We start from the raw sequence: 285,645 nt of genomic DNA, 5'->3' as shown, positions 1-285,645 counted from the left end.
TGGGTACAGTTGAGGAGTGGGAGCTCTGTCACACTAAAGTGAGTCCCTTTTAAGGAACCTCTTTGCCAACAGTCCTCTGCATTGGCTACTGTGTTACTGGCAGGAAAGTAAAGATCCCCAGGATTCCCATGGGCAAGAATCCAAAAGATAGATGTTCCGTCCCTCATAAGAAGTTCTACGGAGCCGGGCGGTGGTGGCGCACGCCTTTAATCCCAGCACTCGGGAGGCAGAGGCAGGCGGATCTCTATGAGTTTGAGACCAGCCTGATCTACAGAGCTAGTTCCAGGACAGGCTCCAAAGCCACGGAGAAACCCTGCCTCGAAAAAACCAAAAAAAAAAAAAAAAAAAAAAAAAAAAAAAAAAAAAAAAAAAAAAAAAGTTCTACGGATGGGGAGCTGGGTCAGAATTGTAGTGTACCTCAATGCTGCTCAACTAGTTAACAGTGACTCAAAATACATAGACAACATATACATATGCATACATTAAATAACTGAAATGGGACGGGATTCTGGGAGCCTTATGAAAAAAAGTCAAAAATTCAAAGTGGCCCCTTTCGAATTAAAAGGATGAGAATTACTAAAAGTACACAAAATTTACCATAAGAATCTTTACTTCTTAAATTTAGTCTGGAGAGTCAGAGATACCTGGAATTCTCTTTTGGTGTGTTTTTTAAGCAAAGGAAATTTTGAATGCAATTTTCTCGTTTTTCAGGGCAATATCCCCATCTGCTGGTGTTTCAGGATATCGCTAATGAAGATGGAACTGCAAGGGAGATCCTGGTTTGCCGTGATTTACCCAGAATGCGCAAAACGACTTTTTTTCCCATCTTATTTCTCATCTTCCTTTCTTGTACCTCTACCTCTCTCTTTCTTCCGTTCTCTTCTTCTGTGTTGCCTTGCTCTGGCTCTGTATTCTCCTCTATCCTTCCCTTCTCTTCTGTGTTGCTTGATGCAGGACTCGCAGAGCTGTCTGTAGTTGTTCGTGCAGCCTGCACCAAGTGATGTTTGTTTTCTTTGCATGGAACTAAATCTACTGAAGCTTCAGCCTATAACCCAAGATTTGCTCTCCAGGGCCAAGGAGAGACCAACCAAAGACTCTGCCAGAGCCTTGCGGCGAAAATCTCCCTTCCTCCTCGTCCTTCTCCTTTTCCATTTCCCAGGGGTCACCTTCCAGTCTCTCCCTGCTCCTCACACACCAAGGCTTGTGGTTGTTTTTTACCCTTGTTACCTCTGTGAGCCACAGGCCAGTGTACCTAGATCTGATGCCCACATGCATCAGTTCCCATCCCCGAGCTAGGCAGGACAGAGCAGAGAGTCCATCCTCTACAGGCCACTGTGTGCATTGTTTATTTAGTTGTTGGTTTGCTTAAGACAGGGTATTGGTGTATGACCCTCTCTGGACTGGAATGCGCTACAAAGACCAAGCTGGTCTTTTACTTGGGGCAACAGTATTTCTGCCTTCTAATATTTGGCTGATTGTGTTCATTTCCAAATATTTCTACTTCTTGATTAACTTTGGAATAGCAGTAAGCAAAACAGCAACTTTTCTTTGGTAGGTTCTCCTTTTTTGTTTGTTTGTTTTTGTTTTTGTTTTTTTTTTTTTTTTTGGTTTTTCAAAACAGGGTTTCTCTAGCTTTGGAGCTTGTCCTGGCATTCACTCTGTAGACCAGGCTGGCCTCCTACTCACAGAGATCCACCTGTCTCTGCCTCTGAGTGCTAGGATTAAGGGCGTGTGCCACCACTGCCCAGCACAGGTTCTTACTTTAAGGCTGCCCTTACATACACCAAGTAGCCCAGGTTAATTCAGAATTTGGGGTCACCTTGTCTCTTCTACAGATAATCAGGCTCATAGGTGTGTACCAACAGATTCAACTAACAACAAAAAAGTGACTTCATTTCTGTTAAGTCACAACATTTTTGGGATATTTTAATTAATTAATTTTGGAGATTGTTTGGCTTTTGTTGTTGTTGGTTTTGGAGACAGGGTTTCTCTGTGTAGCCCTGGCTGTCCTGGAACTCTCTCAGTAGACCTGGCTGACCTCAAACTCAGAGAGTCACCTGCCTCTGCCTCCTGAGTGCTGGGGTTAAAGATCTGCACCGCCATCGCCTGGATATTTTAAATTTATTTTTTAGTTTTGTAATATTTTTTTTTTTTTTTGGTTTTTCGAGACAGGGTTTCTCTGTGGCTTTGGAGCCTGTCCTGGATGGAGCTAGCTCTTGCAGACCAGGCTGGTCTCGAACTCACAGAGATCCGCCTGCCTCTGCCTCCCGAGTGCTGGGATTAAAGGCATGCGCCACCACCGCCCGGCTAGTTTTGTAATATTTTTAAATAAAAACAAAGATTCATGGCCAGTGAGGTGGCTCAGTGGGAAAAGGCACTTCCTGTGGAAGCTTGGCAACAGGGTTCAATGCCCAGATCCCTCCCAGTGGATTTTCTCCATGTGTGCTGAGGCAGATGCATGCATGCACACACGCACACTCATGCAGGATAAAATAATAGTAATAAATAATAAAACACCACAAAAGTCTACTACAAATAAAAACATCAGTGTTTTATATTAAAGCTTGTTAAACATAAGTATTCTCATTTTTCCTAACACTTACTAAATTATCAAAACAATTATTAAAACAACACATATTGGATTAGAATATTAGAAAATACAGAATGCTATGGATAATAAAACTGTAATAACCCATGATCCCTTAGCGCTTTGAGACAGCCGTTGCTAACATTCTCTCTCGCCCTTTGGATTTACCTCTGCGCTATGTACCCTTTCTTTTCTTTGTGAGACAGGGTCTATAACCCTGGTCAGTCTGGAACTCACCACATAGACCAGACTGGCCTCAAACTTGAACTAACAGACATCCATCTGCCTCTGCTTCCAAGTGCGACGATTACATGTACAAGCTACCACACCTATTTTTGTTTAGTTTGGTTTGATATATACATATATATATATATATATATTTGATATTCCACTGTATTCAACTCTGTATGCTTTCTTTAAAAACATTGTACTGGGAGGGGATAGTAGGACACATGTGACATGAAAGAACGGGAAGAGAATATGGGAGCTAAAGGGTCTATCTGGGATGGGAATGGAATGAGGGAAAAGCAGCCAAATGGAGGTTAACTGAAACTAAGGATATATGAAGAAGCCTTAGGAAACCCTATTAGCTTATGAACCAACTAAGAATATAATTTTTAAGGATTTATTTGTATTCAAGTGTACGTATGTGTGTCTTTGCCCCTTATGTGAAGGTGCCTGATGAGGCCAGAAGAGGGTGTAAGGGCCCCTGGAGATTAAGCAGTTGTGAACTGCTTCTTCGTATGGGTGCTGTGTAGGCCCATATTTCTTTCTTTTTTTTATTAAAAATTTCCATCTCCTCCCCGGCCCATATTTTTATATGATGTGGCAGCCAGGCTCTGAAGCCATAGGCCCCACCTGAGGTGGTCATGTAGCCCTGCAGACAGGCTGTCACTGTCCTAACAAAGGGTCAGGATGTTGTTGCTCCTTTCTTTGTAATTTGGAGGATGCCTTATAGAGATGCTGATTCAAGCCTATGTGACAGCTAGCATACACAGCAGACAGGTAGTTGTAGATGTGTCGAAAAGCCATTCACCTGGTTACCTAGGAGACAGAATGTTAATGTATTTCCCCTAAAGTTAAGTTTTGGTATAAAGGCTGTTTGGAAAATGAAATGGGAAAATTTTTCAGGATGTGAACTCAGGATATCACGATGGCACACTAAGAAACTCCCTCCTGATGAAACCATGTGAGTCGTGTCTTTATTCCTGTCTCCTCCACGCTGGTCTAGAGAGGGAAAAGTAGTTTATGTTGGGGCATCGGACCCCTACAGTGCTGAGAACCTGACTTGGGTCCTCTGCAAGGGCAGCAAGTGCTTTTAGTCATTGACTTTTTCTTTTATTTTTCTTGTTTCCTCCTCCTCCCTCCTCCTCCTCCTCCCCCCCCCCCTCCTTCTCCTCCTCTTTTTCTTCTTTTAAAGAAGTTGAACAGAAACAGCCCACTCTAGGGAACAATGCTGCTCCTAAAAGATGGGTTATTAGATAAAAATCTCAGGGCCTGGCAATAGTTACTAGGTATTAGCTTGGTTTACGTCGAGAGCTCCAGGCCATCTAGGGTTATAGTTAGACCCTGTTCTTAAAGAATTAAAAAAAAAATCCAGCCTTGGGTGAATATTTTTTCTCCCCCTCTTTCATTTTTCCCTTCATTCCTCTCTCCTTCCTTCCCTCTGTCCTCCCTTCTTTCTTTGAGACAGGATCTCCTGTTGCCCAAGCTAGACTTGTACTTCCGATTCTCCTGCTTTTACTTTCAGATTGTAGGAATTGCAGGCCAGCAATACCACACCAGATCAGGATTTTAGTTAACAATTCAAAACCAAATATCTTTTGGTTAGTTTTTTGTTTGTTCTTTTTTTTTTTTTTTTTTTTTTAAAAACGCACATTGGTGTGAGGGTTTCAGATCCCCTGGAACCGGAGTTACAGACAGCTGTGAACTGCCATATAGGGTATTGTGAATTGAATCTTGCTCCTCTCAGAAGGTGAGCAGCCAGTGCTCTGCCTCCAGAGAGCCAGGATTAAAGGTTTTCCATCATTGAGCTATACAGATTCCAGCCCCAGCTCCCAGTACAGGTTATTGGTCTTATTTATTTTGGGGGTGCTAGGGACAGAGTCAAGTGCATGTTAGGCAATGTTCTACCACTGAGTTAAACTTCCAGATGACCTTTGTTTTTTTTTTTAAGAGAAAAATCTCGCTCTGTAGCCAGGAAGGCCTCAAACTTCTGGTTTGCTTGCACCTGCTTCCAGAGCACTGTTTGTTGGGGGCGAGGGGGGGGAATGTAAACCCACTGTGGCGCCAGGAGTTTGTATGTTCATGGGTTCACTAGTCAGGAGGAAGGTATTGTATGCATACACCAATACTAAAAACCCTGTACACATATTTAGATTGTATCCTCGCCAGGCAGTGGTGGCACACTGGAGGCAGAGGCAAGGCAGATCTCTGTGAGTTCGAGGCCAGCCTGGTCTACAAGAGCTAGTTCCAGGACAGGCTCTAAAGCTACAGAGAAACCCTGCCTCGAAAAAAAAAAAAAAAAAAAAAAAAAAAAAAAAAAAAAAAAAAAAAAAAAAACCAAACAAAATAAAACAAAAAGATTGTATCCTCTTCTTTCAGCTATACTTTTCATAGTTCCTATATTTCAGTTGCCTGTGTTTTTAGAAAGAAATTGCTGGCAAGAAGAGAATGTGTATTTTACATTTTGAGGCCTTTCTTCAAAGAGAGCATCAATGATAATAGGAAGGGACCTGACTTACAAGTTGTTTTCTTTTTAACCAATTGGATGTTATGAAATATTCTCTAGGTTACTGAATTACCTTAAGATCCACATAAGCGAAAGGCTTTCTCGTTAGTGTCTGATTTATAGTCACAATTCCATATTGCCTTAATTTGTACTTTAGTCACTTGGGAGTCCGAATTGAAGAATTGTCTACAACAGATTAGACTGTGGGCAAGTCTGCCTAGCATTGTCTAGATTGCTTACTGATTTGGTAGGGGCCACCCCCTGTGGGCCTTACCATCCCTAAGTACTGAGTTGCACAAGAAAGATAGCAGAGCCGAAGCCTGGAGGCAGCGTTAGTCTATGGTTTCTGTTTGGGTTCCCTCCATAACTTCCCGAAAAGACAGTGATCTATGAATATAAGCCCATAAATCCTTTCCTCTCCCAAACTGCCTTTGGTCAGAGTGTTTTATCAAAGCAATAGAAAAAGCAATCTAGAACACGTATCTTGATTTTGCTGCTCGATGGTGTACATGTCTAAGAACCATAAAATGTCAAGAACTGACCATACTTCACCAGGGTCTCAAAGAAATAAACACACAGGCCGACACTTCCAGGCGGTAACGTCGGAAGGGACTCGTCAGACGTGGTATTGGACGGTTCTGAAGGTGTGCTTAGCAGCCTGCGCCGCCTCCTGCGGTCACCCCGCTCACGCTCCGGCGGCACTCGCCAGCCTCTTTGTCTCTAGCATGGAGCTGCGGGTCAGTGACCCGAGAGGGCGGCCACCGGGAAGCAGGGGTGGCCGCTTGGCCTTCCCCTTCCCCACCGGCTCCTGCAGACTCTTGCGGCAACGCTAGGAGGGCTGAACCCCGCAGTTTTAAGGTAGTGGCGACTGAAAGCTTGGATCTGGAGCCGACGCCGTGGCGGGCGGGAAAGCGTCAGCCTTGGAGTTGGGATCAGCCAGCGACAACCGGGCAACCGAGACGAGACGCGGGCGACGGCCCGCCCAGCTGCCATTGGGTAGCGTTTCCTACTCATTGTGAAGCTTGCATTTGGGTTCCATTCGACTCAAATGGCGTCTTGGGATTTCGTGTTTCTTCTTCCCCCTCAATTTACAAGTTGGGAACAACCTCCAGGGCACTGCGTAGAGAGTCCCCGGTGAGACCAGCTTCAGATGCCCGGATTACCGCTGGACCAGCAGTCTTCATTGCGATTGGCTCAACTAGACGGAAAGCCTACCCATGCTGGATTTTGATTGGGTGTGACGCAAAGCCGCTTCGCTACAGTTCAAACCTGGTGTTGCTTAGTGATAAATCCCGCCTTCGAAGGCCTTGGACAACAAATTTACTCGTTGTAAGGCAAACCGTGATTGGTCAGAGCGCTCACGGACGCTTTGGTAGTAAACACAGCCCCGTTCCTGGAGCCTCGGATTGGTCAGACTTTTCAGACGCCACTCCTTGCCGTGGCACCGCCCTCCATCTTCCTGATTGGCCACAAGCGGGTTATGAGGGCGGGGCTATGTACACCTCACATCCGTTTACTGTTGGCCGCCGTCGGGTTCGCAAAGAACCGCGCGAACCGGCAGAAGGAGCCGGGAGCGAGAGGCGGGGCGGGCTCGGGGGCGGGGCGGGGTGGGGCGGGGCGGGCGGAAGTCACTGCCGGGGAAGCCAGGCTGGACCTTCCCGCCTCCTTCCACAGGGTCGGTCCGAGCGGAGGAGGGTCACCGCCTCCTCCTGCGCGGAGAAGGGGGGCGGAGCCCGACTCAGGTGAGGCGACCCTAGCAGCTAGAGTGGCCTCGGCTCGCGGGCGCGCGGCGCGCTCACGTGCAGGCGGTTGAGCCCCGGCAGCGCGCCGAAGCTGGGGGAGCGCGCAGACACGTCCCGGTGCCACTGGTCCACCCTGTCTTGTTGCTGAGGGGTATTGTTACCCTTCGCCTCGGAGGGCCAAGCGGGTGGGAGCCGGGATCTTGTGCGCAGGCGTCCCCCGTGTCCCGACGCCCGGCTGTCTGTGCGGGGTGGGGCAGGGGCTGGTGCCCTGCGGATCTCCCGCTGGAGATGGAGCCTCCCGGGATGCTGCGGGAGCAGGTTCCCGATCTGCATCCTGGCGGGATGAGCCGAGGAGCGGCTGCCCTGCGGGATGGAGGCGAGTAGCTCTCTCGCCCCTGTCCTCGGTCCTTCTGAACGAGGAGGTTTGGTTTCATCAGAGCAAGGCCACAGCGGTCTGGATTCGGGATCCCGCGGCCGACTACAGGGGTGGAGTTAGCGTTTAGGAATGCCCTAACTTGTTAGACAAAAGTGTTTAGTAGGCATTTATTGAATGCCCACTTCTTTCAGGCTTTCGTGCGAGGAGTTGTGAGATGCGTTGGTAAGAGACAGTCGTCCCATCTTTCCCTCCCTGGGGACCGACGACTTTGCACATAAACAACAGTAGAAATAAATAAGACAGTGTGTTAAGAGGGCTTGGAGGTTAGGGATTTTTGTTTGTTTTCCTAAAGTGCCACTCACTATGGTGAGTCTCTGTCCTAGCTTAGTAGAGGATACTGTAGGAGCCACATTTTGGTTCTTTAATTTGGAGGAAATTTTTAGGTTAAAGACTCAGCAAGGTCCTGTCTTAACTAAAACAAGCTCGTCACTTTCAAGGCTTGAAACAAAAATCTTTCCACAATGCATTCTTGTGCTGTTGCGTTGCAACAGGACGTTAAGCGAGTACTGCGCCTTAAGCATTCGTGATCTGTCTTTGTATGAGATGTTGTTCTTTACATTATTTTAAAAGGTGGACCGGGCACTTCACTGTTTACTAGAGATCTTTGTTTTCATTTGCCAAAAAATCTTGTGGTTGGCAGTAAACTAAAGTTGGGGAGAGGGAGAGGACAGATGGACAAAGGAGAGAGCTTTAGAGAAAAGCCCCTAAACTAAAGGAAGGCCTTCTGCTGCTCGTTTTAACCCTTCTGGTGGAAATCTCAGCAAGCTTGGGAAGACAAGACAGACCTGGCCCCTGCCGCAGACGTGGTGACCTGCCAGGTAAGGTTAACAGATTAAGGCGCATTCTGGGCTTTTGAGTTTTGCTAACTAAATGGACCAAGACTTTTCGAACAATCTGCTTTGTGAAGATTTGGGGTTTTTTTTCTCCCTAAAAATTGTGTGAAAAACAAAACCAAAACAACTTTCTGTCATTTGGGGGTGCTGGCCATTTTATTCTGGGTAATTAATGTGTCTCTACCCGAACTTTGCTGAATTGATGAGTCTTGAGATTTTTTGGGGGGGAAAGCATTTTATAGGTGGGGCATTTTCCAAATTTTAGGGGCCGGTGTGTTCAGAAGGGACTGCTTGAGACTGTCCAAGTGAAAGGATTTAAAAAATTGAACAGCAAAATGCACGTGTTTCAGTATTTAAAGCTCTTAGCATTGATTTTATTAGAGACCTGTATTCATCTAATTAGTCTTATGTTGGAGACCAGCTTTGACAAGGATACCACTTACCAGAGTAGGAGCATGGGAAAGAGAACGAAGACGCGTGTGAAAATAATAAAAGGAAGCTTGGGATAGCATCAGGAGGGCGGTTCAGTGAATACTGAAATTGCCTGTGTTTAATTTCCATTTGCTTAAATACCCCGACCCCAAAGTAGGAGTAAGATTTAAAAAAAAAAAAACTGTATTAGCATGATACAAGGAATGAGCAGACCAGTTGAAGGATTATGGGATACCTTCTTAGTTAAACATTCTGTTGCCAAAACAAGACAAATCCTTAGACCAAAACATTCTGTAAGCACATTACTCCCTGGGTGGAATCCCTAGTTATCTCCCTAAGGGAGTAGGAGCCTAGTTGGATCCTTAAACTTTTGTTTGAGGTAGAAACAGATCTTCTTAATTCCAATAACCTTGAGGGAACAGAAGTGAGTTCCAGTTCTCTGACCTTTAGTCAGGTAGAATGAACCCATACCTATGGGTCCTGTTGGTCTCATTAAATAAAATCCCGGAGTCAGATATTAGGGGTGGAAGCTGAAAGACAGGCAGAGCAGCCACAGTCACTTCTTACCTTGACGAAATCTCAGACTAAATGGTGGCTCCTGTTCTATGAATTCTCAGACTGAACGGGGGAGAAATCCTGTCTCCACCTGCCTTATATTGCTGTCTTCACTTCTTGATGCTGGGATCAAAGGTGTGAGCCAGCCCCTGGCTCTGTTTCTCTTTTAGAATGAGTCAGTCTCCGGTGGCCTTGAACTCCTGATCTCCCTGCAACCTTCCCCCCCCCCCCCCCCCACCCAAGTGCTGGGATTAAAGTTGTGTGCCACCACTGCCTGGCCTCTGGTTGACTAGTGGCTAGTTCTGCCTTCTGATCTCAGAACAGTGTCACACAGCAGTGAGGCTGACAAGATCTCTGGGACTGACCGAATCTTGAGTCTGCCTCCAGTTCTTCAGGAATCCAAAATAGAGATTCCATGTCAACTTTCAACTCAACTAACGTTTCAGAATGTAAAGTCACTGTAAATACGTTTTCCCTCTGTCAGTTTGGAGCACATGATTTGTCTCCTAGTGTACTTGCTCTTTATCAAATAGGGGTGCTGTCTGCTGGAGGCTGACTTCCTCAGTGTAGCAGGTGAGACAGACTGTAACTATACTGCTCCTCTTGTCTGTTTGAAGTGAACTTCTCATATGCTCAAGACCAGATGTTTCTGAGGAAACCCCTGGTCTTTACAGCTTCCTGGGGTGCCTTTGATTTTCTTTATTATTCTGGGAACTGGAGGGAGGGCTCAGGGTTTAAAAGCACTGCCTGTTCTTCCAGAGGACCAGAGTTGGGTCTCAGCACTTACATGGCAGCTCACATTTGTCTGTAACTGCAGTCCCATGGCCTCCTCATGCTCACGATGCACAGACATGCTTGCAGGCAAAACACCCATACATATCAAATAATAAGGGGAATTCTTTCAGAAGCTTTTGTATTGGCGTATACAGATTAGAAATTATGTTGGAGCACTGGCTTGATTGTAACACAGAAGAGATGGTAGGTTCTTAGTATTCAAGCTTATTTTATCTGTAGATAATTTCCCCTTTGATCTCCTAATACATTTGAATATGTTTTGGTTCCAGTAGTTCCTCAGCTCTAAAGCTAGCTTTTTAAAAAATAATCTATTTTTACTTTATGTGCTTTGGTGTTTTGCCTACGTGAAGGTGTTGGATCCCCTGGAACTGGACTTATAGGCAGTTGTGAGCTGCCATGCGGGTGCTGGGAACTGAACGTGGGTCCTCTGAAAGAGCAGCCAGTGCTTTTAACCACTGAGTCATCTCTCCAGCCCTAAAACTAGTTTTATTACATTCTACTTTCTTTGAAGATAGGATAATATAAGGAAGCTTGTTTCAGCTTAGTTGATAATGCTTAGTCAAGTATGGTGGCTTACACTTTCAATTCCAGCCCTCTGGACACTGGGGCAGGAGATCTTGTCTCAAAAAACAAAGAAAAAAAATAAACAGCTTTCTTTCTTTTCTTGTGTTACACAAAGTAATACAGTTTATAACCACTGGCGTTTAGACTGACTAAAAATGTGGGGCAATTACAAGCCTGCCCTGAATTAGTTCACTGTAATTGTAATCAGTGATTTTACAAATTTGCCTTTGTGCTCCTGAGGAACTTGTTACTAAGAAGAGCTTATTAGGAGTGGGGTTCTCTCTTATATAAATGGAAATTAACAAACTGTTTGCTTTGCAAACTTTAATGAGTGATTAAATGGTGGTGTGCCTTTTGGAAATTATACATGATAATCTGTTGCTTTTTTATACTCAATAAATGGGTTTATAAATCCTTTATAGTCACCTCCTTAAATTTAAAATGATTAGAGTGAATTGCTTCCTGTTTTTCCCGTATATGATATTGTTAACATAGTATAATTGATTTCTCAGTACATCTTAATTATTCAGTCATAATTTACAATCAACTCAACCATTTCTTTGAAACTGTGAGACGCTAACCTTTTGTGGCCCTGTTTTAGTCTCTACTCTGGGGAGATGGCGGAAGCCAAAGCCTGCTCTTTCCTCCCCCCAGAAAGGGTACCCACACTCACACAAACCCTTAACACATGTAGTACAGCTGCGTACATTGTATTCTGTATCAAACAGATGGGCAGAAGCAGCTCTGCGTGGTCAAGTTCTGAACACTAACTTTCAGAAGTGACTCACACTGCTTTGCAAGTAAATTCAATATAAGAAATTAATTCCTTTTTCTTCTATTTTGCCTACTGGTAAGGGACTGTTACCAGAGCTTTAGGGTAAATGACCTCTAGGAGTCCCATTGGGCTAATCTCAGTCACCTGGCTCAACATGCCAGTCAAAGACAGCATTGGTGAAGGTTGGACAGCAGCTTTAGCCAGTGTGATCACATCGGGTGGGGCACACAGGTTCAGTAATCTCAGGTCTGTCTGTGTCAGCTTTGTTGGAAAGAGAAACAGGCTGAGACTGAAGGTTTGCAAAGCCTGTAGAGCAGATAGGTCATCCTGGTCAGATCAGTGGCCCTGTTCCCATCTTGGGGTAATTTGCTACCATCTGGGGCTGATTTTATCATGGGGATAACTTTTTCTGCCAGGTTAGCATTGATGGGCTTAGTTCCACATCCCTGTCCTAAAGATGATTTTTCATCTGTTGTATTCCTAGAATCCAGGGTAACTGCAGAACAAAAGTAAGAGAGGGACGGAATGGAATCAGTTAGGCCAGTGATTGGGCTCTTCGTCAGTACTATAAATATCAAAGTGCCTGATGCTTAGGCATTGCTTTCTTCTTAAGAACTCCCCCTCCCCTCCTTTAAGAAATAAATTCCAGACAGATCTTGTAGTGGCGTACACTTTTAATCCCATACTCGGGCTGCAGAGGCAGGTGGTTTTGAGTTCAAGGTCAGCCTGGTCTACAGAGTTCAGGACAGTCAGGGGTACACAGAGAAACCCCGTCTCAAAAAACAAAACAAGGGGCTGGAGAGATGGCTAGCGGTTAAGAGCATTGCCTACTCTTCCAAAGGTCCTGAGTTTGATTCCCAGCAACCATATGGTGGCATCACAACCATCAAATGAGATCTGATGCCCTCTTCTGGCCTGCAGGCAGACCACAGACAGAATATTGTATACATAATAAATAAATAAATATTTTTAAAAAATTTCTTCCTTTACTTTTTCTTTCCTTATTTTGAGAAAAGGTAACTCTGGGTAGCTTGAGCTTTCTGTGTAGATCAGGTTGGTCTTGACCTTGTTGCCAACCTTGTGCCTCCTGCCTGGTAACTACTAGAATCATAGGTGTATAACATAGTGCCCAGTAATGCTTGATTAATAAAAACTCAGAGAGAGAAATATGGGTTCAGCCTGAAGGTCAGAAAAACAAAACAGCCAGCCATTCTGAAATGGCAATTCTACCTCCAAGAATCTAAGAATGAGACTGAGATTTAGAGCTGTCTTCTCCCGTTTTATAATCCTCTCTCAGGCTGGGATTAAAGGCATGCACCACTGGCATTAAAGACATGCACCGCCAGTTTCTATGGCAACTAGTGTAACTACTGGGGTATTAAAGATGTATGTTACCATGGCCTGGTCTGTAAGGCTGACCAGTGGGGCTGTTTTCCTTTCTGATCTTCAGGCAAGCTTTATTTATTAAAGTACAAATGAAATGCCACTAAGCAAGAAGTAATTCTCTGTTAAGAATAAAATGCAGTGAAAGCTATTTCCGTGTACATGTGCGCACTGTTGTGCAGCTGTGGAGGCCAGATGACAGCTTTCAGGGGTCTGTTCTCTCCCTCCCCTTCACGTGGGTTCCAGGAATTGAACTCTGATTGTCCAGTTTGCACACCAAGTGCTTTTACCTGCAGATCCATCTTGTCTCCCTCCTTCCCCCTTTGAGGCAGGATCACATGTAGTCCAGGTTGGCCTCATGTATTAGAGAATGACCTTAAACTTTTTTAAAAAAAGATTTTATTTATTTATTTATTTATTTATTATATATACAGTGTTCTGCCTGCACACTAGAAAAGGCAGAACCACCAGATCTCATAGATGGTTGTGAGCCACCATGTGGGTGTTGGGACTTGAACTCAGGTCCTCTGGAAGAGCAGTCAGTGTTCTTACCCTCTGAGCCATCTATCCAGTTCTGACCTTAAACTTCTTATCTTCCTACTTCCATCTGCTGAGTGCAGTGATTATGTGTTCCTCATTGGATTAACTTTACTTTTGATTATTTTTAACCTTTATTTTTATTTTCACTTTACATGTATGGTGTTTTTCTCTGCTTGTTTGTCTGTGCATTGTATTTGAGTAATACCTAAGGAGGGAAGACGTTAGATCATCTGGGATTAGATTTAGAGGTGATTGTGGGCTACCATGTGGAATCTAACCCAGGTCCTTTGGAAGAGCAGCAAGTGCTGGTAACCACTGAGCCAGTTCTCCACCCCCTACTTCTTGCTAGTAGTAGTATTTTAGAATTTTTATTTCATATGTGTGACTGTTTTGCTTATACTTATGTCTATGTACCACATGTGTGAGGAACCCAGAAGAAGTTATTTGGCTCTCTGGAATTTGAGTTACAGTTTTGAGCCATCATATGGGTACTAGGAACTGAACCTTTATTATTATTTTTTAAAGTAGCATACTTGTATCTGACTGTACAAATGAATCTAAGGCCTATCTTCATGGTTGGTGTTGTGAGAAATTGGAGGTAACCTTGTGTTTCCCACATTTCACCTGTTATAATACTGCTTCCCACTCGGTAAAACACTCAGTTGTGTGTGTCTCCTTTCCACGAATCACCTGACTGATAGCACCCCACCATGTAAATTTGTGTCATGCAGCATTTTACCTTGAACCTAGTAAGCACTAAAAGCACTAGGTGGTGCTAAGGAGATAGCTCCATCGGTAAAGTGCTCACCATGCAAGTGTTGGGGACTGAGTATGCTGCCCAGAACTCACATCAAAAATAAAAGCTAATGTAGGTAGCACATGGCTGTAGCCCAGCATTGGGGAGGTGGAGACAGTTGGGGGCCACTGGCTGGCCAGCCCAGCCTATTTCTAGCTCCAGGCCAAGTGAGAGACCCTGTCTCATAAATCATGGTGACTGGCTCCTGAGGCCTCCACACACTTGAACTCACTTGAACATGCAAACACACAGAGAACATTAGACAGGTAGGTTTCTATAGCAGATGTATATGTGGCTCCATGTGCTGTAGGACTGTTTACCCGAAGGACTCCACGACATGGCTCTGTGCTGCTTCTTTCCTGGGCTCCTGGTGCAGCTGCCACGGTACCTCAGGTAGGCAGTCATGTTTGCCCTCTCTCATTCTAGAGCTGCCATTGCCCATCTTGCTCTGGGATGAGAAACACTCACATTTCATATAAAACAAAAGCCTGAGGGCTGAGGGACTTTCCAGTTTGGAAATCTTTCACGCGTAGGCTTTGGCCTTTATTTGGCATGTTTGGAGACATTTTCTGTCTCTATTTTGACTGGTTTTAGAGTTAGCTGTTGACCTCAGAAAGCTGATTATGGAGTAGTTATGCTGTTTTGTCTCATTTAGATACAGCCAGAGGTCATTATACTACTTACCAGTCACTAGGGAGTTGCAGGGAGCAGCTCCTGTTCTCAGTAAACTGCTCTAGGAGGAAGACTTTTGAATCTGTGCTAGGACTCTAACTAGGGACGGATGGCATTCTTCCACTCAAGCCCAGGTACAGTTTCGGGGCGGTTTACCCCAAGGACTCTGGAAAACAAGGTGGCAAAGCCGTGATAACGGCGTTGGCGTGAGCTGCCTTCTCAGCCACACTCACCTTCAGCTGGTGCTGGGCTCTGACGAGCGCTGGAGAGACGCCGTCATGCTGGCGGGTATAGTTCTGGGTCCACCAGAAGCAGCCGTCCCTGTGCCTGCTCTGCCATCCAGTCAGTCGGCATGGCTGGGTGATCATGGCTCCGCTGGGCCTGACTAGGAGCCATGTCCAGTGTCTAGTTGTCTGACCAGTGCTCGCCGTGCAGACCTAATGAACTGAAGTCCATCTCTGGAACCCAGCCGTGGAGGGAGGGTACTGACCCTGGGAGTTGTCCTCTCAGCTCTGCACAGGCTCACGCAGGAGGGATGACTCTCACACACTGATGATGATATAAGTTAAAAAAAAAAAGACCTATACACTGCTCAAGTGGAACCTCTTTGATTTTCTTCTCTGAAATGGATTTTCTCCTCTGCCTTCTCTATAAAACTGGAGGAAGGTGCTCTTTAGTGCTCTGTTCCTGACAGGATTTCCCCCCCAGCTTTAAGTAAATGTTAAGAATTCCTTAGAAGCTTAAGATTCGTCCTGTGCACAGCCTTGCCTGTCAGGCAAGCAGGAAATCACCTGTTATGGTGCTAGATAATATTTGAATATGGGTGTGCTCTTCTTTATGAATTAAGTATGTTATTGAAAAACTTGTGAGTATGCCACCATACAAATCAAATAGTTGTAAATGTACTACTAGCTGGCTTATTCCCCTAAGATACGAGCAGGTGTTTTATTGGACTAAATAGAACATTATTAAGGAAGCCAATCTATAGAGAAAACGGCTTGTTTTTGAGTATTTGTGCTAATGTATGGTGTTAATACATTTTCTTTATTATATTTAGCTTTGACATTACTAAAAATCTGTTTCTGCAGATAGTAAGTGTACAGTACACTGCACTGTGGGTCAGAGGCACCAAGTGATAGATTGCTGTACCTCCAGCCATATAAATCCAGATCAATCCTATTCTGAAGTCTGTTTCACAACATGAGGCTTTCCTGCTACCTTCGGAGGTTTAGATAGGCTGCTCGCATGTAAAACACTATCTTCCAAGAGTGAGCTCTCGGCCTTATTTTTATTTATGTGCATGCATCTGCATTCCTGGTGAGGCCCAGAGAAGGCTTCAGATCCCCTGGAGCTGGAGCTGCCCAGTGTGTGGCCAGGAATGAAACCAATGCTGCTGTAGGAACAGCATCTCGCTGCGGCGTGGCGCACGCCTTTAGTCCCAGCACTCGGGAGGCAGAGGCAGGAGGATCTCTGTGAGTTTGAGGCCTGCCTGGTCTACAGAGCTAGTTCCAGGACAGGTACAACAGAGAAACCCTGTCGCGGAAAAAAAAAAGGAACAGCATTTCTCCAGCTCCTTACAGCTTTTAGATGACCTCAGATTCTGTCAGAGTTGCCTGATAGTTTTGAGCAACAATGATCTTGAGTTCCAGTTTTCTTCTATCAGAACACAGAATAGCAAGTTTTATATCTTACGAACTAAGTGAATTTTAAGAATATCTCTTTTATCCAAAAAGTTTTGGTCATCCTATTGTTGAGCCGGTATGAACTCACATGCCTTGCTATTGAGGTTGGACTAGTCTGGCTCACTTTGTAGCCTACACTGGCATCAAACTTGGAGTCCGTCTGTCTCATCTTCCTGAGTGTTGAGATTATAGATGTGCTCCATTGTGCCTGACTCCAAAAAGGGTTTTTAAATATTTAGTTCTTTCTATTTTATATGTATGGGTCTTTTGCCTGCGTGTACATCTGTGTACCATGTGTGTGCCTGGTTCCCAGGGAAGCCAGAAGAGGACATTGGATCCATGTACCTGGAGTTACAGATGGTTGTTAGCTGCCATGTGTGCACTGGGAATGAAATTGAGTCTTATGGAAGAACGGCTAGTGATCTTAACTGCTGAGCCATCTCTGCAGCCCCCCTCCCAAACTGTTTTATAGCTGATACTTGGATTATTCTGGGAGATGTAATTTGAACCTCTTTTTTTTTCTTCATGGCAAAGATCCAACATTAGCCAGGTGCTGTGGTTTGGTTGTGGCTTGAATGTGTTGCTTAGAGAGTCGCGTGTTGGAAGCTTGGTCCCCAGAGGAGTGATGGTAAGGTGCAGGGCTTTCTGGCTTCCTATAGTCTCTTTCTCTGGCTTTCTTTTTACAGACTGTGATGCCCTCTGTCATGAGGTGAGATTGCTGGTAGAGCTTTTATCAGAGGTGCTTTGTATATAGACTTGTATATTTCATCATAGGAATGGAAAAAATGTTGAGAGGTTAAGGTAAGAGGAGAATTGAATTCATTGGCTCCTGAAACCAAGAAGTTGTATATATTAGCTTTAGTCATCATTGGATCTTGGTGTCTTGACATCTTCAGGTTGTCCTCTTTGAACACTGCTTTCTCTTACATTAGTCTTGGGTTGGTAAAAATGGCCACCCTCAATGATAGACTTAAATCTCCCTCACAGGTTTACATTCTCCCTCCCTCTCGCTCGCCTCACAGTGCTCTGGGTACAAACAGTATCTCCTTGACAACAGCATCAATTAAAAGTTCATAGAGCAGACCCTTGGGTCATCTAACTCCTCTGAAACAATCTTGATGATTAGTGCAGTGGGTATCAAGTTGGCCAGGCCAGCCTATGTCATGTGTCAGAGCCTTGGGCAGTATGACCTTTACTTCGTGGATCAAGAATGGGTTGGAAGGGGCTGGGATGTGGCTCAGCTAGTAGAGTGCTTACCTAGCACCCATAAAGCCCTGGCTTTGATTCCTAACAGTATATACCTTAACCCCAGCTTTCAGAAGTTTGGAATCATTCATGGCTTAAGGAGATAGCTCAGCAGGTAAGAGTGCTTTCTGTGCAAGCATAGGAACCTGAGTTTAAACCACAAGAACCCTCATAAGATGCCAGGCATGGTCATGTGATCAACATAGCATTGTGCTGAATGGAGATGGAGAAAGCCCACTGGGGCTGGGTAAAGACCTAGCTCCAAGTTCTGTGAGCAGCCCTCACACGAAAGGACTTAGGCAGAGCTCGGTAGAGCAGGACATCCTTCTTGGGCCTCCAGAGAGTGCCCACACAGACACATTCAGCACACATATGCATGCACTATCACACACACACATGGAAAAAAGTAATGCTTGGTTTAATAGTGAGTTTGAAGCCAGCTACATTAGACTGTCTCAAGAAAAAAATGGGGGTAGAAAGCAATTTCCTCCAAAAACATAGACAGATAGACCCTTTGGAGCCCTTGGAGATATGGTTTGAACGCTGGTTTGTGAGGAAACACTTAACAGGTTTCCTACCTGGGGGCACTCACCTCAGAACTTTGAGTCATGGCTTGAAGTTTTGGAGGGTGAGTTGGCTCGAGATGATCCTTGGGGTTTATGATTGTCAGGGTCAGCCAGTCATCTTGCTGAAGTCATCTTGAAGTCAAGCTTCCGTGGATTCTGTCAGCTGACCTTCAACTAAGCTTCCTCACAGTTTGATGGCTGGGTTCCAGGAATAAGCAAGAAAGACAAGACAAGACGAGCTACCTTTTGTTGTTTTTCTTTTTTTTTTAAGATTCATTTAGAGCACTGGCTGCACTTCCGGAGGTCCTGAGTTCAATTCCCAGCAACCACATGGTGGCTCACAACCATCTGTACTGAGATCTGGCGCCCTCCTCTGGCGTGTGGTCATACATAGAGGCAGAATGTTGTATACATAATAAATAAATCTTTAAAAAAAAAAAAAAAAAAAAAAAAGATTCATTTATTAATTATGCATATAGCATTCTGCTTGCACGTGTCCCTGCAGGCCAGAAGAGGGCACCAGATCTTATTACAGATGGTTGTGAGCCACTATGTGGTTGCTGGGAGTTGAACTCAGAACCTCTGAAAGAACAGTCAAGTGCTCTTAACCTCTGAGCCATCTCTCCAGCCCTTGTTCTTGTTTTTCAAGATAGGGTTTCTCTATATAATAGCTCTGGAACTTACTCTGTAGACCAGGCTGGCCGTGAACTCACAGAGCACCACCATGTCCAGAGTGAGTTCACTGTATTCTGGCCATTTTCCCCTCTTGCCTCTGAGTAGTTTCTCTGAAGACATAACTGATTAACACCTGGTGGCTTGGTCTTGGTCTCACCTGTCCCTGGTTGGCCTCATCGCATAACTGGGTGAGATCTGCTCTGATTGGTCTGATCTGATCCCACATTGGGAGTGGGCAGTTGACAAATATCAAGGAGTTAGTGCCTGGAAACCCTTTGTGTCAGCTAGGATTAAAGGTGTGCCACCAAATCTGGCCATGTTTCTTTAGAAAAAACGGATGCATTGTTTTGCTGTCTTCCACTATTATTTAAGCCCTTATCTTGGGCCATTTCAGCTGCCTCTGTAGTCTCTTGTTAAAGTCTGGACCATGAGAAACTTTCTAGAAAGGAGTGCTCTTGGAATCAGTTTCAGTTTGCGTGTTCTCTGTAGAAAGCCAGGTTGGTGTTAGACCTTGACATTTTAGTGATGACCTTTTATAGAAAAGAGTAGTAGTTTCTCCTCAAGATTCTGACATTTTAAAGAGTAAGCAGATTTTTCTCACAGCTGCTGCCTGTTGAAGAATTCTTTTGTTATAAGTCCGAGTTGAAGCCAGACATAGTGGTGCACACCTTTAATCCCAGCGCTGAGGAGGCAGAGGCAGGCAGATCTCTGTGAGTCTGAGGCCAGCCTGTTCTACAGAGTAAGTTCCAGGATCAGCCAAGGCTGTTACATAGAGAAACCCTGTCTCAAAACAATCAAAAAGTCTAGGTTGAAATAACAGTTTAGTTGAGAAGTAGTAATTACTTTCTGTAGAGTTGCTAAAGATTAGGAGTAATGTAAATAAGAAGTACTTAGGGCTGGGGAGATGGCTGTGTGGGTAAAGTGCTTGCCGAGCAAGCGTGAGGACCTGAGTTCAGATCCCCAGGCCCACCTAAGGCTGGAGGCAGTAGTGTGTGTACAAACCCAGCACTCCTATGGCAAGGTTGGATGTGAGGTGACAGGAAAATCCCAGCTGGCACATGGATGGGAATGAGACCCCATGATAGAAGGTGAGGACCAGTACTCAAATTTGCTCTGACCTCTGCATGTGGCGTGTGCCCCACTCACAGGAACACATAGATTTTAAAAAAAGCACAATTATTGGCAAGTGTGCAAGGACAGGGCCTGAGAATAATTACCACTGCAGGTCCCTCCGTTAGTCATTCTGGAGACTGTCACAACATTGCTGACTCTGTTCTCTACGGTAGGAAAGAAAGCAAGTAGCTTTTCTCTGATAGGGTTCAGGTTTACCCCTTCTTGTTGCTTGTTTATCCCAGCCACCCGGCTAGCTTACACCTGAAATAACCATACAGAAATTGTACTAATTAAATCACTGCTTGGCCCATTAGTTCTAGCCTCTTATTGGCTAACTCTCACGTCTTGATTTAGCCCATTTCTATTAATCTATGTACCGCGATGTGGCTACAGAATTCTGTCCACAGCTGTGCAGCACTGTGCACTACTGGGCAGCTGCCTTTTCCCCAGAAAACTGCCTCATTTAAAAAATGTAAAAATGCTTGTATTTTCTTTTTGTAAAAGACTTTATTTTTATTTTTAACTTTATGCATACATGTGTGTGCCTTAGGTGGTCAGAAGAGGGTGTCAGATTCCCTGGAGCTATAGTTACAGGCAGTTGTGAACTATTCCATGTGGGCGCTGGAAATGAATTTGGGTCCCTCTGGAAGAAGAGCAAATACTCTTAGCGCTGAGCCAGCTCTCCAGTCCCCACCCGTACCTTGTTTTCAATGATGTCTTCACACTGGTGAAACTGCTCAATTCTTGACATTCAGCCACGTAGAGCGATCCATTCCTTTTACTCCCTTGGGAAGAATACTTCAACTTAACTGTTCCAGACTGAACAGCCTAGCTTGCCGTATTGACATTCTCTGCTTTCAGACTTCTCTTTGTCTGCTGTTGTGTTTGTTTCCCAAATTTGTAGGGTCAGAGCATGGGATCTGGCAATCTCAACCAGCTAGGCTCTGTCACTTGTTCCCCATAAGCCAATTAAGAGAATAGTAATAGTGAGAAGCAGAGAAAGATGTGTTCATGGCCACATCGAGGAGAGGAACAAAGAGACCTGAGACCTTCCAAATCCATGCTAGGGTTACTGACACAAGGTTAGGTTTAAACAGAGGGTGAGTGGTCCCTGGGTCTGAGTGTAGTTGTGCTCATTATTGGCCCATCCTTCTTCCTTCCCCCAGCATGAGAGTCTTTGGGAAATTTAATTCTCGGGGTCTGTTGTTCCAGTAGTCTGGCACAGGTGCCTCGCTAAAACATCTCTCCTGCCAGGGTATATATACAGTGGCTCTAAGTTTCCTGTATTGCTCCTTTGTTGTTTGTTTTCTTGCTTGCTTAAGTGCATTCTTTAGTAATTTCCAGAGACAAGAAATGTAGGAGATAACCTTTGTGTTCTTGCTTCTCTGAAAATGCTTTAGTTTGCCATCATAATTGTGTAACAGTTTAGGCATGGTGTAGTGATATTTTGTTTGTCTAACAAATAAAGCTTGCCTGAAGATCAGAGTGCAAACCTAAGCCACAAGTTAGCCATAGAAGCCTGGCAGTGGTGGCACACACCTTTAATCCCAGCACTTGGTAGGCAGAGACAGGTGAATCTCTGAGTTCGAGGCCAGCCTGGTCTACAGGGCAAGTTCCTGGACTGGTTTCATAGCTACAGAGAAACCCTGTCTTGAAACACCGGGAAGAGAGGAGGGAGGAAAAAAAATCAAATGTAGTGATATTTTGCTTGTAATCTAACAAATAAAGCTTGCCTGAAGATCAGAGTGCAGAGCTAAGCCTCTAGTTAGCCAGAGAGCCCAGGCAGTGGTGGTTCATACCTTTAATCCCAGCACTCAGGAAACAGAGGCAGATGGATCTCTGTGAGTTCAAGGTCACCCTAGGCTACACCAGATGAATCTGTTCACACACAAGTAATCCCAGCACTTGATATCATGTGCCTTTAGTCCCAGCACTAGGGAGGTGGAGAGAGGAATGTAAGGTGGGAGGAGACCTGCGCTCATTGCATGCAGTCTTGAAGCATTCTGAGGATTTGTGGAGACAGGATCTTGCTCCCTTTCCATCTGAGGATTTCGTAGAGGTAAGAACTTCAGTGGCTGGCTGCTCTGCTTCTCTGATCTTTCAGCTTTCACCCCCTAATATCTGACTTCAGACTTTTATTCTTAAGACCAGTTAGAATTCACCCTACAGATGGAATTCTCTGTTGGAAATAATTTTTCTGAAGCATTTTGAAGGAATAATACCCTTCAGTATTGCTTTGAAAGAGTCTAGCGCTAATGTTATTCCTAATGTTTTGTGAACTACCACTACTACCCCGTCACTGGCTCCCAAACTGACTCTTTTTTTTTTTTAATTTAAGGTTTTATACCATTGACTACTTGTGTGTTTGTGCATGAGTAGCTCAGAGGACAACTAGTTTCCATTTCTCTCCGTGCTGGTTCAGATCCCCAACCTTGGTAGCAGTGCCTTACCTTCTGAGCAGTCCCACCTGCCCCTAGATGATTTCCTCAAGCATTTCCCTCTTCTGTCTTCCAGTTTCTGAAGTGGCGTTAGGCTTCATGAACTACTCCCCTTTTCTTTGTTCAGTTCTGCTTCCCTTTCTCTTATGTTGAGGTTTGCTCAGTGATTTTCTTCCAACTCTATTTGTACAGTTTTTGCCATTTTTAAATTCCCAGTACTTTTTTCCTTCTCTCTGTCCACCTGCTTGTCTCTTGTTTCCTCTCCTCCCTTCCCCTTTCCTGTATCTCCAGTCACCACGGACTGGCTTCCTCTCAGTACTGCTTCAGCCTCCCCAGTGCTGGGATTAAATTATGTGCCACCATAGACACATGCTTGTTTCCAGAACACTCCTCCTTATAAATATTTTTTTTTTAAAAAAAAAGGGTGTTGGGGGTGTGTAGAAGCTGAAGAGATGGCTTAGTGGTTAAGAGCACTAGCTGCTCTTGTAGAGGAGCCACGTTTTAATTCCCAGCCCCCGTATGGAGGCTCATAACCATCTGCAGCTCCAGTTCCATGCCATCCATCGCTGCCTCTGGCTTCCACAGGCACCAGGCATGCATGCATGTGTCACACAGAAATACATGCAGCAAACACCATACACATAAGATAACAATAACCCAATCATTAAAGAAACAAAGCCAAGCCGGGCGGTGGTGGCGCACGCCTTTAATCCCAGCACTCGGGAGGCAGAGGCAGGCGGATCTCTGTGAGTTCGAGGCCAGCCTGGTCTACAAGAGCTAGGTCCAGGACAGGCTCTAAAAAAAAAGCTGCAGAGAACCCTGTCTTGAAAAAAAAAAAAAAAAAAAAAAAAAACAAAGCCAAGCTATGGTGACTCACATTGTTGATCCCAACACTTGAAGGCAGAGGCAGGTGGATCTCTGTGAGTTCAAGGCCAGCCTGGTCTACAGAGCAAGTTCCAGGATGGCAAGGACTACGCAGAGAAACCCTCTCACTTTATTGTAAAAAACGAAACAAAAGATATTTTTATTTCATGGATGTACTATCTTATCTAAGGTTATTAATTAAAGTTTTTTTAACCTCAGTTTCCCCCCATATCATTTGTTTGTTCCAAATGTTCCCCTGTGCTCTTCTGTTTGGTACTTTGCCACCATCATCATATTATTCCATTATACGTGTATGAGTATTTTATCTGCATGTATGTCTGTGTACCACACGTGTACCAGGTATCCGTGGAGTCCAGAAAAGGGTATCAGATACCCCGTAGCTACAGACAGCTGGGAGCTGCCACATGGGATCAACCCTGTGTCCTCCGAAGGAGCAGCCAGTGCTGGCCAGTGAGCCATCTCTCCAGCGCTGGTGCTTTGCATTGTGCTTGAGTTCCATCCTCCTCTCCCTTCACAGTCACAGTAGGAGTGAAGCCTGGACTGATTGGCAGCTGAGTGGATGGGTTGGCCTTGAAGATGAATGTATTTTGCTGGGACTCGAGTTTTTTAGTGGGCTTTCAGTTATCCTGTAATGTAAAAACAGTAGTCTCCTTAGAAAGTATGGGCCTGGCTGCTTGTCTTCTAGTCTCTGAACAGGTGGAGGCGGAGTGCTGGAGGTGAGGGACTGTGCTTCCTGTGAAGTGACTCATCCCCCACCAGGGGCTGTCAGTAGAGCTCCCCAGTCCAGGGAGGGCTCTTCCCCAGCAGACCTTCAGTACTCCCTTCCCGCCGGCAGAGGCAGGGCCTGTGCTTGTCCCTGCTACCGCTGCTTCCTTCTAGCAGTACCTAGATTGTCTGTCATTGGTCTGTTCTTCCTGAGTTTAGTTCTGTCTTACTGGCTCTTTTATCTCTAGTACTGGACATGCTAGGCCTTATGTGTACATGTCCTGTCCTAGGAGCCAGAAGTTTCTCCACTGAGAAGAAAACTAGCCTGTCCTGCTTTAGCTGTGGAGCCTCAGGAGGGGCACAGAAGGGCCTCATTGGCATCATCTACCTTGTTGAACCACACAGGGAGGGCACGTCTCTGCTCTGGTCTGAGGTAGAGACCAGATGGGCAGCTACAAAGTTCCTAGAAAATGTAGTAATTTCTTAAATGAAAATAAGCAAGTTCTTATTTCAAATAACTCCAGGAAGTATGCAGATGTTTACTGGGTCCGGACTCAGCATTAAAAGGCACAGGGCCCTTCTTTTTCCCTTCTAACTTGCTTTATTGAAAACTTTCAAATGTGTGAAAGTACGTACTTTTACTGTTTTAGCTGTATTTTCATCTCTTTTAAAAAGAAATCATAGCACTCTCCACCCAAAGGGAAGATTAAATTTATCAAACACAAGCAACATTGTAAGAGGTCATTTTGGTTAGTTTTGTAGGTGCCCTGTACGCAGTTCCTGAAAACATTTGGTTTAAGCCTATTCATGGCTTCTCTTCCTTTTCTGTTTTTTTAAAAGTACAGTCTATTAAGCTTTCTTGCATTGTAATGTATTACCATAAAACATCTTATTAAGCATGTAATCTATGCACTTATAGCAAATTTGTGAGTTATACCACTGTGACCATAATTGAACTTGGTTAACATTTTTTTTTAAATATTTTATTTATTTATTATGTATACAATATTCTGTCTGTGTGTATGCCTGCAGGCCAGAAGAGGGCACCAGACCCCACTACAGATGGTTGTGAGCCACCATGTGGTTGCTGGGAATTGAACTCAGGACCTTTGGAAGAGCAGGCAATACTCTTAACCTCTGAGCCATCTCTCCAGCCCCCACTTGGTTAACATTTTTGTCACATGCTCTGGGATCCCAGTCCCAGCCCTCAGGTCAATACTAGTCACCATATATTTTCTTTTGTTGTGCCCTGATTTTTCTTTCTTCCTTTCTTTATTTCACGTGTATGAGTGTTTGCCTCCACATATCTGTGTACCCACATGTGCAATATCCCCAGAGGCCAGAAGAGGTCATCAAAATCCCTGGAACTGGAGTTAAAGTGGCTGCCAGCCACCATGTGGGTGCTGGGAACTGAACTGAGACCTCAGGAAGAGCAGTCAGTGCTCTTAGCTGCTGAGCCATCTCTCCAGCCCTGGCTTTTATACCTTTAATACAACAACCCTCTGGACGACAGTACCTGTAGTGCTGGTATCAGGCTGCAGGAAGCGGTGTGGGAGTGAGTGCCCTTGTGCAGTCTGCCACCACCCTCTGTATGCCAGAGTTCCTCTCTGCTGCTGATTTGCCCTTTCACCAAGGTTGCTAAGGCTGCTAGAATTTCTTGGCATTCGCTGTTCTAGGAAATGCTGAATGCTAACAAATTTCAGTGGGGCTAATAAGCCTCCTCCCGCACACTGGGCTTTTCCAACAGAGCCTGCATCCTAAGCAAGTCCACAGGAAGGGCTAAGGGGTCTCGTGTGTGCTGGATCCGGAGCTTGAGCTGAGCTGACTTTTGCTCCGTAGTTGACAAGTTCTTACATGTAGGCCCATTATTAGACATCACAAGCCTTCAAAGCTCCAAATGTGGCCAGCATGCTTTAAAGTTGCCTTAAATCACATTTTTATTTACTCTGTGTGTGTGCATATGTGCATGTCGCCTGCTGTGTGTTTAGCAGTCAGATCATGGCTTTTAGGAGTTGCTTCTCTAGGACCCAGGGATGGAACTCAGTTTGTCAGCAGGAACGTTGACTGGTTGGGCCGTCTTGCCAGCCCCACACTGCTCTTACTGCAGTCTGTGTACTGGCTCTGCGTTAAGCTCCGTTAGGAATTAACACTTTTTTCCTTGTGTTTTCTATAGGACAATGGATTTTCCTGGTCACTTTGAGCAGATTTTTCAGCAGTTGAACTACCAGAGACTTCATGGCCAGCTCTGTGACTGTGTCATTGTTGTAGGGAACAGGCATTTCAAAGCCCACCGCTCCGTGCTGGCAGCATGCAGCACGCATTTCCGAGCTCTGTTCTCTGTGGCAGAGGGAGATCAAACCATGAACATGATCCAGCTCGATAGTGAGGTGGTGACAGCAGAGGCCTTTGCTGCGCTGATTGACATGATGTACACCTCCACCCTCATGCTAGGGGAGAGCAACGTTATGGACGTCTTACTGGCAGCCTCTCACCTGCACCTGAACTCGGTTGTTAAGGCATGTAAACATTACCTGACAACAAGGACGCTGCCCATGTCTCCCCCCAGCGAGCGTGCTCAGGAGCAGAGTGCTCGCATGCAGCGCTCATTCATGCTGCAGCAGCTGGGACTGAGCATTGTGAGCTCAGCCCTCAGCTCCAGCCAGAGTGGCGAGGAGCCTCCAGCCCCCATGAGCTCATCCATGCGCAGCAGCCTGGACCAGCGGACACCCTTCCCCATGAGACGCCTTCACAAGCGCAAGCAGTCTGTAGAGGAGCGGGCCCGGCAGCGCCTGCGCTCCTCCATGGATGAGTCTGCCATTTCAGATGTTACCCCAGAGAGCGGGCCTTCGGGCGTTCATTCCCGGGAGGAGTTCTTTTCGTCAGACTCTCTGAAAATTGTGGATAATCCTAAACCTGATGGTATGGCTGACAACCAGGAAGACAGTGCCATGCTGTTTGATCGGCCTTTTGGTGCCCAAGAAGATGCCCAGGTGCCCAGCCAGTCAGATGGCAGTGCTGGCAACATGGCCTCTCGTGCAACTCAGGTTGAAACTAGTTTTGAACAAGAAGCTGTCGCTGAGAAAGGCAGTTTCCAGTGTGAAAACCCCGAGGTCGGCCTCGGGGAGAAAGAGCACATGAGAGTGGTGGTGAAGTCCGAGCCCCTGAGCTCTCCCGAGCCGCAGGACGAAGTGAGCGACGTGACCTCCCAGGCTGAGGGCAGCGAGTCTGTGGAAGTGGAAGGTGTGGTGGTCAGTACCGAGAAGATAGACCTCAGCCCTGAAAGCAGCGACCGGAGCTTTTCGGATCCCCAGTCGAGTACGGACAGGGTTGGGGACATCCACATCCTGGAAGTCACAAATAACCTGGAACATAAGCCCTCTTTCAGCATTTCAAATTTTCTCAACAAGAGCAGGGGGGGTAACTTCAGCGCAGGTCAGAGCACCGATGACAACATCCCAAATACCACCAGTGACTGCCGGCTGGAGGGGGAGGCCCCTTACTTGCTGAGTCCAGAGGCTGGGCCTACAGGTGGGCCTTCCTCGGCCCCGGGTTCCCATGTGGAGAACCCATTCAGTGAGCCCGCAGACTCCCATTTTGTCAGGCCTATGCAGGAGGTGATGGGCCTGCCGTGTGTGCAGACCTCAGGCTACCAAGGAGAACAATTTGGGATGGACTTTTCCAGGTCTGGCTTGGGTCTCCACTCTTCCTTCTCCAGGGGAATGATGGGTTCCTCAAGAGGAGGAGGCAGTAACTTTCCATACTACCGACGCATAGCTCCCAAAATGCCGGTTGTAACTTCTGTCCGAAGCTCACAGATCCCTGAAAACCCCGCCAGTTCCCAGCTGATAATGAATGGGACCACCTCATTTGAAAATGGCCACCCTTCCCAGCCTGGCCCTCCGCAGCTGACCAGGGCCTCTGCAGACGTCTTGTCAAAGTGCAAGAAGGCCTTATCAGAGCACAATGTCTTGGTGGTGGAGGGGGCTCGCAAGTACGCCTGCAAAATCTGCTGCAAAACCTTTCTAACTTTGACAGACTGCAAGAAGCACATCCGAGTTCACACAGGCGAAAAGCCGTACGCCTGCCTCAAGTGTGGCAAGCGCTTCAGTCAGTCCAGCCACCTGTACAAACACTCAAAGACCACCTGCCTGCGCTGGCAGAGCAGCAACCTCCCCAGCACGCTGCTCTAACCATCTCCGCTCGTGAGGCATACACAGGCCAGGTCTGGGCTGAAATTAAAGTGCTGTTGGGAGGCCACTAATGCCACTGGACATGAGGCCTCAGCTGGCCGGCGGCTCTGAATTTCAGCCAGTAGGAAGCAGAGACCTGATCGGTGTCACGCTTACACGGCAGCACTTCTGAGGGAGGTGTGCACCAGGGAAAGCGACTGGAACCAAGTCCTTGCTTAGGGTTGAGGAGTGCAGTTTGTCACTGATGGTTTGTCATTGATGTTAAGAGTGTCACATTTAGAAATGGAAGTGCTTGAAAAACATTTTAACACTATTTTAAAGCCCTGTGAAGCATTTAATTAAATTTCCTACACCCTCTGATGGAAATATCCCATCCCTGTACAGCAGTGTAAAACATACTTACATGTAACCAGGTAACTCGGTGCTGTCTGAAAAGAAAGGGGCCTTGACTAACAAGCCTGTTTGCCACAAATGCTTTAAAGTGTCTCCTGAGCTAGTCCTAGGCCTCAGAAAGAACTGTGTTGTTTTTATCTGAGTTGCAGTCACCGACACTGCCCTCTGATGGTGCTGACTAGTCCAGGGAACACACCCTTGGACTAACAGGTGTATATACTTTTGAATCATCTCTGTGGAATAGGTGTTTTTATTTTTCCGATTTTTCAAAACAAAATTGTAAGAGGAGCGTGTACTTGTAGTGTTGGTGTGTGCTGTGTTAACAGTGTTTTCAACGTCGTACCTTCTGATGCCGTAGTTCTGTTTGAAGTCAGCAGGAAGCTAGTGTTTCTTGTCATCCTGTTTTGTGGGGTTCATGGTACACATGCTTTTCACGCCATCCAGTCTGGCTGGCCCCGCCACCTGAGATCAGCTACTCTGCTTTGTATAGTTCTCACTCCCAAGCCCCATAGAACCTCTCTCCGGGCAGGACCAGCTGAATTAACCACAGCAACCACGGTTCTATGACCTCAGCTGTCATGGGGTCGCTCCTTTAATGGTCAGCGTCTAGTTATTTGAAACTTAAATGTGGTAGTGTTCACGGCTCAGTCTTTTCCAGGCTTTGGAAGAGTTAGGCCCACAGCATAGAACTCACCAGAAACATCCAAGGCTCTTGGAGAGGCATTCGGTTCTTTGTCCGGATCTCTGTGTCCTCCCTCTGCCTGGCTGGCAGGGCTGCTGCTCCCGGTGTGCACCCAGGGAACAGCACAGGGCCATGCATATCTGTAGCTCATTTAGTTCATTAGTGGACAAGAATTCTTTTTCTTTCATACATCTTTCTTCAGAGACACCAAACCATTGTGCATAATTCAGAGAAATTCAGTTCATAAGCACAGAAAGCTACACATTTCTGTATTCCCTAAACAATGAGTGTGTGCTTTTAAGCTAGTGTGACCATGAGTCTGTGGGTAGACCTGTAATGTTGAGAAGGCATACTATCTGAACTGAGTCCCAGGGAGGAAAGCCCCTGTGGAAACCTGGGCCCTCCTTCTAAGCAGGTGTGTGGGAAAGAGACCATTGGAGGCAATGGCGTCCCCTGAAGAGACTGCTGTGTGGCTTATTGTCAGCAGACCTGTTGAGACATTATGGGGGTGGGTCTCCATATCCACCATTATGATGTAGGGACCAGTGGGAGTCATGGGTCAGCATGGAGAACCAGAGATGCCCTGCTGGGCGAGGAGCCAGTGTCACAGGCAGAGAATGGCAGTCATCCCCCCTAGCTTAAAGATGTGGTGCTTGGAGCCTACCCCTCACCTCAGCTTGGATACAAATGGACTTTGCTTTGGGGCCCGCCTCTCCACTGCTGGATGGACCTGGAATCTCATCTACCTCGTAGTCAGTCTCTACGTGTGAGAAGCAAGCTTGCAGGCCAGTGTCCTCCAACACGCTGTAGCACTTAAGATTTCCAAGGGGCCCTGGGAAGCTAGACCCAGGGTTGCTGTGACCTGGAGTTCTGCTGGGATTCTAACTGGTACTGGGGACCTGACTTTTGATTTTTTTAGCCTTAATTATAGCCCGGCATAATCATGTACAATTTTCTGGAGATGGCATCAAGTGTAGAGCACCCTGTTGGTGCTAATGCTGGTCAAAGCAGATTTTGAAATAAAAAATTTGCCATATTCACGCTTCTAAATACGTGTTCTCTACTTAGGTTAAAGTCCAAACAAAACAGGGAAGTGCTTCTTCTCCACTGGCCCTGCTGCTGGGTGGGCTTCAAATCAGTGAGCCTCCAATAGGAATGCTGCCATCCAGCAGTTACTCCGGCTTTCCCCCTCCCCTGCACCTGCCTGTGCCGTGGCTATGTGGGAGGTTTTGCCATGGCTTTGCTTGTGGCGTGGCCTTGGGAGGAGTGAAGAGTGATTTAATAGGGGCTTCTACCTGGGGTACAGAGGGAACAACAGGTAGTTATGGACCCAGATCTTGAAACTGGGAATCTTTCTGCCTTCACTATGGCTGACACATAGTGCTGACCTCACCACCTCTACTCCTGCAGCTTTCTCCTCTGCTGTCTGCTCTTTCACTACGGTACAGGTATTGGGTTCGGGTGCTGTTTCTCTGGTTATCCTGGTCTTTCCTCCATGAGGGAAAAGGGAGTTTGGGTGAGGGCAGTGTGGGAAGCAGAGCCAAGGCAGATCAGCAGGTGCCCTGAGTCAGCAAACACAAGAGATGCTCTTTTTGTTAGTGCCACCAGTCACAGGCCCAGACACCATGTCAGAAATTATTTAATGCTAGAATTACAGACTTTTGGCTTGGACGTGGCAAGCCCGTTTGCCAGTTCCCATGCCCCTCTGAAGATATAGTAGAGGAGACTTCTGCCAGGCTCTTTCCTGAGTCCAAAGTCCAGCAAGATGTCTTCATCTTGAAAGCCCATCTGGCTACAGCTTGAGTTCACTGGGCATCGGCTCCCCTCTTAGACCAGCCAGCAAGTTGTTAGCTGCCAGCAAGGACATGGTGTTTCGAGTTTTGTAGGTAGCGCTGCCGATGTGGGGCAGGATCACTAGAGGGAGAAGGAATCGTTGGTCCCAGACTACCAGTTAACAGGGTAAAGGATCTGTCACTGCACCTTCCGCCTGCGTCCTCCTAGACTTAGGTTCCTAGGAACACCATTCCTTCAGGTTCAATGGAGGAAATGCTGGGACCCAAGTCCAAGCAAAAGATTTGAACCCTTAAAAATATGGTCGGCAACAGGGAGTCTTGCTGCCTATCTGGACGGTGATTCTAAGCACCAGCCTAGGAGCCTAGCAGTTACCACATCCTGCACCCTTGAGAATGATGGCACAGGGCTTCTGAACTGAAGTAACTCCTGATCAAACACTGGGTAACACAGTAGGTGCCTCTGGTCCCAATGCAGAGCAAGTAAGCACTTGCCTGCCTTCCAGAGCTGTGGGGGGGGGGGAGGCAGGAAGCGGGGACAGGGCCAGCTTTCCCCCATGGCACAACCAGTGTTCTCGCAGGCTGGCATGGGGATGGGGTCAGGGGGATTGCCAAGGGCCAAAATAATGGAGCCTTCACTGAAGAGGCACCAAGAACATGTCTGGCTTCCTCTCCTGAAGGCATGGGGACATCCACAGCCCTGATGCCTCTCGGTGAGTCTAGAGAAACACCACCATTTCCTGAACAGGGAGGAAAGGCAAGTGCTGAGGGCTAGGGTCTCAAAATGCTCCCGGGGCCAGAAGCTCAGCATCTCATTGGGAGCCCATTAAAGGCACAGTCTCCGGCTGTAGTCAAACCTGCAGAAGCCCTTAGGGCAGGGCCTGGCAACCAGTGGCTCAGTCCCTCCAAGAGACAAAGAAGAAAGAAAAAAATAGCCACCGCAGTTGCTGACAAAGTACCAAGAGCCAGAAGCATCTGGGGCCCTGGGGACAAAGGGAGAAGGGAGACTTAAAATGCCTAAGGCCAAAGAAGGGCCCAAACTCAGAAGTCTAGGGGCACTGATGGCTGGTGAGCCAGATGATGGAAAACCTAAAGCTGATTCTCCAGCCACAACATGAATGAGCTGGTGGCTGCTAGAAGCTTCATAACTGGCACCAGCTGAAAACACCGGTAGTGTCATGACCTTGCCATATACTGGTAATAGCCATTCAGAGTGATGAGTTAGCCCCACGAGTGGCTATAGGAATGACATCAGCCTTATTTCAACAAACCCATTCGTTTTTTTGGATCTGTCCCCATGGGGACAGAGACTTGACTGAGCATCACATTCCTGTTAAACCCCAGTCACTAATAGCTTACACACTCCCGGTCCCTTGCTGGGCCCTCTGGGTTAGCATTGCCTCAGCTAGCCCCACAGCCAGGCCTGTCTCAAAACGCCATAGTGTGGCTACACATTTGCCCCGGAAGCAGTTCTTACCACAGTTCTTCAGGGTCAGCAGTGGGTGGCTTGGAGGCAGGGGTTCTGGGGTGGTCACGTCCAGCCCTGCTGCTGCAATCTGACCACTGGTTAGTGCCTGGTACAGGTCGTCCTGGTTTACCACATCTCCCCTGGAAGTGACAGCATGATCTGGAGCCCAGACACTCCCTCCACCCAAGCTGCCTTTAGGGCAGAACCACGGAATGTATTTCCTCATCGCCCGGCACTGACTTGTAAGGCCGTCCGCATATGGACGCTACTTTTGACTGGAGCCCTGCCACTCACCAGCTTGTGACAGAGCTAACAAACTTTCCTGGGCTCCTGAGGAAACCCTACCCTCCAGGCACACTAGAGGACAGGAGTACTTAACAGACTCTGAAGGACCCTCTGGGCCCCAGCCTTTGCAGCAGAGGGAAGTGGGCCTGCGGGGAGCCTCTGGTGACCTGCTCCCAGAATCACACTACCCTGAGCAAGGCTGGGTTACTGCGGGAAACCAGAAGGCTGTGCTGACCGATCTTCTGCAGCCATTTCTCAGAGGGCCTTTCCTGTGCTTGATCTGTTGGTTTACCGAGTTAGACATGGCATCCTGAGCACACGCACCACCAACGGACAGCAAAGCCAGGTCCCAGGGGTGGGCACTGCCCTTTCCAGGAATGCTGGGGGACCCAGGGATGAGGGCAGCTCTTGGCTACCTGCTGATGTTGATGAAGACGGCTGTGTTCTTCATCTTCTGGAAGAAATCCTTGTTGCAGAGGCCCCGGGTATCAGGTGTTAAGGAGCAGGCCACTACAATGAAGTCGGACTCTGCAGCCAGCTGAGCAATAGGCACTGGGAGAGGCAGGGAAGGGCTTCATCAGAGGCTGAGGGGCAGTAAGATGCAAAGGCCGACGGCATGGAGTAGCTCCCATCTCCCACAAAAGGAACTCCCAGGATGCCAGGCACGACGGCACATACCAGTAATTCCAATGCTCTAGGGGCTGAGGCAGGAGGACTACCTTAACTTGGAGGCCAGCCAGAGCTACAAAGCAAAACTGTCTCCGAAATCAGTGGGCTAGGGAGGGAGATGTTTCGGTCAGTAAAGTGTCCACTGCATAAGCATGAGAACCTGAGCTTGGATTCCAAGGACCCACCTGAAAATCTGGGCAAGACAGGAGTTCCAGCCCTGGAGAGACGGACACAGGTGGCTCCTGGAACTCACTGGCCTGCTACCCTAGCCTCAGTCGGTGTTAGATTCCGTGAGAGACCGTGTCTTAAAAGCTATGATGAAGGGGCTAGAGGAAGGCTCAGCAGTTAAAACGATCAAGAGAGCCAGAGTTCGGGTCCCGGTACCCACGTAACATCCTGAGGACGCCTGTAAGACCGGCTCTGAGATGGGCAGAGACAAAGATCGTTGCTAGGGCCTCCCGCCCAGAAGAGAAAAACTCCAGGTCTAGGCACATGATGGACGTCTGTGCTCCTGAGTGCCCTTCTGTGTCCCAAGCAGGTAGACTAGAGAACATGTAAGGGTCACAGAAGCCCCCGGACACCTCAAGCTCCTGCATTCTGCCTGTAAATGCCATACACCACCACTGCCACCACCATCGTGGAGCACAGATGGACTCCAGGAGAAATCAGGGTTTTACTTACCAAACTCGGCCTGGAATTCTGCTGCTTCCTGAGGCCTGGGCTGGCGCCCCGTGTAGAGAAATCTCTGGACACCAAATGGTTTCAGTCGTCGAGCAATGGCCTGACCTAGCGGCAAGGAATCCACAGCTTGCTCCCACCTTCCAGAGGGCAAGTGCAACTGACCCTTCGAGGGGGACCCTTGTTCTGTCTTAGTGGAGCTAGGCTGCCCCAGTGTAACCAGTCCCTGGGCAGGGCAATGTTCTCAAGGATTCGGAAGGCAGTGCCACACTTTGTAGGTGGACTGGCTCTTGGGCGCTCTTGAACTTTAGTTTTTATCCTAGCCACACACTGCCTCTCCAAAGGACACCACTGTCCAGGCTCATGGAACTGAAGAAGGCTGGGGAGCAGGTAGTGGGAGCCTCACCTATGCGCCCCAGCCCCACGATGCCCACAGTGCTCTGCGAGAGTCCGTAGCCACACATCCACAATGGGCTCCACGTGCTCCAGCCGCCACTGTGGGGGAGTGGGATGGGAGTTAGCCCAACCTTGGGAAGAGACGAGGGGCCACAGGAGCCCACACGCTGAGCACTCCTGGCCTTGGTCTGAAGCTAACCCTGCCTTCAGCCATGGGGCTAGAGTGGTCGACAACAGACTGGCTCTTTTGATGCCACTAGAGGACACAGGAAGGGGCCTTAGACGTATGCCTGCTTTTGCAAATGGGGAAGCCTGCAGAAGGGTGACCCGCCTGAGACTGCACCACCAGAGTTGGGAGCAGAGGCCACACACTTAAGATGTGGGGTTCCAGGACTCTAGAGCACAAAAGCTGCCCTCCACGGTGTGCCCCAGGAGGCCCGACTCCGGCTTCTCACCCAGAACCTGGTGGGCACTGATTGGGAAAATGCTTTCAGTTGTGCCCACACGTTCCGCACATGATGCCCTTGGGCACTGTCAAGAACACTCCCAGCTCCTCACACTGAAGAGCCACAATAGCGTGACGTGGGCAGCTTTGGCTCCCAGAGCTACTTCCGGTCCTGCAGCTTGTTGTATCCCAGCACCGCAAGTGCGCAGCATCGCACTCGGCAGCTACTGGATCCACTCCGTCCGCACCCAGATCTCCCGACTTCCCTTCCTGCCCCCTCTGATGCAGCTCTGCCTTGTGCCTGAACTACTTTAGCCGAGTGCCGTCTCAGGCCCGCTGCCTTCCCAAGGGACTTACTTCTTTACCTCCTCTATGGCCTCTGGCAGCCGGCGGCAGGTCGTGAGCAGCAGGGAGACGGCAAGCTCTGCGGTGGCGTCGGTCAGGACACCCGGCGTGTAGCCCACCCGGATCCCACTAGGAATCAAACACCTGGTGGTAACATGGGCCTCAAGCGCCACCTCCATGCTTTGTTCCTTCTTGGCTCCTGCTGCCAGGAGCTAAGAACTGTAGGCATCCTCATCCCCATCACCTCCCACCACCGGGAGGATGTGACCATGGAAGATCAGGGCTCAAGGGCTGGGGCGAGGAGCTACTTAACGGCCCTGATTTCTTCATTGGAAAGGGAAGTATAACACTTGACTTTTCTACTCCTAGGATATCATGGAGATCAGAAGAGACAGCAAACATGACAGATGGGGGTCAGAGATCAGAGATCACCCATAGCTTATAGCTACCTGGGTTTCAGTGACTTGTGCACGTGTGGATGATTTCAGCATCAGCCACTCGGCACGCTCGCGGAGGCACAGGTGATCAAGCAGAGAGCCCCTCTCACCCACTCTGGCTCAGCCCTCACTCCCTCCCCCTCCCCCGCTATATTTACCGTTTCTTGATTTCATCCAAAGCCAAGTGGTCAACCCCCACTGAAAAGGTGCTGATGACCTTGAGGTTGGCTCCTGTTGTAGAGAAAACACACACGTCCGAGGGCCACCCCGGACACCTACTTGTTATTTCCTAGATGAAGGGAAAAGCTGTCATCTTTGTGCTCGTATAAAGCTCAACACCCTCTGCTACCTACAGAGGCTCAGGGAATGTAGCAGCTCAACCACAGTACTCCTGGGGTCTCTCAAGACGGGCACCCGTGCCTGCCGGTGGCCTTGGGTCTCCTCTACACCAAAGGCCTCCCCATGGACACTCCAAAAGTGGCGGCTGGGATGTGACCTCCTCCGCATGGACCCTCCCCCGCCACTAAGCGGCTGGGTCCAGGCCAGGGGTGGGGTGGTTCGGCAACTGAATCTGGCAGCCATTGGGTCTGAAGCTTTCCTTAAACTGCCTCAGCATGACTCACAGGGTGATGTCCACCCTGATCAGGAACAAGACCTGGGAGCACAGCGGTGCACACACATTCTGGGTGTCTATCAGTGCTAGGCACAAAACAGCGTCGGGCCCTCTGTCCCGCACACAGAACCAGAGAGATCCCAAGGTCACAAAGAAGGCTATGGCCCAGCAGGAAGGTTCAGAGCCCAGGGTACGCTCCTCCACTCCCCACTCCACTCATGAACCGCATGGTCTTTGCCCTCTTGGAGCCTCTCCAGAACTTAGAAGCCAGACGGGGGGCAGCATGTGCCAGGTGGAGCTACCGCTGGGAAAGCCCTCAGAAAGACCGGGGAAACACTACAGACCAGCTCCAAGGCTGGCCAGCTGCTGAAAGCTGATGTGCTCATAGGGCAAGATGCCCCTCAGAATTCTGCCCAGGAAGGCTCAGCACATACCTGCAGCATCCAGAAGTTTCTTGTCCACACGGTCAGAGAGGCGGCAAAGCAAGCCATGGGCCCCTACCACACTTCGCTCCAGTTCCTCTCTGGGGATGGGCTCATCCGAACTCCACTGTTCCACTTCACAGCTGAGGAAAGGGAAGCCACTCAGAGGCCGCAGGGAGCTTCCCTAAAGGATGCCAGGAGCCTCCCGGATGCTACAGCACAGCCCGCAAAGATGGCCTTCCACCAGCTGTGGCTTTCGGCTGGCCAAAGTTAAGGTCATGTGTGTGGGGCCTCAGAACTATTTGGAATGTAGTTGGGGGAAGGGATGAAGGGCTGCCAGAGTGGGGAAAGCTGACAAGAGCTGAGGGGGGCTCCCAGGCCAGAGCAGAGCCTAAGCAGAAAGGGGGAATGCCCTAGGGACTAATCTCAACCCCAGAGAACTCTCCTGTTCAGTGAATGTCTAGGCAGTCTGTTGTGGAGGAAGTTGGGGGAGGGTATAAAACTGGAGGGGGGGAGGTCCTACACCAGATTAATAGGGCTTATCTTCAATGAACAGTTATGAGTTCACGAAGTACAACATTTGCCCTGTGGACTTGCCAGCTCAAAGGCGCCTAGCAGCGGGAGCACAGTAGTGTGCTTCCTTAGCTGTCTCTCTGTGAGGTGCTCCTCCTAACCCCTGCCATTGAATTCGGAGCAGTCCTAGAGTGTGTGCACAGGAGGTGCAGGGCAGTGGCTGGCTGGGTCCCAGGTCCACTTGTCCCAGCACTTCAAGAACCAAAGTCCCAACAAAACATGTTGGGGGGGGGGGAGTCAAAACAAATCACACACCCCCAACCCATCAGAACTACAAGGGCCTAAGGGATCTCACCTTCTCCCAAACTGACAATGGCAGCACAAAGCCGAAGTGACCAGGCTGTAATGGGACAGATCTGAGTATAAAGGCCAAGCTTGCCACCTGGAGCCGGGTGACCATGGCACAAGGCACGAGCCCACCTAGCCTGTGTTTTCAGATTGGCGATGAAGGAATTCACAGTGCTGGAAGGACTGAAAGTTTGTGTTCACAGCTCCTGGCAAGGCTAGCGACCAAAGAAGGTCCAACAGGAAAAACATCCAAAGAGCCGAGTCAAGCCAGTGACTGTGGCAGTCTGACTCCTGCCTGCCAGCTAACCTCAGAGGGTAAAATCCAGAGCCCGGACCTGGCCTCGTAGGCAATCTCCCTTCCCTGGAAGGCTGGAGACCAATCGCCTGGACAAAGCTACACCTTAGAGAACTTTCTCTAAGACGGCCCCAAACTCCAAGCCTCCCCTCTCCCGCGGACACAGAGGGCAACTCCTGAACAAAAGCCCCAAGCGCCACCCCCGCCTGCTAGGCACCGGGGTCTAGGGAGTAAGTCCGCAGTCATAAGGCAGTCCCGGAAGCCCCAGCGGCGTGTCTGGAGACAGCCAATCCACCCTGAGCAGGTGCAGGGGTGTCTGAGTTCGGGGACACCCGCCGGGAGGACGCGGCAAGGGGCCGGGGGCTCAGCTGCAGTCCGAGCACAGATGCGGGCGCTTACTCTGCGGCCTTGGCGAGCACAGCCCTGCCCTCGGCAGGTAACGAGCCAGTGATGAACACCTTCATGAGTCGTGCTAGTTTCATAAAATCCGCAGCAGCGAACGCGAATCAGCCTAGCTTGGCGCTCGGCGGCGGAAGTGTGGGCGGGGCCGGCGCCGGGGGCGGGGCCGGCGGCAGGGCTCTCAGCCACCCTGTGAGGGTGGGGCTGTGGCCCCGGAGATTGATTGTCCAGGAAAGAGGTGGTGTGCTTGTGTGTGCTGAGTGTAGGGCTGTGTGTGCCCTCAAGGGTGATATGCCTGGGGACGGCCAAGCATCCCTAGGAGCCTGGATGAGTGAGGGACATACTGAAGAGGGACCTGGATGCTTAGTTATGGATATGAGAGTCTCTCTGAGTACGCTATCAGAATGAGGAGAAAGCCCTGATGAGCCATGCTAGGTCTACTTTAGCCACACTATCGCAGGCAGAGGCCTCTGAATAAACACACCAAACTCAAAGCCAAGCCTGGCCTGCATACTCTCAGGAGGCTTGGGGAGAAGATCCGAATCCAGATAGTATACCTTTAATACTTAGGATGATTTCCCTACATAAATCCACAACTGTAGTGGGGGAGTTTAACCCTTCACAGGCCACTCAGGAGAACTGGACACCTGGTGACTTCACCCCACCCAACCCTTACTTCTTCGGGCATATAACAAGGATAACACTTCTGTTGAAGGTTGTTTTCTTTTCAGTACTGAACAGGGAGGGTTGCTTAGCCTGAGGGATGTGGCGCCCAAGGTGTAGTGCCCATCTGCCTGGGGCTGAATGCCAGTTCCACCACCATGAGCAATTATTAAACTTTTGTGTGCCTCAGTTTCCTCATTTGTAAGATGGGTATTGTAGTAGTACTTGCCTCTTGGCTTGTTGAGAGATCAGTACGTACTGTGCTTGTAATAGAGACACAGAGTGAGGCGTGCTGATGTGTGCTTATAATTCCAGCATTCAGGAGGTAGAAGCAGGATTGCAAGTTCAAGGCCAGCCCAGACTTCATGGCAAATGGTGCAGATCCTGAAGGCTAGAGGACTAGCTCAGGACCCCAGGCCTGCCTGTCAGCTCTGCAGGTCTCATTTCAGGCTCAAAGCTGCTTAGTGACTTGCTCTCAGATCTGGGAGGGCCCCAAGGGCAACACACTGGTCTCGTCACTGATTTTATGGGGCTCCAGTAGATAATGTGCACAGGATTGACAGACATCAACTGGCCCATCTAGGGTCTTTATTTTGTTTTATTTTATTTTTGTTTTTGAAACACGTAGACCCAGCTGGTCTCCAACCCACTGTATAGCAGAAGATGGCTTTGAAGTTTCTGGAATTACGTGTACCCAGCACCACTTTCTGCTCTCATCTGGGTTTGTGCAGAGGTTTCACTCTGCCGCCCAGGCCTAAGTAACACATTAATAAATGTCTCCCCTACTGCCCTTTATCTGTGTCACTAGGACACCGCAGGGAAAGGAAAGGTACTGAAATCTGTCAAACATTGACACAAAGGTCCTTTTGTGTCCCCAAGACAGGCCTGCTGGGGGAGTTTGTGGCCTTGTTCAACTCTTTCCACACACGGAGGACAGGTAAGGGCACTAGGCACTGGACAAGCGTGTCAACAGAGGTCATGGGTCCCTCCCTCAGAGTAAGGCATCCGGCTGACATTCAGAAGGTACTATAGGCTAGAAGGAACGAAACCAGAGCACAAAGCCAGCCGAGGGCCCTGCAGCCTGTCTTCTCTCTGCTTCAGAGGCTAAAGCATCGGATATTGATGATATTTATGGCACGCTTAGTAAACTCACACCATGCCAAACACTTTCCGTGGGAACATCCCAGTCACACGGTTTTCCTAATCTTCAGACCAGAAGCTGAGGACAAGAGTGGGGGAATCTGCTTGAAGTCATACAGCTCACTAAGAGCCAATGCTTGAGGGCTGGAGAGATGGCTCAGTGCTCTGACTGCTCTTCCAGAGGACCCAGGTTCAATTCCTAGTACCCACAAGGCAGCTCACAACTGCCTTTAATTCCACTTGCAGGAGTTCCAACACCCTTACACGGACAGACAATTACAAATAAATTATTAAGGAAAAAAAAAGAGTCAGAGCTTGGACTCAAGCCCTGACCTTGGCCTTAGATCCCAGCTCTTCACCACCCAGAAAGTGCTTTAGGAAACGGGAACCGGGTGCCAGGGAAGGGCAACTTTTCGCACCGGCTTGGGAGAACACTTGGAGGGGCAGCACTGTGATTAGAATCCAGAGGTGGGCACCAGGAGAAGATGGGGAATCCGGGTGCCTGGGGTGTGTTAGAGGAGGCCAGGAAGGGCTTATGGTCCTGAAGCTTGGTGTATGGTGAGCTGAAACCGCCATTCCAAGGTCCTGGGTTCAGAAGCAGAAGTCTAGGAACGCCTGGCCACCACTAAGGCATGGGGAGGAAAGTTATGTGTGCAGAAATTCAAAAAGACAATAAGAATGACTATGTTTCCACAGGTTAACGAGCCGCCGTCTGACAGTGTGTGGAGGCGCACGCCTTTAATCCCAGCACTCAGGAGCAGAGGCAGGCAGATCTATGAGTTTGACACCAGCCTGGTCTACAGAATGAGTTCCAGGACAGCCAGGGCTACACAGAGAAACCCTGTCTCAAACAACAACAACAAAACCAACCTCCATCTGCCTGCACCAGGAGTAACTTATCAGGCACCAACAAATGCATCAAATCTATCAAATGGTATCAGAAATACGGGACATATAAGTTTCTCAATCACATTAGGTGAACCCCCTCATCTGACACTATGAAAGGAGGACCCCAAGACTGAAATGTGGCCGGCATACTGACTAGTCACCTGGTTACTCACCATGAGCCCCATCCGGAAAACTGTCACAGTGGGAAACTCTGTCTCTGTCCAATTTCTCCCGTCTACAACACCCAAGCAGCCTCAAACTGAACTTCAAACGTGTGTCTTACATCAGTGTGCCCAATTAGCTGTGCCCCTGAAGCTCCTAAGACTTCCTGTCTGACCCTCTGGAGACATTTCCTGGCGTCTGTGTCAGCTCTGTGCCTCCAGCTTCAGGTCAGCCGGCATGAACTCTGAAGCCACTTTTCCTCCTGTAACCTGCACATATAACTGTGCAGAATGTATGAGAGAGACCGGGCCACTGGGGAGGAGGCTGAGTCAGGACTGTCATGAATCAGGCCAGCCTGGGCTATAGAGTGAGCTCCTAGCCAGCCTGAGATACAGTGTGGGACACTATCTCAAAAAGGAAGAAAAGAAAAAAAAATAAAGATTAAAATAAAAGAATGTATGATCGCCAAGGCCAGCTATCTAGGAACATGGAGGTTAATTGGCAACATCAACCCAACCAAACTGACGTGTCTTGTGAATGTGGTGTCAATCAGTGAATTCTACACCATGGGGAGACAGGGCGTGCTCATTTATGCTTCTGCTCTAACAGGCTGGAAATGCTGTTTGGACCATGGTATGTCTGTGGCTCAACATGGGACCTTTCCCAAATGATTAACAAGTTACTCAATAGCAACAAAAGTTGTGTACACACAAAATAAATGCATAAGATACAAGTGACCCAAATGGTACAGAGAGATGGGGTAAAAGTCATGTCTCTTCCACCCTGCCCACCGGTCTCTCCCATACCTATGCCTTCTTCCCCAGAGGCTGGTACCAGTTATTCCTAGTTTCTTCTACAATTTTTTAGAGCTGTTTATGCCATGTAGTGGTGGTGCATAAATTCCAGCATTCGGGAGGCAGAGGCAGGAGCATCTCTGAGTTCAAGGCCAGCCTGGTCTACAGAGCGAGTTCCAGGCCAGTCAGAATTACACAGAGAAGCCCAGTCTTAATAAAACAAACAAAACAATGACACAAAAAGAAATATTTAATGTGTATATAAGTATATTTACATATTCAGGACTAGCAAGCTGGGTCTGAGGACCCAAGTTCAATCCCTGAATCATGGGAGAAGGGGAGAGCCAACTCCTGAAGCTTGTCCTCTGACTTCTACATACACATTATGATACACATGCATGCACACACACACACACACACACACACACACACACACACAAATAAAAACTTTAAAGGATATGTGCATATGCATTCATATATAAGGTAAATGTTTTTCCCTGAATAGAAATGTGTAGCACAAATTCTAATTGGTCTTAATAATAAGAACCTGGAGACAGATGTCGGGGTAAATGTTGAAAGAGAAATAAAGGAGCCAGTCACTAGAGAGACCTCTACTGGATCCTCAAAATGACAGGCAAGATCCTGTCTCCACGCGCCTTACATTCCTGTCTCCACCTTCCTAGCGCTGGATTTAAAGGTATGTGACTCCCAAATGCCGGGATCAAAGGTGTTAGCCACCATCACCTGGCCTCTATGGTAAACTAGTGACTAGCTCTACCCTCTGATCTTCAGGCAAGCTTGTTGTTGTTGTTGTTGTTGTAGCACAAACAAAGCATTCACCACGGAAACATCTTTGGTGTAATTCCACACCAGGAGCATGACCCCTCCTCCTCGCCCCCACCCCCAGATTGGAGATTGAACCCTGAGTCATGCAGATGAGGCAAGTGCTCTGCCATTGAGCTATATGATCATCCCCCCCGATTCCTTTAACATTTTATTTTGAGAAAGCATGGTTGGTTTTTTTTGTTTGTTTGTTTGTTTTGTTTTTGTTTTTTGAGACAGGGTTTCTCTGTAGCTTTGGAGCCTGTCCTGGAACTAGCTCTTGTAGACCAGGCTGGCCTCGAACTCACAGAGATCCACCTGCCTCTGCCTCCTGAGTGCTGGGATTAAAGGCGTGCGCCACCACCGCCTGGCGAGAAAGCATCTTAATAAATTGCCCTGGCTGGCCTCAGTATGCCAAGTAGCTGGGACAGACAATCAGCCTGCATCACCCCCACCAGTGCAGAACTGCACTGTAGCAATGCACCGTCACCAAGAGCCAGCCCTGTGGGTGGACGCTTGGTAGGTCGCTTCCCATGTTTTGCTCTGATGATGCTTACAATGAAGAGCTTCTGACACATGTGAGTTCTCTGATGGCTAAAGACACTCCATCTCATCCTGGGCATCCCTCTTGATACCCACAAGCCTCTGACTCCAGTCCCTGGAAGGTAAGTTGGCAGTAACCCTGACTCAGGGCCCACCCCCACCAGAAGTGTACAGCTGTGACCATCTACTTGCTATGTTATGACTAACTGCTCTTGACTTCTGCCACCTGCTTATGCAGACAGGCGTTCGAGGACGGTGTGGGGTTGCCTTGACGACCCACACCTGGCAGAGCAGAGCAGCTCCTGGCTTGCTTATGCAGGTCCTCAAGGTCTTCTTGTGCTCCTTAGTTTTAGAAATCCTTCCTTCACCCCCCTTCATATGGCAATCTCAAGTTTGGCTCAGGAACTGTCATCCTGTTAGCCATAATCATGAATAAATGAATTAACTAATCAATTAATTATAATTCGATTGAATCTATGGTCTTTTCCATAACAGTTCGAACTTATGTAACCGCACCTGCGTGCTAAGTTCCTAGAAGCAGAATTGCTGGGCCAAAAATATGTGTACTACAAAAAAAAAAAAGAAAGAAAAGAAAAAGATGAGCACTATAAATTTTGATAGATTCTGCCAAAATGCTTTCCATGAAAATCATTCAATTTAATTTGCTAGCAGCAATGTATAAAAACACCCATTTCCCAGGATACTGTTGTTAAATGGTAATGTATCAGGGCTTCAATTTTCAGCTCTTTCTTGAACAAAGATGAACCTTCCCAAACACTTAGGAGTTCCGGGACTACGGAGATGACTTGGAGGTTAGGAGTGCTCACTGTTCTCGAAGAGGACCCAGGTTTGGTTCCTAGAGCCCACGTGGTGGCTCACATATATCAATCCAGTCCTAGGGGATCTGGTGTCCTCTTATGGCCCCCATGGTGCCCATATGTGTATGCAGGCAAACACTCAAACACATAAAAAATAAACCTTTTCTTTTGTAAAAAGAGCATCTATGTTTCCCAGGACCTGTTGATGCCCTTGGCTTATTTAGATGGCACGGCTGTCTTTGTCTTTGGAATTGGTAGCACAATGAGGAAATTAGTCTTTTGTCTGCAATGGGGGTTGCCAATATATGGTACATCTCCCAGTTTTCTGTTTATCCTGTGATCTCATCAATTCTCCTTTCCTTCCTTCCTTTTTTGGGGTGCGATGGTGATAAGGATGGACTCCACGCCCCACCCCATCTTAGGAAAGTACTCTAGCACCAACCAGACTCACCCCATGCCTGCTTTTACTAATTTGTTTGAGACAGGTTGTGTTGCCCTCTACCTCCTCATTCTGGGATCACATGCAGACTCCACTCAGTTCTTGGAAATTTTTTCTTTTTTAAATGCAGAATGTTTTTATTTCTGTAGTTTCTAGGTGTTGTCTCACAGAGTCACTATCTTACCTATGTTGCAAAATGAATGATCTCCCAAACGTGGTGGCTTAAAGCAACAGTCACTATTGTTGTTCCCCGTTGTTGCTTATAGTTTGGTAGGCTACACACAGTGGCAGGAAGGTAGTAGGCGGGTTGAATCGCCTGAAGGCTTTCTCACATTTGTGTTTGCTTGTTGGTGCCAGTCAGCAGCTGAACTGTTGTTATCAACATTTACACAGGTCTCACTGTATGTCTTGGACATCCTTAGGGCCCAGAGACTGGCTTCAAGCATGGACTGTCTGGAGACATTGAAAATGGAAGCCTTCTGTTGCTGAGGCCTGTGCCTAGGATGCCCCAGGACTGAGCATCTCCAGCTTCAAGACTCCCTGCTGATGGAAGAAGATCAGAAATCCAGGGCATGCATGGACATTGTCAGTGCCAGTGTGCCCCAAGGCATGCAATGCAGCTTTAATGGTACCAGTGTGCTTCAAGGCATGCAATGCAGCTTTAAGCATGCCAGTGTGCTCCCAGGCATGCAATGCAGCTTTAATGGTACCAGTGTGCCACAAGGCATGCAATGCAGCTTTAAGCATGCCAGTGTGCTCCAAGGCATGCAATGCAGCTTTAAGCATGCCAGTGTGCTGCATTTTTAAAGGCCTTTTCCACAAGAAGTTTAGTGTTCAAAAACAAATCTCACACTTTCTAACTCTGGAACTTTTGTGGAGTTTTGCTGCTTTTGTCTGTTGTCTGAGACAAACTCTGACTATGTAACTCTGGTTGACATAGAACTATTAAAGACAAGGCAGGCCTTGAACTCAGACTTAGCTGACACCATGGGCACAGCACGTGAGGCCGTATCATTCATTTTGCAGCCTAGGTAAATGACAGTGACTCTGTGTGACAAAAGCCATCTTTAATGGCTCTTGGAGTTTTGGAAATTTCTTTTTTTTTATTCAATTACCAGTTGTAAATAATGTTCTTTTTTTCTGCCTAATTTAAAATTTCAGGGCTGTAGATGTAGTTCAGTAGGTGAAGTGCTTGCCTAGCATGTACGAAGCCCCAGGTTCAGTCCCCAGCATCTCCTAAACTGGGTGTGGCCGGACATGTCTGTAATTTCAGCACTCTGGAGGTGGAGTCTGGAGGAGCAGAGGTTTAAGGTCAAATTCAGGAACACAGTGAACTTGATACCCTGATTCTAAATAAATACATAACAAAATTTACCACTATTAGATTACTGAACTCGGATCTATTTATAAACTCTATGTTCTCTTCTTCGAAACTCTCAGTTTGTCATAAGTGTTACCTGGGGCCACACTAGGCAAATTATTGTACATTTGTAGTATATCGAAATCATTCCAAAGTTATTGATTGATTAGTCTGTCCTCTGCAGACTAAATTCCAAAGTCTGCTTGTGTTCTCTCCAGATGTTGGACCTGACTTTATTCATCTGCGTGCTTCGTCCATTAGCAATTTTAGTCATAAAGTACATTTTATTGGAAATAAAGTTTTGCTACATTGCCTAGGCTGACCCGACTGCCTCAGCCTCTGATGAGTTAGAATTACAAGCATGCACCATCAGTTTAAAACTGGACAATGGTGGCGCATGCCTTTAGTACCAGCCCTCGGGAGGCAGAGGCAGGCAGAGATCTGTGAGTTCGAGGACAGCTTGATCTACAGAGGGAGTTCCAGGACAGCCAAAGTTACACAGAGAAACCCTGTCTTAAAAAAACAAAAACAAAAAACAAACATCAGAAAGCATTTTAATATTGATGTACAGTAAGTCTCTATGCAAGAAAGCCTAAAAGATGCCAACTCCTCTCTCTCACTCCCTTCACAGTGATTTCCTGTTTTTTCAGGAAGCAGGTACAGCCATTCTTCCTTTGGGAAGCAATGTTGGACACCCCTATAATGGGGAGGCTATCCCTTGCAGGCTTACCTCGTATCAAAAGGTGTAGCATCTGAAGCCCTCCTTCCTGCTGTGATGAGACAAACCTCCCTCGGTGGAGGAAGCCTGTGTCAGAGCGCTGCGGGGGTCCCCTGCTTTCAGGAGCCTCAGTCCTGCAGTCACGAGGGATGAAACTGTGCTGACCAAGAGGCCACAGTTCTGGGAGACCCGAGCAAACACAGGTTCCTTACTGTGGAACTGAGAGAAGTCTGTGGTCCTAAGGATGCCGCAACAGGCTTTAACGATGATGTAGTGGGGTGTGGGGTGGGGTAGGGTAGGATGTTGCTCTGTGGAATCGCCCAGACTTTGTGGCCTGAATCACTGCTGAAGCATGGTGAGAAGCTGGCTGCTCAAAGGACCGGGGCTACAGACTGGCTGGGTGACATCAGGCAAAGCCCTTCGGTCTGATTGAGGACAGTCATTGGACTGTAGGCACCAAGCCCTGGACCGGGTCCTCAGGGAGCGCAGGAGCGGGTGGCCAGCGGGATTGGCTTATACCGCACCCTGCTGGCTATGGGAGGAAATACATCCTTGGCACGTCCAGGTCTTTGTTGGGCTCTATCGTTCCTGGTGTTCATCACAGTTTTGACACACGCCCCTGCAATCCCTCCCCTAAGGGCTGGCTCTGGATCTCTATGACCTTATCAGAGCTGCCGAGGGATCTGAACCCAGGTCAACCTAGCTAAGCGTCTTGCTTGGTCATTGGTGACTTTTTCTGGTCATCCAACTTCTGTGAGATCCCCGGACTTATCTTTACCCTCTGCTTCTGGAATCTGGAGGCTTATAGGCTTGCACTAACCTGGTAGCCCTCCTAGCCTTCCAGCAGCTGCCCCAGAGTCCGGTGTCACTTCCTTCCCCACTAGCCTCAGCTCTGTCCAGCTTTTGTCCACTACAGGACCCCAAAGCTCTCCCTGCCACCTAACTTCCTTCCTATACCTGCCCAGCACACACATGGGCACAGAGTGGTTAAGCTGGGATCTTTTGCCTAGAGACACCCGGAAACCTAACACCCAAGGGCTCAGCTCAGAGAGTATGGTCTGCTTTCCCAGTCAGGGGAGGGGCTGCAGGAGGAGCCAAATCAAATATGCAGCTCAGTACTATAGGTATGTACAGGGACCTATAAATGCGTTAACTCAAACCTCGGATCTAGAATTACGTATTACACAATTGTTTGTTCAACACATGGTTAACAAAGCTAACATTATTCTGATGCTGGAGCTAACACTGACCGCCTGCATGGATGCCAGTCACACACACACACACACACACTGTGGTGGTTTGAATGAGAATGCTCCCATAGCCTCGCGTGTTTGGTTCCCAGTTAGTGGAATCATTTGGGAAGGATTAGGGGGTGTGGCCTTGTTGGAGGTGTGTCATTGGATTTGGCCATGAGGTTTCAAAAGCCCATACCAGTCCCAGTCTCTCCTCCCTCTCTCATCTGTTCTCTCTCTCTCTCTCTCTCTCTCTCTCTCTCTCTCTCTCTCTCTCTCATCTGTTCTCTCTCTCTCTCTCTCTCTCTCTCTCTCTCTCTCTCTCTCTCTCTCTCTCTCTCTCTCTCTCTCCCTCCCTCCCTTCTCCCCTAACTTGCAGATCAGATGTGAGCTCTCAGCTGCTTCTCCAGCACCATGCTCCCTACTGTGATGATCAGGGACTGACCTCCTGAAACTGCCAGCATGGCCTCAATTAAATGCTGTTTTATAAGTTGCCTGGGTTGTGACATCTCCTCACAGCAATAGAACAGTAATTAAGACAGTTAGTTGTTTATTAAACAAATAGTTAACGAGACTCACATTATCCCATCATGCCACTAGAGTTTAGCATTTACCACCGGCAGGAATATCAGTCATGCACACTTTAGCAGAAAGAGCCCGTTTCTCCCACATACCACCCACAGTTCATTCTGGGGTCAAAACTAGCTTTATTTGAAACAGAATTTTAAGAGGGTTTTTTTTTAATTGTGGTCATGGATGGTTTATTTTTAAAGATAGGGTCTCATGTTGCCTGGCCTGGTCTCAGACTTACTCTGCAGCCAAAGATGGCCTTGAATTCCTGATCCCCCTGCCTCTGCCCACCACGTACTTGGATTATAGGCCCGTATAACCACATTTGACTTGCTTTTGCTTGTTTCCTTTTTGAGACAAGTTCTATTTACCTGGCCCAGGCTGGCTTCAAAATCTTAGTCTTCCTGCATCATCCTTATGAGTGCTGAGAACACAGGCAGGCACCACCATGCACAGCAAGAGTTAAGAGTTCTGATTATGCCATCAGTTTGTTGATTATTATTATTATTATTATTATTATTGTCACCATTATTATGAGTCAACAGTTTTACTATGTTGCCCTGTCTAGAAGGGAACTCCCATAGAGATCAGGTTGGTCTTGAACTTATGGCAATCCTCCAGCCTTTACCTCTGAAGTGTGCTTAATTGCAGACTTTGGTCAGCACTACGAATCTTGGAGACACTAACCTTTTCAACAATGCTCTCTCCAGACACGGACAAGGTGGAGAGCAATTGAGCCAGAGGTCAACACAGAACTCGGGCTTCTTTATGAGGCCTTGGGCCACCCTTCTTGGGACCTTGCTTCTTCATTCATAAAGCGTGAAGCTGAGGGCTTGTAGCAGAGATTGGCAGACTTTCTCTCCAAAGGCCCGGAGAGTAAGTGTTTCCTGCTCTCAGGCGATCCAGCCTCTTTGGTAACCCCTTGGTGGTCCTGAGTAGCAAGGAGTGAGAGGCAAACATCCGCTCAGTGGGAAGGGTTCATTTTACGACCAATCCCAGTACACAGTCAAGTTCCTGTCAAGCAACATGGCCACGCTGGAATCCTGCTTCATCTCATTTCTTACTCTTCTTGTGTCTCCCTCCAGCTTGCCTCTTTGAGAGCAGGGGCCTGCATGCCCTGTTTGCTGGTCCTGTCCAACAGGCTCATGCCTAGCGAGTATTTGCTAATAAACGGGGACGTCATCGCTCTAGTGCCACCTAGTGGACACTTCTCTGAACTGTGGGATTGGGAAGGAAGGTGCTCGTGATTGCCCGGGCTCCCTCCTGGCAGCAGGTGGAGGTGGCTGCTGTGGGCCCTCCTATCTGTACTCTGCTCCCCTAGTACAGAGCTCCTTGGAGGAGAGACTTCCTGGAGGAGGTGAACAGCAGGGGCAGACGCTGTGAGCTTGGCACGTGCCAGCGGAGGTGGTCAGGAAGAGGGTAAACAGAGGAGAGACCCCAGGAAAGGGAGTTTCCAGGCCAGTCACTTTGAATGCAGGATGAGGTCATTTACCCCACAAAGATCAGTGAAGCCTATGATAGGACTCCTGTTTTATACACGGGGAAACTGAGGCACAGGCGAGTGAAATGGCATGTTTTAGGTCACAGATCCTCATAGAAGTAGATTTAAATGAAAACCATCTTTGCAGATGGGGAAGAGTGTATGCTTAGGTTTGTGTTTGGGGACTGTGGTTTGTTGGTGGGTTTAGGATGTGTATGCAGGATGCCCTTAATGCAGACATGAGCACAGAAGCCCAAAATTGGGGATGGGGGAATAGATTGCCTGCCTTGCTGATGTCCAGCAGACAGGGTCAGAGGGCTTTTGTCCTGTCTAGACTTCAGTGTGTTGACTTGAAGTTCCCAGTCCCAAGCAAAAAGCCTGATCCTTGGCCACAGAGGGTAGCAGAGAGCTTTGTTGGGACCCAGTAGCCCAGTGCAGCCAGGCCCCTGAGAAATGGAGAATTTGTGTTTGGGTTTCAGTTCCCAGTGAGTCTGTCCCCAGGGGCAGGGTGAGTGTGAGTGCAGGTGGGGTGGGGGTTGGGCCTCCCCAAGAGGGAAGGGAAGGGAGCCAGTAGACTCTGCCTCCAGGCTGTAAGAAGAGAGGTGGGGGCACCCAGCCCCCCCCCAAGTCCAGCAGCAGAGCCGGGCAGCCCCCACCTGCAAACTTGTGCAGCCTCATATCCCACAGTGGAAGTCAACTGCCCTGTTCAGGGGAGCAGAGGGCTCGTGCCAGAGAGACTCAGAGAGATGAGGGAGCTCCATTTTCTCAGAGCCAGAGCCCCAGGCTATGATATCCCCTCCCTCCCCAGAAAGCCTGATTCTCACATTTTGTTTGTTGTGTGTGTGTGAGTGCATGCGTGTGTGTGTGCGTGTGTGCGCGTATGCACGTGATACCAGGACCGTTCACAAGCAAGCACTCAACCACTGAGCTACCTCCCCCTGGCTCGGTTGCCCAGGCTGGCCTTGACCTTGCTGCACTCCTGCTTCTGCCTCCTGAGTAGATGGAATTGCCGGCCTACACCTCAAGGCATGGCTGGGGTCCCGCTTCTGAGGTGAGAAAACAGGCTCAGACAATCACAAGTCCTCCAGACAGAAAGAGACTTCCCAAGCTCACCAAGTTTAAGCTGGATCTGAAATCCATGTCAAAACAAAACAACAGCAAGAACAAAAAACCCTAAAGCATTTGACCACAATGCCAATGAATGTCCAAGGCCACCAAAGCTCCCTAAGCCCTGTCCACAGCTGCCCATCCCTCCACAGCCTCTGGGCATCATTGAAGCATCCGCCTCTGCCTAGGACCTCTGTCGCCCTCCAATTGTCCCCTAACCAGGTCCACAGCATACACATCTGATGTCTCAGAATTCCTCCATGCTTCCACTGTGGAGCATAGAACCAGCACAGAGCAACTGAGGGTGGGGGCGGAGCAGGGGTGAGAGCCCTTTCTGAGAACCTGACGCTCTGTCCACGTCCTGCAGGCTGGACACTACTTGTAAACCTGTGTTTTATCAACAAGAGAATCCCCACAGTGGTGGACCCTGTCCCTACTTTTAAATGGAAAAGCTGATGGGTTAGTAGGGGACATAGTCTGCCTGAATCTTTGCGAGTCCCAGGCAGAGCAACAGTCTGCGCAGCTTCAACTTCTGGTCATGGGACCATTTAATCTGACCCAGCTCCCTAGCAGCTGTTCAAGGTCCCACATGTGCATCAGAGAGCCAAAGCTTCTTTCTGTCAGGCAGAGACCAACTGTTAGCTGGCCACCAGCCCTGCCCAATGCTGCAGGGAGACCTCAGGAGATCAGATAGTAGCTGGATTCTTAGGGCTTCCTAGGGGGAGCATGTTCCTTCTGCTGGGCCTTCCTCCATCCAGCTCAGGGCATGGCTGGCCTGAAGCAATACCAGAGTAGTTGATTCTGTGATCTGGGACCCAGCATCCAACAGAGCCATTGCAAAGTGAGGGCGGGGAGCTGAGACCCAGAGCCAGGAGAGCCATTGCTTGCACAGGGTCAGAGCTCAGCTCCAGGTCCTACAGACTGTGCAGCATGGGGTGGCAAGAACAGCATCTGTGCAGGCTCAACCATGAGTCAGGCCAGCTGTTGGCGCTCTCTCCGGGATCCTGGCTGGGCATTAGCCCAAGAGCAGGCAAAGGGTTCCCCACAAGAGCGTCTGAGGGTCAGCAAGACACCTTTCCGTCTTGATGCCACATAGAAGTCCCATTCTACCCCTGCACTCGGTGGAGCTGTAGGGGTGTTTCCTCCCGGCACAGACCCCAGCAAGAACGCTCCCTTCGGCTTCGCCTCTCTAGTTAATTTCGGGCAAGCGTCTAAACCTGGAGTCACCAGAGTGCTGCAGGTCCCATTCGACCCAGCCTCCACCCTATGGGTGCCCTGCTCAGGACACAGCTGTCCTCCGTGCTCCAGGGCTGGCCCTGAATTGCTCCAGGCTCTCCTCCACAGTTCTCTTTTGTTAAGTTTTATTTTAGGAGAACTCCAAATAAAACCCCCAAAGATCTCATTCCCACAACCATTGGGGGAACTCAGAGGCTCTCGGGAGGTCACTGAAGCTGCGCAGTCATCCTGAAAGTAGAGTTCAGTTCACCAAAAAGTCCTCCTGGTTCTACCTCTGTGCACACTAGAACCCCCTCACACACACATCCCCACCACCCCACGCCTCAGCCTGGATCCTCTGCTCCAAGCCTGTTATCTACCTCTGAGGTTTGTCTCCTTGCTTCTGCTCTGGCCCAGCCCTGCTCCAGGACCCTCTGCTCGGCACTTGCCCTGGGAGGAAGTTCTCCAAGGTTCCCACGTCCTTCAGGTAAAGACCAGAGTCACACCAGGGCCTTCTAAAAGGCATTACCCCATCTCCTTTCTCCAGCATCTGGCCCTGGCCGCTACATTTTGCCCAGCCCACAAATCCCCTGCACACATCCTCCCCTACATCCTCAAGTTCACTCATAACCAGCTCTTTCCAAAGACCTAGACCAAGAGTCCTCCGCATACCTGCCTGACTGCAGACTGTCCACGCCGCTGAAGCCCCGTTTCTCTGTTTATCCCGTCGCTCTCATCCCCAGGCTGACCGAACCCATTTCTCCCTTTACTGTCTCCCCACCTCCGACTTCTGACAAGGACACAGACTATGAGGACTAGAGCTTGTCTTTGCTCTCCACTGCATATCTACAACACAGATCCTGGAGCCTCACGACCAGTGCTTGGTGAATAGTCATCAAACGAGCTAATAAAAGGATCATGTCTGTCGTGCGTCAGAGTCCCAGTATACTCAGAGGGTGTTCCCTGGGCAAGTGGGGAGACACGTCTGGATTTTAAGTGGAAGTTCTGGCTTCGGTGTGACTGTAAACAACAACTGACTCCGGATAGATCCGTTTTTCATTTGGGGAAAATGCCTCCTCCAGGAAGCCCTCCCAAAGCTCTCCTGAGCCTCCAGTGAAAGTGGTCCCACCCCAATTTAGCCTGAAACTGTCTTTCTTGTGGTATTAGACCAACGATATCCCAGTGGGCCCTTGAGTCATGGCCAGAGAGCACCTGGGGACCGATTAAGCTCAGCTTCAGAGAGCTCACAACCACCCCAAGGTAGTCATTGTCACCCCCATTTTACAGATGAGCAACTGTGGTTACCACGGCTGGCATCACATAGGTTCTCCTGAGCCCGAAGGTTGGCCAGGGCTCAGTGCTTGGAGGCTGAGTGAAAAAGAAAATCTGAACTGCTGTGTGTGCCCATCCCCAGCATTTGCAGACCGCAACCTGTGAGCGCTGCCTTGCAAGCATGTGCCATCCCGTGCAGAGCATGCCCACCGGCAGCCCCGCCATAGCCTGGCCTTGGATCTACCTGGGCGAAGGGTGCTGCCTTAGAGCTGCGCTGTGGTGGGGGCGGGGGAAGCAAAGGCTGAGGCTTTAGTGCACCTCGCTGCAGGCTTGAGTGCACCCACCGCTTGCTCACCCGCTCCCGGGAAGGGTGGTGCGGAGATGGTACCAACTCGGTCTCCACGCCAGTCCCATCTTTTCCCTTCGTCACCTGCTAGAGGCCACAATGGCTGCTTTAAGGTGTGTGCCTCAGGTTCCTTGTCTATAATGTGGGGCAGTTGTACCTGCCTGAAAGGGTCAAAGATTGAAGGAAAATACTATAAAAGTATTTGCCTGAGGGAAAGTTAACCCCTCCCTCTCCCAATCGCCCCATCCCACCCCCCTGTGTGTGTTTGTGTCTGGGTGCACACACTTGTGTGCGTAGGCCAAAGGACAACCAGAGATATCTGAATCAGAGACCTCAGGTGGCTGGGAGAGGGGGATCCTGAGTTTGAGACCAGTTTGGGTTATATAATGAGTCGGAGGCCAGCCTCCGCTACGTAATGCATTCTCACCTCAAACAAAACAAAACAAAAGCCCAACAGCAAATCACTGAAAATACAAACACATGAAGATGTTGACGTCAGTGTGTTGTTTATAGCTGGGTTTTGGGGGACACACTCTAACAATTCGGAGACGATTTAGTAATCACGCTGAGCCCTCAATAAGTCTTCAGTTAATAAAGATCACAGCCCTGATTCTCTGCAATGACTGGTGATGTTTAGGAGAACATATTGTTTTTTTTTAAAAGATTTATTTATTTCATGTGCATTTGTGTTTTGTCTTCATGTATGTGTGAGGGTGTTGAATCTCCTGGAACCGGAGTTACAGACCGTTGTGAGCTGCCATGTGGGTCTTGGAATTGAACCTGGATCCTCTTGAAGAGCAGTCAATGTTCTTAACTGCCGAGTTGTCTCTCCAGCCCCTGTTAACAGGTTTCATAGCAAAAGGAAACATGGAGATTGTGGTGACCCTCAAGACTGCCAGAGAGACTTTTTCACTTTCTCTGATTCTCCATCAGTCATTTAATATAGGAAATAAAGGGGGGCTTGTCAATATTTATTCTCTCCTATCATGGAGGGTGAAGACTGAGCTGGGAGACACTAGCAGAGGCTCCCTTGGGGCTCTGGCTTTGGCCTGGCAGGCAGGTCTTCTGAAGCAGAACCCAGTGCTGCCTCTGAGGAGCAAGCCTTGGGCAGGGAGATCCAGGGCAAGGCTGTGTGACAGAAAGACTGCCCTGGGCCACCCTCTCCACCCTACCCAGGTCCTCTGGGCTGCCCTTCCTCACTCCCCCAGGGAGACATGGAGGAACCCAAGCCTTGGGCTGTTCTGACCCTGAGCTGGATTCACAGGAAGGCCTGCTGCATCCTTGACCCATGAGGCCCTTTGGGAAAACCCTGGGAAACCCTTCTAACACCTGGTGCAGGTGTGGGCTGGTGCTTTTTCCAAACTTCCTTTTCAGTTGTAAAATGCAAAGTTTCTTCTATGCAAACTTTGCTAGAAATAATATACAACCATCCAGCTGCTAGTGCCCAGCTTGGGAAGAGAACTTGACAGGGCAGGGTCTCTAGGATCTCACTGGGGGCCTTTCCAGCTCTCACCAGGGCTCCCCAAATTCCACCTCAGGGTTTACCCACCTACCTGAAGCAGCCTTTCTCTTGCTACTTGCCATTGGAAGTTGTCTTAAGAATTACATTTGTGTGTGTTCGCCCGTGTGTATCTGTGTCCCTCTGTGTGTGGGTCTGTGTGTATGTGCATGGTGTGTACACAGACACACAGACACACATGTGTGCATGTGTGTGGAGGTCAGAAACAACTTTGTGGAGCAGATTCTCTCTTTCTACCAGGGATCAAATTCAGGCCACCAGAGATGTTTGGTGTCCCGGTGAGCTTCTCTGCTGCTGTCAGGAAATGCTGATGGAAAGCAGCTTGAGGAGGAAAGGGTTTGCTTGACTCCAGCTCACAGTCCTCCTGGAGAGAAATGAAGGCAGGAACAGAAGCCAGGGCCGTGGAGGAGCCCTGCTTACTGGCGGGCTTCCACGCAACTAACTCTCTCTCTCTCTCTCTCTCTCTCTCTCTCTCTCTCTCTCTCTCTCTCTCTGCCTCCCTCCATCCCTCCCTTTTTTCCTCTTCCTACTTGTTTTTTTTTTTTAAAGATTTATTTATTTATTTTGTATACAACATTCCTTCCATGTATGCTTACATGCCAGAAGAGGGCATCAGATCTCATTACAGATGGTTGTGAGCCACCATGTGGTTGCTGGGAATTGAACTCAGGACCTCTGGAAGAGCAGTCAGTGCTCTTAACCTCTGAGCCATCTCTCCAGCCCCCTCCTACTTGTTTTTTGTTGTTCTTTGTTTTTTTGTTTTTTTTTTTTTTGGTTTTTTGTTTTGTTTTTTTCTGAGACAGGGTTTCTTTGTATAGTTCTGGCTGTCCTGGAATTTGCTCTGTAGACCAGGCTGGCCTCAAACTCTAGAGATCCACCTGCTTCTGCCTCTCTAGTGCTGGAATTATAAAGACAACACACCACCACTGCTTAGGTGTTTCTTCTTTCCTAACTTAGTTTACTCCATTCTATGAGTGCTTTGGTTGAATGCATGCCTGGTGCCCCAGGAAGCCACAGAGGACTCAAGATCCTCTAGAACTGGAGTTACTGATAGCTGAACTGCCATGTGGGTGCTGGGAATGGAACCTGGGCCCTCTGCAAGAGCAACAATGCTTTTAACCACTGAGCTACCTCTCTAGCCCCCCTTTTTATATACACCCTATGCCTTCTTGTACAGTCACCCCACAATGGAATGAGCCCTCCTGCATCATTAATTAGCAGTTAAACTGGGTGACGGCGGCACAGGCCTTTAATCCCGGTACTTGGCAGGCAGTGAGCCAGCCTGGAGTACAAAAAAAAAAAAGGAACGAAAACACCCCACAGACATGACCATGGGCCAATCTGAAACTTTGAAACTCCCTTCTCCTAGGTGTGCCAATTGACCTCCAAAATTAGCCATCCTCTATGTCAGCACCTTTGCCCTTGAGCCATCTCACCAGTCTCTGGAATGTTGTAATTTTAGGCAGAATCTCACTCTTCCGTATCTTGATAATTTACTCACCAGTGTGATTATCTTTGAATGAGGCTATTATATTTTTTGTTTGTTTGTTTTTGTTTTTTTCAAGACAGGAAGTAGCTTTGGTGCCTGTCTTGGAACTTCGCTCTGTAGACCAGGCTGGCCTCAAACTCACAGAGATCTGCCTGCCTCTGCCTCCCGAGTACTGGGATTAAAGGTGTGCATCACCACCGCCTGAATGAGGGTACCATCTTTAGCAGTTACACTTAAGATTTTTTTTGTCTCTTCCATTCCTACAGCGTTACCAGCAGCAGATGTCTTTTTGTGCCCCTGCTAGCAAATTCCCAAGGCCAAATTCAGAGCCTGTTCAACCAGACTTAGTCAGAAGGTACCAACACATTCTCTGAAGTTGTTAAAACACTGGCTCCCTGAGGACCTGGGCATTCCAGTCTCCTCCCTGACACTCTTGTTGCTGCCAGAGTCTTAAAAAAATACTCTGTAATCCAGCACATAGGATGTTAGACAATTCTTTAAATCTAAGTCTGCGGGGTAACAGCTGAACACATGCTTAGCGGCTTTTGCCAATCCAGGAATCTTCTTAGCCAGATGATTGGTATGTAGGTTTCTTTGAGCCTCCTAAGCAGACAGTGATGCTGCTGATGGCCTCAGCCACCAGGGAGAAGCTGACCTGCGTGAGGGACGTGGCTCCCCTGGAAGAGCAGTTGAAGATATCCCCCAAAATGAAGAGATACAGCAGAAAGGCAAAGAAAGAGAAGATACAAGCTAAACACGGTGGACTGACGGGGCAATCCGACTTCTAAGGAATAGGAATTCCAGGAAAACAGAAAGATGAAGCAGTGACCTTTTTCATGTGTCTTAGAAGTGGAACACATACAGTCTGAGACCAAGGGATGAGATAGACTCACACAAGCAGATTTCAGGGCTCTGGGGACATAGAAAATACCCTCCACGTTTGCAGAGAAAATGGTGATTCAGACAAAGAATAATGGGTGAGAATGAGTGAGTTAATCGCACCAATGGATGCCAGAGGAAAATGAAGAAAGGAGTCAGGACAATCATAAATGCATGTTAGTTTTTAAGTCCAGGAAAAACCAACGGCTCTACCAGAGAAGAAAGCCACGGTCTCCTGAAACCATTTGACAAATGATGTAGTAGACGTCCGTTTCAAACTCAAACTATAGCCCTTTACTAGGGGGTCTAGGAATCGCAATTAGGGGAACACAGGTTCAGACAGCGCTTAAGGAAGACTCAGGCCATCCCACAAGTCAGATGGAGGAAGGTGATGGGTGCAAAGTTCAAACCAAGCCTGGCCTCTGCAGAGGGCAGAATCAGTAGATGCTCTACGGGCTAACCCAAGTGGCGCTCATCCCGCCCTGCCAGGAGTATAACCGGCTCTGTTTTACAGTCTGTGAGCCACCATAGCCTCTCACACCTGCACTAATTGGAGGGTTTAAAAGGTATTTTAGGGCTTTTTTTTACTTGTTTGGTTGGTTGGTTTTATTTTGTTTTTCCACGGCAAGGTCTGACTAAGTGGTCAGTTCAGCCTGGAACACGCACCCTCCTGCCCCACAGCGTGAGTGGTTTCCGCATTTCTTCGTTACTTGCGTAGCTTTGAGAACCTACCATACTTCACGGTCTCTAGCTCTTCTTTTATGATTTTATTGTTGCTGTCTCTTGCCCATTTTTGTCGTGGCGAGTTCCTCTCTTTCACTCTTGAGTGGTAAAGCCATCTTTAAATAGCAGGCCAACTCATTCTTTATCTATCGCACCCCACAAACACTTTCCGCGCGGGGTCCTTCTCCTTTCTACGCTCTTTTTTAGTATGAGGGAGTTTTCATTCTTGTGTAGCTCAGTCTCTCTCTTATGTTTGTTTTGCCTTTAAGTTCTTATCCGTGGATTTTCACTGGCACCTTCCCTCGGTGCTAGCCTACGGTGTTTCCCAGTTCACGTGAGACACCAAGGAACTCAGGCCACAGGCGGCGCCTGTCTATCGACCACTTATCACGATGGGCATCAGCGACTCAAACCAAAATATCGCGAGGCAATAGTAGGGCCTTTAAGAAGCGTTGTGCCAGCTGGGCGTGGTGGCACGTGCCTTTAATCCCAGCACTCTGGAGGCAGAGCAGGAAGATCTCTGTGAGTTCGAGGCTACCCTGGTCTGCAAGAGCTAGTTCCGGGACAGCTAGGCCTGTTATACAGAGAAACCTTGTCTCAAAAAAAGTGAAGTGGGTGAAGGGTCAGATGTCACTTTCCAGCTTACCTCGTAAGATGGGGTCCATGTGACTGATCTGGCCGCGGTATATGTGTGAAAGTGCACGGGTCCTTCATGGCCCCCCAGACTTCCCACATGATCTTCTCTTTCCTCCTGTCCAATGCAGAGGAGCTGTGGGCGTGCTAGGTGCTGGCAGGGACAGAAGACAGGCCGCGCTTCCTCTTGGAGCAGCCAGACGGGAGGGAGCAACTAGCTGGGATCCTCATCCCTCTGAGTGATGAAGTATTACACTTTTATCACGGTGTCCCATCCGGAGACTCTGTGGGGTGTTTGCCATGGCTGCTAGCGTTACTGAAACCCAGCAGAAGCCTCCGAATTCACTGGGACAGCTGATCTGAATTCTGAGTTTGTTTTCTTGGTGTGATGTCAGCTCTCAGTTTTATAGATGCTCTTTCCTCTTGTGCTCGTTCTAAACCTCGGATCTTGGAGTTATGAGAAGCATGCAGAATTAATTGGTGGAAACTTGAGCTCTCGGCTAAGCTCTGGGAAAGGTTAACAGCACCAGCGTCGGCTGACAGAAGCCGTCCTCAGGACGGCTGCCTGTTTCCACACAGCAGGAACTTTAATGAGCTGCACTGGCTCTTTCTACTTCAAATTAACTTTCGTTATAGGCTGAAGTGCACCCCCCCCCCCGAATTCATAGATGAAGCACTAACAGCTCAGATGACTGGTTTTTGGGATAGGGTCTTCAAGGAGGTGATTCAGGTAAACTGAGTCATGAGGGCAAGGTTGATTTGCAGTGGTGTCCTCGTGAGGAGAGCTACAGGGGAGGGGGCTCGGGTGTGGTCAGTGGTAGAACAGTTGGTTAGCATGTGCTGTGCGAGGCCCTGTGTTCTATGAAGGAGAGAGAGAGAGGGAGAGAGAGGGAGAGAGAGAGAGAGAGAGGGAGAGGGAGAGAGAGAGAGAGAGAGAGAGAGAGAGAGGATGTTCAAGCTGGCTATCTGCGAGCTGAGGATAGAACCTTCTGGAGTAACCCCTCTACTGGCACCTTGAACTTTGACTTCTAGTCTCTAAAACTGTAATAAAATAATTTTCTGTTGTTTACAATGCCCCAACTGTGGTGTTTTGTTACAGTATTCCCAGATGAACAATATAGATCTTTTATTCTTTAGTGTCAAAATAAAAACAATAAAAAAAGAAATCAACTTACAATTCTACTTCCTAGGAGTAACCATTGAAAACGTTTTAACAAAGCCAGGCAATGGGGGCACATGCTTTTAATCCCAGCACTGGGGAGGCAAAGACAGGCAGGTGTCTGTGTATTTGAGTCCATCCTGGTCTACAAAACTAGTTCCAGGACAGCTAGGGCTGTTGCACAGAGAAACCCTGTCTCGAAAAAAAACAAAAAAGAAAAAAGAAAAAAGAAAAAAAATTTAACAAGACACGGAAGCACACACCTTTAATCCCAACATCAGGAGGCAGAGGCAGTTGGATCTCTATGGTCTCTTCTGGGACAGAATTACACAGTGAGACTCTGTCTCAGGGAAAAGAACAACAAAAGCACGAAAAAGCTTTGTTGCAAATGTTTCCAAATATGGAGTCATTCTTTGTATTTGAAATTACAGTTTGAAATCTGTTCAATGTTATATTTTCCATGCGTTCCATTTGCATGTATTTATTTTTCAGATTCCCAAAGTAATATATATTCTAAAATATTTAAATATCATTAATAGGTTTTCTGCCCCTACCTCAGCCCCAATAAGTTTCTCCACTGATGAAGTAAGCCAGATCAAGCCAAAATGAAAAAGTATAACAGGTATATTGAACAAAGCAACTTCCAGGTGGATTCACTGGTCCCAGAGTTAGGCCAGAGAAGTCACACACAGAAACTTTATAAAGCAGGGTGATTGAATAGGTTGGAGGTTAGGGGTGATGATGTGTCCACCACCAGCTGGGTTTGTGTCCACATCAAAAGCTGAGCGCTTAGGCGGGGACTTCAGCATTAGGTGGGGACTTGAACAGCTGGTGGCTTCGGGAGAGAAAGCTGCGATAGCCACCAAGAATGGGGAACTGAACGTTCTGACATCTTTGTTCAGACTCTGAGAGGGCAGGGTTTGGAGAGAGAGAGGGAGGGAGGGAGGGAGGGAGGGAGGGAGGGAAGAATGGGGTTTTCCTGACCTTGCAGGGGTGAGCCAGAGGTTCCAACCGAACAATCATAATATAGAAAGCAAAAAGCATTTACATTTCTTCCGAGACTTCTGTTTTTTTTCTACGTTTTTGAGTCAGTCTACTGTTTTTTTTTTTTATTGTTTTGGTTTTTTGAGACAGGATCTTTCTATTATGTAGACTGGTTGTCCTAGGATTGCTATGTGGACCAGGCTGGCCTCGAACTCACTGAGATCCACTTGACTCTGCCTACCAGGTGCTAGAATTAAAGGTATGCACTACTACATACACCTGACTTCTATTAAAATTCTTACTTGTTATTATTGTGGGGGGAGGAGGGGACACGTGCCCTTGCACACGTGCGGAGGTCGAAGGGTTCTGGGGCAGAACTCAGGTGGTCAGGCATGTGCAGGAAGTGCCTGTCCCTGCTGAATCACCTCCATAACTGCAGTCAGACTTGTAAACCATCTCATAGGAATTCATTCATTACATAGTTTTGTTTTGTTTTTCAGGGATGAGGTCTCCTTCTGATGCCTAGGCCAGCCTTGAACTAGCCTAACTCCCTGGAGCAGCTGGGCCTGTAGATGTGTTTAACTGTGTCCGGTCATTGTTAATTTAGGCCTTTAACAAAAAGTCTCCAGCACTTGTCCCCTTTCTCTGCACCCATAGAGATCCCTTCAAGGGCTCTTCAGACGTTTTTCTCCACCCCCTTGGTCTCGTATCCACTTGTCCTTCAACATCAAAGCTTCCTGGGTTCTTATACACAATCACTTTTCCCTCCCTGTTCCTATGCTCCCATTCCTTCTGTTAAGTTGGGAGCATAGGCCCCAGCCCCCAGGCATGAGAGTTGTATTGGTCTGGACTCCAAATCCCAGCAGGCCAGACCTCCCTGTTCCCCCTCAGGGCCACCTGAGAGTGCAGGACTCCCATTAAACCTGGATATTTCTTAATTTGGCTTGTTTTGATTTGGCTTGATTGGGAATTTGCGTCAGCAGAGAGGTCGCATTAGGAAAAATTCCTAACACCTTCTTACAGCCATGGGTACACCAGTGGGAAGAGCTGGAGGTGGCAGAGAAGGAGGACAGGGCTGGACTCGTCTGAGCTCTGCCATTTTTCTTTGGTTGGAAGGTCCATTATTTAACTTGGGCATGAATGTTCCCATCTCTAAATTGTACCTACTTCCATGGTTGAGGTAAGAATTAAATGCAAGATTCTCACCCCTCATTTTATTTGACCTAATTCCCAGCTCCATGGTTGGGCCAGACGCAGGAGATCAGTAATTTCAGGAAACTGACTAGACACCACAAGAAGCCCGAGAGAAGCTGGCGGGCTGACGCTTTACTTCAGTTGGTTTTCCAGTCTTTGAGACTTCTGAGGCCCAGTTGGCCGAGGAAAGCCCTGATAGACGGCTAGTCTCTTACACTCTCACCGGATGCCTGGCTCGGCCTGAAGACCGAGACCTGGAGTCTGCAAAGGCCGCTGATTTAAAAGCATTTCTTCTCAAGAGCTGAGAACGTAGCTCAGTTAGCAGGAGTCCCAGGTTTGGTCTCCAGCACTGCACAAAGGCACGGTGGCCCGCTCTTAATCCCAGTACTTGGGAAACAGTGGGAGTAAGGTCAGGAGTTCAAGGTCATCCTTGGCTATTCAGTGAATTTGAGGCCAGCCTGGGATTTATGAGACTCTTTGCCAAAACCAAAAAGTTTCTGTTTAAAAATATTAAGCATAAGAGAGATGGCTCAGCATTTAAAAGCACTTGCTGCTCTTGCGGAGGACCTGGGTTCAATTCCCAGCATCCACATAGCTTCTCACAAACAGCTGTAACTCCAGTTCTAGGGAATGTAACGCCCTCTTCTGGCCTCCCCGGACACTAGGCATGCATGCACGTGCTGCACAGACTACCTGCAGATAAAACCCCCATGCACGTCTTAGCCTGGGCATGGTGGCGCACATTTAATCCCAGCACTTGGGAAGCAGAGACAGGTAGATCTCTAAAGGCAAGTTCTAGGCCAACCTGGTCTATGTGGGGGAGGGGGAATGTGGAGTTCCAAGTCAGCCAGGGGTGCATAGGGGAGTTCTAGGACAGCCTGGTCTACATGGGGGAGTTCCAGGCCAGCCACAAAAAAACAAATACAAATTCATCTAACGTAAAGTTCTTAAGCACAGAGGGGGAAGAGCAGTTCCTGGAGGGAGGTGGGAAGGTCTTGGTTCTGTGAGGGGAAAAGGACTTTAGAGATGGGAGAGGCCGTACTAACCTAACAGTGGAAATGTCATCAGTGCCGCAGCCTGAACACCTGAAACTTATAATGTAAGTAAGGGTTTGTTATGGCCTTTGTCCCACAAGGAAGAAAGAAAAAGTGCTTTTGGGGCCTTCTGGTTGCCCAGGCTGGGGAGTTGTAAGCCACCACACCTGGGCCCATGGGCACAGAGGGCACAAAGCCATGCCCTCTGAACTCCTGACTGCCCCCATGACCCTGCCAGGCCCCTGCCAGCCCTCTGCCCCCTGCCTTCTTCCCAGGCCTCAGCTGTCAAATTCTCAACAAGGACACGGAAACAGACCACCCATGGCTTCTTCCCAATTCCGAGGAGTTCGGATGAGGACGAGAGTGGAAACAGGTACTTTTTTAAAAAGTAGAGAATTAAAACTTCAATCGAAAATCACGCTCGGTATTCCAAGATTAAAAACATTCTTTAGAAACTGGCTTATTAGAGGACATGCTTTCTGCGCTGTACAGGCGGGAGGGGGTCGGGTCAGTGGGGCTCTCAGTAGGGGGCAAGCAGGTGAAATGATTATAAAATATGTCAAATAAATGGTCCTTTTTCTCTTGCCGGGAGATAAGGAAAGGTAATTTGGTCTGTCAGTTGCACACACAGAAGACGTCATGGTCAGCTGCATTAATACTGAATACTTTGTCCAGAGTCACAGAGCTAAAAGAAATTACAGCATCTCGCTTCTGTGAACTCTGGCATGACTCTGAGCCAGGCGTCCCCACCTGAATTCACAAGAGAGACTAAAGATGAAAGGCAGGCCCAGAGCAGCTTCCCCTGGGACTTCAGTTCCCTGACACTTCCAGTCCCATCTCTGCTCCAAGCTTCTGGGTCTGGTTTCGGCTGGCCATCGTCCAGCTGTTTCTCATGACTCCTTGGGACCACCTGGGCCTCTGGTCCCAGACTTGGCTGGGTCTTTCCCCGCCCTGGATGGTTCTTCCCACACACCTGTCAAAAACAACCTCTTCCTGGTGACTTCTTAGGGTGCTGTGCAGCCTCCCTCCATCCCCGACGGCAGCCTTTCCTTCTGCCTTTCCAATGGGTGTGTCCTGTCCCTAAAGCTTTCTCAGGGGGTGTCTAAATGAGAGACACGCCCCCTTGGCAGTTGGGTGGGGGAGGCCTGCCTGGGGCCTGGCGGCAGAAGGAATAAAGAGGTCTCTAGAAATTGACAAGGAACTGTTTGTTTGTTTAAAAAACAAAACAAAAACAAACAGTACCAGAGGATGTGATGGTTTTCCAATTCAGTTTCTTTTTAAATTTTAATTGAAAATTTGTTTTAAGATAGGGTCTTACTGTGTAACCCTGTCTAACCTGGAACTCACATAGATTCTCCTGCCTCTGCCTCCTAAACCCTGGGATTAAAGTTGTGGGCTACCACACCAAACCCAGTTTCTGTTTTTTTTTTTTTTTTTTTTTTTTTTTTTTTTTGTAATCCAAATCTAGCCTTGAATTTACTAGACTGACTTTGAACTGGAGAGGACAAGTTGTTAGGGTTAGCTGCAAACAATGGCTGTAGACTATAGTGTGATCTCTGAGTCCATTGTTCAGCTGTTGACTCTCAAGAGCCTGACTTGATCTGTACCCTCCACTTGGGCCTCCACAGGGAGTTCCAGTCAGAGCCTTGGTGGCTGGATGAAGGCCTCTCTGTCTGCTTTGGGACAAAGAGGTGTCTTCTTCTCTGGAGCAGTTAAACCTCTTTCAAAGAAAAATCCTCTTGCAGGGCAGTTACACTACCTCATGCCATAAACACAGTTATTAAGCTGTTTCCCCAACCAGTTTTATTATCGGTTAATTATGCATTAACTTTTTAAGAAAATAAGTATTTGCCAAATTGCCTAAACTCAACCATTAACTGTATATTTGCTTCCTTCTTTTAAGTGAACATGTGTTGTCACCTGCTAAGGAGAGGCTGTGTTTGCAGCTGACTGAGGCTCTGACCCACACCCACACACCCTTCTTGGCCCCTGGGGTTGGGTTATTGTGAGGCTGAGAGACACCATGAAGTGAGGCTATGCTGTGTGTCAGGAGCCCTAGCCTTCAGGAATTAAGGTGATGGCGGTTGTGTGTGTGTGTGTCTGCCCTAACGACCAGCTTGGAAGAATGTGGGGTCAAGGGAAGTGGGAGCAGTCGTGTGCCAAGTGTGGAGTAGTCAAGCCGCGACCTCCCACGTGTCATCTCTGAGTCACCTGGCTCAGATCTCCTTGGAAGCCCACGTCCTCAGTCCCTGCAGGACTGAGACTTGCTGCGTGTGATGTGGGCCATTAACCAGCATGGATAGCCTCCTTCAGTTACCGGAGTTTAGAGCAGACGCACTGTATGGTGGCTAACACCCTTCCTGGCCTTAGGCGCCTGAGCCTGAGAACTCTCCAAAGCTTGCTCCAGTCTGTGCCATAAGAACGAGCACCAGCCAAGGGGTTGGCTGTTCTAATCCTAGAACCCACAGTGAGGGAGGTGTCCAGCGAGGTGTGGGATGGAAACACTCAGAGAGACCATATATGCTGTGGTCAGTACGTTAGGGGGCATAAATTAAATTTGTTTGGTGCCAATTTTGGGATGTTATTTTAAACTAAGAATGATTTTTTTTTTTTACATTTTTAAATGGTTGCAAAAATCCAAAGGAGAACAAGGACTCACAACATGTAAAGATAAGAAGACAGGTTTTGCTGGAACGCGGCTGTGCTGATTTGCTTAAAGCATACAACTCCCCCTGTGGCTGCGTGGGCTCCAGAGCAGGGCCTGGAAGGGCTGTGAGGAGAACCTGTGTCCTGAGAAGGCTCAACACGATGACCCAGCCAGGTAGACAAGCTTTGCAGACTCCTGACCTTCAAAATTTCTCTGTGTCAGCCGGGCGGTGGTGGCGCACACCTTTAATCCTAGCACTCGGGAGGCAGAGGCAGGCAGATCTCTGAGTTCGAGGCCAGCCTGGTCTACAAGAGCTAGTTCCAGGACAGGCTCTAGAAACTACAGGGAAACCCTGTCTCGAAAAACCAAAAAAAAAAAAAAATTTCTCTGTGTCAACCAGAGGCATTTATTTCCCTGGAGTTAGAGCTACAGGGACCATGAACTTCCCAGACAAGGGTGCTGGAGAGTATTATACACTCTTAATCACTGAGCCATCTCTCCAGCCCACAAGGGTATTTTCTAAATCTAAACAGACATCCTAAGTTATCTGTTCTTGTGAGCTTTGGCTATGATTCAGTTACTAAGCACGGAAGCACTTTCTAGTTTGGGTACTGGGGAAACAGGGAATTCAGAGCCACGTCTCCACAAACGGTCTTCTCATTGATGGGGAGAAAGGCTTGTGTAGAGAGACCGCAGCTCAGCGGGCATGTTAATAGGCTTGGTCCTTTGTAAGGGACAGCTGAGCTAACAAAGAGACAAGGTCTGCTGTGGGTCACATTTTGGAGGTCTCAGGCCTTGCTCAGTTTGCCCTGTCCCTTTGGGGCCTATGAGGAGACACAGCACATGATGACTGGCCAAATGCCACTTCACTTCATGGTCTGAAAACGAGAGAAAGAAAAGGCAAGTGGCAAGGGATCCTACAGTCCTGTTCCAGAGCAGCCCCCTCAATTAGGAAAAGCTTTCCCGCTGTCAGTCGTCCTCTGGGTGTCCTTTAAGAGCCATACTTTAAGGGCTCAGTGGAGTGCTTGCCTGCATAAACAAGGGCCTGGGTTCGAAACCCAGCGTTATAGAAACAACCAACCAACAATTCAAAGATTCAAACTAGAGTCGAGGGTCTAGGGCAGGGTAAGTTTTCACAGAACTCTTAAGAGACATGCATGGAAACCATGGTTGGCTCTGCCTTGAGAAGTCAGAGAAGGCTTCTGAGAGGAGGTGATGTCCAAGCAGGGCAATCAACAGGAAAGACTGTGCACCGTGTAAGAGGGAACTCTCCTATGTTACACGGTGCAGATCAGCAACCGTTCATGGACCCTGTCCAGTGGGCCTTGGGGTGGGGGGGGGGGAGATCCTAACTCCGTGGAGCTTAGGCAATCAAGGCATCCATTGGCTCCTGGAAGGCAACAAGGCCTGGCTGGTGACAGGAGCCCAGGCAGTGTCACTGAGCCTCAGGGCTGAGTCAGGGCTAGAGGGCAGAGCCAGCATGGAGGAAGCAGTGGCTCCCCCAGAAGGACTTGCAAACAGCATACACATCCGCTTCAGAGAATAGGGACCCTTCTAGTCAGGGCAGGCAGAAATCTGTGACCTGGACATTGCCCCAAACAAGGCCTTGGCAATGCAGGACTCCATTGCAAGCAGCAGCCTCTGAGCTGGGCGGATGGCTGCCCACTCCCAGACAGCAGGAACTGCTGACCTCTGAACCCAGAAATGGAAGAGAAAGGTAGCAGCCCCCCCCCCACCTCTTTTCTGGTGCTGACTCTCTGAAGGCTCTTGGCGGTCTTGGCTTAAGCCCTTTAGAAGTAAGAGCTTACGAGTGCCTTGCTTTCCAGGGTTCTGCTGCTCAGCCTCCAACCACAGGAATTAAATGTGTGTAGCGTATTTAACAGACAATGAACACCGAGCAAGGTCACAGATACATGTTGGGATTACAAGACAAGACACCGAACAGGGACCAGCGGTCATCCACAGCCCTGTGATGGCTGCCGGCACACACTGCCTGTGTGTGTCTGCACGCACAGAGCTGACATGGCCCTGCGTGCCACAGGGCGGCCTTTCACGCTTGCACCCTGCTCTACACACGACACCACCTCTTTCTTCCTAAATGTAGTATCCTAATGACTTCTTTAAGAATTTTGTAAATGGGGCTGGAGAGATGACTCAGTGGTTAAGAGCATTGCCTGTTCTTCCAAAGGTCCGGAGTTCAATTCCCAGCAACCACATGGTAGCTCACAACCATCTGTAATGAGATCTGGTGCCCTCTTCTGGCCTGCAGGCATACACGCAGACAGGATATTGTATACATAATAAATATTTTTTTAAAAAAGAATTTCGTAAATGGGTTTTGATCATATTTATCATATTTACCCCTGCCCTCCTCATCCTCCTTTATCCATCTAACCACTTCTGTACCCCTCCCAATTTCATGTACTCTTAAAGAAAATAAAGCAGTAACCTTACAAATTCCGTTTTTGCTGTCCACATTACCATGGCTGTGCAGTCATCCCCTGGAGCTTGATTGACCTACCAGGGGTCACACTATCAAATAACACGGCATCTCCCTCCCACAGAAGCCATCAATAGCCAAGAGTTAGGGTTGGGAGCTTGCATGAGTCACCGTTCTTTTGCTGGGATAAAACACCATGACCGGGGCAACTTAAAGAGAAAAGAGTTTAATGGGACTTACAGTCCCAGAGGGCTAGAGTCCGTGGTGGTGGAGCAGGAGCATGGAAGCAGGAGGAGCTAAGAGCTCACATCTCAGACCACCAGCAGGAGGCAGAGAGCACACTGAGGACGGCAAGAAGCTTAGAAGCCTCCAATCCTGCTCCATCGAGGTCACGCCTCTTCATCTTTCATAGACGGCCCCACCTACAGGGGACTAAATAGTTATACATTTGAACCAAGGGAGGTCATTCTCATTCAAACCATAACAGGGCTCACAAGCTGTGGTTCTCAACCCTCCTCATGTTGTGGTGACCCCAACAATAAAATTATTTCCGTTGCTACTTCATAGCTGTAATTTTGCTAGTGTTATATAAAGTGTGAAGTAAATAAATATCTGTGTTTTCCGATGGTCTTAGGTCACCCCTGTGAAAGGGTTGTTTGACCCCTGTTTGGTAGGTGAGACCCCAGCCCTCTAACACCCCTATATCCAAGGAGTCTGCTCACTCTGAGGGGGATTGATGGACAGCACAGGGTTGGGTAAGGGTTGAAGGGGATAATTTTGTTTTCTAAGTCCTCTCTCCTCCTTTCTCTCCTTACCCCCTGCCCTCCTTTCCCCTCACCTCTTCCCTTCTCCTTTGGTAGTGCTGACATTTGAACCCAGGGTCTCACACACAGTAGGCAAGCATTCTACCACTGAGTCACACCCATGGCTTTCTTTTCTCCCTCTTTCTAAATTTCCTGGGACTATACTCTGGTTTCTCTTCAGACTGTATAAATCTTTTACCTTTTACTAAACTTCCCGGGATGCCATCATATGACTTACAAAAACACCCTTCATAGAATGAAGTGCTTGCCAGCTGCACTGTTGGGGACGACAACAGCCGGTCACTCACACCACCACCAGAACAAGCCCCCGTCTGTTTTCAAACCAGCTATTGGCACAGGCAGGAAAGATCCACCACCTCACATCAAAGGTCAAGCCACCCTCTTGCTGGGGATCTCCCCTAGAGGGGCTCTCAGTGTGCCAACTGCTGGCTCCTCCCTGGAGCTGCCCCCTTCAGACCCCGCCCAAAGAAAGTCCGTCAAGAAGCGACTCCACCCCGGGAGGGTCTTTAAGGTCTGGCCCACAGATACCCCCCTTCGTGGTTCTCGCTCGGGGTTTCTCCTCTTCCCCTGGGACCACCCTGTAATGTTTTGCGCAGATTAAAACCTGGACTTTAATTCGGCCTGAACTGATTGATTGCATCAGCGGAGAGACTTAATATCGGAGTGCAGAACCCTTCCACCTCTGGGCATTGGTAAACACGGTTGGTTTTCTTTGGACTTCCTCGTGGTGGCTTTGCCATCCCTGGCTTAGGGATGCAGACTGTCCTGTTCCACCCGCTCCACAGCATCCTCAGCCTCCATCTCAGCTAGTGTATCTTCCCCAAACTTCTTCTTCTTGGGAAGCAGTCCTCATCTCTTCAGGGGAAGAGAACCTTCCTGCTCTGAGCATTGAGACCCACCCAGGTCGCCTTCCCGTTGCGCTACCTTCATCCATATTAATTTCTTTTCCCGACTCTGAGGAACAGGGTGGGTCATCACACAGAATGCACTTTGGTTTCCCCAGTCCTGCCCCAGGGACAGTAACAGAGCTAGGGAAATTATACACGGACCAAACCGTCACTTGTAACGCTTTGGTAATGTGGGTGAGGATGAAGAGTCTGTGTGCAGTGGGTCACTCCATGGTTTGCTGACATAACAATTGCCTGGTAACCAGAGTAATGTGCGGTAGTTGGAATGCGATTGGCCCCCATAATCTCATAGGGCGTGGCCCCATTAGGAGGTGTGGCTTTGTTGGAGTGGGTATGGCCTTGTTGGAGGAAGTATGTCACTGCAGGGGCGGGGTTTAAGGTTTCCTATGCTCAGGATACTGCCCAGCCCAGCGTTTCAGTCGACTTCCTGTTCTCTTGCAAGCCAAGACATAGCCAGCACCATGTCTGCCTGCACACCACCAGGCTGGCTCTCCGCCATGATATTAATGGACTGAGCCTCCCAAACTGTAAGCAGGCTACCCCAGTTAAATGTTGCTGTGGTCATGGTGTCTCTTCACAGCAATAAAAACCCTAACTAAGACAACATGTAAAGAGTTCTTTATTCTGTTTTGAGTGAGGGTCTCATATAGCCCAACACTTCAATGTTGATGAGCAGTTACGGCTGATCTTGACCTCCTGAACTTCCTGCGTCTACCTCCCAAATCCTGGGATTACAGGCATATCACGCCACACTTCTGAAGAGAGCTTTGATTAGCTCATGGTTCTGGATGGCAAGTCTGACAACATAATGCTGGTCCTGGTGAGACCAACAGAGCTGCGTGGAAATGTGGCAAAGACATGGGGTGGGAGAAGGCAAGCGTGATCAAGAGCACGAGGTGGTCTTGCTTTATAATAATCTGCTCTAACCCAGTCATTAGAGTCCTAAGTCATCCCTGAGGGCATTAATACACTGTAGAAATGGAGCTCAGAGAGGCAGCTACCTCCTGCTTGGTTCTTTTCTAAAGATTTCAGTCCCTTATTGGGTGGTGGTGGTACACAGCTTTAATTCCAGAACTCAGGAGGCAGAGGCAGGCTGATCTTTGTGAGTTCAAGGCCAGCCTGGTCTACAAGAGCTAGTTCCAGGACAGGCTCCAAAATCTATAGAGAAACCTGTCTTGAAAAACAAAAAACAAACAAACAAAAAAAAAACCCAAAAAAACAAAAACAAAAACAAAAAAAGATTTCAGCCCCTCAAATTTCCACCTGGCTCCAAGCTTCCAGCACATGAGCCCTTGGGGACAGCTCACTTTCATACTGTAGCAGGTATCAAAGCCACACTGAACTTGTCTACACACCCAGTGCTGTATTCTCCTTGTATAGCTAGAGTGTGGCCAGGTCAGCTGGTCCAGGGCACAGAGTTGAAGGGGACACAGTCTGGTTGAGCCTACTTTTGCAAGGCCAGGACAGTGAGTGTTTCTCCGGCCTGTGGCCTGTGGGGCCCAAGTTGTGTAACAATTCACAGCTCTGTGTCTGGGTGGCCTCACTGTCCTGCAGGGGAGGGATCATCGAAGCATCTTCCAAGTGATGCTGACAGATGCATCTGGTGTGTTGGGCTCTGGGGGAAGCAGCTGGGGGAGCCACCAGGAGAGGTAACCAGAGGTGTGGGGGAGCCCCAAAGAACAGCCACCATCTAGTGGCCACTGAAGGGTCAGTTAGCTATGTTCTATTTTATTTGTGGGTGTTGGTCATGAGCTCCCCTCTTCACATGTGCTTCCCCACCAGGGGTGGATTCAGCATACGGAAACTGTCTTAAGACAGTAAAGTCTGCAAACTCAAGTGTGGCAAAGAGAGGTAACAGGCTAATTCCTTCAGGAATCGAAGCTGGGCATGGTGCTGCATGGCCATTCAGAACACCTTTAGAGACCATGCAGCTTCTAGCTGTCCCCATGGGCTTGGTCCCAGCTGCCATTGCCCTGTGTGCCAGCTAGCTGTCCCCTCTATTTGCTGGGTGAGGATGTCATGAACTGCCCATCATAAGCATCCATCATGCCAGGAGCACAGTAACCTTACAACCATTGGTCCAGGTCACTCAGCTGAGCATTGTGGGAGGAGCCAGGGGAGAGCTGTTGACAAGCTCCACCCTCTACCCCTTGAAAGGCCTGGTCCCCAGCAGCCAGCCAGACCTAGAATCTAGACCCATTTCTGCTGTCCCCGTGGTCCTTCCCACACCAGCAGGGTAACACCATGGATGAGCCAGCGCTCCGTCCTAACTGCCAGCTGCCCTTCTTGGCCTCTTAGACTTTTAAATTGGGCACAGTCCTTTGGGAACTGTAATTTTATTCATGGAGACTGCACCATCTAATCTGAATACAGAAAACTGTACTGGCAAGATATGGGAGCCCCAAAGGCTTCTTTCTTTCTACATATGGGCCCAGCCTGCCTGAGGGCACAGTGAGCCAGAGAGAGGGGGACCACTCCACTATGACAGTGTGAAAGACATGTTAAGGCGACCGGTCAGAGCATGGCCTGAATCCTACTCGGCCGTGACAGAAGTGGATTTATATAGCCTCTCTGCCAGTCTTTCTCATTCCTAAGCAGCAGTGACACCAGGCACCCAGGGCTGCAGGAGAGCCACACACCACGCCACAGACCACAGTGACCTGGGGTGACTGCTTCATGGAGTACTCCTGTATCGAGCCTTCGAAGTAGTGGGCACAGAAATTTATGCAGTATTGGTCTGTGTAGAAGGAGTTGCGGGCAGGCCTGCTTTTAGCCATGCTGCCTGGCTCCAGCATGGCTAGCTTAGCCCCGGAAAAAAAATAACACACAAATTGTATTCTTTTAAACACTGCGTGGCCCATTAGTTTCAGCTTCTTACTGGCTAACTCTCACATCTTGACTAACCCATTTCTATTAATGTGTGTAGCACCATGAAGTGGTGGCTTACCAGGAAGGATCTTAGTCTACATCCATCTTGGGTCGAAGAATCATGGTGACTGCCTGAGGCGTCTGCCTCACTGCCTTCTTCCCAGCATTCTGTTCTGTCTACTCCACCAACCTAATTTTCTGTCCTATCAAAGGGCCAAGGCAGTTTCTTTATTAACCAATGAAAGTAACACATAGACAGATGACCCTCCTCCATCAGGTCTGGACCACGCCAGTCCCTCTTCCCCACCCTCTCTATCCTCCTCTCCTCCTCCCCTTCTTCCTTTTGAATTGCCGGTATCAAACACAGGGCCTTAGGCAAGCTAAACAAGAGCTCTACCAGTGAGCCACACCCCAGCTCCCAGCCCTGAACTGTCTGTGTAGCTGAGGATGACCCAGGATTTCTGATCCGCCTTCCTGCCTCTCCTGAGTTTCTAGGATCACAGACAAAGCACCATCCATGCATGCTAGGTGGACATTACTAACGGAGCTACTGCGTGAGCCTTGTATGACAGTTTTACTTTTCACTTAGTAGTATGTTCAGTGAACATACTTCCATGTCAACAGACATTTGTGGATTAAGCCACATCATTTAATATGTGTAACACTATGCAACCCTCCGTCCCCATCATCATGCACAGCACAGAGTTCTGTAAAGACCCGCCCCCCTACCACGTTGCCATGGTCTCCTCGTCCTGTTTCCTGGGTCTCCTGAAGATGCTGGTAGGATTAGGGCAGGTTCATCGTCACCCCTCAGGGAACGTTGAGTTCCTGGGTGGTCACCCTGCTTCAACTAGATAAGGCTGGCGCCCTGGGAGGGAGCTTCTGGACGTGTGGGCTCTCTACTGGAGAATCAACCAAGTTTGAATAGGATCGGAGCCTGCATTAGAAGAATCTTCACAGGGTTTTCTGGGCAGGGAGCATGGCTGTGCTGGCCTTCCAACTCAGGTGAAAATGGGGCACTAGCAAGGACGGGAGGAAAGACGTTTGCAGTAGCCTGGCTTCTGGGGAATGTACTTCCCAGGCATGCATCAAGACAGCAGAGTTCCAATCAGATACAAGCAGTACAAAGGCACCATGATCCGCTGAGAACTGAAGGCCACACGAGGTCTCTTTGAAGATATAGGTGACATTGTGCTCCCAGGAAGGCCTACAACCCGGGTGGGGATGAACGGAAGCAGAGAGCTAGGTCAAGTATCACCTAGGACCCACAGCCCTGCTCTAGTCCTGACGCTTCCATCAGAGTCCCCCACCTCTGACCTCTGCTTCTCAGATCTACCTACCACAGCGAGTTTGCCCCTCTAAGGGAGAAATCAAACTTAGAGCCCTATACCTTCCCAGGCTTAGTGACCTTCTTCCTCTTTATTGGGAGCACAGGCACCGGTGCTTACAAGGATGTGTTCTGAAAAGCGTGTTGCTAGGTGGTTTCGTCATCAGAAACGCAAGTGACTGCCACTGAGGCACAGAGTCATATGACACCACTGTCTTGTACAGGCTTGTTTTGACCAAAAAGTCATTATGGGGTACATGACTCTAATTGAAATTCAATTGTAAACGAATGAATGAATAAACTGTCAATACAGAGCCTTTCTCTGTATAGCTCAGGCCGTCTCTGGGGTTGCTATGCAGCTCTGACCTCCTGAGTGGAGGGGTTATAGGCGTCTCCACTTAAATCACTGTCTAACAATTTTCAACAGTACAATTTGGACAGTGGTCCTGTAACTGAGCGGCTCAGGTCCTCCTTGCTTGTAGGGTCATCCTGGCCATCCTTGCTTACAAAAAACACAGGAACTCTACAACCTCAGCACTGGCCCTGCCCCTCACCTGGGTAAAGGGGGAAGAGCTAGCCCCGGTGATGAGTACAGGAGGGTGGATGGGCTGACCAACTCAGTTCCCGCCCAGGCTCAGATCCAGGCTTTGAGTGGGCCCACCCCATCACCTACCCCACCCATGAGCTGCTGGAGCAGGCGAAGGGACCAGTCCTGTAGAACCATAGCTGCAGGATCTCCGTGACACAGGGGAGTCCCGGTATTGATGGTGTAGCAGAAGCCAGAGGCCTTCAACCAGACCACTGACTCAGTGCATTCAACATTGGAAGTGACGGTGTTTGAGCAAGAGTCTACTGTGTGACACACCGCAGCTTCCACGGGGAGAGTTTGCTTTTGTTTTGTTTTCTGGGGGGAGGTTGCAAGGGTAGAGGGGAGCTATGGAGGGGTGGGGAGGGATGAGTGGGATTGGGGTGCATGATGTGAAATTCACCAAGAATCAATAGAAAGTTAAAAGGGCAGAATATAAAACTCCGTGAGGCGTCTCCTGTAACACCTAAGCAAGAATGTTGCGTCCGTACTCCAGCGCCTTGAGTCACTGTGCGAAGACACCAAGAGGAGGCTGGCGGCACAAGGACACATATTTTGTCTTTATTTTATAAACTCCTGAAATACAGTTCTGTCACTGTACAGCGAGAACCAGTTCAGACTTAGCGACACATTTCCAGGGACTTCTCAGGCAGTATCCTCTACTCTAGTGGCCTAGGACAGCCCCACATTTTATGGCCTAAGAACCCACGAAGTGGGGCGCCCCACTTCAGAACTTCCGCTCACGCCAAACTGGCCTTTCCCCACTCAGCAAACTCAGACCAAACAGTCTCCAAAGGCTACGCCAGGCATGGAGTGCTATGATTGGCTGTGGGAGAGTATTGCTTTAGCTAGGCAAAGGGGGTGGGTGGCGTTTGTTTGTGCTGCGGAATATTACTTTAAGTGCCGTAAAGATGTGTGACATTTTGTTTATGTGAAGAATGTTACTTTAAGTGTGCAAGGTGTGTGCCGTTTGTTTATGTCTCATTTGTTTAACAGTGTAAGGATGTGTTACAACTTGTTTGTGCTGCACTGCTTAATTATAAAAGATGTGTTGCATGTATTTCACCTTGCCTGCCTAAGGCACCTGGTTAGTCTGTTAAATTTAGAGCTGAACAGCCAATCACTAGGCAGGAGAAAGGATGGGCGGGGTTGGCAAGCAGAGAGAATGGGAGGAGGAAGACGGAGAGAAAGAGAAGAGAACGACGAACCTGCCCGGCACAAGAAGCAGGCAGACGCCAGCCAGCCAGACATGGAGAAGCAGTGAAACTAAGATATATAGAAGAAAGGTAATAAGCTCCAAGGTGAAAGGAAGATAAAAAGAACAGGCTAATGAGAAGAGCTAGCCAGAAATGTGCCTAAGCTAGGCTGAGAGCTCACAACTAATGAGACGTTCTCTGTGGTTGGTGGCCCCAAAGAAAAGGCCTCATACAGCTGGCCATTGCCCATGCCTGGGTTTCACCCGGAGGCCAGGCTCGCCTTTGCCCGTTTCTAACAAATGCTCACCCCTCTTCCTGCTGTGCTCTGTGGCCACTGTTGGGGACAAAAGCAAGGCCTCACCAGTCAACAGGAGAGAAGACAGACATTCAGGAAACTAAAACAAAATTTTCCACTGTAATTCTGCCTGCGATCAAGCCAACCACACTTCATAGGAGAGCACCAACAGACTTTCCAGAGACGGGCAGGATGAAGGGGCTTCGGAACAATGGGCCAAGCAAGAGACATACGGTGCCCATTCTCCGGCTTTCTGCTATGTGACTTTGCATGTTCCTAGCCACCCCACCATGCCTCTATCTCCCTTCCTCCCCTCCCCCTTTCCCTGTTGAGGATGACCCCAGGGCCATGTCCTTGCTGTGCTCCGCTACTGAGCTATTGGTAAGTACCCAAGCCTGACATCTGTATTTCTTTACACACCTTTCTATTCCTCTCCAAGCTCTCTCTGTATGCACGCAGTCCCCAAATCTGTCTACTGACTAAACCATTCTCATTTGTACAAAAGGTGATCCTAGACTTCACTTTTCAACCCTGGTACTCACTGTTTTGGAATAGAGTATCGAGCAGCGGGGAGGTGGGGGGCGCACAGGGGATGTGGGTGGTGGCGGGATGCGAGGGCTCCCAGGGTGGGTGGCTATGAAAAGGCTACTGTGCCCTTGCATCCTCCATGCTGCAGACTATAGGACTATAGGTATAGGATTGATGGTAGTGCACAGCCCTGCATCCTGATCGAGCCGTCTTTCCTTCCAGACGCTTCTATGGGGGCAATCCAACCCTTTCTCCCTGACTCCTCAGCATCTGGCCCAGGGTGGGGCCCCACTGATTTGCAGCGGAGAAGTGGTTCCTAGGCTCCCCCGTCATTGTGGAAGCGAACAGTGGAGAGTCATTCCCTGGCCGGGTGAGGGCGGGATTAGAACCTGGCTGGTGTCATTGTCCCTTGTGTCCTGCACACCATAGAGAGGCAGGTCATTTGCACAGGCACTTCCACTTTGACAGCTGTTCTTATAAAAATGAGAAGCCCCTATACGTGGGAATTTACCTAATGCTAATCTGGATAATTGGAAAACCCACCCAAAATACCCCATTCAGAAGGAAGCCCTGTTAACTCACAGGCTCAGCTCTGTGACTTTCCCTGTTGGCACTCAGGTAGTGACTGGCCTGGGGCCTTCGGGTGTGTGTGGAGGGGAAGGCAGAGAGGGTTCCTTCTGAGGCCCTGACCCTGGCAGGACCAGTGAGCCTGGCCTTGGGCATCAGCCAAACCTCAGCCCTTGCCTGTGGCTTCCCATGAATTCTGACCTCACCACCTTTGCTGGAGACTCTGCTCTCTGGACCTCAGGGCTGCCCCTCCGTGAACTGGGGGTGGAGAGTGGGGGGCAATGGGAAGATGTAAAACCAAGTGAGTTTTACATCTAAAACCTCTAAAATCCTCCCCAGCTGGATCTCATTGAGAAACAAGGCAGACAGCAGAAGGGGAAACAGACCAACTAAGTCCTTGTGCTCTCTGGCCTTGCTTGACATCTCAGTCCCAGACCTTGTTCTGAGGTCTCCTTACTTCATGCCAAGCCCACCTTCTCAAGTCCCCACGGCTGAAGCTCCCTGTGGCTCCCCTTCTCCACCCACCCACCTCTACACGAAGCTCATAGTTTTGGAGCCCCTCGTGAGCTCCACTTACCCCTTTGTGTCCCCAAGCAAAGTGACTGGGGGTTTCAGCTTTGTCCTGATGTTTCCCTTCTAGTGCGCGATTCCCCTGTGAGGCAATAAACAACCCAGGCCGTCCTTGGTCAGCCATGCTGCGATTGTTCCTGCAGCTAGACAAGTCCATCTGCCGTAGGGTGGCCCTGTCTGTGCTGTTGCTACTCCCAGCATACCCCACAGCCTGAGTCCCATCAGGGCTGTCCACCTTCTCGTCTAAGCTAGCCTCTGCTGGCCTGCTCCTGGGCACTGGGACAAGCGCTGGTGAGATGCTTCTCACTCAATCTGCCTTCCTCTGTGAGCAGCCTCTCCAGGGAAAGCCTGTTCTAATTCTACTCTTTCTGCTGGTACCTCGCGCCCTGTGCAAACTGGGACCAAATACAGATTGTAGTTACTGCATCGTCTATGTGCATATTAGATCAACATTCACCCCCTTTGCATTGCCTTTAAAATAATTATAAAATAAACGTATGATAAACAGTGATTTCCATATTTGCATATCTAAACTTCATGTTTGGGATACAGACAGGTAGGTCAGGGCACACTGGAAAGCTAACGTGGTCTACTCGTAAGTGTTGGGGAGTTACCTGCCTGTAGGTAACCCAGAGGTTGGGGCCCAATGGTAGTAAACCAATGGCCAACACCTGGGGATGCAGCTAGGAGATCTCAGGATAAGGTCTTTGATCCCCAGATTAACAGGTAGGACATTTCTAGCATCCCAGAGTTACCCTCACAGCCAGTTCTAGTCACCCCCCCCTTCCAAGGGAACTAATGACGTCATAGATTAATTTTGGCTATATTAAGTTTGGCAGAAGGGCCTGTCTGATTCCCTTTCTCACACTGCATGGGAAATTCCTCCATGTAATATAATGTTCCATTTTGCTGCGACCGTTGCATTTCATGGATGTGTCAGAGTGTATTTACCCATCATCTGGCCGAAGGGCATTCTCATTTCTGCACAGAGGGCAGATGGTGTGCAGCTAGCTGATCTGGTGACTTAATGGCTTCTTCCTGCTCTACTGACTCAGTTATGCTCATAGATTTCTCCATTCTCTCACAGGCAAACACTCTCGTAGTTTCAATTATGACAATATTCTACGAACGTAATGGGTAATTCTTTAACGGCTCCTAGTAAACCTTTTGGGTAAAATCCTAGAAGGGAAGACCCTGGGCCAAAGAGCCACCCTTGAATGACTCTTCCCATGTCTAGCAGAAGGAACCTGCATTATCTGCCAGGCTGCCACAGCAGCCTGCCACAGGTTGGGTAGTTTCAACCACAGCAGCCTGAAGTTGTGGTGCCAGTTGGGGTGAACTTATCTCTTTCTTGCGGATGGCAACCCTCATGGTTCTTCCTCATATGGAAATCCTTTTGTGCTCCCAGGAATCCTCTGTCAGCGTTTCCTGGTCTCATAAGGGCATCATTCAGATTAGATTGAGGTTTCCCTAGCCTCCAACTGTAGCTCGGAAGGTGCGATCTCCAAGTACACTCCCATTCTGAGGTACTAGGGAGTTGAGCATCTTCAGGAACACAGTTCAAGCCGTAACAAAACAATTCCCGAGAGCCCAAGCGTGTCCCCAGCTGTCACTGGGTTTGTGTGCAGCCCTCTTGGCTTCTAAGGCTGAGCCACACTTTAAGGAGACCTTTGTCCCTTACGCTCACCGTGTCTGTGTTTTCATCAAACCGACCTATCGATTCCTGACATTATGGTGTCTGGACGCAGGGTGATGGATCCTGAGGTCTTCAGCCCAGGGTTCAGGCTTGGTGGGGGTATCCTAAGACTCACAGTGGAAGCAGACAGCTCAGGTTGCTGAGTTCTCTCTGCCCTGCTTTTTGTAAAGTGTGAGGCAGGGGGTACGGGGGGGGGGGGCGTGTAATTATCACCTTGCAAAGTCAATTATAGCTCCATACTCGAAAGCCTGTTTTTAACTTCCCTAAACAAGTTCATTTTAAGCTTGGTGGTAATTTGGCTCTTTTGTTAAAATTAAGTCCTTAAAGTAAAAATTAAAAAGACAAAATGGAAAAACCATTGGGCATAGAAAATCCACCCCGGGTTTAATAGGGCCTCTTAAGCTGAGGACTGGAGGAAGGTGTGGGGAGCCTGCTTGTACATCCTGGTCCTCGGAGCTTACGTTCTATGTAAGCTTTCTAAAGAAGAGGATAAAGCTCATCTTCATGAGAGGCCTGCTTCTGCGGTGGGGTGATTAGGAAACCTTTGTTAAGTTCGGGCTCCTCCAACTTTAACACCCCAACTCAGTTTGCAACAAAGCACTAAAATCCTTCTACCCACGGGGTGAGTCTCAGACATGAAGAGCCAGAAGAACACGTCTTGGCTGGTGTCCAGTGACGGAGTACAAGCCCATAGTGACGGTGGCCTGGGAATGGCCTCTGATACGCTCGTTTCTGAGCAGGACAGGGCAGATCCTGAATCACTATTTCGGTGAGACCTTGGGGAAAGAGGAGGCCGTGATTCACCCGGTGCTGACAATGCTTGTGAGCGAGCTTGTTTCCCCATGGAGCCAGGGTCAGCGGTGGGCAGGGTGCAACCCTCATCCCTGCCCCAGCCCTTGCTCAGTCTGGCCTCTTCTTGCCCACTCAAGCCCACATCTCTCAGAGCCCCCGCCCCTTCATCCACATGGCTCCTGCCGTCCGTCCGGCTGGCCCCGTCCGGCTGGCCCCGTCCTGCTCACTAGAACCCCGGTGTGCTTTCCTGTCTGTCGTTGGCAGGTCCCGTCATGGGTATTGTGTCTGGATGGGTAACGCCTGTGAGAAGGACACTGGGGTAGAGATTTTGAAAATCTGTGGCCTCTTATGTTGAGCTGTTTAGGTAGGAAATGGAGAATTGTGAAAAGACATTCTGTTACAGCCACTCGTTTATTCCCAGTGACACCTGAGGCAAGAGGGGCAGGGGTGTGATTCCAGAGACTCTTAGGAGAGTCTTCTTTGGCTGGCTGGCATCTGGAGGTGCCCGTCCCTAGCTCAGGAGGGGTTCTAGGAAACAGAGGCCAGGATGTTGGGGGTGGGCTGCGTCAAGGAGGTCATGCTGGATGAAGGAAAACCAGCCGTTCCGAAACAGCACCAATGCCTAGGGTGAGGAAGCGCACAGCGGCCGGAGGCCAGGCTGAGAGACAGTGATGTTGCCTGGGGCGGAAGGGAAGTTTCCCATGGAACTTCTCGTGGGGTCCGAGAGAGTGGGGGGAAAAAGTGGGGTATTTCCAACAGCAACCGCAGGGACAAGCAAATTCCCACAGGAGGGAGGCAGGAGGTAGCAGACGGGGCGTGGGAGCCGATGGAGGCTGGAACGTTCTCTTTAACAGGGTCATACCTAGTCAGTGTCCAGTAAAGCCAGCAGCCCTCGGAAGGTCAGAAACCCTCCACGAACTGCTTGGGTACCAAGGACGGCCTACCACGGAGGGAACACCGCTCCTCCTACCTCTGCCTATCTCCGCTGTAGACTGTGTGGGAACCAGAGAGGGCAGTGATGTGTGCTGTGTGCGGTTGCAGGTGCAGCCAAAAGGCCACGGGTGATTTGCATGGGCTGGAGAACACATTTTCAGTTTCCTCCTCTCACAAATGGCAAATTTCACTTTCACAGCCTTTCCTTCTCCTTCCTGCCACCCTGGATTCCGCTTGGTGTCTTAGCCTGTTGTGGCACTTGTGCTCCGTGATGCTCCTGCTTGGCTAGCCTCTAGGCTCAGCTTCAAAAGCTCAGCGTCCAACCGCTGATGATCCTGGCCCCACAGCCCACTTCCCAGCCACATGAAAAATACCACGCTGCGAGCCAAGGGCCTGGACCTGCCTCTAACCCAGCGCAGGATAGGAGGCTGCATCTGGGTACCGAGTGGGGTTCCCAGGTGTACCAAGGAAGGTTCTGGAACGGGTAATCTCAGAAAAGTTCTCCAACCTCTAAAGGATGTTGTGTTGTGGCAGTTTCTTTGGCCTGGAGACCTTAGTAGGTGACAAGGATTGGGTGGCCCTAAGAATTTGAGGTCTTGTGGGCATCCCGTTTCCTTGGCCTGTACCCCATCCTGGTTGCTTCCCACCCCAGGCTGGCACCTGACCCTTTGCTTATCTGTTCCTTGGATCTGTATCATGAATATGAGAATTGCCACTCCAGTGGTGCTCAGGGTACCTCACCGAGAGAAAGAATGTAGCCCCGCAAAGGCCTGGGCGGTGGTTCTTCCTCTGTGTTCCCACACTGCCCAGTTCATGCTGTGTGGTGGTTACTACAGGTAGCTGCCACCTGAACAGGTGTCTGGAGGGATCAGACCATTGAGGCTCCATATTGAATCTTTTCCATACTCTTGGCCTGTGGAAATTTCAAACACTATTTTCTACTGATGAGGTTCAGCAGAGGGAGGAGGAAGGGCAGGTGGGAAGAGCGCCAATCCTTATTTGGACATGTGAACATGGAGAAGGGCGGTGTAGATGAGACCCTCTTTTGTAGTTTTGTTACTAACAAGAACGTGGCAAATCCTGGTGAGGCTGGGAGCTCTCCCAACCTTGCTAAGATGGTGGTTACAGGTTGGCTTGCTGACAGGAATGAAAGGATCATCAAAGAGGGCCCCCCCCCCCCCCCCCCAACAGCACAGGCAGGCAGAATTTCAAGCCTGGTTCTGCTGTGGGGATCCAGAGTGACCCAGGAAGCCAGGGTTAATTGAGGCGAGAAACCAGAAAACTCCCTGAGCAGTCAAGTGCGGGAGGGCTGTCATGAAACCCCCAGGGGAGATGATTAGCTGGTTATAGGCACGGAAGAGAAGTGGCTGGTGACCCATGACTTGTCCAGGGTCCCCAAGTCTCTGAGGCTCCACTGGGTGGGTGTGGAGGATGAAGTGGGGTATGAAGGGAGGTTGAGGCAGGTGAGGTAGGTGAACCAGGAGAGTCTGCCATTGATGGCTGCTGGGAAGAGGACAGTTTCAGTTCTACGGGGTTCTGCTTATGCCTCTTACCTCTGCTGGAGGGTGCTGGGGGAGAGGGAGGGCCAGGAACAGGACTTTTCTGAGGTGTTTGGTTAACCATGGGCAACACTTCTGGTACCCAGAGTTAAGAGTATCCACAGAGGACCCAGAGGAGGCTCCTTCAGGCTCCTGGTCCACTCTTCTCCACAGTCCCCTCATGTGGAGAGGATGACAATTGAACTCTCCTCTAAATTTACATGTCATTGTGGCTAAGCGATGGTTGTTCAGCCAAAAGGATCCTGAGGTTGCTGGGAAGGTGTTCTGAGATTTGATTTCAGATGACTCCTGGTAATCTGGGCCCCATCTGATTTTAAAGCCTTAAAAACAAAAGCTCTCTGAGGGCAGGGATCTAGCGTGGTGGGTCACGACAGACGGCATTGAAACACAGGGCTTCTTTGACAAGAAATGGATTTTGGTTGGAGAACAAGTCTTCTGTCTTCTCTCTCTTTCCCTCCCACTCCGGGACCTCGTGCTGTGTTCACTCTGGCTTTATAGGTGGGCACACCCTTACTTCCTCACACAGCCTTCCTGTGTCTTCACTCTTCAGCCTTCTCTCTGAAAGGTCCATACAAACCCTTCCATTTGTAAGAATAACCCACTCCCTACCCCACCGCCATGTTAGTTCTCCCCATTTTGGTGATGTCATGCACAGAACAGGGTGGGGCCAGCCAGTTACACTCATTTACTGGAGGTTAGCTGTGTCAGCCCCTGCTGGGCCCCATGGGCAGGGCTAAGAACTGAGGTGGCTTTATCTCTGCAGTTTAGGAACACGTTTCAACCTGTTCCCCACATCTAGAATGCTGTTCTTTGAGGCACTGGACTCTGTAGTGAATCTCCTGCGCATGCTACAGCCCCTGGTGGTAGGACACATCTGTGACTTCACTGTGGTGAGTCCAGCGTAGTGCCCGGCCCTCAGCAGACATTCTACTCAGGTTTGCAGAATTTAATGAGATTTGCAACTTTTGCAAGCCAGAAGGAGAAAGTTCTTCAGTTGTTAGCCATGTTCTCAAGAACCCACCAGAGATGACCACTCAGTTTATAGCCAACTGAAAGTCTTTATTTCAGCTGGCTGGGACTAAACTCGGGAATTTGGGACCCAAGCAGTCCTGAGTGTTTAGGGTAAGGCAGTTTGTAAAAGCAAAAACAACAACAACAACAAAACCAAAACAAAAAACCAAAAAAACCTGTATGCTGCTGGGGGGAGGTTTTGTGCAAGCAAGCAGTTTAACGGAAGCTAAGTGGCAGCTGGATGGAAAGGTTTGTACAAGCGGTTCCCCCTACCCCGAGACAGGATTTCTCTGTGTAGCAGCCCTGGCTGTCCTGGAACTCCCTTTGTAGACCAGGCTGGCCTTGAACTCACAGAGATCTGCCAACCTCTGGCTCCTTAGCGCTGGGATTGAAGGCATGTGCCACCACTGCCTGGTTCAAGCAGGCAGTTTAACAGAAGCTTTAGTTGGGGCATCTTGTCCTCAGGTTTCTAGAATAAAATTGGGTATTTTACCATGGATTCTCCATCAAGAAGATCAAAGTCTAGTTAAACCTAAAATGGCTTCAGCTGGAGGAACCTCTGAACTCTTGCCTTGTCACAGATGTTCAAGTTAGCTAAAGGCCCTTGGTTCCAGAGAAGCCCAATGAGGGCCATTCTAATTGGTGCCTGGGTAATGACGTATTTTTTTTTTTTTTTTTTTTTTTTTTTTTTGTGGGTTCTCTGATGCTCTGGCAATAAGAACTGCTGGCTCTCATTTATTTGGCCATTTTCCCCCATCTGTATGTGTTAGATGGGGTGCAGTGATTCCACCAAACTAGACTGCCCCTTGGGTAAAAGGAAAAGTTTATTTAAACTGCCAAGGCTGTCTCCCTGGGTTCAGAGAAGACAGCAAAATGGCTGAGAGAGTCCTGCCAGTTATAAGGGGTTTTGTTGAGGTGGGAGGAAGGCGTGTTAGTTGGCCCAGCCTGGGAACCAGCAAAGGCTTTCTTTCATCTATTGGAGGCTTGACTTAATAGGGAACTAAAGCTCCTTTTTCGAGACTGGGAGCTGTAGGGCAAAGAAGAAAGTCCCGGCTTTTCTTGGCAAACAAAGCCCATTTTACAAGTCTTCTGAGGAGCGCTGTCATTAGGTCAGTGTTCACTTCAGACATCCATAGCACTGCCGTTCTGTGAGACTGGGACCGACCAGCACACAAATGATTCAGAAGCGGGGTGGGAGGATGGTCTGTGGAACGAGCCTGCTGCTGAGGCCTGGGGTCAGTGAGCAGCTCTCCAAGCTCCAGTGGTGGATACCAAATGTGGGATCCCGGTTCCCCTCTGACTCCACATAAGCAGAGCAAAAGCAAAATGACTCATGCACTACTGAATGAACCTTGACCTCACACAGATTTTCCAGATTATCCCCAATTAAGTGAAAACAAAACATTAAAATGTTTCTAGTGGACAGACTCTGTGAAAGTTTTTTTTTTTTTTTTTTTACTTTGGGTTTTGATCTACATATGTACTTGTGAAGCTTCCATAAAGTACACACACACACACACACACACACACACACACACACACACAGAGTCTATAATACTTTCTCCTGCCTCTACTAACCATCCCCGACCCTCTGCTACTGTAATTAACATTTTCAGTCATATTCCTTTTGAATTATGCTATTACTAACTGGTTGCACTGGCGAGTCCTATGTCAACTTGACAGAGGCTAGTTATCTGAAAGGGAGCCTCGGTTGAGAAAAGGCTTCTATAAGACTGCGTTGTAGGCAAGACTATAGGGCATTTATTTAGTGATTAGGTGGGAGGGCCCAGCCCACTGTGGTGGTGCCATCCCTGGGCTGGTGGTGCTGGGTTCTGTAAGAAAGCAGGTTGAGCATGCCATGAGGAGCAAACCAGTAAGCAGCGCCCCTCCATGGTCTCTGCAGCGGCTTCTGCCTCGAGGTTTGTGTCCTGACTTCCTTTGCTGAGGAACAGTGCTTGAAAGTGTAAGCCAAATAATGGTCATGGTGCTTCATCGCAGCAGTGGAAAAGACACTGGTGCTGGTAGCTGGCAACCACAATGCTCAACCAACGGCTGCCTCCCACACTCCTTTCTGAGTGTGTCCATGCTGGGGATTGAAGCCAGGGATTCATGAATGCTAGGCAAGTATTCCACCAACTCAGCTACACCCCCAAGCCTTTCAGGTCTTCCTTTTTTTTTTTTTTTTTTTTTTTTTTTCCGATTTTCGAGACAGGGTTTCTCTGTAGTGGTGCCTGTCCAGGAACTAGCTCTTGTAGACAAGGCTAGCCTCAAACTCATGGAGTTCCGCCTGCCTCTGCCTCCTGAGTGCTGAGATTAATGACACGCACCACCATCGCCCGGCTCAGGTCTTGCTTTTAAACAGGAACCAGAATAATCTAGACCTGAGCTTCTTTTCCCTCATTATTGAGGCAGAGTTCTGCTGAGTGTTGTAGATACTGCCCATGGTTCCCACCCTGCTGGGAAAAGGAGCTCCTTTTGGCCTTGAGAATTCCAGTTTCTTCTACTGCTTCAGATGGTTCCCCCCTGTTCCCCCCTCCCCCCCCACGGCTCCTTCTGTGGGTCTCTGAGGTTTGCTCTGCATCTCTCTCCCCTGGTAAGCGACCTTCAACTCCTTTGGCTTGGCTGAACTCCGGCTCTCAACCCAGAGACATTTCCCTTTTCACTTTTGTCCCAAGATAGGGTTTCTTTGTGTAGTCCTAGTTCTGGCTGTCCTGGAACTCACTGTGTAGACAAGGCTGGCCTCGAACTCAGAGATCAGCCTGCCTCTGCTGGGATTAAAGGCGTGCGCTGCCACTGCCCAGCTGACATCTCCCTTCTCACTCCCCTCTTTACTCTTACTTCTTACTAGGTTTTCTTGGAAATGTCTGCTCAATCACTTTTAAAAGCCTTTTACGGGCTGGAGAGATGGCTCAGCAGTTAAGAGCACTGGCTGCCCTTTCAGAGGACCTGGGTTCAATTCCCAGCACCTATATGGCAGCTCACACCTGTCTCTAACTCCACTTTCAGGAAATCTGGCACGTTCACAGACATGCAGCAAAACAGTGTGTATACAATAAAAACAAATGATGTTTAAAAAAGCGCTGCTTGCCATCATGTAGGCGTGCGGAGCACTATTCTCTCCAGGAAGAGGAGAGTCCCACTCTACCCAGCTTTATGCCAGGACTCTGCAGCATGCTATGTAAACCACATCCTCCAACCACTGTTAATTCTTTAAAACGGTGAGATCTACTGTGAGTCTTGGATCTGAGCTGTACTTGTATGGCACCTATGAGCTAGTAACCTTCTTCTTTCTTGGACAGCACCTGGCTGTGTAGCCTAGGTTGGCCTCCAATTCAGAATCCCTCCTGCTTTAGGCTCAAGGATTCCAGTGACCCTCTTCCTTAACTGACTTCCTTTGTTCCTACACCACAGTTTTATATTTATTTCTTCCCAATACCTGATTTGTATTGTTTATTATTCTTTTAAACATTTTATTATTTTATGTGTACAAATGTTTGCCTGAATGCATGCATGTATGTGCATCAGTCCCCCTGGGACTGGAGTTACAGATGGCTGGGAATTGATCCTGCCTCACTTTCAAGAGCAGCAAGTGCAAGTGTGCATTTCTGTGTGTGGATTTTGCACATGTGAGTGTGGATAGAGGCCAGAGGTGCTGGGTCCCTTGGAGCTGCCTAGCCTGGGCTGAGAACCAAACTGCTGACCCACCTCTCTAGCTCCAGACAGAGGCATTTCTGACTCCAGGTTACAGTGCGTTCTGTGACTGCAGTGACCTGTCCAGACCAACTAAGCTCTGCCACTCAAGTTGTCCTTGTATTTGCAACAGCAAACACGTTTACTCATTGTTTCAGGCATTTTATTTTTCTTGTTCTAACACTGGGCTTTCACAAGTGTAAAAAAGGTTCACAAATACAAAAGATTCCGAATAGCTTTGTGGTACTTAAAAAGATCCATGAAAACAAATTAAGTTGGGTAATATTATCTCTATTTCTTGCACTATGGCTGTAAACTGGAAAAAAACAGTCCAAGTGTGATTATGCTAAAGTTGTCCCGTTTCTCAGGAAACCTGTCCTGCACACCCACAATGCAGGCCCTGTACATCACTCTTGCCATCGCCTCTCTTCTGCCTCCTCCAAGCTTCAACAGAGACGTCTTCATTTTCACAGCCAGTCCTGGATGTTCTGTTTGGACAAAAGAATCCAACAGCTTCTGAAGCAAGCAAAGGTAGATTTGGATTTTCATTGATTTTCCAGTGTTTAAAAAACAAACAAACAACAAAGGTAAGAAGGTAGTAGTGATTTTTCTTATTCGCACTAACCTCTCTTCCAATGAGCTTTTAAGTCCTCAAACATTATAGATGAATTATATCCGAGGAGCTTTAATTTTTTTCAAAGCATGTAAAAAAGATTTTCTTAAAAAGACAGTTTTTCTACCTCAAGTGAAATTGCTAGAGGACCTGAAACCCAAGTTTACTTTTCTTATCTAATAAACAGCCGTGACCTTCCATGGCTTCCACTCAGCAGCGCTAGGTATGGCTGACATATTAAGCAATCATAATCCAAAGCCCCCTTCACATAACATACAGATAACAGTATGCTGCCAGAAAAGCTGCATGTGAAGTTGTTCAGAAACCACTTCACAGCTTCGTCTTCCTCTTCTTTTGCTTAATGAGAAATAAATTATCGTTGCTGTCCTCTTCCGTGCATTTCCCTTTCTTTGGTTTGCTGCGCTTGCTCTCTCTGAGAACCTTCTCTTCTCTCAGTCTGTGGTGATGGGACGGATGGTGACGGGACCTGAATAGCTTTCGGGCTGCAGCACTGCTAGAGGAGTGGGGTTTTGAGCCCCTAGGGAAGTCTTCATCCATGTCACCGGGCTGGTCAGTCCACCTATGCCTCTCACCTTCTCTTTTCCTGGTCATTTCTTTGTGGGTTTTTTTATGTTTTTGAGGCCACTTGCTGCTTTTCTTTGAGGAATAGCTTTTTCTCACACTGTAATGGCCCCTCTTATCTGTCTCTTCTACGTATGGTCTTCTGAACTGCCCCGGAAAATCTCCATTTTTCTGCATTTCTGGAAGATATAAAAGTATTTTGCTTCTCAGAAATAACTTAGCAGACAGAAGAGGCAGACATTTAAAAATGTGACCAATACGACATTCTAAAGAGCCCTTACAATTCTATTACTAAAACGGAAAAATATCCTCAAACCCTTTAGTGTTTATGCTACTTATTCTACTCAACAAACTTTTATAACATTAAACAATGAAGACTAGAGCAGCAGGCATGGTCATTATCTTGGCCCTGTGAAAGAAGTCATGTCTAACCAGTGCAAGTTCCTCCATTGATGAAGGATAAGGTGAAGCAAGATAAAGATGACTTCATGTGACCTTACTCTTGGAGGACGAGCCTGGCCACCCCACTGTGAGTGGGTGCACACTGCCAAGACATTATCCCTCCAGAGAAGCGGCTGCTGGGTGGGGTGTGATCTGTGCACACACTGTAGAGGTTTCCGTGCCAGATGATGCTGCATCTTGTGAGGACCGGATGTATTTATTACGAGCATCAGATGGATGTGCTTTTGACAGCAGAGAGTGGTAGCTGAAGCTAAAGTGAGCTGTGAAAACTTCAGAACCTTGAACTATTACACGGAGGTCAGTAAAAACCTTTGGCTTAAAAGTTAAGATAAAAGAAGAAGTTCCAAGGATCACAATGAGCCTCAAAGTGGGTATGCGCCAGAGAGGTCAAAACTAACTAAAAAGAAAAACAAAACAAACAAAAAACGTTCTCTCAGATTATAATTTATAAAGGCTCCAAAGCCACAGAGAAACCCTGTCTCGAAAAACCAAAAATAAATAAATAAATAAATAAATAAATAAATAAATGCTCATTGTAGAAAACCTAAAAAATAAACCCATAAATTATAAAGATAATATGCCAGAGTATAGTAATACACCCTTTAATTCAGGCACTATGCTTTTCTTAGTAATCTCTCTAGTTTAGTAACCTAGTCAATCTCTTAATATATTGTGATTCCTCTATGCAAATGAGTAGTATTATCATTTTGAAAGGGTCTGAACTCAAGAGAATCAAAAGCCACAAAGAAAAGAGCTAAAAATGCTCAATGTTGGAAAAGAATTCAGAGACCAGCTTGAAAAACACAATTGTTTATCATCCAACAGCAAAGGTAACTTGGGAACACACCTTGACTATAGCAACAAAGAACAAAGGCAGAGAAAACAGAGTTAAACAAGATTCACAAATGTTATTTACTTATTGTAGGTTAATTATGTGTAGTTGTTCATGACTGCATGTGGGTCTGTGCACATGAGTGCAGGTGCCTGTGGAGGTTGAAGTCACAGACAGTTGTGGGCCACCATGTGACTCACTCAGGTTCTCTGGAGGAGCATCCATGCTCTTAGCACTGAGGGGGAGGAAACACAGAGGTGGCTGTGGGCCTAGAGCCCGCTGCAATGGTAAACTGCAACACCGGCCTTTGTGTGGGAGGCCCAGGAGTCACCAGAAACCCTTTTGTTCCATGAAAAATATTAGACATACAAAGGGAAAATAATTGTCAAGTAGAAACATTTCAAAGGAATCTTAAACTCTCTGCATAGACAGATAAAAATATTCTTAAGAATTTTCTGAAATGCTCTGAGAAAAATATTGTGAACAGACTACAAAATAGGATTTTTGATGCAGAAGTCTGAAGTAGAAGTAGTTACACACTAGAGCTGCCTATAGTTTGTGACAGCAGAGAGTGGTAGTTGAGGCTAAAGTGAGATGTGAATTTATCATTATAAAATAATATAAAATAATAAATATAAAATAAATGATAAAGATAATATAAAAAGCTTCTTTTAGTTTTTATAATTATTAAAAATGTTTTCTGTGCTAAACAACGACTTCCAAAATAGGCAAAGACAGTATATAAAATAGGCAAAGACAGTATATAAAAAAGAATAAATTTGGGAGCTAGTGCAAAAGTGGTCTAACCAGAGTTTGGTAACAAACCTTTCACTTTCCGTTTTATTCTCCGATATCTCTGCTGGATCTCGTGTTGGTCGTCATAGTAGTAGATGAACGGAGATGTTGGAAACGTCTGGCTAAACATTCTTCTTTCTGTACATTCCTACAGTTGTATTTGAAAGAATGCATCACAAGGCCGCACTGCTCAACAAACTCTTCCACGAGCTTTGGCTGTGCTGGTCAGCGCTGTTCATTAGTCCCTACCCCTAGCACCACACTCAATGGCTGCTGGAGTGGTCTTTGGAACACCCGACCCAATGGCTCTCCTGTGCTTCTGTGCTATCCCTTCGGGCCTGGATCTCTTCCCTTCTTGACTAAGGAATCTTACGTTTTTGTAAGTCCTAAGTTCCTTCCCCAGTTTGAGTTAACAGCACTGAACGATGGGTGCCAACTCCATTTGCCTTGTCCTCTGCTGGAGTTCACTGGCATTATGTGAATTAACTGTCCTTTCTTGTCTTTTCCTCCTAGCCTAGCCTCAAGCTGAGGCTCTAAACTGTGGGCTCTGCTCACTCTCTAGACACACTTACCAGCTCATCTTACCATTCACTAGTTACCAGGTCGGTGAGTCTTTTTCTTTAACTAACAACTTCTTATGGGTGTATATCATATCCCGAGCATATTCTCTTCTCCCCTCTGCCGCGTTCCCCTCTCCTCCTGCTCTTCCCCTCTACGGCTTCTCACCTGTCCCCTTTGTCTCTGGGCTAAGGGGTCTTACGTGAGGTGGGTGGTGGACCTGGGTAATTCTGAGAAGCCTCTTTTCTTTGCTCCCTCAACCACGCTGAGATCATCCTCTGCCTGCTCTCCCTTTTCTACTGCCCAGTCTCTGTCTCTCAGCTTTAACTCTCCTCTGTCTACTAGGTGACAGCAGGAGAAGTGAACACCTTTGTCAGAGAGGCTTTCCTTTGGGGCCTTCTCTTCTGCCTTCTACCATCTTGCCTGAAGTTTATTTGCAAATGTTAGCATTTCTTAGCTAAGTAGCTAAGAAAGTCAGAATGCCTTAAACCACATGGAATTTCACTGTCTCACCATAAAATCAATAAAAGTATTAACTTACGGTTACATCAAAGTAATCTTGATACTCAGTCAGTACCCATGCAAAAAGAGACTGTTTAAATTCTCCTAGCCCCTCACCTTTTCACACCCTCCTGGAATAGCCTTTTTCTCAGGGTCTACTGCTGCCCTTGCCTCTCTAGCTAGAATGCCTAGCATCAGGGAAGGGTAAGCTGAGACTGACAGCGAGGGGAGCTTGGACATCTTTCACCACTGGGGTGGCCTCCTATGTGTGCACTGTTCTGTCTAGACAGATGTGACTACACAGAGCCACATCGCATCACAAATGTTTTCCAAAGCTACATGTAAATTATATTTTGATTATCCACATCACTGGTCTCCTCCATTAAAACAGATAATTGATAGCTGGCTATATAATTTATGTTCCTTTCTGGATTAGCCACACCAATGATCTTCTTCATTAGTGTTGGATAATCTAGAGTTCCTTCAACTATGGCTGCCAAATTTGTTTTACTGTAAAATGAAATTTGTCTAAGTCTAGATTTCAGGGATAAATTCCAAATGCTCTTGATATTCCCATCTACATTAAAGGCAGTGACTAGTAAGCAGGAAGCATCCAATTGTAACTGTTTTTCTTTAATCGATCAAACATAAATGCTAACTAAAAGTACACTCTTTTGCTTTAAAGAGATAAGCATATATATTAAACACCTGTGTGATGTGCATGGCAGTGGATGGCGAATATGAGTCTGTTTCCTAAAAGTTGTTGGCAACAGTTGGTGTGCACAGGGCAACAGAAGACCGAGAGATGGTAATTTCCTAAAAGACTCTTCTCTAGTTAGGTTTTCAACCTGAATTCTACAGAGGTGAAGTCCAGTATATTGTCGGATCTTGCTACATATCAGTGGGTTTGATCACATTAGAAGCAGCATCTGAATGTCAGTGCTGTACAACTTTTGTGCTTTGGAGATTAATCACCACTGAGCGCCTGAGCTTCACCCCAGCTTCATCTTCTACCCGTTCCTCGCCCTAGTTCCTGCTGACAAACACGGAAGATAAACTCAGTTGTTCACAGGCTCTGCACTTTTCTTCTCCCACCCTTCTGTCTTTTTGAATTTGTGGGTTGATGTGGGGCAGTGTTCTGTTTGTGTTGATTTCATTCGCTAATAAAGAAACTGCCTTGGCCAGCCCTTAGGTGGGTGGAGTAGACAACAGGAAGAAGGAAGCGAGGAAGATGGCTCAGTCAGATGCCACGCCTCTCCTGAGAGAGAGAGAGATGCGATGAAGCTCCTGCCCAAGATGGACATACGCTAGAATCTTTCCGGTAAGACACCACTTCATGGTGCTACACAGATTATTAGAAATGGGTTAAAGCAAGATGTGAGTAAGAGGCTGAAAATAATGGGCCAGGCAGTATTTAAAAGAATACAATTTGTGTGTTGTTATTTCGGGGCATAAGCTAGCCGGAGGCCAAAAGCCGGGCGGCAGGAATGCAGCCTGCAGCTCTCACTACAGAATGGCGCCCACGTGGATGACTGGATCCACAGAAAGCTTGAGAAAGCTTGGGAAAGACTAGAGTAAAGCATGTTTTCTTGATAACAACAACTTCTCGGGTCTGAGCAAGCGCTCTCATCTAAGAGAGGCTTCCTGACTCAGCTTCAGCTGTAAACCCTGCGGCTCATTAAGAGGTCCTGCCACAAAACACTTAAACGGTGTTGATGAAAAGCTGAATGCATGCTTTTCAGTTTTCAGCTGTAGCAGGAAAAAAGTGCTGTTTTAAAATGCTGGCTTTCTGGGCCATCCTGCCAGGGCAAACTCTGACTCTTTCAAGCAGGCGGTCCTGACTATGGAGCTTTTGATTGTTTAACACTGTTGCAGCTTGCTTGCTGGCAGGGACCTTGAACAGCCACAGAGTTGTGGTGATAAACATGGGTACAGCCAGTATCTCTGCCATGAGGCTGGAAAGCTAAGGAATGGGCTGGATCTAGCTGTCAAAGCCACGGCTCTAGTTCTACCGATATTGTTTGGTAAATTAAAGACTCATATACTCAGAAAAAGAGAGATATGCAGTAAAAGAAAGATTCAAAGTCGAAGAAAACGTCAAAATGGTTTACAATGTGTTGGAAATATATGCAGGCTAAAAGTTAAAGTTCTTAAGGAAAAAAAGGAAGCAGTTGGGTGTGGTAGTACACACCTTTAATCCCAACACTTGAGAGGCAAAGGTAGATTGACCTCTGTGATTTCAAGGGGCAGAAGTGGATTGACCTCTGTGACTTCAAGGTGTGGTGCATACACCTTTAATCTGAATGCCTGGGAGGCAGAGACAGACAGATCTCTGAGTTCAAGGTGTGGTAGCAAACACCTTTAATCCCAGCACTTGGGAAGCAGAGACAGTGGATCTCTGAGTTCAAGGACAGCCTGGTCTAAAGAATTATTCCGGGAAAAAGATATGCAGAGAACGTGTCTCAAAAAATAAAAGTAAAAAATAAACGAAATAGAGGCTAAAATAAAGCTGCACAAAGATGGAAAATACACAGAGAATCTTGATACTGTATACTATTATGCTCTCTTTGAATTGTTTGGATGCTGAGGAAGAAGCAACAGCTGCTAAAAGTTATTTGTTTATAAATGCTGCTGAACTAATCCAAGAAAGATATCTTGAAAATACCTTGACTTCAGAATTTGGATCTAAGGATATGATACTTTGGAAAAGAGATCCTTTTGTTTTTACAGAAAATGAGACCATATGGATTGCTTCTATCCCAATATGGTATGATAGACCACGCCCTCCTGAAAGATTGCTGTGGACACCTTCAAAAAATTACTTCACCCAACTGATGACTGAGATGAACCTGGCACACAGGTTACACCATGAAAGATCTGATTAACAGCGTCCCCATTCAGCAGGAAGCAGTTTGGAGAGAAATAACTACGTCCATATTCCCAAATATTGTTTATAAATCTTCTTTTACATTTAACGGGGGATATGATATAGATATGAATAATTTGCATTGATATGGATTTTGCTTTAGTGATTTAAATTTAAGGTCAATTTTGTTATATGTATATGTATTTCTAATCTTGATTAAGATATTGTGATTGTGTAGTTCATTTTAAAAATGTAATGTATAATTAGGAAATATAGGTTGTTAATGGATAGTCATCAAAAATAGTCAAGCTTGTAGTCATGTTAGATTTTCTAGATATATAGAGATATATTTAAGTTAAATAGGCATTCTTCACATCTTTCAAAGACTACAGAATATTGCATTTTAAATGTTTTAATAACTTAGTGCTTTTCATGACAATGAGACACGTCTGCTCTTGGCAGCACCAATCTACTCCAAGAAGATGATGGGCATCGAAGAGGATCCTTATGGAGTTTGATAGCCATTTGGGCAAGAAACTGCTCTTGCCTGAACTATTGCATAAACTGGACACAGAGAACCTTTAGAGAGAGGACTACTGAACTTGCCTAAAGGTGAGATGATCTTTTGGGGTTCCTGATTCATGAGTCTGTGAGACATTCTACAGGACACAGCAGATACTGACTGAACTGTCTTTGAAATTTCCTGCTTCATGGAAATGTCTCTGGATACTATGTGCCTGAAGGCCGAAGATGGATGCCCCAATGGTACAGAGGAACTTTGGGTGACTGTCCAGGCAGCGAGATGTCTCTAAGTTTTGGAAGTAGCTTACTTCTTGTTCACCTAGGTAATATTATATCCTTTTGGAGTCTTTGATGGAGTTGAAGAATAGATAGTTATAGTTTTCCTTAGTTATGATAAAAGATAAAGTAGATATAAATATTGTAACTGTAATTCTTACTTGATAACTGTCTTGCTATATGTAATTTTGCTATGTTAAAGTTAAAGCCTTCTTTTTTTTTGTTTAAACAGAAAAAGGGGAAATGATGTGGGACAGTGTTCTGTTTGTGTTGATTTCATTCGCTAATAAAGAAACTGCCTTGGCCAGCCCTTAGGTGGGTGGAGTAGACAACAGGAAGAAGGAAGTGAGGTAGATGGCTCAGTCAGATGCCACGCCTCTCCTGAGAGAGAGAGATGCGATGAAGCTCCAGCCCAAGATGGACGCATGCTAGAAACTAAACGGTAAGGCACCACTTCGTGGTGCTACACAGATTATTAGATATAGTTAATTAAGATGTGAGTAAGAGGCTGAAAATAATGGGCCAGGCAGTATTTAAAAGAATACAATTTGTGTGTTGTTATTTCGGGGCATAAGCTAGCTGGTGGCCGGGAGCCGGGCAGCGGGAAGCCGGCCCACAGCCCTGTCACTACAGTGGGTTTTTCAAGATAGGTTTTTTCAATAGCTATGGAGCCAGTCCTGGAACTCACTCTGTAGACCAGACTGGCCTCAAACTCACAGAGATGTGCCCGCCTCTGCCTCCCCTCCCCCCACCTACCCCCAGAGCTGGGCTTAAAAGGCATGCACCACCACCGCCAGGCCCTTGAATTTGCGGTACTCTCAATGAATGTCTGGACTAGAGAGGAGGCAGAGCTGGAGGTAAGAGGTAGTCTGAAATACTGCCCACTCTCCCACCTGTCTTTCTACCCCTACTCTGAGGAGTCCTGGGCCTCTGTAGGCCTTCTTCCTGACATGGGAGCTGGCTGATGTTACCTTGGTTTCTAGGCTGGAAGGAGCTTTGTGGGGAATGGGAATCCCCTGCACAAAGATTTCCACTTCCTGCGCCACTGTTTCTCCTCTTTGACCTTACAGTCTCACAATGTCGGGGTCTTAGCTCCAGGACGAGCTGCTGCTGTTTCGTGTTTAATGAGGCTAGAGACACCACCTTACAGTGGGGAGCTTCTTCTGCTCTCACACCTCTAGCAGTCTGGACTTCAGTTTGGACAGCACAGTATTGACGGGAGGGAACTGAGGCACTTCTACTGAATGTCAGAGGTCGCATGGTGGGACTTAAGTGAGAATGTTCTCGGGGAAGCTCAGGAACTACACTGAAGCCATAAACAGTTCCCTAACAGTCAATACAAGATGGGGAAACTCTTTCTGTGCTGCAGTTGACTTTGTCTGATTAACTTTATGAGCTAAGTTTGTTTTTAGTTTATCTATTTATTTTTAAAAAAGATTTATTTATTACGTAGCCTTGTAGGCCAGAAGAGGGAACAAGATCTCATTACAGATGGTGTGAGCCAACATGTGGTTACTGGGAATTGAACTCAGGACCTCTGCTCTTAAACTCTCAGCCATCTCTCCAGCCCCTAGTTTTTTTTAAAAGAACTACAAGAATACGCTTTGGCACTTATCTTGGTAGAAATTGGATGGGTGTAAATTAGTTGAAAAGACATCAAGTCTTACCACTGAAGGTTAGCTTATAAACAAGTAAGTGTTAGGTGTTTTATTCATTTTGAGCTCATTTTTCAGCAACTACTCCCTGACAACAAAATGCCTTATGTCCAATGTCATTCAAACTTACATGTCCATAATGGCCTTTCTGTGCACAGTTGTAGCAATACACTAATGCTGACTGTCCAGAAGGGGTCGTCGGTCTTCTCGGCGGTCCAGGTTTGGTCTGCAACATAAATAATTGTGAGAGTTTAATACATGTTAGTGGAAAATCCAAAACCTCAACCTTTCTAAAAGAGCTCTTAGGTAAGAGAAGCCTTAGAAATTCTTGGTTTTAGTTTAGTGTGGGGTGGCAGCTGGCTCACACTGGAGGCTGGGAAGCAACAACATGGAAGGGCAGACAGAGGCTCACCAACAGGACAGAGATAGAGGGCTCAAGGCTAAGGAGACAAAGGAGGACTGAAGCCTGGGCTTTAAAGAAGTTTCAAGGAAGGTCTGACCTACACTGCCTAATACAACAGAAGCCTAGCAACATCAGGACAGACATCACCATCACAAGTGCAACCAACTCACAAGAGTCTTCCTGGGGGAATGTGGGAGGGTAGAGTGGGGTGAGGAGTGAAGGGGAGTGCAGAGAAAAGTGAGTTATATAACAAATTTATTAAATTCTACATGTATTTTATGCATTTTCAGTATGCACATTGTATTTCATAATTAGAAATGTTAAGAAACTGAATATAAATTGAAGGGAAGAGTGTATGTATGTTACTATTTTGAGAAGCATGAGCAGGAAAGAACAGGATAAAAGGGGAAGTGTTTAGGAGGAAGAATTAGTTGTTGGTCTCTTAAATGGGAACAATGTGTTCAAAGAGTGCTAGTCTGCCTACTATCATTTTACCTAATGCTACAATGAGGTGGCTTGGGGTGCAGGGGAGGGAAGAGAGGAGCTTTTGATATAGAAAAATAGTATACAGGTGATAAAAATCTTTAAGAATGTTACTTTAGCTTTTATGTCTTAAATGGAAAGCGGGTTGCTAGTTACTCTTTCCGGGGCTGTGACCAAGCAGCTGACAGATAAGGGAGGAAAGCTGTTTGCTGTCCAGGCTCAGTCTAGAGAGACTGTAGTCCATCCCTGCAGGGAGGGTGTGGAGGGGTGGGGGGTATCTCACAGCACAGTAGACAGGAAGCCAGACACACACCCCTTCCAAATGTTTCTCCAAACATGCTCTCCCTTCTACAGCCCCACCACCTCCCAGTCTATTCCAATTCTGATTCTACAATGGGTCAGAGCCAAAAAGCTACCTTCACACACCCAGGCGTGCCTTACTAAGTTCCTAATTGCTGTTAATCCAATCAAGCTAATAAGTCATCTTCAAATTTGAGGAAAAAAAATCTCAACAGTCTTTGCTGCTGAAAATGGCCATGGTACACAAAATGGAATTTACGACTTCAGCTATTATCAGCTAGGATATATGAAAAACACAACTATTCTATAAAAACTAATAGATTTTAACAGGAATATACATAGGTAGGCAAGTGTCACTGTAGTGGTTTAGACTTTTCTTTTAGGTAGTAGAGTAAATTATTACATAGAAATATTTTTCCTAACCTCAAAAAGGTTGTTTTGATATGAAATAAAACTGTAGCTATGAGCATATAGAAAGAAAACAAAACCCAAAGAAATATGGTGATTTTTTTTTTTTAAAGGAAGAAGTTGTTAAAAAGCTATTTATGGTTTGGGCATGGTGGCACACACCTGTAATCCCAGTACTCAGGAGGTAGAGGCAGGAAGATCAGGAGTTCAAGGCCAGCTTCAGTTACACAGCAAGCTCCAGGCTAGACGATGCCCATCTCAGAAAACCAGGAAGAAGAAGAGAAAAGTTAGTGATGTGTATGACCCAAGATGAAGTCTATGAAATACACCGGACTTAGCAGTCAGGAAATTGTAGGTAACTGGAAACTGCTGAAAGCAATTTCCTTTGAGAGGATGGGCAGAAATGAGAGTGCAGTGTTTTATCCTAAGTACAAACCAGTGAAAGAAATCTGACTGGGGATGGAAGGGGCAGGGAGCAAGTAGACTAGAACCCAAGTCCGAGGATGACTCCATCAGTGAGACGGTCAGAGTCCTGAGCGCAGGGCCAGTGTTTGCAGACGGTGTCAGCAACTCACTAGAAACAGTAACTGCAGAATCCATGTAGATACTGCCCTAAGGTCTGGTATCTGAGAAGTCGGCAACACAAAAATCACGGCTTATATTCCAGTGAGGGAAGGCAGACAAACCAAACAACTCCACCCCTCACAGACATACATGTTTGCACAAACAAAATATCCAACAGTGGTAAGTAACGTGGACTAAGACAGTGAACGAGTCACTGCTGATGACTAAGACTGATTTGCTGGCAGGGACCCTAATTTGGGAAAAATCAGGCATCTTAATGTGCTGACTGACTGACTATTCTTTGCCAAGTTCCAAGGCAGATGTAAAAAATACCCATACATCGAAGCAGAGCAAGTGAAAGAGGAGGGGTCATCTAAATCCAAAGGGGGCAATGTTCCATCTGTGTGTTAAGTGGCATGGAAAGCCAGCAAAGGACTGGAAACTAATGGTAGACAGGGACTCAGCAACCAGTTGGCAACTTAGCAGGGTACGTATTGGATGATAAATGGCACAACCAACCTCCAGAACAGTAAATGCTCTCTTAAAAGGTACTCTTGAAAGTGGCTCTCTTGTTTATGCAGACATACAGCATATTCTATCACTGAAGCAGATGGGCTTTACAGGGTGTCCATTTCTAGCTCCACCTGCATAATCTATGGATGATTAACAGAGCCTTATAACTGGCCTCGAGGCCCTATCTCAATACAAGGTCATTTTTCTGGCTTGTGACTCAGAACATGACCACTTCTCAATCTAAACTCCTGTAACAATGTCTCTTCTCACTCAGTACAGATCAAGAGTCTTATAGTGGGTCACATTTTTCTCTCCCTGTAACCTTGCTGCATGCTTGGTATGTCTCATCACCTCACTGGCCTCTCCAGTGTTCTCTGAACACTCCACACAAACATCCTTCCACCGAGTTTAGCACCACTGTTCCACACCAGGATAGCTGCTCTCCAGATACAAGGTGGTCATTATCCTGGTAAGGCCGCCAAGTGATGCTCCCTATACCCCTGCCCTTTGAAAAACAAAACAAAAATTATCCCCTTCAAAATATGTCACATCTGATAAACTAAACAGTTTGTCTATCCACCAGGCAAGGGAAAAGTTACCCACTGTTGGACCCACCTCCTGGGGCAGGGCCAGTCGCTGGCTGGATTCAGGAAACACGACAAACGATGAGCCAATGTTTCCGCCCCACAGAGGTGTGGCGCTTAACTCACAGAAAAAGCTTATGAATTTTAGGTACTGTTAATAAAAAATAGAGACTTTGGGAAACTATTAATTTTTTTATATCTCTAAGGGCAAACCTATAAAATTATATCATAAGTTAAAAAGCTTGAAGAATTATACGGTTTCCTTGTTATTTCTCTACTTCATGTTGACAATACGGCACATACTTGGAAAACCAGGAAGGAATAGGTGATGCAGAGAGAAGAGGAACTCAGTCTTCTAGTACCAGAGATGAAGAGATGTTTCTTAAGTCAAGATTTGAAAGCATGTTTCATAATGACAATTGCTATTTCATTTAGAGAATAATATCAAATATAGCCTCAAAGTTCATCTATGCCTTTGGATGGGGCACAAACATTTGATGTTCATTCAACTGAACAATGTCACTAGTTAAAAATTTCCATTATTACTAATAAAAATAGCAGTAATATATTGTTATGAAATTCTACACTGTTTCACAATAATTAATTAGTAAATGACTTGACAAACACTATCTACATGCTCTCATTTTGATAACTAGCATGTACTAGGACTTAATAGGAATGAAATCAGCCTAGATCTTACCTAATTAGAGCACACTTCTGTACTAGAATACAGTAGTGAAAACTCAATAATGACTTTCACTGGACAAGTCTTTATACCAAGATTAAATAAAAATCTTTAAGCTATTTCAAGTGTTGGAAATATAAAATTTTGACCCAATATTTATGCCTTAGAACATGTTGCCCACCCCCTCCACTCTTACACTTAAAGAGTAAGGGTTTTACTCTTTAGCCATGGTTGTTTGAAACTATGTAGACCAGGCTAGCCTCAGACTCCCAGAGATCCACCTGCCTCTGTGGTCTGAGTGCTGGGATTAAAGGTGTGCAGTACCGCTTCTAGAGTATTTCTTTATGTTAAATTAACACTAAAGTCCGACTTAAAGCAGAGTGTGTCAGCAGCTCTAGATCTGGGGTTGTCATTTGGGCCTGCCCTACTGACAAAGGGTTATGTGAGGGAGTGAACACAGCTTTGTTAAGACTGTCTGAAAGTAAGAATGTATCTAAAGACTGCCCCAGTGGATACTAAATGAACTATTTATGAAAGCAGGCTTTTTTTTTGGTTACAGACATTTAAATAATCTATATTTGTAGGGTGATATCTTGGAGATTACTTTACTATCAATATATAGAAGTAATAACCTGGTAGATAGCATTACCTATGAAAGGGCCATCCCATCTGCTATTCTTGCTGAAAGCTTTTCATGCACCAGTAAACTCAGTAAATATCAGAAGATAAAGCATAAGCCTACCACGCCATGGATTTACTCCTAATGTCTCCTCAAAGTGCAGCTCGATGCAACGATTACAAATGATTTTCTTCTAATGTCACTTTACATAACCCTTTTTTCTGCATGAATAGTTAGTGCGGAATGAATGAATGAATGCCATTAAAACAGTTAATCATTATCTGGGACACTGGCCTTACTCCCTTCACCACTAAGAATCTCCATGACAAAGGCCAAGAGATCAAAATGCTAGAGCTGCCTCAGTGTCCTATTTCTAACAGTAATTTTTTATGCAAATGAGCCTGCTGGGCATCTCCCTCTGTGACCTTGGGCTGCCCTTATCTAAACTGACTTTGATCCAATGAGGGCTTACACCTAGTGGAAGCTCATTATTATACAGGATATGCAATCAATTTTACTAATTAAAGAGAATTTTCTACTCTTGTGACTGAAAAATAGATTTATTTTATAATCATACATATGCTCAAAGACAAGACCATATGTTTTTATTTATCAAGACAGTTTTCATATGAACATACTTTAAAAAGCATACTAAATGGCTGCAGTAAATATATGCAAAACCAAATACAACACTGAGAAAAGCAGAGATTGGTTCAATCTTTCTGAATATGTTACATTTGCATGTATACCTCTTAAATTGATGTAATTTTCATATTTGAGAACAATCATTCATTCCAACTATTTATAAATACTTTTATTCTTTCAACAAACTAATAGCCCTTGCCATAATACTGATATTTTAAAAACCCAATCCACAAAATTAAACTCTCAATAAGAAGCTATCCCAAACCAAAGGGATACTCTTATTCAAAGTCCATTAGCTGGAATCTATTTGACATTTGAGCAGAAAAAGTTTGAATAAATTTAAATACTTGTTTCCTGGTAGCATTCTGACTTTTATTACCTGCCCAGTAATGAGGAGAGGGCTCTTCTTAGTGTTTTGTTTAGTTTATAGTGAGTAGGTAGGGAAGAACATTCTTAGGGAGAGTATCACTGTCATCATCATCTAGGGCAGAGAGGAAAGGAAGGCAAAACTTTAAAAGTTGGGCAAGCCCTTTTTTTTCTTTGTGGAAAGCAGGGTTGAATCTGTGATGAAGCTACAGCTGGGAACCCATGTACTGGCAGTGTGCAGGCTAACACTTTTTGCTGTTGCTGTCTCTGGAGGTGGGTCCTCCACCTGTGACCTCAACTCCAGGCCTGTGTCCATCATGATTTGGACAAGGCTTTCTCTTGGTCCATGTTCTGGCAAATATTGACAGTATTACTTTCTTTGAGGATACGGGGAGAATTATTTGCCCCAAGCTATTATGTTTCTCTTATGAAGGTTTTAATTTTTTTCTTACTGAAAATAATAGCTATTGCATCATAGGAGACATTACTATTAAGTTTTCTATACCCTTAAAAAGCGTTGAAAGTACTACATATAGTAATACACATTTTTTTTGTGTATTAAAACCATTCATATACCCAACAGACTCCCAATTCATTGGGTAATTCCTTAATTAGGCAGATTTTTCAAACATGTATTATGGACACAACAGACCGGAACGTCTCCTTTGGAGCATTTTCTAGTCTATCGGGTGATTACATCATTAAGCCGCACATGCTACGTAGAAAAATCCTTATGAAAATTCATGAAAAAATGTACAGCACATCATTAGCATGCACCAGGCATGTATGCTTTTGATAGTTTTCTGCTTAAGAAGAAACCTACATGAAGTAATTAGTCAAGGTCAGGACAGTATGAGACTGGTACCAGACTGGCAAAAAAGAAAATTACAAAAAACTTATACTGCTCATGGTTTAGCTGAGAGTAATTTACTTTATTGGAAAATTGGATTCTTGAACAATGTTCACCTGAATTACAGCAAAGTAAGAGTGTTGCTTTATTGATTTGATATTTCCAATATACATCTAACTTCCTTCCTACTGCTTGTGTGGACAGCCTTAAGTTTTACAAAGTCATGGGCTGAAAGGATGCAGTGACTGATGGTAAAAGCCAGTTGTTACTTGAGGCCTCGTACTAGCAAAAGTCTTCATTGTATGTAATCAAGAGTTTAAGGTATCACATGGGTGTATTGTTTCTCAGTAAATAAAAACTGTTAAAGTAAAGTGAATATGTATAATATTGGCATAGATTTTAGTGGGGAGTTTCATATACATACCATTAGGAAAGCAATAGATTATACCTAAAAGTTTTGTAAGAAGGAACTACTAAACTGACCGCTTCTCAATCTTTCTGTAAATGATGCACTTCCCACTAAAAAACCCCAACAAAAACAAAACGAAGCAAAAAGCTGAGTACTTGGAGAACAATGAGCATATGCAAGACAGTAAGGAGCCCAGCAGCACTCCCTGAGTGCCCCCAATCTTCCTGGCTTAAAAAGCATCCCAATTTTCTCTGAAGGTAGTGGCGTTTATTCACTGGGCCATGGCTAATTTTACATGGAATGCAAAAATGTTAGTTTAGGTTTAATTTACCACCCTATTTAAATATTTCCAATGTAGCTCTCCAACTGCAGAGCTATCCCTCCGTCTATTTTAATTTTAAAGTAAGTTAGCATAGGGCTTCCTTCTTAATCCCCAGAGACTACCTACATAGTGACACAGACACACACATTTATGACGGCAACATAAATGCTCTTCTGAAGTAATGTGCAACATTAAGTGAAAATCGTTTCCTGGAAAGATATTATAGGTATCTATATTTTATTTGCCATCTTAAACATATCTGGGTCTTTATGGCCTTATTTTAAAAATGTATTTCCTTTTTATATTTCCTGGTGCAAATGGACTGCATAAATAAGCAATGTGCTATGAGGCTTCAGACCAGCCGATAAAACCTTTCAATTTTCATGCCAGCTTCTTCTTTTGTAATTCAAATCTGCCTGGAAACTGGCAGCTCTGAAAACTGAAACAAGCACTGCCACAAATGCCTTGTAATGCTATCGACCTTGTCTGCCCATGCAGTGAGAAAGGGGGTGCCTATGTGTCTGCAGCCATCCAGATAACACAACTCATTTTTTTGGGGGGGGGGGGCACGAGGTGGGGATAACAGAAGCCAGCCCCAGACTGCACCAAAAGCAGTCATTACCAGGCAAGCTGGAGAATAAGTCTCTTCAAAATACACAGTGCATTTAAAAACCATATATGAGGCTGAGCCACTGCTGTCATTACCAATTTTAATTTAGCTCCTTCAGTTTGCCAGTCAGATAAACTCTTTAGTGCAGTTTTTTAATCTATTTGCCACATTTATGTTTAAGATTATAGTAATATGGGTAGGAGAAGGAATCACTTTTAGGGGAAATAAAGAAATAGATCCGCTTATCGGCACCCATCAGAAAGTTCATTAATCAGCTGGGCTTTGTGCCCTCTAAATTGAAAGGTTAAATAATCCTCTCAGGAATATTTTTCAGCCCCTCCGCCAATTGTCCGGAGAGGAGCTGCCATTCATAGCACACGGGATCAGTGACAGGGTATCTTACCACTGTTTGGACCCCAAACAATGACGGACAAATGGCCTGGTTTACAAAGAAACCTTTTAGTACACAGATGGAAAGGACCACAAGCTTTGATGTAGGGGAGGGTTGAGGAGGGCGTGGAGACAGGATATAAGGGAAGGGACAGAAAAGAATACATACATGTATGAATTCACAGACATTTTATCGACAGCTTTACTGTAGTAGAGTGTAAGTCATGTTAAATATATATCTTTCAACCATATGAAATGCTTAAACCTCCACTGATAATTGTAGATTAGAACCATAGCTCTATTGCATTTATTAGTTAATACATGGGGACCCAAACAAATTCCAAGCTTTTGATTTTGACTATAACTCCATATGACTTCCCCTCCCAAGCCTGCTTATTCTACTGAATCCTGTTAGCTATCAGTAACACAGACAGAAAATTTCACAGCTTCAAGGACCTGCTCAAGGCAGCCTTGTTGTTTTATTTTTAAGTTACATTTTTAAAATTTAAGTTTTTATTTCATATCTGTGAGTATTTTGTCTGTACTTATGTCTGTATACTACTTGTATGCTTGATGCCCACAAACACCAGAAGAGGGTGTTGGGTCCCTGGAACTGGAGCTATAGATAGCTCTGAGTCACCATGTGGGTGCTGGGAAACAAACCCAGGTCCTCTGGACCACTGAGTCATCTTCCCAGCTTTGGTCTTTTGTTTTTATGTTGCATTCTATCTTAAAATAAGGAACATGGACCAGGAATGAATGCCCTTTGGAGGACAGATACCACACATATCAAGAAAGTGCCTAATTTGGCATTGCATTTTTTTTCTGAACCCATACACAGCTGGGAGACTGCAGAGCTCAGGCAGCTCTCATATTTTGTGATGATCTCTGACAGTGTTACCCTGGTAGATTATCTTATGAAAGGACCCCTCTCTTCCTTGTATAAGACGCTCTAATTGCTGTGAGCTGTATGCTCTCATATTATTCTCACTGTAAAGATTTATATACTTGGCTTACAGTAATGAGTCATAGGACATTGAAGTTATGCTAAAAATTAAGCACACAGTAGCTTAATCCATGTATCTCAAAGTGATATCATCACTTATCTCCCCCCTCTCCCTTTCTTGCTTCTGTTTTCTTTAATGCTGGGGATGAAACCCAGCGCTAAACATGCACTGCATTTTTATGTATGATATGGACTTTACATGGTCATTTTTATAGGAAAGGAAGTAACTTAAATCTTTTGTGATCTAATCTTAAATGTTTTTATGCTGGTTTTTAGGTAAATCAAATTAAGAAAACAATTTGTTTACTGTACTTAATTAAGAGTTACTCACCTAAACTGGGCGTGGTGGCGCACGCCTGTAATCTCAGCACTCATGAGGCTGAGGCAGGAGGATCTCGAGTTCCAGGCCAGCTTGGGATATAGCGATTCCAGGCCAGCCTGGGCTACATAGGAAGACCCTGTCTTGGAAAAAAAGAAAAAAAAAAGAAGTTACTCACCTACATTTTTTTTGAAACAAGTAAGACAAGTATAAATAATAAGAAAAGGAGAACGGCTTGTAAGTACTGTAACTCCAGTAACTGTAAGAAGGAAACATTGTTAGGAGACCAAGAAGAAGCTGTTACACTCTCCTCACCTTGAGCAGAGACCCTGCAGCAATCTGCAAAGTCTGGGCTATCCCCAGAGCCCATCTCAAGGTGAGGTGCTGCACGGAGCTTACCTGGTTTACATGCTATGAGCAGAGCTGTGAAGTCCGGCAGACACCTCACTGTGTGCAGGCTCACACTGTCCTGAGAGGCACTACCACCATTTCCAGACCAAGAGCTGAGGCTCTTCTGCATCAGACATTTTAACAACAACCTCTGTATACACTACATGAAAGAATCATACTTGAACCAGAGTACAGCCCCAGGTAAGCATTTTTTTCCTTATCTTGTGGTACAGAACATTAACTCATTGATATGCCTGCCCTTCTGTCCAAATTTCATAGCCTATATTTTTCAAAACACGTATAGTACAACTGTAAGACAAAGGAATTGTCAGAGATCTAAGACATACAAAAACAGAGACTTTTATTTTATAAACAAAGTTAACACACAGCCCCAAACTTAGTTCTCCTAATTGCAAGTATCTGTATAGAAGCATATTCATAGAAAGTAGGTATTTAGCTGGCAATGCCTGTAATCCTTGATCTTTGGAGGCTGAAGTAAAACAATCAGTGGTTCAAGGCCAGCCCAGGCCAGCCTCATAAAAGAAAACAAACAAAAACCTTAAGTGGGTATTTATAAGCATAGAGAGATTACAAATTATAAAGATGGTCTTATAATAATACATCTAGTAGATAGTTATAATTATGTGTGTGCACATGTACATGCATAATAGAAATAATGTACACACACACATTTAAAAAAATAAAGAAAATAAAGCTGGGCATAGTAGTTTATGCCTGTATTTCCAGCAGTAGGAGGCTAAGGCAGGAGGAACTGCCTGTCTCAAAACAAAATTAAAATAATCTGCTGGCCTTACCAGTAACTGATGTTATGTGTTTGTATGTATGAATTATTTTCATAAATACAGATTTCTGAATTCTCATATTAAATAATTCTTGTTTCTGAAAAAGGATCCATTCATATATTGATAAACTAGTTAAGGTGAAGGTACAACTTAATCTTGTGTACATGCACGCATGTGTGTAAGTATGCATATATGTAAATATATTTGGATTATATAAGTATATTTGGATTATATACATGCATGCATATAAATATATGTCTTCAAGCTTTAATTGTTCAATGCCATACAACTTTGTAGCTTTTTTCTTCATATAAATTACTGACATTACTTAAAGGCCAATCCTCAAATATCTGGAAGAAATACTTACAAATGTACAAATTCACATATAATTCCCTCGACTTTCCAATACATGAGGGAGTTAAGTGACCAATGAATTTAAAGCTTAAAGTCAGATCAATCCGAGCAGTAATTCGTAAATCTTTAGTCACTTAAAAGAGTACTTCTGAAATCTTACAGTCCTCTTGTTTATTACAGGAGCCTGTGTGGTAACAGAGCAGCTCTGGTGCAGACACTGCTCATGGAGAGGTCAAGGGGTACTTTCCCAGTCGTCAAAGAACTGACCTGCACTCCTAAAGACTATGCTGATCCTAATTATACTTAATAACGGAAGGAACACTTTTTGTTACTTCCATTTTGTTTGTGTGTATACCTTATTTACATTTATTGTTGCACTGAAATACCCAGAGAAACACACGAGAGTCAGTTACTTGGTAATATACTTTTAAGGAATGTATAAACCATCTATTATATGAAAAATAGCCACTCAAATATGCTAAAATTATACATTTCTCTGTTCTGATGTGTACCCAACCTGACAAAAAATTGCTTAACATTTCATATTAGAAAATTATAATTTCTGGTATTAGATGGTATATGGTGGGCAACTGTAAGCTTGAGAAAATTTAGTTTAAGGGTTTTGTTTTGTTGATATTCATGTTCATCGTAAAGTGGCATTCTTTCAAAGTGCAGAGTTCCCAGTAAAAAAGAATAGTTTTCTTGGGATGACATGACTCCTATGTATTTTACTAAGGAGACATAAAAAAAAAAAATCAATATATGTGCCACATATTAAAATGTGAACTCCTAGAAATGGAATTTTATTGCTATATGTTTAATTATTAGCAACTCCTTTCTACAGTGATTAAACATAATTCATTTGTAAGTAAACGTGAACACAATGGGGAGGGGAAGGAAAAAAGATAACAAAATGTCTGAGTGTAACTTTCTACCTTTCTGTTATCCTCAGGAAAAACAGTATAGAAAAGGAATAACCACAGATTTCTTTCAAGTTTTAAGCTCGTCTGGTGAATACCTAAGTCCTCAGTATGCTGGTCATTCCCTCCAGCCATTATGGAACAGGCCAAAGGGAACAGAGACCTTTTCGAAAATTAAATGAAAAAAGAAGTTACAAACTATAATAGATCTTCAGATTAAGCTAATCTTTAGATTATCTAAAAAATGAACAAAAGTATGAAAGCTAATGGTGAGGTGATTACAGACATTCAGAAAGGGGCAAAGCACAGGTGTTCATAAGTCAAAGCACGGGGACAGCAATGCACGCTGCCCACAGCCTCACCCTTTCAGATGCCTTGTATCTACATCACAATCACCACCATTAAGTCTTCAAATATACTCATGTAAGAACAAGCCTGTACAAAACATATCATTGATTTCCTGTCCAAGTTAAATTATTTTGAATTAAAATATTAAAATTCAAGTATGTTGAAAAATCTCTAAAGTAATGGATACCTCATTTTCCTTCAAAAATAAGAAAATATTAATATTATTACTTCAATAAAATATAAATTATTTTATTGAACCCTTAACTCAAAAATCAAACGTGTTTATGACTTGAAGAAACATGAAAGCAAAAAAAATGAGCATAGTAGTGTGCAGCGCCCACACTTCCCCTTCCCTTTACAGGACAGCTTTAGAAAACTGCTTTTTGGTGATTTGGCAAATTATATTTTTATTTTAAAATGAATCTCATTTATTGAGATCAAAAATTCCAGGTTCTACCCTCTTTGAAAGTGCATTTTCTAATTGCTTTCAACGATTAGTTCTGCCATGTCTGTAAAATACTTAAATTAATTTTTTAAATGTAATTACCTTTTATATACTAACTTAAAAAATGATAAGACTGACATAAAAAATCTATCATAATCTTGATATTAAGTGCAGAGCAAATACTTAAAATATTAAATACTAATCTATTTCTGATAAAATGTCCATGTGAAAAAACTTAAAAAATTCTGTCACTGTTCAAATGTATTTCCTATCTGTTATCACTGAAGTCATCAATGCTTTTTAAAAAAATTATTGGTGCTGTTGGTATTGAAGTTCAGTGGCAATGCTCATACTTGATGTACGTAAAGCTCTGGGTTCAGACCCAGTACCAGAAAACAAACAAACAAACAAACAAATCGTGTTATTTAGATGCCAAGCGACTAGAAGGAAAGTAAAGCCGTCTGGCTGTGTAGAGCCCGTAAGGCCCGTCAATCACCTAAACACTACAAAGGGAGCACATGCCTTCTCAAGCTCCAGACCACACACGCATTAACTTTAGCACCGTGTCAGTGTTTAAGGGGGTTTTAAATAAAACTGAATCTTTGAAATTTAACATATATAGTATCTCAATAGCAATACTTAGTTAATCAAAACACTGACTAGAATTTATATGAGTTCTCTTGGTTCTGGGAGTTGGTAAAGTAGATTGAACTACCAAATGATTTTATAAGGGCTGTTTATGATAATCTCTCTGTCAGGCCCTTAAAAATGGTAACTTTTTTTTTTAATAGTGAGAACTAGCCCTCACTCTATTTTGGAATGGACAGTTCTAAAGATAATGCCCAGCCAATCTATTTTCTTAAACACACACCTGGGCTGTTTGACTTACGAACATGTGCAAACATGCACAGGAAAAGAACAAAGCCTTCCCAGTTAAGCAGTGTGTGGACAGTGTTAACCCGGTGGGCAGGGCTGCTTAGACAGCTAAGAGGCTTTCAGAAAGTCACCCAAGACTCCTAACACATCCAACCAAAAGGAAGTTTCTTAAAAAAAAAAAAAAAAAAAAAGAAATTCTCCATCGAGACTGACTTTTAAAAATATTTTGCGTTTTTTATTTTAAGTTATCTTTAAAGAAAAACATGGCATTTTAGCATTAGGGAGTTAAAAATTGTTATTTACCCCTCCTTATACCTCAGTCCCAAGATAAAGAGAATTAAACGGCTGTAGCTTCAGAACCTACACTCACTTCCCCGTTCCTTCCTCCTGGACTGTAGAACAGCGGCCCTAAAGTTAGTGTTAGTCTGTTGCCATTGGGGTAACATTCTGTAGCGTACGGCTTTAGGAGGCAAGCTCTGATTTGGTGTAAAATTCACACTGAAAACTCAGAAAATATACTACTACTACTAAGTTGGTGTTTCCAGATAAGGAGAACGAAATGGACAGCTGTTTACTGCAGTCTGTAGGATATACTCTTGCCATTCGGTGGGTTCAGGGTCTTGATTACCAGTAAATCCTGACCATAAGCTCCCCTGGGCCAGAAAGGAAGCAAGGAAATTCATTTCTCTTCTCTACTGCACACTTAATAAATACTTCCGTTTTTAAAGTGTAAATTCTAACATTCCAAACATTATGAATAAACATTTAAAACTTAACACTTAATTACATTTCCTTCCTTAGTCTGAAACTTTTTGTTAAAATAAGAAGCAGTAAGATTGTAATACATTTTAAGTCCATACAAAGAAGTCCAAGGACAAAATTAAACATAAAAGGTCCATTAACCTTTTTGGTTTTTAATACATAGAGCCTCCAAATTAAAATTTTCCGATTACTTTTTAAGTAAGCAGGTTAAGAATGGCCACTGCATGTCCAATTTTAGTTCTAACAGGTAAAGGTCTTGGTCAGAACTCTGTTGGTGCCACATCAGCCTGGGGTTTTTACTATGGCATACAGAATGAAGAGGTGAGAGAAGGGGCTTTCTTTCTTGACAGGGTGTTATTTGAATGAAGAAAAAGAATACTTAAAGTCAAGGCTGCTAACAATCTGAAGGCAGAAGTTTCAATGTAAAGAATAGGATTATATGATTAAAACATTTAAAAACTTCTAAACACTTCTTAGGAAGTAAAAGTATTAGCTATTGCAAGAAATTACATAATTGTTAAGCAATTTTCCCCTCACATATGTGTCCAGATCAACAGAGATATCACCAGGTATGACTTTTATTAATCACTGAGGTACACAGAGAACAGCAGTGAAGCCACGTGCTGTGCTGGGTGTGTGTTTAAAATCTTATCAACATGCTTTTTTGGAATGATGGACTTGCCTTTTATTAATGAAGTCAGGTTTGTTTTTTTAAAAAGCTCTATTTAGGCACAATCTGTTGGAGATTTCATTTTACCCTTGATGAAATTACTAAAAATAATGAACACTTCTCTTTTGTAATTTTATTTGACAATATTTTAAGGAAGTTTTGAAATTTCACAAGTCTACTTATGTTAATTAACACTGCCATCCTTACATGCTTGTAAAAGAGAGGCTTCCTAGACAGGCCCGGTGTTGTGGTTGCTCAAAGTCTGCTTGTTCTGGAAATGAGCTTCCAGTTTCACCAGCTGCGAACCACACAGCAGCATGTGGAAAAGCACTCTATGTAGACAGTTTCAAACTGAACTTTTAAAAATAAATTTAACCCTGAAGCACAGTTCCCTGGGGTTAGAAAAGAAAGGAGCACACCACAATGAACTGCATACTATTCCATAGTTTTAAGGGGGCTGGCCGAAATGAAGACACAGTAGCAGTTCAAACCTAGTTCCTTCTGTGACCACTGCTGTGATTGATGCCATATTCACATGTGAGGGCTACTCTGAGTCAATAGATGGCAGTCCATCGCCTAGTAAAAGGGCTGAAGATGCGAAAATCGGCATGCAGCTTGCTTTCACTCACTATTTAATACTGCTTAATTATAGGCAGGGATTCACATATTGTTCATATACTGATAAGGCAATTTAATAATTAGAAAATGATATATTTTAGATTGACTGATAAAGTATTTACACAATTATAAGCATAGTAGTGTTACAGTTATTCTTGCATAGTAATTCAGTGTTTATTAAAACTTGGTGAATTACAATCGTTACATTAATATTTTCTGAAAGAAAATCAACCAGGTTTCCAGATATGGAAAGTTTTCAAATTGAATTTGTTATTCTTACAGATAGAATATATTATACTCTAATAAAAATGAATTTATTTTATTTTTATTTTAAAAGATCTGTATTCTTTTTATAACTTGTTTCTAAAATGCTAAAAAATCCAACAAACCTTTAAGTATTTCTGTTACATTTGAAGCTAATTTTTATCCTTTAATAATAGTTACATAAAATTTGTTAGTAGAAAAGCTAACAGAATAAAAGTAAAATCTACTATAATATTATTTAATAAAGACAATGAGTGTAGCTGCACTATTATACAGAGACTCTGTGATCTTGAGAAGTACAAGAACAATTCTGTTCCCCCCGGGTTAGACTGTAAGGGTTTTACTACTATTATGTTGCCAAAGAACTGCGACAATACCACAAACAAAATCTATTGACTGCATTTGTCACATGTATGTATAGAATACATAGACACGTATATGACTTTTATTTAATATAACACTAAAGTTTTAAACAAGCCTACAGATACTATCCGTGGCACTGTGGCCTGGACAGACAATGGGGGAAAAGTCTACCTGTTGGCTCACTTTTTATTTCTATTAAGTGGAAAGCAGTATGTTTTTAAAAAACTATTTTTCTTTTTTCTGACTTGTCTTATTATACACAAAACCATTTATATATTAAACTGTAACAATTATTAATAATGTTGAGTTATTGACTGTATAATTGAAAGCTGTTTCTCAGCGCAGTTAAGACCTGGGAATGAAGAAGCAACAGAGGACCTGCTGACATTGTTTCAGCTGGAGGTCAGAGTGGGCTGACTTCATAAAAATCTTAATAAATCAGAATTGAGTAATTTGACTATTAGGCATGTATTATAAAATATGAACAAGTCAAGAGGGTTTACAAAGGACAGAAGAATTGAACTGCCTATGAATGGTACACTACGTTTTTTCTAATCATTTAAGAATTATCTCAGTCAAAGCAGGAAAATGATAATGAACGATATTGTGCACTGTATGCTTGTGGACCGTGGTAACAACATTCTAAAAGCACTGCATTAGTACACTGCTTCATAGTTTCGAGCATACTTTCCCCTTTAATTTAATGAATGCAGTATCATGAGCCTGAGAGTATCATGATATAATCATTCAATGATGTGAATAATAAAAATCCTTTGAAACCTTTAAAAAACAGAAAAATAAAGGACAGGCAGTGGGCAGGAGAGAGGGAAAGGTGTATTATTGCTTTCTCAGTACAAACTCTCTAGATGTTTATTATCTTGCTGCAGAAGATGCTTGTCTATATTTTATGGTCAGCAGTTCAGAGAAGGGTAAATAGGCTGGGTCCTGGGGAAAATAAAAAGGTGTTTTTACTCACCGTTAGGTGATACTGCCTCCAGATTTCTGGGCAAGCCTGGAAAATAAAAATATTGATCAGCTGGGAGCATGAAACAAGGTACTTTACAGCCTGTTGGTTTTGGCATAACCCAGCATCCACCGGTGTCGGTCACAGGAAAATAAGAAGCTTAACAGAAAGGGTCTGCATTTCAGCTTCAAAAACCTGGCTAGACAGTTTAATTGAATTTTACACTGGTTTAACACACTCCCTGCTATTGTCAGGAAGCCAGTAACAAAGTTTTCCTCTTCTCTTTCTTCTCAGGTTAGAAGTTTGGGGTCTAAGGTGTGATAAAGAGTCATAACTCAGTTAAACTATTAAATCAAGAGCCGTGGTCAAAATCTATAAGACTAAAATACATCTTTTAAAAGAGCATTCTTTGATAGCACTGCAGAAGACAATTATTAAGAGCAAGTGTGTCTAAGAAGCCCTCGTTGTGCTATGTACTTATTTCTAAAGGTTGCTGCTATCTTTTATCTAACCACTGGGTGCTAATTTAAAACTTGATGAACAAGAGAATTAAAAAAAAGACGAGCAAAAAAATCAAAGTCCAAGCCCTTTCTCTTAAGAGTCAAAATTTTACATGTTCATATTTATAAAGAAATAATCTAAAAACAAAACAATAAAGCCTCAAAAATTCCATCAAAGATGAACTTACTGAAATCAGAACAGATAACAACAAAATATTCAGCAACAGCGAGAAACTCAGTAGAGACCCCTCCCTGAGTCACACGTCAATCTCTTCATGGCAAGTTACGACCTTGTTGAGGAAACACTGCCTCTAACAGCACTATTTAGCGCATCAGTTAACCATTTTTGCAGAAATACAATGTTGATGACAGCAACTATGAACAGCAAAAACTCTACTAAAAACACCACCTAAATGATTAGACAAGAGTATAACTCATCTGAAAAAACAAACAAACCCAAACCACATCTTAAGCACTTTAATTAGTCCATGCAATTTTCTGTAGGAAAGTTGTATAAATGAGAATGCCCAGTGGTCAGCTTTCCAGTTTTAATGGCATATTAATAAAATATAAAGTATCTGATAAAAAAAACCCACTACTTACGCCAATGATTTCTGGATAACTAACAAAAGGAAACTAAATTAGAAAATTAAAAGTAGCTCAGGAGGCAAAGACAATGCTAGTACCAGATAAATAATAGCTACCAAGTTGTTGATTACAAAAGTTCTTAAGGATGAAATATACAAAAACTTACATGCAAAGACCTAATGTATGATATATCTTTAAATGCTCATTTCCTACCTTCTAGCATAAGCTTTTTGCTGTGTATATATAATTTGAGTTGGATTACTATAGAGATAAACAAGAAGTTATTTATACATTAGCTATGGATAGTTCTTGATTACCACAGTATCCTCAGAATAATACGGTTGAAAAATCACAATCACTGAGTTGTCATAGACTGGCAGAATGCCACTCTGCCATGTGACCTTTTCTAGTGTAGTAGCAATTTAGTAATAAAAGAAAGAATTACTTGGTTTTTGAACAATCATTTGATTGCTCTGTACACGAAGATGATTACTGATACAGAAATTTAGTAGTGAAAGACTTGAAGCTTCTTTTCTTTTATTAGACAATAGCACTACAATTTAAAAATTCTTCCTGGCTATTTTGTATGTACTTTTATTTAACATTCCTATGCACAGCTTCATTTTACTATTTTAATGAAATAAAATATGCAAGGTTAGAAAAGAGACTTCAAAGGCAGGGTCAATAGGAAGCATACACATTTTAAATATGAAACACAACCGCAATCACTAATCAAAATTTAAAATCCTATATTTTTACATGCTAAAGCTTTGGCAGTTGTTCCGTCTTTCTTCTTTTTTAACATTTCTTACCATCATTCACATACACATATTTTAAAATTTCTTACTAAACACAATGGCAAAAAATTCGGGTTTATATATGTATTGCATGGAAAATTTAGGTGGAGTAAATTAATTTCTAATGGAAGAAGCCAACTATTGCAACTGAAAACTTAAGTCTAATTTATTTTAAAATAAGTTTTAAACCAAATGAGTAGTCAGCTGTGTAGCTCATGAAAAGTGAAAATATAATAAATATAATATATAATATATAATAAATATACAACTGTATTATTACTGCCTTGGTGCTCCCCCTTTACTGACACTTAGGTAGATGGACCCACAGGGTGTCCTTAAGTCACAGAACTGAACACACAGAGCGTACTTGTACATCTGTTTCTGCAATGTGGTACACTGTTTGCCAACTTCTGCCCAACTTGTTTTCCTGTCTATTGTATTTTGGATAATACATGAATAACTGATTGTTATTATTCATAAAATTCAAAGATGTATCAACACAGTTTGCTATGCCAGATGAATTGAGAGTTTATATTGTGCATTTTGACCCATATTGAATTTTATCAGGTGCTAATTATTGTTTTTGAGAACAACGGCTTAGGGCATCTGTTGTTTAATTCCCACTTCCCTATTCTCAAATGCGTACATCAAAGAAAATAAAACACTCAATCTTAAACAGCCCCTGACAGCAGACCAAGACTCAAGTGCTCAACAGACAAGGCCCTTGCCACCAGTTCTCATATTTCCACAACAATGAACAAACACAAAAACAGCACTAAGCGGCCTTTCCTCCTCCTCAGCTCCCCTTGGCCAGTTGTCTGCCTTGTACTAGAGAGAGCCCTTGAACGCAGCCCTGCTGGGAACACAGCACAGGAGAAAGGATTAGCCTTACTAACATGCTAGCATTTGCAAAAGGGAAGAAAAAAAACCCCTCAGTACTGTATTTGGTATATGAATAACCAAAATGTATGAGCTGACAAGAGACCGGGACAGGCCTGTGGCTCCCCGGGAGAAAATGTAGCTGTGATGAGTGACAGGGCTTTCAGGAAATATGTTCACAATCACAGACAGTGAAGGCCATGACCTAGATCGTTTAAGAGCTTGTCTTGTCAAATTATCAAAAGCTTCTTCCTCTCTGAATAAAGAGTGACATAAGTGAGTGTCAGAAAGCTGCAGGCTGACAAGCCAAGCATACAATAACAGAATGCACGTCACATACATGCTGAACACCGCCACTGCTAGCGGCAAATCTTAATGAGAGCGCGGCCAGCCCAGGAGACTTGGGTCCCTGCTGGCACTGCTACTCATCTCACAAAAATCCTTCAGCTCCAAGTCAGCTAGGCTCTGACACGACAACTACAATTACGAAACATAACTTTTTAACAGAATCCTCTGGTGCTTTGTCAAAGCCTCTGCTGTTAAGAGATGGCCCCTTAAGTCACTGTAGCAAAACAAAAGATTTAATAAAACAAGCAATATTCATCGATGGTGAATAGCTTAAATAAAACAAAAACTTAAGAGAATAATTTTGTCTAAAATTTGTTGAACGAGAAGTGATGGCAAGAAAAAGATTCCAGCTTCTGGATCCAACCATCAGCGTAACCTCTCCACACACACATTTACATCGTTTTAGGTCCCTCATTTCAAATGGAGGACCCTATGCTGGAGCTTGGTCAACACACTCCTCTCAAGCCAGCCAATTGTCCAACACTTGGTAATCACTGTGTGTGTATGTGTTCCTCTGACACACAATGTATGTACATTTCCTACTGCATATACACGGAGTATATGTGAGCTAGAATTTATCTTAGGGGATAAATTTAAGAGAGTATCCTAACATTTACTTTAAATAAAATTATACAGAAAACAGCTTGAAGGTCTAAAATTACAGAAATCTATAATTAAAATTCAAGATGTTACTGTATTAAGATTGCTTGCTTTATTTCTACTCTGCATAAAAACTGGCTATTGTTGGTAAAGAGAAGCTATAAAACACATCGACACAAATACATTTATACATATGTACATCACCTATATGTGACAATGTATGCAGAATCTACATTTTTTTCAGCAGTCAGTATAAAGAGCCATTCACTGATCAATATTTTAAAGCTGCTTCCAAAATGAACTAGATTCCACAGAACCATCTTTTTATATAAGGTCAAATTTTAATCAGTCTCTATATTGATAATCCTCTACAATCAGGAAAACTGACAAGCTTTTATTTTTGTCTAAAATATTGACTTTTTTTGTAGTATCCTAAGTGCAGTTGTAAGGGCATAAAGTTTGCCAAATTATATTTCAGTTTTATTTAAAAATGAAATTTTCCTTATTTTACAGAAAAATATTTAAAACTAAGCGCACGCGCGCACACACACACACACACACACACACACACACTCAATTCTCTTAAGTGACATTTTCTTTTGAAAAAGAATTTTGTATAAGAAATCGCAAATGTTTCTGGAGATGATCTATGATTCCAATGACTGATACAAGTTCATTTTACAAGCAGCTGCTAATCTTCTAACACGCGCTGTTTTTATCGAAGGATACTGCAAGCAAAACAATAGGAGAAAATGAAGACAAAGAATCATGAGAACACAAGAGTTAAAACTGACATGCCAGAACCAAATAAATGGCTGGGTTCAAATCCTGGGCCCTGTACTTACTGTCTTGGGCAAATTATACACTGCTGTGTCTCAGCTTTCTTACTGGTAAAAGAGGCTCTCAGAACTCTCTCAATGGGTGCTGGGATGGTCAGACTCGATAAGATTAATTCCTTAGGACAATGCCTGCTGTACTGCAAGCACTCAACTGTTATTAGTTATTTCTACAGTCATGACACTGGCACTCTGTATATTTTTATTGAAGCTTTATGTGGTTATGAACAAATGGACATCAATAAGGTAGCCAAGATTCCACTGGATCGTGGTCAACTCTTCTTTGTGGTCAAACCTAGCAGGAATGCAAAGACTCAAAGAAAAAAATCAAAAAGGAAAGGATAAACTAGATTTTACTTAGATGTAGCCACTGTGGCTCCCTTCTTCATAGTGGAAAAAAACTGAACTGAGGAGCACCTAAGACATTCAGATGAGGTCTACTTAATGTTTTCAGTTGTTCAAGAGTATATAGAAAAGGATACTGGATCAGAGGATATCTGACTTTGTATCTTATAGGTAACTTCTGACAACAAAAAAATCAAAGTCTTTTGGCTACTGGTGAAAAACCAATAGCATCCCACCCCATCTTCAAAGTGACATGTTCTTGCTCAATTTTCTCAAACTAAGTTGATTTCCTTTCCTTATAATGTCAAAACAGTAATGGTCACAGCATTTTGTAAACACTTCCTTTTTAACAGTAACCAGCAATTTCCATCAGGGAAGGAGAAACTTGGAAGTTTCCTGGTCGTTCTGGAAAACTATCTTGATGGTATGCTACTAAATACACAATAATGTACACAGGTGAAGAGGGGCTCCTGTTCTCCAGTATCTTGAATTTCTTTACAACTTTCAACTTACTCAGAACGTCTATTTTTTCACTGACTTAAGGATTTAGTTATTTGGTTAGTTTTTGAGACAGAGTTTCACTATGTAGTCTTGCCTGACCTTGAAGTGGCAATCCCACTCCCAGCCTCCTGAATGGCACGCTACCGTGGCCAGAACCTGCATTTCTTCTCTCTTTAATTAACCTTTTTACATTTATTTATTTTATCTGCATGAGTGTTTTGAGGGCATGAATATATGTACACTATGTCTACAGCTGATGCTGATGATCCCATGGAGCTGCAGTTGTGAGAAATCATGTAGGTGCTGGGAATGGAATTTGGGTCTTCTGTAAAAACAAGTGCTCTTAACAACTGCACTATCTCTTCATTTCTGACATTTCTTTCTAGACAACTTTTACATTTATTCACTTATTTATTCACATTTATATGTGTGCATGCATGCGGATGTTAGAGGACAACTTGCTGGAGTTGGTTTTCCCCTTCTACCATGTAGATTCTGGAAATCAAACTCAAGCCATATAGCTTTGTGACAAGTGTCTTACTTGTTAAGTCATATCACCAGCCTAGTTCCTCCATGTCTTAAAAACTGACATTCCTATACTTGAACAGCAACAAAAACTTATGTTTAATTCTTAATTTAATTCTTAACTGTCACAAGCTTTCTGATAGTGCCCAATAAACAGTGAATTTGTCATTATTTACATTTACATATATAAAATATGTAGGGTAAAAGGGACAACTGAAGCAGGAAGCCAACCAATTACTGAGCTCTGAACCCAGAGTCAGTGAAAGAAGCACACCCTGGATTTGAGACCTGGGCCAGGGAGAAAAATATCTTTATCCCTGAACCCAGGACTAAAGACATGTGCCCTGGATCTGAAACTAGTGTCAAAGAAACACACTTCGTCCCTAGAATCAGATCTAGTGAAAGAAATTTGCCCTGGTCGTAAGATTAGTGTCAAAAAGCTAAGAAGGACCAGTGAAAGAAACACAGTTTGGCCATAAAGTCAGAGCCATCTCTGCCCCTGACCAGCTAAACTGATCAATCCCTGAGCAGGGAAAAACTAACCAATCCTTCTTATCCCAGGGAAAACTATGCCCCTTAGAAGCCCTATATAAACCTCTCTACCCCTTCAGTTAAAGCTGCCCTAGGGCTGCCTTTAATCCCTCCCTGGCAGAGGCAGCAGCTCTCCTGGATTCCTCCTTCCCAAATAAATCTCTTTCTCAAAAGAGTCTTGGGAGATGGACCTTCATTTGCAGGTGCAGACCAGAAGAACCTGGCTGGGATGCCCCTTAGGGGATTGAGCTGAAAAACCTTGCTGAGACGCTCCCTAGGGGGCCTCAGCAAGGTGGAGCAGAACAGAAGAACCTTGCTAGGATGCTCCTTAAGGGGGCTAAGCAAGACCAGGCAGAAGAGAGGCTTCCCTTTAGCAGAGTGTTAGCAAAAGAAGACACATCTTGGGCTGAAGAAGAAGCAGATAGCTCTGCTAGGACGCTCCCTTAATGGAACAGAGCAGAACTCAGCTGTAGCGGCTCTCCAGGAGAAGAGCGGGATCCCTATATCCTGCAGTGAGACCATCCCCCACTGCAACCCAGGTTCAGGTAGCCTGGCTTCCTGATAGTGAGGACACCTTTCTTTTCGGGCTGAGCTGCCATTTGTGGCTCTAACCCCTTCCCCTACTCACCCCACCCCCCCCCCCCCGCCACCCCAGAGCTGTCCCATTGTGGCTCTTTCCCCCCAGAGCTGTCCTATAGTGGCTCTACCCCCCCCCCCCCCAGAACTGTCCCATTGCGGCTCCACCCCCCAGCTGTCCTATTGCTGCTCCAAGTGTATCCTGGATATCCCTGCAACACTACTGTAACACGTTCCCCTACAAAATAAAACAGCATCTCAAGTAACAAAAACCTAACGAAACAAATCAGTTCCTTTATTAACTACATTAAGTTATTTCTACTCATGATTGTGCTCGATCACTCAGTACTATTTATCTAGTTATGCAATTATCATGGAATTCTTCTGTGAAAATTTTCTTTTTCTTTTCTCTCAAGATTCCCATAGTGTCCACGGTATGTCAGATACACTTTTGTCCCAGAGTTGTGCTGTTGATCCTTCACAATTCTAATGTAAAAGATCATTTTTAAAAACATCATTATGGGGATTAGCTCAGTTGGTAAAGTGTTTGCATAAAGACATGAGTTTGATCCCTAGCACTCATGTAAAAAGCAGGGCAAGGTGGCACACTCCTGTGATCCTAGTGTTGGAGAGGCAGAGGCAAGAGGATCTTTGGACCTTGCTGGCCAGCTACAGTCCAGCCAAACAGGGAAGCTCTAGCTTTGATGGAATTGTGCCTCAAAAAAATAAGGGAGGAAGTGGTTGAAGAAGACAACTGACACCCACACACAACTATAAAAGCACTGAACACTCACTGTAAACACGGAAAACACAGGAAACCAAGACCAGTTAACTAGTTATAACATTTGAGAATTACTGCAAATACTTAATCCTAAATATTTTTCTATACATAAGCAATAAATGACTGAAGGGTAATTTGGTAAAAAAATATTTGGTACAATTGCAATAAAAATATGTGTAAATTTAAATGGGGAGCATGTAGATACTGAAATCTTTAAAGCTCTTCAAAAAAGAAACCAAACAAAGTAGTAAGAAATACAGTATTTATGGGCTTAGAACACTCAGTAGAGTCAACTGTCCCTACAGTCGTCAATAGATTAAACTCAATAATCAAAGTTCAACCAGAATTTATCACAGGTAAGAAAGCTAATATACTAATCAATTGGAGAGAGAAAGGAAATGTAATTAGAGAAAGCTTTCAGAAACCATATTTACTATCTGGATTTAAGACTGTGGGGCTACAGTAATCAAGAGTTGGGTACCAGGATTGTGGGAAATGTATAAATCAGTACCACAGAATCACATTTAGGGATCAACTCATAGAAGTGTGGTCACGTGTCTTAACAGACACACAAAGGACGGGCTCCAATGACTGGTGAAAACAAACCCACACCCGTGTATGACCGACTCAAAATGACCACAGTCAGCATATGAACATTAAACTGTAAAATATATGAAAGAACTCACAGGACAAAATTTTTATGTTCTGAGGTTGGGTAAAGAGTTCTTAGAAATGGCACCAGAAACATAAACTGCAAAAAGAAAGACCAGTAAGTTGCACTTCAAATTTACAAACTTGTTAGTCAAAGAACAACCTAGAGAGTAAAAAGATAAGCTGTCGATTGGGAAAAATACTTCTGAATCATATAGGCAAAAAGAGTTATATCTAAAATAATGAGACAATAAGCACCACAATTAAAAATGGGAAGGGATCTAGACACTTCATCAAAGACAACCCAAGGATAAAAATGAACACACAAAAGGATATTCAACAATGTTAGTCACTAGGCAGACACAAACCAAAAAGAGCAGTAATACACATCTATTAGAATGGCTAAAAACACTCGATAGTATAAACACTGATTATACTATTCCTAAAGTATTTATGACATAAAATATTTATATGTAATAGATAGAATAGTGTAATTACACCTTGAATATATAAGATAAAAATGAATACACGTCATCATAAAATAGGCAATAAAGAACAAGAGAAATAAAATGCATCTATGACTCTTGATATAACCATAGTAACACTGCCACCCAGCCTGGGCAAATGGCTTACCATTGAGCTATATCAGCAATCCTAATTGGCATATTTTATTTACTAGGAGTTCTCACTAAGTGGCCCAGACTGGTACTGAACTTGGTGATCTTCTGCTTCAGCCTCCCAAGTAGCTGGAGTTACAGGCTGTGACACTGAGTTTGGATTACACTGGAGTCTTTCAGAAATAATTATCCCCTTCTCTCCTTTTATACAAATGAAAGAATATGATAAAAATAGAGGAAAAGCTAATTACATCTCCCAGCCCGTCTCTATTCTCAGTGTACAGAGGAAAATCAAGGTTAACAACCTGGTAGGTAATTTTTATTCTATTTAATCATGAACAAATACATATAAACAAGCATATATAGAAATCGTTCTACAAACATTTTAAAGTTTCAAGAGAAATTCTGTACACTATTTAGTGTGGCCAAAGACATTTGTGAATGCGGCCTAATACAACACTGTAAAATTCCTTAATATATTGATTTTTTTACCCCAATTTTAATTTAATTGTGTAGTTCTAGGTTGTGGACTCTGTAGATGACAATGGTACTGGGGAACTGTAGACTCTACAAGTGACAATGATGGGCTGAATGACAAATGGTTGGATACACTGCATGTTAGTATATACCTGTATGGTTAGTATATACCTGTATGGTTAGTATATACCTGTATGGTTAGTATATACTTGTATGGTTAGTATATACCTGTATGGTTAGTATATACCTGTATGGTTAATATATACCTGTATGGTTAGTATATACCTGTATGGTTAATATATACCTGTATGGTTAGTATATACCTGTATGGTTAATATATACCTGTATGGTTAGTATATACCTGTATGGTTAGTATATACCTGTATGGTTCGAAAGTGATTTGCAGAATTTAACAGAAGCTGTCTGGCATCAATGAAGTTTAGGAGAGTTGACCTTAGTTTGCAGTGTTTAGTATGTTTGTAACCTTACAGGGCTTTAATGAAGATAATAATCATTATCTTCCTTAATCACAACTCAACTGTATCAGAATTTGTTCTTATTTCTGGTGTCAATCTGCTTTGTCACAGTCTCATGACTATACTAAGAATAAGCACATTTCTAAGTGCCACATAATTCTTAAGCAAACTGTAGGCTCTTGGGAGGGCAATCTCTCTTCTTTTGGAGAAAAGAACTGTTTCTACCCTCTACTAGCATATTCTTAGAGTCAACTAAGAAATCCTGCCATTAGCTGCTAGGCTCATCTCTAGGGCCAAGTGTTAGACTGTGACGCATGTGGGAGATGACAGCTTAAGAGGGCAGAGCAATTCTTCAGGTTAGAGACGTTGAGAAAGGAAATTGTTTTTAACAGAATTTCAAAACAAGGCTGTATTCTTCAAACTTTCAATGTGTTAAGGTCATAGCTTCAACTTAAAATGTAGAACATGTATATGCAATAACAAGTAGTTCAGATATTCATTTATTAATTAAGAGACTTAGGAACAGTTCCAATGAATGACTAATTCTTGGCTTGGGATTTATTCTCTTAACAATGACAATATAAGCAATTTTCACTGAAATGATTATGAGGACCGAATCGGGCTGGGGGAGATGGCTTAGAGAGTAAAAATGATAGCTGCACAGGCCTAAGGACCAAGTGCAATCCCTGAGCCGAGATAAAGAGTTGAGTGCAGAGGCGTGGGTCTACAGTCTGAGCACTACTATGCTAGTTACTGTTTTACCAGCTTGACAGGGGCTCAAGCCGTCTGGGGCTCTCAACTGAGAAAAATGCCTCCAAGTTGGCTGTGGTCAGTGTTTTGTCACAGCAACACAGAATCAAAGCAAGGCAACTTCTGTGGCAAGATAGGAAGAGGAGACAGGAGAATCACCCCTGAAACTTGAGGGTCAGCTACCCTGGAGTATGCAGAGCAGCAGTAGCAGCGTGAGAGACCTGCCTCAACAAGGTGGAAGGAGAGAAGTGACTCCCCAAAGTTGTCCTTTGTTCTCCACTCACACATCATGGTACGTGGGCCCACAGCTCTGATCAGCAAATTAATTAACAAGAACAAAGTGAAGAGGTCTACTTTCTTGTTGGTATCCTGGCCTCTCAACTAAATAAGCACTTATAAGTTCATTTAATGATTACCTTAATTAAGCAAATCAATACATCCTAGTCATGCCTCTTAGCTTTAATATGCTTAAATAACACATGTGAAAAATGCTGGACTATCTTCTTTACTCCCCAAATTAGTGTGATGATTATCAACTACACATTTATTTAAATAAACTAACCAATTATAATATATAATTTTATTACATTTATTTATTTATTGTGTGGGCATGCCCATGCCACCATGAGTGTGGTGTGTAAATCATAAGCTAATTTTCAAGAACTGGTTCTCGGCTTCTGCCATGTAGGAGCAGGGGACTGAACTCAGGCTGCCAGGCTTGGGACAACTACTTTACTCTTTGACCCATCTCACCAGCTCAGACTTTATTTTTAAAATAAGCTTTTTCCTTCCTTAGCATTTGGGTTCCAAACTGTTTTGCAGCGACAACAACAATAACTAAAACAAGAAAAAATAATCCAGGGAGGGAGAAGTTACTATATTTTCATCTCCCAAACCCTTGCTAGGTCAGTACATTTTTGTATTATTTTGCAATCACCATTAAGCCAGTCTTAATGTCAGTAGTTTGCATTCTTTTCAAGTAAATTAACAGGAAAATTAGTTTTTTCTCGATCACTTGAATTGTAAAGGCTTCCTGAACTTGATCTTATCTTTTCTTGAATTTGTTCTCTTTTAAGTCATTTAAGTTGACATAGTATATATATATTTCACCACAAGGTCACTGATTAAGATTCTTTATTGAACTTGACAGTTGATAGGCCCAAATTAAAGGGCTGCAAAATAGCTATAACATTCACTTAAAACATACATTATTTACGGAAAGTATTTGGTAGCAAGGTAAATGTTTAAAAAAAAACAATGGAACACAAATCTAGAGTTGATTACTAAAAATCCTGGGGAAGAAAGGTAAATGGACTGCCTTTTCCTTAGGAAATACCACTAGTTTGAGTATGTTGTAAGTAAGCTGGCCTCTGAAAAGTCTATTGAAATGATTTTAAACAGCACTAGGAAAATTACTTGGTCAACTTTGTTACCACTCAAACTAAGAATGTCCTAGCAGGTATGCTTATGTGCAAGGCTTGACAACTCTGACTCATTTAACTGGAGGTTGGATGCATAGGATCCGTCATCCCCAACTCATTCACTAATTCATTATTCAAAATCCTACTGAGCTCCAACAGTGCAGCACTGTCCTAGAAACTAGAGTTACAATGACACACATTCTGAAAACAGACATGCAGCTTATGTTCAAAGTAGAGGAGAGAAAAAAGAATTCAGTATTAGATCTAAGTGTTATGGAGAAAAAATAGGAAAGGAGGCAGGGAGTTGAAGGTGTAGAGATATGCTGTTTTAACCAGGGTGGACAAAAAGGACACATTTGGGTAGATGTAATAAAGATGAGGAAGTAGGCTCTTGTGGGGAACTAGTGGAAGAGTAACTGAGGGTGGGTACAGAGAAAAGTTTATTTGGTCTTTCAAGGAAATCGTCTAAATAAAGTAAGCAACAGGGATTACTATAGGAAACCAACAGTTAAGAAGTCAAGAGCATACATGGACCATGTGCAGACTGTATGAGTCTGAACTTTGACTCAAAGAGATACAAAGACATACTTGAGAATTTTGAAGTAATCTGGGACATGTTTAAAAAGGATTACTCTAAGATAGGATTGGTGGTACATGCCTATAATCCCAGTACTCAGGAGGCAGAAGACTATGCTGGTACACACAGCCAGCTGCCTACCTTGTGAGACCTTCCCATCTCTTCCTCCCCCTCCCACACACCAAAAAGCAAAAAACAAGGAAACAAAAATGATTAGCTGCCTACTGAAAACAGAAAGCAAATGAGCAAAGCAGGTGTTTATAATAGTATAGAGTCAGAATTCATAGATGATGCCGGGACAGTAACAAGTATGACGAGAGTGGCTGAGACTCTAGACTTGCTGCGAACTGTTCCTTTACACTGGTGCTAAAACAGTGCTGACTGTCGTCCTTCAAGATCGGAACAGACAGAGCGAGAAAGATAAGTTCAGAATAGCTAGTTTCTCAAATACAATTTTGTATCTCTCTGAGTCTACATAGTGAGAAGGCCCCATTACCAAAAATAAAAGAATCAAAGAGTTGTTGAAGTCAGGTAGAGGACGAACATTAGCAATTACAGCATTCAGGGAGCTGGGAAGAGGACTAGGAATTTAAGGCCAGCCTGAGATATACAAGAGGACTCTGATTTAAAAGTTATTGAGATGAGAACAGTCTCTGGCAGTTTCAGGATGGGAGACTTTTCATACTCAATATTCGTGTGTGTCATTTGAAGGACAATAACCAATGGTGCAGGCTGACTTACATTTTGGACCGTATCGCTATCCTTCAGATTGTAAAACTGGAATTTTACTTAAGTGGTTTTTGCACTGTTGGTAACTAATGAAAGATTTAAAATATAGCAAGAGTTTGATCATGACTCATCAGTTTTTATTATGAATTTTGTTTGCATTTATGTATCTGGTTCTGGCAAAACAGATGTTCAAGTATGAACATAGGAAGAAAAAGTTAAACTTTGTTGATCTACTTAAATTTTTAAAAATACCCACTGACCCATCTTGTTAGTTCCACTTGCTTTTTTTTTTTAGCTTGTAAAACATTCTATTATCAATGAGGGTTCAGAAGTCTTCTGAGAAAGGGTGAAAAAGTGTAGTAGTGGGTAAGAAGGTGGAACTAGCAAGAAGGTTAGAAGATAGTACCACTAGAGGTTAAGAGTTTGAACTGAAGGGTTCCTCACAGAGGGAAGTGGAAGGCTTGCAAAGAGCCCCAGCAGAAATGGATACTGTCAGTTCTGAAGGTCATGTTGGGGAGGGATGTGGTGCAGTAGTTAAGAGTAATCTGACCAACATTCATCAGTTGGCCTGGCCTTCTGGCACAAGTCTGCAACTTTAGCACTGGAAAGACAATGAGAACCAACCTAAAACAACAAGGGATGGCACCCAAGTGAGTGTGAAAATGACTTATCAATGATTAACTCTTAAATACAAAATAAACATCTGTTGTTACTCTGTAGAAATGTATGCAACTGAGAGCTAAAATGACAGACCCTAGTGACACATCCTTTAGAAGTAAAGAGAAAACTGAGTGTAGAAAGATACATATTCCCTATCAAAGCTGGAACAACATCATTATTAGCTTTTCTGGGCTCTAATATGATTAGAATTGATCTATTCCCTCCATACACATTTAAAATAGGAGGTAAGCAAGGTCCGTTGCATCATTCTATGCTGCAAATAACTGAAATGTCTTCTAAATTACTTGTACTTTCTTATTATTTTTTTAAAAAGCACTTTTTGGAGAAAGGGTTTTGCTGGCCTCAAAACTTGAGATCTTTGTGTCTAGGACTCTTAGGAGCTAGAATTATAGGCCACACTATAATGCCTGAGTTACTTTTTAAATATACAAAAGACCCAATAAAATGGCATATTTAAAGTCCTGGGAGGTATATACTTATTGTCTTAGACTAGCATTATTTTACCACATGTAAAAATCACCAACAAGAATATCAGGCCAGGTTTCACATGCACATCTGTAAAAAATGTGTAAGTGCACATCTATTTTCATTTAAACATACACGAATTCATATGCAAAACTTCCATGTTATATATCTCTTGAAAGTTAATCTTTATTTAGTAAGTAAATAAATTAAAGATACTAGCATGGGCTCAAAACCACTGCTGGTATCCCTCCTGATGGATTCTTTAGTAGGACTATGCCTGACATTTAGAGCACCGCTTTGCATGGCAAGTGGTTAGTAGGCTATGACAAATGAGTTTAAGGAACAATAAACATTCTAGTGTGGCAGCACACACTTTTTTGTTTTATTTTTCATTTTATGTGCATTGGTGTTTCACCTGCGTGTGTGTCTATGTGCGGGTGTTGGATCCCCAGGAATTGGGAGTTACAGATAGCTGTGAGTTGCCATGTAGGTGCTGGAAATCAAACCCTGGTCCCCTAGAAGAGCAGCCAGTGCTCTTAACACTGAGTCATCTCTTCAGCCCGTGGCACACACTTTTAATCCAAACACTTGGGAGGCAGAGACAGGTGGCTCTCACAATTTGAGGCCAGCTTGGTCTACAGATTGTGTCAAACAAACAAAAATAACCATTCTTTCAAGAAGACTGGTGATGGCTATAATTGGTATAATTGGTATACTGTCCAAAGTCTCGACAGAGATTAATTACATTAAGGATACTTACGTCAGCATAGTGGCCTGTCATATCACATCGGCCACATCGTTTTCTCCAGGAAGATCTTTCAAGACATCTGTGCATGGAGGGCATGGGCAAAGAGCAGTCTGAGCAGAAACGGGCTGGACAGGCATGCTGGAAGTGTCCTCTCTCCGAGCAGAGGCAACAAGGCCGGACTTTCTATGTGGCAGACAAACACAAACTTTCTTTAGTAACAGTTTCAAATGGTAGAACATTGGTTACTCCTTACCTACATAATTCCATAAAAACTTATTTCTAACTCGAAATCCAGTGAAGGTCCAACCTTGAGCAGAATTGTAAATCAGACAAATGTCTGGACTCAGAGTTTGACACAGCTATCAGTATGTTGCTGCCCCAAAGTCTTAGGTCTGGATATATGCCCAGCTGGCACCTACTTAGCATATCTATCTTACAGAGGAATAGTCATAGAGTAGAAATATCTAGGAAAACAGAATGAGGACATCTGGAAACTAAGCCATGGGAGGAACAGAGAAAGAAGCAGAAGTAAGCCTGCGAAGACTTGTTTAGGAGAGGTACTAGGTAAGGAAGGAACGTGTGTACCAGGTAACTACATGCCACAACGTCTAAGAGTTCCAGTTCTGTGGTGCTCCAAAGGTACATGCACTTGCTTTACATGATTTGTGTTAGTACACACTTACAAAAGAAAACAATGAGAATCATCCCACAATGAAATATGCTGCTTAAAGAGGAGATGGCTTTGAAAGGAAAGGGAATCATTGTGCTCAGTCTTCAAGGCATAGGATAGGAAGTGATTTGCACACAGTCACACACCTCATAATAGGGAAGTTGAAACAGATCCCAGGGTTTCCAGATGCTGCACTTACTGCCCAACCCTGTGCCTGGCTCATGAGCCTCCTGTAATCCAACACACTTGAACAAGAGCTGAGTCTAAGTCATAGGTTTCTAAGCCAAACAGTCCCATCTTAACAAGAAAGAAAAATCATGCATCTCACGTACTTGTGGTAAGGGGCAGTTTTTTGACAAATGGCCACGTTTATCACAATTTCTACATGTGACATTTTTGTCGGCTGAATAGTATCGGTTGGTCCATCTTCCAGATGATCTGTTATTGCCTACCTTGGCCTAAGAGTAGGAGGAAAAAAAATCAAGAATTAAAATTACTTCAGTCAGTTTAAGGAAACCTACCTATTCTTCCTCTTAAAACTATTAACAAGTAAGAACTGTATTTTAGGTCAGTTAGATTACTTTGGTAAGACACAAGAATTGACAGACACCTGTGTCCAACCTAACTCCTGGATGTGGACCCCACCCTGTAAAGGTGGGGACAATGATAGTCCTATTTTTTTTTTACACTTGCCCACATGACTCCCTCCCATTTATTATTCTCCACTTACGGGGTCAGGTCTAGCATGAATACTGATATGCTTCACTTAGTTGTTGCTAACTTCTATATCTAAACATATACCATTTACTGGTGAATGAGAGACTCGCTTAAAATTTTAGGTAGGGAATGGTATTTTTATGATTTTGTGCTTTAAAACATTATAAAACATAACTACCAACTTTTATAACTTTTCTTTTGAAAAGCACAGGGCTGCTTCTTTTGCCTATAAAACTAATCATACTTTCTAAGAGTATGAGATAATATTCTTCCACTATAGTCCTTGTACATTCTGCTACAGCGACCCAGTTCTAGCTGTCTTATATTCTAGTTAAATTCTATTATCTATGAAAGAACATGAGCAAAACACATCATATGAAATACCTAAAGAGGAATATGCAAATCCCAACCATGCGCTTATCTTGCTTGGCAGAATTCCATCTTTAAAGCCAGGCATGGTGGTTCATGACTATAATCCCAACACTTGGGAGGCCGGGGCAGGAGGATCTCGAGTTTGAGGCCAGCCTAGGCTATGTAGGAAACCCTGTCTCAAAAAAAGATAAATACATACATAAATAAATTCCATTTTTGAAAAAGCTTCAGTTTTTACTTGTTATTCTCTTGAGCTGATTGACAGTTATCTCCAGTCTACAGATATCTTAGAACTTGACATCAACTTGAAAACAACTTTTTAAAGTTTATTTTTAAGTATTTGCTACAATAAGGCTAATAATTGACACAAGCACCTGCAACATTCTAAATATAGCCTGACCATTTCCTTATACTGAAGAAACAGTTATTTCCGGTGTTGAGCTTAGTAGTAGCAGCCATAGGGGCTAACAGGAATCATCATGGCAAAGAAGAAACAAGCAGAAGGGTATCAAATGATTATAGCTACCCATCAGCAGACAAAAATCAAAGCTGAGTTAAATTTCTGGCAAGTTAAATCATACTAAATCATACACATACTAAAATAATCAAACTTTCTCTTCTAAGTTATAGGGACCATGACTTTTTAAAAAAGCTATTACTTTTCCAAAAATTATTGTATTAAAACAAATGGAAAGCTATAGATCAAAGGACAATATTAAACTATTGTTCAGAATTTTTAAAAATCTGATTTTACCTCGATGTCTTTGTCAATGATGAACCAGTTTGCATCACCTTCTCCTATAAAACAAAACAAAACAAAAATGTTACTCTTAGTGCCTAAAACCATACAGACACATAACGGTTCTTCAACTTGTTAGTGCTCAAACTGGAACTTAAAGGTACAACGGAGAAATGCTAAATATCTTAAATTCTTATGCAAGTCTAAAATGTTATTTTTCAGACTTATTTTATTTTTTAAAAATTGTGTGTCTGTGCATGAGTGTGGGTACCCATGGAGGCCAGAAGAGGGTGTCAGATCATTTTGGACCAGGAGTTATAGGTGGTTATGAGACTCCCCATATGAGTTCTGGGAAATGAACTCTGGTCCTCTGCAAGGGCAAAACATGCTCATAACTGCTGAGCCGTCTCTCTAGTCATAAAATGTTACATTATTATTTTTGTGGTGAGAGGGATTGAACTCAAGACTTTGTGCCTGCCACACAAGCACCCTACCAATAGAGATACACGTGAGCCTTCGCAAGTCAGGTTTTTGTGTGTCTGCCTGTGCACAAGCACATGTGAGGAGACATCCATAGGGAAGAAGAGGATGTTGGGTGTACTATTCTCCAGCGCTCCACCTTATTCACATGAGGCAGTGGCTCTAACTGAACCTGTAGCTTGTGTCTTTTAACTAGTCCGGCAGCACACTCTGTCACTGCTTACCACAATGCTGAGGTGATATGCTCACACCCACTTTACACACGGGTGCTGAGGATTTGCACTCAGGTCCTGATGCCAATGCACTCAGCAATCTCACCCAACTGAGCCATCTACTCTGCACTTTACTTAAAAGCTGTGTGACTCTCAATAAATAGTTGACCACTCTACGCCTCATTCATAGTTTCTGCCTGTGAAATGAGATAATAGTATTTATAGTATTTGCTCTGCCTACTCACAATCTTCTGTAGGATCAAATGAGACCTGTAGAAAATGCTTTGTATATCAAGCTCTATACAAATACAAAAGATAGGCAAAGGGCCCAAATACCCAACAGCAGATGCTGGAAGAAACTCATTTCAATTTTTTTACCCGACCATGCAGAGCTTTAATTAGAGATGTGAACCTACCACCCTTTTAAGGTTTTGAGACCCCAAACACTAGGATATTATAAAAACTTTTTGTGAACAAGCCTCAGAATCTTGTCTTAACCTTTTAGACTTGGCTTTCTGTGAGTTGGTATATAAACTCTGACCACTATCTCCATCTATATTCTTGCAAACAAATACCTTCACTTGTTTCTCCATCTTGCTGGCCTCCACTTTTTAAAAACATTTTAAAAACACTAGACCTTGAAAACTAGTTCACTTCGTAGGTTAGGAATTTTGCATGTCATTTACAATATAAAAAACAGTGACATAAAGGAGAAAAACAAGAGGTCAAATATCCAGAAACTTCAGAAGGCAGGGGAAGGAGGATTGTTGCAACACATCCTACATAAATGAGCTTAGGCTAGCCACAGCCACACAGTAAAACTATCTCAAAACAAAAACAAAAGCAAAAAACCATAACCATAAACCACTAAGCATTAACCTAAAAATACAGCTGTAAGACTGGAGGAGGACAGAATTTTTCTGTGTCAGCTATTTTCTTTTCTTTGCATTGGCCTTTTACAAACTAGCAAATGCTTCCTATTCCTTTAGTCCCTCTCCGGACAAGGAAGGGACCTATGACTAATGCAGAAGCTAAGGAGGTGTCAACAAAAGACTAAAAGCCGAGTTATGATTTCCTCCTCCACCCAACCTTACTACTTTCACCTATCTTAAAAACACAAATCAAGCTTGACTCGCTTCTCTGAAAAGGATTTTGAAGAGAAATGCAGTAATCTACATGTTTTCAGGCCTACCAGGAGCAAGTGTCTAGGAACATATTTTAAAATAAAATACCTGTACTAAGAAAATCATGAGGCTGCTTTACAAAAAGGCCAATCCATAGGAAAGCAGAGATGCTGTACTGCTGCTGATTTTTTTTTTTTTTTTGTGGAGTTTGGAGGCTGCATACATGTACTGAGAGTGAGAATATATTAAATAGCTGCGGCTTCATTCCTTCATCCCACCATATTATTATTCTTTCATTCAAAAGATACAGGCAAGGAACAGGTGGATTGCAATTTTCAGAGCTGCTCTGTGTATCACCAACATTTATCATTAAAATTTAATGACTCCCTATAATTACTTGAATTACAAAACTCGTTTTTCTTTTGGGTGAGTGTGAATGCATGTGTATAAGCATGTGCATGCATGCTTGTATAGAGGCCAGATCATCTTGTGTCTCTGACAGCTCTCCACAATACTTTTTTAAACACTGGGTTTCCCATTGAACTGAGGGCCCCCAATTTGACTAGAGTAGTCCACCATGGAGACTCTGGGATTTGCCTATCTCCATCTCCCCAGTGCAGGGACTGGAGATGTATGTTGTACCCAGGTTCTTGCATGGGTCCTTATGCTTGGACAGCAAGAACTCTGCTGACTACACCATTCTCCCAACTCCACATAGCTGATTTAATTTTGTTCTTAAAAAATTCAAGGCTGGGGATAGTGGGAAATGCCATTAATCCTAGCTCTTGGAAAGCAAAAGCTGGCAGATCTTTGTGAGTTTCAGGGCAGCCACGGCTACATTTCAAACCTCAAACAAAACAAAAACAAAAACAAAAAATGAAATGCAGGGGTATATATACACACCCTTGACTTTTATTCTTTTCAAGACTGTTTTGGCTATCCTAGGCCCTTTGTTTTGGGTATAAATTTTAGAATAAACATGCAAATTTCTATAAAATATTTGCTGGGATTTTGTTTGACATTGTCTTGAATCTACAGAGCAGGTCATATCAAGGGCCTTGTAAATGAATACATCTTTTAGTTTACTTTAAGTTTTCATGGTAAAGTTTTTCCAATTTTTGATTATAAGTTTATAAAATATAACTGACTTTATACATTCATACTACATTGTGTAAATAAATCTGTTGCAATCACTTAAGTTCTAAAAGCTTGTGTTGTATGCTTCTGCCAATTTTCAACATATACATCCCACCACTTGTAAGTAAAGATAGTTTTACTTCCTTCTTTAAATTTTTATTCATTTTTACACACATGTACGCATACACATCTCTATGTGGAGGTCAGAGGTCAACTTGTGAAAGTTGGATCTCTCCTTCCATCATGTGGGCCCAGGTTGTGGATGTAGCTCCACGTGTAGCCCAGATGACTTCCACACTGCCCTTCTTTGTTCATTCCTATCAAGTGCAAATCTTACCTCTGCAACCTGTCCTGATTATCCTTATGTCTGAGGTCCTCAAAGTCAATATAAATAGATAAATATTTAATACCTTTCTTACTCTTCTTTGGTGACTCACTTTTCTCATTCTGGTCTCATCTTGTCTGCTCCATGTCTGCCTTCCTTCTCCCAATGTATGCCAATCTGCCCATAATGGATACTAGCAAATCTGTCCTTCCAAGATAGGTTGTTTCTTTAGTTCCTTATGCAATCTAAATCTTTACGGGAGATTTGAAATGGAAACTTTATAGGTAACTCAGGTTCCTAACACTCAAAAGTTCTTTCTTCCTCACTACTGATGACTCTGCAGTGGAGTGCTTGCCAAGGTATTCAGCACCAGGCTTAATTAACTTCAGTACTGTAAACTAATTTAAAAAAATAATCAGACATATAAAACAATAGTTTTCGTTTTCTCCTGATATCATCAACCCCAACAACTTGGTGCCACAGTCTGTTTTCCAGGTTAAGAACCTTAAATCTTATCTTTTAGCTGGCATAAGACTGCTCATCAGATCCTAAGTTGTCTGTCTCAAACAGCCTTAATGCTATTACTTTAGCTCTGGACAACTGAATTTCTGACATACATTATTAAAATAACTTCTCTCCATTCTCTCAAATTCCATCCTATTCCACTGTTATTGGACTAAAACAGAAATGTGAAAACATTCTTTCTGGAAGGTCCCTTGCTACCATGGCAAGTGGAACACAGTATCACACAACACTGCCCATGATCTAGTGCTTCCTTTTCCTGGCCCACCGCTCTAGTTATATTCATTACTTCCCGATCCTATGGTACTCTGCAGGGATGCTTACACATGTATTCTCTGGAGCATCTGAAGACACCCCACACAGTATTTGGATCAATAACTGCCATCTATTACTTCAACATTATGAGAAGATCACTCACAACTGTGTAACATTCTGGACTTAAACTGTGGTGTTTCTCTTTGTAGCTTCCACACATCAAAGTATGACTACCTAGTTATCAGGGGGTACTGATGTTCACTTAATAAATCAACTAAAGGGGCTGGTGAGATGACTCAGTGGTTAAAAGTATGTGTTACTCTTTCTGGAAGTTGATTCTCAGCATGCACATCAGGTCCAAGGGTTCTGATAGCTTCCTTCTGGACCCCTGCAGCATCTACACTCACACATGCACATACCCACGTGTACACATAAGTCTTTAAAAAAATTAGTCAGTATGTAAACTAAGTAACATTTCTACCTCCATTGATTTCCCTTTAGTCTTTTCTCCCTCAATGGCAGTATAAAAAGCACATTACCTGCATCTTTTAGGTTACTGGGTATTTAATAGCCCTGTATTAAGAGTTACAGTAATAAGTAATTTATCCCTTTCAATGTCAAAGCTGTATATGGACTACGACTACCTCTGTTTTTAAATCTACATATCTGTTGACCATCTTGCAAAATTGAAATTAGAAACAACAAAAAAAATCACATTTAAATATATGTAGTCTTGTATGAAAAAGCACTATTCTGAACTGGGACACATAAGCTATTATATAATTTAACTGGCTGTTGATGTATAGTAAATGTTTAGCAAGACAGTTTTATTATGGTTGAGGAGGAACTTTAAGAACCTAAAAAAATTGAAATCACTATTATTGAATAATGAATACTCTGATAGGCCTAGGATCTACATAAAATGTAAGAGAATGGTGCATTTATAGATAATTGCACCTGTACTTAAAAGCAGATTAAAGATCACAAAGACAAAGCTATCATTTATTTGTCATGTCCTTTCCTGAGCCTAACTCTATTATACCAGATCCCCTCTGGGATCTTCTCACTTTTAATAAGCAACAGAAACAGCCACAAGTGAACTTACGATTCCCAACTTCATCAGCAGCATCTGTTACTGCAACGGAAACTTTTGAGAAACACACAATGCCACATTAAAATCCCTAAGGGTTCAGCCATTTTATTCACTTGCATTCTTCTCAAACTGCAGAAGCATGTGCTTTCTCTTTCTCTTGTTTTTTCCTCATATTTACAGTTTTTCATTTTAATGTCAGGCAGAAAACTAATTTAGTCATTTTAATTTTGTGCTACATAACTGGTAATAGCATAAATAAAACAAATTTTAACACAAGAATTTATAAGAAAGAAAAATGTTCATCTTATTTTTAATCATATTAAAATTACCAGAAACAGCCTATATTTAAAATTATGTGTAAAAGATAAATGAGGATTTGACTTTTCTTTTTTTAGAGATAGGGGAAGAAGAAGAAAGAGGAAATAAGTGCAGGTGCTTAGCTTGGGGCTACAAAGAGTTCTTGCAAAGTTTATCAGTTATATAAAAGTCTATTGCCAGAGGGAAAAGATATAAGAAGAGTTATCACATATCCTCCAATTCTTATGCCCCAAGAGTTCATCGGTGAGCAACCAGGCTAAGTGATTCTTATTTAGAAATTCCAGCTGGGCGTGGTGACTCAGGCCTGTAATCTTGATCAGGAAGATCAGAAGTTCAGGTCATCCTCAACTACACAGTTTGAAAGCAGCCCTATACTCTAGTGTGTGTGTGTGTGTGTGTGTGTGTGTGACAATACACAACAAAAATTAATACATAAATGATGCATGTGATGGGGTCATAAGTGCTTTGGAAAAAGAACAGTACAGCATGCAGTAGAAATTGAGCATGCTGGGTATAGGTTACAATTTTATGTAGAATAGAGAGTAGGTTTCATGGCATTCAAACAAAACTTATGGAAGATAACAGAATCAAGACATGTACTCATGGATAAAAACAGTCCAAGCAGTAGCAAGTGCCATGGCCAAGTGTTTATAAAATAGCAGTGCCCAGTGTGGCTAGAGTAGAGTACATGTAGGGGAGTAGGGTAAAGTCAAGGAGGTACACTTTATGAAGAGCCTTGTAGGCAGTATACAGATTTGGGCCTTTATTCTTAGGAAAAGGGTTGTCACTGGAGTTCCGTGAGCAGGAGGACCAATGCGCATAGGGCTGACTGGAGACAGTGTATCCAAATCAGATAAGGCCTGAGAACTGACCTTAGCTTTATTAACCAAGTCACTGGTGATCTCAGTGAGAGACTGGATGGAATGATGAAACAAAAACTTTATTGAATTGCAAAGAGAACTGAAGGAGAGAATTCATGAACAGTAAAGACAGACAGCTGTCTGAGGAGTACCATCACCAACTCTAAATCCTAATCAGGCTTAATACGTGTATCTTCTATTATGGCACCATGTATCCCAGTATGTGTGGGAATTCAGACACCATTTGAATGACTAGCTCCACAAGTGACTCACACTTCAATTTAACTACAGGAAGAATGTGTCTGATATTATTATCTTTAAATTCCAAACACAAGTATTCATCAATGTGCCCTCAATAATTAATGCTTACATAGCTGAGATTGCCAGAAAGTAAGGAAAAGGTATGATGTTAAAATTATTTAAAACTGTGTTCAAAAGAGAAATGTAAAATATTTTATATAAATGTACAACATGTCAAAGAAAATACACACAGACCTAAAGAACAAGCCTTTATAAATCCCCACTAATAGACCCTCTCCCAGGTAGAAAGTCAAAATTGAAATGAGACACAATACATAAAAACACAAGTTGCACTGGGCAGTGGTGGCTCATGCTTTTGATCCCAGCACTTAGGAGGCAGAGGCAGGTGGATCTCTGTGAGTTTGAGGCAACCCTGTCTATAAAATGAGTTCCAGGACAGTTAGAGTTGTTACAAAGGGAAACCTTGTCTCAAAAAAACCCAAAAACAAACCAAAATACAAGTTGCTGACATTCACCGCTACACGATTATCTTTCTATCACATAGTACATTCGAGCAGCACTGAGTTGGATGTGGGTATGAACGGTGTGCCAGGTGCAATGCCAGTCTTCTACCGAGGTAACTGACGGGTGTTGTGAAAACAAAGCGCACACTTGCAGTTGTGCTTCTTCATGGTCAATCACCACATCAGCGTCCATGGGGCAGAGACAAGTTCCATCGTACTCTCTTACACCTCTGATCACTTGATTAGTGTCCAGCAGGGGTTCCACAAATACTATTTAATAATTTTTGGTGAACCAAATGACTTCTAAAATGCTGTCAATTGAATTAAAAATTCTATTTTTACATATTTATTAATTTTGTGTGGGGGGCACACATATGTGGGTATAGGTCCAAGGGTAACTTGTAGGAGTTGGTTCCCTCTCTCCATGTGAATCCCGGGGCCTGTCAGTATGTGCCTTGACCTGTTGAGTCATGCAGCTGGTCCTGTACTGATCTTTACAGATCTTCCAGGGCATTGGCTACTCTTACATGAGAAGCAATGACAACTGTGTGCTCAGTTTATAACTTGCTAAAATATGAGAGTAAATACAAATTCTCTTTTGAATAGCATTCAAAAAGAGCAATGTAGACCTTTCTGGAGCACAGGAGATAGACAGATCTACTACTACCAGCCTTTTCCTTACAGCACTATAGCCTACTGACAATCACACCAAGATGTAAAAGACAAAAAGAGAATAAGAGAAACTATTTTTAAGTATCTCAGAATAAAAAAGGGGCAAGATTATTGTGCAAAGAAACAATAGCTTTTAAAAAAACATTAATGATTGTATAATAAACATTTTCTCTCAAGATTTTCTCTTCTATCTGTGAGCATGAAATCTAGCCACCACATAATCTCTAAGATGAATCCCCCCAAACCAATTTAAAAAGTATCCTCTTCCCCAAAGTCCCCAGACAAAAATCAATCAATCACTCCAGATCAAGATAATTTTTTCTGTTAATTTTAGAATCTTTTAAAATCTCTTTAAGTTCCCATTCACAACAGATGGCACATGCAAGAAAAAATCTGACAACAGAACCTTCAAATTACAAAGAAAATATTTTGAATTATATTTTAATTTTGTGCATAGAAATACATGTGAAATATTTGTCAGATATTCAGTTCATGCCCCCTGGGAATACATACTAACTTCCACTTCAGAAAAGACAATGTCTATTTATAATCCGTTTGCAGCATGCACTATTGAGGCTAACTAGGCAGGGTTTAAAGCTGTTTTTTTTTCCCAACAAGGCTCACAAGTCCTGAGGTTAAATACACATGAATTAAGGATGTTTAATCCAACTTAAGATACCATCTTTTCATATTTAAAACAGTTTCCACTAAACAGGAAAAATACAAAATACATGAGTTACCCCTGAAAATAAAGTTTCTACAAGCTAATATAAACATTTTTAAAAAAATCACTTAGACTCACATTGTGTTTACTCTCATTTCTTATATGTACATTTTTATATTGTTAAAAGCAAAATATTTCGTGGAGCAGAACACTGCACAAATGAAAACCCTGTTTGTCATGCACTTAGAAATATTTAACAAAGCCATGCTGAGATATATATAAAACTAGGGCTAACACAAGAAAGTATAAAGTATGGTACTGGTGCGTGTAAACACAGCACTAGTATGCACACACAGAGAATAAATAGTTAAACAGCTTCTACCTGTTTTGTGTACTCCCTTTTCAGATATTGTCCCCAGAGCTTTGGCCTCTGTTGCTGTCTAACTTGAATTCACAAAACTCAATGGCTCATGGTTTTCAAAGCTTAGGGCAACGTTAGCAGAACAAAGTCGCTTTCTCTCTCTCTCTCCCTCTCTTTTTGGTGGGTACAAGTATGGGGACCACAGGAACAGTTAAATTCATGGCATGGCTGGTCTACCACACAGTCGGGGGAATTCTTTAAATAGAGCCTGTCACTCTCTTGGCCCATCAATGGGATTTCCTCCCCAAACTGCTGATTCGTTCAGGTACACAACAGAGGAAATTTCAGTTAACCTTTGTTTCACCCCAGGGAAAAATCTGTCTGAAAGTATAAAATGAATAGATTAAAAAAAAAATAAGCTGCTCAGCCCCACGGCTGTTCTCTTAGTGCTCACTGCAGCTTAAGTTAAACAGCAAAAAGGGACGGCAGAATGTTGCATTCCCAATGGAAATGCAAGCATAATACAGGGTATCCAGTAGACCAGATTTTATTTTGATGACTAAACCAAACTAACTGTCCTTTCTGCTAAATAAAGTTGAAATCCTCCTTCTGATAATCTTGTGAATCAGATTTTTCTTGTATCACTAAGTCACTAAACTGTTATAATGTGAGTGTCTCTAACCAAAAACTGTATCCTCAATCGAGAGAGAGAGAGAGAGAGAGAGAGAGAGAGAGAGAGAGAGAGAGAGAGAGAGAGAGAGAGAGAGAGAGAGAGAGAGAGAGGGGGGAGAGAGACAGAGAGACAGAGACAGAGACTAACTCTTAGGAATATTTTCAAATAAAGCTAACTTGTTAAATTTGAGCAGTAACAGGGTGCCAGACAAGAAAAAGGAATCAAATAAATGAGAATCCTGTTGAACTCTCTCCTATTATCCCTTTCAAAATAAAAAAATCCAAGAGAGGGGGATATGTGGAGTCCCCATTCTGAAGCAGTAGGAGTTCCCTGAGAGGCTGAAGTTGCTCTACAGATGTGAGAAATCATGGGGTGAACACAGAGAAAACATAAGGTAAGCTGCTTTTCCACGAGACTAAGATAATTTATATTATATACAATTAAAAACATGAGTATAAATGTTGAGATATGGTGGGTGCATATACATTGGATACCTACTTTTACCAAATTATTCCTGAACACAGTGAGGCAGAATAGCTATGGTGCTGCCAATATCTTTTATACATTTAACATACTGTAATTACAATTTATTAACTGTAAGCTATTGGGGGAAGCTCTCTAAATAAAAAACAAGACCAATGCCATTTTTATATCAATAACAAAAAAAGGATTCAAGACATTTTTGCTTAAATTTTCTCATCTGTACGTGAACATTTTCTATTTTTAGCCGTCATGCTTTATTTACATTGATGGAATAACATAATAACTTTATGTCCACTTACAGTGTGAATGGCTGAGTCAGAGTAATTAGTTTCTTTAGGGTAGGAACCTCAAACCCTACCCAGTTATCTGAGACTGTGACTGTTGGAGTCTGTTACCTCATTCTGCTGTAGAACACTATCCCATGAATTAGTATTTTGGTACAAATTATTCAACCTCTGTCAATCTAGCTTTATCCTTCCTGGCTGCTGTTTTTACTTATTCCTAAGGCAAACTTCTTTAGCATGTACCTATGAGAGAAAACTCACAAAATCTGCCATTCTGTGCTAGGCTTATTTCACATAATACAATGGCCTGCATTTCCACCCATGTTGCTACAAATGACCAGATTTCAATCTTTGTGGTCAAATAATATTCTATAGTGTATACAGGACACATTTTCTTTATCCATTCAGCTGTCAATGTACATCTCATTGGTTTCCTTTGTCCATAATGAGTGCTACAACAGAGCACAGCTACCAGTCTGACTACACACACACACACACACACACACACACACACACATTACTTGACGATATCTCCAAGTAATAAAATTGTCAGATTATACTGTTAGCTTTTTTAATATGGAAAAGGACTATATAATTATATACTATAATCATCTATGACATTTCCATTCCCATCTGAGATTGTGCGCAAACCCAGAGTTCTATATTACCTCTATATGTGCCCAATTATGTAACCAAGTTAGTCAGAGTAAGAGTGTGGCCCTACTGGAAGCTATATAAACTATAATCAGGGAAATTGCATCATTAAGTAAACTGAAAACAACATAGGCAAATGTGCAACCAGTACACTAAATCACATAGCACAGCAAGGCAGCATTAGCAGACAGGTGTGATTGCATAGAAGAAAAACATAGTGTCAGAGTTCACACTGGCACACACACAGTTATCTAAGGCAAAGTGGTGCCAAAGAAGAGTTCTGGGTTATATAAACGAGAGCAGAAGATGCATGGGAATCCAAATAGATCTCTTCAGTCATCTACAAGAAATACACATTGTAGAGAATGAGTGTAACTATCTATGCTTATGTCCCAAACTAAGGGTAGCTCCATGCTACACCTCCTAGGTTAAAATACAACCACTACCATATTTCCTAAGTGGATGATGAATGAAATGCCCTTTTTTCTTTTCTTTTCTTTCTTTTTTTAACGATACCGAGTTATATATGGCTCATTAGCTTTACTTCAAGATCTACTTTGGATTTTCCTGCTTTAAGATCTAAAGAAAGTTACATCGAGTGTTTATTGGTGATTCTAAGTATATCTGTTTTTAACAGTTAAAGTGTGATGAGTGGATTTAACATACTAAGAGTTGTATAGCATCTGTTCAGAAAAGATTCTATACTATTCAAGTTATTTCAGTTACACAAAATCATTTTTCCCCAGTGTCACTTCAACTGAGCAGAGTTCTATTCTCCTGAGGTAGTTTATAGCAAGCAAGCTTTGCTCTCACTTTTTCATTTTCAATTTTTATTTTGTTCAACAGTAGTTATATGTTTCTCTTTCATTTCTGCCCATTTTCTTCTCTGGTTTTCTAGGGTAGCAGAGAAACATTAGTGACTCCTCTGACTCTTCATATAAGGCTAAACACTTATATAAACACTTATAGTGTCCAGAACCCCTTACTTCTCCAAGTGCCTCTGAAACTACTCAGATTTGGAGTTATGGGCTATGGTCACAGTGACAGCAGCAAGGTTGGTGACAGAGATACTGACTGGTGGGCACTTTAACTTTCTAAGGAACCTCTAACCTCCATGATGGCGATATACTAGTTTACAACTCCACCAGCGTTTGTAAGCACTCTTGGTCTTTATGTTAGATGCAATGATTTTCTAAATAAGAAGTCAAAAGTGAGAGCAACAAAAGTAATAGCATGCAAATGAAACAAGTTTATCACAGAAGTAAGAGGTTTCTGCTTAGGAAAAAAGATAAACAAGTAGAGACAAACAGCCAAATAAGAAAAGTATTTGCAAATTATTCATCTAGATTATTATTCTAGACTAATACCCAGAATACACAATGAACTCCACAACTCAACAGCAAAACAACAGATAACATGACTTTATGTCACTAATGATGAGGGAAATGCAAATCAAAATGATAAGGAAATGTCAGCCCATCCCAGTTAGAATAGCTATTATAAAAAGCCAAGGGTTCTATTTTTCTTCTTTTTGTCAATGTTGGGGATTGAACTCAGGGTCTTATGCATGCTAGACGAGTGCTCTAGCATGGATCATACCTCTAGCCTAGATACAAAAGTAACTTTTAAAATTTTCTTTTGGGGATAAAAATGAAATAAAACATTATTTGCTACCAACCAGGGAAGTGCTCAGTTCTGATGCACTAAGTGCATTCATAACTGTCATGCAACTGAGACGGAAAAGAAAGCGGGATACAGGAATGGAAACTAGTCCCTGATGGCCATTCCCTCTAGTTGTATTGCTTGCTAGATAAGAATAAGTTCCACATAACCAACAGACTGACAAATAGTCTATAAAGCCTGTTACAGAACGACAATAACCCCCCCTTTGAGAGACAACCTGAACCAGAGCGTTAAACAGCTAATGTGGCCCAGTGAGATGGCTCAATGAGTGAAGGTACTTGCCACCAAGTCTGACCTCAGGGCCTGCATGATTGAAGAAGAGTCTTCTTCCTTTCATTTCACGGATGCATGCTACCACCACATCACACATGTATGCACATGCACATGTTTGTGCATGCATATACAACACACACTCACAAACAGGTAACATCATTCCAAGATGAAGTGTGTCTGAGTGATATCTGAGCTTGAATTTGACTCTTCTCTAGAAAACTGAACAATGGCCCTCATAAACCACCTTACAGTTTCATTTTCAGAAGGATTCTCTCCTTAAAAGAAATAAGTCATGCTGGGCAGAGGTGGTGCATGCCTTTAATCCCAGCAGAGGCAGGCAGATTTCTATGAGTTCATAGGCCAGTCCTGGTCTACAGACAGAGTGCCAGGACAGGCTCCAAAGCTACACAGAGAAATCCTGTCTCAAAAAACAAACAAACAAACAAAAAGAAAGAAATAAGCCAGTTCATTTTATTTAAAGTACTAAACTTATTTATCTTTGAACTTGGCTATAAATTATATACTTTAAACAGTCCAACTTCAAAATCATATACATCGGTACTACAAAGACACTTAAGCTTGATCCTCTCAAGAGGCCTATCCACATTCCTTGGGTGTGTACTTTTACTTAATATATGGCAATTTTGCTTCATTCTGACTTATACCAAGAGTGTTTCCTGACTCCTAGCTTCATCTGAGGATTCTTTGGAAATAACTCCTTAAGACACATACTGGACAGCTGTGTCTCCTATTGTCAATGACAACCATCAATGCCATTCATCTCTAGAACTTTCATCTTGAAAAACTGAAATCCTGTACTTAATAGTAGGAGAGCTTAGAAAGTATATATTCTTTCTAAACAATATTTATTTATTTATTTATTTATTTATTTATTTATTATGTATACAATATTCTGACTGCATGTGTGCCTGCAGGCCAGAAGAGGGCACCAGACCCCATTACAGATGGTTGTGAGCCACCATGTGGTTGCTGGGAATTGAACTCAGCACCTTTGGAAGAGCAGGCAATGCTCTTAACTAACCTCTGAGCCATCTCTCCAGCCCTGAAAGTATATATTCTTTTCTGCTGACCAGGCCTAAGGGTCCTGACAGTGAAGATGGTACTTGTAACATCATTCTTTACACAGAAGGGAAGTGAGATGTTTCTGCCATAGCAGGTCAACCCGACTTAGGGAAAGAAGGTGCCTTCAGGTTGGAATTTATTAAATATGTACCTGCTGAAGTTAGTGCTCATAGCATTTCCTTCCCTTAGCACTTCTTAGTACTCAAAAGCATTCTCAGGATTGGGTGTGTAGCTCAGGGACAGAGTGCTTGTCTATCATGTGTAGGACCCTGTGTTTGGTTTTCAGCAACACAAAACAAACAAAACACTTTATATTGTAAAAGAGCATGCCAAACAATGAGAATTAAGCACGCTATTAAAAAATTAGACTAATTAAGTACAATTATTTGTGGTGAAGGACGTACTTACAGATACCTGGAATGTATTTTCTGTTCATTTCCTAAAAATTTCCTTTTTGTACAAGCTAGGTATTATATACAAAGGAGACACAGTTGTATAAAGATTTTAAAGAATCTATTGTTCTTCTTAGGAACACAAAAATAACATCTGTTTTATTTGTATTGTGATTTATAATGGGAAATCATCTGAAATGAACAAATTAACAACACCTGTGAAGGCTTGGGTTTGATCCCAGCACCACAGAAACAAAAACACCAAAAATTCCCCACAAATATGATGAGAAAAAAACACACACAATAAAAAGTATATAAGTTAGAATTGATATGAACTCACAGATGTAAGCAAAGATTTCATACTAAGACTGAAAAAATACTACTTTAATGATATGTAAGCCATGACATTCAGGTAGTTTAGAAGATCAAACTAAAACAAATAATGTAAACTGAAAACAGTTTCCAATGACGTTCCCAGGACAAGGCTGTTGGGGTAGGGCCCGCTTGTTCATCCCGGCTGCCCAGAACCAAAATAATCACTCAGAAACTATATTAATTAAAACACTGTTTGGCCCATTAGCTCTAGCTTCTTTTTTTTTTTTTTTTTTTTTTAAGATTTATTTATTTATTATGTATACAACGTTCTGCCTCCATGTATGCCCGCCCGCCAGATCTCATTACAGATGGTTGTGAGCCACCATGTGGTTGCTGGGAATTGAACTCAGGACCTTTGGAAGAGCAGGCGGTGCTCTTAACCACTGAGCCATCTCTCCAGCCCTAGCTCTAGCTTCTTATTGGCTAACTCTTACATCTTAATTTAGCCCAATTCTATTAATCTGTGTATCATCACGAGGTCGTGGCCTACCAGCAAAGTTTTAGCGCACTATCTCCAGCGGCAGATCATGGCATCTCTCTAACTCTGCCTTCTTCCTCCCAACATTCAGTTCCACCCCCACCCCCGACCTAAATTCTACCCTATCAACAGGCCAAGGCAGGAAGGGAGAAAGGTGGGAGAAAGAAGATGAGATAAAGGTGGAAATAACGGAGGACACTGGCATAAAGAGAGCACAAGAAAGGAGCTGCAGTACTACTCAGAAAGAGTCACAAAGAACATATATTCTTATGCCGGGATCAGTCATAAATATGAAATGCTGACTCCAAATAAGACACAACTTAAAGATGTTACAAATTAAAAGCTTATAACCTGTGCCTTTTAAAATATGGATTAAGACAAAGTGGGAAAATGGACATAAGACAAAGGACAGTTGTTTCTTTCATTCAACTTTTATGTAACAATAAATGGTGGAAACAAGACAGTGGTGGAGGCGCCTTACTAAGTGCCAATGACATTTCATCTGAACACAGACAATTGTTGGCATTTCATCACTTTGCACTTTCTTTGTAAACTAGTACTTGTTGTTTTAGGAATTATACTGTTTCTTCTTTTTCTTTCTATTTATTATTTCTAAAAAAAAATTTCTTTTTTGAAACAGGGTCTCTCTCTCTCTCTCTATATATATATATATATACAGCCCTGACTGTCCTGGTAAACCAGGGCAGCCCTAAACTCAGCGATCCACTGGTCTCTGCCTCCTTAGTGCTGGGATAAAAACATGCACCACCAGACTAGACCATCTTTTAAAAAGTCTAAGACAATCTTTATTTGACAGATTCTTGAGTGTAGAATTCTGGGTTGACAGTTCCTTTCAGTCAGTCCCCCTATTTTCCCCTTTCTAAAGAACTTTGATAATCCCCTGCATTGTATCTTATAAGGCTCACACCATGTTTTCCTGATGTACATCTTTTTATTCATATGATTTTCTCTTCACTTTTGTCTTTTATCAGTGTGACTATGAGTTTTCTGAGTATGTACAATAACATATTTCAACACATTTTTGCCTTCATTTCTCTCTCCTCTCCTGGAACCCTGATGACATGTTAGTTCTTTTAACATTGTTCAATGGGTTAAGACTAGAATTGGAATCTATTCTTTCAAAGTTTGTTCTACATTTTTTGTTTGTTTTTGTTTTTCAGAATGGGTAAATTTGATCTCTCAATTCACTGGCACATTTCTCATTTATTGTTAAGCTCATCCACGGAGCTTTTATTTCAGAATTTCATTTTAGTTTTAGACGTTCGATTTAGTTTTATTTCTATATGGCAATTTCATATTTATGTCAGCATATGCTTGCTTTACATCCTTGAACAGTCATAATATTGGCCTTAAAATCCTTGACTGCTAATTCCAGGTTTGGTCGCCACAGAAGCAGTGAGGCTTAGATATGAAGAAGACTTTGTAGACACTACACACTCTGTTCTGTTCCTTTGAAGGTGGCTGATTGTTAAAGAGCAAATAACTAGCAAATATTTACAGGCAGAATTTGGGGTCTCTTTATACAGATTCTACTTCATTTTTAAGTAGTCAGTTTTATTTCTTTGTTCTAGTCACCTTCATGTTTCATCAGCTAGGGCCTGACTTCATGCAAAAAGCTGTATAAATCCAGGAAATTTATCCAATGCAGTTTCTTTAAAATGCAAGTGTTGACTTTTTTTTTTTTTATCAGTTTCTGTTTGATTTGTTTCATATACCTCTAGATATATTTTAAGTATGAAAGTACTCTTTTTAGTTAGGCATATACATAGAAACACTTGCATTTAAAATTATATGCTATGTTTGAGCACTGCATAATTATCTGTGGGAAAGTTGGTCATTTCTATCACTACAGACAGAGAACTTTTGGATCAAAAGATGCATGGTGCTAGGATCTTTTACAAAACCTTCCATTCTTTTTTCTTAGCTTCAATCAGACAGGACTGAGTCTATAGTTCCCCAGTGTTTTGGTGCTAGAACATTTGTATGTAATAAATTTTGCACAATTATTGTCAAATGAATGAAAAATGGAAAAGGGAAAAATGAAAATCAATCAACAAACACCAGAAAGTTCCAAAGAGGTGGAGAGAGGAGGTGCTTTGGACTAGAGAGCTTAGCCATTTCTCATCCTAAGAGATCTACCCCGAGTTTAGGCTGTGATGCATTATGTATAGGGTTCAGAATTGCTCTAAACGACCACTTCTCATGTCCTGGATACTCTAGTCATGATTTTTATTATTCGAGGATCCCATATTGACTGTGATTTCTTTTCATCAGAGAAAATTTTACAATTTATTTCTCTGGGCAAATTAATTATGGTTTACTATTTTAGGTCACTTTCTAAATTCCTAGGATAATTATATGAGATTCTAATTTCCAAAACATTCATTTGCAAATAGCTCATGAATACTACCCAATTTCCCAAAAGGCAGTATGAAAATAAGCACCCTAAATGATGGGGGAGGCAATTAACATCTACTGAGGGATTGCTAGGTGAATGGCTCTATAGTAAGTGCTTTATCTTGCCTAATCTTCTCAATTACTCTATGACATGGATATTATTACTATCTATTTACAGATAAGTAAAGAGAAGCTCAAAAGCTGGCCAACGTCACACAGTAGGGTAAGTGTGAACTGCTCTAGACGACCACTTCTCATGTCCTGGATACTCTACTCATGATTTTTATTATTCGAGGATCCCATATTGACTGTGATTTCTTTTCATCACTAAACAAAAAATACAGCTAACTCTCCAGGACTTTACCATTATCTTAATTTTCTCAGTGTCCCTTAAAGATGTCATTGCCCCCAGACAAAAAGAAGCAGTCTAGAGAATACAACACCCACATTCCCAGGAGGGGGGTGGGTGGTTTTGTGGTCATTTGGAGAGTTATGAATGCTTGTCATTGTTTAGGGTGATTCGTTATAATTTGTTACTGGTCATGGTCAGAAAAAAAATAAACAAAAAGGGTTGGATTCAGGAATCTCTTTCTGAAAAGAAACAAAAGTGAGAATATAGAACTGATAGGATAAGAGGGTAGAGTGTTGAATATACTTTTAAACTAAAATAAAAAACATTAATCTTAAATATTTTACATTGGGACAAAGTTTTATATACTGATATCAATTTAAGGTTATTTGTATTATACTGTATATATGATTCTACTCTTGTTTAAGATATTGTAGCTATGTAGTTCATTTAAAAATGTAATGTAAAGTTTTAGTCCTTGAAAGCTATTAAGGATAATAAAGACAGGTGAGTAGTCATCTATTACAATCAAACCTATAGTCATGTTATGTATGTTTTCAAGGTTAAACAGAGATATGATTTAGACAGATGGTCTTCAAACACCCCAAAGACCTACAGAACATGGCATTTAAAATGTTTTAATAACATAAGGCTTTTCATGACAATGAGATATGTCTGCTCCTAGCAGCACCAATTTACTTCAAAAAAGGATAATGGGTATCAAAGAAATTCCATATGTAGTTTATCAAAAAAATTCCATATGTAGTTTGTTAGAAACTGCCCCTGCCTTGACTGCTGACAGTATGCTGTACAAATTGGACAAGCAGGACACAAAAGAAAGTAAATACCTGACTTTGCCAAGACAAGGTATAATAGTCATTTAAAATTCCTGCTTCACAGAAAAGTCTGTAGGCTGAAGATGGATGCTCCAATGTTGCAGAGGAACACTGGGTGACTGGCCAGGCAGTCAGTTGTCTCTGTCGTTTCTATAGTTTTGGAAGCTGTTTGTTCTACACTTCCTGTTTTACTCAGTTAATATTATATCCTCCTTGGGTCTCTGATGGAATTAAAGACAAGATATAGTTATAGTTTTCCTTGTTACCAAATTCAGAAAAGAAATTTACACGAGAGATTTAAGTTTATATGGTTGAGAAACATTAAGTTTAAATTGTTTACCTAAGAAAATGTTTTGAGGTCTAAAATGATAGCTTTAGAATGGCAATACAAGTTATGATAGAAAATGGTTATGATAGAAAATGGTTTGTATATAAAATTATAAATTCATTAAGATAGATAATAAAGTAATTTCTCCTAATAGGACAAATATAAATGGACTGGGCATTGTGGATGTGATTCTTTGCCTGATAATTGTTCTTATCGATACAGTTTTACTATGTTGGCGTTAAAAACTTTCCTTTTTATTTAGTTTAAAGGGGAAATGTTGCAGGATGTTTATATGCTCTGTGAAGATGTACGGCTGTGATGAGTTTAATAAAGAGCTGAACGGCCAACAGCTAGGCTGGAGGGATAGGCAGGACTTTGAGGTAGAGAGAGGAAGTAGATGGAGATAATCATGAGGCAGAGAGACCCCAATAAGACTCGGAGGGAGTCAGACATACAGAATGAAAGAAAGGTAAAAAGCCACATGATAAACTGTAGAATAAAAACAGGTTAATTTAAGTTAATAGACAAGTCTAAGCTAAGGCCGAGTTTTCATAATTAATAGTAAGTCTCCACATTGCTTATTTGTGAGCTGGCAACCCAAACAAAAATCCAATTCAGATGGAAACCTGATGTCAACTTCTGGCCTTCATCCTCCTGTATACTTGTGGACCCCACCATACACATATACACATTCAAAGTTATGCATGAAGACATCATCTAGACAGTGTTTGCTGCAAAAGTTAGAGGATCTGACTTTGGTCAAATTCTCCAGAACCCACACTTAAACAACACCAACAAAAAAACACTCTTAGTATGGCAGCAAGTATCTGTAACACCAGTACTTGTGGAGAAGACAGGAGGATTCTTGGGCTTCACTGGCCATCCGTTAAAGCTGAAATGGCTAGCTCCAGATTCAGTGACAGATTCTGTTTCAAAACAAATAACGTAGAGAAACGACTGAAGAAGATATCCTGACATTAACTTCTGTACCTACAATTGTGCCTGTATGAAGAGTGCATCCTCATGCACATACGCAAACAACACTCTGTCTCTCTCTCTTCTAGTAGCTCCATTAAACAGTAATAATTTAAAGTTTTAGAAACTTGGTATTGTATTTTATTATACAATCTAAAATGTAATGTAGCATGTAATCAACATAAAATTAATGACTTTACATTTTTTCACACTGCCTTTAGAATATAGCACATTTCAATGCAGACTAGAAAATTTCCATGTTCCCAACTGCCACACGCAGTGAAAGTCTATCACATTAAGCAACAAAGCTATACAGTATGAAATCTAAACGAGACCTTCTTAGGCCTCAAATTCAACATCTCACAGCAAGCCTCATCTTTCTAAATCTAGTCCCCTTTTAAATGTTTCCTTAGTATATGATATTTTAATATGGGCAGTGTATAATAAGAAATCCTGGAAATGTTGCCGCCTTCTTCTTCATTGATTATACAGAAGTCTTTACTAAGTCCTATTGATTTTACTTTCAAGTGCTGCAATGAATTCATTTCCCCCTTTACTGATAATTCACTATTTACTATGATAACACATCATTCCTGAAACTGCTCTAACAGCCAGACCACTGTCTACAATAGACCCTGTGACATTTCTCAGTCCTGCAGCTTTGATGAAAATGCAAATATGAGCAACAGCTACTGTAACACACTTCAATAACTTACATGATCTTTAGTGTCTATAGACTTGTTTTACTTTATGTGCAGGCTCATAGACGACCTTCAAACTGTACTGATTTTCTTTTTTCTTTTTTTTTTTTTAAATATTTATTTATTTATTATGTGTACAGCATTCCTTCCATGTGTGCCCACAACCCAGAAGGGGGCGCCAGGTCTCATTATAGATGGCTGTGAGCCACCATGTGGTTGCTGGGAATTGAACTCAGGACCTCTGGAAGAGCAGTCAGTGCTCTTAACCACTGAGCCATCTCTCCAGCCCTGTACTGATTTTCTATCAGGATGTGTGCATCACTTTGGCTAGTAAAATTTTAAACTTTGAGACCAAAGTCAGATCCTCTAACTTTTGCAGCAAGCACTTCATTCACTGATCCATTGCCCCAGCCCAGCTACTAGAAATTTTAAAAATATCAGTCTCACATTTAGGATTACATGTATTTCTTTTATGTGTTGCTGTTATTAAAATTTTAAGATTGAACCTTGTGGTGGTTTGAATTAGAATGGCCCCTGTAGACTCATATATTTGGATGCTTAGTATTTCAAAGGAGCAAAATAAGTCACCAAATTCATCATAGTTTGAATATCATACCAAGAAATGCTGATGATTAACAAACCCTGTGAGCCAGATCCCAAAGCCTTCTGAGAGTGTATACGAGTGGGTAAATTAAGTATAGCAGCTCTATGAACTGGATAGCAAACAAGTTACTGTCCTGTCTATCAGTGAGCCCTTGAACATCTTATTTCTTTGCCTAAAACACCCTTTTACCTTACCATTTCAACTAGTTAATTCTCACCACTTGGATTTAAGCTTAAATATTACTCATGAAAGTTTCCATTCTGAACTTAGTGCCAGAGTGACAATGATTAAATTCATGGTTGAAACAACAGATCAGTTGTAGAAACACCAGAAATTGTTGATTTTTTAAAAAATATATTTAGTACAGATTTTTTTGAAATTTAACATTCTATTGATTTGAAAATGAACAGCCAAAAGGTGTGCAACTTCTGCATGCCTTCTTGGTTAGATACAGAAACACAGTAAGTGAAATATCATTTATGACATTATAGTATCTTGTAATAGAAGCATGTTTATTTTGAAAGCACATTAGAGGTATGAAGGTCTTCAAACAAACACTACTCTTACTAGGTTCTCTTCTAAGTATCATAGGGAACAGAACTGCTCTTGCTTTAAGAAACTTTAAAATGAAGTCAGGGAATAAAATGATACACATAACAAGATAAAGATAAAAGCAGTACATGAAAGAAGTTGAATGAATGACACTACACAGGGTTCAAAGAAGAGAAGAAAGGGAAGACCCAGATCACTGCCAGAGAGGAAATCTCCAACTTCAAGATTATGAAATTCGATTAATAGAAATCACACACACACACACACACACACACACACAAAGAGGCAGGAATATATCCAGCAAGAGGAATGTTAAACCCAAGGCTGAGGACAGAGGTGTGGGGTTTGTTCACGATGTGTGCATCACTTTGGCTAGTAAGCTAAGATTCCTCTCCTCCGAAAGATTGTAGTATTTCAAAGGAGCAAAATAAGTCACCAAACTCATCATAGTTTGAATACCATACTGAGAAATGCTGATGATTAACAAACCCCGTGAGTCAGATCCCAAAGCCTTCTGAGAGTATATATGAGTGGATAAATTAAGTATAGCAGCTCTATGAACTGCATTATGACAACTGCTCCATCCCTCAGTGTTTTCTAACCAACAAATATAGGGAATAATCTTGAATTTATCTTCAAGAATTCAGTATGCAAAGTTGTGCACTTTAGTATGCAGTTCAGTGTTAGAGCACCTGTCATATACGAGATCCTGGATTTGATCCCCAGCACCATGATGGGGGTGGGAGGGGAAAGAGAAAATACAAAAGTTCTAGCTTACAAAAAGCACCTGGAAGACATTTTTAAAACTTTATCAAGCACAACACCACAGCAAGGGTCATAAAGTCTGCTACAGATTGCTTTACCCCAATATATTGGATTCCTCTGCTGATGACTGTTTTCCAAGTCATCCAGTTCAGCAACCTACTATGTTAGTAGTTCTAGCTTTCACAGACTGCCTGAGATGGTTCTCTCTTTAACCATCTCAGCCACATCATCACTTCTTGGGACCTAAATAGTGTGGTATACAGAATCTTCCCAAATATAGCAAAGACAATTTACATGAAAACATTTGTATTTGGTTGACCTTTTAGTTTCCTTGGTCAACTACAAAAGTGCAGTGTTATTAACCTCTACAGTTAGAGACAGGGTGGTGATGGTGTTACAGTGCTCTTGTGTTTCTCTGCTTTATACCAGGATGTTGAAATTACAGTTCCTTTTCTTCTCAAATCTGACCTTAAAAAATGTAGAGGAAATTTTTTTGAAGAAAAGAAAAGAATTCAGTGTGTAGGGATTTGGAGAGGGAATGAGGAAGAGGAAACACCAGAGCTCAAAAAGAGAGATTTGATTTGAGGGTATAAAGAAACAGTAAAATACAGAGACTGAATCTCACCTGAGAATGAGTACTATAGCATAGATAGGCAAAACAGACAGGCAGATCATTATGGGCTCCAACTCTAGGGTAAATAGGCTATATTAATTTTATAGGCAATGGGACAGTATTTTTTTTTTAAAAAAGCAAAATCGCAACAGTGACAAGACTTATTTAAGAGGTCAGATGTATGGGGATGTGAAAGGAACACAAAGTAAACCTTATTATTCTAATTACTCTAAATAAAAAGGCAAGGGGTTAACAGTGGGGAAAGGCAGGTTCTTCACCCTTTTTAGAGACACACCAGAACACCATTTTAATCAAACCCATTTTTTTTGCTTTTTCTTAATTAAGAATTTTTTAATGCAATCATTTCTCATTTTACATAGCTATCCCTATTCCCACTCCCTCCCCTCCTCAAACCCATTTAAAATCAGAAACCTGGCTAGAAATAACTGATGCTTTGGGCTGAATGGACTGGAGATGCTGGAGTCCAGAAGGGAACTCTCTTCATGATCTTTATGTAGGCCTCCTATTTACAATTCTAGAAATAAAATATCTTAGTCCTATTAGTATGACTGATACTGGCCTATCAGCCTACTTTTGTTTTTTTATTTGAAGAAATGAAGACAAGTATAAGAGGACTCATTCCCGTGCAGGGGGGAAAGTCACTTGATTCTTGCTCCTGCCTGCTGAAAGACTCCCATCTCAAGAGTATTATTATCTAGGAAGAGATTCCTAATTGCTAAATGGATAGTTGCAGTTCTTTACCAGGAGGAAGAACATCTGTTTCCCTCCTGATGGGATACAGGTTTCCTAGGTAACTCCGTACCATCAGAACAGGCTGGTCTTATGCTTCAAAGATGTGGCTTTAAGCATATCTTTTCAAGGAAAATTTCTTCCTCCCAAAAAGATTCAAGTCTAACTGCCCAGGGGAGGCCTGAGGAAAACAGCATAGAACATGCTGAGACCAAACTCTGGGCACTTTAATTTTTTGGTACTACCCCTGCATTTATGAAGAAATGTATCCAGAAATATCAGATAAGAAAACTGGTGAAATAAATACTGATATATGAAATTAGACTTTCCTATTCTTACTATTTTTCATATTGAAATAAGCCAGGAAGGCTAGATTTAATGAGGAAAATAGAACTATTTACATCACGTTATGGTATACACACACACACACACACTCACACACACACACACACACACACACACACACACACACACACACCCCAGAGCTACACAACTCCTCACACTCCACCAAAACTGGTTAAGTTGAAAATGTTCACCAACATATAAGAAAAACAGTCACATTATTGTTAAAAGAAAAGTCAGGTCTTCCATGAAGTCTGACCTAATACTGGTTTAAAAGAATTAAGAGCATTTTAATTTGTAATTAATCATTTTATATTGTATACTTTATAATAGTAAAAAATGTTTTTAGTAATAATTTTGATGAAAATTTCACAAGTATCCAGTATGAGGATTAGCATTATTTCCATTTCCTAGAAAATGGAAATTGTTTCACTGTATTTCCATATTGACTAGGAAGTGCACGGAGGCCCGAATGAAATTAAAACCCTTCATTACTTCCATCACCAACAGCACAGATCTTTCTGGATGGCCAAGTTGAAATCCGGGCTTTGTTACCCACATACCTCTAGACAGAACCAGAATGACAGCTAGGGTGAAGGGCACTGCTTGGTTCCCGCTGTGTACAGCTCCTTCTCACAGTTTTAATGTGTATTTTTGAAGTTTTCTAAGTGTGATTTTGCTTCACAAATAATTCTTAAGTATTGATTATGGCCTTTAAACTCCTTCTGTGGATTTTCTGTTTTAAGTTGAAACTGAGAAAAATTCTATGCAGTTTGGAGCGGAAGCGTGGATCCAAATATCCTAATTAGTCCTTCATCCAGTCTTCTTCCAATACAATTTGCCAAGTAGGGGCAATGAGACAGCTTAGCGGGTAAAGGAGTTTCTGTATGTAGAAAGGGAGAACTCACACCCACCATCTGTCCTCTGACTGTCACATGTGTGCAGACACAAGTGCCTAATAAAATTTTTTCCAAGTAAAAATTAATCACACAAAACTGCCTGAAAACAAAATACCCAAGAAAAGATCTGAAGTTCTCTTTGTGTCAACAAAAAGGATTGTAATGGATGAGACAGGCTGAATTATTAAAATGTATATGAACTTTGGAAATTAAGTATGTCATAAAAAGGTTTTTCTTACAATTTGTAAGAGACATATTAACCAATGGCAAACTATGAATTTTACTGAAAAAAATACAATGAAACTATTAATTTCTATTTTTTTAAACATGAAAACAAATTATAAAGATTTCTTAGTAAGTAAAAAAAGTAGGGATAATCTGCTATCTTCAATAAGGAAGTAAAATTCTAAAATGAATTCTTATTGGTATTGTGGTATTGTTTTATTAAATATGGTAATTAAATATGGTCTTAAATATCATAGGTCCATAAAGCCAGAGTATAAAAATAAGCTAAGGATGTGCTTATGAGAAATAAGACAATAATCTAGAATAAAAAATCCAGAAGAACCAGTTTTTTTTTCCTATGTATTGATGACGTAGTTACATCATCGATACCACGTCCGAGAATCGAACTCTAAACCTTGGGCAGAGCAGACGGAGCTCTTAACCTCTGAGCCATTCTATTCGGCTGCTCAGAAGAACTAGTTTTAAGAAGAATCACTACTCAACTCACATGCATCATGAAACTGAAACTGTTATGCCCATCTTTTTAAGCAAATATGTAAAAAAAATTTTTTTAAGAAAACATGTGATAATATCTTCTAAGAAAAGAACAGCATGGGGAATCCACCTACCTATACAGTCTTTAGGAAAATCTAGATTCTAGACATACTAAGGAACAAACCTTAAGAAGTGTGTAAAGAAAGACAGTACAATTAAGGCTAAAGCAATGGGCAAAATTCTCAGTTGCAAGGAATGATAAGTACATGTGCAAGAGAAAAGACCATCTTTTTTCTGTCAACGTCTTTATAAAGGGGTAACAAGGAGCCAAAGTAAAGTTTTATACTAGAATCATAAAAGAGACTAATGTTGGTATCTAGGACAATTAAAACATCTACCAATTTGGTCATAGGTCTGATTTTCTTTAGGTTCCACTGGGAGCTCTATATGGCACAGATGACCAGGAGAGGGCAGCTCACCACTATAGCTGTAAAGAACTCTTAAAAGGGGCTCTTTGCTATCAAGGGGATATTCTACTTATATTGAATTAATGAAGAAGATATTGTCACTAAATGTCCTAAGTCTCAGACAAAACAATAGCACAAGTCATTTCAACATCCAGCAAATAAGAAATACTTCTGATATGTAAATTGGAACTCATAAAATGATGCTAAAGTTCCTGCTCTCCTTTGACAAATGTAAATACAAGAGCTAGCAATTATAGCCGTTATGGCAAATAATATATACTATCTTTTCTTACTATAGTTCTCTTTTTGAAAATAAATTTTAACAGTTTATATAAATTTTCACTTATCTAAGCTCCTTAACAAAATTAATTCAGCATAAAAAAATGAATGCGATCAAGCATAGACTATCACATACCAGTGGTTTAGTGGGAATGGGGACAAAGCCTTCTTTTATGGATACATTTAAAAACTCAATACTGTTCTTGAATTTCACTAATCACCAGTGCAGATTCTATTTATAACCAATGCTGTTACTATAATCTTAATCTTTCCACTGTCAAAACAATAATCAAATAGACCAGCTGTGTCCTTATCCAGACCACACCTTCCTAACACCAGGAGAGAGGCTAGTACTCAATTTGGTAACTTCTTTTCGAGACAAGGCTTGTGGAGCTCCAGCTGGCCTGGGACTTGTAGTCTTCCTACTCTACCTTAGAACGCTGAAGTTACACCTGTGCGCTGTCATACTTGGCCAGACTAGCCATTTGTCTGTAACTCTCATAACAAAGCAACCAGAAGCAAAGCTATTGGACTCTAAGTCTCTCAATGTTTATCTTCACCAGTGTTCTATGAAGCACTGTACTGTGTACTGCTAATTAATGCTTACTTTAAATAAAATTACAACAAAATACCATGAAAACAAAACCAATAATGATTAAATATAGTTAAAAGGTTATTGTTTAACTATATAAAACCTAGTTACTGCTTAAATACAGAATTTTATTTCCTTGTGAGGTTTTAATTTGAGGAATGAGGCAGTATTTCCAATCCTTTTGCATGCCATAGGGTTCAAACAAATGAGTTTGAATAACACATTAGGATAAACTGATGAGGACATTCCAGTCAGACACAACCAAACCAGAAGCCCAGGAAGCTCAAGGGCTTCCAGGCAACCCTGAGAGGATAAAGGCAGGCCCTACCTTGATCACCTAAGGCACTAGTTACCAAATTCTGATGTATATCCCTTTCCAAGTGTAATGGGACAATAGAAGAATGAAAGCAATAGTTGCAATCCTACTTCAGTGATGATATCATTTCATAATGTTGAATGTGGTCTCCAGAGGTCTGAGGAAGAGGTAAGAGCCAGTGGCTGGCTGTCTTTGCTTTTCTGACCTTCAGGTTAAACCCCAATATCTGTCTTGGGTTTTCATTATTCAGGGAGCAGATCAGTGGCCAAGTGTAAAACAGGGCGTATGTAGCCATGTCTTCTTTGCCTTTGCATACACCTGCTGCTTCAAACTCTGTGCATATTAACAAGGAAAAACTGCATTCAATAAGAGAAACTTCATCTAAAAAAATGTTGAGAGTAAAAAAAGAAAAAACAATGACTATGAGGCGTATGTCTTGGCTTCAGTCTTTAAAATTCTTTCTGACAAAGGCACAAGGTTAAGGAGGGAAGGGACAGTATTAGCAACAGGTAAAACTTTGGTAACTAGCACTGAGGAACAGTACGCTAATGAATATAGTAAAAACAAACACAAGTTATAGCTCAACAATAATTATAATAATCCACGGTTCTCCCCTCTCCCCGCCAACCATAAAAGGTCAGAGATAATGCAACTCAACTCATAATTTAAGGATAAATAACAATGAGGCAAGAGTATTTTAAGAAATTTGAATTCTCTATCAAAGGCCTGTCTTTTAGAACTTCAGCTTGACTGAACATTACAGTGCTGATGCATCCATAAAGTCCTTTAAGGGCAGTTTAGCAGCATGTACATTTTATTCTGATGAACAAGCTGGTGGAGTCAGCTTACTGGGCATGAAACTTGAGCATTATACAGTGTTTCCTTCCAGTAGGGGATTTTGCTGGACACAATGCTTTGCTGCTGCCATCTTGAATTGTTGATAATGTCATCTCTGAACTTGTCCTTTTTACGTGAGGAACAAAACAGTGGAATACGGACACTCGGAGTAGGTCAGGTGTCTAAATATGTATGAAGCAATTGGCCTGGCTCAAACTGCACACCTGGGAAAGTATAAGACATCAGAGGCTCTCAAGAGGTATTATTAAACCTGGACCAGTGTTGACAATGGTGGCAATTGCACCAGGTAAGAGGTGTGGCATTCACTGAGGATTTGCAGGGAAAGTCAGTTTACTTATCTTTCCCACACTTTCAGGAGCCCATACTAACTACGTGCAAATCTGAGCATTAAGACAGGAAGTGCTAGCACTCAGGCAACAGGCTATGGCAAAGTACAAGTACTCAAAAGGACAACAACATGCTAGGGACTCACCAGAACTCAAGAAAGACTTATAAGCTCTGCTCATTTGTTTTTAAATTGCATATTGCAAAGTAAATACAGATGAGTAAAGAGAAATTAAGCTTAAAGAAAATAGTACTTGACAAAATACTTTCCATATTTAGCTTTAGATATCAAAGGAGGCAATTTTAAAATTATTTTCCATTTAAATTGAAAATACCTTAACAAGAAAAATCGAGAAATTATTCAGAATTACATATAAATTATAAGTCATTTGACTTCATGCATGGCTTCCAAGTTATGCCAGAGGAAGTATTTAAGTACTACTGTATAACTAGAAATAATCAATAAAAGGGCTGTTAAGAACACTTATTGCTCTTGCAGGGGACCCAGGTTCGGTTCCCAGAATCTACATGGTGACTCATAACCATTCATTTCTCCAGGTCCAGAGGATTTGCTACCTTATTCTGAGCTCTACAGACACAAGGCACACATGTGTGCACACGCACACACATGTAAAACACTCATATGCAAAAGCTAAAAAAAATTCTAAAAGTTAAATTAAAAATTATAAAAATATTTGTAAACTTATATTTACTAGTGGTGACAGGTGACTAACAATACCTTATTCTAATTAAAATAAAGTTGCCTAAAATATAAAGTTTGATGATGTGAGAGAGAAATTGGAAGAAAAATTAACCAAGCCACAATTCATCAAAATATCATATTACGAAGTATTTGCTATATTATACAAAATTAAGAGACCTCAATTCCTGCATTTTGAAAAAGGGTCCGTCTAGCATTTTCATTGTGCTAAATGCTACCCACAAGTTGTAATAACCAGCCCCAAGGCTGGGAGCTAAATCCCAGTTTGTTCTCAATGACTGGCTCTTGCCAAACTCCGAGTTTCTAGGGCACTTTAAACAAGTGTCCACATCTTACCACTCTGCCCTTGGCTGTACCTCTGGTTACCTTGGTCTTTCTGAACTTAGATTTTGAATGCCTTCTTTCTTAAGCACTTTTATTTCTTTTCTTTCCAACCTGTAATATTCCCGAGTGAACTCAGAATAATCTTGAGATAAGGACTGTTATTAAGCCAGTTACTAAATTGTGTTAAATCTGCAATATTCCTAAATAAGTTCCTCGAAACCATCTATGAACAGGGTACCTTAGCTTGCACAGCATCTTCTTCACTTCAGAGTTAAATAAACTTCTCAAAGACATGGAGAGGAGGTGATCAGACATCCTTCATTACACTGATATCTGGTCTTTGGTTTCTTTAATCTAAAATTCATTAAAAACTGACTACTTCCTAGAACATAAACTATAGACCTTCAATATTTAAAGTTTTAGGAGTAGTTACCTACCATCTTACTGCAAATAAGTTTTCAATCTTCAAACACACTGTATTCTGATATTACTCCCATACTCTTGGCTTTGTGAGCATGCTAAGAGATCTTTCTGCTTTAATAACCTAGCACATTTCTGTCCATACTCAAATTCTAACCCTCACCCATTCCAAACCCCCTTTGGCAGAGGAAAGCGGATCTCCTGCTTCCTCTAGCCTATGCCCTCTTGCTTTCTTTTTCAGTTCCTCTTCTGAAGAGGTAATTACTGTCTCTGTCTCTCCCCCCCTCATCCCTTTCATAATCAACTAAATAAATTCTATACTCAAACTTCTCGTCCCTTTTCTGAAGAGGTAACTACTGTCTGTCGGACTTCCTCCCCCCTTCTTCCTTCCCTTCTCTTTCCCTTCCCTAACCCACTAAATAAACTGTATACCCAAACTCTCTCTGCATGACATATCTTATCTGCCTCTCACCTGCCAAGGCCTCAGCCCGGGAGGACCTGCTGAGGCTTCCGGTGACCTGCAGTGGGCCCTCGTGGGACCACCACCTCTTGTGGGACTGGCCTGCCTCTGCCATCCTTATATCTTAAAAAAGAGTAACTTAGGTCCTACAATGATTCTACATGCATGCATTTCCTTTCAGAATATCAGAGATGAACTCTACATAAATGAGAAAGGAAAGAACAATGAAATAGGATGCAGATGGCAGAAGCAAATGCCACAACAGAATGTGTAATCCATAGGCTTAAAAAATGGGCAACTGCTGGGCATGGGGTGCATACTTTTAATCTCAGAACTCAAGAGGCAGAAAAGGAAGTGAATTTCTCCGAGTTCCAGATCAGTCTGGTCGAAAAGTAAATTCCTTATTTAAAAAAAAAAAAATCACAGAATGAGACCACGTGTTAGGTAATACAGAGGACAAATTGAAAAATCTAGTAACAATCTATTTTCATACACATGAGACACCAAGGGGATAAGTTCTCTGAGCTAAGAATTCAAAATTTCACTTTATTTAGCATCCTCAACAAAAAGTAGCACTTTTTTAGAGGAGTAAAAAGACAGACTAAAACTTTGGCAAATTGTGGAAAAATAAATAAATACCAGTTACTTAAGGTTAATATTGATTCATTTGCTCCCACCATGGTGTGACTAGAAACCTGAAGTTGTGTTCAGTGGTCGTCCTTTGTTCTCTCTGGAGTTGCTGAGATGTTCACAACCAGCTGCATGAAATTCTTGACACTGAAGCAGAACCTGGCTGGGAGAGCTGCAGCTTCTGCTTCATTACCGTGAGGAATCCACACCATCTCTACTCAATCTCTTTGACAGCTTCCGTTCTGAGGGTTGCAGCTGGTTGGTTTGTTTGTTTTGACAGTGTCCTAAAGCCCTGGGTGGCCTTGACCTTGCTATCTCCCCCCCCCCCCCCCCCCATCTTGGAGATTAAAGGTTATCAACAGGTTCTTCATCAGGTTAAACTTTTCTACATCTTAAAAGCATTAGGAAACCATTTTACTATTGCTCCTCATCCGGCCATTCCCTCCACTTTCCTCAAAGTCATACTTGTTCTAGCTAGTTCTTCGGGTGCTCACCACTGTTACTCTTACTTGTGTGTGTACCACTGCTCTTCTTGATTTCGGTTTTGCTTTACAGACTTCTCTGCCTCCCTCTGCTCTCACACTTTGCTTCCTTCCTGTATGATTCCATTGTTACTTTAGTGTGAGCAGCAGCCGGTGTTGATATATCATGGCAATCCATGTCAACCGCCCTCTCCCTGCCGTCCCTAAGACTCTGACTAGGAGCTCTATGAACCTGTCTCTTAAACTCCAAGTCTTACTTTTCCAAAAAGTTTCTGAGTAGGAGTTTATTAACATATCTATGCATAATTTTAAATCATTACATGAAAAATATCGGTTTGGTGAACTATGCTTTACACTTCCATTTCATCATACAGAATATTTTAAAAATGTATTGACGTATTGAGATTCAGTAAGTTTCTTAAATTTAATTTGTCTTTTGAGACAGGGTTTCGTGTAACCCAGGCTGGCCTGGAAATATCGTTTCGACTATATAGTCTAGGCTGGCCTTGAACAATTAATACTCCTGCATTGGCATCCTGAGTTTTTGGATTTCAGGAATCTAACACCAAAATCAACTTTTACATTTTTTTTTTTAAAAAAAATGTTTATCAAGAAAGTTAGGTTTTTTTTAGGGCAATATTGAAAACTAAAGAGCACAATGACTACTTCTAGTGAGAGCACAATGACTATGTCTAGTGGTCTCTTCGCCACTGCTTTTGTCAGCACAGTAAGAAGACCAAGACCGTCAGTATCACTGTGCAAACAGACTGGAACATGAAGAGACAAACTCAAGACTACCAAAGATTCTCAGACTAAACTCTGAGGATCACTACTTTAGGCTCCTGGGTAAAGATATAAAGTTGGCTGATACTTGTCATGTGTTTTTGACAATTTGGAAAAAAAAAAAAAACCTCAAACCTATGAGAGTTTCTAAAAATTTTGCTGATTTATCAATCTGAAAGGAATGCTGTACAGGTGATTGGAACTTTCACAGTAAATCTAGTCAGTCGAATGGTACTGATTATAAGCTTTATTAGAAAGTCATCTCTGGGAGTGGAGGGAAAGAGGTACGCTCAGTGGTTAAGAGTACACACTGTTCTTGGAGAGGACCTGCGTTCTGCTGCAAGCACCTGTGTCAGGTAGCTCACAACTGCCTGGTACTCAGCTCCAGGGAATCTGATGACCCCGGAATTCCTCCACCACCCCCCGTCAGGCAAGAGGCATGCATACAGTACACAAACATGTATGTAGGCCAAACACAAAGTAAAAAAAAAAAATTAAAAAGCCACTGTTAGCATTGATCTCAACAGGTCAATTTTAAATATCTGTTGCAAGGAAATATGTGTTACATGGAGGAAAAGAACAGTAAGAAAAAAATGATATTCAGGAATTTAGAGATTTAAAGAGACCTTACCGCTATTAAGAATTTAACTGACAACTAGATAACAAGACCTTACTGCTGAAGATACCACAAGTTTAGTTACAGGAGACAGAGATCAAGCTGGAACTTACTCTGGACACCTCTCAGCTAGCTTTGACAGTGCTGCTATGCAGGCTATGCCATAAAGAGTCTTACACAGTGCTGAACTGGGCATGCTAAACACCAACTGGCCGGACAAGATTTGCATACTGATGTAATAGTGGCATGACAGTAATGGAAATATAACCAACTGCTTTCTGGTTGAATTGAGGCTTGCTCCACAGAAAGAAAATAATGCCTAGTATTGTAAATCTGATCAAATATCCATGGCAGAGGCGTTCATAGGCCCTAGAGGAAAAACTAGTATTGTTGTTTTGCTAAATGGTTATATTGTCAAAGAGCCTTCTAAGTATTTATGATCATAATCATAAATTAACAGGTTTTAAGTATATCTTAAGAGATCCAGAATTTTTAATTTCCTTTAATTGTTTTCTAAAATGTTTTTGTTTTAGTTGTCTTACAGATATGTCCTGCATTTAAAAAAGTTCTGCTGCTTTATCAAGAAATCTGGTCTGGTAAAAACAGTCTCCAGAGTTTATTTTAACCCCACCTATTTTTAAGCATATCTTACAGGACACTCCTGCCATCTGGACCAAGACCAACTTACAAAGGGCCCTCCAGACAATGCCAACACCTACACCAGCTCCTAGGACTTCACCATTGGTACCAACTCTCCTGGCTGAAGGACACCTACCAACTAAAATCTGGTTTTAAAAGGGCATATCTGCTCTCGTATCTCACTTATACACCTGAGCCTCACGTGTACAACCAGGGCACTTCTCTGTCCCATTCCCATGGCTAGCCCCATTCATAGGGCCAATGATAATATATTTTTTCTGCTAGCCACCTGCCATCCCATCTCCCTCAAGGAACAGATGCCTGAGGTCTCCCAAATGGCAGCAAACCGGATACTGCCTTTCGCTGAGTGGTGAGCCCACCAACTCCCAGCTCTCCCCTTTCCCATGTCGCCCCATGTCTGCAGGAAGTAGCCAGACTTGAGCAGGCATCCCCTGACATCCTTATCCAAAAAAGTCTGGAATGTTTGGTTAAAAGCATCACCTCAGCTCACTGGTACCCCTTAATACAAAGAGTCTAGATTGTTTAGTTAAGGGGCTTCACCCCAGCCCCCTGACATTCATTTTTAGAATGCTGGGTGGAAAGTTCCATTTCAAAGCTCCCTCCCCTGTGAGTTGCCTCAGTCCAAACTCCACCTCTGAGAAACCCCCACCAAACAGTGACCCCTCCCCAGGGAAGGTCAAGACCACTCCCACAGGCTATTTAAATGGCCTCCAAGAGAATGAACACGTGTTCTCCTGGTTTTCTGTGGTCTTTTGGTTCTCAGTTCCCCTCTCCGTGTTTTCCCAGGGTGGGGAGCAACTGGGAGTTTGGGCAGCCATTAAACCTGAGTATCTTTTAATTAGGTCTGATTTGGTCTGGGATTACTGTATCAGCAGAGGTTTGTGACCTAAGGAAAAATACTTAACAGTTACCCCACAATTGACAGCATTTTAGAACTTCCTACTTTTTTATAAACTCAGAAATAAAGCAATAATTTCCCACTCATGAATTTTCTCCAAACCATAAATACCATGATTGTGAACATCAGCTTGCTTATTGCAAATTTCACAAGGATTCATTCATTTTTATTTTTTGGGTGACAACCTTAACTATGTAAGCCAATTCTCAAAACTGTCTTAAGTCAAGATTATATATTTAGCAAGCATTTGAGTCCCTGCTGTATAGGTCAGATAATATGACTATTGTTACTCAAGAGACCTGCCAGTGTTGGCATGGTTTTCATTTAACAAACAAGTTGTAACTACACTTAAATACTTCCTGGCTCTATTTGTAATAAATTCTGCCATAAGACTCCAATTAAGATCCCATTAGCAGCCATATATTATGGTTATAAAAAATGGAATTAAACAAAGAAAGGCTTTGTGACTCACATTTAAGTAAAACTCAATCAGCAAAATCTAAATTAGCTTTTTGGTTCTCGGGTTTCTTTTGTTTTTCTTTTTTCCTTTTTTTTTTTTTTTTTGGATTTTCAAGACAGGGTTTCTTTGTGTAGCCCCGGCTGTTCAGGAACTCACAGAGATCCCTTTGCCTCTGCCTCCTGAGTGCTGGGATTAAAGGCATGCATGCATCATCATGCCTGGCTTGGTTCCTGGTTTCTATTTTAAAGTTTTCAGGAGCCAAGTTTACACTTCACACACACACATGCGTGCAGGCGTGAGCGAGCGAAAGATAGAAGAACTGACTCTTAAAAGTTGGCCTCTGACCTCAACACACATGCCATGGCATTCAAGTGCCTGCATCCTCACACAAATATCCCACACGCACATATATGTGCAAATACATGCACACACAATATATACATGTGTAAGTACATATGTATATAGTGTGTGTATATATGGAGGCATGAGAAGAAAATGGTTTAACTTCAAAATCAGACTACCAATAAAGTTAATTTTAAACTGTTCTCAAGGAAATATATATTTATAAGCTTTAAAGGCAATTTTGTTTACAAACTTTGTAAAGATGACAAAAAAGAGATACTTTGTTTCCTCTCAGTTTTATGCTTCCTGCATGGTTTCAAAGATCACAGTGATAGGGAATCTCAGGTGAAATTTAATGGATGATTTTTATGACAACTATCCTGGTCCTACAAAACAAATGTTCATATCACAGAGTCAATCTAAGTGAAAACACATGAAATGTGAGTTTAAAAAATACTTTCTACTATATCTTCAAGCTGTTTACCAAGTGTTCAGTCAAATATATGCCATAGCATAGCGATGAAGAAAAAGAGAAGCTGGGTGTAGTGGCACATGCCTTAAATCCCAGTACTTGAGAGGCAGAGGCAGGAGGATCTCTGAGGCCAGTCTGGTCTACACAGTGAACCCGACTTGGGAAAAAAGATGAAAAGCCATAAATTATGGTATTTATTAATCTCTTTGATTTACTGTGGCTCATTAGACGAGTAATCTTATTAAAATTTGTGTTGACACTGCCACCTCTATAATCTTGTAATTCCCCACAAATCTTACAAAAAGTCACACTCTTTGAGAAAGAACTATGATAAAGGACAGCACAACTAGTTATTTTTTACTTGTGTTCTAGGAAATAAAGGGGAAATCACCACCTCTGTTCATTTTCACTAACATAAAAGGTAATTTTTCCAATGAAATGTTTCATCTCTGTGTCAGCAGACCTCTTCAGAATTCTTTGCAACTGTGGACACCCAGAAGTTTGTGCTAAACATCACCAAATTCTCCTCTTCTTCCCTCCCTCACTTCCTGCAACCCCGCTCCTGTATGCACATGTGTGTGTATGTGTGTGAGAGAGCGAGAGAGAGAGAGAGAGAGAGAGAGAGAGAGGGGCTTTTACTTTATGGCAATGGTTATAAATTGATCCAAAATGTAAAAATGATTCACCAATGTTTTAAGGTGAAGAAAAAAATTAAGTCACTCATTTTAATAACAATAAGATATTTTTCCGTGGAAATATGAAATTAACTTAGAATCTAATTAAATGGAGTTAAGAATTTGACTCCATCTGTAACACCAATTTTAAAAAGCTACCTTTAATACAAAATAATTCCATTAGAGATTATTAGGTTTTCACACCACCAACAGTTTTGGTAGTTGGTCCTGTAGTCTTACTCAGTGTCTTACCTAAAAGTGGGCAAGTAACCAGTATAAGCTAAAATCAGCGCTGGCTAATGTACTTGGCTTGACTGCCAATCTAATTTAAAGCTAATATTTGTAAGTTTATTGCTACTTTACCTTAAGTCTTGGGTGTATTTCAAATTTCACATTCATACTATCTTGAATTCTCTTTGCATTTTCTTCTAGTTACTGTAGGAAAGTGCTGAGTTTATATTTTGTAAGTAACTATAAATAATTTCTAGAAATACAGAAATAAGAGAAAGACTAAAATTACAGAATTCCAAAATTGGCTAGTAAATCATATTGAGCACACTGAGAACAATGACTGTTATGCTACTAACTTGGACACACGTGACATGTATATTTTTACTTTTGCCTTGAGTGAAAACTAAAGACAGATTTCCTAAAAGTCTGGACTGTCTAGGCCCAACCTTTCACTGTGTTATTTTCAGATAATTACCATCTCTGTTTATAATCTATAATTAAAGAAAAACAATAAATTCTTCTATTTGAGAAATACTAGTGTTTTGTCAGAGCAATTTTAGAAAATCGTCTTCTAAATCTTCAAATACATTACATGCCGTTTTCAGAAACCTAATTTTCAAAATTTGACATAGGTTATATAAAGCCTGCAATAAATATATTATTAAATAGTTATTTTTTTCTCACAAGGAAGTTTTAAATTACTAATTATAAATACACATAGTTTTGTGTGCTAAAAAAGTAGAGCAAGAACAAAATGGAAAAAATATAAATTAAAAACATTAATATAAGCTAATACTGCTTACATATGAACATCAGGATGCCAAGGGACCCAATACAATCCTCAGTCTAACATTTTCAATGGCACAGCCTAGTGATCACACGATACTGGTGATACTCTCTAGTTACCCCTGGCAACCTTTCTCAACTGTAACGATGCTACCCTACAATAGGTTTCGCTGGGCAGCTTTCTCTTCAGTTAGCTGAATGCTCTGGGACCATCTGCGTCGGCAAGCATGAAAGGCCAGCCTGCCTGTGGGCCCGTCACTCTGAACACCACCTCTCTGACCCTGATTAAATACAACTTTCAATCCTTTTTGTCCTCCCTGTTGACTTCTCCTATTAAGGGAACCCTTTGACAAAGAAAGCGGAAGAGTGGACTAACTGCCCCCAAGAAAGGTGATGTCTGATACTGCTCAACACAAGGATTAGCAAGCCAATACATAACAAAAGCAAGTTTGGGGGGGGGAGGGGAGAAGTAAAGAAAAAAATGGTTTTAGCGAGAGCTTTGACTAATTCAGTAGGTACACAATTCAACAAATAACCATACAAGAGGCCTTCTTTGAGAGAAATAACTATAGCAGAACAATTTGGAGAGACTTTTCAGTATCTTGACATAAGGCCATGACATAAACAAAAACAAACCAAATAGTTCATTTTTAGTTAATTTTTAAAATTAAAACAAACTTATAATTGAGGACAAAAGATGGTGTAAAAATCAGAAATAAATAAAAGAAAGCAATCATAATTGTAAACTACCTTCTCATTAGAATACAAGACAGGTGTGTATAAATAAACTAATATTTGAGTACTAAAATAAAGTTGGGAATACCAAAACTACAAAGAATCATTTTTATAACTCATCATAATACAATAGCTTTAAAAAGTTTAATTTTAAAAGACAGTTTTACAGGCTCAACTGTTTCTTAAATAAAGACCTTATTCTAATATGAATGTCTGCTCGGGCAGCTTGTGAGCATGCACCAGAGCTCAAGATGGCCAGACCCCTCCATTCGGGAAGGCAGTCAGAAATCACCTTCAATAATACATTACTTTTTAAGTAACTCAAAGTGTCCTGTTTCCATTTCTGGCCATGGTTTGACTGGTTACAAAACAAGCTAAAAAAACAACTTCCTAACATAACCTGAAACGTTAAATACAAATATCCTAAGAAACAAACAATAATTAGCACCTACACAATCTAGCCAGGATTCTCTAATGTCTCTTAACTCCTAACTCATAGGGTACATGGTGTAGCTCAGTGGTAGAACATGTGAAAGGTCCTGGAACTGACCCAGTAGTGGCTCAGTAGTTAAAGAGCATGTAATACTCCTGTAGAGGACCCTGGTTTCATTCACAGCACCCACTTGGAGATTATAAGTATATGTAACTCCAGTCCCGGGGAATAAAACGCCCCCTTCTGGCCTCTATGGGCACCAAGCATGCAGGTGGTACACATAAATACATGCGAGCTAAACATCTGCATAGAAAACCAATCTAAAAGGTGTCAAACTTTTACAGTAAAATTTTACTACACCTTATTGAAAGAATAGCTAATGAGCCTAAGAAATCAGGTGGACAAGAAAAGGAGAGGCTCCTAGGAGGCAGATGAACCACAGTATTAAACCTTGGGAAATACTGGAAAAACCAGAGAGGCCACATACATGAGAAAAGAGGAAAACTATTATAAGCTACTAATAAGAACCATATTAGATTCTTTCACAGAACTAAACATAAACAATAAGCAAAGAAGAAATCTGGCTAGTTGGATAAAGTTATCTCAACAAGTTCTTCATTAGAACAGGAATCCAAATCTGCCTGTTTGCATGAAAGCCTTTGTTTACTGTAACACCATGCTGCTTCTTCAGCAGGAGTAAGTAGGAAGAGGGTAGCTTCATCACCTTCCCTCAGAATACACTGAACTGGGCAAACCCAGAAAACACATATTCTGCACATTCCTGAATCCCTAATTCAAGAATGCTAGAGAAAAACAAAGGAATGCTTGTTTAATCCTGTGAATTATGATTTAGGGTGATAAAACTTAACCCTTTAGAAAGCCTATAGACAGAAACATATCTGTGTGGCTGGCAAAAAATACTGGACTTGAGCTAGTAAATTATATGTTTGATTCAGAAAGATCAGAGTTGTGCTCTCAATCAACATCAGGTAAATACTGGAAGGCTACCATTTTTCTCAGAGGTTGTTTAATGTCTCCTGTAGAGCTTACAACTGATACATTCAATATACCATCACCACAATCAATAGATTTTAGCTATATATACTCTTGACTCAAAGGTGCAGGAATAGTTCTCTTTTCCAACAAGCTACACTTCTTAGCAAAATATGGCAGGGTATTTTTAGATAGGAATAGAAGCCTCTTCGGCTAGCATCTATGTCAAATTACAATTATCGAGACAGCAACAAAGACTCACCACCCTCTTTCCTCATCACCATCACTTAGTTCTTTCTTAACACAAGTTTTCTAGATGCCATACGACATGTCTTGGAAAGAAAGATGAATGCATGGCTTTCTTGTTGAATGTAAATAGATATGCAGCTGCAATCTCACAGTGATTACAACAAGCTCCTATGAGAGCCTGTTGATTCTAACATGATGTCTTGGTGGAGTCACATGAAGACCTACAGTGTCACAAACTCAGGATCAGTCTGTTTCCTCCTTTCATTTACTATTTTCTCCAAGAAGCTTCTAAACACTTATGAGTGATTCTGCCGACCAGAAATCCCTGACTCCTGATCATTCTTATTGGGTAGGAAATCTGGATTATCTTAAAACCCAAATAATACAGAAATCCCTGCTGAAAATAAGAAAATGTCTATAACATTATTTGAATTTGAAAATTCAAATTATTTTAACTGGTACATAAATAGTACATCCAGAAACTGGGTCATATAATAAAAAATATGAATCTGAAACAAGTGAATTCACCTCCTAAATTTCTTCCTTCAGACTTTATATAACTATCCTGACTATCTCCTCTGCAACAGTGTGGCTTATGTGCTACGTGAAAGTAGCCTGTCTCAAAGCACTACACAAATACATGTTAATATCATTCTTGTTGGTTTACATACGTGTAACAGTGAAAACAAGTCCTATCAGACATGTACCTAGAGGAAAGAAAACAACACCAACCCAAGCTCTAATAGTCTTCAAGTTATGACTTACAGTCTAGTCAAGAAGCAGGGAAGAGCTAAAACATCTCGAGCTTCTAACTTCACTTTGTTAACTAAGTTGGGATGGGTGCTTTAGTAACTTTAGTAACTGCTACTCTAGAGATAATTTTCAGAAAAGGAACAACTTGTGGATATTGATAACTGTACCTAAAAACTGACCAGCCCTATAAGTGGATAGTGTTGAAAAAAGGCTTGGGTGGGGAGCTCAGTGGTAGTGCACTTGTGTAGCATATGTGAAGCTAGGGTTTGATCACTAGCATTGCAAAAAGCAAACAGCAAAGGATTAATGTGAACATGAGGATTCTTTGCTGCAGGCCACACAGCCTTCAGTGAGAAGTTTGGGCTTTCTGTTGTTAGTCTTTCTCCCTAATTATTTCTCTCTATCTTAGTCTATCTCACATTTTTCATCTGAAACTCATGAGTGAGCAAGAAGGCTTTGAGACAGTTAACTGATGATATCATTAATTTTCTTGGTAGAAAACAGCAATCGCAAAGCCTACTTGCTGTACACAATTAAATCATAGAATCCAGAGAATTTGAAAGTAAAATGGTGGTTACCAGGGTCACGTTGGTTGAAGGACACTTTTGTCTTTTTAGTCATATTAAGACTATTAAATTCAAAAGATAAATTCAGGTGACTATAGTTAATAACAATGAATAAATTTGCTAAATTTTGTATTTTTGCCACAAAAAGTACAACATGCTAAGTCAAATTTATTGGCATGTTTTGGCCAGCATATATATATATTACATTATATATATATATTACATAATATACTGAAATATGTATATGTGTAAAATATAGTGCCTTATAAAGCTCATTTTTTCCTTATTAGTGTATCTTTGAGAAAGGTCTGCTATATAGCTCAGGCTATATATGGACCTCCTATGTAGCTCAGGCTGTCCTCAAACTCAATGGTAATTTTCCTGTAGCAGCCTTAAAAGTTTTAAAATTACAGGTGTGAGTCATTATTCCTGGCTTACTAATTCTATTCCTAAACCACATTCAAAGGAATAAAATTTTACTATTAGCAATTATCAGTATAGCAAAAGGTTCACTGTAACAAGTTCTGCTCCAAGTGATGGCCCAATTCACTATACTAATATTTTAATCCCATAGCATTATGTGTATGAAATATACTCTCTACTAGTTTTTTAGTATCCCATGTTTGTACAATAAATAGTTCACAATATAACTACATCCATCTCAAGTGGCTCTTTTCTTAATTTGTTTTTATCAAGCTATACATTTTTCTCCCTTCCTCCCTTCTTCCTTCCTACCCTCTCCCACAACCCCCATACTCCCAGTTTACTCAGGAGATCTGTAACAAGGGCTCTTACGTTGATGCTAAAGATTCATATTTGTGAAGAATACTCTGGATTTCTGTGACTTCAGTTAGCCATATACCCACACTCCTAAATCCTTGCTCTGGCCAGCAGTGTCCTCCTTGGATTAGTCCTGTGTTCATGTATCCACTGCTGTCTAAGAATCACTAATTAGAGAGTCCAGAGGCATGTAAAACTAAATGTTAAGAACTAAACTGAAGTTTTTCCCTTTCCCAAATTTGAGTTTCCTCTAATACTGATTACTGAGAATAAGGGCACCATCACATCTTACCTGCTCTAAAAAGCCACCAACATGGCTTGCCCATATTCTGCTACAATTCACTCTTTCACCAAATTAATTTCTAAACTGTGACTCCAGCCAGCCTACAAATATATCACCTTGAAATTCTTGAATTTTTCTGACCATGCTTCTAAAGACCTTCATAGCCTAGTCAATTTAACACTGTAGGCTAATTTCCAACTATTCTCCATTGCCTTTATTATCCCATGTGCCAGTCACACATCTAACTTTTTTGAGCAAACCAATATATATCCAGGCTACATATACGTGCTATTTCCTATAAAATATTCTCCCCATTCTCCCTGTTTGGCTTACTCTTATTTAATCTTCCAAAACTGAGTTAGTCCTTCCCCTGTGTACCCACTGTTCCATACTTACATCTATTAAGATACTATCTCTTTGTATTATAAATATTACGTCTCATTCCCTGCTAAATCGACTTGAAGGCAATGTCAGGTTTCTACTGCTTAACATCATCTATACTGCTATGCATTCAACAATAATTACAGATGACAGGTTTATCTAGTGCCTGCCAAGAAATTGTTATTAAATAGTTTGTGTCTTGTTTTAAAGTAAAATTTAAATTTTAATTTGCATGTCAAATTCTTGCTCTTGCTTATTCAATCATCTTTGTTTATTGTGATACCAGGTTTGAACCTAGGACATTGTAGAAGGTAGATAAGCATCCTACTACCAAGCTAAAAACCCTACCCACAATCTGCTAATTGGAGATTATTGTAGATATCACTGCTTCTCAAACTGCAGAAGAAAGAATTCTAAACAATAAAGAAGGCTGCTCATTCCATTAAAGTATTTCAAGAACAGAATGAGCATTTGAAAATATTGAGTCTTTCACTGTACTCCTGTTATTATTTAATTTGAGCCAGATAGAAGCATCTATGCTGTTTATAGAATCTGACAAATTGTTTTATTTAAAAATGATTGTTCTGAGCTGGGTGGTGGTGGTGGATGCCTTTAATCCCAGCACTCGGGAGGCAGAGGAAGGCAGATCTCTGTGAGTTTGAGGCCAGCCTGGTCTACAAGAGCTAGTTCCAAGAAAGGCACCAAAGCTACAGAGAAACTTTTTGTCTCAAAAAACCAAAAAATAAGTTTTGTCTTAAAAATGAAGTCACTTTATTGAAAAATTAATCTCCAATTTAACACTTTAAAATCTAAGACAAAATAGAATTCGATATAGATATACAATAAAATAAAGCTGAGTCACCTAGACAACTTCCCTCAACACATAACCACAGTAGACTAGCAAAGTAAAGCATTGGTTATGCCAGTGTTTTAAAGAAAAGGAACAACATGGTTTTAAAAAGGAAGAAGATATCTTGGCAAAAAAATTTTTCTAACATTCATTCCTTTTTACATAAAGATTAAAGATCTCCCTCATTCACCCAAGTTTACTATAAATCAAATATTTAAAACACCAGGAGTAGTCATTTAAAGAACTAATGAGTATTTTACTTTAAAATCTTTTTATTAAATAAGGTTGTGTTTATTTTTGTAGTAAACTGAGTCGTCTTAAAAAGCCATTCTGCCTAAACAAAACCTAAGTGGTATATTCTAGCACACCCTGCTGAAGAACAGCTTGTTCTATATCAGAAATGCTCTTGTTGAAGAAGGAAAGGCTGGGGCAGCAGTTTGTATTTTGTTGTGTTTGCTATTTATTTATAAAAGACAATCAAGCACAGTGAATCCCTTTCTTTGTACTTCACTCTATAAGGATTAACTAGTACCATGAAGAGGCTAGGGCTGTCTTTCAAAAATGGTCAGTATAGGAAGCAAAAGGACTGAGGTTCTAAGCTAAGCAGCAAAGCTATGGGGCTACAAAGCAGTCCTGGGAAACAATAAGCATACCTAACATGCTTAAAAGGTACGTCCTGTATTGATGAATGCACAAGAATAGTACCAGAATCACACTGTGCAGGCACAGCAGAACACCAAAAAAAAAAAAAAAAAAAAAAAAAAAGGTCCTATACTACACGGTTTTACAGCAATCTGTTAATACCACACAAACACTTAGGAGGATATCACTGTCTTTGTGAGTGAACTAAAGAAGACACTGAAGAGGAGCTAGAACAAATAACGCCTGCATCTGAACTCTGATAACACTTCTGCAGGTACAGTTCTATGTAAATACTAAGAGGGCTTCAGGGAACTGCCTGGATCATTTTTGCTGCTACTTCAAGTCAACCATGTCTGCAAGAAAGCACACAAACTATCCTAGCTCAAGCCACGCTTTGGTTTAAATGGTAGTTCACATATTTATAAATGTCTCTACAGAAATGCAGTTTTCACCATGAGTGCGCAGATCTTGACAGTATTTTCTATGGTACATTTAATTTACTAATAAAGTACAAATAGTAGCTTTTAAAAACAGAGTATAGGATGAAGCAATGTTGATTCTTTTCAAAGGACATGTATTAGACTCCTTAAAACACTGAGTGTTAATTTTGTAACAAAGGTTTTGAATTTTTCAAAAAAGGCCTTAAATTAATTTTTATAATGTTTAAATTTTATAAGATTCATTTATGGAATAAAGATACACACACATATAATTTAAATGTATTATTTGTCATCTAAAATGCACTACAAACAATTTATATGCTGGAAACTTTGCTAAGATATAATTCTAAATTTCCACCCCTAATTATTCTCTCTGTTTTGGCTCTGAAGTTTAAATGCTCATAATAATCTGAGCATTTGGGCTCTCTGGATGAAATAAACGTGTTTCTCCCCAACAATAGATAAATAAAAACATACATATATATATACAACTCCCATGGCTGCCTTCCTTCGTCCTAATTTACAAATGTGAGGGTCAAACTTGTCACTAAATCTGGCCTTCCTTTTAATATAGAATAAGCATTCAGTTTGCTGATACAATGGATTCGTTTATGGAGTTCAAATGTAATTTCATGCTTTTGTTTAAGCATATGTAAATCTTTTAATTTGAAAGCAATTCTTAACAGACAAAATTAGTATGTAAATGTAAACTGTAAATATAAAATACATAATTTGAAATAACTGGAGGCAATAGGCTCTAGCTTTCCATTAATATCTCTGCAACAATTAGAACATGTTTTTAATAAGAGCTTTACTCTGTCATCCTGTCATCTTGGCTTTATTATATTAATACAAGAAAATGTGCTATCAGGAAGAAATGTAAAAGCGCTGTCTATACAGAATACAAAACTTGATACAAGTACTAAGTAGCACAAAGCAATAACAGTACAAATATGAGAAATATAGTATCTATAATTATGTAAGTGAACATTGGTATGTATATTCCTTTGAGAGCATGTCCCAAGTACTATGGAAAGCAAGGATGTGCCTCATACATATAGCACACAAATTAAATAACTGGCACACAATGGATCCATGCATAACCCTCTGGTCAAAACCAGACAGCACATATACATTTCTATCTCCAATAGATCCCATTTTTTTAAAAAAAAAAAAACTGCTTAGAGCATAATTTGGCAGAAATCTAAGCAACAAAAATTTGACCTTTGTTTGAGAATTTGAGATTTTATGTAGATCCTGCCCAAACTTATTTTCAAATGCTTGTAATTTTTTTAACTACCACTTTAAACAAACAAGCATTAATATGTGGCAGCCAAATAGGAGGGACACAATGAGCATCTCTGTCCCCGTCTCACAGTAAAAGCAAGCTCATTATCACATTTTGGCTATACCTTTCTGTGCGCAAGAGAAAGACACAAGAAAAACTGAGAAAATATTGGAATTAGTAAGACAATCCAGCATCTACTTTAAGCAAATAGTGTGATGTTTCAAAAACTAGAACTACGCTATTTTGAATGTTCCTAAGCTGATGAGACACAGGCTTGGGGAGAACCCCATTGATAAACAGCCATATTCATTAGCTTGTCAGCATCTTATTTTAACTCTAGAGTTAAATATTTTATAGCAGTGGTCAATTTGGAAGATATAAAATTCTTGTTATTTGGGTTTGGGATAGAAAGGCAGCTAAGAAAATCAGTGAAACCTCCAGAATGAGCAGCCTGGCACTTTAGTATCTCACTGGACACCCAGGAAAGCAATACTATAAAAGGCAGGCTACCGTTTGTGATAGTTATATTTTCTGTGTTATCTAGAGAAAAACAGATTCATCCATGCAAAATGGACTGTTTTAGAAGATACTGCTGCTAAAATGAAAGACTTTTCAAAAGGAAAAAGTGATTATTCCAGATGAAATGAGAAGCTCCAATGTCAACCTTACTTCCTGAATCAGCAAAAATCAAAGCTTTGCTCAGAATAGGAAATTGGAGATTTTCTTTTAATTTACATATCTTTTTTGCTGAGTATGTTTTAGCTGAAATATGAGAAAACTTCTGGGAGACAGCACTTCTCATTTCCAACCATGCTTTGCTGTGGCATTATAAAATACTTCTACAGGGAACTAAGAATACATCAGTTACACTAACACTAAGGTGATTGAGTCGAGTTTAAATTAAAAATAGCTTTCCATTTGTGGCACTCTGTTACACACTCATTAACCAAATGGTACCAACACACAAGCCAGCTACAGCATAAAGATTTGACCAACACTGGAACATATCTAAGTAGTTCAGTTTGATAGATTATAAACCAAATACCTAAATGAGCCTTAAAATAATAAACAAGGAAAACATTTTTACTCCTTTACCTTATCTCACACACACACACACACACACACACACACACACACACACACACACACACACACTCGCGTGCGCGTGCTTCTGAATCCCTTGGTAAGTGAAGGAAAAGTCCAACTGTGTCGTGGTAAACTTTGGAAATTGTTCTGTTATATGAACTGTTTTTTAAAATATGGGAATTTATCCAATACATTATAATCCTATAATATACCTGCAATAATATCCTTATTAAAAATCTGAGAATACCTAAATTGTCCTATTTACAATTATCTACATAACTGAAAAATATATAAAGTTCCCTTGCATCAACATTCAATTTTTTCTATTAAAGTTATTTTAATCCTAGTTGGGTAGCTTCTTGTCTTACTATGCAAAAGTGCTATCTATTGACTAGAAGAACAAGTTTTGTCCACCTATTTGTAGCCTCTATAAAACAACAACTCTAGCAATACTTAAATAGGACATAAAACTTAAAAACTATATAATGTCTCAAAAACTGTTTAAAATTTGTAAATGGAAACAGAAAAATACATTGCATATTTTACTGTGACCAGAGTACAAAGACTTGCACTAGTTTCCACAAGTCGACGACGGAAAAGGTTGGTAGAAATTCCCTGTGTTTGTTATTTTTACATTATAGGTACAAAAACATTGACAACTCAAATATATAATGTAAGATATATTAATGATTGTTAGGTCCAAAACTATCAACAGCAATTTATCTTCCAATGGTGCATAAGCCAGGTTTTCATGTTGCTCACCACGGTAATAATTACCTTGTAATGTATGATTTGCTCTATAGACGCCTGACTACTTCCTGAAGCTCCCGCCCCAGTTGCTGAGCTGTGCTATGGCTCTTCTACGGGGCAGAGGTGTCCTTGCTTAACTTTATGTCTCCTGACCATGCTTGAATGGCTCTAATACATTTTTTCTTCAATACTGATATTTAAAAAAGAACAAGAAGTTTGTTTTATTGTTTCATCAATATCACTCTAAACACAGAGCTAAAGCACGACGCGGTAAAAAGGCAGGCTGTTCGCTGTCAAACAATTCTGTAATGAAATAACTTTTCAACAGTGCAGAGAGGCTAAAGGGCAGCAAATAACAAAACTGATGCTGCAGTGGTCTAACCTTACAAAGCTGGCTTCCTAAGCAGAGCTGAAATACAGTCTGCTGCTTTCCATGCCAGAATCCCATGCTCAAAGCCCTTCCTTCCTGTCTTTGTTCAGCTCTTTTGCCAGCAACCAAGGGCTTTCTTTTGGCTCAGTCTACTAAAAAGTCAAAAGGACTAGAACATGAGGGTCACCAAGGTCTACAAGGTAGATGAACACGCCAACAAAGCAACATCACAGGGGAAAGAAATAAGGCATTACAATAAGAATCTAATTCCAACAAAAAGAAAGGTCTATATAAAATACTAATAACTATGAGAAATAGCAAACATAAGTGATGCCAAGAATGGCTGTTTTTAGTTGGTAAATATATCGATGATACTCTTCAATATGAAATAAACAATACCCACTACTTACTTTCAAATTCAAGTAAATCACATTCTATAAAATATAAGAAAACAACGACCTCTTAACTAGGAAGCAATATATCTAAATCTATGTGTAGGTAACAGCATACTTTAATTTTTGGCTCTATCTCACTAATAATACATTTATTTTAATCTATGTAGAACACTGACTCCTCTTATTCACTATGTTGTTTCTAAAGTTTAAAATGTAGTTAACTACAATCAATAATAAAACCTAGAGCCAAGTGGTAGAAGCAATCAACATGGAAAATAAGCACAAAACTGTCTCCTTTTGAAATCCAAGGAGGAAAATGAAAATAACGTCACAATTATTTATAAAATGCAGCCTTTCCTGGTTTTGTTTCCTCTACCACTTATTACTGATATAATGTGGACAAAGAAATGTTAGATGTTAATGAGATTTCTATTTACTTATAAGTTTTCATTGCAGTCGTAACATAACTGTTGCCATTACAATCCTTCTCATGCCAATCCTGCCATGAGTAAATGGATTTTGACAATGTGCAACACAGAGAGATAGAGTTATCATCCAGGAGAGACACAGGTCCAGAATAATGTAAAGGGGATAAAATTTGATTTTAACAAAACCAAAATCAAAATTCACTTTCAGGAAAAGGCCAGTTTAAAAACAGGTAGACATCGGGGACTGAAAACAGCGATCTATTGGGAAGTCTTCTGGGAACATAAAAACTCTAGTTCAATAAGATTTTTTCTATTACCCTAATGCATATCTGAACACAATGGAAACAAAGAATCAAACAATTAAAATATAATTCTGTTAAAGGAGATAAAGATTATTTAGCAAAACAGTGCCACAACAGTTCAACATATTATAGAAGGCACACTGTAGTACAAAAAGGCAAAACTACTTTATAGAAATAATGAACAGATGTAAGTGGCAAGAAATTCAGAAATAGGTCAAACTAACAAAATTTCCTCTTTTATTTTTTGGGGGGAAAAGGCACAAAAGGAGTGTTGTGATAGTATTATAAAAAGTCATTAACAAATCTGGTCAAGCAGGATGGGATCAGTGCTGACCTGTCAGGGTGGATGCCAGAAACAAGAAACCTCTCCTTTCTTCTGGAGTGTTAATCTCAATACAAAAGACCACAGCAGAAAAGTCAAGATTGATAATTTTGTTTTCTGATCATCAAATCAGAAAACAGGACAGGACTTTGGAAGCTGCACAGGAGACTTTCACACATCCACAGTAAATATAATCTCTGCTAATTCTTAGGTTAGAAGCAAACTGAGATAAAAATGTTTAAGAGTTTTTCCCACCAAGAATTATGCATATAAGGGACACTGGTCACTACTGCTTTCCTTTTCAAAGTCTCTTATAATGACTGACCTACGTAACTGACCATTAAGTTAAAATATACCAGTAATAATCCACGGCCACTGAAGCCAGGAAAGCTGCCCTGCTTTTCTGATGCGAAACTGCCCTCTCCTGAATGAGACACGGAAACATAAATGTAACAAAGCTTCTAAAGGGTTAGAGCTCTTTGAAGGCAAGGACTATGTTTCACTCTTCAATGTATCTGTCATGACAGATGACATAATGAAATTAATTATTATTTAAACATTATATATAATGAAATTATATATTATTTAAACTAAGGACCTTAATCCCAAACAGTAATAATTACTTCACGTTTTATAAAAATACAGATGCAGAGCAGAGCTCCGCAGTGTGAGTATGTAACCTAGAGAGGGGACCATATAAAGCAAAAGCGGAACCAATTCCAAGGAAGAGGGCAGGAAGCTGGATGAAGGAAGAATGAAGACAGACTCCCCAACACGTGAAGAGATTCAACTACACACTCAACTGAAACTGTGCTTTAAGAAAACACCAAAAACCAGCACAGGGAGTGCTTCCAGTTAGGCGGTATGCATTGGATGGTATGAATAAGCTAAAATGGCACGGTTCTCAGAGAATTATTTTCATGTAGAAACCAAGACCAGACCATTTTAGTGGGATACAGTCAAAACAAAACAAGAAAGCAGGGGTTATGTTTACTTTAAAGAGCAAAGGGTATCTTGGGTATCTCTTTGGGTTTCCTTGTTCTGTCTCCTCCCTGCCCCCTTCATGGTACTCCAGGTTGGGGGGCTCAGTCTTGAAAAAGGGGCTGTTCCTACTAGAAATGCCTTTGGTTAGAGGGTTCCTCAACAGTTAGAATGGGAGGAGCTGAAATAACAGCTATAAAAGTCCCTAGAGGCAACTTCTGGGAGATAGGCACCCCTCTTGAAGAAGTTCAAATTGAAAGCGTTTGAGTGAAAGCATGTCTATGAAACAACCTCAAAGGCAAGAGATTATGAGACTCAGGAGATGAAGGATGTTTCTGAAGCAAAAATGTAACAACTGAAGCAGAACTGATAAATGATTTTTCAACTTAGCCTTTCATCCTTCCAAGGTAGATAAATTGAGTAGCCTGCAATGTGCTAGGCATGGGTCTTCCAGATGAGACTTACTGTATGCTTTGTGTAGACATTTAAAATCCCAGAGCACTTTAGATAAATAAAAAGTAGGGAAATACCCAGTGAGGCTTGGGTAAATGTTTTAAAATATAACTTGGTACTTGGCTTGCATAAATCCTCTAGACTGGTTATTTGATAAATTAAGACAAAATGTGAGAAAAAAAATCACTTCTAAATAATCTTGAAACCTAGCTCTCTATATAAAAGTTCTTATAAAAGAAACTCCAATGAGAAGTATAAGGTCTGGACTCTGACAGTCTGTGTGTGCGCGCACTTGTGCCTATGTGTATATGCACCACAAGTTAACCTTGGAAATGCTTCCTTAGAAGCCACCCACCTTGTCTTTTGAAATAGGGTCACTCATTGGCCCAGAGTTTGCCAAGCTAGCTAGGCTGGCTAGCCAACACCCCCAAGAGACCTGCCTGTTTCTCCCTCTCCAACACTAAGACTGACCATAAGCATCAGAGCAGGGATTTTAAATACATGCTGCCCTGCCTGGTGTTTTTACGTAGGCTCTGGGGATTGAACTAAGGTCTTCATGTATGCAAGTCAAACACTCTGTTGACTGAGTGATCTCCTCAGTATCTCTGACATCAGCAAGCTTATAAAGACTACTCAAGCATACTCTGGTCTTAAAGGTAGCCTGCAATACATACGTAGTTTCACACAGAAGCCACACGGACTAAGTTTTGGCTTAATGTTTAAATATTTTCCTCCGCAGCATTCTCTCCATTTCTTCTGGCAACAGTACAGTGTCTTACTGTGGAACTAACCACAAAGAGTTTGGACACTGAGTGATGATTATTAATCTCTACACCATAGTCGGCTGCACCTCTTAGGGAGGTAGCCGCAGGTCCAACTTCAACCTGCACATTCTCTGTATCCACTGGGTAGTTAGGAATAACACAAGCTGAGCTGTTCCTAGTTGCATCCCCAGGAGCAGGGCACTTTGATAAAGCCCCTGAGACAGAGGTACTAAGGCTCATGTGAGAGCTGAGGATGTCAAAATCCACTTTATTTTAGCTACTGTTAACCTAAGAGAGAATTAGCCAACACAGAACTAAGAAATGTGATGATTGATTGAGGTTTTAGAATGATCCAGCCATGTTAAAGTCACAAATGCCTGGGTTTCCTAATCATACATAAAGAAATGAATTATAATCCTCATTCTTCCTTCTTTGTCTGTTAGTCTGAGTCCAATGGTCCAAAACCGCTACCGTTTTCTCTTCATCTTGTCTGTGTCTGCCATCCCTTCATATAGTACAATCCTCTACTATTCTCAACAGTTCCTGTCTCTACTGAAAGATAGTAGAGCAAGGCCCAAATGGCAGGTATTTCTGTTAACTCTATTGTTTATCTAACTTCATCACTAAGAAAGGATATGTAGTAGGATGTGGAAACCATAGTCTCAAAGTCCTACAGGAGATCATAATTACTAAGTTCACATATAGTAGTGACTTCATACTTAGTGAGAAGACAAATCATTCACAGAAAGGTCTTTCATCAAGATGTTAAACCATAATAAAACACAACTTTTATAAGTTTATTTTATAACACTAAAGCCCAAAAGATAAAAAGAAGAGGAAGAGGAGGAGGAGGAAAAGCAGGAGAAGGGAGAAGGGTGAGGGAGGAAGGGGGGAGGAGGAGGAGAAGAAGAAGAAATAAGAGTGCAGCATACATCCCAGATTACTAGCTAAGGGAAAGGACAGCATTTGGGATGTCTTAATTCCTATCCTTACAAGTCAAACAGAAACACAAACAGACAAAACAAAACAAAACAAAAAAAAAAAAAAGGGAGTCAAAATTGACTCTACTCCACCATAACCAGAGAAATCCTTTACACACAATGGGAACTTCATTGTCTAACTTGCTAAGTAAGGAGATTTATAAGAAATGTTTTTAAAATTCAATCTTTAAATAATTTGCATAGAGATGTGCTTTAACCTCTGAGGCAGCTTTCCTTTGAAAACAGAACTGTCCTCAGGAGAGCTGATCTAGAGCTACTCATGTCCAATTGGAAATAGGATGGAAAATTAAATGTTACCTTAAACCTGTAAACCAGTAGCACCAAATTCAGAATATTATACTGTGAAAATTCAACATGGATAACTTTAAACAGAAAACCAAGTTCTTCAATTTGAAATGATTGTTGAACCAGTAATTTCTCTGCTCCAGTGTTAAGGATCAAAGCAACAAAACTATAAACTTATACAAGCATCAAAGAGAAGATGGAAAAATGAAATGAAAGAAAACTTTAAACTATGTCCATTAAAAAAGTCTTGTGGATCTGACTTCTCAGCTTGAAGTCAACTTAGGCCCTGAAGAGGGACCATCTTGAAAAAAGAGAAGGCCAGGGTAGGGGAGAGAAGAGGAAAGAAAGAAGAAAATACATTACCTTTTCAAATTATTTCTTGACTTACATATCCAAATATTCCAAAGTCTTTAAGGAAATTTCACTCAGAGTTAGGAATATAGTTAAGTGACAAACACTTGGCTTAGATGTGCAGGCTCTGGATTTGGCATCAGTTTAGGAGCAGGGAGGTGAGAATGGACCAGGACATACTTACAGACCAGAATTTTAAAACCCATTTGGATTTCTCACATTAAGAATCTTCACCTAGCCAGAGGTTAGGTGAATGGACACAGGCTTTAAATTATCCAGATGATTCTAATAGGTACCCAAGATTGAAAGGCACAGAGTACATAATCAGCAAATGGAGAATATACAGCTTCTTGAGCCTTGCCAGACTTACTCTTTCAGAATCTTTGATCTTAGTTTCTGCATTATTGATTGATATACAAATGCTCCCTGTTAACTTTCCCTTCCCATCATGCACTGCACAATGATCTGTACAGATGTGATTAATAGATTTTTTAAATACATACCACATTCCTCTCCTTTAAAGAACTTAAAGTAAAAGAAATACAGGCACGATATCAGTGAGATGGCTCTGCAGATAAAAGTATATGCCGTGTAAGCCTGAAGACCTGAGTTTGATTCCAGGAACCCAAAAGAAGATGGAAAGAGAGAATTTATTCCTCAGTAGTCCAAATCACATGTGCATACATGTACACACACACAATTTATAAAACAAAAAACTATAGACATGAATGGAAAGTGTATTAAGAGAAATACACACGTGTAATAAACAAAATAAAACACCAGAAACAAAAGAAAGGACTCTGGAATTATATAACAGGACAGCAGCAATGGAATGAAGAAGTGAAAAGATGTTAAGAAATGACTTGTGAATTCATGTGACAGAGTCCCAAACACGGACACCACCTTTCATCTATTAACTATGGCTCAGCAATCATTTGCTGAAGTGAGACACACACTAATCCTTAAAGCTTTTCCAGGATTCTGGCCTAATGTCTTGGGGGAGGTAAGCTACTCACCCAAGTACTACCATATAGCTATTTGAACTCAGGATCTCTTCAGCTTCACACAGAATTAGGACAGAGAAATGAGAACAGCCAACTTCTCAACTATAAAATCATGTATTTTATAAGCTATAAAACCTTTTATTTTTGGGCTGGTAAAAGCTCAGTGAATAAAAAGTACTTCCTACCATGCTTGGTGACCTGGGTTTGATGCCAGGAACCAACATGGTAGAAGGAGAACGTCAACTCCTGCAAATCGTCCTCTGGCTTCCACACATGTGCTGCGTCATGCATGTAACTACACATACACACACGCACACACATAAATACTGCAATTAAAATATTTTAAACTTTGATTTTCATTAACAACTTAATGCTGAATTAAGATATATGATTTTAAGTAAAATAGTTAATGAAAGATAACAAAACTCAACAATCTAAATATCAGAAAAACATAAAATGTAAAAAGGAAACTAGATTGTTTTAAAATACCAATAAAATCAAAATATACCTAGAAATGATATACCAAATAACTTTAGCAAAGTCATAAATTGTACTTACAAATGCACATGAAGAGTAAATGAAGAAGACTTTATTCTTACACCCTAAAGGACTTTGGTCTTTGGTACTGGAGATTGAACTAGGGGACTTGCACACATCACGCAAGTAGCTTCAAGTTTAATTTTTCTAGTTACTAATGATTTTTTTTCCATGAACACTTATACTATCTGAACATCTTTTTTGGTAAATATCTGTAAGTCCTTTACCCAATCTACCCTAAATTATTTTCTTACTATTGAGTTGTGAAGTTCTTTATTTAATTTGGACACAGGTCTTTTGTAAATGCTTTTTCCAAGTCTGTGGTTTGCATTTTCAGTTTCTTTAATATCTCTGAAGAATAAACATGTAACATTTTTGCCTCTAGTTTGTGCTTCTTAGGTCTTATTTGTTTTTCTGTTTTTTTAAAATATTGGATTAAGCCAAGGTTATCCATTTTGTGTTTAGATCTTCCATTTAACCCTGATGAAATGTTTCAAGTCAATTGTTCATGACATGTGATGGAAGACACCAGCTGATTATCAGCATTGTAGTTCCTGTCCTTTCCTGACTGAAATACCAATCCAATACCTGTGTCTAGAGCATCACAATATCTTTACTGTGTCCAAATATATCAACATTAACTCCTATAACCCCACTCAAAGTAAAAACAAACAAGACCTGATCACCTTTCCACTGGCATAGATAGGTATATCGGGAAAGATCTGATTTCTTAAAAACAATAAATACAATCGATACACATGGCTTTTCATTTTAGGGTCTCTAATTTTTTTCTGTGTTTTGGTTTGCACTGTAAAGGTCTTACCTATCTTTAGAGAAGATTATTCTTTTCATATTTCATTTTTTAGAGGGTGGCATTTTAAAATTTTAGTATTACCATCGCTAATAAGCAAAATTGGTATTTTGTATATGACCGTGTTTCCTAGAAAATATTGGTAAACTTATTTAATCAGTTCCAGCAGCTTTTTAAAAAGATGATGATGAGTGTACACATGCATGCGTGTGTGCGGGATCCCCTGGAAGTGTTCAGGCAGTTGAGTGAGGTATCTGTTGTGGCTTAGGAACTGAACTTGGGTCCCCTGGAAAAGTGACAAGGGGTCTTAACAACTGGGCCATCTTTCCATCCTCAAAGCAGCTTTTAACATAAATTAAATGTAATTTCAAAGTAAATTATGTCAACTATAATTAAAGACCATCCTAACTTCCTTTCCATTCTGTTTACCTTTCTGTTCTTACTGTACAGGTATCTGGACTTCTAATGCCACTGAGAACAGCAGCTGTGTCTTGTTTATAGATGTAGAGTGGAGTCTGTGATTTACAGACACACAGCCTGTCACACTTAGAAATGGATTTACAGAAAAACACATTACACAGATTTTTCTTAAGCACAGCACAGCCTTTCATTTTATTTTTCAAAGTATTCTTATTGGGGATTAGAAAGATCATTATAGAAGCAAATCTGTCCAGTATTAAGATAAGTAATTCACCTGTTTCCACAGTAAGAATATCTGATTATAAAATATTAACCTCAGAATTCCTTTTGAAAACTCACATATGTTTCTGACATCCTCTTCTATTAAGTATTTAAACATTAACATTTTAAAAATGAAACCTCAAAATTTTGATCAGTTTCTTTTACAAGATACAATTAAGATGACTACACCTATAGCAGATAATGAGTTAAAAAAAGAAATGAAATTTTTTTTTTTTTTTTGAGACAGGGTTTCAGGCTGGTCTCGAACTCACAGAGATCCGCCTGCCTCTGCCTCCCGAGTGCTGGGATTAAAGGCGTGCGCCACCGCCGCCCGGCAAGAAATGAAATTTAAAAAAAAAAAAGCAAGGGATAGGGTTTGATACTTCAAGCATATAGCAATAAATTATCAACACTGAGAAAAGTGAAATAGGTCTGAACATACCACTCAGTATAAAGCACTTATGGGCATCTGCGAGGCTCTGGGTTTGATTCTTAGTATTTGGTAAGTGGTGGTGTTTGTTTGTGATAGAGGATTGGATACATAAGTGGTTTTGTAGAATTTCCCTCTTTTTTTAATGAATTATGTGGCTTCAGAGTAAATAATTTTACATTGTTACCACTAGACTACAGAATCAAAATTAAATAAGGATGTGCTTAAAAAAATAAAGAGGCTTTCAAAAATAAAGTAGCTAACATGCTATCAAATGACAGTAAAAACGCAATTACAAAGAAATTCTATCCTTAACTGGCCTATGAAATATCTTAACAAAATGTTGTCCCTAAGAGATAAAACATGTATTTTCTAACTATTGGTGGCAAATAAAATTGCAGAGAAAAAAATGATTAAAATGATATAATGCAATTTCTATAACATGTAAGATACTTATTTCCAAGGTATAGTGACCATATTAGTAAGTACATAATTATCCCAGAAATACTATCAATACATAAGCAAATCACACTATCTAAAAAAATGAAAATATACACTTTTAATGATTTCATTAGTTTAAAAAACTGTAGTACCAGAGCAAAATATGGCAATGTAGAGCAATGTGAAAGATGACAATTTAAGTTGTAAGGCGAAGTCTGGAGTAATGGTCCCTGCAGTACTACACTTTTTTTCTCAAAGAACTGTGAATAATAGTTTATCGAACAATTCCTAAATCAGTTTCAACTGTGACCACAAAAATGACACCTTATGTAACAAAATTAAAATGTTCAAAATTGCGTACATATAATATACAATAAAATCAGATTACAAAATGATGTACATGTATTCAGTAAAGGTAACAAGCTTTGGTATTCATTTTTATTTTAATCTTAATTGAGTAAGTTCAACTGTGGTTCTTCCAAAGTAGGTATCAATTAAAAGTGGTAACATAATTTCAAATATCTTTTTAAGTAGTCTGCCTTCATGCAGAGAAATAAAGAAGATGTGAGAATGGGGTTAAGCGCTTCTTTTGTCAGGAGCCAATGTTGCTCCCCCTGGCCTCATAAACAAGCTGCTGCTTCTTGAATACAGCAGACCTTCAATTTAAATTTATGGAAAGACTAAGCAGGAGAGCCTGCACTCACAATTTTAATAACCTATTAAGTTGCGACTTCAGATTCATTTTATAACCACACTCCTCCGGGAGCTAAGCTATCTGGATAAAGATAAAATTTTTTTCCTTTAAAGATAAATAGCATCATTAATCTGCAACATTTCTTTTCTATTATCTTTCGAAATGAGGAGTTATTTTGTTCTGATCTTGAGGTAATTAGCCTTCATTCACTAGCCTGAAAATGTCTGTGTTCTGAAAATTAAAAATGTGTCATTAAGTGGAATTTACCATAATGTCATTTATCTTTATATAGTTCATCAGTGACAGCAATGGGCCTGGGAATCCATCAGCTTTTACCAAGGAAGCATTAAAACAAATTGAAAAACAGAATAATCCCAGGCACTCTTTAACACAGTCAAAGCCATTTGGGTAATTAAATAGTGGTATTTAAAGTTTTAATTTAGATTTTCCCCTCTGTTCATCAGCAGTCAAATGAGATGTTCATATTCATAACTGTTTGTAATAAAGGTTTTGTAAAGCAAGCAGAATATCAATGTTATTAAAATTTAATATAACCTATAAAATAAAGTTCTTATTCTCTTGACCCTAATTTCTGAGATTACAACAAAAATTTCCATCTTCAACTACTTTAGTTATGAAATTAGCTTCACAAAGGCTAATCATTCAACCCTCATAAAAGTACAAAAACAAAACAAAACTGTATACTTAGAAACTAAGCTTCATTTTCAGTGCTGGAAAAGAATATCTTCCATGCCTTAAATCTGCTTGCCACTAACTAACTTCTTACAACAATTAATGCAGATTTGTCATACATAATAATAAAAATTCTGAAAGAGCAATAGAGATTAAAATATGACTATTAGGGGTAGGAGAGTTCAGAAGCATTCATTCTATTAAACCTAATTCTATTCATGTATTATTGATCAGGGAAACAGCCCATTACTAAAAAACAGATTAACAAAAATATATTCTCTTACTTAATATAGTAATATAATAAATGAATTTAAAAAGATATAATACAATGAAATCAATCTTTGGAATGGCTAAAGCCTCATAAAATGTTTCAAAAGTATAAGACTTTCAAATTGCATAGCCTGCTCAACATACCATATAAACATTCTTCTGAACATCTGGAAACAGTATCATTTGTAAAAAGTGTTTTTTTAACATAAGCATAATCCAACAACATAAAAATTAACTCAATGCTGCATTGCTCACTAATACATAATTTATATTCTGAACTTATATACTATCTCAAATATGTTAATGAATGTTGCAATATGATTTTATGTTAAACTACTGGATAATTGAAGTTTAGCGCTTTGTCACTTAGATATGTAAATTTGAGTTCCAAGTGTCTTTTGGGGAAGGAAAACAGAATAAATAAATGATATTTTATAAAAAATAATCTTGGTTGATGAATTCCAACTCTCTCTCTCTCTCTCTCTCTCTCTCGCTCTCTCTCTCTCTCTCTCTCTCTCCACACCCACACCCACACTACGCACCCCTAAGCAAGTATCATGCCAAATGCTGGTTAAGGACCAAAAAACTCTTAAGTGCAAATGCTGTTCATCTCCAGTTCCCTCCCGGCTTTTCAATGCTGTTGATCTATTCTGCAATGACTTGGGGAAATGTAAATCTGAAACAGCCTTATTAAATGAATGTATGATTATATCACACATGCCTTTAAAAAAATGTGCAAGTTAATAGACCAGAACCCAAAGAACTGAAAAGTTTAGAAACAATTCATACCAGGAGGTGAAACCCTAGCATATTTGGGTAACTAGTCAACAGCAGCACGTCTAGAAGCAGAATCCAGCGTATTTCGCAACCTGCTTTGCAGATCAATGACTCTAATATTTAAAACTATATTATATAATATATATAATAAATAATAATATAGACTATTAACAAAAAACCATTTAAAAACTGAGAACCAATCTTCAGATGGCATTAGGATCTTTTCATAAAAAAGCAATTCATTGTTTGGTCTGTTTTACCTTTTACCTGTCTTTGGAATTATAAACATTTCTTAAAATAATCCACCAACTTCATTTATGAGCATTTCCTTTTACATTCAACAGACCTGAAGGACTTTTGTTAAATTTTTTCTTATTTGCATGTCTCCTTTAAACATACACACACATGCACGCACGCACGCACACATTGATCAACTCAAGCTGTGCAGTTAATGACTTTTGTCTTCAAATTTGTGTAAAGGCAGAGTTTTTTTTTTTCTTGTGGCAAAATGTTATCACACAGTTTGAAATATTTGTCAAATGCAAACTCCAGAAAAGATCAAGGGCAAACATTACTTGTGATCATCCTCATTACTCCTTAATACTAAATATCATTAAACAATTTTACTGTGAGAAGAACAAATTTAGGTATGACACTGCTCAAAAAAGTTTTTCAAAGCTGAAACCAGCTAAGTACATTATACAGTAGTTCAATAAATGCTTGCATACTCATTAAAAAGGAAAGTCAAGGAAAGGGATGCAGCTCAGTGGTATAGTTCTTGCTTAATACAAGAGAGGTCCCAATTTCAATCCTATTCTATCCAAATCCTTCACATACATGGAGTTTTAAAAAAGTACCATATTAAGGAAGAAATAAATAATTTAGTGTAAGTGAGAAAAATATGCTTCAGTCAGGTAAGTAAAAACAAACTCCCGTGTGTGTTTCAATGCTGACTATCCATGTATGGGAAAGGGTACTGAAAATATAGATGCTAACAATGGTATACTTTGGTGTTAACTTAAGCATAGAAGCTGCTAATAATGTCTGGGTAATAAAGAAGGTGGTTGAGGAGGAAATACTAAAAAATTTTTTGTTTCTCTGAGACAAGGTCTTCCCATGTAGCACAAGCTAATCTTAAACTATATTATATTATATTATATTATATTATATTATATTATATTATATTATATTAAGTAGATCAGCTTGGCCTTGAATTTGTGAACCTTCTGCCTCTGCCTTTCAAGCACTGGGACAGTAGGCATAAGATCAACTCAAAGCATTGTTTTAGTTAACCTTTAGTAGGAAGCAACTCTGTCAATAAGGTAACAGGGCTATTCTGTTCAATGGTAAACTTGAAGCCTACCCGAGCTGCCTCAAGTTTATACAAAAGCTTCCAAATTCCACTGTTGGTGGAAATAGTCATTAAAACTAATTTTTATGTGATCTCATTGATATTGATAATTAACAGATATAAGAATGCATATACACAAAGCTATTTTATAATTGTAGCTGTTCTGGAACTCACTGTGTAGACCGGCATGGATTCAAACTCAACAGAAATTGATCTGTTTCTACCTTCTGAGTGCTAGGATTAAAGGAGTATGCTGTCAGTAGGCTTTTTCAAGTAAGAAACATTTTTTTTCAAAAATTCTTTTAAAGGGAATGATCAGGGTAACTAAATCTGTATGTCTACACAGAAACATTAAAATATTTGTAAATAAGTGTTGTTTAGGTCAGAAAGAAGCATGACACTTATCTTTACAAAGTTCACACTTCACAGACTTGGTACTACAAGGCATCCTGGGCCAGAAAAGTATTTGTTGCATGAGTATCTTGTACAAGGTATGACACTAGTGGCTACTCAGTAGAAACCTGTAACGACTATACTACCTTAGCTTTAACAACCAAAACTGTGTTCAAACCTTATAAACAAAACAAACAAACAACCAAAAATCAATGGCTTGGAGGGGGCAAAAATCACTTGGTTCAATCACAGATTTCCTGAGAAATGACTTGAATACTTTACGTATTAGTGTTTAATTTTAGACTGCTGAGCATCACATCACTGACATCCTACTTCTACAACATTAAGAACTGAAACTTAAAACATTTCCAGGCTGGCTAGATAGCTCAGAGGTAAAAGTGCTAGCCACCAAGCCCGTCAACTGGAATCCACGTGGTGAAAGGAGGACACTGACTCCTGAGCCCCGCACAGTGCGATGATGATGTGGGAGTGCCTCTGCATGCTGTGAATATCATTAGTTAAGAGGGAAACTACTTTGGGCCTATAGCAGACCTATAGGGGAACAGAGCTGGGGGGGGGACCTAAAGGGAATGCTGGGAGAAAGGAGGCGGAGTCAGGGAAAACTCATGTAGCTCCTCGGGAACTTTTCCAGTTAGCCACAGCTTTGTGGCGATACACACATAAATAGAAATGGATTAAATTAAGATGTAAGAGTTAGCCAATAAGAAGCTAGAGCTAATGGGCCAAGCAGTAATTTAAATAATATAATTTCTGTGTGTTTATTTCAGGGCTGAGCAGCTGGGAACCAACAAGCGGTCTCCCTATTACAACACATAAAAATTAAAAATAAACAAAAAGAAATAAAAAATTTGTCATGATGAAATACTTTTTATCTACCATGCAAATACAAAAAAGCCTATAATATCAGACTAAAAAAATTTAGAAAATAATTCTATCACTAAAGTAAAAAGAAAATATATTCATTTAAAATGTACTATAATTATTTAAAACTTCCAGTAATTGTTAGAAATTTATAGGGCACCATTTGTCCAGGAGCTAAGGAAGAAAAAACAATTAATTCTTGGGATAAATAATTTTTCTGCAAAATCTGAAATTACAAAACTCTACAAAAAAAGTAACATACTCTACCTTGGGTATCATATACAACAACTTACTTAATTTTAAAATAACACCAAGCGAAATCAAGGCAACATAGCATGAACATTTACATGCATGATAAAGCATACTATCCCACTGTACATTGTCACTCTAAAACCATGTTGGCCTCAACTGCAACACTACTGAAAGTAATGAGAAAGTCTACTATACTACTGAGGAATGCAGACAACAGCAAAGAAGAACTGTGGAGGGCGGGCAGGAGGGAGGGCGGGCCGGCCACAGGAGTGGTAGGGAGGCTCTAGTGACTGTGTGAGTAAACAGGCAAGTGAGAAAGAGAAGGGTGACATGGCTGATCATTTACCCAGGCAAATGGAGTGACTTTCCAACATTCTTTCACTTACAGAATCCTATTGGAAGTAAAATAAGTGTACGAGAGATTAGAAGCTAAAGGCTGTAGCTGAGGAAGGGAAAGAACTGAGGACTAGGTGAACCTTCCCTCTCCAGACAGGCCTGGAGAGGCTGCAAAGAACCTGAAAGCTGGAAACAGGTACAAAAGGTCTATTGGAGGGAGGCGAGAAGTAAGACTTTCCAAGGTGTCAATGGACTGGCCAAAGTATTATATTTGCGGATACACTTGAAACTATCAAAACAGGAGAAAAATCAATGAGATGTAAAAAAGAAATGGACATAAATGTTGCTCATTTTTAGTCACTAGTCTTCAAATTTCTTAGTGTTTTTATTTATTATATGAAAAAGGATCTGTAAGAATAAAACTTTTATATAGAATATATACAGATCCTTCCACAGTGACGACACTACTCTTAAGCCACCTTATCTCTGAATCTATACCGAAAGGGACACTTTTTAATACCGTAAGTACTAGTTGTTCATCAATATACTATTTTTACTTGATAAAGCACAAATTCTCATATGAATATTCTAAAGGCCCATCACTGCAATGCAGATTGTTAGGGGGAATCTATACCAAAAGGGACATTTTTATACCGTAAGTACTAGTTGTTCATCAAGACACTATTTTTACTTGATAAAGCACAAATTCTCACATGCATATTCTAAAGGCGCATCGCTGCAATGCAGTTAGGTTTCATTCTCCATGTCAAGTGGAAATCAATAGCCATACCAACTGCCAGTTTGATAAATACTCTTTCAGTATTCAGGGACCAAGTTCACATATATAATACTCTTCCTGACAAAAAATGAGGCCAGAAAGGTAAGATGAGCCAGTCACCATAGGGAACACATCAAGCTGTGATGAAAACTGGAAAATTGCCACAGCAACAATTCAAAAAGCAGGAAAGCTTGAGCACCCTCCTTACTTCCTGACACTCAGCATCAACAGCTAATCCTCCAGTAGAGTCAAACAGACAAACAGAGACAAAAAACTCTTTCCCTGGTGGATGACACACACACACACACACACACACACACACAGAGAGAGGGGGGGGGCAAGCTATAACTCAGTGGTAGAGCATTTACTTAGAGCATCAGCTAAAACTGAGAAAAGACTGACTGTAAATAAACCAAGCAGACCGCAGTAGGAACTAAATCAGAAAACACATCAAAACCTTTCATTTCAGATCTGATGTGAACACAGACAACAGCACCAGTGTCTTGAGAGCTTACATAACAATACATAAACTATTCATTAACCCTGCTTATAGAAAGAGAAGGATAATCAACGTGGTTACAAATAAAGCTTTATTCTAGGTGTGGTCGTCACAGTATTTTCCTAGAAACCAAATGGGGCTGTTTCTTATAATTAGCTTTTAGACATTTTAATGAAAAAGTATCTTCTATTCCATAAAAATTTAACAGTAAGATTTGTTTTTTAAAAAAATCTGAATGGCACAGCCTACCCTAATAAATCAGCTTTGGAAAAATCTATACTGTTACTTTTTTTTTAAGTTTAAAAGTAAGAATTCTGAGTCCCAAATTCATCTAAAATGCAGTAAAAATAAACATAAGTGTAAGGTTCACAGAAATGACATATTTATCACCTACTTGGAAAGCACAGAGACCCCCTACGTAAGACAAGCTGGCCTTGAACTCTCTCACCCTTCAGTCTCACCTATTTAGGTTCTGAGATGCATAGCACTCCACTCAAACCCTTAACATACCGCTGTGTGTGAATGCATGCTGCTGCTTTCCCTCTTTTTAGGATAGAATCCCAAGTAGGGAATGGACCCACTGTGGGCAGATCTCGCCTCAATAAATATGATCAGGAAAATCTCTCACAGACATGCCGACAGGGCCATTTTTCAGTGAGTCTAATATCTGTTGACAATTAACACCAACCATCACAAGGGAGTAATGGAACTTGTGTTGTGCTCCTGACTGCGATTTTATAAGAGCTTAAATATTACCAAAAAAATCAACAATTCAGACACATGTTTAAGAGCTTGCTTTTACTTTGCAACCCACTACAGGTATTCAGATATATGACATTCAATTCAGTACATTTAGGACAAATTAATACAGTTCTCAATGAAAATATTTATAGTATGCCATCCTTAATAATGGCTATATTGTTCTCTATCTCTGTTTTTAATTATTAGTCCAGTGTTAATACCATAGTTAAAGTTACTTTTACTGGTGAAGAAAACAAGCTTGGATGTGTTAAGGAACCTGTGAGGAAACTAAAGGTTAATAAGGCTATAATGGCACCTAGGGTCACGGAATACAAAGCAAGAACAGATGGCTATTCCGGGCTCATCTGAACCCAAGGTTTGTGATTTGTTCATGTTATTACTATCTCTCCATTTCATATTTTCACATATGATCTATCTGCATTGCTGTTTTTGCCAAAAGAAGTCATTTTCCCGAAAAGAGCTCATAGTCAGTCACTTGGACATTTGCGCTAAAAACCTTACTTATGCTACAATGTAGCTCTAGATGGTCCTTATTCCAGAGTGTGTATAGCACATAAATAAACATAAGATTAAAATATCCATTTCTTTTAATTAACATATCATCCACTGCATTTTTCATTGCTTTAGTTGTCAAAGCTAAGACCTAACATAATGTTTAAGTAGAAGCATTAATTCATTAAATATTCCTAGAGAAAGTAACTGTACCCATTTTACTTTCTCCTAGTTTCTGTGTCCTTCTGTATATATATCTTACTTCAGTCTATCTCAAGTTCTTCTATAAAAGCAATATAAAATAATCAAGAAAGTCTAGATTAATACAAACTGTATCCATAGAATACAAATTTTTCTCTAGCATACTCAGCTATTTTTATCAATACACAGCACACCAAAGACATTCTGTTGACTGTGGGGTCAAATGATAGCATGTGTTAAAAGCACTGTGACAACTAGGACTCTAGGGGTACACGTGGATGATTCCTAATTTGCATTCATTTCCCACATATATTATACAAACTCTTAAAACCAACACTGGACTTACATTTAGAATATCTAAGTTGAGAATGTAAAAAGGGAAAGCAGGATATGGCTAGAGAAGTGATTTTGCAAAAGCCAATGCAATGCAAATAATATGAGTTTTATATAGCAGCTCTGTTTCTCTACATTTACACGAAGGTAGTGGAGAACACTCAACCAACAAAGCAATAAAAGAAACACCACTGCTACTCTGTGCTTTTCGTACACCATGCATGGTAATTTGCTATATCTACAATGATATCAGCTAACTCTGCAAGTAGCCTATGATGATCCAATCTGATTCTCCAGTCACTATCCACTATCACCTTTTCTCTACAATAAAAATTGAAGATTATCATTTGTTTTATTCTATTGATAATACAACAAGCATACAGTGATTCAAGTAGAGACTGTTCTTCATATAAACATCAAGAATGTTATAATGGCTAATAAAGGGAAAAAGGAATGAGGAAGTGGAAGGGCCCAAGCACATGTTATCTGTTTCTTCTTTTCTTTTTGATTCATTTTACTTCAAGCCAGAGAATGGCCAGGGAGCCACTACAATATAAAAACAACATGGTGCAAAGAGGAAAACAATGGACAGAATCTATCCTTTTTGATAAGCCAAAGGCCCCAAACAATCAATCTCTTTAGGTCATTTTTTTTCTTTATAAAGATATTAAGTCAAGCCTCCACCTCCTTCATCTAAAAATTTCAATGAATTCAACATGAAAATCCTAAAATGAAATGATGTTCTTGTCTACATGGCTCCTTCTACGTACTGTAGCTTGTTGTTCCTCCACTGTCCTTCACACTCAAATCAAAATTCCTATTCACAATATAAGATTAATTCAAACAAGGCCTAGATGAGACTGACTAGCAGGACATTTGCATTTCTGAAAAGAACAGTTAAACCACATAGATTTCTTTTTCCTTTTAAGGGCTGCGTGGGAGTTACAGGAGGGTTTGAGGATAGGTCTCAACACATGTTACCCGGGCTTGCATAGAATTCACTACTTAACGCAGGCTCACTTTAACCCTGAACTCATCCAGCCTCAGGCTCCCCATGTGTAGAGACTATAGGCATGTACCTAACCTATACCATACACATTTCAAATAAATAGGACTTGATGGTACTTGTAAATTACATGTTTGGGCAAAGACACCTCCCAAGTGATACAAGCTCTACCTACTTTTTCTTACTTCTTGTTTCTTGATCTTACTTCTGAAGCACTTTCCAGAAAGCATAATTTATGCCAATTATAATGTCTTCCAGATTTTTCAAAAAAAAAAATTTTGAGATCATAATTACATCACTTTCCCCCTTCCCTTCTGCCTGTGGCCATGTCGGAGGAGCTTCAGACCACAGTGAAACTTGTGGACTAGAGCCCAGAGGATAACAAAGCTACTCCGGGTCCATCCTAGAGAGGCAAAGCACCGGAAGGATTGTTTCCAGAATGCCCCTTGCTATTGCTATGCTTCCTCCTGCTTGCTGCTGTCATGTTCCTCCTGTATTTGGCACAATGTGATTGCTACATAAAAGAATCTCATCATAACTAGTATAATGTGACTGTTTCATGGAAAAATCCCATTCCTCACTAGGTAATTTACTTGTAGATCATAAAGAAGATGATTTTTATATGAGCAATAATGATTAGTTAGATTTATAATTTATCAGGACTTTCTGAGTTAACCTAAAAGACAGTAAAGATGATTAGGAAAATGGTTAAGGTTATTCTGCCAAGTGCTCCAATAAGAGATACAGAAAAGGCAAAAATAGGCTAAAAGTCACCCTCCTCTTTGTTAGAGATGAGATCTGCAGAGGATGAAAAATAGGAACATGAACGTTTCATGCATTATAGACCCACAAATTCTGTCTGGAAAAAAGGGCTGATGATTAAAGAAAACAACTGTATCCCTACACCCAAGGTTAGGCCTGAGTTCTTCGGTAGCTTACAGAATTAATCACAGGCACCTGTATATATCTTTAAAAAAAAAAAAAACAAAGTTGTGAAAGGAAATTAAATGACCCTATTATATGTAAAAGAAAATAGATGGCAAACTGACCACTTATTTAAAGTTTCTTTAGAGTAGAAAACAAATCTACTACACTGAAACTACAAAAAACTGGCTGATACATACTTAGCTTGCTTAAAACTTTGTTAATCAATTATAAAAGATTCATTGCTTTGAGGTGAAAATGTTATGATGGGAAAATCAACTTGAAGAAAAATGTTTAACTATTTGTAGGCTTCTAAGGAAAATCTGTAACTTGTGGTTGTGAGGTAATCTCAACCTTTGCATTAGGAGTTAAAAAGGGGATAAGAGAAAACTAAAGGGAAACATCCAGAAAGAAGTAGAAGGGAAACAACAGAGAAGGAAGAACGACCAGCAGAGAGAAAAATAAAATGAAGAATGAAGCTTTGGGGGCCGGGCGATGGTGGCACACGCCTTTAATCCCAGCACTCGGGAGGCAGAGGCAGGCGGATCTCTGTGAGTTCGAGACCAGCCTGGTCTACAAGAGCTAGTTCCAGGACAGGCTCCAAAGCCACAGAGAAACCCTGTCTCGAAAAACCAAAAAAAAAAAAAAAAAAAAAAGAATGAAGCTTTGGCCCTCAGATAAAGTTCCCATGTGCATCTGTCCAATAGTTCTCTTACTCTGCATCTCCTCTCCAGTTTCTCTGACCTCCTTGGGGTCTGGGCTCCTCAGAGGTACCTTTCCGCCCATCAACCCTACCATGTACCCCTCCTTGTTTTCTTTCAAATTCATGGCATCTCTCCCCTGCCTGTTTTTTTTTTTTAGATTTATTTATTTATTATGTATACAGTGTTCTATCTGCATGTGTGCTTACAGACCAGAAAAGGGCACCAGATCTCATTACAGATGGTTGTGAGCCACCATGTGGTTACTGGGAATTGAACTCAGGACCTCTGGAAGAACAGTCAGTGCTCCCAACCTCTGAGCCATCTCTCCAGCCCCTGTTTGTTTTTTGAGACAGGGTTTCTCTGTAGCTTTGAAGCCTGTCCTGGAGCTAGCTCTTGTAGACCTCGAACTCACAGAGATCCGCCTGCCTCTGCCTCCTGAATGCTGGGATTAAAAGTGTGCGCCACCATCGCCCAGCTCTCCTCCAGTTTTTTAATGGACTTTTGTTTTTCTTTTTGCATTAACTCCTGTTTCTAACTTGCCACTAAAGTTTCTAAGTGGTAGAAAATATCACAGGACTCACTGTACACCATCCTCATCTTAACAGACTCAATAAAAACACATATTAAAACAAAAGAAGGTGATGGAAGGAAGCACATGAAATGAATAAAAATGATTTAAAATTAGCTGATAGTAATATTTTTAAAGATTACAGTCAAGGAATATAAGAAAATAAACCAAATAGGAAGCATGGAGTCAGTTTTAATTAAAATTGATAGAAACTATGAAAACAAAATATAAAATAGGCCTAGATATAGGGTTGGGCTTGTACATGTGCTTGAGATATGACATATAATGAAGGGTGGAAGGAAGAGACAAGATGAGGGTCCATAAAGGCAGAAGTGGGCATGTCTAACAAAACACCAAAAAAAGAGAGTGCTAACAGAATGTGCAGCGCTCCATGTCCCATCCCGACACCACAGGGTGGCATGTGCATGAGGGGCTGGGAAGGCAGGCAAATTAGAAGGAAACAGAAAATGGGGGGGGGGGGTAAGACTGGGAGCAAAAATAAGAGATCATGCAATACAATCAAGAAAAATGTTAAAAGATTTTACAAAGAAGGTGAACAAATAGAATCAGAGAATTAAGAAGAATTTAAAGACTGGAAAGGAATCACAGCCATAGCCAGCAATATCTTTTTGTTCTGCTTTTTAAAAAAGAAAAACAATGTGATGAGAGATTGTGATAAAGAACAGCAATATCTGGGGCATGTTTTCATTGGCCTCACATTATACAGGAAACAGAGCCCTACCTACCCTCCCTCTAAAGCACGTGGGTGACAGGATGAAGCAAATAAGACAAAAAAAGAGAAGCAACAGAAAAGGAGGTCCATAGTAGCCACAGTGGGGACAAATGATAAGCACCTGATGTCAGGCTGCACTACTGCACAGAAAGCAACAGAACTGGATACAGCAAGACGAAGAAAAAACCCCAACAAGCACCAGCGTGAATCATCAATTAGCTTAATGTAAAAAACCTACCTATAGAACATGGGTCTCTGGAACTGTTTCCTTCACCCCACCATCCAACCCATCTACCCCAAGCTTTGTTTTGTTTACTTTTGAAATAGGATCTGGCCTCACACCTGCATCCTGCTTCAGTCTCCAGACTACAGAGACTACTGCTGCATACACCCACACCCAGCTTGCAGCCCTTTTATTTATTTACTTTTGAGAAAGGGTCCGGTTATACAGATAAGTCTGTTGCTGAACTTGCTATGTAGCCTATGTTGGCCTTGACACATGTCATCACAATGCCTGGCAAATCTATAGTTTTAAAAAATTATTCTGGCTATAAAGTTCTGGAAGCAGGGGAAAAAACGAAAACGGCTGCTTAGACAGCTTAGGAGGTTAAAGCCACCTGCTGCCAAGCCTTGTAAACTGACTGTGATCCCAGAACCTACATGATGGAAGGACAGAACTACAATCTAAAGCTGACTCTTTCAGGAAGGACAAGATAAGCTGATGAAATAAGATGAGAAACAGCATGAAAATACAAACGGGCCCCAAGATTCTATAGCTAGGGGGAAGTCCTATATGGCTGGAAAAGAGGGTTTCAGAAAGAAAGAAACCAAAGACTTAAGACATAGCCTTAGGCTTTATTATGAAAGACAACTATAGTTTTTCATTTGATGACAAACTTTGTGAAGGACAACCCCTTTATTATCTACATATAGTCACATTACCAAGTAGTGCATGATTTATCAATTATTCTTGATGTCAGTGTCAATGTCCCTTGCTCACAGGTTAAATCCAGCACTGCCTGAAGCAGATGGTTTATATAGCCCCATTTCAGAACATGTGGTTACCACGTAAGAAAGACAAACACACTGGGCTCTCACTGGCCCAGATCTTACACATCAGATTCTTGGGTTATTTTTAAACAAAACATTAAGTCTGAATTTATTAAACACTGAAATTAGTGTGCTGATTTTCGAAACAAAGAGCTACTAAATCAGAAATAAAAGCCACAATATCCATTAATAGGAAGGATTGTTTAAAATTATTTCTTTAAAGCAAAATTATATTAACAGTGACTTCTGGGTATTGCACCTTTATTGACAAATTTGAATTTTTGAATTCATGCTACCTATTGGAGGTAGTGGCATTTTAAAAAAAGGAATTCATTGTGCATTTCCTGCCAACTATATACCATCACTCAACACAAGCACCATCAAGTGCTTTAAATAATACTTTCAATAATGTGAACTCTGTTCTTGTTATACTTTGCTGTAACTTCCTGTGTCTTTGACATATTCAAGAAGTGAAACTCATGCATAGCATGTTTATATTATTCCCTCTTTAGTGAAAGCTCACAGACAATGTCAGGTCTGGAGAGATAAGAGCTGCTTCCAGGACATGAATTCTCATGAGGATTAGGCAACCACCATCTGGGGCTCCAGAGTTTATCTGCAGCAGCTGCCGTCAAAGTATCACATCAGAAGTCGGGGGAGAGAGCCTAATTCTAAAGTGTTTAACAAGTTGCTTCAGCCTGGCTTTGATTGTTCTGGATTGCTTTTTCCTCCTTATAAATAAGAATAAAATATGAATATGGTGACCACCACCTGCTAAAACACAAACAAGTTAAAGTAGTGTGGTATATTCAAATAGTAAGGATGGAAGCTTTCAAATGTTTGATAATATTTAATGTGAATATTTACTATGTCAACAGAGTGTAAGAATAAAAATTTAATAATAATTTTAATAACTATTCAATAATGATCTAAAATTATTTTAGTTGACTAAAGATTTGGTTTGGGGGCTATCATAGATATCTGGTGAAAACCATTTTTGTTAATGCCCTCAAGAAATGTTAAAATAACCATAATAAGAAACAATACTTCTAACCAATACTTCTATAAAAAACTAGGGAATTTAATTATAAAACATGAGAAAGAGAAAAGTTAACTTTAAATCCCACTTTTAAATAGCATCCCACTAAGGCTGATTGAATCACTATATTTGACTATTCTAGTTCCAAAAGAATAACAAGTACTAGATATTTTTTAAAAATAGGAAAAATTAAATGAACATATGTTTTATGAGGTACAGGTCTCAAAAGAACTACATCACTAAATTTTTGCCTGATTCTTTATATTTGGTCCACTTCAATTTCAAATATTGTTCACTTATCTGGTATAGAACCTTAAGCAATGTTTGTTCATTTGAACAACAATTTGCAAAAGACTTGCTGTGAAAGTTAAAAAAAAACAGTATTGTTATCATCAGAGAGCTTTGCACAGTTGATTCTACCTAAAGATAAACTTTCACTATAATATAAAAAAGTAATAGTTCATTCTTTCATTATTCATTTGAAATATTCAACACACCTGTACTGGGAAGTGTCAATAAGATAAAACAAATGGAAGGGATATATGGGTGTGCCAAAAATTAAAAATTTGGCAGATTATATGATATTTAAGAGTTCTTCCAGAACCAAATACACATTTTATATATATATATATATACACACATTTAATTTTTCCTATTTTGTTTTTCAAATATCTAGCATTTGTTATTTTTTGCATTAGAAAAGTCATATAGATAGATAGATAGATAGACAGACAGACAGACAGGCAGGCAGACAGACAGACAGACAGATGATAGATATAGATATATTTTAACTTTGGATACAAACACTCTACTCTTTCTCTTGAGGCACCTTCACAATTCCTTCATTGAAATTAAATACAAATAATTCGAACTCAATCCAATTAATAAACTGGGTCATTTTCTAACTTCACATTCACTATCAGTAGTAGCATAAATTTAAAAAACCACTAAAAAAGTTAAGCTTTACAACTTGTTCCTGGTTGACAGTTTTAATCATAGTATCAAGTCCTAAGGGACTTTTAGTCCAAAATTATTCGGGTAATATTTACTTTCAGTCTATAATTAAACTACCTCTCAGACACTGGACCACAGTAAAACGTGTGCAATGTTTCTAGGAGCTAATGCACAGGAAACGGCACATGCTGGCATTACTTCCGCATACCCACTTATTCCTACTGTTCTGCTTTTCTCCTTTTCTGGCTAAAAGTGTCATTCACTTTCTCCACAATTAAGATACTTCTAATAACAGAGGTTTTTTTCAGCATTTAAACTTGTTTTGCCCCATGCAACAAATCTAATTTATAACAAAACAATCAATTTTCTCTTGACTAAATTGGTAATTTAAAGACTAAAACATGATCTTATGTGGTCATGTAATAAATAATATTTTCTGGTGGTATTTTTCATAGTTCTGAAGGAGACAGAAATATTTTTCATATTTCTGAAGGTGACAAACAAACAAAACCCAGTTTGCTTCCCCCCCACCTCAAGTGCTCACAATCCCTCATAACATAACAAATATATGCATGACATTTTGAGCCAAGCCTTTTAGACATTTGGATATCCACTTGGTACACTTACCAGAGCATGCTTTTCATAGAACTGTTTCAGTCTTGCTAGGAACCAGAAGGCAGTGATACATACACAGATGTCTTCTGGACACAGAATTTTTTCTAAATAATAACTCTTTATAATAAATATTAACTATTCTTTAATAAGTGGGATTTTTCTTCTAAATTTCTTGTGAGTATTTACTAGATATTCAATTTGTAAATCCCAAGCTGTGGATTTACAGGATTTACATTCTTAAAACCAATTCCTGCATAATGTCACACAAAGCTTTTCCTAAGTTAACCAGGACAACACCCAAATAAATCTTTCCTTTGAGAAGAAATGTCCATGATAATAATAACATTACTTAAATGTTAAAACATGGATGGTGTCTGTGCAACCCAAGTTCCACATCCTGTCTTACTCTAAACCTATACTATGGATTGCTTTTCAGATGTACTCTCACAGGACTGTTTAATTAAACATATTACACAAAATTCTGCTTCATTCTGCTGGCTTCTTACCTCTAAGATCTAAGATTCTAGCTCTTGAGTTTAAGGTTCTACTTAACTCTAAACTCTATCCATTTACTGAATAGGCTCTCTCTCTGAACTATCTCCTGAATCACAGTGGGATAAGGTACTCCAACCTACTACCATCCAGTCTTCTAGTAAAAGTATCACCCCAACAGAGCTAGGATAATCCTCATTATATCCACATGCTACTTTGGCCCAAATTTTCAGAACTTATTCTTAGTATATACAGATCTGTATGAAAACCTAATTTTCAAACTCAACTGAGTACAAACTCAACCAAGTGCTTAACTGTGTGGTTTAGAGGAAGAAGAGCCGGAGGACTTCAAAGAACAAAACTGATGTCTGAGTTTGAGCCAGAAAATAATGAGAAGCAGTGACTCAAATCTCGTATTTTAAAGAGGAGGAAATCAAGTCACAAGTCATTCTGAAAATGTTTTAAAGGAGAAAGATTTCAAATTGTCCTGGACAAACCTGCCAAGATTAGTAAGAAGAATTCCTAATAGCCAAAAAAGGGGGGGGGGGGGAGACACTCATGGAAGTAGTTTAGTAAAATTCATGAACAGGATTTATGTATGTATGGTACTTCTGTCCTACAGAGTTACAAAATTCACATATACTACCAGTCTTAAGAATGGATTGGTTGTTTTAAAAAAAATGGAGTACAGGCCTAAACAGAGAACTCTCAACAGAGGAATCTAAAATGGCTGAAAGACACTTAAGAAAATGTTCAACATCCTTAGTCATCAGAGAAATGCAAATGAAAACACAACTCTGAGATTCCATCTTACACCTGTAAGAATGGCCAAGATCAAAAGCACTGATGACAACTTATGCTGGAGAGGTTGTGGGGAAAAGGGAACACTCCTGCACTGCTGGTGGGAGTGCAAGCTGGCACAGCCCCTTTGGATGTCAGTGTGGCGATTTCTCAGAAAATTAGGAAACAATCTTCCTCAAGACCCAGTAATACCACTTTTGGGTATATATCCAAGGATGCTCAATCCATGCCACAACAACATGTGCTCAGCTATGTTCATAGAAGCTTTGTTTGTCATAGCCAGAACCTGGAAACAATCTGGAATGGATAAGGAAAATGTGGTACAATTACACAATGGAGTACTACACAGCAGAAAAAAATAACGGCAGCTTGAATTTTGCAGGAAAATGGATGGAGCTAGAAAACATTATTTTGAGTGAGGTAACCCAGACACAGAAAAACAATTATTACATGTACTCATTCATAGGTGATTTTTAAACATAAAGCAAAGAACCAGCTTACAAACCACAATCCCAGAGAACTTAGACAACAATGAGGACACTAAGAGAGACTTACATAGATCTAATCTACATGGGAAGTAGAAAATAGAAAAAGACATCTCCTGAGTAAATTGGGAGCATGGGGTCCTTGGGGGAGGGCTAAAGGGAGGAGGGGAGAGGCAGGGAGGAGAGCAGAGAAAAATGTAGAGATCAATAAAAATCAATTAAAAATTTTTTAAAAAGAATGGATTGGTCACTCATCTATTTATTCCATCTGACTATCTGATTAATATTGATTTTGTCAATAACACTAGAATATATTCTTATCTATTTATTGAGATGGCATCCTGATATGTAGCCCAGGTTGGTCTCAAATGTGAATCCCCTACCGCAGTGCTGGAAGTGTAAACTGCCATAAATAAATGTATGCCCTCTAGAAAAGTAGAAATCCAGTATGACAGAGCCAGAAAATGTCTGCCATTGAAAGGTGGTAAGTTATTGGACAAATCTATGATCACCTTTCCAGGAATCAATTTATCCAGCAAAGAATAAGGCTTGTTCTCCCTTACTCTTACTAGATAACCAAAGCATATGCTCAAAACAAACAAGATTTTTTATTTTTAAAGAAGCCTTATTAAGTCAGTAGGAAGAACAAAAACCAGGGGCTAAAGAGATGGAGATATATGTGTTAAAGGGTGATTTGTAGCCGTAATTTACAGATGTTCAAAATAAGTCTGGGGGCTGAGGAGATGGCTCAGGTGTACAATCATAAGGCCTTGAGGTCAGAGACCCTCAATATAAAAGCTTGGTATGGTAATATGGGGTGAGGTGGGAGAAAAAAGGCAGATACACAGAGCTTGCTGGTCAGCTAAGCTGATGAAAGACCTTATCTCAAAACCAAAACCAAACCAACAACCATAAAACACGATGGATGATAGCAGAAGATACCCAACATTTATCTCCAGTGTGAGCATGTGGTGCACACACACTGAGGTATGGACAGATGGATGAACAGAAAGACAAAAAGAGGGATTGTTTAAATACATTTTGAATTGTTTAAATGAACCCTGAGAAATCCAAATAAATATATTAATATTAAATAAAGGCTAAAGCCTATGCTGATCTAGGGGATATAGACAAAAATGCTCAAATATCATTTAGAAATACATTCAGTGTTGTGATCAACAAATGGCTTGAACCACAGACAGGTTGTCAAAAGGTTGAGGCAGGATAGAAAGAAACATTCTGCACAAAGGAAAAAACAGGAAACAGAACTCTAGAAAGCAAGAACAATCTGGGAAGTTAAATCCGTTCAGTGCCTAGGAAGAAATACTAAGTTCTAAATGCCAGTTTGAGAACAGGAAAGTTAGCAGTGTTCACGAATGACTTATTTATATTTCGAAAAAACTGTAAGATGACTAAAACACTAAGAGCTAAGTGTCAGGGATTTTGCTATACATCAGAGAAAGAATCTATTAATTCCTGTATTCAGGAATTCAAAATCTGGCAAAAATTAATATGTATAATTACTAGATACATAAAAAATCTGATAAAATGGCATTTTGTGTCATATTAAAAATCAATACAAAATAATCCTTTTGTGGAGGAGCTAGCAAAGTTCTTACATAGAAAATGCTTTTGAAACATGCCTAGAAATGTAAATACAGTTTCTTCAGGCAGAAACAAAGAGGGTGATCAAGAAATTAATTAATATCTGATTTGGAGATCTCTAATGAGATTGTAAGGCAGGAAAGAAACATTAAACAATAAATTTTACATTCAAGAAGAGAGGAAATGAGGAAGAGTCAGCAATTCTCACATATATGCCCAACAGAATTAAAAACGTGTATGAAAAAGTGTATAGGGATGTGCAAAGCAACATTATTTACAAGATCCAAAACACTACCTCAAATGTGCATCAACTGAGACAAAAAATGACAGATGCACTGCATGCAAACTGACTATAACTCAGTGCTCGAAAGACACTGAAACACGGGTCCCTCTGAAAAGTGCTGTGCATGAAAGAAGCATGTCAAAATAACATGTTATGTGATTTTATGTCTGTGAAATGTCTACATGGATTTATAGAGAAAGTGGGTAAGAAGTACAACTTGTTCCTTTTCCTGTCTTATCCATCCTCTCATCTCAGTGGAGTTTACCCTGTACTAGGCATGCAGTGAATATTCAATGCCAATTTACTTGCTGATTGTTCATCTGAAGCTATATATAAAACAATGGGAAATCCAAAACTTGAACAGGCTATGATAAGCAAGCATAAAGTTTTTTTTTTAACAAGTTATCTTTCTTCAGGCTGTAGATTTTGACAAAATAAGCTACAGGTGTACACATGCAACTTATTTCAGGAGAGAAATTATCTTTTGTCTCACATTTAAATTTACAATTTAAACCACTGCTTTCCACTAAACACACGATAATTATTCTTCTAAAGTAAAAAATGAGACTTTCTAAAATACCCTTCTGCAGCCTAAGATGCAGTAAGATTTTCATTTAAGAATTATTGCTGTTGATAAGAGTCATTTTACTGTAACTACTAAAAACAGTAAAGTTACAATCCTTCTGTGAGATATCCTAATTTTAACACATTAAGGCATTTTCTCAGACAACGATACTGGGATAATACAAAGAACTATAACTGTGAACTGAAAATAAATGATTTCACATTCATTGAAATCAAGTCAATGGATCATTATTCAAAAGCATATGTTCATCAACAAAAATAAACTTTCTAAGTTTCTATTTGTGTCTAAAGTCCTAAAATAGGCCCTAAGTTTCACCACAATTCAGCTACTAAGAAAAAGCTAAGTAATGCTTCCCATGACTAAATGGATTAATTCTTTAGCCCAAACACAATTACTGTTCTCCACACTGTTCCATTGAACATCTAAATAAGCATCCCAAAGCTCATTTGATTCAAAGAAAAGATTCAGACCAAAGAATAATCCCAAATGTATGAAGTTTACATTTTGTCTAAAGTTTTTCCTTAAGGGGAAAAAATCTGTACATGGTAATCAAGAAAAGGAATGAGCCATTCCAGACAGGTGTTGGGGATGACATCTATTGACTTAAAGATATCTTTGTTGAAGGAGTGCCCTGTAGACTCCAAAAGATGTCTTTTTCTCAAAACAATTTTCCTGACTTAGACCTTGAATCAGACTTTCCTGAGGCTGGCACACCTACTAGCATTAAAAATAACAACTCTTTGAGAAGCACCTGCAGCACAGAAAAGCATTTCACCAGAATGTTTTCTTCTTGCTGCAGGACTCCACCCTCAGTGTGTAGAAGACCCAGTTTCTGAAGCTTTACTCTCCAGCAGAAATCCAAAAGCCTGCATAGTACACACCCGCTCTAACGAGAGTCAGAACAGAGAAAGAGTAAATGTGCTGTGGGGGAACAACTGTGACCAAGGGGTGAAATGAAAGAAAACAAAGTTTACTGATTTCAGATGAGAATTTACCAAAAATGATATTATCTGACTGTGTGGCAAGCTGTCTTCTTTAACGCTTGCTAAGTTAAAGAAGATGTTTACCTAGAAGCCAGAAGAAAAGCTACACTGTGCTGGGAAAGGAGAACTCACACGAGGTGGTCTGGACAAACTGTACTGATCTCCTCCCTTTCAAGACTGGGCATTTAGTTTCCAACGTTCTTTATCTGGAATTGTGAATTGTAATTGTTTTGTCATCTGCATAACGCTCCATGGGAGACTGCTATTGCCAAATTATCATAACACTGCTTATTAGAATGGGAATTTCTAGTTCTTTGTAAAATTTGACATTTTAACTGCTGTTAGGTGGTCTTCACAGTTGTGCCTCAAAAGACGCACAATCAATCTAAATGCTTTTAAAAATAAATCAAGCTATTTAGTTTTGGTCTTTTAATGAAAGCTGTATTAATGACAAAGGTTTTTTTTTTTTGGTATTACTTGATTGGCTGCATGAAGTCAGGAAAATTTGTGGGGGCTTTATTATTCCCCTTATGGCAAAAATAAAATGCAAAATTCTTAACTTGTTTTGATTCATGTTTGAGTTCATTAGCAGGGGGTTAAACAGCCTGAACCTCACCTTTAGTTATTGCAGGTATAATAGGATTAATTTAAATGGTTATTAACGCCCTTTGGAGTTATAATTAGTTGGGGGACAGCTGATTTAGACAGCCTTTGGGAAGGAGTGGGAGCCTTCTCTCAGAATTCAAACTCCACTGAGAACAGCACCCTACAGAATTTCTATGTATCTACTTCGGGAGTACTACAAAGCACATAAGGGAGCGTTAGTACAGGTCCTGAAGAAATATAAAGGGTAAAAATTTATGACAAGGAAGAGAGGGGAGATAAGAGAGAATTTGATTTTGACTAATTTTCTTACTTTTTTTTCCTCTTTATTTTAAGACAGGGTCTCATTCCACTGCCCAGGCAGACGTGGAACTCATGGTGATCCTCCTACCACGGACTCCCAAGTACTGGCATCACAGTATTGGTGATTTAAAGGGAGGGAGGAGAAAGACAGAGAGCGAAAGCAAGTATAAGCATGCAGAAAAAAACTAATGTGCTTCTAATATTTACAACAACAAAAGACCTGCCAGAAATAAATGCTAAGGTATTTAGATTAGAAGAAAAAACAAACAAAAAAAGACATTTAGACTAGAAACTTACTTCGGGCAAATCAGAAAGACAAAAATACAAGACAAAAGTTCCTTTTCACCTAGGAAAAGATTTCATCAGAGTTCTAATTTGAGGTAAGCCAAAATGAGTATACTCTCTTTTCTGTCTTTCCCAGAGATAGAAAACCTGGATACAATACACAAAATAGCTCGTATAGGCAAATCTAAACTATTATCAAACTGGTATCAAGTTTACCTGTTTCTCCTTTGGTGTCCCCTGGCCTCAACTTAATGCAGTCAAAGTCTGAGCATGTACACTAGGGTCTGTGTGAAAACAGAGAGAGAATTCTAGAAGTACGCTTTTAGTTCTAGCTTGTTGACAAGGAAAGCACCTCCTGGTGCTCAGAGTGGAAGAAATCCCACATTGTTCTTTATAGCATTACCCTTTTGATGATAGTGGAGGCAATGATCATAGTGGCACTAGGGCCCATGCATCTATAAGACTAGAGTGAGGGAACAATCCTCTATTGGGATGCCCTAAACTCTTAACTTTTTTTTATCTGACTTCCTGCTACGTAGCACTAAAGGTTCTAGCTTAGTGGCTGGAAGAGCTAGGCAGCTAAAATATACCAAGAAAATAAGCAAAAGGGAAAGCAGGAAAGTGGCTTCATAAAATTGCTTATGAATTCCCAGGCTCACTTCAACCATTACTCCAAGCTGTACATGTGTTCATAGAATTGATGTTAAAATAGCATACCACATGCTTATGACATTGCAAATACTACCCAGTTGCCAAGCAAACCAATACTTGCCACACAGGTATGATAAACTTGAATAAGACTGCAAGGATTATAAAAAAGAAAGTGGCATTAAATCTAGAACACTAGTTAGAAGTTGCTACCTGAACCCAACCACAGATTATATCCTAAGAGCAAAGTAGAAACATTCACTATAAAACCAAGACATTGTCTCATAATCTACCATAATTTGTTCATGATATAGTCTAAAATAATTTGACACTTGAAGAATAATTTTAAAGTGAATTATGAAGACAATCTATGCCAAAACAATGTGTCAGATTTACCTGTCAATTAGCTTAAAGGCATGAAAATGTTCCAAGAAAGTATATACTCAGTGTGAACATAAAGATGACAAAGCTTTCTTTCTTTCCTTTTTGGCAAGTCTGCAGTAGTCCAGGCTGACTAAAATGTGTGACCCTTCATTTTCCAAGTGGTAGGCCTGTAAGCTTGCACTACCACAACCACACTGAGCTAGAAATGACCATTAAACAAACAAACACGAAAAAAATAAAGGGGAATTTGTGACACTAAAAAATTCAGTATCAGCCGTGCTTTTAATCACAGTACTTGAGAGGCAGAGGCAGGCAGATACACGAGTTCGAGGCCAGCCTGGTCTATAGAGCGAGTTCCAAGACAGCCACGGCTACACAGAAGAACAACAACAACAAAAATGCAATTATTATATGGAACCCTCACTGGATAGTCTCAACAGAAGAACGGATACTGAAAAGCTCCGCAGAGAGCTTGAAGACAGTGGCTGAGAAAGTGTCCAGTGCTAAAGTAACCCATCTAGAGGAGAAGAAAGGGAGGCGGGAGCAAAACTTCAGGCCTTACGGGACAATAACAGGATATGAAAGGAAGAAGAAAATCTAGAAGGCTATAAATTCAAAGTTTAGAATCTTATGCTACAGTTGTATTGTTTATACCAAACACAACTGGAAAACAAAATTCCTCATCAGGGTGCACTGGGATGTGCTGCGACCTTTTAAGTGCAAATCCAGGGAAATGAAGGAAAATGAAAGGATTACCAAAAGGTTTTTGGAGATAAGAAGCCAGAGGAAAACCAGCCATCAGAAATGGAGAAACAGTTTCTCCTGTTGACATTGAAGTTTTCCCATTTATATGCAGAAAGCAAAGGCTTGAATGGGATATGCTGTGTACATACACAGCACACAGAATATCTTAAACAGAAGGGTAATGACACAACAGACTTCCTAATCCCACTACTTGCAACTTGTATTTTATTTATTTGTTTGTGCAGAAGCACACACGTGGAGGTCAGAGGACAACTTGGCAGGCTATCCTCTCCTACTATGTAGATTCCAGGTCAACAAGTGCCCTTAGTCACTGAGCCATCCCGCTAGCCTTACGACCAACTTTTAAAAAAGGAAAGTTAAAAACAAAGCAAAAACAAAAACCAGACACCCATAGATCTTTAAAAGTCAAGCTGTCTTACTTATTTCTTTCCTAAATTCATCCTTCTCCTTAAATGGAAATCAAAACATAAAGCAGCTTGTAAGGCTTTAACACTGCATGGTACTGTGAGCACAACTGAAAACATATATTCTTGTCCTTTAAATTTTTGTAGTCTAAATTATACAAATCAAACAGAAAAGATATGAAAGTAGCAAAGTAAAGATAGACTGGAAAAAACCTGAGCAATGACTTAAACACCCAAATATAAAACATATTTTATAGTCTTAAATATACTTGTTTAAAACAATATACTTGTTTACACAAAGAAAAACCACCAAGGAAGGTTCGCCTTGCCATTGTTTCTGTATCTTTTATTTTAGAATGGCAAGTTATTCCTTAAAAAAAAACAAAAACAAACAAACAAACAAATCTAAATACACCCACCTTTTAAGTCAGAACTTCTTTATAGTACTGAGTTAGAAAGAGATTGTTTCATTTTTTAAGTTTAGGTTATTGAAAACATGCGAATTCAGACATACATATATATAATATATACACACATGCATACTATATTTATATATGTGTGTGCATGCACATGCACTTGCATATACATGTATCATCCTTCATGTATTAAATTCTAACACAAGAAATAAATCATTTCATTCTTACTTCATCTTGTTAGTTTTTAAACATTTAGTAAGAGCTTATAGCTCTTTAAATTTATAAACATTCTAATAGTATATATTTTGCTTCCTTGATCTTTAATAATATTAATACATTGTTAAAATGCAGGCAAACCTGAGTTACTGCCAACTGTCCTTGATGTGTTTGTAACACCCTAAAGATTAAACAGTACAATGTCATAAATCCTATTACAGAATATAATCTCTAAATTACATTCAAGGGGATAAAAATATACAGCATATTAATGAACTTTACAATTTCATAACACCCTTTACATTGAAAGGGTGAGTCTACCTAGTTACTTTAGATAAAAGTTTATGAAAATCCATCTCTAATAGATATTAAATAAAACATATCCTGTTTTATCTTGGAATCAGTTACTCCGAAAATGATCTGTCTCAGAAGTGGATTAACCTTTTCTATTTCTACTGCCCCAAATTTCAAGACTTTATAAATGCCATTCACAAAAGGTGGGAAAAAGGAAAACCTCTTAAAACCAAGTAACCTGAAATTCTGACCTAAAAGACACTTAAAATAGTCTAAATCATCTTAAAATGTGGAAAAAGGTAAAGTGAAGTGCTTTTAGAAATTATTAAAGCTATACTGTAAGCTGGGCATGTTAGCATAAGCCTGTCACCCCAGCATCTAGGAAGGAAGGGCATGAGGCTAGCCTTGGTTACAAAGTGCTTGTTATCAACCTGGGATATGACAGCCTGCCTCAAACAAACAAACTTTATAGTTTATTGAACTTTAACAACTTTTTAGTTCATAAAACTATTAGTCTTGTCTAGGGTTAGATTATGAAGTTTCACAGTGGAGAAACAGTAAAGCAGTAATAGCTGAGGAGTGGAGGTCTAAATATATTTTTGTTAAATGTATTTTTTATATATGTCAAAGCTTTAGGAAACAGTCATATTACATTATAAGTTGTAAACCACAATCAAGAACACAATGTATGTTTATAAGTGGACACTGTATTTTCCTATTGATAAGTTTCTTATTTCTAAGTTTCCTTTCCTTATGACCTCTCATCTCAGTGTTTGTGGAAACTGGATTTTTCCCTATACTGGTAGATTTTGATGATTGCTTCCTTCATGCATTGCTTCCTTCATGCTCACATCATCCTACAACACATAACATTCTGAAAAAAAAAATCACAGCTATAATACTAGAATAATGCACTAAAAAGTCAAGCCATACAACCAAGAGATAAAATGGGGCTTCAAAATGCAACCAGAAGTTTGGGGGACTGTAACAAGAGTAAAGGCAACATCCTCAGACTTGTTTAAACTCCTGGGGTCTCAAATAGACCTCTTGGGCTCAAATCCTCAGCATCCAGCCTGCTATGAGTATTACCATTCTTATCTGGGAAGCTGACACAAGTTACTGTTATTTGAACCTCATAAATTACTACTTTCATAGGTCAGTACTTTAAAATTTGGATATGTTTCTATGGTTCAAATTAGTTAAATAATAGCAAAAAAGCAAGTTATTAAGAATGTACACGGCAGGCAAGAACCAGGCTATAGCTGGCTGGGAGAAGGGCTCACTGGGTGACCAGAGTTCGATCCATGGGAGACACATGGTGGAGAGATCGACAACCCCTACTAGTTGGCCTCTGACCTCCATGTGGGCACCTTGGTACTCAAATGCCCACACTTAAAATGCATATGCAAAACAAAAGAACAAATGTAATTTTAAATAGCTAGAGCTAACCTAGGAGGATACTCACAAAGTAGCTCCGAAACATAAATGGAAGTAAATGATTTCTGTAGCAGGTTTAAAACAAATCACATACTTCAAATAAAAAAAAAAAAAAAGCACAATCCAGTAACCTCTAAAACAACCAATACTTGATAATGGGTTGATTCCAAAAGCTAAAGGAGTATTTTATATTCAAATAGACATCATTTTCCTTTAACTCACAAAATGAATGTTATCACAACTTCAAAAGACACATATCAAGCCAGGCGGTGTTAAGTCAGCCAGTACCTTAATTAATCCCAGCACTTGGAAGACAGAGGCAAGCAGATCTCTGTGAGTTTGTTTGAGGCCTGTCTGGTCTATAAAAAGAATTCTGTGAACATTTACAAAATTAATGCTGGCTTATTAATTTAACACAAAATCTGCTAACTCTTTAGTCAACATAACTTTGGTGACTGAATACAAAGAACGTATTTACATTTTCATAAATATTTACTTGGATTTTATTAGTATACTCTTACTGTTCTAAGTATTCATAGAAGGGTACATTAATTTAACAATATAACCTTAGAATCTGTAACCTCTCTACCAGAAATGAGTTCTGAAATCTCAAAACACAGACAGCACAATTTCAGGATAGCCTGATTTTCCTCAAGGTTATCTTATGCACATCTTTAAAATGACTAAAAGAAAACTGTATTCTTTAAAAGAGATGCAAAGATATAAGATGTATAAAAACTTAAGCCAAAGAGTTAATAATAATAATAGGTAATAGTTAATAATAATAGGTAAATATATGTCTGTAAGGATAAAAACGGAGATATTGTTTTAAGACTGTAATCTTATAACTGCCCTCAAATCCATTCACTTCCCTGTCACCAAACGTCAGTCTTCCCAGCAGATGAAGCCATAACTAAATGAAGAAAAAACAATGATGCTCTTCTGATGATCTCCCAATCAATCAACAGTTTATATATATCTCCCCATCCACTCCTGTTAAATGAATATAATTTACCTATCATGATGTGAATGTACAATTCAACCAATCACAAGTCGTATCTATAGCCATGACCACTCCTTCTAAGGCACCGCCTGTGCACGCCCTGCTCAACTGAGCCACTGTCCATTCTCATTTCCAGCTAGTCTCTAGCAACCACAAATTTGTTCTCTTTAAATGAATGGATCTCCCTATTTGAGACATTTCACATAAAGAAAATCATAGAATACAGTCCTTGTGAGTCTGATTTCTTTCACTTGGAATGATAACCAGGTTCATTTATATTTTAACATATATCCATCCATATTCCATTTTTTATAGATGAACAATCTACTGCAAGGATCTACACGTTTAGTTCATCCTTTCATTAGTAAATGGCCTCAGGGTTATTTCTAAACCTTGGCTATTATTATTAACATCACCATGTAAATTCTTTACTCTGCTTTATGTTATGTAACCGTGTTTCAAACTTAAAGCAAATCACAGAAGGATTAGCAGAAAAAGCCAAACTAAACAATAATACGACTTTTATATGATACACATTGAATGCCTCTTAAACATTTGAGAAAAAGTCTCTGATTTCAATTTTTTTTTAGTACATAAAGTATCTTGGGGATAGGATTCAAGTATTAAAAGAAATTCACTTCTGTCTAATACATCCATGTATTTTATACACACACCTTGAAAACAATCTTAAGAAATCTGTGGTATTCATCTGAACCATGAGGGCTAGACTTTTTCACAGTGGTAACATGTTGTGTTAAAGTTTCAGATTTGGATATTTGCGAATTCCCAGGTTAGAGATTCTTTAAACTTGCAGCATCTTCTTTTGCTATAAATTCTGAGTTACTCATTCTACATTAAGGTTATCTGGATGGAGGAAAGAAAAATTTCCATCTACCCTCTGCAAACCATACATAAGCATGAAGAACAAGGCAACAATAAAAAAACACTGACACATATGACACAATTTCTTTTTCCTTTTTTGATATAGGATCTCACTATATAGCCCAGATTGGCCTCAAACTCGTGATCCGCCTGCCTCAGCCTCCCAAAAAGTATTCTAAATTTCTGATATTTATCTTTTTTTTTTAAAAAAGAGACCTTTTCATCTCAAATGTAACTTAAGTATTTAAATCTAAATTAAACTCTTTACAAATCTGTAAGGAAAGATAAGAACATAACTATGTGTATATTCTTCTAAAGTACTAGGGCAAATCTAGGATTTTAAATAAAAGGAAAGAATCAATCCCAATACCTGTATTTTGTAAATAAAGAAGAAAATCATCCAATATGTCCAAATCAACTCTGATGAGATTAAATAACCTTATATATTTGAAAGCAAAAATCAACTTAAACATTAATTCATTTTTTGATTAGTGATTAAAATTAATTTGGTTAAAAAAAAACAAATATTCACCTGAAAAAGTTTGATTTTTTTAGATATGTAGCCAAAACCCCTAAATGTTATAACTTAAACAAAAATCTGTAGTTAACCTATTATCAACTTTGACTAAGAACAATAAATATCAACAATTAGTATTTTTCTATTAAATGGCATGGCAAAATATTCTTTTAAAAAATGGAACATTAAAATAATTCTCACTAGTATGTTCAATTTTATGCTTTTATATATTACTTAAAAATAAAGTTAAAATATAAGAATACAAATTTAAAGATATTCTTGAGACCACTGCTCAAGACTGGCATAGATTATGCCAATTTTGGAATAATACGTTTTAAAACATGTACCAAATATATGAAAGAGCACTAACTGCACCCACCTTAGAATGTACCATCAGAATGTTTCATAGCTATACTTTTCAACTGCAACTTTCCAAACCAGGCAGAGAAACTAACAATTAAAAATGCCTATCTAGAAAATATTTATGAGAAAAATCTGTATTTTAAGATTTTTCCGTTCCTAAAAGAAACAGCTTTAAAATAAAAAAGTCAACATACTGCAAATATTTTTGTTATAGTTTTACAAACATGTTCAAATACCAAATCTAGTATTGCACTTGTAGGATTTCAAATATACTCAGGGCCTAATTTTTAATTCAAATTTAATAATATTTGAGTAATCTAGTACATACCTAACACTATGCTAAGCACTATGGGTTTAAACAAAACAAAACAAAACAAAACAAAAGCACCATTCTGGTTTTCCCTATCTTCCTTCTTCCTTGTCAGTGTGGCCAACAGAAATAATCATTTGATGAGAGATGCCAGCAGGGGAATAGTACTCTCATTTACTACACACTTGACTTAAATTTATACTCAGGGCCTCCAAACTCAGAATTCAAATAAATACCAACTACGAAAAAGAATTCACAAGAATCTGTCTTTCTGTAGGGCACTCATCACTGAGGGGTAAAATTTTTCTCATATGCATCATGAAGGCAGATCCTTTTTCCATGTTGTTGGCAAAACTGTCAATCATCTTGATGAGCAGCAAATAAATGAATGCCCAATGATGGGATTCTGTATTATCCTTAAAAAAGAAATCCATCAACTAAACATCAACAGGTAAATGTTTATACTCGACACCCATCAATTTCAACTATCCATGCAAAGAGACAGGTGAGCTGGACTGGTAAACCTCGAAATTAGAGAAGCATTAGTTGTCTGCTTCCAGCCAATATAAACAGATGTTATTTTTAAACAGGCAAAATCATCTCTTCCAATGAAATTTATTTGCAGCAGATAATGTTCTGTTACATTTTTAATCAAGCAGATGAAGTTACATTTAAATTGAAAATCTGCCTCACTCAACTAATCAGGCAAGTAGAATTCCGAGATGACTGAGCGGCATTACACAGCACACTACTGCAGCAGGTAAATTGGGAAATTTACCTGTCACACCACACAGTTTATTGTTCAGTCACCGCATCTGCAACTCAGAAGCAAAGCACTAAGACAAAAAGGGAAAGGCATGTTAAACAGACTTATAAATCAATCATATTTTATGAAAACATTATTAACGCCGCCAGCAAAAAATGAACAATTTTTTTTTTTTTAAAGAAAAAGAGGAAAAATCAACACCACCTCTCAGAGATACAATGAGAACTTACAAGGGTTGGTACTTATCTGCTTTGTGTAAATAGCATGCCTGGTTATTTTGAAGATCATAATACAACTGAGTCTGAGAAAAGTAGCAAATATCATATGGGCAAAGAGCAAAGAAACAATGACCAGAAAATACCAAGAATATAGCAGACATAAAGCAAATGTAAATAAAACCTTTCAACAAGAACAAAATAAACATCACACACTCAGATTTACAAGATACAATGCCCATTACTCATCATTACAGATTATTAATTCTACATACAGAACACATCCAAAACTTGCCACTTCATCAGATTTATAAAATATCTACCCCTTGTAGTTTTCTAGGTGGGTAACTTAACATTCTTAAAATGCCTTCAAAAGCTATCTTCACAATTATAAACAATGGATTTTTTTCATTTCCTGCCACACTTGAACTTCACAACCCTATTGATAACTAATGATGAATAATTCCAACACTGCTGTATCTTTTACATCTCAATTATGCTAAAAAAAAAAAAAAGGCTTGTGCTTTTGTGCCTCTCCTTTCTGCTGCCTCCTTCCTAGCTTAATTCTCTTTTTTCTTTTGTTCTCTGCTTTTTTGGGTTAGTATGGGATAGGGCTGGCCATAAACAAATAAAACAAAGAAACCACTGGCATTTGGTCTAAATTATAAACAAAAATTCTTTATTATGTTATATAAAATTATTATAATTAATGTAATTATAATAAATATAAATTATTATTTGTTATATAAAATTCTTATTTAGTTCTTAAAATTCTATTATACAGTTCTTAATTATCTTTCTTTAAAAAGTTCTATATTATATAGTTCTTAATTCTATTATATATTTAAAAATCCTATTATATATAGTTTTTAATAAAAATTCTATTATATAGTTCTTAATTAATGATATAGTTCTTATATAGATTGATTTTTTTCCATTAAGAATGGCCCACCAACACCCTGTCAAAGGGTTAATTAATGAAGCGAGGCATCCATCATAACGGTGTCTTTCCTACCAAAGCATCATTCCAAAAATTACTGTTTAGGGTTCTGCCTGGTTCACTTTGTGTCGCCATAACAAAATACCTCAAACTGGGTAATTTCTAAAGACTTCTTTTCTGATAGTTTTGGAGGCTGGGAAGGCCCAGGTAAGGAGCAACAATGCACATCTAGTGAGGTCTTCGTGATGAGTCATAACGTGGCAGAAGGCATCAATAGAACAAACAAGTATGCAAGTCAGTTACCTCACAGTAGGGGCCCCATCCTTAGCGCCTTGAGGAATCTCAATTGTTTATCAAAGACCTCTACTTCAAAAATCCTTTAACATGATTTTAAAAATTATCTTAGGGAATTAAAATTTAATGTATGAACTTTTAGAGAACACATTCACACCATAACAAGCTACAATTTTAGCTTTAGAGAATACTTGGAAAAAGTACATTTCAGATCCCCCAATCATAGTTTCTCTATTACTTCCATCCTAATTAGTACAGAATGTTTGTAAAAATTAACAAACCAATACTAAAACCTTATTATTAACCAAAGTCTATATTTATTCAGATGTCTTTGTTACTAAAGGCTCACCCAACATACAGACACACACACGACCTAGGATCACATACAAAAGCATTATATTCAGGTGACACGGTACTTTAATGTTCCTCTGGGCTCTGAAACTATCTAAAACTTTGTGACGACCTATTAACTTGAGAAATTACTGTTACCTAGGAATTTGATATCATGTTCCACAACTGGGGTCTATTTGATGTTTTCTCATGGCAGGAGCAGTACAGGTGGGGAAGGAAGACTTCCTGATATCATTCTCACATCTTGAGTACAAACACTCAACACAGCTTCTTGCTGCTGCTAGTCTTCATAGCACTCTTACTGTGTTCTAACTTAACTTCAGCCTTCACAAAACTACATTTATACTTGCCATGGTTATACCTTAAATGGCTATTTTAGTATGTTTCTTTGGTTAGGTGGTTTTTGCATATTTATGTGCATGTTTGGTGAACATGCAAGTGTCTATGTGTGTAGAGGTTCCCCTCCATAACACCCTACTTTACTTACCAATCCCTCCACAGAGGAGCAAGCAGCCTCAAACTTCTACACCATGATGGATTGTAACCTTCAAAAGTAAACTGGAGTCAATCCTTCACTCCTAAACTGCTTCATATCCAGCATTTGGTCACAAGGAGACAAAAATAACTAACACACTGTAATTTATCAGGACTGATGCAGAAGCTGGAAACATTGTTAAAGGTAATCAGAGTGGGGGAGTTCTTGGCTAGAGAATGTTTTAATGCTGTCTAGATGAAGCATTTTTTAAGCATAATCTCTATAGGTTGCAACGGGATTATCCAAGTGGGATTATATGGCACAAATAAGGTTTAAAGAAGTAGCAGGGTTTGCAAACCACACTGCTCAGAAAGCCTAGGACCAAGACTTCCCCTGGCCTTGGAGACCCAGGTCTGATGCTCTAAGCTAAAAGCTAGTTTACTCAAGAGCACTCCTACTCATTGCCTTCCCTGGCTTCACTCCATTTTGTACTTGCCAGACAGGCACTACTGCTTGATTCATTTTCCTGGTACATTTCTGTTTATACTAAATTCTCTATTCTATAATCTAAGGAAACTTTAGAGTAGATGGTTCTACAAAAATTCTATAGAGCAAAGATGTCTGTAGTTATTGTAGCTTCAAAAGGAAACAGCAAAGTTACAGGAGCAGGAAGGCAAGGATTTCTGCAAGACTCTTAAAGCTGCTGGAACAGAATCCAAACAAAAATTCCACTATCACTGGGCTGTAGTACATGCATCAACTGTGCAGCCCATTTCTGCCCTAGCAAGACATGCCAGCCATCTTTCCGTCACTGTGACAAAATACCCGACAATCGATTTAAAGGAGGAGAGATAAGTATGGTGCATGACTGCAGAGGTTTCATTCAGTCCATGGCCACTTGGATCTGTTGGATTTAGATGGTAAAACAGGACACAAGACAGGGCACCACAGCAGAGGGCATATATGGTGGAACAAATCAGACGGAGGGAAGAGGCAGAAACAAGATAGATGCCCTTCACAACCATGGTCTTGGTGGCCTGTTTCCTGCAACTAGGTCTACCACCAAAATTTCCCACTGCTTCCAAATAATGCTATCAATGTTTTAATCCATCAATAGATTCAGAGGCCTCATTATCCAGTCCCTTCTCAAAAGCCTATCAGCTGGCAACCAACACAGGAGCCTTTAGGGAATATTTAATATCCAAAATATTAACACAGACCACAGGGCTCTCAGAATGTCCCTCATGTTAGCTATTAGTACAAAATAGCATTTTAAAATATTTAAAATAAAACTGTAAGCTCTTCTATTATAAACTGGTTTCTTATTACTTGATAAATGCTTTAAATGTTTTATGTCAAGTGATCATATAAAATGTTTAAATATTCTAGAGAGAGATTAAAATATTTATCATAGCCAGTAGCACTGTGTCATTACAGTTGAACCCTAAATTTAGACTTTATCCCAAAAATTCCATTCCTCTGGACACAATGGCAATTGAAAATCTGTTTCAAAAAGATTATACCGATCAAGGAGAAAGAGAAAATATACCTGTTAAAGTAGGAATAAATGTGAACAGCATGCAAATTGCTTTTTATCTCTAAACTTTATTTCTGGCTGTTCCCCCAACAGCCAATGATTTAATACCTTGTGTGGTTTTGTGCCACCAGGCAAAGTAACCTAATTCTTTTAATTCCTAGAATTGGCTGCTGTTCCAAGACTAGAGAGATTGTACTGGAAATGACTACGGCAGACAATAATACAATTAATATGCTACAGAAAGAAAAGTAAGATTAATTTACCAAATTTAATGCACTGTATTAACACATGCAACTCAACTACTGGATACCCCATATTCCTTTATCTTTCACATAGTCTATACAAAATTTACTCCTCTTTTCTTGTAAGAACAGATCGTCAGGAAAATTTTAAAATGAAAATGTTATCATAATGATTCTTATAATTTACATCTCTTAATAAACATTTTATTCAATTAACCATAAGGAGAAAACATTTGTTTCCACATCAGGCAAGTATATGCATTTGTTCTGTTCATTACTATGAGTCAGAGAGTACAAATGTCCTCACATGCGTTACCCTGCTCTATTCCTGCACTACTTGCTCATAATCAAAGCCTGGTTTTAGGGTCTGTTTCTCTCACTTTTGCCTCATTCATCCGATCTGTTCAGGCCGCAAGTTCTTGTTCAACTTAGTGCTTAACATCAAACAATTTTCTTCTGACATGAGCAAACACTTTGGGATATGTATGTATGTACGTATGTATGTGTGTAGAACACATCCAAGCCTTAGAGCATTTTAATTGGATTCTAACCAAAAATACTGTATTCTCACAAAATGTTAAAATATACACAAATCTTTACTTAATTTGCTAACTTGGTCAATGCTCTCAACTAGTTTTATACAACATATTGAAGATACAGAGCTTTAGTGGTATTTTGTTTGTAATCTAACAAATAAATCTTACCTAAGTATCAGAGTGCAGAGCAAAGATACTAGTCTAGTTAGTCACAGAGGTCAAGCAATAGTGGCTCCCAGCACTTGGGAGGCAGAGGCAGACAGATCTCTGTGAGTTCAAGGTCACCCTGGACTACATGAGATTGAATATGTTTAAAAGAGTAACAGAGCTCAAATGAAGGTGATCCCAGCACTTGGAATCAATGCCTTCAATCCCAGCAGTAGAGAGGTGGAGACAGAAGCAATATGACTGGGCAGAGAGAGGACTGTAAGGCAAGAGGAGACAGGAGCTCAGATGTATGTTTTTTGGGACAAGGTCTATGTATTACAGATTCACTTTGAACTCAGGATTCTCCCAAATGCTGAGGTTACACATATTTTCTACCTGTCTAACTTGAAAACTTTTATCCTGATGCAGAAAAAGCATTTGAAATAGCACCATATTTTTTTCATGGTAAAAACAAATTTGATGTAAACTAAATGTATCTCAGTACAACAAAGGTCATGTGACTGTCCTACATGAAACATTATTGTCAGTGGTGACTGTGGAAAGCTTCTGTGTAGCTCAAGGCTGGGACAAGAACCTCCTCGCTGTGACTTATATTTCACATAGTACTGGAGGTTTCGAGTCAGCAATTGGGTAAAGGAGAAAAGGCAATAATATCAAAATTGGAAAATAAAATCATTTTCTGATAGTATTTGCATGTACAGAATAAGTGAGGTCAGTAAAGAAACAGGAGTACAAAACAGTGTACAAACTCAGTTTTAGTTCCACACACTAACAGTGAGCTTTCCAAAAAGGAAGCTAAGGAATAATTCATGGCTAATAGCATCAGAAGAGTGGCAAGAAGGTGTGATAACATCTATTTGTGCATAATTGTGTGTATATACGTGTCATAACACAGTGGAGATCAAAGGGCAGTTTATGGGAGTTGGTTTTCTTCTTCTTCCAAGTAGGTTCTGACAATCAAACTCAGGTCTTCAGGTTTGGTAGCAAGCACCTTTACCTGCTGAGCCTTCTTTCTGGCCCCAAGTATGATAGACTTCATGGAAACTGAACCATCCATGAGAGAAATTATTGAAGGAGTCTGAGTCCCTGTCCGCCCTGTCTCTTTCTCTCTCTGTGTGTTTATAAAGAGATAAAGAAATCCTGGATTCATACGCAAGAAAATTTAATGTCGAAATATCCATACTATATAATCTATATGGATTCACTGAAACACCTGATAGAGGTCCACTGACCTTTTTGTTGTTTTTTTTTTATATAGAAATGGAAACATTTCTAAACTTCATAGGGAACCAGCAAAGACCCCCAGATATCCAAAGCAGTGGAGAAGGAACAAAAGGAGAGTCATCATCTTACATGATTACAAAGTATGTTTTAAAGTTAGAGTGGTCAGAACAGAATGGAACCGTCACAAAGACATAGGTACCAAAGAGCTCAGCAATAAATCCACCCTGTGAAGGTCAGCTAATCTTTGACAAAGGGTTCAAGATTATGCAACTGGAAAAGGTTAGTCTCTAAATAAATGCTGTTAGGAAATCTGGATATCCACCTACAAAAGAAAGAAACTGAGTTCTATATAAAAACTAATTCAAAATGTATTAAAGACCTAAATGTAAGACGTGAAGCTAGAAGTATTAGAAGAAATGGATAAAAGCTCTTATCAGTGGCCTTAGCAATTGAATCCTTAGCTATTACACCCAAGGCACAGAGAACAAAAGCAAAGTAAAAAGTGGAACGACATGAAAACGTTTTTGATCAACAAAGGAAATGAAATAAAAAATTACCTATGTAGTGAGAAAAAAATGTTTTTGTAAACCATTTATGTGATCAAGTGTACAAAACATGTAAGGAACAGATAGCCTTTAGAATAACAACACAAATAACCCAATTGAAAATGGTCAAAAAGCCTGAACAGACCATCTTTCTCAAGAAAACAAACATACTTGGCTAAAAAATACATGAAGGTGCTCATTATCACTAATCATAGGGAAATGAAGTTCAAAACTACCCTGAGATGTCACCTCATTCCTATTCAGATGGCTCATATTCAAAAGATAAAGACACCAAGGGTTGCTAAAGCTGTGAAGAAAAGGGAACCTGTGTACATGCCAGTGCAGCCATTGTAAGAAAAAGTATGGAAATTGCTCAAAAACCCTGAAAAGTAGCAAATAATCCACCAAATCCAATAGATATTTCTCTTAAAGAGATAGCTTCACATCCATGTTCTTTGGAATATGCACAACATACACTTGGTATGCATCTTTTTCAACTGGTTCAGTTAGGAGGGAGGGAGTAAACTGAGAGTTTCTTGTTGCTAATGATTAAATGTTCTGTGTAGCATGAATTGTATTGTTCTTAATAATAAAGCCCAGAGTCAGCTAGCTATCAATGTCGAAAGCTGAAGGATCAGAGAAGCAGAGCAGCCAATCATTGGTTCTTAACTCTACCAATGCTCAGACTATAGGGTTGTTCCTGTCTCTAAAAATCCTGAGACTGCCTCTGAGCTCCTGTCTCCTCCAGCCTTACAGTCCAAATATATCATACTGTCAACATATGTACTTTAAGAAATTTTGCAAAACTAGCTCAAATTTAAAAAAAGGGAAAGATTTAATTCAAATAAATATTTGAGAAAATTAAGAAGAGTTGGCAAAAGAGGATGAATGAAAGAAAAGAACAAAGGAAAATCAAAGCTTAAACCAAAGGAGTCATTAATAGAACCAGAGGATGAAGTACATCCCAATATAGAGACATGAAAGATTTTGAGTGAATCTCTACAAAAAAGAGCAAAGATAAAAATTAATAGCTAATAAACATGAATGTTTAATAAAGCCAAACTAAGACCAAGGGGAGTCTGGTGAACCATAGGAAAGTTGGGACCACTTTGCTACATAATCTAAGATAGGAAGCAAACTACATGGTGATAACCTTGACAGGAACTCCAATCTTAACAACCTCTATAAGACCATCTAGTGTCTAACAAAAGTTCCCAATGTGTATCTGTAAACTAAAGGGACATTAACCCTTCATAACAAGCAGTACCAAGCAGAATACTCTTTGAACTCATGCCATGAGCTACTAACAGTTAATGAAATACATACAAGTACTTAGAGAAGAGAATAAAGATGACATATCAAAATGTAGTAACTACCATCTCAGAGAGTAAGAAATGGTGAGAGCATGTCAAAGAAATATAAACACATCAATGCACTCCCAAACATCAAGGCCAGAACAGTTTAGAGAAAAAGAGACAGACATGGTGATGCATACCTGTAAACCCAGGACTCAGGAGGCAGCAGCAGGGGGACCTCCGTGATTATGAAGACCGTTTGGTCCATAGAGCAAGTTCCAGGACAGCCAAGGCTAAAAAGTCAAAACAGAGAGAGAAGGAGGGAGGGAGAGAGGGCAGGCAGGCAAGCAGGTTGGGTTAGAATCCAAAATATAAATTATCATATATCAAAAATGAAGACTGGGTTGGGCAACCGTGGTACACGCCTTTAATCCCAGCACTTGGGAGACAGAGGCAGAGGATCTCTGTGAGTTCAAGGGCCAGCCTGGTTCACAGAGCTTGTTCCAGGACAGCTAGGGCTATACAAAGAAACCCTACTTCAAAAAACAAAAAAAGGAATGGGGAAGAACAAATAGATGAGGTAAGCCATTAAGCCATTTTTATATGTACTCTACCCTCAAGAAGACAGAGCCAAACACACTACTCCTTGTAAACATAAGTTCACCTCTGAAAGTCCCATAAAAGTGGAAGGAGACAAGTGAGTGACACCACTGAACTGACCTCTGACCTCCACATAACATGAGCACTCCCTCAACACACAATCTTACACACACACACAACTTAATGAGTAAAATATTTTTAAAGGCAGAATACTACCTTAGCCAGATGACCATGACTATCAACATCAATAATACATATTTATAGTACATATACTTGAAAAGATGCAATGAGAATGACCCTTTCTTTGTACAGTTCAGCAGAGGAAAGACAAACAGAGCACATGGGAAGAAGGAAGTACATAATAATCCTAAAAAAAATCCCAAAAGGTTATTTAATCTTGTATAGATAAATAGAAACCTTGCTTTAGAGCTCCTTGGGATGGGAATTCTCTAATTCCTTCTTCGTAATGACCATCATTATTGGCCTGTTTGACTTAAGTCCAAATTCTCAGGACAGATTGGAGAATTATTGGTCTCAACTCTCATTTACAAGAAAGGGAAACATTCTAGAGTTTTTATTTTGTATCAGATATACAATGGCCAGGGCTCAGTGAAGCACTCAGCTACCGGCAAGAAGCTAAAAAAACAGTCCATAGAAGCCAAGCTCTCTAAAGTCCACAAAGCTCTGATTATCTTCTCAAAGTGAAAGGAAAATAATTTTTCAAATATTTAACATATGAAAATTACTTTATAGTTTTTTATAACCCTACATAGCTAAGAAAAAGAAGCAAAAGCTACCCTTTTCAAAGTCAGTTTTAAAAACAAAGCAATGTGCCTTACCCTCTCTGAGGATTGGATGGGGGTGGGGTGAGGGTGTGTGTAGAGAATGAGAGGAGGGGAGGGAGTGGGAACTTGAATTGGTACTTTTTAAAAATCTAATAAATTAAAAAAAATCCCAAGTAAAATTCCAAGTGTAGAAAGATCATTTTACATAATGATTCTCACAGGAAACAGATATAAAGTATACCAGTCATTTGTTTCTTGGGGGTAAGAGTGTGCTGGAAACTGAACCCAGGGCTTCACATGTATGCCAGGCAAATTCTTTACCACTAAGCTACAAATTCATAATCCTTATAGAAATTTCTGATTTTAATTGGAAAAAGTGAAGGAATAAATAAGTCACATTCTTAGAACTACAGGGATTCGTAGGAAAGAAAACACATGCTCAGAAAGGCTGTTATGGCTTACAAGACAGGAAAAAGAAGCACCGTGCAGACATTGTAATCTTAAAAGCAACACAGAACACTACACGGATGGTAAATGTTAGTCGTTAAATACAGTGTTTAAGAAACTGAAAGGAAGAAATTTTGTGCGATTATTTTGAAATAATCTCTTTCTGTCCTCTACCCTGCTTTAAAAACGATCGTATTTATAAGTGATGAAATGTCTTTTAGATAGTATTACAATGTTTGAGGCAAAAAAAGAAAGCAAGCTTTTCTGTTCCTATTCTAAGAAATAGCTATTCTAGCCCACATTTATTATTTGCCCTCTTTTGTGATACAATCTGATTTACCTGCAGAACACATCAAGGGCAATTACTGTCCCCATCTAAAAGAACAATAGGTTAAAACAGGATCCTCAAAGCAAAAGTGGAATTACAATTTAAATGAAATTTCAGATTTAATATATTCAAACATTTGTTAAATTCAAAGAGAAATCATGTTTCCAAATATAGATAGTTAAGGCTGATTGTTCATTGGCCTTCAACATACCTTGTTTGGTTTCCCTTTTTACATCAAACCCTACAAATTCAACATCTACATCACTGAAAAAGTAAAATCCTCGGGTGTACAGGTGCCCACTGCTCTGGTCTACTCCCATTCCCTTCCTCTCCATCCCCCCCCCCCCCCCCCCCCCCCGCACCTGATTAAAAACCTAAAAAAGAGCCCAACTGAGCCCCACCCCCATCCCGGCCACACACTGGGCATCACTGTGGTCCCTGTGATCCTCCTCTCCTCAGGAGCATTCATTTCTAAAACCTTAATGACATTCTGTCACATTCTCTGAAAAGAGGAGGAAAAACTGCCATTAAAGGCTCTGTTCATTACAGCCAGTGACTTCTTAAAAATGTCTGCAGTCAGACAGTGGTGTCTTCGGGAGTCTTTCAGCAGTTTCTCCTGTTCTGGGGTTCCTACACATAGGAAATTACAAGGCGCTTGCAAATGCTCAGAGCTTTGAAAAGAAAGAAAAAAAGGAGAAAGAAAGAAAGAAAGAAAGAAAGAAAGAAAGAAAGAAAGGAAGGAAGGAAGGAAGGAAGGAAGGAAGGAAGGAAGGAAGGAAGGAAGGAAGGAGAAAGAGAGGAAGAAGAAAGAGAGGAAGAAAAAAAGAAAACAATACTGCACTTTTTGTTCCTATTAGCCATTTAAAGTATCCATTGATCAAAAACAACTAAAAATATATTTTAAATGACGGTAAGTTGACACAAGAACTATTATAAAACTCGAATAGTAACAAAATGTGTTCTATGCAGAATACCGTAAGGAACTAAGAACAAAGATACTCTAGAGCTACTCTAAGTAAGATATAAGCAAATAATGTCATCCTAACCTCTACTCCCAGGTGAAAATACCCCCCATGGGAAACAGCAGTTTCCAAGGAATTTTCACATTCTAAAAGCTTGAACAGATTTCAGAATATGTATAAAACCAAAAGCCATTCTTACTTTGGTCAGTTTTGTTTGATTGGTAAGGGAAAAGGAATTTTTTTCCCATTAAAAATATTTTTTTAGAGGAAAGGGAAAGCTTACTTTTAATGCCTTTTTCCCCAAAAACTGTACAATATTTGAGATCTTTAGTACAAATATTCTTTTTTTTTCTTTTTTTTTTTTTCTTCTTTTTTTGGTTTTTCGAGACAGGGTTTCTCTGTAGCTTTTTTAAAGCCTGTCCTGGAACTAGCTCTTGTAGACCAGGCTGGCCTCGAACTCACAGAGATCCGCCTGCCTCTGCCTCCCGAGTGCTGGGATTAAAGGCGTGCGCCACCACCGCCCGGCTAGTACAAATATTCTTAAATTTACTATATTTTAAGCATACATTAGAGAACTAAAATGTCCTTATAGAGAATAAACCATAAGGTACTCACTTGTTCTTTGCTTAGAAGACCCTTAGTTTATGACACATTGTACAAGATAACAGGGGCTCAATTAACTTATTCAGACAGTTAATTCATTGCAAAATTGCTAACAGAAAGTAAAACTGGGAATCCAAAAGAAACCAATTACACAAGGCCTTGACTACTCTACAGAACCCTAGGAAAGAGATAGTTATTGAATCTCTTCCCACTCATATCCTCTGGGCTACCTACTTTCATCTTATCAATCTGAATGTTTGTTGTTCAAAGAGGACAAATGAATAAAAATTTGTTTATCAAATTTAAGAAACATATGACTCCTCTTAAGAAAAACAAAGTTCTCTTAAACATCAATCAAATCTGTGGCAAATCCCAAATTGGGAATGTGAAACAGTAGCTTAAGAAACTAATGTCTCAATTCATAAAGGGCTATCTTCAATGGCAAGAATGAAACCTTTCAATGCCAAAATAAAAAGACAAATCTTAAAATTTTTGATAAATTCTATAGTCTTCTTCTCCAGATAAACACTAGGAATCTGTGGAACAAATGTCCTGTCAGAAATGATAGTCTACCGTCTGCCATCCATCTCCCAACAGTCTCCACCTCTAGATTTTTCTTTCACAACTCTTGTCTTCTACAACATGACAAGATACACATGTCTCATCTAGAACATATTACAGAGTAATACAGTAGGCCTGATTATTTGTTGATTAAAATGAATAGATATGAATCTTATTTTTTGGTTATCTGCTGTCTCAGATTATTTATCTTGGTTCTCCATCAGTAAAAGATAACCAAGTTGATAATAAAAATATTAAATAGTAAAAGTAACAAAGTAAACATAATTTCTGACACCCAAATAAGAACAATTACTTAGAGCTAGAGATACCAAATTAAAAAAAAAAACCATTAAATGAAGCTTAATAAATTTCAATGTAGTAAAATTTCCTTTTTAATCAAACTCCAATGTTATAATAGATTCTAGAAATAAGTAAATCCTGGTAAAATTTGCTGACCAATATTCAGGATTTTCAAGCCTACTGTTCCAGTGGCCAATCAGCCTTATTGAACCATTAACAACATCATAGTGTATAAGTAGCTATCTTATACCTTTTAAGCATTGTACTAAAATTTTTAAATAAAACCTATCAAATAAATATTTTGTTAAAGACAAATGGCACAAATATTTGGTTTTATTAAAAAGCTATAAAAATCAGTTGTAAGTTCTATATACTAAAACATTAGTGGTATCTTAGACAATCAAAAGCACAATATGAGCTATAATTTTAACCCTAATAGAACTGTCATGCCTTTTACCAAGGAAAGTCATTTGTATTGTAGGGAACAAAAACCCCAAATGTTAGAAACTCTATATAAAAGTTAGCCTGAAAATTTAAAAACTAATCCAGTTTTTATTCTGGTCACACAACTCTCAGTTATCATCTTAGGTTTATACTTTTCCTTTGTTTTAATTGATATCATAAATAATGAACTTACATCTCTATACCACCCAATATTAAATATTTTCAACCTATTTTTGCTACATGTGGTAGGCTTCTTTTATTTAAATAGAAAAGTATTATATAAAAGTAATTTTTATTTAGCACTCACCAATGACATTAAAATGCCTACTATCTGTTTGAGCAGCACAACAGACAACAGAAGAGAAACAACTAAGAGGACAACTGTTTGTGAGTGCAGGCATCAACTGCTTACAGTAGCTACCACTGCATGAGGGACCCCAACGCAACAGAAGCCCTAATGAGGTATCTTTGCTACAGCTTGCCCTTTCATGATATATTTTTCATTATTTATTAACATCCAAAAATAATGGGTTTTCTTATGCATACATACTTTCATACATACTCAGTTTTGGCTGATACCTCCCTCCTGACCCACCCATGTTCCTTTCATCCCCAAGTATCTCCTGTCCACGTCCATATCACGTGTGTTCTGCTACCCTTGCCACACTCCTCCCTTGAGGTCTATTTTCCCCCTTTCATGAGCACCTTTCTGTCTTCCTGGCATCTATCCATACTCATCCCCACATAAATACACATATATAAAATCAGAAGCTAGACTCTAAGAGAGAACATGTGGTATTTGACATTCTGAACCTGGATTATCTCATTCAATATATTATTTTCCAGTTTCATCCACTTTTTATACTTCGTGTTGAATGTTAATACCTGGAACTACTATCTACCAAGTACTTAAAAGTTAAATATCAAATAAGAGAAAAATAACAAAGGGGTAATGCTTACTTTGTCTAAAAAGTATTAGGTAGAACAATAAGAATACTAATTTCAAATTAATTTCTACTAATTCAGAAGTGAATCTGATACTGAGTCAGATACTGATTTTCAAATTAATAGCTATTCTACTTCTTTCCATTTCCTCTGAAGTCAAATGCAAAAAGGTAAAATGAGAAATTGGTCTTTTTTTCATACTGTCATGCTATTACACTAATAACTTATCTCTTATTTTCTGAAGATCTTAAGGAAATTCTGGCAAACTACATGTTTTATCTGTAAAAGCTACTTGCTTTCCTATGCCATGAATGACAAATCACAAGAGGAAGCAACTGTTATTTACTTCCTGTTCCTAGAATATCTTCAGGCAGCTTTATACAGATACCATACACTTTGTTCCAAAGCTTTCATTGGGAAAATCTAAGCATTTTTCAATTACAATTAAACAGAAAAGTAAGAAAACAGCATATATACATTTTTATAGAAATGTTTTCCCTAAAAAATTAGATACACAAATCCTAAATTGCAATCCTAAAGGCTAGTCAATGTGGGTGGGGGAAAGCTGTATTTCAGGAGTTGTCTCATAAAATCTTATAGACTCTATTCCACAGTAATCTTGCTATATAGCAAGTCTTTAAAACAATTGTGTAATCTAATATGACACACTAAACAATCTGAGATTAAGCAATTCCTAACAGCTCAGTTCAAACAGTAATCACATTTGCCAAAATTGCTCTTATTTCTAGCATTTAAACTGTATAAACCACTCATCCATCTATCCAAGGGGTGAATGCATATGCAAATGCATGCTGTGTCCTTCAAGTACAAAGCTCTACCTATCTGTATCTATATAAAATTATGAACTAGCAGACAACCTACTTTTTAAGTTGGGTTATACTATTTGCTTTTAGATGAGATCACCATTGCCAATCCAACTTGTTAGGATAATTCTGTCCAAAATTTTACCAAAATATCTCAATATGCTAAGTGAAAAATTATTTGGTGAGGCACTAATTTTAATAAGAATTTTTACTTCAAAGTTTTAAAAGCAATCATCAACAAATAAGCAACTAAAAAAAGTTGGGTATATTTATTTTTTCTGAACTCATGAAATCTGCCATTTTTACTCATTTATAACAGCATAAAAGAATTAACCTTCAGATTCTTTCTTTTAAGTTAAGGTTTGCTTATACCTGGTAATAATCATCTTTACTCTCTGGAATTCTTACATTCTGCTTTAGTAGCTCAAATATAGAAAATGAAAAGAAAGGGTTTTACACTTTGGGGCTTCTTTATATACACTCTTCCTGATAAACATATATTCACATGAAAATGAACATAATCTTAAGAAATGAAATTTTAAATACTTTAACTTTCCCATTTTCATGTCCGTTTTCAGTACAGTCCATTTTAATCAAGAGTTAAATCAAGAAAGTTAACTGTTTATTAAAATTCTCAATGACCAACAAAGCATGCTAGAAAACTTTTCTCTAGCCCATCCAGCTCTTTAAATAATCAAACAATAAAACAAATATTACAAGAACAAGGCTGACAAAAAATCCTAATGAACCTCTCAGATGAGAAACTAATTGGTACTAAGTACACAATGGCTTACATTTAATCCTGTTAATAACCACACAGAAAAAGAAATAAAAGACTCACTTTTCAGTCATCTCTCTGGACCACTGGGCTAAAATAACAGCATGACTAAATCTGACATTGACCCCGTGGCCCTGCTAGGAGTTAAAAGAATTCCTTTGAGCCTTCGGGAGGCCTGTTTCAACTGCTCCAGAAGGGGTGGGCTACTCACACACACTTGTTAGTCTTCTTTACAGTAACAGGTCAAATTAGAAATGGTCACATACACTGTAATATATAGCAGTGCTTGCACCTACCCAAGAAAGAATGCTAAGGTAGTTATAGCAGGCTCATAAAATACCTGGATGAAATATAATTGGAACGATGAGATTTTATTCAAGTATTAACATTACTGAATATGACACTTTAAAAACCAAATTCAGAAGACATCCAAATTAACAAAATCAACTAAAAGACATGTAAGAACAATCATTAAACTATACATTTATTGTGTTTTCAGCAGCCAATTAGATGAAAATATACTTTTCGAATTCTCATAAGCTTTCATAACATGAATCTTCAAAGAACTTAACAGTGCCAAGATACAAACCCATCTGAAAATAGCTTTTCATTCTTATCCTTTTCCAAAACACACTTTACCTCCCAACTAAGAAACCAAACAACTCAGTTTCCTTTCTCACTAGTAAGGGAATAATCAAGGACACAATCTGCCATACTTCACAAGAGTTTTTTCTAGTATTAATATTACCTATTATGCATGTATATCCTGAAAATAAGGCCAGGGCTGTAATCCTATTTCACAAAGTGTAATCACTAAGAAAATTTAAAAGCCAACTGCTAACATCCATTCTGTATGTTTCTCTCAAATTCCTACAATTTAAAAATAAGGCTCCAATTTATATCAATATTTAAAACTGAAGTTCAAGATTTTCTGAATGCTGAAAACCAACAGATATTCTTACAACTCTAAGAAATAAATTATATGTATTTATAATACATATAAATATTATAGGTGGTTTCTAAAGTAAAACATAAAAATCAAGTTTTGCATTTCCCTTTCTAGACTCTTATAGACCTTTTATAACTTAGATTTTCATAGTAATAAGCTTTGTAAATACAATCACTTTTTAGATAGTAGGAATAAGTTTCAAGGCATTTTTGTTAATTCTTAAAAGCCTACAATGACAAAGACCAGAGTAAAAGTTTTAATACTTATCACTATTAAACCTTGTCAACCACGGCCAACCCTCTTACTACTTTAGAGTGTCAGCACTCCATCTCCCTAAAAGCCTATAATGGATACAGTCTTTCCACCTGTCAGATAGGATCACTTGGGACAGATGTTTTTTCTTCCTAATTTTTATTCTGTTCTCATCTCCTACTTTCTCTGATTTCACGGAATATCATCTTTCAAGAAATACCAACACTCAACTGGAACACAGAAACACAGTAAGAGGACTTATTTCACAAATAGTTCCAATTTAAATAATAGCTCAGAACAGAAAAATCCAAAGCTAATCAGTTTCCAAAGCACTCATTAATTAATTAATTTTATACCCATTAGCTTACCGTCACAGTATTTTCTGGCCTGAAAAAAAAAACCACAGTAAATAAAAGAATTTCCAGTATACTTTATAGTTACTATATACATATATATATTTCTAATCAGTTTTAAAAGAACATCCCATCCACTGCCAAAAGAAAAAAAAGAACAAAAAATAAAAAAATAAAAAAGAAATGCCACAAAACAGAATTGCAAATAAAGACTGGGAAAGGCAACAGCAATCATGACCTTTAGAAACAAAGGTTGTGTGGCAGCTGCCTGTGAGGCTTCAGCAGCACTAAGCATCCTAGCTTCTCTCTTCGTAGACTTCCTTCCACTCAGGATCTGCAGTGCTGTGCTGCTGAGTTCACACACAGTGAGGGCTACACTTGCCATGAAAATGAATTTTTAAGGCTGGATACCTTTATAGTTTTATTACTTCTATATTATAGAATATATCCTGATTTGATTAACTATTTGAAATTGCTGTATTTTAAAATTATTTGATAGAAATATCAAAGATCAGTTGAAAAAGTATCTTTTTAAATATTGTTCAGAATCCTGGGAATAATTTTACAAACTAATGAAGACTATAACTATATGATCAAAGAGTAAAAATTCAAATGACTATTTTATTTAGAATAATCAATATCTAGTTAGATATTAGGAAACATTTCCTTGTTTTGAAATTAACTAATTTTAAAAGAAATTGTTTCTTGAGAATTCATTTCATATAAATCAAAATATTAGTGTAAAATCAAAATATTGAATGTGAGAAATGATAAATATAAAATAGTAAAATAACACATAAAAATGCTGTTCTTGGCAATCATGAATTCTGTAATTTAAGATGCTAAAATTATCAAATAAAAAAACAAAAAAAACATTAGACACAGAAATGATGGCCATTCCTTCAGGATCCATATTCAGAAAAATGACTAGCTATCTAACTGCCTTAATGTAAATCACCTACATTAAAAATTCCAAAATGATAAATTATCACAATGCCTCTCCCCTTCCTTCTACTTACCATCACCTGAAAGTGTTTTTCAGGCTGTTAACTGAAAATTTATCACATCATTTTTCCTGGGCTAAATCAGAACATTATTACAACCTTTAAATGGCAAAGGAGCTTTTATTTATCATATATTAGAGTAACATATAATACTGTATCATGCCGTGTATGAGAAAAACATTTTGTAAAGCTGTTGGGACTAGATTCTCTTATTGTTCACTTACACAATAATTATTTGATATTTAACCTGCCACACCACAGTTCTCCAAGTACTAGGCATTCGGCAGCATAAAGCTGTTATTTCATAAAACAAAATTAATCACTTTTGAGTGAAAATAAGCATGTTCTGCAATCTTTAAAACGACAAATTTATAAAAAGGTCAAGGTATCACTGATAAAGTAAATGCACATCCAAATGTCTATACATGGTGTAGATAACGAATTTTCAATATAAGAGAAATCATATATGTGATTACAACTGACTTCAAGGGTGTATTTTAGTATACAGTATTTAAACTGAAATTTCACACTAGTACTCCTTACTGACAATTAGTATTTTTACTATTAAAATGATTCAACAACAAATAATTATTTCATTCTATAATTATTTCATTCTAACAGTAAAATGAGCATAAATAGAAATTTTCAGGATTAATAGCTTTTCATCAATTTCATGCATAAAGCTAACATTTTAAACTTCTCAATAGTTCAGGAATTAAATTGTTATTGTTATTAAGAAAACAAAACCATGAACAAAATGAGGTTTTCTCTGCTAGTCCCCATGGATTTAAGTACCACACCATAATTCTTTCCAATCTGCACAACAAAACAACATAGAAAAAGATGGGCTGAGGAAAAAAGAAATTCTAACAAAGAAACAAGTTTGGAATTAAAAAAAAAAAATTCCCTGTCCTCTTAGCAATCAACAAAATAAGAAGAAAGAAAAAGTAGAAAAGTCACTCAGAATATATGACCAAATAAGCATGGGCACTCTTGCAGAAAACCAAGTCTGCAACCCAAAGCCATGGGAAATTTAAATGAGCAAGCGGGACAATAGGGAGGGAATCTGCACAGAGAGACTGCGGAGGCTGCAGGTACCGTACTGGAGATCTTTTTAGATTCCTAAACAAACTTCACTGGTTTAATCAATTTTTGCAAGAATAACTACCAAGATTCAAAAGAAGATTAAGTTTTCCCTTTTTAGCTAAGATACACACATGCATGTGGCATATGTAAAGGAAGAGAAAGGATTCTCATTGCTTAATATTCCTTCAGAATCTTGCACACAAACCTATGATCTTCTAGGTCAAATAATCAAAGGAATAAAAACACCTAATAAAATAAAGCCTCTGTTGCTCCTGCTCCCTAAGTGGTGGCATGATCCCACAGCAAAGCACGGGGCCTCTGCTCACACAGAACCATATTACAGAGTCAGTTTAACTAACCAACACCATTTAAAATGAGAGGATTTGTGGTTTGACCATTACATTCCTTTTGTTAAACCTGACAATCATGATGATTTTCCAAATGTAAACATTTCAAATAGAAAATTTTAAGCACAAATAACCAACAACACTCATGGTATTAACCCAAAAATTTTACAAGCTACTACCTGGTGAATTTTTACTAGGAACTTAAAGACTCAGAAACATTTAAACTAGATGTTGTAAACTTCTTAAATAGTTGGCATCCATGATATCAGGTTTAAATGATTATTAGGCAATACTGAAACACACAATGTTTAAGTTAGATATGTTCACCAAAAAGTCTGTGTCACATCTAAATTAAATCAAATGAGCACGAATAGACAACAGAATGATCAAAATACGTGCCTGTATGGAACTGAAGAAATCGCTCAAGTTCTTATTGTAACGAAATTTTACTGGAAATGAAATTTCTCCTTAAATGTATAAAGTAGTATTATTTCTAAAAGTCACTGACAAAAATTCATTATGCTTAAAGCAGACAAACAGGTAAGAACAGCTAGTGCAGTGTAAGCCTAACTTCAGAGCTAATGTAGTTCCACATCTCTTCAGAAACCAGCTTCCTGCAGTTAGATCTATCTGCTATAATCCTGAATTTCTCACCTGATTTTTTTTAAAGCACTTGCAGGACTTTAGCAAACTCATTTATCAGCCATAACCAAACTTTCCTGATTTCCAGAATTCCTTATTAACTACAAATACAGAGGGTGTTAAAAAGTTCTCTGTAAAGGTAGGTCTTTCTGGAGTGGATAATTCTGTTACAAGTGCTCTACAGTTAAAGAGCAAAAGTGAATGCGACCTACTCACTTCAAGAAACTTGCCAATAAAAAACACTTTCCTTAATAGATAGCCCTTGAGTTTCTTAAATGCTGTTCTCTCACCTGGGGACATATGACTAGTTTAAAGCCAAGAATGGCACAAACTATTTCACTATCACAGTTTTGCTGTCTTCCTTTAAAATGTGTTCGCAAAAGACAGTAATAAAAACAGTGAACTAACTTTCAAAACTGACAAAAACTGAAATTCTAAGGTTAAGACCTTGTCCCAGAAATTAAATTTACACATTCAGCAAAGAGTCACTTAAAATAATTTGTTTCATCCATTCCTTGAATCCAAATGGGTACTACAAAGTAAATTTTATCTCTAGAATTACAGCAAAGACACCAGAGACAACGTGACTGGACCAAGGCTTAAATGAAAAGGAAAATCAAAGGTATGCCTTTATGTACTCTGTACATTTTTAAAAGAAAATGTGGCCATACACATGGTGTCTGCTCAACTGAAATGGTGATCTCTAATTCTTAGCAAAAGAATCAGCAATCAGGCTAGTAACTGAAAATGTCAAAATCTTAACCACAATACCTTTAATACATAATCAAAGATAAGCAATGAAACAAAGGAAAATTTTTAGAATGAGAAACTTCCAACAACGCTTCATTACTAGCCACAATGGGAGCATTTAAGAAAGCAACAAATTACTTGAAATTCACATAAATTTAGCAGTCTTAAAAATAAAATCTATAAATAAAGGAATTATCTGAGTAGCCTCTATTCTCATGGAAAAAAAAGGATCAAATGTTCAGTATTTCTTTTGAAAAAGGTTTCATAATCTAAACATTTGTCATTCATATAAAATTTATATTCTGACCATAAAAATATCATGCCTATCAGTTATACTTAATATTATACAAATAATTTTTATATACAATAGGTTATTTTTATAGCAAGAAGCTATGTGAAAATTACGTTTAAACACTGCAACCTAAACACATCAGGACTCAAGTTCCTCTGACAAGAATGAAAATGTTACCTACGTAATTTTATGCTTCTCCATTCCAAAGCAATAAGTAAACCTACAGATAAAGTAACATTTTAAATAGCAACTGCACTGTCACCAGTTCAATAAATATATCAAGGTAGTTTTCCACTGAGCAGTTTCTATTGAATTTAGTACATCTATGAAAATCAGAAGCAAAATTTAATTCTCTTCCTTGGTATTGAACAATGATTTTTTTTTAAAGCAATGAAATGAATTTAGACTGAAAGTCATAAACTGACTTTGAAAGAATACATACCAAAATTTCTAGTCGTACGACGAAGTCACAGTTAAATTAATGATACACAATATCAACATTCCACAATGTTATTAAAATCCAACCCAAAGCTGCCTCGGATTTTGTGGGTTTCCAATAAGATTTGTAGTCTGCTGAACAATAGCCATAGAGGCTTTTAAACTTCACCCCATTCACAAGTAAAGTGGAATCTGAACATTTTTATTTCTTCTCTTCCTACGACAACTGAATAACACAGCTCAAGTCATTATGCTAATTAGAAAGTAAATAAAAAAAAGATGCCCTTACAACAGTTAAGTGGAAGGTGACATGTACAACTAGAGACACAGCTCAAAGCAGCTTTAGGAATTGTGTAGTCCAGGCTTACAGAAGCTGAACATACTGGGGAGGACTCCTGGATGCTCTTGGTCACTGAAGCTCTAGCATGTGGCTATTTTTTTTTTTTTATTGTAAAACAGATATTAAACTACATCCATGAGAAGTGTGTCAAATGGCAACTCATTTTTATAACCAATCAGGCCAATTAGCAAGTCATGAGAACTGTAATTACTGAAATTAAGTTGATGAATGAAAAAAAGGGAGGAAAATACTACCTTAAAGATCTAAAGAACTACTGAAAGAAAGTAAAGCTTAATTTATTAATGATTCCAAACTAAACAATTTGATTCTTTTCCTATGCTCACACTATTAAAAAAGATGACAACCTATAAAAAGCCAAAATTACATTTTTTAAATGTTCTACTTTCAAAAGCTCTGCATAAAGGGGCTGGAGAGATAGCTCGCTGGTTAACTACTCTTCCAGAACTCAAGTTCATTTCCCAGCCCTCACATGGTGGCTTACCACCCTCTATAACTCCAGTTCTAGGGGATCTGATGCCCTGCTCTGGTCTCTGAAAGCACCAGGCACACACAGGGTGCACAGACATACAAAAAGGCAAAACACCAAGCTAGCAGGCTTTTTCATCTGCAATAGCCACTCTCCCTCCAGAGCCTCCCTGTGTGTTCATGTGCAGGTGTACATGTGTGATAGGCAAGTGTATGTGTGCACATGCATGAAGGCCAGAGATCAACCTTGGGGGTTGTTCTTCAGGAACTGACTGTACTGTTTTTTTGAGACAGAGTCTCCTGTTGGGATCTGGTGCTTGTCAATTAGGCTAAGCTATCTGGCCAGCAGCCCCAGGGTTTGTCTCCCCAGTGTTAGAATTACAACTACATGCAATCATGCCAGGCTTTTTACTCAGGTGCTAGAGAACAAAATTATCTCCTCATGCTTGCCCTGCAAGTACTTTACAGAGTATTTTTACTTTTTAAATTTTTTAGATTTGTTTTATATGTATGCATATTTCACCTTCATATATATGCATGTACACCATATGAATGCCTGGTGCCCACAGAAATCAGGGAAGGGCTTTGAATTTCCTGGAACTTGAGCTACAGATGGCTATAAACCAACATGGAAACTCTGGGAACAGAACTCAGGCAAGAGCAACAAGTGCTCTAAATTACCAAGCCATCTATCTCTACCTGAGAAGCCTTTTAAATAAACATCTCTTGTTCTTCTAGAAATGTATTTAAATACAACATTGAGTTTTCTCTATTATCAAGCATTTTAAGGCTTCTAAAGCAGGGACTATGTGACAACTCTTGAATCCCAATACCTTAATAAATAAATTGCTTGCACAGTGGTTTGTTTCTTTTTAAGATTTAAGATTGTCTCATAAGCTAGTAGATTACAAAATGTCACCAACTCAAATAAAATATATCTAAAGAACTATGTTAGAGATAAGAACAACTACTTGGGCTTTTTATATAAGCTACCTCAAGTCACAGTTAGTCAACTGTGTAGACTCTTGACATCTAATACTGAGAAACTAGAAGCAGTCCTTCATTCAGTCAACTTTAAACTGACACCGGAAGGGTAAAGAGGTATCAGCCAGGCAGACTGATCCAAAAAGAAAAACTGCATATGTAAAGGCCCAGATCAAATCAAATAATCCAAGTGTCTGAAAAACTAAAAAGAGGAGGCCATGAGGTGGGAGAGGAGCACTAGGGAGAATTAGCAGGGAAAGGAGGCTGCTAGTGGGCATGATCAAGATACACTGTACAAACTTACAAAATGATCAAGGAGTAAACTAAAAAACGCAAAAGAAGAGAAACAGAAATTTAAATAGCTACCCATTCTACTCAATTCTTTTCAGTTCCAAGCCTTTGTTGAGAGCATATAAAGTCTCAGGAACTCAGCAAGGGCTCTGCATGAATTCTCCTTCTGAAATTACAACTAAACTCATGAGGATATTTTGGAAGGGAAAGTAGAATCTGACAAAAAAATAATCAAAATACTTATTACCCTAAGTTTTCAAAGCCATAAATGTAATGCAGTTTCAAAATCCACAATTTCACATTAACTGAGCCATGACTTCATTTCAACTTCAAATAATTATGAAAAAAAAAAAACACTAGTAGCAAAGGCAGAAATATATATGCATTTAAACTCACTTAGGACTTTCTTTTGTGTCCACTACATGGGACAAAGTAGACATACTAAGAATTAACATAGAACTTCTAGACCATCACAGATAGTCACAAACCAGAAACTAATATGGCTTCAAACTTTAAAAGGCCATATTCTTCATTCTTCAAAGGGTATTTTCTAATTCCTGGACCTTTTAAACTTTTGTTAAATCCTTCAAAATTATGAAATGAGAAAGAGGCATTAACAGAAAGAAAAATTATGAAATGAGAAAGAGGTATTAACAGAAAGAATGGGACTAAACCATGCTTTTTCAGTTGGAATTGCACGATTATTCACTGTTGAAAATTCACTTTAATAGTGTAACAAGTTTACTAATATTCACCGACTATCTGAAGTTATTCTTTACCTATATTCAGAAAAATGATCATCGTGTACCATAAGAGATACAAAAATAATTCAGTCCTATGAGAAACATCTTTACATGGCAACAGAAATTCAATTTCAAAAAGAAAAAGAAATTCAATTTCAGTATATATTATTAAAAGAAGAAAAAGGGTAGTATAGTGTCATAGTGTGTCCTAATTATTTAACAAAGGGAAAGGGAGAACACCATGATATTATGTGTGTGTTTTTGTTTGTTTGTTTTTAGTTTAACATGACAAAGCATTGTTTTTTCTTATTCTGCATCCATAAGAGCAAGAGCAACAACAGGATAGAGACTTAAAAGATAGTCTATCTGAATAGTTTTGAATTTGGAAACTAAGAAATATTTATATAAGACAAAGTCAAATTTTAAAAAGCTAATCTTAGCCGGGCAGTGGTGGCGCACGCCTTTAATCCCAGCACTCGGGAGGCAGAGGCAGGCGGATCTCTGAGTTCGAGGCCAGCCTGGTCTACAAGAGCTAGTTCCAGGACAGGCTCTAGAAACTACAGGGAAACCCTGTCTCGGGGGGAAAAAAAAAAAAAAAAGCTAATCTAGCACAATTCTAGCTACACTTTACATAACTTATCCTTATACCCACAAATAAATGTAGTTCTTACCCCTCATCAAGGAAACATCTCTTCACAACAGACAGAGACCATTACAGAAAACCAAAACAATGAAAATACAGAGTTGTGGAGAGAATCGCAATGGATACATCTTTAACTTGATTCCTGTACCTAAAGCTTCGAGATCTTTGGAAGGAGAGGTGGAAAGAGCCAGAGGATTAGGAAATTTACTGTGAGACTGTCTCTCCTAGGAATGTCAGAAGCTACACTCACTCATGAAGTCTCATCAACAAGACTGCCTACACATAAGCTAAATAAGGAAAACACTGAAGTGGCGGAGTGGGGTGGGAAGGTGAGGTGGCCATGAGGCCTCAACCTTAACAAAGAACTAAGAACTACAGGCAACTAAGGAACGCTAAGAGTGGGAGAAATAGCCCTCTACAGGGAGGACCACACCACTTGGTTGTCCAATGATCACCCTGAAAACATACATATTAGTAACATTATATGGACTAAGCAGACTGTATTTATATATTTAGGGATACCAACACACACACACACACACACACACACACACAAATTAAGAAAAAAGAAGGCACAAATTTGAAAGAGAGCAAGTGGTAGGTAACACGGGAGGGTTGGAAGGAGGGAAAAAAGAGAGAAATAATGTAATTATACTATAATATAAAAATATGTATTTTTAAAATACATAAAATATGTAAAATAAATATATTAACATAAAATGAAACAGAAGAGCCTATGTATCAAGGTAATAAGGTAAGTAAAGGGATAATAGGTCACAATAGTCAAGACAATAAGATATATTAAATAAAACAAAAAATGCAGAAATTCTAGAGGGAAAATAGTTCAAATGGTTTAACTGCATTACAAAGAAAAAGTAGAGAAGATTAAGATGAGCTATAAATTACAATCAGCTACAAACTATAATGTACAGATTATCTAGGATTAAAATTAACTCTAAGGGGAAAAATGTAGTTTGTGAAATCTGACTGGTATTTGATGACAAGCAGTTATTGGCAAGTTGTTTGGGTGTGACAATGATTAATTTAAAAAGAACTTTTACCTTTCTGAAAGCTTCACCGAGTGAAACACATACTGTACGTATGAATGAAATGACATTACTTCTATGTTCGTTCAAAATAATGGCAGAACCCTGGACTTACAGGTAAAAAGATCAGTCTGAAGTTCTAAGATCTATGCAACTATGATTGTTAAAGCTGGTTTACAGGACAATGGAATTCATTACAACATTTTATCCATAATAAAAACCTACAAGGAAGAATTAACCACTATTCCTACAGTTAAATGTTATTTTCTATCCAAGAAAAATAATCCCCAAAGGATTTATTGTCTCTATTCTTTAGCTGTCTTATGCAAACAATGCTTGACATTCACTACACCAATGAAAACATGCTTGTTTCCTCTAGTGCATCTTCTCTCCCAATAGCAGACATCCTTTTCAAACACAGTAGTCTTCCTAAGTCCATGGTTTGGTCTCCACAGGGTGTTATACATGGTCAACTACAATCTACAAAAATATCAAATGGAAAATTCCAGGAATAACCATTGCATTAAATTTCAAACTGTATGCCATTCTGAACAGTTTGGCAGCATCTTGTACAATCCTTCTCTATTTGCTGGTAAGAATCATCCATTTGTCCAGCTTATCTGTGTTGCATATTATCTGCCTCCCAGTCACTCAGTAGCCCTTCCAGTTCTCAGATCAGCTACCATGGCATCACAAAGCTTATGTTACTTCTCCCTAATTTTATTTAACAGCAGTCCTAAAGTTTAAGAATAGTGATGCTGGCAACTGTAACATGCTAAAGAGAAAATTTTGTAAAAGCCCTTTCTTTGGACAAAAATGTGGAAGTTCTTAATGAAAGAAAAACATGTATATTGAGATAAAACTAAAAATGTAATTTTTAAAAGTAAAAATTTACAAATAAATAAACATTTTCCTCTATTAAACCTTTTAAAACAACAACCTGTCTTTATTAATGCCCTCTTATAGACACCTTCTCTCTAACTGGGTTCCCTCATCATCCAAAAGGAGAAAGGTAACCTTGCCCCCACACTACACTCCTACTCCAGTGCCACATTGTGTCCATCTTCTACCATTAAGCTACTTCCTCTTTAGGTCCATATCCTTAGCAACTTCTCCTCTTTCTCAGGGCCACCCTTCCCCAGTTTCAAGTTCTTCCATAAAGTCAATGCCTACTTCATGTTTTTACAAATTATCTATACACTCCCTTTAGCTTCACCATCTCTGCAGATCCTTAAACCAGCAGAGACCTGGTACAAAATAAAAATAAACTTTCTCTTCAGTATGTTAAAGCTAAAATAACATAAGACACCAAATCAAAATACTCAGCAAGAAATACACAGGAATCTGACAACAAGAAACTAGTTACGGAGAGGATCACTGAGTTTCTGACACTTTAGACCACCCCCTTCCCCAAAAAAGAAAATCCTTCAAAGTGAGTTCACAAGTTCATATTTTTTTTTAAATTTTGACTGAACACTACTTCAGTTTTTGTTTGTTTGTTTGTTTTTGTTTTGTTTTTCGAAACAGTTTCTCTGAGTAACAGCCCTAGCTGTCCTGGAACTAGCTCTTAAAATCAGACTACCCTTGAACTCACAGAGATTTGCTTGTCTCTGCCTCCCAAGTGCTAGGATTAAAGGTGTTAACTACCACCTCCCGGCCTGAACATTACTTCTACGCAATATTTTTATTCTTTTATTGTTGATGTGCTAGCGTAAAGAATTCCAATCTCTGAGTGTCAGACTCCTATAGAGTTACACAATTAATTACAGCTTGGGTACCAAGTCACACAATATATAAAGATTATCTTCCACATATGTGCATTAACCAATGTACAGTGTTGTGATTAGAAAGCACTACGTCTTGTAAGAGAATATCAGCAGCTGTTTACTAATACATATTTTCTCAATCACCAGATACAAAAACTACAAACAGTCCCAGAGGACCTCATCGGCGGCTTTAAAGGAATGGCATCTTCCAACCATCAAGACAACTACCACAGCACTCACCATCCCATACTGTCCTAAGAAAATCATATGCCTTTCTTCTCTACCTCTAGAAATATTAGAAGACTTAGAAGTTAAGTTTTAATAACATGTAACAGTCAATCTCATCTTACAAAACCTCCCTGAGCTAACGAACAGGTTTAGTCTCTAAAAGTTTTTCCCCTTCTATGGAAAAAACATTATTATCTCTCCCTTGTTCAGACAGAACTTCAATTGATTCTGTTGTTTAACTACTATCCTTTCTATTATTCTTGCTCTCAAATTTTGAGGTTCATCAAATTACTGGCCACCTGTCTTTTTTTTTTTTTTTCTTAAAGACAGGATCTCTTGTATTTAAGACTGGCCTCGGACTACAGGTGTATATCACCACAACTGGTTTACATAGTGTTAGAGATCAAACCTAGGCCTTGACACATGATAGATGGGTACTATAATAAATAAGGTATATCCTCAGCCCCTATTTCTTTAAGTACTATACAAGTCAACTTCCAAACAAAAAGTTGAATAGTTAAGAAATTGGAAGCCTAACTGATTCCTTAAAAAAAGAAAAAAAGTCTGACACTTCTTGGGGAGCCAAGCATGATCTATAGTGAATGTCATTATCTTCTCAGAAAACAGTAGGGAGGCACTAAATCTTGAAATACTAGCCAAATACTCTGAGTCACAGGAGATCTCAAGAATACTAACATGCAGGGCAGATTATTAAACCATTTAGAAATCAACTGTAAGAGACTTACCTTTAGGCACAAAGGGAGGAAAATGAAGGGAACTTTTAAGTCAGATGACTACACGTGACAAAGGGAGCAAAAACACCACAACTTTCACCTTCAAGAATGTGGTGCTTCAAATTTGCATTTTCTCCTACAATCTGCTATGCCACCTCCTGTCTTACTGGATCTGGAGTTCCTGAAATACTAGTACTAGGCATTCCAGGACTTGTTATCTGGCTAACTCCTGGAGAGGCAGTTCCAACAGAGCTGGCCAAATAAGAACACAAAGCCAAGTAGATGGAGTACTCACCTGTGTCAACAGAGAAAAGAACTAAGATTTTGGTCCAGAATGACTTGAGTCAAACATGAAGAAATGCTATGAACTTGCTTACAGTTCAAGCAGCTTCCTTGATACTCTAACAGATTCTTTATCATGTTCGAACAAAGCACCACTAGAGTAGCCTCTGGTAGGAGAATCTCATGAGAAACAAGACCAAAAAATGAGAAATGAAATGGATCAGACCCAGGGCAGGAGAAATGGCTCGGCAGTTAAGAGCACTTGACTGCTCTTCCAGAGGACCTGGGTTCAGTTCCCAGCAACCACATGTTGACTCATGACCACCTATAATGGGATCAGGTTCTTTCTTCTGATGTGCATGAAGACAGTACTCATATACATAAAATACATGAATAAATAAATCTAATAAAAAAAAAAAAAAGAAATGGATCAGACCCTACTGGTCTTTTATCTAGGCAAAGCAGTCTGCCTTTAATAAAGATGGTAATACTTTTCAAACTAGTCAGTATGATACTAACCTTCAGCACCAGTGCTTTCACATCCCACAAGATTGAGAAGGATGTCGTTGTCTTTATCATCTTCCTCACAGCCCAGTAGCATCCAGCTCTCCACATTTTCATTCTCTGAAATGGTGCTTTCTTCCTCCTCATCTGAACTGACCTCTATGATCATGACCTCTCGGATCACACTTGATCTCTCTTCAAGTTCAGGCTTCTCATTATCCCTCTTGTGTTTCTTAGCCAATGTATTAGAATGAGGAGAAACAGGACTTTGGCTCTTTGCTTGTGCTTGGACTTTAATATTTTTTCTTTCACATCTATAAATACTATCTTCATCAGATAATGTGATGGCCTCCGACGTATCTGATAACTGGATGACTTCACTATCTGAAAGAACGATTAAGTTCTGATTTGGTTGAATCCCTGCTATTTCAGGATTCTCACAGTTCCTTTCCTCATACTCTCTTTCCTTGTCGGCATTATGCAGACTCTGGGCATAATGAACTTGGCTGTAAAGCTGAAATTCCACCTCACTATCGACACTCAGCTCACTAGATGAATCGTCACGATAAAGATCATCTTCATATGCTTCTATAGTCTCATAGCCGCCAAACATTATGGAAAGTCAGTCGCTGTAATGCTGTAAGAGAGAAAGTCATACCAGAAGGTACTTAAAAGCTACAATCTTGTTTAGTTAGTTCCTATCACCCCAGAGCTGACTTTGAAGACCACCATTTTTTTCCAGCATATTAAAATGTTTTTATTTTTCCTAAGACTATTACTTTTCCATGTTTATAAATCCTGTTATCATCTTCTAGAAGGGTGGTCTTCAACCTTCCTAATGCTGCAACCCTTTAATACAGTTCTTCGTGTTGTGGCAACCCCCAACCATTTCCTTGCTAGTTCATAACTGTAACTTTGCTACTGTTAAAAGTCATATTATAAATATCTGATACGTGACCCCTGTGAAAGGGTCGTTTTAGTCCCCAAAGGAATCACAATGCACAGGTTGAGAACCGCTGTACTAGAATGACACTCAGACCTTTCAAGTTGAGTGGTGGTGGCGCACGTCTTTAATCCCAGCACTCAGGAGGCAGAGGCAGGCGGATCTCTGTGAGTTACAGGCCAGCATGGTCTACAGAGTGAGTTCTAGGACAGTCAAAGCTATAGAAAAAAATCCTGTCTCAAAAAACCAAAACAAGAAAGGAAAAAAAAAGTTAAGACTCCTAAAAAGTCTCTCTTCCTAGGCCATTCACCTTGGAATGACCTTTTCATTCTTCTTTTTCTTTCTTTTTTTAAATGGTATCTTAAAGTGATCCTCCTACCTGAGTGCTAGAATTAAAGTACTCTATTAACTTTTTTCTTTTTTTTTCTTCTTTTTTTCTGAGACGGGGTAGCCGTCTGTGTAGCCTTGGCTGTCCTGGAACTCATTATGAAGACCAGGTTGGCCTCAAACTCAAGAGATCCACCTGCTTCTGCCTCCTGAGTGCTGGGATTAATGACTTGTGTTACCACTACCTGGCAAAAATTTTTTACAAGGAAATAGGTAAGTTTATTTATCATGCTGTAAGAGAAGAATAAGCATGGCAGAACAGAACCACCTGTCTTCACTCTATCCTTTAACTCTGTATCACCTCTTTCCAGGTATAATTTCTCAACAAGTACTACAAGTATCACAAGTCATACTACAAGTATGACTAAACATACTAAACGTCACAGCAGGGCACCCTTTTCACATCTACTACAAGTGTATTTATTCTCAACTTAAAAACAGATGAGTGTAGCTCAACAGTAAACTGCAAGCTTAGTATGTGAAGTAACACTAGGTTTGATCCCCAATGTTGAAAGTACTATCACTACTAGCAATAATGATAATATCAATCCTATGGACTTCAGATCTTTGGCCAAATGAATGTATAAAAAAAAAACTGTGATAACATACGTAGTCCAATATTGATTGTAAAAATGCATCTGAAACACAAATTTTGTAAATAACTAAAATTGAGACAAAAAAATCATAGCTTTGGGAATATGTCTAAAAAAAAATCCTGTGTATCTTTCAGCTCTGCTTTAACAGGACTTCTCACCAAAAGGAATTAAGTGCCCTACTTCAGAGGCTTACACAGTATTTTATAAAATATTCACATTTCTAATTATTTATTCAATGTAAATGTCCCAGGAGTACAAATCACAAATCCCAGGAGGACAGGGACCTTGTGCACTTTGTTAAACAAAGGACACAATAGCCAAGCAGAGCAGCTAGAATTTGAAGATGTTTATAAATGTTTGAAAGCATGAATTCTATCATTAGGCCCTTGTTCTTTAGCCTCAAAAAAAAGTCTAACACATACCAAGAATATAGAAATTGTGACAGGATGACTTCTTAGTTGTCTTTAACCATTCCAAAGCATTAGCCAACAATCTACATGGTAAATGGCAGTGGTGGGGCATGACTTTTAAGCACTGGGGAGGCAGAGGCAGGCAGATCTCTGAGAGTTCCAGGCCAGGCTGCTCCACAAAGCAAGTTCCAGGAGCCAGGACTGTTACACAGAGAAACCCTGCCTGGAAAAACAACAAAACAAAATCTACACAGTAGATTGTTTCAATTATCTACCAATAAATTGGTCAAAATAATAGCTCTGGAGAAAGTAGAAGCACTTGTCTAAAAACCGGGAGCACCTAGAAGAAAGTCACATTGCCAACGTAGTCTTCCTTGCACCTTTAGCTCCACAGATACAACTGAGGGAGAGTGGCTGTTTTTGTAGGTTTGAGTCTCTGCCAGACATCAGATGTTATATCTGCTTCGCTAAGAGAACTAGCAGACTCCAAGAATCTAAGAGGCAAAAAATGCACTCCACTCATGTTAGTTTGGGTCTTGTTTTCCAGAAATAAAGAACTAATTTTTGGTGTAAATCCATCACTTCCAGAAGCAAGAGAATAAGGAAGTCAAGGTCATCCTCGGCTACAAAGCAAAGTCTAAGGTAAGTTTGAGCTGTGAGACCCTATTTAGAAAAAAAAAAAGAGAGAGGGAGAGAGAACAAAACAAAATTAATACTCGTGTTTTCCTTTTAAAGGACACAGTATACAGTCCCTTCCTTGTAGTCCTTCAGGTTACTATGCTGTTATTGTCACACAAGTTGAATGTGGTTGTCTGAATAATAATGCTTATGACATTTATCGGTTTATATTGAAATGTTAGCCTCAGAAGAATTCAAATGAAAGATGAATTCTTTCCTTTTTATTTAATAGGTAAATTAATTCTAAAAGAAGTCAAAGGAATTATGCTTCCTTCAAAATCCTCAGTGGATCCATCCTGAGGATCCAGTGTGGACTTAAGATAAAACCTAATTCCAGGGCAGCACAGAAAAAATTAAAGAGCTAAATTACAGAGTTACAAATTTGTACTACTCTTGGAGCCATCCCAAAGGAAAGGGATTAAGAATAGAGCCATAGGCACACCTGTGAATGTATGCCAAAAATAAACTACAGAGCCATAATAAAAACTGACTTCTTTGGGTCTAAGGATTTATCTCTTTCCATGAAATGTAGAAAAATGAATTTAACAATTTAGCCCCTATGGCTGTTAAGAGGATTTTGTACCTTCTGTACTTGAAAATTGTGTTCTGGCATAACATGTTCTCTTCTATTTATGTAGCTCATGGATGCCAGGGTGAAGGTTTGCCTCAAGCTGTTTTGGTTTGCTACAACTTTAATTACAATCAATTCACTTAAATTTTTAAAGTCTACTTAGAGATGAGTATAATGTATATAGACATGTGCACACAGATATCCCTTGATTTAGGCTTTTGTAGCTTTTGTTCATACTTAACTAGTAACACAGCATGTTTATGACAAACATTCAAATCTAGAAGTTACCTGTTGGATTAGTTAACACAGCCCCTTTTATATACATATGAAGAAACAGATCCTAGGACACAATGAGACCTACCCAAGGCTGGACAGTTAAGAGCACAGCTAGGATGATTCACATGTTCTTGATTCTAAGCCAAACATCACTAATATTTTAAAATACAAATTTTAAAATAAACAAATTCAAATAAATATTTTTTTATGTGCACTGGTCTAACACCTAAATTTATCTGACATATCCACTTACTGCCTTCAGGAATAACATTGAAACAGACATTTTAATTAGGAGTAGACATTTAAACTTGTAAATGTACTATCTAAGACCCTACTAAACTGGCACTCAGAAAACTTCATCAAAGTCCTGTGTGTTGATGGACAGGGACACAAAGTAATCCTAGCATTTGGGAGATGGAGGCAGAAAGGTCGGGATGTCAAAGCAAGTCTTGGCTATTTAGCAAATTCCAAGTCAGCTTGGGCTACAAGAGATTCTGTCTCAACCCTCTACACCCCATTCTCAAAAAGTAAATAAACAAAGACTTTATCAAAGTACTGTGACTACGGAAGACTGGCCATATTTTAAAATCTGAAATATCAAAAGTGGGAACAAAGTTTATCTAAAGAAATGACATTAAACCACTCACTGTAATAAAGAAAGGGGGTAGATTCAGTGACTGAACTTCTTTAAGTTAAACAAAGGGTAAGTTTTCAGAATTTAAAGCCACTATTCCTCCTTGGACGTTTATCTACTGGTCATTTCCTCCCAAAGCTTACATCTTCCTTCTGGATATCACAGGTCATCTCAAGTAGACTTAGAGCCAGAATTTGGTTTTATTAATCTTGTGGTGCTGGGGATGGTATCCAGGATCATGGGCACGCTAAGCCAGTGCTCCACCTGAAGCTGGGTACCCAACTTAGGTTGGCAAGAGTCTAAGTGTGCTACTGACAATGACAAAAGAAAGAAAATCAAGTCCAAGAGTTAAAATTTCTGCCCATTTTTCAAATGTTACTACAACCCCCAATTAAAAGAGGTAAAGAATCCCAATACACCACATCAAAGAACAGTCACGTCTCCGTAGAAGAAAGCAGGCTCAATTTACTTAGGTTTACATCCAACTACTCTTAGAACCCTATCTGGAAACAATGCCTTTCCCTATTAGCTGTAGTCCTTTTCCCATGCACTGGTAACCTTGTTGCTATCATAGAATTTTCACTTCCAATTCTCTCAGTTCATTCCCCATCCTCCGGTTGCCTTGAATGGCAATACTAAACTGTTCTCAAAACACACTACTGTCTTAAATAGACACGGTTCGATTTAAGGTTCAACTGTTCAAAACGAAATCAAGAGGTTTTTTAAAGGAGCCTAGTCATTAAATTAAGGATGGTTTTAGACTTGAGGAAACCAGGCTCAGAGAAAATGGGCTAAAGGGCTCTGAAATTTTTCTATATTCAACCCTGAAGTCACACTCTGGCCTAAAGGTATTTTGAGCGTCAGCACCTCATCAGGGACGGCTGGAACTCAGGCCTGCCAACTCCCCCACCGTCCCAGTGTCAGGTAGCTCTTGCTTAAAGTTGACTACAACTGTCTGCTGTTGGGGTGTGAGAGGTAAAGGATTATCTTAGGAAAGACACTCAGACTCTACGGGTTCTATAGAAGGAACGGGTCACAGTTCCCAGATTCTCTGTGGTTCACTCCTGCGGCGGCTACTTGACAGCACAAGCTAAAAGTGGCCCCGGAGCGGACGCACCCTTGAGTGCCAGGCCGCCACGCTTTCAAAGTGACCCGCTTCCCCAGGACAGGGGAACCACGAAAGCGGCGGGGGATAAAGCAGACAGAGAAGAAGTGCCCGTCAAGGCCATCGCCGCCCTGCCTTTCCCGAGCCCGGGACTCGGGTCAGGGAGCCGCGAAAGCCCAGCGCGACCGCTGAGCCGCGTGGAGCAGCGCGCAGCTGAGAGGCCATTAGCCGCGCAGCGCAGCGCCACGAAGGACCGGGAGGCGGGAGGCGAGGGCCAGAGAGGGGCACACGTTAGTTCCGCAGCCCCGCGGGCGAGGCGGAGGGGGATCAGGGGGTCCCCGGTTGCGGACCGCTCGGGGTCCGTCACACACATACTCACTGCCGCGGCTGCGACCAGGAAGCACCAACCAGGAACCGAAACACGTAGAGGAATGGGGAGGGGCGAGGACAAATGAGGTAAGGAAGCCGCGTCCGCGCGGACTCCAGAGGTGAGGAGGCACTTCCGGGGAAAACACAGCTCTTGGGAGCTGTTCTTCCGCCCAACCCGCGAGTCCTCCGAGCGCATGCGTAGCGGCTAGTAACCCTTTGTGTTCTCCGCCTGTAAACTTTTAAGTTTGGTTCTGTTCCTTTTTCTTCCTGCTTTCCTTCGATAAGTATCTCGGATGAAAAAAAATTATGGTGCATATTTTATCTTATTGAATTAAGCGAAAGAGATGATACTTGCAGGGCAAAAGTGTGAACTCACTTTCGCAGGGCAGGAAAAAAACCTACAATTCCCAAGACACCTTGGGCGGTCGACTGGGGCCGCCTCTTTTCTCGCGCTGGGTGACGCCCTGGTAGTAGCACGGGGCGTAGAGCGGATCTGTAACCTTATCTGGGTTAGTTGAAGTGACACGCTTGGTAGGTGACTTCGGAGAGGGATCCTGGGAACGCAGTGTGGAAAAAGGTTTTTTGTTTTTTGGTTTTTTTTTTTTTTTTTTTGAGAGTCTGGCTCTTGTTTTTGCCCTCCCCCCCCCCCCCCCCCCCAGTGTGACAGGTAACCTCAGGGCTTTTCTCCACCCTTAGGTTGTAAAGTGTACACTGGCGCTTCCTCCTTTTTAACCCCTATGAACCTTGAAGAACTGCAAAAGTCCAATCACTGCTGCTCTTGCTAGGTACTACGAGACAGTGTTCACCGCTTCCAGCATTGATTCCCCTGGTCACACCTTTAAAATGTGCTTGCCTACCGTGTTGGAGGCCCTGGATTCATTCTTCCTAGACTGATGTGGTGGCAAGCTTGTGACCTTAATACTCAGGAGGCAGGAAAATTCAAGTTCAAGTTTATTCTTAACTACATAGAGCATTCAAAGACAGCCTGAGCTGTCCATGAAACAAACAAAACCCCACAAAAATAAAAATATAAGCAGAAAAATCCCTCTGAGCAACTTTACAAATAACCAACTGTTTAGGTTGAGAACATCCCTGATAGATGAACGTGACTAAGTATTTTTGCCAACTTTTATTGAATATATTAGAAGCCAAGTTGTCAGCCTTCTACATTATTAGAAAAATAAGCCTATTATTACTTAAGCTGGAAAAACAAAAGGGAGAAGGTTGAAGGAAAGAGTCCGGCTATGCTCGAACGTTTGGATAAAGTAGAAAATTTTAAAGGTCTTGTTACAGTATTAGGAATTTGACGGGGGAAATAATTCTAAAGAAAACGATTAATGTTATAGTTAAGTTCTAGGAAGGAAAAGCACAAGACATTATGGAAAGGCAAAATTGGGAGCTAAGAGAAATGGCACAGAGGGGGAGTCACATGTCTGATCTGATTAGGGAATGTGTAAAGGTAAGGCTCAGTGTCTGGCTTTTATCAAAGGCCATATTTACTCCTTTTGGCATATTGTTTGCCATCTTTCATATTTCAGCAACCATTGAGGTTGTGTTGTTATTTGCTTGTTTGTTAGTTTTTAAGACAGTGTCCCACTACAATGCTCAGTCTAGCCTTGAACTTGAAAGACCTGGATAAATCCAGAACCCTCTAGCAGAAAAAAAATCTAAGCAGGGAGAGAAAAATCAAAAATCTAGATTAACCAGTTCAGTGACTCTGTTTTAAGAACTAGCTGAAGATAAAGTTAGATTATAATCTTGAGAAACAGAGAGTGATTATCACTGGTATTTTTGGAATTTTTCAATGATCACTGGTATTTTCGGGGTTTTCCAATGATGCTCTCCCTACCCCCCTTGGATGGTTTCTTCCCTCAAATACCCCTTCTCCCAGCTACTCGGGGTCAAACTCTCTACCCCAGCGTGGGAAATGAGTTTCGGCCCCAGTGCACTGATTCCTGTCCTGTTAATAAACCTCATGTGATTGCCACAAGGACGGTCTCTCGTGAGTTCCTGGGGGGAACTCTGTAACATATGGGCCTGCTAGTTAGGGTTTATGTCCTGCCCAGTTCCCCACAGCTAGCAAACCCCAAAGAAAATCACACAGAGATCTCCATAGGCAGACGCCATGAATCTCCGGCCTGAGATGGATGTAGGTTAGAATTTCTCCCGGTAAGCCTTGACCTCGTGGTGAAATACAGATTATTATAAATGGGCTGAATCAAGATGTGAGAGTTAGCCAATAAGAGGCTAGAGCTAATAGCCAGGCAGTGATTTAACAATGTCTGTGTGGTTATTTCTGGGGCTGAGCCAGCAGGTTGGCGGGACACAGCCCGCTACTCCTTACAACACCTGAGTTCAATTCCCAGCAACCACATGGTGACTCAAAACCATCTATAATGAGATCAGATTCCTTCTTGTGATGGGCATGAAGACAGTGCACTTATACACATAAAATACATGAATAAATAAATCTTTAACAAAAATTTTACCCCTTTGAACTCAGGATTTTACCTCAGCAACACATATCAAAAGCCACACCACTGTTTTATTTAAGCTTCTCAATAACTTTGAGATATAACTTCAGAACCCCCCAACTTCTTGTGTTCTTTCCTTCTCCTCAGCACCTCTCTATTAACCCCATGCTTACTTACATCTGTATTTAAATCTCCTCTTAGTCAGCTCCAGTTCTGCCTTTTAAAAGAATGGCAGTTCATGGATTGAGAGATTTCTAAGAGAATAATGTATAGGTGTATGTATGTATGTGCACACAAGCACATATATCTTTATATACAACAAGTTCTCATTTAGAAGCTCTTCAGAAATCATGAGCTCCAGCTCTAGTGCAGTGATTTAGAAACTGAGTCAAGAAAGAAGAGATTTCCAAGAGTCAGTGGAGGCAGAGCTGGGTCTAAAATCCAGGTCTTGGTTATTCTGAGTCTGTTGCAGCTACACACGTATGTGCATGTGCGATACACACACATAATGCATTTCTCTTTGCACTTCTCTAGTCCCTACTTAAAATTGTAAGTGGCAGGCCAGTCATGGTAGTGCACACTTTTAACCTCAGCACTTGGGAGGCAGAGGGTGATCAATCTCTGTGAGTTAGAGGCCAGTCTGGGTTATGTAATGAGTTCCAGGACAGCTGGAACTATCTATATAGTGAGATCCTGTCTTTAAACAAAAAAGAGAGAGAAAGAGAGAGAGATAAAGATGAGGGGGAAGGAAGGAAGGAAGGGAGGGAGGGAGGGAGGCAGGGAGGGAGGAGTGACAGTATGTATAAGTTTCCTTGAAGCGCCTTTTGAGAAGACTATTCTAAAGAGACTATTTATTTGAGGAAGCACCGGTTTTCTCTCCAGAGTAATGATAACCTTACCTCAATAGCAACTGGGTGTGATAAGGGACTGGGGCAACGCAAAACCTGCTCCAGCTGGCAGGTGAAGATGGAAAAGCTACTGTAGAGGATCTAAATGAGGATATGTATGTGTTGTTCAGCTTTATCCTTCTCAGGGCAGAGAGGTACAACCTCCTTTCCTCCCCAGCCCAGTTTATCAGTAGATCCTAGAAATGATTATTTAGGCCTCTTTAAAATGTTCTCTTGCCAGGCAGTGGTGGCGCATGCCTGTAATCCCAGCACTTGGGAGGCAGAGGCAGGCAGATCTCTGTGAGTGCAAGGCCAACCTGGTCTACAAGAGCTAGTTCCAGGACAGCCTCCAAAGCTACAGAGAAACCCTGTCTCGAAAAAACCAAAAATAAAAAATAAAAAAATAAAACGTCCTCTTAAACATAGACAAATAGTGATTCTCTATTGAGAAGGTCACACCTCGAATGTGCCTTATTTTTTCTCAGCCTTTCTACTAGTCATTGAGCTTAAATCTGTCTTTAAAGAACCCAACTCTGCTTATTAAAAAATTATTTATTTGAACTGGAAAGATGACTCAATGAGTAAAAATACTTGCTAGGTAAACCTGACCACCTGAGTTAAAATTAATTATTTTGTTAACTAATTAAGTGTCTTGGCAGTACTAAAGATGAAACCAGGGCCTTTACCCCTCCTTACTCCTTCTTCTTCTTTTCTGAGACAAGTTTTTGCTAAGCAACCCAGGCAGGCCTTGAATTCATGATTTTCCTGCCTCAGCCAAGTAGCTGGGACTACAGAATGACACCATTGAGCCAGGCTTCACTTTAACTTCCTTATTAAAAGTTTATTTTAGCAAATAAAAAGATAAACTCTGTGTGTGTGGGGTGTGCGTGCGTGTGTGTGTAAAATATATGTACATGAGCACAGGTGACTGCAGAGGCCAGAAAAGGGCATCAGATCTTCTGGAGCGGGCATTACAGGCAGGTGAAATAAGTGTTGGGAACAAAACTCAGTGTTTTTTCTATTGCTGTAATAAAACACCATGATCAAGGCAACTTATAAAAGAAAGCATTTAATTTGGGCCTTATGATTTTGGAGGACTAGAGTCCGTGATAGAGTGAGGGCCTGAGGGCAGGAACAGTTGAGAGCCCACATACTGGTGTGCAAGAGCCAGAGAGGAAGCACTGGCACAGTGTGAGCAAGGCTACGGGAAATCAGAGGAGGGCACAGCTGGTTGCTTAGGGAAGGTGGAAAAACTTCACAGAGGGGGACCACTGAATGAGCCCCGGACAAATAAGTAGTCAGTCAGAAACAGAAAATCCATCATTTCAACAGCAAAGAGCATTGGCTGGCAAGTCACAGACCACGAAGTCACAGTCCCAAGGTCATGGAGCATGTATGATAAGAGGCATTCGGCATCACTAACAATCAGAAAAGTGAAATTTATATCATATGCAGTGCATGCTGTTTGGTAATACGTATCTGAATAATAAGTGAGCTATTCTCCTAATTTTTTTCTATGTATGTCATGGGGGGTAAAAGACATTATTTTTCCTGAATAATGTGTTTGTGACTCTATCACAAAATTTTGTGATTTTAGGCTGGACATAGTAGCGCATGTACTTAATCCCAGCACTTGGGAGGTGGAAGCATGCAGATCTCTATGAGTTCGAAGCCAGTCTGGTCTACAAAGAAAGTTCCAGGACAGCCAGGGCTGTTACACAGAGAAACCCCGTCTCTTAAAAAAAAAAAAAAAAAAAATGCCAGGCGGTGGTGGCGCACGCCTTTAATCCCAGCACTCGAGAGGCAGAAGCAGGAGGATCTCTGTGAGTTTGAGGTCATCCTGGTCTACAAGAGCTAGTTCCTGGACAGGCTCTAAAGCTACAGAGAATCCCTGTCTCAAAAAACAAAACAAAACAAAACAAAACAAAACAAAAAAGTGTGTATGTCTGAATACGGACTTGCGTGTATATAACTGCATAGAGAAAGTGCAGTGTAGATCCCAGCGAGCCACAGTGCTGAGTTTCCTCCCACTGGAAGGCAGAGTGGAAGTGAGAAATAAAGGATTTCACAAAAAAAAGAGAAAAGAAGGAGAAGAAAAGTGCCATGAGACCCAATAGTTTCCTTCATCACGTCTGTGGTAGTCCTACCAAAAGTGTATCATTTAAATATTATGGTCAAATATCGTGCAAAATAGTCAACAAGTCTCTTCATAAGGAGTGTGCCAGGGCTGGGGATGCAACCCACTCAGAGGATTGGCCAAGCAGGTGTGAGGCCCTGCATTCTATCCCTGGTGTGGCAGGAGAAGAGGGGGGTGGAATGGAAGGAAGAGAATGGAGGAGATGGGGAGAAGAGAAAAGTGTCTGATGTCACAAGGCAGAGACTAACAGAGGAGCTGGGCCACACTAAAGCACCCTGTGAGACACGATGAATAAACTCGATTGCATGATCTGGAGTTTTCTTTCGTTATGCAATATTCAGATTATATACTACAGGCTATTAGGGCAGTTAGCAACATTCAAGAAGACAGTACTGCATCCGTGCTCCTCTCCTGACTTCCACATGTGTGCTATGGGGGTAAGATACCTCTGCTGTTTTCCCTTCTGGGATATTCACACAGAAGTACCTGAGACAAAGGGGCATCCTGTTTGAAACTGGATTGTTAAGGCTTGAGATGAGAGGAAGATCCGGGAAGAGATTGATATTTGGGGGACTCTAGGTAAAAAGGGTCTGCAAGAATTTTTGTTCTGCTTTTGTAATTTTTTTCTAAGCCTGAAATTATATTAAATTACAAAATTAAAAGGGGAAACAAAGAATGGGTGAGTTCTCAAGACCGAGAAGGCAGGAGGCTCTGCTGGCAATGAAACAAAAAGTAGAGGAAATTTGCTAAGCTCAAGAGTCTTCGGTGTGGAGAAATGGTGGGTGACTCTGAGGGTCCAGACAATAACCTGGGGAGGGGGGGAAGGAGGATGATAATCAACCGACTCAAGATGGACACGCTTGACGCCATCTAGACGTACAAGTTAATAGAGGCAACCGTCTCTGTACCTACCCTCAAACCCTTCCAGAGATGAGCGTAGTGCTTCCCACAGCTCTGGTACTCCACTGTCAGTTCCACCCAGTGAGCCTAGACAACGCTAGGAAACCCTAATGTCGTGAATGAAAGCAACATCCAATCCAACACTCCCACCCCTGTTTTGCAAAAGGGGGAACTTAGATCCCAAACGCAGAAGGGATGTGCCAACTCCCAGCTAGAGCTGAGTGGCTTCTAGTTTAGCTTCTGCCATACCGTGATCTCAAGGATACAGCGGACAACGAAGGCTTGTAGCCAGCAAGCGACAGAGTGTTACCTTTAAGTCTGGGTGTTTCTCATTTGCCCAAAATACGGACTTAATGTTTGTACAATTTTTAAAGTAAGTGTTGGTGCCAATACGACAGCAGCGGCGGTTATCACCTAATCTCACTATCCTGCAACTGGTAAGTGCTAAACAATTTAGGCTCCTGCATCTGAAGTGGCAATCAAGGTGATTCCCAGGAATTCTCAATGACATTGGTACCCATCTGGATTTGCTGAAAAGTTTAACGTGCTTTTTTATTATTCATGATTTTGCAGTTCTTCAAATTGCAAGGTGATGGAGAGAGCACGCAATTTTCAACCAGACTATGAAATCTGCCTTGAAAATTTGGACATTCATATAGATAGATTGCTTTTAATTTTTCTTGGAGACTGAAATGTAAAAAATGCATATACCATAAATTAAGCTATATATATGATAATATTTTCATTACCACAAAATCCTAGGGATAAGGAACTAGTATGTCATGGACTCCATTCTTACCTGTGATTATTCCTACTTAGAGCTGTTTCCCTCGAAACCTAGGTCTTAAGGATTCAGTAATGAACATCAACTCATGAAAAGACTGCATTCTAATGTCTGCAAGAACTGGTAGGGCTGGGGACCCAGTTCAGTGGGAGAATACTCTGCTCATCATGCCTGAGGTGCTGGATTCAATGTTCAACGCCCCTCTTCCCAAAATAAAAGTCATTAGAATGAGTAATCTTGGAGCACATCAGCAGTCATATGTTGCCAAGCTGAATACTCCACACACACTCTTGCTTTAAACACCCATGAACCCCATATCCAGAGATTTCAGTGGGTAAAGTGATGCATGGGCCCAGACAGGGACACCTTAGTTAGCTTTCTCGGGTAACCATCCTGGACCACAGAATCATGCCTGTAAAATTCTTTTTAAAAATTGTGTGCGTGCGTGTGTGTGGTGTGTGTGTGTGTGTGTGTGTGTGTGTGTGTGTGCATGCGCATGCACATGCACATGTCATAACATGTATGTGGTGGTGGTCAGAGAATGACTTTCAGGAGTCAGTTCTCTTCTACCATGTAGGTTCTGGGGTAAAACTCAGGTCATCAGGCTCGGTGGCAAGTGCCTTTACTCACTGAGACATCTCACCAGCCCCCATGTCCACAGTTTTGAATCCAGATGTATCTTTGCAGCAGTGCTAGAGAAGTTTATTCCATTCAGAACTTTCTACTGACAGCAGTGTGTGTGTGTGTGTGTGTGTGAGAGAGAGAGAGAGAGAGAGAGAGAGAGAGAGAGACTAAAGCTATACTTTCTAATTAAATATAATTTCTAATTAGCCTATACAGTTTGCTGAGTCAACTTAAGAACAGTGTTATATGCTTTTTTTTTGTTACCACCCACTGTTTCTACTAATTTTAAGAAACCATTTACAGTTAGGGCTTTAAAAAATAGTTTCTGTTCTAATACGGACAATATGTTCTAATATATCCACTTCTGCCTCAATTCTGAGTCTGATACATTGATATCAGCATATAGCTGTCCTCTCTCATCCTTGGGGGTTACATTTCAACACCCCCCCTAAAATGCTTGACATTACACCTAGTACCAAGTTGTATATATACTATATTGATTTCTATGCATATTTAGCTCTAGTAAAATATAATTTATAAATTTGGCAGGGCAAGAGATTAGTAACTAATTTAAAAAGGGAAAATCATGACAAAATGCTCTGATGATTGTTTTTTAAAATGTGTGCATGGTTTGTGCCTGCAGCTTGCCATTTAATTTTTCAGACTAGACTTGACTGTATATGCCTGAAACCATGGATATGCTGTCGTGTGTAATTCTTCACCATGCTATCTATGAGAGAAGGTCTGTCTCCCTGGACACAGCACCTCATACTTCCTCTGCAGTTTTCAGAACTGGGCATGTATGGCTCTGGTGAACTCTTCTCTTACTTTGCTGCTGGGCAGGTGAGTTAAAGCCCTAGAACCAGCAACATTTTCTTGCGAATGTTCAATGCCTTTCTCTTGAAAACGTCTTCTAGCTCTGCGTGTTGTGCTATTGTGCTCAAGGCCTATTCTCTGTCTTTCTTCTGGGCCGGCACTTAGCTGTGTGGGAACTGGAAGAGAGGTTTGGTCTACCTTGGATTTTTGCAACAGACGAGTGTAGTTATCTGAATATTGCCCAAAGAAGGCTGTAGATTGCTTAGGAGACACTAACATGAATTATATTCTGGTAGCATCATCAAGGGCTTCAACTTCTTGTTCCAAAGACTGAGCAAAATTTTCCAGGGAAGAATTATGGATGTGATTCAAGGAAGCAGGAGGCAGGTATTGCTAGCAGTAAAGGGTAAATGGGACAAGCCTGTGGGAACAGTCACAAGAAACACTGTAAGGGTGAGCACCAGCAGAGTGGTCTCAGCTGTGCAAGGCTGAGCAGGGTCCTGGATATTGATCATGGACAAATACTCAATCACCCCTTGTAGAAGTAATGGTCAAGATCACGGCTCCATTTAGTGTGTGATACAGATGGGATTTTAATTCAGAAAGGTGACAGTGGGGTCATCAATAAATGGTGCTAAGAGAACTCAGAAATAAAGTTAAAGCCTATTGTTATAGAATATTTCTTCTTACTTTTTGTCTTCTTTTTCTTTTTTCTTTTTGGTGTGTGTGTGTGTGTGTGTGTGTGTGTGTGTGCGCGCGCGCGCGCGCGCACGCGTGCACACACATGTACAAATGCCCTGGTGCATATGTGGAGGTCAGAAGACAACTGCGGGTCATGGTTCTCTCCTTCTACCGTGCGAGTTCTAAAGACTGAATTCAGGTCGTCTGAAGGCGCCCTTGCCTTCAGACCCATCTCACTGCCCTCCACTGTATTCTTTGAAGATTTTGTTTTGTTTAGTTTTGTTTTTCAAGATAGGGTTTCTCTGTGTAGCCCTGGCTGTCCTGGAACTTGTTCTGTAAACCAGGCTGGCCTTGAACTCAGATATAGGCTTGCCTCTCAAGTGCTGGGATTGAAGGTGTACACCGTCACACCAGCCATTAATATTTTTTAAATTACTTTTATGCGTATGAGTGTTCGCTTGCATGTATATCTGTATACCACATACATGCGTGATGCCCACACAAGCTAAAAGATGGCATCAGATCCTCCATTGCTGGAGTTACAGATGGTTGGAAGACACCAGATGGGTTGAGGAACTGAATCTAGGCTCTTTGGGAGAGCAACCAGTGCTCTAAACTGCTAAGCCATCTCGCCAGCTCCCTATTCATCTTATTTTTCGAGACAAAGTCTCTCAATGACCCTAGAACTCACCATTCTGCTAGACTGGCTGTTCAGCAAGCCATCGGGATTGTGCACCAATCACTTTTCCCACGGAGCCATCTCCCCAGCCTCAAAGGTTCTTTCTACACATCTTTGCCAGTATTTGTCAGACTTTGTCTTTTTAATTGCTGTTCTAACCGGGACCAAACACTGCTTTTTTGAAGAGAACTATTCTTTCCTCATTGACTTGGCATAATACTGTTGGTAAAAATTAATCCTATCTGTACTCTCAATTCTATTCTGTTAAATATATGTCTATATTTTACTTGTCTGTCCTATGACAGTACCGTACCGTTTTGACTACTATAGCTTTGTAGTAAGTTTTATCAGGAAATAGGAGTCCATAAACTTTGAATTTCTTTTTTAATATTGCTTTGGCTTATTGAAGCGCTATTCAGTTTCATGGGAATTTGAGGATACATCTTTGAATTTGAGTTCCATCTGTGTAGATTTCACTGGAATTTGCTCTAGATAAAATCAAGTGTTTTTGAAATATGATATGTATCTATCCACATAGTTAATCATATTTAAATTCCCCCAGCAGTGTTTCGGTTTTCAGTATATACAATTTTTTTTAGCCTTTATTCCTAGGAGTTGATAGCATAAATCAGTATCGCAGTGCATACAAGCCCTGAGTCTATGCCTGTGTGAGGTGGGGATGCATGTGTGTTAAAATTATTTTGGTTGGGGCTGGAGAGATGGCTCAGAGGTTAAGAGCATTGCCTGCTCTTCCAAAGGTCCTGAATTCAATTCCCAGTAACCACATGGTGGCTCACAACCATCTGTAATGGGGTCTGGTGCCCTCTTCTGGCCTGCAGGCATACATGTAGACAGGATATTGTGTATATAATAAATAAATAAATATTAAAAAAACACATGCAGGGAATATTTTTTAAAAATTATTTTGGTTTCCATTTTAAGCCGAAAACCATAGATATTCCTTCTGCGATGTTTCTTAATTGTGTATAGAAACAGTGGTGTTTGTGTGTTGGCCTCATTCTCTGCAACTTGGCTGTTTCACATGTTAGCCCTAATGGATTTGTAACGTATCCCTTGGGATCTCTGCAACTGAAGATAGTTTACTTTTCCTTGGAAATTTGGGAGACAGGTTTTTTTTTTTTTCTTGCCAAATTGCTCTGGCTAGGACCTCTAGTAAAATGCTAAGCAGTGGAGATGAGAGCAGCCACCCTTGCTTTGTTTTGCTCCTGGGGAAAGGTTCTCCCTCTTTCACTACTGAGTGTGATGTTAGCCATGGGTTTCTCATGAATGCTCTTTGTCATGCTAACAAAATTCCTTTGATGCCTAGTTTGCTGAAGATTTTTTTTTGTTATGAAAGGATATGCAATGCATTTTGTTAAATGCCTTCCTGGGTCTATTGAGATGACACTGTGGCTTTCCCTCCAAGTTCTATTAATATTATGTATTACATCAATTGGTTTTCCCATGTTGAACCACTCTTGCCTTCCTAGCATAAATCCCATTAGTCATGGTGTATAATCCTTTTAGTTTGCTCTGGGATTTGGTTTTCTAGTATTTTGTTCAGGATTTTCCTGTCTATATTCATAAGGAATATTGCTCTGTCATCTTCTTTTCATTCAGTATATTAGTTTGGGCCTTAGTATCAAAGAATGCTCATAAACTATCTCTTCAATTTTTTGGCAAGACTTTGAGTAGGATTGGTGTTAATACCAAATGTTTGGTAGACTTCACCAGTGGAATCAGCTCATCTTGGAGCTTCACGAATTGGAAGACTAGTTTTTAAATTAGTAATTCAGTGTGTTTAATTGTTATAGGCTTTTATTAGTTTCCTCTTTTTCTTGTGTCAGTCTTGGTGATTTTTTCTTCTAAGAATTTATCCATTTTATCTGTCAGTTACTAAGTTGCTGTGTGATTAATTTTCTACAGTACTTTTTTATAACCCTTTAATTTACATAAATTCAATAATTTCTCCACTTCCATTTCAAATTTTAGTTATTTATCTCTTCTTTCTCTTCTTCTTGGTCAGTTTCAATTTTTGTCAGTTTCCTTGAGCGTGCAAGGTTGGGGCCTGGAGAGATGGCTCAGTGGTTAAGAGCACTGGCTGCTCTTCCAGAGGTCATGAGTTCAGTTCCCAGCACCCACATGGCAGCACACAACTGTCTGTAATCCCAGTTGCAGGAGATCTGGCATCCTCACATAGACACACATGCAGGCAAAACATCAGTGAATATAAAATAAAAATAAATAAATAATTTTTTAAAAAAGTGCAAGGTTGGAAAACTTCATTTCACACAAGTAGTAACAAAAAGAGAGCTGGGTAACTGTGTTAATATCAGACAAATATCAACTTAAAAACTTTTGTTTTTGATTCATTGCCAATATTCTGGTATGTTGGTCATATTTTTGTTAATATAATGAAATACCTGGGACAGGCTACTTAAAAAAGAGAAATCAAAACAAACAAACAATAAAATAACACCAGAAGTTTATATTAACTCAGGATCCTGGAGGTTTCAGGACTTAAAATGGTGATGACTGTCTCACTGTCAGAGTTTCTGGGCATTAATTGATATCACATAGCAGCAGAGAGAGGGACTTTCCATATATCTGCACAATCCTTCTCCTTCTCCTAAGACCATCAGGAATTATAATTCAGTGGAAGAACACTCGCTTAGCATGTATGGCACACACACACACACACACACACACACACACAATCTAGGGAATAGGCATATTATCTGGGCATAATGCCCACCTAACATGCAGAAAGCAATGGGTTAGATTCCTCTTGCACATAAAAAAGCAAGTGTCGGAGCACATGTCTATAATCCCAGCACTCAAGAAGATGAGGCAGAAGGATCAATCAGTTCAAAGCTGCCCTTATCCACATAATGAGCTCAGAATCAACCTGACATTCATGAGACACTGCCTCAGAAGGCAAAACTAGGGAAGATTAAGGCAAGAACCTAAACACCACAGTCAGACTAAATTTTCTACTCTCTTGATACTAATAATACAAAGACTTCTTGGATTCAATTTCCTGCCCCTAAGTTCTTCAGGGCCTACTCAGACTGTGGTACCAGGGTTAGCTCCTGGCAATGACATCTACACTCTGAGGCTAAAGGCTACTAAGAATTTGATCCCACCCCAACTCTTGGCCTGTAATACCTCTACCCTAAAGCCTTTATGGACCCAGCTTCCCTTGGCCCCAGGAACATATACACATGTGCAACATTTCCATATTTGTTCCCTGGGGTTGCCGAAGCAAATTCCCCAAAACTAGGTGACTTTCAAATTATGTGTTTTCTTGTGGTGTTGGGTTGTAAAGAGATCAGGCATAACGCCAGTCTCAGCACCGCTCTGGTCCATCTACCATCCTCCTCTGACCTTTGGTCACAGGTCAAGTGACTGACTTTGTTGTTGTTGTTGTTGTTTGGTTGTTTGGGTTTTTTATTGTTTTTTTGAGACAGGGTTTCTCTGTAGCTTTGGAGCCTGTCCTGCGACTAGCTCTTGTAGACCAGGTTGGCCTTGAACTCACAGAGATCCACCTGCCTTTGCTTTGCACTTAGTAGACGCCTTCTTGAGTTTCTATTGTGTTGGGGTCCTCAACCAAGTTTTGATGATCTAAAAGAATGAAACAGATCTACAAGTACCTGTGCAAGCGGGTGCTAAAACAGACTGCTGTGGAGTCTGTGGGGTCACAAGAGTGGCAAGTTTGGAAAGCGCCAGAAGCGACTATTGGCATCTTGACAGAAAAGTGGGTGTTTTCTTTGGTGGAGCCAGATCAGCTGTGAGGCATCTCAGGAGGCTTTGCCAAGGTAGCGGCCCAGAGGCACGATCAGCCTTGTGTGTTGGGAAATTATGAGAGTGAGCTGTTCTGACTGGAACCCAGTCGGTCTGCAGGCAGAGACGGAAAGCGCCCTGAAAGAGTAACTGTAGGAGATGCCAGATGGCAAAGGCAGGATGTGCAGGGTAAGGACGCTGGTTTTCTCCTCAGGACAATCCAGCTCTGTGGAAGGTTTCAAGAAGGTTACAAGGTCAAATCCCTGTTTGGTGCATCTCTCTGCTGGCTAGCGTGAGGAGTGGAGTAAGAAGCCAGTTAGGAGAGTCTTGCCTTCATCTTTGTTGGAGGTAACATACTAATGAATGAATGAAAGCAGCCATATGGCTGAGCTACCTATTCCTAGTTCAAGAAAGCTCCTTTTCAAGATCTTTGAAAGCTGGTTTCTAAACACAGTCATTGTTTACAATCAAATCATACAAACTTACCATCAAATAACATTTTTCAAGTGGTAGTAAATATTCAAAATTCATCCTTTTATTAATATTATACTATTATTTTTCTCTATGTTGTATTACTGAGGATCTGATGTCACTTGATTTTTAAATGTTTCCCCACAGGTTCATATTTCAAATGTTTGTTCCTCAGCTGGTGGCTCTGTCTGGGGACGCTGGGACCTCCTACTGAGCCTGGAGCTCACCATCCTGGCTAGACGGATTGGTTGGATCCGCCTGTGTCAGCCTTCAGGCCTAGGATTATGGACGGGTGTTGAGGATCCAAACTCAGATTCTCATGCTTATGCCGTAAGTGCTCTACCTGCTGAATCATCTTGCTAGCTCCACAAGTCACGTGCTTAAGTCACGGTGTTACAAACACACAGACACACACACAGAAAGAGAGAGAGAGAGAGAGAGAGAGAGAGAGAGAGAGAGAGAGAGAGAGAGAGAGAGAGAGAGAGGGAGGGAGAGGGAGAGGGGGGGGGGGAGGGGGAGGGAGAAGGAGGGGAGAGAGAGAGAGAGAGAGAGAGACTGAGAGAGTAGTCCACTATTAGATGTATACACACACACTGAGAGAGTCCACTATTAGGTGTATACACAGACACACACACACTGAGAAAGTCCACTATTAGGTGTATACACACACACACACTGAGAGAGTCCTCTATTAGATGTATACACACACACATACACACACACTGAGTCTATTAGATGTATACACAGACATACACTGAGAAAGTCCACTATTAGATACACACACACACACACACACTGAGTCTACTATTAGATGTATACACAGACACACACTGAGAGAGTCCACTATTAGATACACACACACACACACACACACACACACTGAGAGAGTCCACTATTAGATGTTTGTAGACCATCAGTGCATGGGTTCACCATAGCCTGAATGTAGTATGTTCGGACAGATAGTGTGCTAGTTTAAAAGACAACGAAAACCAGAATCTGCTCTCAGTAGCCCTTCTCCATAGGACCAAGGACCAGCAGTAGGAGTAGGTAGTCTCGCATTCCCAAGAACATTGCTGGGTGATATTTATTTTTGGTAATTTACAGCTAAAATGAGTGGAATCACCAAAATTCCCTGTCTTACCTTCCCTCCCCAAGATTTTGATGGGTCTTGATATCCTTGGCCAGGTATAATAGTGACCACAAGGGTAAAATATGAATATTTGTGTATTATAAGTAACACCACCGCTTTACTTTGGAGGATAGAGTAAGGAGAATTGAAGCCGGGGCAGGATAACAACTGTGGCTGTCATCCTGGGGAGAGGTGACAATAACTAAGACAGAGAAATGGCAATAGGTTATGGACCCAAAAGATGAAACAGAAAGAATCAATAACACAGAATGACTGTGTAAAGGGAAGATGAGAGTCATTGGGTGATTGGTGGGAACATTAAGACTGAAGTCAAAGAAAGAAAAAATTGGTTTTAATACAGAGTTCTGGGTAGCCTAGAACTCTATATGTAGATCAGATTGGTCTCAAACTCACGGAGTCACCTCCTGAGCGCTATCAAAGGCATGTTCCTGGATAGAAAAGCGTATCTTTAAAGGCCTGCATTTGACTCACTGGCATCCAAATTAGAAAGCCTTGGGGACACGACAGAAAGGAACTCAAAAGCAAGAGCTCTGTGCTCCAGGTCATACAGCTGGGGTCTCGGGTTAAGAGGTGGCCATTGGGTCAAAGTCAAATGTGCTGTGGGACAATTGTGAAGGGAGAAGAAGAGCAGGGCTAGAACTCTGAGTATCAGATGCCAAGGTTTAAGGGGGCACATCAAGGAACTGGCAACAAAGGCTCACGGTTGGAAATGACTCTTGCTGTAGCACACAGGGACAGAGTGAATGCCAAAAGGGACAGTGACTTTGGGAACAGAATCGGGCACAGGATTGATTGTGGTATCCAGTAACATCAAAGAGATAAAACAAAAACCTGGAGAGCCTCCCCCCCAGATTCATGGCAGCCAAGAGACTCCCAGGGCCACCTATCCAGGAACAGCACCACCCACAATATTCTGGGCTACACTCACAGGAAGGTACCCCATGACATACTCGCAGGCCACTCTAATCAGAACACTTGCTCCAATGTGGTGATACTTTGTTTATGCTCTAACAAATAAAGCTTGCCTGAAGATCAGAGTGCAGAGCTAAGCCACTAGTTAGCCATAGAGTCCAGGCAGTGGTGGCACACACTTTTAATCCGAGCATTTGGGAGACAGGGGCAAATGGATCTCTGTGAGTTCAAGTCACCCTATATTGTAGAAGGTTGTTTGTTTGTTTCCTGGCCGCCCAGACTCCCAAAATAAGCACACAGAAACTGTATTAATTAAATCACTGCTTGGCCCATTAGCTCTAGATTTTTATTGGCTAACTCTTACATCTTAATTTAGCCCATTTCTATTAATCTGTGTATCACCACGTGGCTGCGGCTTACTGGTAAGGTTTAGCGTCTGTCTCTGGCGGAGCTACGTGGCTTCTCACTCACTCCACCTTCTTTCTTTCAGAATTCAGTTTAGTTTTCTTCACCTAGCTAAGTTCTATCACAGGCCAAGGCAGATTCTTTATTCCTTAACCAATTGTATTCACAGCACACAGAGGGGAGTCCCACATCAACCCTAGGCTACACGAGGTTGAATCTGTCTAAAAGAGAAACAGAGCTCACACAATGGTGATCCCAGCACTTGGGATTATGTGCCTTTAATCCCAGAACTAGGGAGGTGGAGACAGGAGTGATGTGGCTGGGCAGGGAGAGGAATCTAAGGTTGGAGGAGACAGGAGCACAAGGCAGTCTGAAGATTTATAGAGATGAATGCAGTCTGAGGATTCACAGGACAGGATCATCCCTTTGGTCTGAGCATTGGTAGGGGTAAGAACTCTAGTGACTGGCAGCTCTGCTTCTCTGATCCTTCAGCTGACTCTGAGTTTTTATTATTAAGACCAGTTAGAATTTGTGCTACAGAAATTCCTTCTTCCCAAGAGACTTCGGTTGTGTCATGTTGACTGCTGAAGCTAACTATGATACCATGGATAGCTATGAAAATGTAGGCAGGAATTTTAAGAGCAGAATAGTGTCGGGGGTGAGCCTTGACAAAAATACCCTTTCCAGAGTGGAGGCGTGTGAATTTAGAAATATAGTATAGAATATGAAGATGCAAACAAAAATAATAAAACGCAGAAGCGTATAGAATAGTATCAGGAGGGAATTTTTCAGTGAGTACTGAAAATTCACCCATGTTTAATTTCCAACTGGTTAATATACCCCTGACCCTAAAATGTAGAAGTAAAACAAAAGACTGTATTAATATACAAATTGAAAGTCACGGGCTATATTCATTGCTCAAACCCTAGACTCACACCACTCCCTGGGTGGAATCCCAAGTTATTTCCATAAAGGGCACTGGAATTTAGTTGGATCCTTAGACTTTTGTTTTAGGTAGGAACCAACTAATTCTTTATTTCAGGAGCACGGGGTCTGGTAACTAGGCACACCTGCTGACAATAGTCTTGAGAGAGCAGAATTCTAAATTACAACTAGGTGGGACCTCTGTTTGAGTTAGAAGCCCAATAACTTGAATGAATTAAAAACAAGTCCCAAACTCTCTGACCTTTGGCCTCTTTGGGCCTCCACAGAATAGCTAAGTAAGCTTGCATGGTGGTACATGTTTACAAACACAGCTACACAGAAACTTAAACAAGAGGGTCATGAGTTCAAGGCCTTCTTGGGCTATACAGTGAGTTCGTGGCCATCTGAGTAGCTTAATGAGAATCAACCTCAAAATAAATCATGAAAATAGAGCCGTGGTGGAGGCTGGGACGACAGCTCAGTCAGTAGAGCACTTGCCAAGCAAGCATGGTAGCCCAAGTTAGATCCAGAACTCACAAGGCAAAGCTGTGTGTAGTATCATGCACCCTATCATCAGAGTTAGAGAGGCGGAGACAGGAGGATCCCTGGGGCTCACTGGCCGGTCAGCCTAGCTGGCTGAGTGAGCTCTAGGCCAGTCAGAGACTTTGTCTCAACAAAAGAAGGTAGACAGTACTCTTGAGGAATGACACCTGAAGTTGACCTTTGGCCTTCATGTGCACAGCATACGTACAAGCATGCATGTGCATGCAAGCATATACATACACACACAGATCACAGAGATGGGAGGGGTGGGAAGGAGAGAGAGGGGGAGAGGGAGGGAGGGAGGGAGAGAGAGAGAGAGAGAGAGAGAGGCTATAACTCAGTGGTAGAGCATTTACTTAGCATGAATGAAACCATAGGTTCAATCCTCAACAATGCATGAGTGGGACAGGGACAGGGGCGGGAGGGGCGGGGATAAATGGAGATAGCTAAGTATTTTTGTTTGCCTTCTATTACTGCGATACAACGCTGACCAAAACTAACTTGGGGAGAAAATTCCCAGCACCCACATGGCAGCTCACAACTGTCTATAATTCCAGTTCTAGGGGATCCAACACCCATGGCAAAATACCAATGCACATAAAATAAAAATAAATAAATTTTAAAAAAGGACTTCCCCCACAGATGTGTCTATAACCCAATCTAACAGAGGCATTTCTCTGCAGAGAGTTCCCCTTCCCATATATGGCTAGGATTGTGTCGAGTCGACAAAATCTAACCAGTACACTAATCTAAGTGAACTGTAGTACAAGTGTATCTAGAGGTATCCTTAAGTCTTTAAAGTAGATGTTATGAGGCCTCTGTGCTAATGTGGAGAAAATGATACTTTACAACTCATCCTGGCCCCTCTCTGGAGTTATGCATTTGGCAAGTACTAGCATAGAGCAGGAAAGCTGAGTTATGATTTGTTCAGTGAAGAATCACATGTGAATTTTACACTTGGATATCTGTTGAGGCTATAAAACTGCAAACGAAAGGAGCTGGAGAGAGCATTCAGTGGTTGAGAGCACTGCTCTTCTACTAGAGGACTCAATTCCAAGCCCCTACATGGTGGCTCACACCCATCCACAGCAGTTATAGAGGATCTGATGTTTCTGACCTCCTCAGGCACCAGGCGTGCATGTGGTGTGCACAGACATACACCCAGGCAAAACACTAAGCTAAGTGTACCTTGTGCAATATACTCATAAAAATAAATAAAATTCAAACAACAAAAGCATTGTTGCACATATGAAAGAAAAATTAAACATGAAAGCCTCATCTTTAGGAAGCTAAGCAGAGGTAAATAGCACACATGCACACATACACGCACTCATGCACACACACACACACACACACACACAGTGGCATGGATTAGGGATTTTAAGTACTGTTTTATGCATTAAGTTTTCTTTACACAGACGTTCCTTTATTCTGAATTAACACTGTCTCCCTTCTCTCTTTTTCTTTTCTTGCTCCTTTCCTCTCCTCTCTGTCTTTCAAGTCATCTCTCCCTTAAGGAATCCACATACCCAGCGATCTCTCATTGCAGGAGCACATGAATAGCTGACATTATGTAGTGCTTTGACATTTGGCAATCCCCAGACATCACCCCAACCCTGATGCAGAATAAGCTGTCAGAGCATGAAATTGGTATTTTTACATATTCTTAATGTACAGATGTCAGTCTGAAAACCGTTCACTAGTATTATGATTGCATTCTTTTGTCTCATTTTCTGTCTATGCCAAGATCTGTTCTCGTGATTCCTTTTCTTTGGGGAGTTTCAAAGAGGGAAGACAAAACTTTAATGATCTAGTTTGGGATTCCGCCAAAAGCTGAAAGTAAACTTGTAAGTCTCCTACCACATTTAGAAATGGCGTTTCTGGCGCAGGTGCAAAGGTGTAATGCGAAGGGCCAGATGCAAGCGGGAAACGCAGCCGCTGATAAACTGGATGGTGTCGGACGCCTCAGTGTGTGCCAGACCAAGTATGCTTTGAAGTTCGTATGTTTGTTGTTCCGGTTTAATGACATATGTGCTTAGTCTAGGTTGGGAAAGGAATCGCATAGCTAGAAACAATGATATCATAGAAAGTAAAGCTGAGAAGGGGGAGGTTGTGGAACACTGACCAATGCTCTATTATGCAGCCATGTTCCATTAGGATTGCTTTGTGGGTGGGCATCTGGCCTCTGTTTGAATGTGACCAATGGCAGATGTCTTACTACACCACGAAACGGTGTCTTTCATCTTTGTGCTGTTGGGAATACTGCTCGGGACCCTTCCCTCCTTCCCATAACAGCACCGCCTTCCCCATAAGATGGCTGCTTTACCCACAGCAGAGGAGCGAGAACTCTCAGCCTCTTTACCCACAGAGATGGTTAGAAAAGCAGTCCCTAAGAAAACCTTCCTCTTCTAGTGACCTCTCTGGGGTCAGCCTGGTCCTAGCCTCTGGACCACACTAGCTCTCTACCCTCTGCAGCCCTTCCTGCAGGCAGCTGGGACCTAGACCATTATGTCTGCCCCCTGTCTTTCCCTCCTGTTGCTTTCTCCAGCTCTCTCCAGAATGCTTTGCTTACTCCATCCCTAATTCTCCCCTTTGAGAAGAGATGTTACCCAACTAGAAAATGGCTGGAAGCATTTTGACTCTCCCTGGCACAGAGGAACGGAACGTTTAGAGGTCTCAAGACCCTAACTCAGCTAACCTAATCAACACTCCCCCACAGGCACGGCCAGAGCTTGTCATCTAGGTGGTTCTAGATCTTCTCAAGCTGGCAATCAGTCTTCTACATCCTTAGTGGTTATTGCTATTCCCATTTATCAGATAGAGAAAATGAGACTTGAAGAAGTTAAACAATATACTCCAAGTTATACAGCCAATAACAATTAAGCCGAGACTCCCAAAAGTTTGGAGCAGCTGTCCTCTCCCTGTCCTCTCCATGACTGTCTGGTGCTTAGAAACCAAGCAGAGCACACCTTCCTGCTGCAAAAGCCTGGATGAACATCCCTTGTTGTCAAAGTACAAGCGACTACGTGTAGAGTGAGTTGTTTGTTCGAGTGGGCGTGAGCTTCATCAGACTTTTACAGAGAATGACTTTTATTTTTTTCTTTTTCTTTTTTTAATTGATTTTTATTGAGCTCTACATTTTTCTAGATTAGATTCATGTATGTCTCTCTTAGTGTCTGCATTGTTGTCTAAGTTCTCTGGGATTGTGGTTTGTAGGCTGGTTTTCTTTGCTTTATGTTTAAAAAACACCTATGAGTGAGTACATGTGATAATTGTCTTTCTGTGTCTGGATTACCTCACTCAAAATAATGTTTTCTAGTTCCATCCATTTGCCTGCAAAATTCAAAATGTCGTTATTTTTTCTGCTGTATAGTACTCCATTGTGTAAATGTACCACATTTTCCTTATGCATTCTTCAGTCAAGGGGCATTTAGGTTGTTTCCAGGTTCTGGCTATGACAAACAATGCTGCTATGAACATAGTTGAGCACATGTCCTTGTGGCACAATTGAGCATCCTTTGGATATATACCCAAAAGTGGTATTACTGGGTCTTGAGGAAGGCTGTTTCCTAATTTTCTGAGAATTCGCCACACTGACATCCAAAGGGGCTGTACCAGCTTGCATTCCCACCAGCAATGCAGAGGTGTTCCCTTTACCCCACAACCTCTCCAGCATAAGTTGTCATCAATGTTTTTGATCTTGGCCATTCTTACAGGTGTAAGATGGAACGGAGAATGACTTTTAAAGTAGAAAGGGTAGACTATCTTATAAAGTCACATGGACCAAATCTATGGTCCGTGTGACTTTGGATTTGTTCTACAGTGTCCACCCACCTCTGGGCATTTTTAGGAACATCAAAGAGTAAAGTCCAGAGGAGGAAAGGGTCGGGCTTCATAAGGTAGAGGCTGAGCCAAGAGCATACCTAGGGTCTTTGACTGTTAACTGGGAGCTCTGCTTTTTGAGTATAAAGGGGAAGGGCTGAGTCCTGGGCAGAATCAACCAGTTTAGCCAATATCAGTTTCAGACACTGGTCTAATACCTCTCCTCTCTCATGTGGATCCACCCTTGTCTCTTCTCTCTGCGCAGATCTGTAATGTCCTAGTTCAGACTCTTCAACATACTGATGGGGACAATGAGAGCAGAGAGAGAATGGGGTTTTTCAAACACCTGCAATCATTTTTCTGGGCTAAATACTCTGCATTCAGGGAACTTTCAGCCTAGGCAGAGGGAAGAGGCCAAAACCAAGTCACTTAAGCACTCAGACGTACAGTGAGTGCTATGGACCTGAGAGGAAACGAGTCAGGAAAGCCTATTCCAGGACCCGTCAGGATGTCCTATCTAAGAAGGTGATGTCTCCTTGGAGACCTGAGGGTGAAAGGGAGCTAGGTGGAGTATGTTTAAAAGCCAGGGACAGCTAAGTACAGCGTGAATACCTATATCCCCAGCATTTGAGACTAAGGCAGTGGGATCATGAGTATATGGTGAGTCTGGGCCACAGAGAGAGCCCCTGGCCCTAAATAAATAGTCAGAAGAAGGAATGCTCCAGGCAGAAGGAATAACATGAGCTGAGGTTCTGAGACAATGAATCATGACACTTATTTAACACTGTGTGCCTAAACAGATCACATGTACTTGTGGTCCACGCTGCCACCAGAAATCATGTGGAAGTCCTTGATCCTGTGCTGCTGCTGGCTACTATGGGCAGGGAAGCAGTAAGCAGCAGTATCAATGACAACAGACTCCTAACCAAGGATGAGAGACATTGAGAGCTTCTGTGACAAACCCCCCTCCAAAAATGAAGGAAGACAAGAAGAAAGCAAGGAAGGAAGGAAGGAAGGAAGGAAGGAAGAAAGGAAGGAAGGAAGGGAAGAGGGAAGGAGGGAGGGAGGGAGGGAAGGAGAGAGGGAAGGAGGGAGAAAGGGAAGGAGGAAAAGAGGAAGGGTGAGAGAGGGAGGGAGAGAGAGAGAGAGAGAGAGAGAGAGAGAGAGAGAGAGAGAGAGAGAGAGAGAGAGAGAGAGAGAGAGAACAGTTCAGGCAGGAAGCTATTGAAGAAAGTTCTTAAACACTGTAATAAGATGCTGAGGGGTAGCTCTTCACAGTTGATGGCTTCTGGTGGGGTGGGATAGCATGGGAAGGACTCCGTATTCTTTAAGATGCTGGCTACTGGGAGTTTGACCATGCTCCAATGAGTATATGGACAACATAAATTGGATTTGTTATATTTTTCTTTTTCTTTCTGGGGGCAGGACATGAGTGGTGGGAGGGTGGATGTGGGAGGAATGGGAAGAAAATGTAATCAGAGTGCATTGTATGAAATTCCCAAATAATTAGTAAAAATATTATGTTGGGGGAGAAAGAGTGTCCGTGTGGCAGTCCCTGGGGACTCGCCTCGAAGTCTCTTTCATGTGGCAAGCCCTTGCTAGTCAGTGCTGATAGTCAAGTAAGGAGTGGTCCCTATGCTAGAGGAGCCCTCAATCTGTTGGGATGGGATGGGCATGATTTAGAGAAGACCTCCTGGGAGAGACAACACCGAGCAGAGCCCTTGAGGACGAGCAATTTGGACAAAAGGAACAGCAATTGCATCCACTCTCATTGCCAGGCCACTGTAATGTTATCCATGGATAGGACACAAACCTGGCAATCAGAAGACGGTAACCCGAGTTCTGCCATTGGTTCGGTAGGTGACCTTGGGCACGCCCCTTCTGCTCTCTGGACTTGAGTTTGACCCTCTATAAAATGACGAGGGAGGATTATGATGATGTCTTAGGGGCTCTCTTCCAGCTCTATCGCTCAGATTCTAAATCCCCTTATAACAAACTCAAGAAGAGCAGCTTTGCTCTTGCAAATGGAGTGTAAAGTTAATCCTGCCTGTGCTGAGGCTAACTAATGTGTGCGTGTGCTTTATCCTACTTCATTAAACTCTGACTCCCCACAGAGCCGTGCACAAGGCAGGTAATACCAAAGTGTTGCTGAACTGGTCTTCTAATGGAAAAAGATTTCCCCTCACATTTTCTGTGGTTTATCAACACAAAGTCTGTAATGTTCATTTTCCACACTGTTACCTGGTCATAGGTGCAGATTCAGACCCGAGCAGAGGTCTGGCAAACTGGGCTTCCATACTTTATTTATGAGTGTACCCCGCTCTGTCCCAGAACCATGCTGCCAACTGTGCCATCATTTTACCTACGGAGGAACTGAAGCACGGGATGTTGATGTTATTTGCCAGCAGAGGCACAGCCTGTGTGCTGTGTAAGCAGAGCTATGGTTGACCTAAAGTTCACTGAGCCAGGGGTGGGGCAGAGGGTGAGGAGTGGGGGCAGGGAATGATGGGGCACACCAAGGCAATCCTTTTCCCCAGTCATCTTGAAGACAAAAACAGTTTGGGATTGCTTTGTTTGTTCTTCTTTTGTTGTGATGTATGACACATTCGGAAAAACAGCTACTGTGTGCTGTGTGTATAGTTAAACAAATAAAAGCCAACACTGGCAATATCTTCTCTAGAAATGGAAGAAAGCAGATGAAAGAAGAGACGCAGAACACGTCTATGTGATCTGGCTTCTGGAGTTCTGAAGATGGTCACTCTGCAGGATCTGGAAGGGGTGGACCCACTGTGAGGACAGAGGCAGAAGAGATTCTCTGGGTCTTAGGAAGAATGGGGACATTACTGATGATGAACACAGCCAACCTTTGTGGCCAGGCTCTGTTCTCCAAAGACAGCTAAAGGGTACTTTCTCTGCATCTGGATAGATCCAAAAATGGTCCAGATTTAGACTCCAGAATATGAAATTAGGCTAGAATTGTGAAATTCCCTTTTCTAAAGCCATTGGTTTGTTTGTTTGTTTGTTTGTTTGTTTGTTTGTTTTGCTGAGCACAGAGACTGAGGTCCAGAGTAGAGTGACTTTTCCAACATCTTTGGGTAGCCCGAGAGGACAGACTCTAGGCTCCTGCCTGCATAAACAGCTCTCTCTTCCTTGCCTAGATGTTTGGAATGGTATTTTCCAAGATAAATGTTTAGAATCACATTTTTAAAAAGATTTATTTTTGATTTGTCTCTGTGTGTATGTGTACATATGCTAATGCCCTATTGTCCAGAAGGGGCCATCAGATCCCTTGGAGCTGGAATTACAGGCAGCTGTGAGCCTCTTGACCTGTGTGCTGGGAACTGAATTCTCATTCTTTACAAGAGCAGTAAGTGCTCTAAAGCTCCAAGCCATGTCTTCAACCCCAAATCACATGTGTTTTAATAGCCATGAAATCAGAAGGATAGAAGAGCTTTATTTTTTTTTTATTTTTTATTTTTATTTATTTTTTTGACACAGGGTTTCTCTGTAGCTTTGGAGCCTGTCCTGGAACTAGCTCTTGTAAATTAGGCTAGCCTTGAACTCACAGAGATCCACCTGCCTCTGCCTCCCGAGTGCTGAGATGAAAGGTGTGCTCCACCACCGCCCAGCTAGAAGGAAAGAAGAGCTGTGAAAGATCTTAATGGAGCCAGGCTTGGTGGCACACATGTCTTTAATCCCAGAGCTTGGGAGGCAGAGGCAGCTGGATCTCTGAGTTTGAGGCCAGCCTGGTCTACAATGTGAGGTCCAGGACAGCCAGGGCTACACAGAGAAACCCTGCCTTAAAAACAAACAAATATAAGATCTTAATGGTGATCTGTCTATTCCACTCTACCCCAAACCTGGTTGGTGTCAGGTCACATGATGAAGTTTTTAAAGCACAGATTCCAAAGTCAGGCACAGTGGCGTATTCCTTGTGGTAGTTTGAATGAAAATGGCCCATAGGTTCTTAGGGACTGGCATGATCAGAAGGAGTGGCCTTGTTAGAATAGGTGTGGTCTTGTTGGAGGAAGCCTGTCATCAAGAGTGGGCTTTGAGGTCTCATATGCTCAAGCTATGCCCAATGTGGTACATAGTCTCCTGCTTCTTACTGATCAAGATGTAGAACTCTCAGCTCCTCTCCAACACCATGTCTGCCTGCTTGCGGCTGTGCTTCCCTCCATGAAGATAATGGACTAACCCTCTGAACTGTAAGCCAGTCCCAATTAAATGCTTTCTTTTATAAGAGTTGCTGTAGTCACAGGATCTTTTCACAATGCTAGAAACCCTAACTAAGCCACACTTTTATTCAGCTCTCCAGAAGTAGAGGCAAGAAGATCAGGAGTTCAGGCCAGCTTGGGATACAGGACACCCTGTCTCAAAGAGACAAAGGAAATAAACAAGTAAGCAAACAGATTGCAGTGCTTGCCATGATAGTACATGTCTGTAGTCCTATGACTTTTGAGGCAGAGGCAGGAAGATCTTTAGTTTAAGGCCAGCCTGGGCCTTAAACCCAATGGGACTCTGTCTCAGAAACATAAAAGAAGCAATAACAGTTCAGTGTAGTAGCTCATGTCTGTGATCTCAGCCCTGTAGAAAGCTCAGGCAAAGGACAGAAAGTTCAAGGCCAACAATAACAATGATAATGATAATGATAAAGATAAATAATTCTTTTAAAAGTTAAAGAATCTGAGACTCAGGGATTCGTGTTTGTGGACTAAAATGCCTGGGATTTAGAAGAGCTGCTTATGGGTGTGAGTTCTTACATTATCTGCTGCCCACTATCCACCTCCAGCTCATGTCCATGTAGCAGGAAGTGTGTTCACAGTCCTCTACAACTCTATTCAGTTGATAAAGGGAGAAACTGAGTCCAAGATTAGGGACTGGAGAATGGCTATGCGGACTCTAAACTTTTCAGTTACCCAAGACAGAACTAAGCCAGGCTGCACGGTTAAGCCTTTCTGACATATTACTAATGTTTTCCCCAATGTTGTTTTTGTGACGAGCATGTTTCGTTTTTTTGAAGCAGCTTAAAAGCTTCCCAGCCATGCTGCAAGGCACTCAGATTTGTGCAGTGTTTACAATGCTTTTGTTGTTCATTAAACAAATTTACCCAGAATAACCCAACATGAAAGAAATCATCATGTTTACAGTGAGCTCCTGACAAAAATATGCGTAGCAAAGACAGACAAACACACATAAACCTGCATTGCCGGGTGGGACATGATTTGCTGCCGAATCCAATTTTTCTCATTAGAACTTGTTTTATTTGAATATGACTCAGTACCCCGTGTAAATGCAAGGTTGTTAATCTTATTACTATATGGAAAACAAATTAATTAGTATGCATGCAACTGGAGATGAGCTGTTAGCTTGGTGTTAGAAAGATTAGGAAAATACACTCATTATTCCAAATGATATCTGATACACACGTCTGACTCTGTTTTAAGATCAGTGCCAATATATGGGCAACAGATATAGCTAATGAAACTCAGGCTTTTGTGCTCAGCATCTAAATGTTGGCGTTGGCCAGAGCTACACATGCTGCTACATGATCCCTTTCTTTGTTATAAAACAAAGGTCAGTGTGCCGAATAACTGCTTGTCACCACATTTCAACCAGAGTCATCTACAGCAGATGCCTCCTCAGGTCCCAGTTTCTACCCAAGCCTGGCTGTGAAAGGTCTCTTTCCTCTGCTTGGCCACCACATGTCATATGTCCACCCTACCTAACACCTTATGCTCTCTTTTTTAAAATTTATTTTTATGATTTTTAATTTTGTGTTTGTGTGTGGATTCGTGTGTATGAGTGTCAGTGCCTTCAGAGGCTAGGGTGTCAGATCTCCTGGTGCTTGAGTTAGAAGTGGTTGTGAGCTGCCTGATGTGGGTGCTGGAAACCAAATACAGGCCCTCCGCAAGAGTAACAAGAGCTTTTTACTGCTGAGCCCTCTCTGCCTGTTTTCTGCATTCTTTTAGTCAAAATGAACACCTCCAAGGGGCATGTGTTCTGTAACATGGAGACTATTTCTATTGATTAGATTTCCATTCTGTAATGTGTGTGGCATCACACACTTGTAGTCCTGGCACTTGGGAAGCTGAGGCCAAATGATGTTGAGTTTCAGGTCAATCTAAGATATACAGCAAGAACCTATCTCAAAAAAGCATGCAAGCAAACAAACCACTTCTTTTTGCGCTAGGTTGAGCAATCACTAAAATACATTGTCAGACATATATATATATATATATATATATATATATATATATATATATAATATCTTTGTGCACACGCAGCACACAGGCAACATTAACTACCAAGATAACCAGGGAGGGATGCTGGGTGATTGAGAGGCAGATGTTAGTAAGAATAGGTTGTCTTGCCAGGTAGTGATGGTGCTCGTCTTTAATCTCAGCACTCCAAAGGCAGAGGCAGGCAGATCTCTGAGTT

At 41.0% G+C, this 285,645-nt stretch overlaps 3 protein-coding genes and 1 long non-coding RNA gene across 9 annotated transcripts; 2 read left to right on the top strand and 2 right to left on the bottom strand.

Moving 5' to 3' along the window:
- The first annotated feature begins 6,960 nt into the window (after positions 1–6,960).
- Zbtb5 (zinc finger and BTB domain containing 5) lies at positions 6,961–30,465 on the top strand. 4 transcript variants are annotated; one of them, XM_038348235.1, is made up of 3 exons: positions 6,962–7,060; positions 7,628–8,314; positions 26,324–30,465. In XM_038348235.1, the coding sequence occupies exon 3, from the start codon at positions 26,328–26,330 to the stop codon at positions 28,338–28,340; it is 2,013 nt and encodes a 670-aa protein (XP_038204163.1). In that variant the 5' UTR covers positions 6,962–7,060; positions 7,628–8,314; positions 26,324–26,327; the 3' UTR covers positions 28,341–30,465. The 4 variants fall into 4 exon arrangements, with proteins under 4 accessions (XP_038204164.1, XP_038204163.1, XP_041911928.1 ...); XM_038348236.1 differs by lacking the exon at positions 7,628–8,314 and having other exon boundaries at positions 6,961–7,060; XM_042055994.1 differs by lacking the exon at positions 6,962–7,060 and having other exon boundaries at positions 7,071–8,314.
- A 573-nt stretch (positions 30,466–31,038) lies between these two features.
- Grhpr (glyoxylate and hydroxypyruvate reductase) lies at positions 31,039–38,667 on the bottom strand. Its single transcript, XM_038347943.2, has 9 exons — positions 38,519–38,667; positions 36,976–37,106; positions 36,087–36,159; positions 35,504–35,620; positions 34,712–34,800; positions 34,309–34,413; positions 33,375–33,510; positions 32,683–32,813; positions 31,039–31,329 (listed from the first exon to the last, which is right to left on the bottom strand). The coding sequence occupies exons 1-9, from the start codon at positions 38,599–38,601 to the stop codon at positions 31,208–31,210; spliced, it is 987 nt and encodes a 328-aa protein (XP_038203871.1). The 5' UTR covers positions 38,602–38,667; the 3' UTR covers positions 31,039–31,207.
- Positions 38,668–39,816: 1,149 nt separating this feature from the next.
- LOC119826552 lies at positions 39,817–45,346 on the top strand. Of its 2 annotated transcripts, XR_005287444.1 has the most exons (3): positions 39,817–40,118; positions 41,018–42,004; positions 45,210–45,346. It is a non-coding gene; the product is annotated as an uncharacterized LOC119826552 (long non-coding RNA). The 2 variants fall into 2 exon arrangements; XR_005287443.1 differs by lacking the exon at positions 45,210–45,346 and having other exon boundaries at positions 41,018–42,108.
- A 42,938-nt stretch (positions 45,347–88,284) lies between these two features.
- Positions 88,285–257,349, bottom strand: Zcchc7 (zinc finger CCHC-type containing 7). 2 transcript variants are annotated; one of them, XM_038346932.1, is made up of 9 exons: positions 257,223–257,349; positions 251,259–251,880; positions 132,966–133,009; positions 131,455–131,580; positions 130,465–130,635; positions 115,066–115,101; positions 97,931–98,026; positions 91,453–91,570; positions 88,285–89,512 (listed from the first exon to the last, which is right to left on the bottom strand). In XM_038346932.1, exons 2-9 carry the CDS (start codon positions 251,854–251,856, stop codon positions 89,082–89,084), a joined length of 1,620 nt encoding a protein of 539 aa, XP_038202860.1. In that variant the 5' UTR covers positions 251,857–251,880; positions 257,223–257,349; the 3' UTR covers positions 88,285–89,081. The 2 variants fall into 2 exon arrangements, with proteins under 2 accessions (XP_038202860.1, XP_038202861.1); XM_038346933.1 differs by having other exon boundaries at positions 257,219–257,339.
- Between the last annotated feature and the right edge of the window lie 28,296 nt (positions 257,350–285,645).

This window comes from Arvicola amphibius, chromosome 11 (genome assembly GCF_903992535.2).
Source record: "Arvicola amphibius chromosome 11, mArvAmp1.2, whole genome shotgun sequence".
NCBI lineage: Eukaryota > Metazoa > Chordata > Mammalia > Rodentia > Cricetidae > Arvicola > Arvicola amphibius.
The sequence above is the reverse complement of the archived record's forward strand: the minus strand, read 5'-3'. Positions and strand labels throughout refer to the sequence as shown.

Bases quoted from the DNA above. Each gene is read 5' to 3' on its own strand.
- Zbtb5 (XM_038348236.1), top strand. From the start codon at position 26,328: ATGGATTTTCCTGGTCACTTTGAGCAGATTTTTCAGCAGTTGAACTAC.
- Grhpr (XM_038347943.2), bottom strand. From the start codon at position 38,601: ATGAAACTAGCACGACTCATGAAGGTGTTCATCACTGGCTCGTTACCT. The intron at 37,107-38,518 runs GTAAGCGCCCGC...CCCTTTCCTCAG, and splicing joins GTGCTCGCCAAGGCCGCAGA to CTGTGAAGTGGAACAGTGGA. The intron at 34,801-35,503 runs GTAAGTCCCTTG...ACTCCCCCACAG, and splicing joins GCCATAGAGGAGGTAAAGAA to TGGCGGCTGGAGCACGTGGA.
- Zcchc7 (XM_038346932.1), bottom strand. From the start codon at position 251,856: ATGTTTGGCGGCTATGAGACTATAGAAGCATATGAAGATGATCTTTAT. The intron at 130,636-131,454 runs GTACGTGAGATG...TCTGCCACATAG, and splicing joins AAAACTGCCCCTTACCACAA to AAAGTCCGGCCTTGTTGCCT. The intron at 89,513-91,452 runs GTTTGTTACCAA...TATATCTTCCAG, and splicing joins AATAAAACGGAAAGTGAAAG to AAATGCAGAAAAATGGAGAT.